The sequence below is a fragment of the Caretta caretta genome, chromosome 3 (genome assembly GCF_965140235.1).
Source record: "Caretta caretta isolate rCarCar2 chromosome 3, rCarCar1.hap1, whole genome shotgun sequence".
Lineage (NCBI taxonomy): Eukaryota > Metazoa > Chordata > Testudines > Cheloniidae > Caretta > Caretta caretta.
Window position 1 is genome coordinate 210,636,491 of NC_134208.1, and position 218,547 is coordinate 210,855,037.

At 48.6% G+C, this 218,547-nt stretch overlaps 5 protein-coding genes and 2 long non-coding RNA genes across 11 annotated transcripts; 4 read left to right on the top strand and 3 right to left on the bottom strand.

The window, feature by feature from the left end:
* The first annotated feature begins 5,929 nt into the window (after nt 1-5,929).
* Nucleotides 5,930-29,586, top strand: ENTPD6 (ectonucleoside triphosphate diphosphohydrolase 6). 3 transcript variants are annotated; one of them, XM_075127322.1, is made up of 14 exons: nt 5,930-5,950; nt 8,560-8,872; nt 10,858-10,934; nt 11,987-12,130; nt 14,122-14,197; nt 16,019-16,054; nt 17,936-18,024; nt 18,714-18,793; nt 19,829-19,893; nt 20,389-20,490; nt 24,272-24,412; nt 24,938-24,994; nt 27,472-27,584; nt 27,680-29,586. In XM_075127322.1, exons 2-14 carry the CDS (start codon nt 8,614-8,616, stop codon nt 27,767-27,769), a joined length of 1,329 nt encoding a protein of 442 aa, XP_074983423.1. In that variant the 5' UTR covers nt 5,930-5,950; nt 8,560-8,613; the 3' UTR covers nt 27,770-29,586. The 3 variants fall into 3 exon arrangements, with proteins under 3 accessions (XP_074983423.1, XP_074983422.1, XP_048698218.1); XM_075127321.1 differs by lacking the exon at nt 5,930-5,950 and adding an exon at nt 6,082-6,202; XM_048842261.2 differs by lacking the exon at nt 5,930-5,950 and adding an exon at nt 6,660-6,989.
* Nucleotides 29,587-32,850: 3,264 nt separating this feature from the next.
* PYGB (glycogen phosphorylase B) lies at nt 32,851-74,817 on the top strand. Of its 2 annotated transcripts, none has more exons than XM_048842256.2 (20): nt 32,851-33,176; nt 38,810-38,911; nt 44,497-44,575; nt 46,862-46,965; nt 47,922-48,053; nt 52,513-52,624; nt 55,180-55,262; nt 55,526-55,669; nt 56,435-56,527; nt 58,456-58,602; nt 59,281-59,444; nt 61,175-61,289; nt 62,097-62,198; nt 64,271-64,418; nt 65,050-65,108; nt 66,112-66,253; nt 67,615-67,822; nt 69,577-69,711; nt 70,832-70,898; nt 71,776-74,817. In XM_048842256.2, exons 1-20 carry the CDS (start codon nt 32,934-32,936, stop codon nt 71,926-71,928), a joined length of 2,532 nt encoding a protein of 843 aa, XP_048698213.1. In that variant the 5' UTR covers nt 32,851-32,933; the 3' UTR covers nt 71,929-74,817. The 2 variants fall into 2 exon arrangements, with proteins under 2 accessions (XP_048698213.1, XP_048698215.1); XM_048842258.2 differs by lacking the exon at nt 32,851-33,176 and adding an exon at nt 33,383-33,621.
* A 1,408-nt stretch (nt 74,818-76,225) lies between these two features.
* ABHD12 (abhydrolase domain containing 12, lysophospholipase) lies at nt 76,226-127,900 on the bottom strand. The gene is made up of 13 exons (XM_048842259.2): nt 127,636-127,900; nt 105,246-105,370; nt 102,943-103,048; nt 100,764-100,883; nt 99,306-99,336; nt 95,619-95,664; nt 93,278-93,407; nt 89,758-89,795; nt 88,920-88,999; nt 87,405-87,487; nt 84,984-85,062; nt 83,308-83,435; nt 76,226-78,491 (listed from the first exon to the last, which is right to left on the bottom strand). Exons 1-13 carry the CDS (start codon nt 127,785-127,787, stop codon nt 78,452-78,454), a joined length of 1,158 nt encoding a protein of 385 aa, XP_048698216.1. The 5' UTR covers nt 127,788-127,900; the 3' UTR covers nt 76,226-78,451.
* LOC142071671 (uncharacterized) lies at nt 123,476-127,252 on the bottom strand. The gene is made up of 2 exons (XR_012667901.1): nt 126,993-127,252; nt 123,476-124,064 (listed from the first exon to the last, which is right to left on the bottom strand). It is a non-coding gene; the product is annotated as an uncharacterized LOC142071671 (long non-coding RNA).
* A 6,786-nt stretch (nt 127,901-134,686) lies between the features above and the next one.
* On the top strand, nt 134,687-139,790 carry GINS1 (GINS complex subunit 1). Its single transcript, XM_048842253.1, has 7 exons — nt 134,687-134,835; nt 135,188-135,252; nt 136,686-136,781; nt 137,353-137,443; nt 137,641-137,757; nt 138,402-138,476; nt 139,595-139,790. Exons 1-7 carry the CDS (start codon nt 134,761-134,763, stop codon nt 139,661-139,663), a joined length of 588 nt encoding a protein of 195 aa, XP_048698210.1. The 5' UTR covers nt 134,687-134,760; the 3' UTR covers nt 139,664-139,790.
* A 3,370-nt stretch (nt 139,791-143,160) lies between these two features.
* On the bottom strand, nt 143,161-215,664 carry NINL (ninein like). Of its 2 annotated transcripts, XM_048842242.2 has the most exons (24): nt 215,512-215,664; nt 192,196-192,400; nt 185,663-185,759; nt 183,336-183,511; nt 180,922-180,988; nt 179,888-180,078; nt 178,569-178,721; nt 175,515-175,682; nt 174,316-174,452; nt 173,965-174,105; nt 172,446-172,620; nt 167,325-167,435; nt 166,180-166,269; nt 163,056-163,188; nt 158,254-158,319; nt 156,623-156,732; nt 154,748-155,094; nt 153,037-153,141; nt 152,243-152,312; nt 150,869-151,153; nt 150,116-150,229; nt 147,736-147,948; nt 146,126-146,239; nt 143,161-144,010 (listed from the first exon to the last, which is right to left on the bottom strand). In XM_048842242.2, the coding sequence occupies exons 2-24, from the start codon at nt 192,376-192,378 to the stop codon at nt 143,819-143,821; spliced, it is 3,438 nt and encodes a 1,145-aa protein (XP_048698199.2). In that variant the 5' UTR covers nt 192,379-192,400; nt 215,512-215,664; the 3' UTR covers nt 143,161-143,818. The 2 variants fall into 2 exon arrangements, with proteins under 2 accessions (XP_048698199.2, XP_074983424.1); XM_075127323.1 differs by lacking the exons at nt 185,663-185,759; nt 215,512-215,664 and having other exon boundaries at nt 192,196-192,325.
* On the top strand, nt 201,966-210,156 carry LOC125633239 (uncharacterized). Its single transcript, XR_012667902.1, has 2 exons — nt 201,966-202,440; nt 206,023-210,156. It is a non-coding gene; the product is annotated as an uncharacterized LOC125633239 (long non-coding RNA).
* Nucleotides 215,665-218,547: the final 2,883 nt, after the last annotated feature.

Sequence of the window (218,547 nt, forward strand, 5' to 3'; positions counted from 1 at the left end):
AAATCACTAGAATTACATGTGCAGATTGGTAAATATGATTATACACAAGACGTTTCAAATAGAAATTTATTTTTAATTGCAGAAGAACTGGGGGTAGGGGAGACAGCCACCCAGCCTGGGAACCTGTTTCTGGTAAAATGCTGCCCCCTATTGGCTTAACTATATTAGGCATTGTCAGGGAATACTCTGAGATCACTTCTCTGTGCCATCTCAGCCCAGGGGTGATGAAGGGTAGTTCCCTGCCTCCCTACAACACACACACACACACACACACACACACTTCTGCTTCGCTCAATCTCTGTGTATTTGGGAACTGTGGTTTCAAGTGAAACCTATGGCTGGCTAAGGAGAAGAGAGAGCCGGGGAGAATGATCTCCATCCAAATGTACAGCAATTAATCTCACATCAGCTGTTTTATTTAGTCAGTACCAACTTACACAAGGCCCCCATGGTCAAACACGGAGGTGATGTATTTCACCTCCTTGCATGGGTGGGCAGCCAATGAGATCAGTGCTGCTGTCGGGCACAAGTCCTCCCCATAGTTGGCACTAGGGACACCCATGGATTAGAAGAGTCACTGCACAGCAAGGTGAACCCAGCTCCCACAGTGAGGAGGAGAGAAGGGTTTTGTGTTTTGCTGGCTGTTTAATTCCATTTGTTTTTGTAACTGATGGCAGGGCCACCTAGCATGGAGTGGTTCTAGAGTTCCTTTGTGGCTTTTGTCCTCACACTACACCTTGAGCTTTGGCTAGGTCCTTTTCAATTTGTTGTCCACCTTGAAAGAAAACAAACAAACAGAAATGAGATTATTGGTGGGCAGAGGCTCCCTGCGGCTTAACTTTTGTCCCTTGGAGAGAGATACCTGAGTTGCTGGAATTTAAATATTAAGTGGGGCTGGGTTGGTTTTGTTTTATTGGAGACTAATGAAAGTCTTTGCAATCTTAATAAAAACTTGCCTGCTTAGTGGTGTGTGCTCATGCTCCCTGTGCTCTCCATCAGAGGACATATCTTCAAAATCAAGGGATCGAAACAGTGCTCTGGGTGGCAGGGAATACGCCTCTAGGTTGGGATTTTCAAAGCAGCCTGCGGGAGATATGTTCCTCAGTCCCACTGAGCAGAGTCTGTCTCTTCCTCAGCATAAAAGGCTGTTGGTATTTCCATTCTGACCCTCCGACCCTCCTTACATCCTAGTTTTATCATCTTAAAAGGGGAAGAAAAAGATATAGCCATGTACAAGGTTTACTTTTCCTATTGTCTCTCTCCCATCCTAATGCAGCTTTCAAGGAAAGCCACAGGATCACCGAAATGCTGCTTTCACTTGAGCACTTTTTTTTTAGATTTCCAGTATTTTCCAGGTTGAAAATTATATTTTAAAAAGTCCAAAGAAATATTGAAATTGTACACGACATACAGAACAACAAAACACACCGAATCTGGCCCACTGGTGAAACACAAATACACTGAAATGGCCTTGCCTCGGCCTATTAGCATTCAAGGACACTAACCAGCTACTGATATATAATGCCACAGGTTTTTTTTTTTCCCAGTTATACAAATTCCCTGCATGCCAACTGGCTGTGGATATCGGGGATGCTGGGATTCTAGCGCCAGCATGGAAACACGGCATTGCTAGCTCTCAGTGTTCAACAGTCATGAGTCCAGATCCCCCAAATCACAAGGTCAGCTTAAAAATCAGGAGAATTTTAAAAAATGTTGAGTTCTTTTTATTTGCCTTGTGGTTTTATAGCCTTTTGCAGGCACTTGTTTTGGGTTCTCAAGCTTTTCTCTGCAGCCAGGACGACTAGAAATGTACCCTTTTTTTAAAAAATGAAAGCTGAAATTCTCTCACAATAGAACAATTCCAGCAAGTGGGGCTTCACAGAATACTGCAAATACACAGAGCCTGTGACAATTGAGGACAGGCCCCATGACTCATTGCTAGGGCCCTACTAAAGACACAGTCCATTTCAGTCAATTTCATGGTCATAGGATTTTAAAAATCGTAAATTTCATTACTTCAGCTATTTCAATCTGAAATTTCACAGTGTTGCAATTGTAGGGGTCCTGACCCAAAAAGGAGTTGCGGGGAGGTTGCAGGGGGGTGTTGTGGTACTGCTACCCTTACTTCCGCGCTGCTGCTGGTTGCGGTGCTGCCTTCAGAGCAGGGTACTGGAGAGCGGCGGCTGCCGGCCAGGAGCCCAGCTCTGAAGGCAGAGCCCCCGCCAGCAGCAACGCAGAAGTAAGGATGGCCTGGTATGGGATTGCCACCCTTCCTTCCGCGCGGCTCCTGGCGATGCTGCCTTCAGAGCTGGGCACCTGGCCAACAGCTGCTGCTCTCCGGCCGCCCAGCTCTGAAGGCCGCGCAGAAGTGAGGGTGGCAATGCCACAGCCCCCCTACAATAACCTTGTGACCCCCCCTGCAACTCCCTTTTGGATCAGAACCCCCAATTTGAGAAACGTGAAATCTGGTCTCCCCCTGTGAAATCTGTATAGTATAGGGAAAAAGCACCTAAAAGATCAGATTTCACAGAAGACTACCAGATTTCACGGTCTATGACACGTTTTTCATGGCCGAGAATTTGGTAGGGCCCTACTCATTGCACAGGAGGCAAACTCCATTCCTGTCAGAAGTGCTGGGGAGAATCCACAGCTTGGTTTTTTTAATATACAATCCAGCCCAATGAGAACAGTTGAAAACAACAGTTGCGAACCAAGTGAGTGGCGAACAGAGGACAGGCAAACAGAGCGGGTTTGCCTGGAATTTCACCTTGGGGAAGTTCCCACAAAGTGTTTTTGCCTTTCAGGCTTCTATGAGCAGTAAATACATCTGAAGAGGCTCTTAGAAGGAAGACATTAAGGATGGGGAGCGATCAGCTGTTGTGACCTGCACAGGATATGCCATGTTTGTCTTTTCCCCAAAAGACAGAAGCGACTTTGTCTGTATGAAGTGCGAGCTGGTCTCCATATTGGAAGAGAAGCTCCAGGGCTCCAAGTATCAACCCTGCATTGCATCAGAGAAAATGAATTCTTTCTGGATAGAAGTCAGTGTTTGGTACCTCAGGCACAGCACGCTGAAGAATCAGAGAGGGCAGTACAGCACAGGGAAGAAAATTGGCAGCACGTGACCTCCAGAGGAAGAAAGAGGAGAACCCATGTACTCCCAATGCAGATAGAGGTAAGAAATCATTTTCAGGCTCTCTGCCCAGGTACTACAGTGGAGAATGGTTTGGAAGAGTCATCTGAGGGAAGGGATCAGAAGGAGACCCCATTGACAGGAAGGCATGGGATGCGTTGTCCTAGGGATGGGGGTTCCATGACCACCACTCCCAAGAGGAGGAGAGAGGTGGTGGTAGTCGGGGACTCCCTCCTAAGGGGGACAGAGTCATCCATCTGCTGTCCAGACTGGGAAACTCGAGACGTGTGCTGCTTGCCTGGAGCTAGAATTCAGGATGTGACGGAGCGTCTGCTGAGACTGATCAAGCCCTTGGACCACTACCCCTTCCTATTTCTCCACATGGGCACCAATGATACTGCCAAAAATGACCTTGAGTAGCACAGTACTGGGAGGAGGTGAGCAGCCCTGAGTGGTGAAAGAACAGGTTTAGGACTATTTAGAAAAGCTGGACTTGTATGAGTCCATGGATCCAGATCTAATGCATCCAAAGGTGCTGAGGGAGTTGGCTGATGTGATTGCAGAGCCATTGGTCATTATCTTTGAAAACTTGTGGCAATCAAGGGATGTCCCAGACAACTGGAAAAAGGCCCATCTTTAAAAAAGGGAAAAAGGAGAATTTGGGTAACTACAGACTGATCAGCCTCATCTCAGTCCCTGGAAAAATCATGGAGCAAGTCCTCAAAGAATCCATTTTGAAGCATGTTGGAGGGTAGGGATAGGGTCCAGAGTGATTGCAGAAACGATTTGTTCAATCACATTGAACAACAAACCGATTTGTAGAAATGAAAGCCTTTCTCTGAATAATTAATGAATAACTTCCTCAAGTGAAATGTTTGCTTCAAATAGTTCACCTAGCTTTAGTCTAGACTCAAGTTATAAACCCCTTAGGGTACAGACAAATTGGAGCTTAGCTGCCTATGCCTCACTCCAGTGCTGAATTACAGCATACCCAGAGTTTCATCTCTGTTAGCATAAATGTTCCAGGCTCGTTTTGGATGACACAATGGTTTCCCTATGCCCTGGGGTTTGCGAATAGCAGCACTCTCCTATCTGCCAGTTAGGCCGCAATCCTGTAACCACTTACACCTGTGCTTATCTTTAACCTTGTGCAGCATGCCCTAATGGGGAAAGCAAAGAACAGCAACATCCACCATGTATAGACTCTTTCTCGGGGAGCATGCCTCGAGATGCGGCTGGAAGGATGCAGGGTACAGTCAGAAAGAACCAAAGTGGCCTTTGCTGTGCACAAATCAGGCAGCAGAGGATCCAGAAGCAGCAGCCTTGTAAATTCTGCTAATGCTCTTGGGAGGGCTTGTTAACCCCTTAAAGAAACTGGGTCCGGGGGCACTGTCTGGAGGGGGTGGGGGCTGTCAGGAAGGCTGGGAAGAGAGACTAGGGGAGGTAAGGGCACAGGGGGGCTAGAAGAAGTCTCTGTGCAGGGGTTGAGGGAGAGTAGGGCGACCAGGTGGAAGTGTTTGTGGGAGATGCTGAGGGAGACTGGGCCAGGCTGGGATGAGATTGTGTGAGGCAGTGGGGAGGGGAAGAGAAGTCTGAGAAGGGCCTCGGGAGAGCTGGGGTGAGTGCGTGAGGGCGCAGGGAGGCTGTGAGAGGTTGGGGGCTGAGGGGGGGGGATTCTGGATAGGCTATGAGGGGGCTGTGAGGCTTGGAAGGAGGCTGGGAGGAGGGCTGAGGCAATGGAGGTGTGGGGGGAGATTGGGGGGGCTGAGGCAGTGGGGGTTGTGGAGGGGGCTGAAGAAGTCTGGCAGGGGGGCTGAGGCAATGGAGGTGTGTGGGGGGAGGCGGGAAGGAGGCTGAGGGAGGGCTGTGGGGGGAGGCTGTGAGGGATGGGGTTAGAAAGAGGCTGGGAGGGGTCAGAGGGGGGTGAGACAATGGGGAGCATGTGGGAGGAGGCTGGAAGGGGTTGGAGCTCAGAGGGGGGCTGAGGCAGTGGGGAGTGTGTGGGGGGAGGCTGGAAGGGGTTGGGGGTCGGAGGGGGGCTGGGGGGAGGGGCTGAGGCGGGGGGGCTGGAAGGGGTTGGGGGTCGGAGGGGGGCTGAGGCAGTGGGGAGCGTGTGGGGGGAGGCTGGAAGGGGTTGGGGGTCGGAGGGGGGCTGAGGCAGTGGGGAGTGGGGGGGGCTGGAAGGGGTTGGGGGTCGGAGGGGGGCTGAGGCAGTGGGGAGTGGGGGGGGCTGAGGCAGTGGGGAGCGTGTGGGGGGGGCTGGAAGGGGTTGGGGGTCGGAGGGGGGCTGAGGCAGTGGGGAGTGTGTGGGGGGAGGCTGGAAGGGGTTGGGGGTCGGAGGGGGGCTGGGGGGAGGGGCTGAGGCGGGGGGGCTGGAAGGGGTTGGGGGTCGGAGGGGGGCTGAGGCAGTGGGGAGCGTGTGGGGGGAGGCTGGAAGGGGTTGGGGGTCGGAGGGGGGCTGAGGCAGTGGGGAGTGGGGGGGGCTGGAAGGGGTTGGGGGTCGGAGGGGGGCTGAGGCAGTGGGGAGTGGGGGGGGCTGAGGCAGTGGGGAGCGTGTGGGGGGAGGCTGGAAGGGGTTGGGGGTCGGAGGGGGGCTGGGGCTGAGGCGGGGGGGCTGGAAGGGGTTGGGGGCCTGAGGCGGGGGGGCGGAGGCCGGGAGCGGAGCCTTCCGGAGGCCGCGGGGGGGCGGGGCTGGCTCGGGCCGCGCCTGCGCACGGGCTCTTGGCCGCCGGGCCTGCCGCTGTCCGGGGATCCCGCGCGGGGGGAGCCCGCGGGGGGGTTGCGGGGCGGGGCCGAGGCGGCCCGGGGGCAGCGGGGGTAGGTGCCCCGGGGGGCCGGCGGGGCTCGGGGGCGGGTGCCCCGGCGCGTGTCCTGGCCTGTCCCGGGCCGCCTCGGCCCTTCCTCGCCGCGGCCGGGAAGCGCGCGGGCCGGGCCGGGCCGGGCTGGGGCTGGGGCCGGGGCTGCGCGGGCCCGTGGGCGGGCCGTGGCCGGTGGACCAGGCGCTCCCTGCCGGCTCCGTTCGCGGCTGAGCGCGCTCCTCGCCCGGGCCAAGCCCCTGCCCCGCGCCCGGTGAGTCCGGCCCGGCCCGTGCGGAGGCCGCGGTCGGGGCGGGCGGCGCTGGGGGGCCAGGCGGGCGGGCGGCGCTGGGGGGCCGGGCGGGGTCTCTGGCGGGTGTTCAGTCCCGCAGGCGGCGCTGGGGGGCCAGGCGGGCGGGCGGGCGGCGCTGGGGGCCGGGCGGGGGCTCTGGCGGGTGTTCAGTCCCGCAGGCGGCGCTGGGGGGCGGGCGGCGCTGGGGGGCCGGGCGGGTGTTCAGTCCCGCAGGCGGCGCTGGGGGGCCAGGCGGGCGGGCGGGCGGCGCTGGGGGGCCGGGCGGGTGTTCAGTCCCGCAGGCGGCGCTGGGGGGCCAGGCGGGCGGGCGGGCGGCGCTGGGGGGCCGGGCGGGTGTTCAGTCCCGCAGGCGGCCCAGCGGGAAGGCCGAGCGCCGCGCTCCCCGGGCGCCGCGGATGAATTGGTCGCTCTTCGTTTGTACAGCCCGCTGAACAGCGGCGGCTGCTGATGTGCGCCTGTTAACGCGACGCTTCCCTGGGCGATTGCTTTCCCAGCACGCCGGAGGGCTTGTGGCTCCTCAGAGACCAGCCCATTTGTTCGCGCACGAGCTTTCCTGAGCTGCAGCCGCTTCATCGGATGCAGGCAGCGGAAAATACTCTCAGCCCCGGTTAACACCTAAAGTACCTTAACCCATGGAGTTGCCCGAAAAGAATTAACTGCAGCAGAAAAGGGCGCTCCCGCCACCCATGTGGCAGGTGCACAGAAGCAACATACACTGGGGGAACAAACTCAGGTTTTACAAGAGCAGGTAACTACCCCCACGCTTCTCCCAGAGCCAGGATAAAACCCCAGGGCGGTTCCCGCTGCTTTGACCCACAGAACCAGGCTCAGAGCGAAAAGTAGAACCTTCTTTCTGAAATATTTTACATACCAGTTCAGTTTTCCTTTATATCCTTTCTCAGTTGGCTAAACTTGCTGCTGCCATCTGTGCTTTAAGATACTTCGATGGAGTTAATCTCTCTTGGCTCAGGTCTCCCCACCTTCCTAGGTTGCTCTTCTCCCCTCCCTCCCCCCCATTTCAAGGCTACAGTTTCTGCCCTAGCCTTACAGATTTCATTCCATGTTTCTTCCCCACTATACTTTTTAAATTCATATGGACCTCTTTTGCTAGCAACTCAGCAGGTCCATACCTTGTTACGCTCTGGGGATTTGCAGGGAGGGGTTAAGAGAGTTCCTCAGCTCGTGGCTTTCTGTCATGTTAGATTGCGATTCCTACAAAGGACAGCTCACTTACCCACTAGATGAGTGGTCGGGGTCACCAATGTCATCAGATGTTTGGCTGCGTGTGTGTTCTCCCTGTGTGCTGCCCCAGCTCTGCTCAGACAGCTGGCACGGCAGACCTCGAGCGAACCGCCCAGCGTCCACAAAATCCATGAAGGTGTGAAGGCGCCCGGCCGGGTTGATTGTTGATGAAGCAGAGTAGTAGCACTTGGCAGACTCTATGAGGATACTAAGACATGGATGCCTGTGAAATGGACGCAGCTCAGTCAGTGATGGGACTTTCCACTGCTCCCTAAGCTGGCCAAAGACACTCCCTCTGCGATGCATGGTTATACACTGATACAAACAAATTGCTTTAGCCCAGGCTTCAGGCCTCTAATACAAGGCTGTATATTTCAGGCCCTCTTCCTACTAAAACAGTTAATGTTCTCTCCGCTCCATCAGTTTGCATTTGTGCAATCTTTCTGAACAACCGCTAAGCTAAAACAGATGGCACGTGTATGCGTGGGAGTGACCCTGTTATCTTATTTTGATTCTGCTTTTATGTCTGCTTGTAAGAATGTATTATGTGCAGGGGTGAAACTAACTTAAGGGACTTACCAGTACACAGGGCGGCCAGGGTCCTGAGCAAGGGGGGCTGGGGACAGCGGCTCTGGGCCCCCAGAAGGGGGCGGGACCTTGGGCAGAAGGGGCAGGGCATGGGGCTCCAGCCGCTGGTGCAGTAGCGGTCGCGGCAGCCAGGGCCCTGGGCCCTTTAAATCACCGCCGGAGCCCCATGGTAGTGGCGGCAGCAGCAGCCGGGAGCCCTGGGCCCTTTTAAATTGCCAGGCCCCGGGGAAGCTGTCCCTTTTTCTGCGCCCCCCCACCCCCCCTCGCAATCAGCGGCCCTGCCAATACAGTCAACTGTGAGCTGTAGCTCACGAAAGCTCATGCTCAAATAAATTGGTTAGTCTCTAAGGTGCCACAAGTACTCCTTTTCTTTCTGCTCTTACCGGTACACCATACTGGACCATGCCGACTTATTTTCACCTCTGATTATGTGTGTCATAGTAATGTATAAAGAGTTAAAATATGTTTTTCTTTTTCTTTGATTGTAGAGTGACATGGAATCCACACTCTTGGAGTGAAAGAGAAGAAGCGACATTTGATAAATGGAAGCCATGAAGATACCAAAACTGTTCTATGGTTTGGGGATTTTTGCATGTGTAGCTATTTATGTGGTTTATATAAAATGGCATGTGGACTCCAAACCAATCTCGGCTATAACAGAAGGTGCTACTGAAAGTAGGAGAGACGAACTAGACCATCCGACTTTGACGACTGATCATGCAGTGTTCTATGGAATTATGTTTGACGCTGGAAGCACTGGAACTAGAATACATATTTTTAAATTTACACAGAAATCAAAAGGTATGACAAGCTCTTTAAATTAATGCTTTTTTTAATTTCTCTCCAGGCACCCTTAAGAAATTAGTTAAATCTTAATTAAAGTTTCTTGGAGACCATCCTATTTTAAAACCAATTTGTTCATCTCAGCCCCTGACTTGGTGATTATCGCTGTTAGACAAATATGACTGATCAGCTGTACTTGTATAGCTCTCATTACTGTAATATCTGAGGTCCTCATAAACAGTAGCGCCTCAGTCCTCAGTACACTGCTCTGAGAACGAGAGAGCGTAAGTGGCTTGACCAAGGTCACACAGGGAATCTGTGGCAGGGCTGATCTCCTGTGTCCCAGACCTGTGACTTAGCCACTGGACATTCCTTTGTCTGAACTTCCTGGAAACAATAGCCTCCTCTGGTGCTCCAGTTCAGCACAGTACATAAGCACATGCTGAAATCATACTGATTTCAGTGGGACTTAAGCACATGCTTAAAATTAAACGTGTTTACATACTGTGCTGAAACTGGGCCTAAAGCATTTTAGAGAAACAAGACACTAGTTGCCACACACTAGTTCTGCCTTGTAGTAACAAGCGTCAGTGATTTAAATGTACTGCACAGTGAATCCAGTCAAAAAGACTAAATGAAGAGAACGCTAAGGACGGAAAGTGAAGCACTTTGGTCACTAAATGCCAAAGTTACTTCCCTACACGATGGAGGCCCAGATCCTCAGAGGTATTTAAGTAGCCAACTGCCATTGATTTCAGTGGGAGTCAGGTGCTTAAATACCTTTGAGGATCCGGGCCTAAGTATTAACAAAGGATTTTGTTCTTCAGTCTGTTAGTGAAGACATGGAGAATTTTTGCTCCCCCCCACCCCCAAATGTTTTCATAATTAATGAATAAAACTCAACAAGCTTGAATCCTAGTTTTGTTCTAAGTGTTTCTGTGGTGCATGTACAATAAAGCAGTGCTTTCAAAATGAACATTGATAGATACTTGTAAGGGAGGCATCATGGATAGAGTGTGGGACCTGTACTTAGATGACCTAGGTTTTGATCTAGTTCTTCTGCTGTCTTGCTGAGTTTCACTAGAAATATCCACTTAACGTCTTTGCCAGTCTGTACAGTCACACTAATCCCATATCTCTCCGGGCTCTTGTGAGACTTTGTCAGTTGGTTTGTGAAGTTCTATAAGATCCTTGGGTGGAAGATGTTGTATGAGTGCTAAGAGTATGGTCTCCCGAATATATGATTTAGGGACAGATTGTCCTTATCTAGGTGAGCATTTACTCACGCGAGCAATTCCAGTGACATCAGTAGAACTGCTCATGTGAGTAAGGGCTGCCCTATTCCTCACACAGTTCACACCCAGTTCACACATCTGAACTGTGTAATTTTACCTTGGTTTCCACAGATCAGTTCATCATTAAACAGATGATTCTTATTCTTTTACAGCAAGAAAATAAACCTTTTAATTGCATTGTAGATAACTTTTGGCAGTGTCCTTGAGGACAGAAACTTGGCTGTAACCATATTTAAACATTATGGGTGTGATTTTCAAACATGCTCAGCATTAGCCTAACTCTGCTTCCATTGATGTAAATTGGAGCAGAGTTAGGCCAATACTGAGCACTTTGAAAAGTTCCACCCTTGTGAGTTGGACTGTTTTGAAGGTAGATTAGCCTTGGTAATAGAAAAAGTGAGGACATGAAATAAATTCTGAGAAACTTGGATTCTTACTGTTCAGGATATGAGCAGAAACCAGCACCTGTCTATCAATTAATTGTGACTCCTAAAAAACATTTTGGCAAGGGTTGACCCCCCCCTAATAACAGGTGCATTTTAATAGTAAGGCTGCCTTTGATTTTCCCCTTTAGATTAGGCTTAAGACTATTCCCATTAGCCTTAATTATGCAAAATTAGCATATAAAGGTTTAACTTGCAAAATGATCTTTTATTTTATATCAAGATTTATGCTTTCTTACTCTTAAAAATTATTGCTTTTGCACAGAGACTCCTAAATTAACCCATGAAACATTTAAAGCACTGAAGCCAGGACTCTCTGCTTATGCTGATGATGTTGATAAGGTAACTATGCTTTTTTCTAATTGTGAAAAGATGTCTGATAGAAACTCACTCTTTATGTGCTTTGCAAATGAAGCAGTGTTGAATATTGCTATAGTACAGTAGACTCCTCTTTGTACCAGAGTCTTTCTGATTGACTTCAATGGGAATTTGGGGCACTTGGCGTCTCCAAGAATTTCCCAGCATCTTGGAGTGTCCAACCCATGTGCTAAAAGCATAAATATTTCTACTAACTGATTAACATGACTACATTGATAGAAACAATATTATTGTCTTCCTGGAAAAGGATGGAACAAGTAATGTACCATGTTTCATCACTTTCATGATTGATAAATTTCCAAATTCCATCAGCTAAACAGTCAGTTAAGCCTCAATTCAAGACTGCATAAAAGCACATGCTTATGTTATCTCCTGGATAGGGATTCTTCCTTGAATGTTGTGGCCTTTTCCTGTCTCTGCATAGTCTTCTATCCACAGAGTCCAAGGCCAGAAGGGACCATTGTGATCATCTAGTGTGACCTGTAGCGCAGGTCAGAGAACTGCCCCAAAGTAGTTCCTAAAACACATCTTTTAGAAAAACATCCAGTCTTGATTTTAAAATTGCCAGTGATAGAGAATCCACCACAACCCTTGGTAGATTGTTCCACTGATTGATTACTCTCACTGATAAAAAATTTATTTCCAGTCTGAATTTGTCTAGCTTCAGTTTCCAGCCGTTTAATTGATTATACCTTTCTCTGCTAGATTGAAGAGCCAATTATTAGATATGTTCTCTATATACATACTTAGAGACTGTGATCAAGTCACCCCTTAAACTTCTCTTTGTTACATTGAGCTCCTTGAATCTATCACTATAAGGCATGTTCTTTGTTCATTCTCATGCTCTTCTCTGAACCCTCTCCAATTTATCAGCATCCTGTTTGAATTGTGGACACCAGAACTGGACACAACTTTCCAGTAGTGGTTGCAGCAGTGCTGGATACATAAGTAATATAACCGCTCTACTTCTGAGATCTAACAAAATGTCTGTATTGCTTTTTCCTCTCTCCTCTTAGAGTGCTCAGGGGATACAAGAACTTCTAGAAGTTGCTAAGGATGAGGTTCCTATGGAGTTGTGGAAGTTTACTCCTTTGGTCCTTAAAGCAACAGCTGGTTTACGGCTGTTGCCAGGAGATAAAGCTCAGAAGTTGCTGGATAAGGTAATTATTTTTTCTTTACACTTCAGAGCAGAATTTGGTCCACTATAGAATACATACACTTTTTTCATATGCTGCTTTCAGTGTAATTTAAATATTCCATTTTTACCATTTAGACAGTATAGCAGTGCTCAGTTGTTTGATCACATAATACATTGCATGTAAGTCCTAATACAAGACATCAGTCCATTACAAAAGGGTGAAGACTTCATGGTACTAGGTTTGAATGACTAGCCTCTAGTGTTCAGCCTTTTGTATCTAAAAACTGTTTGTAACCATATTTAAAAATAAAAAAATCTTTAATATGAGTTAATACTGTGTAGGTATTTTAAAGAACTTGTCAAAAATATTCTTGGCAAGTAATATTTTTCTCAGTATTGTTGATACTGTTGGAATCAAGATTGTAGGTGTTATCAGAATTAAAATGAAATAGTGCATTATTCAAAAACAACAGATTAATGAGAGCTACAGAAAAGTCCATCCACAACTAACTCCAGCTATAGAGTAATTAGTCTATGTATGGACCTTGATTTAAATGAATATTTTTGGGCATCCTAAATGTGTTTGAGTTAAAACTCATTATAAATATGTCACATGTAAGTTTGAGGCATTTTTAGCTATTGTCAATGGTTGGTTTAGTACTTTAGATGTCAGTTCTTCCTGGTTTTAATCAGGGTCCTGTATTTTTGAAAGTTCACTGGCTACTGAATTAGCCACGCAATAAATATGATGAGGCCGAATAGTTCTGCTCAAATAAGCTTTCATTTTTAAAATTGGGTTTCTAGCCCTTATGGTTGTGGGAATACCTATCAAATGTGCACTGGTGCCATATTTTCCAGAATTTACAAGCAGCATGAAACAGTGGCTCTGAGAGAAATGTGAATTGTCTCAGTCAGCTCAATGTGTGGATTCTGAAGCCTAATGACAACTATTCTAGTACTGATAATTTTAGCAGAAACATCCAGACAATGTGTTTAGCAATCATTGTGGGTTACAGTGTTGGATACTGGGGCATATCTGGTTAGTTACAAGAGTGGTGAATTCCGATATCAAGCTCCTCCTCTATCCAAAAATGTCAGTTTACCTCTGACCCAGTTTACCTCTGACCCAGCATGCCCTCATCTGTGCTAGATGTCTCGCCCACTGGATGCTAGAATCCCAAACTGCTTCTCATGCTTTTCTGGTGCCCAGAGCCCCAACTGTCCCATCCTATCTGTCAGCCTCTAGCTTCTCCCTGACAGCTGCACCCTAGAAGTTGAGTGTTAGCAATACAAAAGTCTGCAGCACACTGGAAAGTGACAATTCCAGGGCAATGTGAAATTGAACTTAATATCAAAGTATATAACATAAGAAACTGACTTTATCCCTCATTTCCGTATTGAATTTAGTCAAAGCTGCTGCAGAATTTCCAGTTTGACTTGTACTGGAAGCTGAGGGGTCTTGCTGCAGAATCTAGACTAGAGAATGTGGGACTTTGGCTTTAACTTCCAGTGTAGTCATGAGGCATTACTGTGCCCATTAGTAATGTTTTTCGCCAGGGTGTTCTTTAACATGTCTTTCTCCTGCCTTCGTCTTTACACACCCCGTGGGCTCCATGTTGCAGTCGCCATCCTTCTGGCTAAACCAGATTCCCTTCAAGACCCCATCAACATTTGTCCTTATTTGTCCAGATTGGTTACTGTTGAACAAAACGAGGTATTGTCTTGGGGTGGAATCCACTGGCTGTGGAGCGTTGCCATGCGGCCTCTACTAACCCTGTCTCTGCATCGCAGTACAAAGCCATTGACTAGATTGATAACGTCGTTAGAAAGCTGAGCAGTGGTTATTACAAGCTGGATTCCAAGAGCTGCTCAGCGCATGAGACTCCTCCTGACTTCAGTGAAGGTGCTCAGCAGCACTCAGGATTTGACTCGGAGGCAGTAAAATGTTATACCACACACCTATCCCTGTCTAGCAAAAACTTCCACTGATTTTATCTTTTCCTTTACATTTAGGTAAAAGAAATTTTCCAGGCATCTCCTTTCTTTGTAAGGGATGACTGTGTCTCCATAATGAATGGAACTGATGAAGGTAGGCTGAATTTCTGAGGCATGTTTTTTATAGTCTTACACATGAACACTTGTATAAATAGGTTGACAAAATTGCCCCAATCCTACAGCTGGATCCTCTAGTCCAGACTTTTGCGTCCGAGCTGAGTCACCACTGATGTCAGTGGAAATCCACGTGCATGTGGATCTGTGCTAGCAGATCTCATTGCTGGAGTGAGGCCAGTGTTTGTTTTTAATTTGCGCCAACCAAATTTAAAATTGTGCCGACCAAAAAACGTTTGAGGTTTAACATTTGACTCCTAAATAAGTGGCTTGATTTTAAGTGCTTGAGCACCCAGCAGGTTCAGTTGAATCAATGGGAGCTGCTATGTGCTCAGCACTTCTGAAAATCAAGCCATGTTTTTAGTACCAAAATATAGATGTGGAAGCCTGAAGTTAGGCTCCCACTCTTGAAAATCTTGGCTGTGAATTGCCTTACAGTAGACAGTATTAGTTCAAGTTGTTATGTAATCCAATTCTTAACTGTAAATGTACTAAGATTTTTTTTAATATTCTTAATAGTCTGTAAATGTGAATTAAAGCTGAAACCCTGTTATGCAAGAGAATGCAAACTGAAATTAGATAGGTTAAAATAAAAAGAATGCTGAAGTTGGGTCCAAAATTTGATCTAACTTTATAAATTTTCAAGGAAAATCTACCAAATTCTACATATCAAATGTTGTTCATGCTGCTCAGATAGTAAACTTTAAAATAGCTCCCTTTTTTTGCTCTGTGACAACAGTTAACTAGCACGTGCACTGGGCTTATTCCCGGCGGTGTGCTGATATTTTAACATTGATTAAGTATTTTAAGTTGTTAATGAGGCCTATTCATTTCTTCTATTAATAGGAAAAGACAATGTTTGTGAAGTGGGAAAAGGACAAAATTTTCAGTTCTCCAAAGTTCTTGGGGGAGAAAAATAGGAAAATGAAGAAAACCCAAATTCTTAGTATTTAAAAAGGGAATAACTTTAAAATGTCTTAAGTGTAACAAAATTCAGTCAGTTCAGCCCAGACACCAAACAGGAGTTGCTCTACAGCATGAAGGATCGCTTATTTGTTGATCTTTTAGCTAAAAAATGAAAGCTTTAGAACAAAGCCTTTGCTGTTGATCCACGGATGTGTTTAATCTGTAAAGTAAAGTGGTTGCCAACCACTTCACGCAGAGGGACTCTGCCAGTTGGCTTGGATGTTATATAAGCGCTTTGGGACAGGGAATGTCTTTTTGTTCTATGTTTGTACAGCACCTGGCACCAGGGGGTCCTGGTCTGGGGCTCCTAGGCATTACAGATAATTAGTAATAATATAAATGTTGGCTGCAGAAGCATGTTCTCCATGTTTAAGGTCCCTAACTTTATGTTTATGATTCTCGATTTTTATGGAAGTGTTATTTCTAAAGTCTGTGGGTCTGATTCTCAGGTGCTGCAAATCTGCATAGCTCCATTGAGATTAATAGAACTATGCTAATTTACACCAGCTGAGGATTTGGCCCTTCGTTTCTAATTCTTTTGAGGGTTGCATTAGAGAACTACTTGCTAAAGGGGGGCATGTGATTGATGGTCCTTTTGCATTTAGTCTGGTGTAGGGTGACAGACCCAATTTGCTGATCATTTAATCTAAAATCTGTAGCTGAACTGTTGAAAAAGACAGCTGTATTTAAAAAAAAAAGAAACAAAACCTAAATCTCCAGTGACAAAATCTAAATCAAGAAAAATGTTTATGGTTTAACTCGCTGTTTGACATTGTTGGACATGAGCAGATGACGTTGTCTAATGGCATGTCTCTCTGGAATGTTCTCTTATCAGGAATTTCGGCCTGGATCACGATCAACTTTTTAACAGGTATGTGCATGTGTAGCTGTACCTGATATCCTGCAGTTTGTGCAGTTTTCCTGTCTTCAGTGTCCCTCCCTTGAGCTTATATATAATGGATGCCACCGGGAGCTGCCCCAGGAAGCGCCGCCTCGCCGGCAATGGTGAGCGGTCTGTCCCCGATACTGGGACAAAGGGTGTCCCGACCGATGTGCAGTCGGGACGTGGGACAAATGGGTTAAAATCAGGACGTCTGGTCACCCTAGTTGTAATTGAAATCAATGTATTTGAAAATGTAGAAAAACATCCAAAAATATTTATAATAAATTTAAATTGGTATTCTATTGTTTAACAGCGCAATTAAAGCTGCAGTTAATCACGTCTTTTTTTAATCTAGTTAATTTGTGTTGCATTAATTGCTTGAATTAACTGCAATTAATTGACAGCCCTAATTCCTAGTATTTATACTGCGGGTGCTGCCGTTATCAGGCAGGCTGGACACTTACACAGTGTGTGCACATGTGTACTGTGGGTTCACGAGAGAGAATGGAAATTAAAGAAGCAAGTGTGCTCCCGTGCATCTAGACTATTTGCTTCAGTGTTGTGAAATTAAAATTTAGACACGGGATATAATTTTTCTAAACAGAGAGAAAATAAAATGGCTTAAAACAGTGGTAACGGCTGTGTCTACACCACAAAGGCCACGGCAGCACCTCCGCAGTGCTGCATCTATGCTGCTGTAGCATGGACATTTCCGACATGAACAGAAGGGGGCTTGTCTGTTGATGTAGTTAATCTGCCTCCCCAAGAGATGGCAGTGTAGACTAGGCCTAAATTTCTCTTTGAAGAACAGTATTTATGGCTCCCATTTTACAGACTTAAAGTTCAAGGGATTACTCACATACCTAAAAGTTAAGCATGTGTTTAAGTCTTGGTGGGCTCAAGGCCGAATAGTAGTAGTTTGGGTTTTTGTGGGTTTTTTTTTCTTTTTCTTTCTTGATTTAAGGATCTAAGGGGAAAAAAACAATGATTATTTCCATACTGTGAAAGGTTATCTCTGTGCAGTTTTCAGAGTAACAGCCGTGTTAGTCTGTATTCGCAAAAAGAAAAGGAGTACTTGTGGCACCTTAGAGACTAACCAATTTATTTGAGCATGAGCTTTCGTGAGCTACAGCTCACTTCATCGGATGCATACCGTGGAAACTGCAGCAGACTTTATATACACAGAGAATATGAAACAATACCTCCTCCCACCCCACTGTCCTGCTGGTAATAGCTTATCTAAAGTGATCATCAGGTTGGGCCATTTCCAGCACAAATCCAGGTTTTCTCACCCTCCACACAAATTCACTCTCCTGCTGGTGATAGCCCATCCAAAGTGACAACAAACAAAGTTGTCACTTTGGATGGGCTATCACCAGCAGGAGGGTGAAAACCTGGATTTGTGCTGGAAATGGCCCAACCTGATGATCACTTTAGATAAGCTATTACCAGCAGGACAGTGGGGTGGGAGGAGGTATTGTTTCATATTCTCTGTGTATATATAAAGTCTGCTGCAGTTTTCATGGTATGCATCCGATGAAGTGAGCTGTAGCTCACGAAAGCTCATGCTCAAATAAATTGGTTAGTCTCTAAGGTGCCACAAGTCCTCCTTTTCTTTCTGTGCAGTTTGTCACTCCATCCAACTAGTCTGCCTTTCATTTGTTTTTATAGTTGGCCAAAAACCCAGGTAGTTAATTACAGACTTGCTTTCCGCTATATGAAAACTAGTTGTAACTGTTCATCTCTTATTGTCTATGGGAGGATGGATTTTTTTCCCTTTTTCGTAGCCATGTTTGTTTTTATTGCTTTATGGCTTTGAGTTATTACTGACACACAATGGCTTTCATTATGTCACATGATTCATTTCAGGTAGCTTAAATGCTTCAAGAAAAAGAAGTGTAGGAATGCTGGATTTAGGAGGTGGATCAACACAAATGACATTTCTTCCAATCACTGAGGTAAACTGAACACGTACTGCAGGGAAACACTGGTTTTAATGAGCAGGCATTCTGCTATTCTTGCAAAAGAATTGAGGCTGTTTGTGTTACATGAAGGCGTGCCTCCTACTTGTCTCTTAACAAATCTGGAGTCACTTCCTCCTAGTTGCCATGGTACAATGATGGTGGTGTCAGTGATTTGCGGTCAAGAGAAGACAAGTCTTACGTGAGCTACTTTCTGGTTAGGAAAATCACAATCTTTCTGTAGTTTCCATTTGTGTCCATAAAGTACCATGCAGTGGGGCAGGATTGATCTTTCATCCAAAGGGGTTCAGAACTGAAATAAGGGGCCATTGCAGGTTAGGAATGAGGTGCATTGATGGAAGTCATGGAAAGAAGTGTGTTTTGTTTTGTTTAAAATCCTTATTTGCATTGGTTTGGTGTCAATATAAATGTTTGAGCTGATGTGACTCTGTAGTGTCAGGTCACTGTTTTAACTCCTGTTCCTATGTTCTGGTCATCTCTAATAGATCCAGGGCTAGTCTGAGACTAGTCTGTAAATAACTTATTTCCACAGCCAGCCATGTTGCAAATAGGACTTCTGTGCGGATGGTAACCTGTTTGTATGCTCAAATACTGTATTGTTACTCCTTGCTGTTTCTGGACGTTCCAAAAAAATCTTACAATGACTTCTTTGTTTCTCCTTATAGATAACTCTCCAGACATCACCAGCTGGCCATATCACTTCATTTCAGATGTTTAACAACACATACAAACTGTATTCATACAGGTTAGCTGTGGGGGGAAAAGAGTGTCTGGTAAAGATGAAAGCCAATTATTGGATGAATGTGATTTACGCATGTGCTTAACTTTAAGCGTTTATGTGCTCTGCAGAACTGGGGATCTCACAAGTGTTTACCTCTAATACAAAAGCCAGAGAAATTGACTTCTGGAAAATTACTGCTCCTAATAGTCACACAAGTTTATTAGAGTGGCGGACACACTGTGACAACAGGAAGAAGATCCAGTCAGAGGAATCATACCACGTATTCTCATATAGCTACAGCCAAATAGACTCCACCTTAATTTTTTCCTTATTGTGCTTTGCTGTGTTGCAGTTTAGGTTTGCTTATTTTCTGCGTATATGTAACCATAACTATAACCCTTAGCTGAAATCCTAACACGCTCTAGCCGGTGCAAAGCTGATGGAAATTGAGTACTTTAGCTCGTTACCATTGTGATCAATCTGATTCCGAGGGTATCATGACAGCTGCGCAGCCTGTCATACACACGTTCTAACAGCAGCACAACAGAGAGGGGGTTGTGACTTGGCCCCGGCCGCTGGGCTGAAAGGGGTTGGGAGAGCTCGTTCCCATGGGCGGAGAGAGTGTTTCATGTCTCGGCGGGACGTTGTTCTGGGCTGGAAGAAGAGCTGAGATAATGCGGAGCTGTTGGGAGATGGGAGGAAGAACATTAGGGGAGATCCTGGAGGGCTGCTCCTCCTTGGCTGCACCGCAGTCTAGTTTTCTACACCCTCCCAAAAAAGACACCCGCCCTGATTTAGTTGCAGTCTGAACAAGCAGGATTTCACTCTGACAGTCCATCCACTGTCTTCCACTTGAGAGGAAATGATTTTGCTCGTTTGTCAGACTGTGGGAGAGATGTTGTTAATGGAAGTGACAGCTCGACCTTCACTCGAACCAGGCTATTCGCTGCTGCGTCGAGACGGTTTGCTGGAACCGTCCTGCAAATAGACATGACTCACTTGCCCCAGCGTGATGCCAGTAGAAGTGTACTCTTTCACAGCGGCTTTTCTCCTTCACAGCTACCTGGGACTTGGGTTAATGTCAGCAAGGCTTGCGATTTTAGGCGGCATTGAGGGACAAGCCTGTAAGTAATCCGGCACAGAGCTCTTACATTTCAGTGACTTGTAGGATAATTTTTATAGGCCAAATGATCCTTTGGGCCAGAGGGTCCCAACATCAGGTCCTTGCGCACTCCCAGTAACTTCATCCTTCCCCCATAGGTGCAAAACCCATTCTCTGGGCCATAGGAGCATAGCCTGTTATAAGGGGAAGTGGTAGTTCATTCACTTGCTACTCTCTCCGTTCTCAGCCTGCCCGTGCCATAGATGGGACCACTGCATGTCTCTGGGCACATCTACCAGCGAGATGGGTGTGGGCAGAGGATGGTGCTGTCAAAGGAAGGCATGGGCCATTACCAGTCCATATGGGGATAGGGGGGATGTTCAGGCCATGAGTGAGTTAGAAATTGCTGGGGAGGTGGGAGGATGCTGAGTAGGACTGTGGCCAGGAGAGGAGGGATTGGCAGTTGACTCTTCAGCATGTGTCTTAATGCTGCTTGATCTATTTCTTTCTATTACAGTAAAGGAAGGAGAGGAGCTGATTAGTCCCTGTTTATCACCCGGCTTCCAGTGTGAGTGGGAACATGCTGAAATAGTGTACAGAATTAAAGGGCAGAAGGCAGGTATAGTAACTTATTTCTATTATGTTCTAGATTTGCATGTTAAAATCAGAACAAACAGCATGCACTTTCTGGATCTCAGTCTGTTTGAGATATTCAGTTGTTTTGTTACTGTAACTTTGCTTTGACCTCAGGCTATTCCTGCCCAAGAGATTTTTCTCCCTTCATCCACACCCCATCTGCTCCAGTGTGTAATAGGGGGAGCTGCAATGAAGATTAGTCAATGGCATTTTAAAACCCATCCTGTCAAACCCAGGTCAGAGCACGTCTACATAACATGATGGTTTACAGTAAGAACCTCTGGAGCCCTGTCTACACTAGCCCTTCCATCATGTCTGCCACTGGAGGAGCTGCATCAGCGGGAAACTCTAAGAAAAAAGTCTAGCATAACCAGGTCCAGACACTTGGGGCCAGATTCTAGCTGTTGCAGATCAGCCTGCCACTATTGAAACCTGTGGAGCTAGGCTGATTCACACCAGATAGAGGTCTGGCTGTCCGAGTTTTCCAAGCCATTTGTGCTCATAGCATATCTACCTATTTTGCTGGGTTTTCAAATGGAAAGGAAGCCTGTTTTGCAATAGCGAATGAGTTTTCATTGCAGAAACTGTTGTTCCCTTCCCACAAACCTCCTGCTTTGCAGGCGTCGGTTTTGTACAGGGGATCTGAAAAAACCCAGATCCTGTTTTGTGTCTCTCAATGTGACGTTCAGTCATATATTCCCAAACCTTGTTCTTCATCCACAGTGCTCTTCTCAGTTGAAACAGCCTCTTTGCCTGCCCCCAGGCCCTATTTTCAATTTGAACTCGAGAGTATTTCTCAAATTATTCACATGCCACTCAGTCCTACCTTTCCCTTATCACGGACTAGGGCTGTAGATGAATTGCAGTTAACTCACACGTTTAACTCAAAACAATTAATTGCAATTAAAAAAATTAACCGAAGCAGTTTTAATCGAACTGCTAAACAATAGAATACCACTGACATTTATTAAAAGTTTTTGGATGTTTTCTGCATTTTCAAATATATTGATTTCTATTACAACACAGAATACAAAGTGTACAGCGCTCACTTTATATTTTTGATTATAAATATTTGCACTGTAAAAATGCTAAAAGAAATAGTATTTTTCAGTTCACCTCATACAAGTACTGTCGTGCAATCTCTTTATCATGAAAGTTGAACTTACAAATGTAGTGGGGTTTTTTTGTTACAAAACTGCACTCAAAAACAAAACAATGTAAAACTTTAAAGCCTACGAGTCCACTCGGTCCTACTTCAGCCAATTGCTAAGAGAAGCAAGTTTATTTACATTTACAGAAGATAATGCTGCCCGCTTCTTATTTACTGTATCACCTGAAAGATGAGAACAGGTATTCGCATGGCACTTTCATAGCCGGCATCGCAAGGTATTTACAGGCCAGATATGCTAAACATCCGTATGCCACTTCATGCTTCGGCCACCATTCTAGAGGACATGCTTCCATGCTGATGATGCTCATTAAACAAATAATGAGTTAATTAAATTTGTGACTGAACTCCTTGGGGGAGAACTGTATGTCTCTTGCTCTGTTTTACCTGCATTTTGCCATATATTTCATGTTATAGCGGTCTTAGATGACCCAGCACATGTTGTTCATTTTAAGAACACTTTCACTGCAGATTTCACAAAAAGCAAAGAAGGTACCAATGTGAGATTTCTAAAGATAGCTACACCACTAAACCCAAGGTTTAAGAATCTGAAGTGCCTTCCAAAATCTGAGAGGGATGAGGTCTGGAGCATGATTTCAGAGGTCTTAAAAGAGCAACACTGATGCAGAAACTATTGAACCCGAACCACCAAAAGAAAATCAACCTTCTGCTGGTGGCATCTGACTCAGATGATGAAAATGAACATGCATCGGTCCACACTGCTTTGGATTGTTATCCACTCATCAGCATGGTGGTTGAAGCATAAAGGGACATGAATCTTTAGTGCATCTGATATGTAAATATCTTGCAATGCCGTCTACAACAATGCCATGTGAACACCTGTTCTCACTTTCAGGTGACATGGTGAACAAGAAGCAGGCAGCATTATCTCCTGCAAATGTAAACACACTTGTTTGAGTGACTGGCTGAACAAGAAGTAGGACTGAGTGGACTTGTAGGCTCTAAAGTTTTACATTGTTTTGTTTTTGAAGGCAGTTTTTTTTGGTACATAATTCTACATTTGTAAGTTCAGCTTTCATGATAGAGATTGTACTACAGTACTTGTATGAGGTGAATTGAAAACACTATTTTGGTTTTTACAGTACAAATATTTGTAATAAAAATATAAAGTGAGCACTGTACGCTTCGTATTCTGTGTTGTAATTGAAATCAGTATATTTGAAAATGTAATCATGATCAATCACTTGACAGCCCTATTACTAATCCTTATTCTCCTAGTCATACCACACCTACAAATCCTTTCTGAATGATGTATTGTAACCTAGATGGGACCAAACTGGGGACCATCCAGTGTGCTGGCATGAGGGAGTAAAGAGGGTGTGGGAACCCCTGTATTTCCCTGCACTGGTGTGCCATTCCACCATTCCCTGCACATGGGGGGAAGCAGGGTCTGCAGTGCCAACCTGCAAGTACCCAACTTATTCAAGTGAATGGGACAGGGGAGTGAGCAGAGACCTGATCCCACCCCTCCCAGCACTGCCAGCCGTGTGGTTATACCAGTGCATTGGAGAGCATGTGTGTCACAGAGTCCCTGGGCGATGCTCTGGAACTGCTCCCTACGAAGCCAGTCAGGACTCTGGTGAAGTCTCCTCTGTGTGAGCAGCCTGTCTGCAGGCAAAAAGCTCACACGACTTCCACCTTCCTGAGTCTGACCTCGGAGCATTCAGCATCCTCTGCCCCTCCGTGCGCTTCCCACAGCGAGTCTGCCCAGGCGGGGTCCTGGGGAAGCCAGAGGGTCCTGCACCCCAACTTCACAGTCAGATGTGACTCTTAGCTAGCCAGTAAAACGGGTTTATTAGATGACGGGAACACGGTCTAAAGCAGAGCTTGTAGGTACAGAGAACAGGACCCCTCAGCTGGGTCCATTTTGGGGGGCAGTGAGCCAGACAACCACATCTGCACTTCACTCCACGTCCCCAGCCAGCCCCCAAATGACTCATTCTCCACCCCCTCTTCCTCTGGGCTTAGTACCTTTCCCAGGCCAGGAGGTCACCTGATTCCTTTGTTCTTCAACCCTTTAGCTGTCACCTTGCAGGGCGGAAGGACCCAGGCCATCAGTTGCCAGGAGACAGAGTGTCTGCCATTTAGGTATACTGGCCCTTGCTCTGCAACAATACACCCCCTCATCCAACCACCTAGAGACTTAAGAAATGCATAGGGGAAACTGAGGCACCCCTACAATATTCAGAGGAAACATTAAGAACAGTCCCACTTCATCACAATATGCTGCCAGCCCAGCACAGTTAACACTCTCCTGGGAGCACCAGAGAGCACAGGAAAGAGATTGTACCTCTCTAAGTCAGCAGCCCTGCAATAGTCTTACTGTGGGCTGCTTTGTCCACTGATGATCTCGTCCGTACTTTGGACCCATCTGGTTCCCACTGAAGTCAGTAAGTTTTGCCATTGGCTTTATCAGGAAGAGGATCTGGTCCTTTATTTCCATGGATAGTCTCTAGTAAATTAGAGCATTGCTGACCTAAGGGGACCAGAGGCCTTGCGGACCCTGAAGAAATTAAACGGTGGTGGTGGTGGTTAATCACCAGCATATGATTTGCTGGGTGTCTGTTTCTTTTAGGAGAGCATCTGTATGAATCCTGTGCTAACAAAGTTGCAAAACTGCTCTACAAGAAGGTGCATAAAACAGAAGCCGTAAAGGATTTGGATTTTTATGCTTTCTCCTATTATTATGACTGTGCAGCAGAGGTTGGTCTAATAGGTACATTTGTTTCTGATTTTCTTTGTAATGCAAAGGTAGCTAATGGGAGAGTTTGTGGCCCTTAAAAAAAAAATCCAGTTACTTCACAAAGCTATCAAGGCATTATGTCCTTGGTTATATAATGTACAGTTATATAATCTTTTTATAATCTTTTTTGGAAGATCGGGTACTATAAAATTATTTTGGAAAAAAGGCAGAGGGACTTGGAGGTCTGACCTGAAACAGTTTTCAACCTTTTATTTTTAATGACTAAATTTCAAAAGTAGACAGTGTCCTGTTAAGGCTAAAAAACAATTTTTTAAAAAAAGGACAGACTGGCTGAAGTTCCGCTTCTCGGTCCATATTAAGGCATCTAAATAAAGGCCTGATCCTGCACCAGTGAAGTTGGTGGCAAAACTCCCACTTACTTCAGTGAGTGCAGGATCCAGCCCTCAGTGGTCCAATTTCCAGAAGTGTTTAGCGCTCAGCATTTACAACTGACTTCACATGCACACTGTAAAACATGCCCTATTTCCCCCCTTCTAGATAAGGGAAAAGGAGGTAGCCTGACAGTCAGTGACTTCGAAATTGCAGCCAAGTATGGTAAGTAAAGTAAAGCAGAAAACACTGGCCAAGATTTTTAAAAGTGACTCATGATTTGGGGGCTGTCTCTTTTCGGGGGTGAATCTGAAGGATCTTAAAGAGGCCTTATTGTCAGAAAGCGTTGGGCACCCACTGTCGAAAATCAGACCCCTTCTAAAGTGTCTCAACTTGGGTACCCAAAAGTACTAGTTACTTCTGAAAGTTTTGGCCACAATTTTTCTAATAAGTCCTTATTTTTTACAAAGACGGCAAAAAAAATCTCACAATATAGATGTCTGAGCTCTCTTGCAATAAGAATAATAAATGTCATTTAGCAATTACCTTGAAATCGTAAGTGTAAAATAAGTGGAGTGTCCTCTTAATCTATTCTTATCCAGTTTATTTTTTCTTAAAGTTTATACTTGTGTTTAAAAGTGATCTGGAAAGAGGAGAAAATAGATTTTTACTTTTTTGGGGGTGGGGACTTTTTTGTTGTGTAAAGACGATCTGAAAGTTTTTTAAAAATCAGTAAATGTATTTGTTTATTAGAAACTTGGCTTTTTCCCCCCTCCTTTTTTCCCCCTCCTCCCCCGGAGACTCTGTGCATGACATGTTATTGTTTTGACATCAGAAATACCATTCAAGTAAAATCTGATTACTTGTGAAAGGAAGTGATTTTTATTCTGACTCTTTACATGCCTCTGGTTTTGGTAATGCACATTTAACTCAAATGGTTTAAAAACACTCGAGAGAGAAGTTGCCTTTGTGAAAGATTCAGCATTCTTGCCCTGTCAAGCAAGGGCTGAGATTGTTCACAGTCTACATCTCAACACTTTCATGAATTCTCCAGCAAAAACCAGCGATGATCAGGCTTGAAATTCCTGGTATTTTAAGGTCCTAAACAAGCAGAAAAAAGTTGTTTGATTCTACAAAAAACTTGCAGGCCCTCTTTAAATATCTGTAAAGAAGCAAAAAAAAATTTAAAAACCCCAAGACACAAGCCAGTTTTTCTTAGCTTGCAGAGGTATGTCACAAGTTTGTTTATATACCCAAATAATATTTACTAATATCACAAACTGATTGACTGGTTGATTATAAAATGTTTAATGCCTACAAGTCACCATAGGTAAGAATTTGTCTGTGGATATAAACTGTTGCTTTTCTGGGTTGCAGATTATTGCAGTACAGTAGTTAATTCTCTCTGCTCGCTTAAACACATCCATATCAAATAAATAGAAACGTTTATGCATCTGAGCAGTTTGTACATATTCTCTGCTAAAAACGTCTGTTAAATGTGCACTATTCCAAGACATTTCATTACGATTTGGTTACTTGGGATGTGTAAACGAGAGCAGAACCACTTTAATGTAGTGGAGAATCAAGCCCTTTGTCTCTTGACTACATCCTATTAACCTCCAGATCCTGCAGTCGCATCCTGGCACCCATGCAGAGCCTCGTCACCTTCAGGATCATTCTGCCAGTACAGTCAAGTACACTTTTAGGAAGTAAAGGTTTTCGCAGAGGGGTCACTGCCTCTTTGATCGCTTTACTAGACTTTGAATATGTTTTGGGGAAGGGAGGAGAATGCTTTTGAGAGAGGATGGCTGCGTAACAAGGTGCAAACAGATTTTGAGATGCGTACTCTTTTCTATATCTACCTTAGGCCTGGTTTACAAAGAAAAGTTCTATCCGCATAGCTACATCAGGCAGGGGTGTGAAAAAAACACACCCTGACCGATGTTGCTATGCCGACACAGCTGCCTCTATGCTGGAGGTTATGTTGATGGAAAAGGGCTTCTGTTGACATAGGCCTGGTCTACACCTAGAATATAGAACCATCTAGCTATGTTGCTCATGAGTGAAAAATTCACACCCCTTGAGAGTAGTAGTTCAGCCGACCTACGCCCCAGTGTGGTCATCATTAGGTCAGTAGAGGAATTCTCTGCTTCTCAAGGGGATAGGTTAACTACAGCGGCAGAAGACCCCATTCATCGCTGTAGCAAGTGTCTGCAGCGGTGCTGCCGTAGCACTTGTCGTGTAGATATAGCCAAGCTAACTTCGTTTCGAGGGCGGTGGTCCTAGAAACAGCATCATTCTGTCTGTTGGTATAGGTCGTGTCTACACTACAGAGCTATGCGGACACAGATTCCATAGTGTAGACATAATGTCCGTTGATGAAAGGGGTGTTAAGACTGGGGAGCCTAAAATTAGGCTCCTGAGTCCATATTTCCGTGCCGAAATAAGTGGCCTGAATTTCACCAGTGCTGAGCACCTGTCAATTTCAACCTTGGGACTGTGGCGCTTTTGAAAATAAGCTACTTCCGTAGGTTCCTAAATGTGGACTCTCTTTAGGCAGCTGTTTTTGCAAATCTTGGCCTGTTTTTCCTTCTTCTGTTTCTGTTCCACCCATGCACAGGGAGAATAAACTAACCTATCTTAGGGATTTGAATAGTCGTTTATAAATTGAAGAGTCAATTCTCTCTCTTCATTCTTCTTAGTGTGTAAGACCATGGAGGTGAAGCCGGGAGACAATCCTTTCCTTTGCATGGACCTCACCTATATCAGTTTGCTACTGCAAGAACTGGGCTTTCCAAAAAGCCAGGTGTTTCAGGTAATACTTCTCAGTGCTGTGTTGAGATGCCTCTCAACTTGCTAGTGATGTACACACACAACAATAGTTTTACTCCTCTCCTTTTTTCTTTCTAGCTTGCCCGAAAAATTGACAATGTCGAAACAAGCTGGGCTTTGGGAGCCACCTTTCACTACCTTGATTCACTTCACAGGCTGCAATATTAAGGCTTCTGGGCCTGAACCCTCAAAAGGATTTTGAGTACTTCAGTCTATGGGTACCCAGCCTAAGGGGACTTACAGGCGACTGATTTTGCTCACTCTTTCTGATAATCAGACCCTTTTAAAAGGTGATCTTAAGTTGGGTACCCAAAATCCCAATTTATGAAAATACAGAGCATGGCAGCTAAAGAATTCGCCATTGATCTTGCAGTGTTTGTAGAAGACTTGATGTTGAAGTAGATCATCTTGGTGAGAATTCTGGGATTCATTAAGGGGCTTTGTTCACAACGCAACTACAAATTCTATGAGAAAAGTACACCTTTGTGGAACATGTCTGTGTCATTTTTGCTTGTAATATGCTGAGGTCAATGTTAGAAATGGCCACTCCAGATGGACCTCTTCTTTTATGGTTCTGATTTATAATGTATTTCTTTGGTAATGGTCTCTGGTGAATTTTTAACTATTGAAATGTTTGAAAATTAATGTATGTAAGTGAAGACAATGGCATTGCCTAGCCAAGCTGCTGGTAAGAGCTGATGTTGGCTTTGGAATGCAGTGTGGGAGACTTGATTCTGCTGGAGTATGGCTAAGCTTTTGGCCCCCTATTCCAGCAGAACTCGGGCGTATTGTGGAGATGACGGGCACACTTAAGGATCTGAGCCACAGCCCATTGCAATCTATGGGAGCTCTTCATTGGCCCCAAAGGCTGAGGTACTTTAGGCACTTGCTGTTGGAGGTGGGGTGGTGGAACTCCATTTCAGTCCTTTAGGGGAGTCCCAGGCAGCATGACTTCACTGGGACTGGAAGGGAGATGGGGCTTTGGAGTTGGTACAGGTCTCCTATAGGGCTGGTAGCCTCCTGCTGCTCCCCTAAGATTTGCAGGGCTTGAGGGGCCAAACCCTTACCACCACTCCCAAGTGGAAGAATTTTGGAGGACACACTGCCAGAACCACCCGCTTCCTCAGGTCCCCTGCTGCTGGATTTCCTGGGCAATTGGTATTCATCACCCTAACATGAAGTGTTAACTAGTAAAACGGGTAGTTCCTAGATTTGTATGTTGGGAGTGCATCAGGGCATGTATTTTAATCTTCAGTGATGGTGAGAAGAATCTGTCATGTGGTTTTGTGGGGGGCAGTACTTACACACGTCCACATATACTTGAAATTTGTTGCTGCTTGAATAGGTGTAGTCGTTAATTAACATAACTTCATACAGGAAAAATCCTGAGCCTGGTGTATCTCTGGGTTTCAGAGGCGTGGAACCTGAAGAGACTCGCTATTAACCAGTGCTTGGAGTGCCCCTGTCTCCCTCGGATAGATGAATGTATTGTTGCTGCCCTGAGCATGGATTGCAGAAGCCTGAGCTGTGAGGAGGCAGGAGGGACAGCAGAGGTGGTTGGCACTTTGGCTGCAACACTTCTATCGGTGTACTGTATACAGGGGGACGGCTGTTCCTCACACACACACTGCAATAGGGAAACGATGTGTCAGTTATCCATAAGTAGTGGATTACGTCATGTTAATACGTAGTCAGCATAGACACTAGCCGGTTTTTAATATTTTATAAGGGCCTTATCCAAAGCCCCATACAGTCACTAGGAGTCTGTCCAAGGTCTTTGGGTTAGACCCTAATTGAATAAAGCTCAATCTTCATTGCCTGAGAAGCACAAACTTGGTGTAAAACCCATGTGGGGAAACTCATCAGATTTTTCTAAAATGTTGTTCTGCTTGTCATTGGCGTTTTTGTCTGTAAAGTAGCATGTATGTGACTGTACGATGAATATTTGAAAACTATTTTATTGGCAATAAAATTTTAATTATAAATTGGGATGTTTCCTATTTGGATTAATGCATGGTACTGTGGAGTGATTGTCTCTGTATAACAAGTCATTGCACTGATAATGAAGGTAAGCTGCTATGTGTTAATGGGAAAACACTGCATCTTAGCCTCTCTTCTATTGCAACATGGAAACTTCTGAATACATACCAAGGTCCTGGGATGAAAGTTGCTACATAAGTGTAAGATACAGTAATGGTATTTCCAGCTCTTTGTTTTGACCAGGATCATACTGATGGGCTTACCTTAAGAAGGGTTGGGCTTGGCTTCATTGCCATAAGTCATCTACTAACTGTCAAGGCTTAGGAAGACCATTTCCCTGTGGGTTATGATGTGCGTCTACTGGAGCGTCTTTCATCTTTCTCTGAAGCAACTGATGCTAGACACTGTCATAGAGGACACTGAACTAGATGGATCCCACTCTGGCAATTCCTTTGCCTTTAATATTATAGGGGCTGGTAGCAGTGTCTATTAATAAAGGTTGCCCAACACTTCCAATTTTAAGACCATGTATTTGATTGCTAATTACTTTGCCAAACTTTAACTATTTGGGCTGAAATTTTCCATGCTGCTTGTCTGTCTGAAACTGAATTATGTATTTATAGTTTTAATTTCAGCCAAACTATTCCATGGTTTCTGAGAACAAGGTTAGGGGAAAACGTTTTGCAACTTAAAAAAACCAAACCCTGGTGACCTTTTCTTTCAGAATCTCCAGCAATCCCATGCTTTCGGACAAGGACTTGACATAGGGCAGGGAGGGGCCTTTATTTCAGGGTTGTGCCTTTTTGCCATCCCTATGAAGAACTGCTCAGATTTGGCCAATTTACAGACTTCTGAAAAATCTCCATTTGTATCTGCTCAGTAGAGACATCTTAGATTTTAGCAGCTAGAAGTCTCCAAAGCTTCCATCCTCACTGAGCATGCTCCATCCCTTCACGGCTCCTAGTGTTAACCACACTGCGTATGCACCATTTCCACAGACAACTGGCCATGCTTCGTCTCCTCGTTACTCTTAGCCATGGCTGGACTGCCTGTGTGCCATCCCCACAGAGCAACTGAGTGTTCTCCCTCCAGCCCAGGCTGCTAGGTCAAAACTGGGCTTTCCCTGTAATTCCTGCTCCCAGCTGCTTTGAACTGGGGCCCGGCACCAGAAATAAGAGCAGGGAGCCTCTCTAATGCTCTGTGATCCCTCTCCTCTGCTGGCAGCCAGGCACCAGGGAGGAGGAAGTCAGAGAGGGACAAGGGCTGGACCAGGGGCTGGGGAGAGGGAAAGGAGTAGAGTGGGACTGGAGGATGGTGGGGCTTGAGAAAGACACACTCCCACTTGGTTGGGGAAGGCAGCTGGGCCTAGGAGCTGGTGGGAGGGGAGGCTGGGACTGGCTGGTCAAGGAGACTGGGAGCTAGTGAGGGAAAGCGGGGGGGGCTATGCCCTTCTGAAATAGCTGCTCTTGCGGCTACTCCAGCCTGGCCTGACGCACCCTCTGCGCCAGGGTTGAGGAATAAGGAAGCCCGGGGTGCGGGGAAAGGCCGACGAGCTTGCGGCCCCTTTCTATCCAAATAGCGCCGCACCTCGCAGGCTGTGTTTTCTAGGGCTAGGGCGGGTGGGTGCCCAGCTTGAGACACCCTGCTCGCGGGGGGGGGGGGGGAAGGGCTCTGCCTCGAGCTGGGGGTGTCAGGCACCCTGCTCGCGGGGGGGGGGGCTCTGCCTCGAGCTGGGGGTGTCAGGCACCCTGCTCGTGGGGGGGGGAAGGGCTCTGCCTCGAGCTGGGGGTGTCAGGCACCCTGCTCGCGTGGGGGGGGCTCTGCCTCGAGCTGGGGGTGTCAGGCACCCTGCTCGCGGGGGGGGGGGAAGGGCTCTGCCTCGGGCTGGGGGTGTCAGGCACCCTGCTCGCGGGGGGGGGGGGCTCTGCCTCGAGCTGGGGGTGTCAGGCACCCTGCTCGCGGGGGGGGGGGCTCTGCCTCGAGCTGGGGGTGTCAGGCACCCTGCTCGCGGGGGGGGGGCGGCTCTGCCTCGGGCTGGGGGTGTGAGGCACCCTGCTCGCGGGGGGGGGGGGCTCTGCCTCGAGCTGGGGGTGTCAGGCACCCTGCTCGCGGGGGGGGGGGCTCTGCCTCGAGCTGGGGGTGTCAGGCACCCTGCCCGCGGGGGGGGGCTCTGCCTCGGGCTGGGGGTGTCAGGCACCCTGCTCGCGGGGGGGGGGGGGGCTCTGCCTCGGGCTGGGGGTGTCAGGCACCCTGCTCGCGGGGGGGGGGAAGGGCTCTGCCTCGGGCTGGGGGTGTCAGGCACCCTGCTCGCGGGGGGGGGGCTCTGCCTCGAGCTGGGGGTGTGAGGCACCCTGCTCGCGGGGGGGGGGCGGCTCTGCCTCGAGCTGGTGGGTGTGGGGGCCCCGCTCGCTGGGGGGCCCCGCCTCGGGCTGGAGGATGCTGGGGGGAGGCGCTTGCTGGGGGGGGGCTGCCTTTGGGTGGTGCGCGCCGGGGACCAGCCCTTAAACCCCGTGCGGGCCTGGCGAGCTCGGATTTTGGTGCCGGGGGGAGCCCGCGTGGGGGGCGCAGGCGGGTCCGGGCCGGAGCTGCAGGCCCCGGCGAGGGGGAGCCGGGGGCGGAGCGCGGCGCCTGCGAGCCGCGCTGGGCTCGCCGGGCTCGCGGCCAGGCTGCAGAGCTCCCCCCACCCCCGGCTTGGCGGGCGCGCAGGCGCCGCGATCCCCACTGCAGCAGCCGGCGCCGGCCGAGCTCCGCGCAGCCCCGAGCGAGCCCCGGCGCCGCAGCCTCCGGCCCGAGCGAGCCCCGCAGCCCCCGGCCCCGCAGCCTCCGGCCCGAGCGAGCCCCGCAGCCCCGAGCGAGCCCCAGCCCCGCAGCCCCCGGCCCGAGCGAGCCCCGCAGCCCCGAGCGAGCCCCCGGCCCCGCAGCCTCCGGCCCCGCAGCCCCGAGCGAGCCCCGGCCCCGCAGCCTCCGGCCCGAGCGAGCCCAGCAGCCCCGAGCGAGCCCCCGGCCCCGCAGCCCCGAGCGAGCCCCGGCCCCGCAGCCCCCGGCCCGAGCGAGCCCCGCAGCCCCGAGCGAGCCCCCGGCCCCGCAGCCTCCGGCCCCGCAGCCCCGAGCGAGCCCCGGCCCCGCAGCCTCCGGCCCGAGCGAGCCCCGCAGCCCCGAGCGAGCCCCCGGCCCCGCAGTCTCCGGCCCCGCAGCCCCGAGCGGGCCCCGCAGCCTCCAGCCCCGAGCGAGCCCCCGGCCCCGCAGCCTCCGGCCCCGCAGCCCCGAGCGAGCCCCCGGCCCCGCAGCCTCCGGCCCGAGCGAGCCCCGGCCCCGCAGCCCCGAACGAGCCCCGCAGCCTCCGGCCCCGGCCATGGCGGCGCCCCGCAGCGACAGCGAGAAGAGGAAGCAGATCAGCGTGCGGGGCATCGCGGGGCTGGGCGACGTGGCCGAGGTGCGGAAAAGCTTCAACCGGCATCTGCACTTCACGCTGGTCAAGGACCGCAACGTGGCCACCCCCCGCGACTACTTCTTCGCCCTGGCGCACGCGGTGCGGGACCAGCTGGTGGGGCGCTGGATCCGCACCCAGCAACGCTACTACGAGCGCGACCCCAAGGTAGGGCCCCCCGGGGGGCTGGCGGGGGGCCCGGAGCTGGGGGACGGGGCTACAAGAGCGGGCGGTGCGGTCACCCCGCCTGAGCCCGGCGTCCTCCCGCCCCGCTCCCGGCCGGGTTCAAAGCGCCCGTCCCGCCCTGCAGCTCCGCCCGCAGCCGGTAGGGCTCCGTGCGGGCTCCGTGCGGGGCGGGGGCTGCCCCGGGATCCAGTGGCCGGAGCGGGGGTGTCCTGCCGTCAGGGAGCTGGGCACCCCGCCCTCAGTCCGGCGGGACGCTGGCGTGAGCCGCAGTTGGGGTTTGCAGCGCTTAGGCTCCTGGCAGAGGTTTCTGAAGCCCGGGCAGGGCAAACCTGCGACTTCCCAGCGGGTCCAGCATCCCTGAAGTCAAGGTGACGGGTGGTGGCCGAAGGGCTGCGTGTTCCTGGCAGGTCTGGGGGTCGCTACTGCGGTAAGGAAGCAATCTGCTGGGAAAGGGAGTGACCGCAACTGGGAGGGAAGCAGAAGGTGGCATGGGAGGAAGGCGGTGTCCTAGAATTGTTCCTCAAAAGAGCTGTCGGCTCATCTAGTCCAGCCCTTCTCAAACTTTAGCAACCCGAGGACCCCCATTTTGATTGTAAACATTTTGGGGGTCTCCAAGCCCCCCTGCTCATCCCCAGGCCTCACCCCGACTCCATTCCCCCTCCCTCTGTCACTGGCTCTCTCCCATCCTCACTCATTTTCACCAGGCTGGGGCAGGGGGTTGGGGTGCGGGAGGGGGTGCGGGGTCGGGCTCTGGCAGGGAGTTCGGGTGCGGGAGGGGGTGCGGAGTGCAGGCTCTGGGAGGGAGTTTGGGTGCGGGCTCTGGGGTGGGGCAGGGGGTTGGCTGAAGGGACATGCTGGCCGCTTCCAGGATCGGCACAGAGCCAAGGCAGGTAGGGAGCCTGCCTTAGCCCCATTCCACTGCCGGACTTTTAGCGCCTAAAATCTCCTGGTTTGGCTTCAGTAGCCTCCAGGAGATAAGGGGAGGGGGAGGAGTTGATCAGTGGGGCCTGCGGACCCCCTGGAATACCCTCAGGGACCACCAAGGGTCCTCGGGCCCCAGTTTGAGAAATGCTGATCTAGTCTATCCCCTTGTCAGAGGAGGGTTGTTCCGTGTGTGACTTTAAATGTGCCAAGTCATGAGGCTGTCCTAGATTCACAGGTCTCATCTGATCCATATAACAGGCCAGAGAATTTCACCCAGTTCAGCAGGTTGTCTCCTGCATCCTTGCAGGGGGGACCAATGCTTGTGTAGTTCTTTTGGGGAACAGGGAAGAGAGAGCGGTACAAGGATGCAGCTGTGACTACTACTTGCCGACACATCACAGCAGAACAGCTGTGTTACAAAAATCAGGAAATGTAAAACTTGTCAGCTCAAATCCTCAGCGCGGATTAAAGGCCAGTGCTTCTGTTGATCTCGGGGAGCTCCGAAAGGCTTCCATAGGCCAGGCAGGCTCTAGAAGAGTTTGCCAGAATAACTATACCTGCAAAGCCTGCTACCGTAAACGCAGTTTATGCTGTCAGAAAAGTTCCTTTTCTGTTATCTCCTGGACCAGTTCGGCGAGTGAAAGAAGACATGTTGCCGAGAGCATTGTTATGCTGCTATTACTGTAGCTACTTTAGAGATTTTGCCGGGATAGAAATGTGACACCCTCCTCTCCTCCCCCCAACAAGTCATACTTTAACCACTGCCTTTGCTATGCCCACAAAGGTCTTTCACATAGACGTCGCTATAGACGTCAGTGGGCGTTGGACCAGGGACTGTCGCAGGACCCTGTGTTTGTTTCATTTATAATATGTGCCCAATAGAGATTTAGATGAAGAGAACATTCCATGTTTTCTGTCTTAAAGTACCTTTTCTGCCCCTAATACAGAAGAGCAAATATGCACCATCCTTCCTCCTAATCCAGGAAGATACAAGGAAGGAGAGAGTGTTTTGCAGGCGATGGATCACATCACTTGGCACACTCAAAAACTAGGCTGGACAGAGGCTCGCTAGGAGGCATACAGGGAAAAGTGTCTGAAGAAAGATTTAAAACATCGCACTCATATTTACTCTCAGCTTAGTAAAATCAAGGCATGCAGTGATATGGGAAGCTGCAGAAGACTATTAAAATTGAGAACATTAAAGAACTCTTCTCTGTGCCTTTTGACACTTTTAATTCCGCTCAGCTTGGCCAATGGAAATGGGCGACTCTGTTTCACTTCTTCTACTAGACAGTTTCTAATCGATTTCACTGTCAAGTTCTCATACTAACCGAGTGCTGTAATGTTTGAGATGCCAAAAGTGCAGAGAAATAGGTATCTATTTAAAAGAAAATTGTTTCTATTGTAATGAACAAAAATTAATGGAAACGTGTCTAAAGTTTTGTAAGCTTTTACGGAACCTCAAATTTAAGTCAAATTTGCCTTGAACAGTGTCGGTTTAACATAGGAATTTGAGGCCAGATTCTCAGCTGCTGTGCACAAGCTGAGAATGTGAACCTTGATTCATACATCCTGGTTTTCTTGCAGGACAGTTTCCTAGTGCTGTAAAAGGAATGGTTTGGTTCTGTGTGGCCCACTTCTTCTTACTGTTTGAGTCACTCACATCCTGATATGAATCCTACAAATGGGCTTTATTTAGCATGCATCACACTTCAAAATATGGCTCTTTTAAAACTAGGATGGTCTCCCCAAACAAGAGTTCCTCCTTAGGCATATTATACTTGCTGGGAAGAATATAACAGCAACCCCAGGGGTGTGTACCAGTTGCTTATTTTAAAGGAATGAAACGTATTAAAGTCAGAGTGGGAGGGAACTAACCAATGTTATTGCTTATCCTACTTCCTTAACTTAGTGTTTTCTAGGGAAGAAATGAACCATAGGACAGATGCTGATCAAATATTTGTCCAGTGAGAAAATGGGCTTGGATAAAGCCATTTGCTACAGCCAGACTCAGGGAGCTGAGGGGAATGTCTCCCCACATAACTTTTTGTTACCGTGTTTATGTCCCTATCAGATATTAGTTAATATTGTTGCACTGTGCGGATCAGACAAGTGGGGCTGTTTAACCCATAAATCCCCATGGCTCTTGTATGCTTGCAGTGATGGTGTAGAAAGACAAGTGATACTTAAAATAATGCCACAGTCTCAAAATTAAGGGTGGTTTGAAGTACCAACTGGATCAATAATTCAAGTTTCCTGTTCACTGTGTGAAATGGATTTCTGAAACAGAACAGTTGGGTGGATCTGTTTAGGATGGAATTCACCCCATGGCCTTCTGTAACCAAAACCCCCCGTCAATAACACTTGACTCTCCCTGATTTCCAGCCATGACATTTTCCCAGCCCTAATCTGCCTCAGCAAGCCAAGTCTCCTGGAAGATGGGATTCATTTAAAATTCCAGCCCTCCATAAGAGCCCCAGAGGGATGTGCGTTGCTGAAAATGGTTGTGGAAAGTTGAGTCCGTATTTACTGAGCGATACCCAGTCACGGCACTTTCCTTTTGTTCCCAGAATCTCATAGTGGGTGATCAGCGTGGCACTGGTTCGTTTCCACGCTTCTCAGCAGGGGTGACCGTCATACTAGGAAATAGTGCATGGCATAGGGCCTGATCCAAAGCCTGTTGAAGACTCCCATTGACTTTGGATCCAGCCCACGTTGATGAATACAATTAGGAATCTTATGCGACAGGGCCTGGGCGTGGCATTTCAGCTGCAAAAAGGCAGCACTGTACTGTGAAGAACTGGTGTGTAAATACGCCGCCAGGCCTCCCCGATCACTTGCGTTCTAAGTTAACTGGGGAAACAATCTTATCAGAAAATGACAGCTGCTGTAGGAAAGTCACGCTCTGGGCCGAGATAGGCACAGGGGCGCTCCGCTGACAAGTTCCTCACAAGAATCTCTCTGGCAAACAAAACGTGATCCATGTTACGCAACAGGTGGCCGGGCCACAATTCATGAAAGCCTCCCTGTCACGTCGCTTGAACTGATTTCAAGGGGTTAACAAGCGCGTGTTCACTAGAGCCAGGCAGGAGTTTTTGGATGGAACTCTTTGGTCAGAAAATGTCAATCCAATGAAAGTGAAACTTTCTGCGGGAATGTGCCAGTTTCAATCCAATTTTTGGGAAAGATTTCTTAGACCGAGGATGGAATTCCCGATCAAAACTGGAGAGAGAGAGACCCACCCTAGAATCGCCAATAGCCTAGTGGTCAGTGCACTTGGACTGGAACCCAGGTTCAGGACTGGAACCCAGGTTCAAGGCTGGGCTTGCCTGGTTCAGACCAGGGACGTGAACGTGAGCCTCCCACATCCCAGGGGCATGCTTGCTCTCTCTCAAAAAAACCTTCCAAGGGTCTTGTTTTGTCCCAGTGCGGAAAAGGGAAAACAATTCCTTCCCCAGCTCTAGTGCTGTCCTGAAGCGAGGCAAGTTGAGAATCGCTTCTGAGCGCAGAGAGACCTAACGTGAACCTTCTTTACAATGAAGTGTATTGTGTTAGGAGGGACTGCTTGGTGGCTGCATGCCTCCTTTTGGGGAGGAACATATGGGGGACATTGCTGGTAGGACGTACTTCAGAAACTGTTCTTCAAAAGGCAAAGCAAGCCACACAGGAACATGACATGGGGCACGTATGCAGTGTGGGAGTCATGGGTGCTCTCACACCAATAACTAATAAAATTAATGATATCTTTATAGCTTTTCCAGCCTGCTCTAAAACAGCCTGCACTTAATGGCTGACCAGGGACTGGCTTTATTAACAAGGAAATAAGAACAAAGATCACGCAAAATTCAGGGCAGATCTTCTTCCCAGGCTTGGCTGCTCCTAGGGCGAGATGAGGTCGTGTCACTTAACTCCACTCCTGAGTGTCACTCCCACCTCTCTCATATCTGAGTAGGATAATGAGCCTGAGTCAGCAGAACCCACTTAACATTCCCCAGCGGGATCAACATCTGCTAACAAGGGGGGGCGGGGGAGGGTGTTTTCTGGCAAAGGATACTACCCTGCTGCTGTTGGGTATAGGGGAGGATACAGTCCCTCCATGTGAAATACAAACCCCACTCTTTAGACCTGAGGGGCAAGAACGGGGGGAGGGTTCCCATTCCCGGGGTCTGGTGGAGTATGTCCCTCTCTGCACATTGCTCAGACATCCTTGTGAGGAAGGATCAGTACTTGGCTCAAAGACAGAATAGCTACTGAGAGAGAAAGCATGGATTCAGAAACAGAAAGATTCACAGATTCCAAGGCCAGAAGGGACTATCGTGACCATCTAGCCTGACCTCCTGTCTAACACAGGCCAGAGAACATCCCCAGAGCAATTCCTAGAGCAGAGCTTTTTGAAAAACATCCAATCTGGATTTAAAAATTGCCAGAGTTGGAAACTCCATCACAGCCCTTTGTAACTTGTTCCAGTGCTAATTGTCCTCACTGTTCACATGTCCTGGAACAAGAGGCAGTATGTCTCTCAACGGACCTGATTGCATTTTTGCAGTCTTAATTGTGCATTAGCATTAGTTTTTCTTCATAGAATATGTGTAAATTTCACCTTCATATTCAGCCCCCTTTGTGTTGCAAAGTCTCAGCCTGAGAAGTAAAATTAATTTTCTTCCTTCTGTCCTTTTGATGTATTCCACCAGCGTATTTATTACCTGTCTCTGGAATTCTACATGGGCCGCACCCTGCAGAATACAATGGTGAACCTGGGTATGCAGAATGTCTGTGATGAAGCCATTTACCAGGTAAATTTCTCTGGCAAGTCCTGGTTAGAGTTGGGCAAAACTTTTTTGCCAAAATTTGTTTAGAAAGAAAATTGATTTTGACAAAACTAATTTTTTTAAGCCATGTCTGCTTTCTGTGGAAATTTTTGATTTTTTTCATCAAAAAGCCAAACTCCTGTAAATGAAAGTATTTCCTTCTGGGAGTTGTAGTTCGGTTTTCTCATGTCCCCATTCTCCTCTGTGGGCTTTGCTCCCCACCCAGACACATTTCCCAAAATGCACTATAGCTAAGGATTACCATGATGCAACTGCCTCCTATCACCCGTGGGAGAGATCACGGTGCATAATGGGAAATGTAGTCTGACCAGGGAGCCGAGCCTAGGAGACGAATGGGAACATGAGAGGCTTTTCCCACAACTCCCATGAGGCACCACTGCGGCATTTCCTAGTAGAAATATTTCAGGTTTTGGTTTAAAAAGAAAAAAGCTTTGTTTGTCACTGAAAAGTCAGTTTTCTGTAGAAAATGCAACAAAAAGTACGTGTGTTTTCATTTTTGTCAACGTTTCCCCAGAAAAAAGCCCACTTTCCAACCAGCTCCCTTCCCCATTTTCTCCTAGCATCAGTTGGGACTCACAGGGTCTGAGGAAGCCGTGACTGAAGACAGTGGCACAACACCCATCCATTTCAGGGATGCAGCTGGCTAATGGTTCGGGGCTTGATCTTGCAAGGCATTGAGCACTTTGCATGCGACAGGGTGAAATGTTTAGACGTGCTTCATTACAAGCATGCTCGTTTAGTCCGACGTAGAGCTGGTCAAAGCAGTGAAATGTGAATGACAATTTTCATGATTTTTTTTTTAATTGATTTTTCAAAAGTTGGTCAAATCTTTTCAGTTTTCAACCAGCTCCATAACTTGTCAGAAAAATGAAAATCTTCTCATTAAAATGTCCATACTTTTGAGGGTGGAGGGGAAGTTGGTTAAAGGTTGATATTCTGATGAAAAAATTAGCTAAAAAATTGGAAACAGAAATATTTCAATGAAGGCCAGTGCAGTCAATGGGACACCACAACAAAACGTTATTCACGCGAATGCAGCTCGGAAGATCAGGGCCTGTCGTGGCAAGTGTAGCATGATGCGGTTTCTGTGGTAAAATCTTCTCCTACGAACTCATAGTTTTTGTCACCCTGGCCTGAAAACCAGGCCTCTTCAAGGTGTTGCCTTCACCCAGGCCTGCTGCCTGGGAGCTCACAAAAGTCAGTCTCTGAACCCAGGCTGCCCGTATGTCCTGCAGTAGGCCTGGCTCCGAATCCCATGCTCCCATCACATGACCCTTGGACTCACTCCCTTCACCTGGGGAGGTTCTAGGATTGCCAACCCTCCAGGATTATCCTGGAGTCCCCAGGAATTAAAGATTAACCTTTTAATTAAAGATTATGCCATGTGATGAAACCTTGAGGAATACGTCCAATCAGAATTGGTAACCCTAGCTACACCTGGCACAGGTGAGGCGGAGCCCCAGCATTCTTAAAGGGCCAGCTTGCCCTGTGACAATCCCATTCAAAAGCTTTCTGTCCCTTACACTGATGTACTAGGCCAGTATAAAAGTATCGTTCCTGTTTAAATGTCCTGCTTCAGGGCTTTTGCCTGGGACTGTGCACCAGTTACTATCTAGGTCACTCTGAAGAGTCTGTCTAAAGCCAAAACATCCACCACCCAGCGGGGGCTCTTGTATGCATGAAGCCATTGATCAGAGGGAGCTGAGGCCTCTCGTTTACACCAGTGTAATTCCATTGGCCTCAGTGTATTTACCTGTACTTTACACCAGTGTGAGTGAGAGGAGACTCAGGCCCAAGGTTTGAGGCCCCACTGGGAGGCTTTCTCCTGAGTTCGGTGGGTGTTGGAGCTGGCCTGCAGAGCCCAGACACTTCTGCAGCCTGCTCCTGGGCGGTAGGCCCAGACCCTCCGTTTAGCTGCCACTGATTTCAGTGTTCGTTCAGAGCCTGAATACCTCTGGGAATCTGGGCGGTAGAGCCTACACGTTGTGGTAGCTTGTTACGAAGTGTTTGTGATCCGGGCGTGGTGCGGCCCTGTGCAAAGCATGGCCTCCTTGGGACTGGAAGCATCGTAAGAGAAGAAAAATGGAGCAGCCCCTCCTCTCACCCGCTCCCACAGTTATGCAGTGCTTCTGTAACAGACTCGCTTTCCATTTGAAGACTGACTGCTTTACACTGACCCCTGACAGGGAGGGTGTCGGTTTACTGAGCCCTGCCCCAGTGCAGGGGGCTGGACGAGATGGGCTCTTCCAGCCCCACGCTTCTATGAGTCTGTCATTCCTGTGTCCTGAATCCCTGCCCAGCTCCAGTCAGGCTCCCACCAGGTTGCCTCTGCCAGAAGAGAACTTGTGTGGAGGGGGAACTGGGCAGGAATCTGTCAAAACACAGGGGCAGGCAGGGAAATGCAAACCCAGGTGGCTCGTCATTGTTCTGTATCCTGTCATGGACCAGGGCAGCGCGTGACCCTGCCCTCCAGAGCTTACAGCCTAAGCAGACAGAACAAATGGAGAATCAGGAATGGGGATGTAACCTACACATGTGGTCCGTGTCTTATCAGCATCAGTGCGCTCACTCTCTCTCTTTAATTCCTCCCCCTTTTGCCATCGGTAACCAAAGCAAACGGCTTGCGCAAAGCTAATTAATTTTACAGCATCCTGAAGTGTCCATCTAATCTACCCACGTTTGGTCTAATGTTATTACTCCCTTGAAAGTGCCGTGACTCATGAAAGCCAGTTACTTTGGCAGAGGCCCCAGTATCCCTCTGTCCTTGAAGCAATTCTAATAGCTTGAAATGTATATGTGTATCATCCAGCTTGTTAAAGATTCAAGAGGCTGGGCTTGGCTTGGGCATATTTTTGTTTCAGAGTTTGTTGATCATAACAAAGCTTTTGTCGTGGAAACCGGTTGCTGCAGGATCCGTCTGCAGTGTGCGATGCACAGGCGGCCGGTAACACAATACATTGCAATGGGAGTCGGGTCCGTGAGGAATAAACTTGAAACCTCTTCATACTGTAGCATCCTCTGTGAGTAATAGGGGACTTAAGCCCCGATCCTGCACATGGCCCTGCACTTGCCCTGAGCCCCACTGGGGCTCTGCCCACACAGAGGTCGTTCCAGGGTCAGGGCCTTATCACATAGGCCTTCAGTCTCCTTTTGCTACCTGGCCTTTGCTCACAACTGCGGCTCAGTAAAGCCACCTGGAAATTAAACCCAACCAGCCGAGGTAGGGTGACTTGGAGAGATGTTGAACAATCCATCTCTGGGCCGAAGGAGAAGACAGTTAGACCGCATCTACACACACAAGTTGCACTGCTGTAACTATTCCGATATGACTGTACCTGAACAATCCCTCTTGTGTGGACGCCGTTATACTGGTATAAATGTGCTTCTAGGGGTTAGCTGCATGCCTTTGTGGGGCGTAGTGGTGTCCACACTAGGGGTTGTATTGGCATAATTATATTGGTAAAAGAAAATAAATCGCACCCAAAATTACCTACTTGGACTTGTCCAAAAACCACATGTTGGTAAGTGTCTCTGACCAATGCTAAAGTTCTCCATTGCTGTCACTCACCATAAATGGTGGGTGACAGCATAATAGTGGGCATAATAGTGCAGAGGCTGAATGTTTGTTAATACTTGGCATTTTACTATTTAAAGCAATCTACTGACAATTGCTAATTAACACACATAATGCTCCCCTAAGGGAAGTATTATCATCCTCTTCTAACAGATGGGAAACTGAGGCATGGGGAGTTGGAGTGACTTGCCCAAGGTCAGTGATGGAGCTGGGAAAAGATCCCAGGTCCCCTGAGTCCTAGCCTAGCAGTCTAACCACTTCCTCCCTGGTAAGGGCTCTGAGATCCTTAGCTGACAAGTAGTTCATTATATCCGTGAGCTATTTCTGTATTTAAACGGTAACTTAGTGGTGCTCCCTGTTTAGAAATAAAAAACAAATTCTGGGCTAAATAAAGTGCAAGACTCGGGAACTGCTACGTGGAGTTGCTGTTACATCGGTAATAGGAAAGGCAGACAGGGTTTTGTGGGGAAATGTGTAATTAAGTAGTTCTTTCCCTCCCATCCGCACCATTCACATCCCTTTAGAGGAAGAAAAGCCTTTTAGGTCAACCAAGGCATTGTCAACACACTCCGGTTGTGCTGCTTTAACAATGCTGGTGTAGCTAACATGGTGTCAGTTCCCTAGTGTGGACACAGACTTTATACCGGTATAAAAGTGCTTTAGAGCAGTGCAGCTATCCCGGTACGGGAAGGGGAATAAGCTAAACCAGTGTAAGGCACCTTTGTGCCAGTATAACTGCCTCCACGCACGGGATTATTTTGGTAAAATAATCACACCCAGAACTGCTCCTCCGTACTTGGACAGCAAACATGGCAGCCTCAGCTTCTGATCCCACTCTGCTCTTGGTAACCAGCTATCCTCAGATGTAAAGTGAATTTAAAGTGGAATTAGAAGAGATGATGGAAAACCAGGATTTCTGTCCTGCAGGAAATTCCCAATAGTTCAACATTTGTTTTCATCCCGATTTGAAATATTGAAACTTCTGATGGAATAGAAAGTTCTGGAAAAATCTCAATTCAGAAACAAAGTGCTTTGTTTCAGGTCCACGTTAATCTCTGCATCCCCCTGAGCCTGCTCTGTTGCCTCCTAGGAGTTGTAGTTCTGAGTCCTTTTTGCTCCCAGTCTCTCTTGTGGGCCTTGCTCCCCCATTGGACTACATCTCCCATGATGCACTCTGGTAGATGCAGAGATTAGTGCAGATCTGAAATGGAGCAGTTTGTTTCCATTTTTCCCAATGGAAAATTCTGCCGAAATTGATCTTTTCCCACCGAAAATTTCAATGTTGACAAAACCCCATTTTCCAGTGGGAAAAGGTTATCTTTGAAATTTTCAGCCAGCCCTAGGCATTAGTTTTGGTGATGGGAGTGGAGGCTTGGCCTTCCTGAGTGGCTGTGGAGATGGTGGGGGAAGGAGAGACTGTTGCTGGGGGTAGGTCAGGGGACAGGTTTTGGAAGGTCAGAAGCTGAAGCAGCCTTTGTTGCTGGGAAGTTCTGAGCCAGAACACTGGGGGACATTTCAGCATAGCAGGAATAACTTGCAAGGTCAACCCGTGAACTTGGCATTAACCATATTCTGGGATAAGAAACCCCTGGGCCCCAGAATCCTTCGAGGCTCAAGGTACAGTTATTAACCCTGGAAAGAAGGCGCATCCTCAAATCGTTAGGCAAATAAACCAGCAGTGATGATTTGTACTGTGACTGGCTGATTGCCATCCCTTCCCAGATTAGAGGTCTTTATACTTTTGAGGGTTGCCAGCCAAGAAGCGTTTGGTGTTTGATGTAGCTAAGGAAACCTGCAGATCCTAATAAAAACGACGTTGGCAGTGGGATAGGGTCATTTGTCCGAGGAATTAGATTGCTGTGGGAGCGGGGGGGAGCCTGGGTGTGTTTCTCTCCTTCGGAGGGCTGCAGGGAAACATGCCTCAGGGCTCTGTGGGGGTGATGCCCTGGTGCTGAAGTTGCCGCTTTCTCAACAGCTGGGTCTGGACTTGGAGGAGCTGGAAGAGATTGAAGAAGATGCTGGCCTGGGTAATGGAGGGCTGGGTCGCCTGGCAGGTAATGCCCCTGTTCTTTGTATTCCCAGTGATACCCTTGGCAAGGCTTGGCTGCTTGGCAGTGCTGGCCCCTGTGCTCCTTAATTAGCCCCCCTCTACAAAGGGCAATTAACTTCCTCTGATGACTGTGGCCATGCATGGTTTAGGCACAGCTGACCAAGCTGGCTGCTAACACGTCTGGGCTAGCACTGGAGGAGGCCCAAGGCCTTGGCTACAGTAGCCTTTTCCCCCCTAAAATTTGTCACCCTTGCTAACACGGGTGCAGCTCTAGTGTAGACAAGGTGCCAGCATCTGCCGTCATTTTAGCTAGTGTGTCATCTCGGCCTGCTGCAGCGAGGTTACGTGACGTGCTGGTTGACATGCTAGGGGTCAGTCTACCTTGCGTTGCTGCTCATAGACTTTGAGATCGGGACATTATGATCGTCTAATCCAGTGGTTCCCAAACTCGTTCTGCCGCTTGCGCAGGGAAAGCCCCTGGCGGGCCGGGCCAGGCCGGTTTGTTTACCTGCCGCGACCACAGGTTTGGCCGATCGCGGCTCCCAGTGGCCGTGGTTCGCTGCTCCAGGCCAATGGGAGCTGCTGGAAGTGGCGGCCAGTACGTCCCTCAGCCCGTGCCGGTTCCAGCAGCTCCCATTGGCCTGGAGCAGCGAACCGCAGCCACTGGGAGCCGCGATCGGCCAAACCTCCGGACGCGGCAGGTAAACAAACCGGCCCGGCCCGCCAGGGGCTTTCCCGAACAAGCGGCGGAACGAGTGTGGGAACCACTGGTCTAGTCTGACCTGCTGCACAATGCAGGCCACAGAATCTCACCCACCCACTCCTGAGACAAACCCCTAACCTATGTCTGAGCTATTGAAGTCCTCAACTCGTGGTTTAAAGATTTCAAGGCTCTGAGAATCCTCCAGCAAGTGACCTGTGCCCCATGCTGCAGAGGAAGGCGAAAAACCCTCAGGGCCTCTGCCAATCTGCCCTGGAGGGAAATTCCTTCCTGACCCCAAATATGGCGATCAGCTAAACCCTGAGCATATGGGCAAGACTCACCAGCCAGACACCCAGGAAAGAGTTCTCTGTAGTAACTCAGATCCCACCCTATCCAGTGTCCCATCACAGGCCATTGGGCATATTTACCGCTAATAGTCAAAGAGCAGCCGTGGGAAGATGAAAGCCCTGCTTTAGCTCAGGTAGAGCCCGGGACAAAGACTTGGTTTTAACTGGTTTATAAAACAGCTTGACCCCTGCCAGGCCGTGCTGGGTCCATTTTGGCCACAGCTGTGCTGAACTCACATTGAGATAGGGCTGTTGAACTGTTCTTTGCCCCGGGACCATCCCCATCACTGTTCAGCACCCTGTAGCCCTGTGTCAAGACCAGATCTCACTGCTCCCGTCCAGCTTAGGGCTGGTTGTTAGCCACGGAGTCCTGACACGCACTTACTAGTGCTGTGGACACTAGTAAAAATCACACTTGGCGTCACTTTATAAACAATAGCTAGCAAGCCCTAGCGTGCCCCGGGAAGGCACAGCTGGAATCAGTATCCCCTTTCTGCATCATGCCCAAGGCTCAGGTCACTGCCCCCACCGGGAGCATGGGAAAATGCCCCCAGCTCCTACTCTAGCTTCCAGTTCCACCTCCCTGCGTCCCCTTGGAAGACGACAGCAGAGCTCAGATAGCCTCTAGCATACATCTTTCTGATGAGACGCAGGAGGGGAAGCTGGGGCCCAGCCAGACTTGCCTACAGGTGTTTGGCAAAGAACCAAAGAAACAATAGTGCATGGGTGGCATAAAAATACAAAGTGGGTGCTCCTGAAACAGCTCCCCCAAATCCATCAATCCCACCCCCTACCAGGTGCACATGTTTGTACAAACACCCCATCCATTCTCCCAACAAATCCATCCGTTCCCTCCCTCCACATAAGCTCCTTGGAGAACGGATCAATCTCGGCCCCCCTGCCCTCACCAATGGAGCCCAACAGGGGTCAGATTCTGCCCCTTCCTCTCCCTCCCGCCCCCCGAGTGCCACCATGCTCTCTGAGGTCAGGGCAGCTACTCCTGGGGACTGGGGCACAGCCTAATCCAAAGTCGGGTAGAAATTCCCAACACCCCCCTTGGCCCTTTGGTTGTGCACTATTTTTGAAAAATTTCAAGTCCCAGGAAGGAAAAGCTACCGGCTGTCTCGGGCCCGTAGCCCCAAGCCAGTCACATGGCTGAGATGTGGACACAGGCCCAGGTCTCCTGGCTGAGTTTCTGCAAACCTGCTCCTAAGAGGGTCCTTTCGCTTTCATGTTCCAGCTTGCTTCCTCGACTCCATGGCGACGCTGGGGCTGGCAGCCTATGGCTACGGGATCCGATATGAATTTGGCATATTTAATCAGAAGATTGTCGATGGCTGGCAGGTCTGTCGCTGAGGGAGTTCAGCGTTTGGTTTCCACCGTTCCCTTTGATTGTTCTGACAATCGATCATGGCTGGTATTGTCGCGCCCAACGGAGAGCGGGGCCCCTTTGTGCACAGTGCTCTGCAGACACGTAGGGAGAGGTCGTCCCTGCCACGCAGAGCTTGCAATCTGACTAGACCGAGGGTGGAGAACTGAGGCCCAGGCAGATGAAGTGAGTTGTCCGAGGTCACACGTGGCATCTGTGGCAGAGCTGGGAACGGAGCCCGGCTCTCCAGGTTGCCAGTGCCGGGCCGGTCCCTCTGTGTATTCCGACAGACAGCCGCTTGCCTTACGGACCCACGTGACGGTGTCATTCATTCTTACTCACGCTAGCTCTGCAAAAGCCAGCCCAGTTATGGGAGAAAGAGCTGGTTTCTTTGCTGGCCTGAGCACCGAACAAGCTGTAGAATTTTGGCTACGGATGACGGTTCATGAGCAAAGGACGTGCTTGACTGGCGTTCAGATCGCTGGCGGCGTCTGCGGGGTGGACAGAGCCCCGTCTTTTTACTCTCAGCTGTGCACGTTTGGCAGGCGAATCAAGGAGGCACAACAAGCAGCTGATGTGAACTGGGACAGCTCCATGCCGTCCGTGGAGTGCCCCGATTTGCACCGGTGGGGAATCCGGCCATTAATGGTTAGGGTTTCAGGGAGGTTCATGAAAAGAACAGGAGGACTTGTGGCACCTTAGAGACTAACCGATTTATTTGAGCAGAAGCTTTCGTGAGCTACAGCTCACTCCATCGGATGCATGCAGTGGAAAATACAGGGAGGTTCATGTGTCTCTTTTTAAAACTCCTTTTTTTTAAAGCTTGGGGGTTTTTTTAGTTTTCTAAAATGCCGATTAAAAGAATCTCCTTCTTAGCAGAGACCCAGTTTGGCCACAGCTAGAATAATCTTCTATGGTTGGTATGTTTCAGGTGGAGGAAGCTGATGATTGGCTGCGCTATGGCAACCCCTGGGAAAAAGCCCGCCCTGAGTATATGCTTCCTGTGCATTTCTATGGCCGAGTGGAGCACGCTGCGGAGGGCGTGAAGTGGATTGATACTCAGGTATAAAGATCCCCACTCACTTTGGGAATGGTAGTGACGTGCCCAGATGCGACGAGGGAGGGACCCTGGTCTGTCCAGAACTAAGTTTGAAGCTGGTCTCCCGTTAAAAACGTGATCCCAGCCACACTCCCAGCTTTGCCAACTCTAAACCAAACTGCCTACGCTTTCACACGATGATCGTTTGCCAAGACAAATCGGGCAGGGTGCAGTAACCTACGTAGCATCAAACTGTTCAGGGCCCAGTTCTCCCTTTACTTACACACTTCAGTGGAGCTACTCCAGATTTACGCCAGTGCAGGTTGGTGGAGATTTAGACTCATGGTGGGTGGTTTATTTTTCTTCCCTCAATTTTGGGGCAAATCTTCCTCCCTTTTATTCTGGCTATGTATATCTCAAAGCCAGTGTGTGTGGAGATTTTGTATGAGATTTACTCTGTGGCTCTTGAGAAAGAGTGGTGTCTTTGGATAGTCCGGAAGGTTTGGGTGGAGAAGATTAGTTCATCGTTATTGCAGTTGCTGGATATGTTGCTGGCTATGTTGTGGGGGAGGGATAGCTCAGTGGTTTGAGCATTGGCCTGCTAAACCCAGGGTTGTGAGTTCAATCCTCGAGGGGGCCGTTTAGGGATCTGGGGCAAAAATTGGGGATTGGTCCTGCTTTGAGCAGGGGCTTAGACTTCGTGACCTCCTGAGGTTCCTTCCAACCCTGATATTCTATGATTCTTTTATCCTGTGTTTTGTACAGCACCTAGCACATTTGGGCCCTGAACCCTGAGTGGCACTAATGGAAGTGAGAGTAGCTCTATGAAAAGAGTGAAGCAAAGACTGTAACATTGGGGTAGAGTCCTGGCCCCATTGAAGTCAATGGCAAAACTGCCATTGACTTCAGTGGTCCAGAATTTCACATCTGGATTGAAACATTTGATTTCAGGGTGTTTTAATAAGTGTGAATTTCTAAGATCTGGTCTTTTAATCCAGAAGTTGCCAGATAACAGTGATTATTGCATATAGTCCTGGGTGCTTTCCCAGAGAGGCACCCAACAGGAGAGAAGGTGAGTCTTCCGCCCATACTGTTTACCTACCACCTGCTGGACAAGAGCCTGTCCTCTAGTACACGCTCCCTAGACAAGAGGGAAGATGCTCAGGTGGGTAAGGCTGGGAACAGGGAGACCTGGGTTCTGTATGTCTGCCACAATTCCCGGTGTGAGCGTGGGCTAGTCAGTTGATCTCTCTGTGCCTCAGTTTCCTCATCTAGAAGATAGGGTTAACATACTAACCGATGTGAGTTCCGAATGAGCCCTTTCTGTTCTGGCTGTGGATGCTGCTCATTCTCACAGCAGCATCGCTGCGCTCTAGGTCTCTGCTGGTAAATTGGGAGGAGCCAGCGGCTGGGTCACCCAGCGGCATACGTTGCAGGGGAATGTGATGTGTGGGTGGAAATAAACACCCGCCATCCCAGTCTGTTTAGCTCAGGTCTCTACCTGAGAGCAGCAGAGCAGCTCATGATCTTCAGGGGATTTATCCCCGTGGTACAGGTGGGAACTAAGGGACCAAGAGACTAAGTGACTTGTCCAAGGTCACGCAAGGACAGGGAATGGACCCCAGGGCTCCCCTCTCAGCCTAGCACACCAACCGCCGCCCACCCTTTCCGTAGCCGAGCCCCCAGAACTCCCTGTTCATGGTCTCTCATGGGCTTCTGTGGGAAACTTGCTCCGCTTGCAGGTAAAAGGCTGTTTGTTGTAACTGCCAGCCCCACAAACTCCTCCTGGGCTGTCCACGTGACCACGCTTTCCATTTGATTGCGAGGCTCAGGAAATTTGGTGCTTTCATTAAAGCCCCAGCTCCTGGAGTCAGCTGGTTCTGAGAGACTCCTAGTTTTCATTTAAAAAAGCAGTAAGTGTCTAATCCTCATGGGAGTGGGGAAAAGCTTGAAAATATGAATTCTGAAGGCTCAAATACCAGAAGGCAAATAAGGCAGAAGAGCCCCAAGTGTATTATATTTACAACCTCATGATGTGTAAGCCAGGCCTATGGTTGATGAGGGGCTTGACCCGTGATGTTCGAGCGCTTGGGGCTGGGTCTCCACCCTCTTGGGCCTGGGGCTGTCATTTACAGCTGGGCCAACTGGGTTCAGAATGCTCCGGTTCTGATCCGCTAGGACTGTGCAGCCAGGCAGGGAGCCCTTTGCCCGGGCATCAGTGACAACGCAAGGAGCACAGCAGAAAAGAATCAGGCAGTCGTCTTCCCGTCTCGCGCAGCATCACCAGCAGTTGAGTTTCTGCGGGACAAATTGGGCCCAGCTGGGCCCCCCGTTGCCTTTGGATCGTCCCTCTGTTTCACTTACGCAAGCCCACTGGTGTCTAATGAGAGCTGCGCGAAGAACTGGTTTCTTTAGGTGAGCTTCGGTGCACGGCCAACCCGAAAAATGGGGAAAAAAAGTCTCTGGGCGTATGGAGTGTTTTGTTTGGCTTTAGAGTTTTTTAAAACTTTAAAAAAAAATAAAAGTGAAGTGAAATTGGAAACAAAAAGTCATTTTAAATTAAAAAATCCAAGCCTTTGGGGGTGGGGAGAGGTGAGTTTCATTTCCCCGGACCAAATAAATCGGCGAATTCGATGTGAATTCGCAAGATGTTTCCGTCGACCAGAACCTGCATTTTTCAGTGGAAAAAACGTGGTATCTGAAAAATTTCCCCCTGCTGCACATCTGCTAGGGATCCGCCAGGTGTTGTCCAGGGCCAGGGGGTCGTGGAGGGTCAGCAAGGGAGAATTTATCCTGCAGCGGGGGATGGCATGCGGGAGGCACAAAGAATGCGGCAGAACTCTGAGCCCAGCCTGCGACTGGCAGATCCCACGCCCACCTCCCCAAGTTGCCACTTCTGCAGCCTCACGGTGCAGGACAGATCAGCACTTTGAACATGCGTCCCTGGCACAGTCACTCGACATAAGCTGTTCCTCGTACTGTATCCTCCCCTGCAGTAAAATTGTAGCTCTGCCCTTGGAAGTGTATCTGGAAACCACCCGATAGGGAGCTCTCCGCGCCCAGGGACTTTGTAACCTGTCCAGACAACAGGGCCCTGCCCCATGACCCGGGTTCTTAGGCAGCGCTGTAATACAAACAAATAACTCGTTACTGCTGCATTATGCTCAGAAGAGCAGATTCATACAGCTCTCAGCCGACAGCACATCTCCGTTACAATGGGCGCCCACGTATCGGCCCCCATCCTGCAAACATTTCCGTGCTGAACTGCCCTACCATGCGTAGTGCCGTACCTTTCAATGGGGTTACTCACAGTATTAACACTAAGCACGTGTTAAGTCTGTGCAGGATTGGGGCCTGCTTTTCGATGCCCTGCTGCTCTTCGCATCCCTTATTTTGGTTCCTTTCTGATGTGCCCCACGTTTGCTGCTTGGCAGGTTTTGAGCCATGCAGATGCTGATCTACTGATGAGCTCTCCTAAGCCTCAGGAAGAGGAATTGGAGTTAGGGCAATTTAGTGCTGACCGGGGAATCTCTGCTCGGGAAGCCTTCAGATTCCTTCTGATTTCCCAGCTCCAACTGAGCTGTTTCTGCGGCTGTAGTGGGAGCCTTCAGTCTCTCCCCCTGACTGTCTCTTCCTCACCCACTGCGCCAGGGGAAAGGGAACTCGCATGTTTCCTGGAGTGTCTGTCCAGGAAGCACAGGGGGATAGACCATTGCAAATCCTCCAACCCTGCAAGCGCTTACACACATGCTTAACGTTAAATACGAGCCCAAAGGATTGTACTCACGTGCTTAGAGGTAAGCATGTAACTGTCTTTGCAGGATCAAGCCCTAGATGGGTGTAGTTGTGATTGCAGTTTACTACACCCGCAATAGCTCACGTGCAGCCCTTACGTAAAAGCCCTGTGGAATTTAACCAGTACGTTTCAATAAACATCTAATGGGGTTCTGGGGGAATCACGCTTTAGAAACAGAGAATGAAAGCCTTTCTGTAACGGGTTTTATTTACCCATCTATGGCAGACATATAATTTTATATTGAATTCTGCAGGATGATTTGGATTTTAATGGCCGCTGAGGGTGCATTTATGACACGTGAATGAATAATTAATAGATGTTAAGCAGTTCTAAAGGTCAACAGGTTGCTTATAATCATCGATTGCACCTTTTACTGATGTGCTAGTTACTGTCTATAACACAGGCTGCTTGGATGCTATTGCTACAGAAATAAGAGCACGCTACGTCTATTCATCACTTATTAACCCTTTATAAACTATTTATAAATGTGCCCATAATATAAAGTGTGACCATTGTAACGACCAATGGATTTTAGTTTACGTGATCTTTAAATAAACCAGGAATTTTATGTCTCTGCTGTTCCTTCTCTCTCTTTCTCTCACATTAGGTTTGGGTTGTTTTCTTGCCCATTTTGTACCCTGAGGACGTCCTGTCACTAATTGGTAGTGACGTATTCTCCTCTTACAGGTAGTTCTTGCCATGCCTTATGATACCCCCGTGCCAGGATACAAGAACAACACCGTGAACACAATGCGGCTGTGGTCTGCCAAAGCACCCAATGACTTCAACCTTCAGGAGTGTAAGTGCTCTCTCTCTGCAGTCTCTGGTCATTGCTTATCTCAGAAGCTCGCTGGGGCAGGGAGGGGGTGTGTGTGTGTACGGCACCTGGCAGGGGGGGGGCCCAGATACAATAGCACACCCTGTAAATAACACATAACACGTGTGGGTATATTTAAATCCGTCCCCCCACTTGTGCGGGAAGGGCTGGTGTCTGGCCAAAATAACAATTGTTCTGAGTCTTTAGATGTCGGTTCTGTTGGAGGGCAAGTCAGTTTGAGCCTTCAGTCCACCTACCTGCCATGCAGGTGTGGAGCGATGCTGCCAGGCGTCGCACATCTCAGGCCACAGGCTGAATTTCCCAGCCCCTCTCACACACCTGCAGCCCCGCTGGGACAGCAGGCATTTGGCTGCACGGGGCAGAAGCGGCAATTCCACCTGTGGCTGTGAGAGGCCACCGTTGAGCCTGCCTCAGGCGGCTTCTCCCTGGCTTCCTGCTGCTGGAGGCTCTGGCATGAGGAGCGGTGGTTTTCTGCCCCACCCTGGGGCCCCAGGGAAGTCCTCTTTCCCCAGCTGAGGGACCCAGCTCTCTGCCTAGACAGCACCTGCCTATCGCAGCACCCCCCCCACCTGTCCCAGACACCCCACTACTCACCTACCCCAGTTCTCCCAGACATCCCAGCACCCCCTCTCTACACAGCCACCCCGTGACTGCAGCTAGCCCCCATTGATCCAGATACCCCAGCATCCGCCCACTAAACCTAGGCAGCTTCTAGCCCCCACCACCCTAGGACACCCTCCCACCTAGCCACCCACCCTGTCCCTGCCCAGCCCTAGAGCTGCCAAGTTCTGTGCCGCCCCACCAGTCCCCTCCCCCCCAGGGCTTGGGGCAGGATCTGCAGACCGTACACCCAAGTCCCTGAGGTTATGCACAGACTTTGTAAAGATGTAAATTGACTCTTTCAATCGTTTGCATACCGTGTCATGTGGAGCCGCAGAAAACTTGGCCGGGGTGTGACGATTGGGCCGTGCACTGGCATGAAACAGGAGGGATGCCTGGGGATGCCATTTTAACAGCCTGCTCTGTGCAAGGTTTTCTGCTCCTCCATCTCCCCCGCTACACATGGTCGTCCAGTGCACCTCAGCGCTGCTCATTGGCCAGTCCTGGATAAAACAGACCACGCAGAGACATCCCGAAGCTGTCAGCTGGGCAGCGCTGGGACAGTGAGTTACCCGCTAAGCCTCTGTGGTTACCTTCCAGGCTGCTTGCCACCCTCAGTCGAGGTGTGTGCGACAGCCGCGTGAGAGGCTGGAGGGCAGCGTGCAGCCCCCCGTGTGTCGCTACTCGCTACACATCGTGGACTCCGGACGCGGGGCCGAGGGGCTCAGGTGGTTAATCTAGCTCTCCTGAAGCCCTGGGGGCCGAATGGAGCGTTACGCAGTAGCGGAGGGGGATGAAATGACCCGGCTTCAAGGGATCCGGGTGCAATGAAGCCAAGTGCAAAGTACTTCCCCTAGGAAGGGAAAATCAAATGCTCAGCTACAGAATGGGGGAGGACTGGCAAGGTGGTCGTACCGCTGGGAAGGAGTTGGGGTTCTAGCTGATTGATGACGCCTATTCAAGCTGCGATGGGATGCTGCCGCTAATGTCACTCCAGGGGCTCGTCACAGGGGTGTCGTACATAAGGCAGGGAGGTCACTGTCCCACTCTGCTCAGCACCGCTGAGGCCTCAGCTGCAGTCCCGTGTCCAGTTCTGGGCGCCGCACTTTGGGAATGAGTCCAGAGGAGCAGAGTAAAAACGAACAGAGGTTTAGAAAACCTGAGCTCTGAGGGAAGGTTAAAAGACTGGGGGGGGGTGTACTCGGGAGAAAAGAAGACTGAAGTGGGGGGACCTGACGACAGTCTGCACATATGTGAAGGGCTGTTACAGAGGACGGTGATCAATTGTTCTCCATGGCCACTGACGGTAGGACAAGAAGCAGTGGGATTAATCTGCACCAAGGTAGATTTAGGTGAGATACTAGGAAAAACTCTCTAATGCTCAAGGCAGTTACGCTCTGGAACAGGCTTCCAGGGAGGTTGTGGGATCCCCGTGACTGGATGTTTTTAAGAACAAGCTGGACAAACCCCTGTCAGGGCTGATTTAGGGTTTACTTGGTCCTGCCTGAGCTCAGGGGGCTGGAACTGGTGATCTCTCGAGGTCCCTTATTTCCCTGATTCTGTGAGGTCCAGGCTCTGCCACTGATGCCCCGTGTGATCTCGGCTAAGTGACGTGATCTCTCTGTGCCTCAGTTCCTCAGCTCTAAACTCCCACCCTTTGTCTTATCTGCTGAGTCTGTAACTCCTCGGGGCTGGGACTGGCATGCTGTGTTGTGGTGCCTAGCACCACGGGGCTCTGATCTCAGCTGCAGGGATGTTGGCTCCAGAGGGAGTGGGATCAGGTCCTAGCTCCCTTCCTCCTTCCCTCCTGCCAGTTGTGGGAAGAACACATGCCAAGGCATGCGCGTGTTAGGGAGTAAGGTAAAAGTGTGTTGTCCTAATGGCTGTATGGCTCTGCGTGCTGTCTCTCTCCTCAGTCAATGTGGGCGATTATATCGAGGCTGTGTTGGATAGAAACCTGGCAGAAAACATCTCCCGAGTCCTGTATCCGAATGACAATGTGAGTGACCCCCTTCCCTATGCACCTTCTCACCCCTTGGGTGCATTGTGCCTAGTGAACATTTAAAGGGGGCCAGAGCAGTAGTCGGGGTCACCTAGGGCCTGACCCAAAGCCCACTGCAGGCGTTGGGCGCCTTTCCACTGACCTCGCAGGCCCCCCAGCAGGTCACACTGCACCTACGTGGTGGTTAACCGCAGCGGGGTGCATTGCAGCAGCGGGGTGCTAGCAAGAGCCAAGCTGATGGCTGGGCCTTGTGTGTCTAGTTCTTTGAAGGGAAGGAGCTGCGGCTGAAGCAGGAATACTTCGTGGTAGCTGCCACCCTGCAGGACATCATTCGCCGTTTCAAGTCTTCCAACTTCGGCTCCCGAGACCCAGTCAGGACGTGCTTTGAGACCTTCCCAGACAAGGTGAGCACCCGGCAGATGCTGCCGCCCCAGGCCCTGCTGATACCACCTCTCTCCATCACATCCCTCGAAAGCAGGCACTAAGGACCACGTTGCCAAAGGATTTAGGTGTCGAACTCCAGCCCCTACAGCTACTTTCAAAAGAGTGAACATTTCTTGTGAAAAATGTGCCCCTTTTTCCTTTGAATTTTTGGAAGAACATTGGCCAGCTCCGCTAGAGGCATTCCTTGGCATCCATCCCGCCCCAGAGACCTTGTGCGTGGCGGGTGGCGATGGCCATGGACGCTGAATCAGCTCGGTCGCTGCCCGGTGGATTGGCCGCTCTACAGAGCGTGGGCTGGTATCGCTCTGCTGGCAGAACCTCTCGTGGAGACCTCGGAGTTCTGTCGGTGGAGCTACCTCGCCTCCCCGAACAAAATTAGCTATGTCAAAAGAGAGACTCCTCTTTCGGGGTGGGTGTGTCTACACCAAGCGTTTTGCTGGCATAGCGATCTTGCGGGGGGAGGTTCCACACTCAGAGCTGATATAGCTCTGCGGCAAAGCTGTGTCGTGTAGACCCGGCCTGGGAGCACAGGAGCATGTCCCCGCGAGTGGGTCTCACCTGGGAATCAGAGGAACAGCCGTGTTAGTCTGTATTCGCAAAAAGAAAAGGAGTACTTGTGGGAAGTGAGCTGTAGCTCACGAAAGCTCATGCTCAAATAAATTGGTTAGTCTCTAAGGTGCCACAAGTCCTCCTTTTCTTTTCACCTGGGAATGTCTCCGCTGCAGGTCGCCATTCAGCTGAACGACACTCACCCAGCACTTTCCATCCCGGAGCTCATGCGGATCCTAGTGGACGTGGAGAAAATGGAGTGGGAGAAGGTGAGTGTGAAGGGGTGGAGCTGGGCCGGGCCTGTGTTCAGACCCTGCCTCGCCGGCTCTTGCAGGAGGGTGGCCTTGGCCAGACCCAGGAGAGCCTCAATTAACCCTGACTTTGACCCTCTCCCCAGTCGTGCATCCTCCTCTGTGGGGACTTTACTCTCCCTCTCAAGCCTTCCTGTCTTTGCTGCCTCTTGCTTCCTCTCTGCAGCTGCAGTGAGTGGGGGAGCTGCCCACAGCGGCCTGGGTCCCTCTTGACCGTGCCTTCTCCAAGAGCTTCTTGCCCTGCAGTTTCTCCTGCTGACTTCCTGCTGTCTGATCTCCACCTCTCTTTTTGTTGTGCTGGGCTGTTCCCCTCTCCCCATCTCCCATAGAATCATAGGAGATTAGGGTGGGAAGGGACCTCAGGAGGTCATCTAGTCCAATCCCCTGCTCAAAGCAGGACCAACCCCAACTAAATCATCCCAGCCAGGGCTTTGTCCTGCCCACTCCACTTCCACTGCGCTCCCTTCTCCCACACTGTTCCCTTCCCTCCCCACAGCTGGGTCTGCTTTCTGTCCTGTTTCCCCCACCCCCCCACACACAGGCTCTTTGCTGTAACTGGAGTCCTGGTTGCCCTCCTGTTGGGCAGGAAGTGCCCCCTGCCGGCACAGATCTCATGGAGAAGAAGCAAAACGACCTAGAAGCAGGGAAGGCCGCTCTCATAGCAGCTGTGGGGCTGGCCTGCACTGGATAGGCCTGGCAGAGCTTCTGGAGGGCCCAGGGCTAGTGGGCTTCAGAGTAAATTCATTGATTGGAGTGCAGACTTGAACCGGGGGCTCTCAAATCCCAGGTGAGGGCCTGAGCCGCTGGCCTATCGGGGGACTCTGTAAGAGCCTTGGGGTATGTCTACGCTGCAGTAAAACACCCACGGCTGGCCCGTGTCAGCTGACCAGGGCTATAGAATTGCAGTGTAGATGCTGAGGCTGGAGCCCGGGCTCTGGGCCCCTGCTCGCTTGTGAGATCCCCAATCCCAGGCTCCAGCCTGAGCCCACCCTCCGATCAAGGGTCCGAGGGGTGCGCACGTTCACCTGAAGCACCCTTTTCCTGTCCCAAGTCGGGATGAAAAGTCAAAATCTCGAAAATTTTTGTGAACCAAAAATAAATAAATGCAAATTCCGATTGAGCCAACAGAAATGTTCCCTTTCAATTTTGACCTTTTAAATCCTGGTTTTTACCTTTTTTTAGTATAAATTAAGCTAAAAAATGGAAACGGTTGTGAACTGAAATACGAGCCTGATCTAGGGTTTGAGGCGGTTAAAACGGGACCTTTCAACAGCGTCCACATGCTTTTTCTTAGAAATGTTTGGGACCAGGGGCTTCATCAGAGCCAACCCCTGCCTGTTAGCAGGGCCACGAGTCAGCATTTTCTGACGGAAAAACGTCGTCGGCCTGCGAGTCGGCCCCACCGAGCTGGTCTGAGCGCTGAAAGGTCATTCCTGGGCAGCGCGGTTAGAGATATCGGCTGTGTGTGTGTGAGAGAGAGAGAGAGACGTTCCCTGTCTCTGGGCAGTGCCACCCTCTGCTCTGAGATGTGGTCACAATTTGACACAGTTTAAGGCCAGAAGGAACCAGCCCATGAGCTAGTCGGACGGCCTCTAGCACAACCCGACAACCGAACTCCGCAGGGTATTGCAGCCCGCAGCAGATAGACAATCATGTGCCCTGGGCAGGGAACAGGAGGGACTGAGGTGACCTGGAGGGAAGATTCCTTCCCCACCCCACGTGTGGCGATCAGTTAGACCCTGAGGACGTGGACCAGCCAGCCCAGCGCCTGCGGGGGCTCCTAGTCTGACCCTGTTGTTGAATTTCACCCAGACCCCCCAGTAATGACGTGAGTCAGACTCGAGCCTCTGAGGCGTTTGATGTGAGCGTGTTTGTCCCCCCCGCAGGCCTGGGAGGTCACAAAGCGAACCTGCGCCTACACCAACCACACCGTGCTGCCTGAGGCCCTGGAGCGCTGGCCAGTCTCCATGTTCGAGAAGCTGCTGCCGCGCCACCTGGAGATCATTTATACCATCAACCAAAGGCATCTGGATGTGAGGGGCTCGCGTGCTCGGGAACAGGAGCTGGCCCCGGCTAACAGGGACCTCGTCTCGTCCAGGTCCCACGGCCCAGGCCTGGCCTGTGGGACGTGGATCTGCTGCTCTCGGCGTGCTGCCCACGGACGAGCGTTTGCAGCTCAGAATCACTGTCGCTCTGAGCTGCCGCTCCCCGACGGGCCGTGGCTCTGCCGTCTCCCCCCGTGGCTGCCCCGTACAGGGCGGTTCGGGACGCTGTGGATAGATAGCGGCGATCAGCCTCCAGCGCTGCCCGGCTGGTCCCTGTCACCACCAGGAAGGGAGTGGCTGGTAAAGGCCCCCCTGGGTCCTTGGTGCCCCGTCTGCCTTTGAAAATACCCGCTAAAAATGTGAATGTGTGGGGTGCACCAGCCCAGGAGCAGCCCTGGGGGCACTGTGACCCACTCCTGCTCCAAGGCACAGTACCTCCCTGCCCCCCATTGCTCTTGTCACCCCCCCTTTGCTCCTCACTGGCACTGGGGGAGTGGCAGAGCTGCAGCACCCCCTTTTCGGGGGGTGTACCCCGAGTAGCCTCCCCCCAGCAGCGTAAGGAGGGCTTTGACCCCCCCAGGCTGGGCGCAGCCCCAGTGACAGTCTAGCCCCGTGTCTGCATTTTAAGGCTGCGCTGCTGACATTTCTGTGTGTGTGTCCTGGCAGCATGTGGCCGCCATCTACCCTGGAGACCTAGACCGTCTGCGTAGGATGTCCGTGATCGAGGAAGGGGACTGCAAGAGGATTAACATGGCCCACCTCTGCGTGATCGGCTCCCACGCCGTCAATGGGGTGGCCAGGATTCACTCCGAAATCGTGAAGAATTCCGTGTGAGTGACTCACCCACAGAGCAGCCTCCCATTCAGAGCAGGCTGCTTTTCCTCACCGCCCAGCCCTGTAAACTTAGCCTGGAAGCTGAGAGTCAAGCTGGGTTCTTTCCTCCTCACGCCACCAGTACTCGACTCTGCAGGCCATACAAAGCTTTCTGTTACATAAGAACAGCCACACTGGGTCAGACCAAAGGTCCTTCTAGCCCAGTATCCTGTCTTCTGACAGTGGCCAATGCCAGGTGCCCCAGAGGGAATGACCAGGTAATCATCAAGTGATCCATTCCTAGCAAACAGAGGTTAGAGACACCATTCCTATCCATCCTAGCTAACAGCCATTGATGGATCTATCCTCCATAAACTTATCTAATCCTTTTTTGAACCCTGTTATAGTCTTGGCCTTCACAACATCCTCTGGCAAGGAGTTCCACAGGTTGATTGTATGTTGTATGAAAAAATACTTTCTTTTGTTTGTTTTAAACCTGCTGCCTATTAATTTCATTTGGTGACCCCTAGTTCTTGTGTTGTGAGAAGGAGTAAATAACCCTTCCTTATTTACTTTCTCCACACCAGTCATGATTTTATAGACCTCAATCATATCCCCTTTGTCGTCTCTATTCCAAGCTGAAAAGTCCCCATCTTATTAATCTCTCCTGTTCCATACCCCTAATCGTTTTTGTTGCCCTTTTCTGTACCTTTTCCAATTCAATATATCTTTTTAAAGATGGGACGACCACATCTGCACACAGTATTCAAGCTGTGGGTGTACCATGGATTTATAGAGAGGCAATATGATATTTTCTGTCTTGTCTATCCTTTTTCTTAATGATTCCCAGGATTCTGTTCACTTTTTTGACTGCTGCTGCACACTGAGTGGATGTTTTCAGAGAACTATCCACAATGACTCCCAAGATCTTTTTGTTTTTGAGAGGTAACAGCTAATTTAGCCCCCATCATTTTATATGTATAGTTGAGATGATGTTTTCCAATATGCATTACTTTGCATTTATCAACACTGAATTTCATCCTCCATTTTGTTGCCCAGTCACCCAGTTTTGAGAGAGTCTTTTGTAGCTCTTCGCAGTCTGCCTGCGACTTAACTATCTTGAGTAGTTTTGTAACATCTGCAAATTTTGCCACCTCGCTGTTTACCCCTTTTTCCAGAACATTTATGAATATGTTGAATAGGACTGGTCCCAGAACAGACCCCTGGGGGACACCACTATTTACCTCTCTCCATTCTGAAAACTGACCATTTATTCCCACCCTTTGTATCCTATCTTTTAACCAGTTACTGATCCATGAGAGGACCTTCCCTCTTATCCCATGACAGCTGACTTTGCTTAAGAGCCTTTGGTGAGGGACCTTGTCAAAGGCTTTCTGAAAATCTAAGTACACCCTTGCAAACCCTGCTGTAATTCCCCCTTTCCCACCACTTGCTCCTAAAAAGGAAGGACGCATGCACTTACATCATGGTGATGGAGGGGACCGTAGATCAGGGACTTCTGCAAGAGAGAGAAGCAGACTTTGGGTAGATTCAGAGCCTAGGTGAGGAATTGCAGTTTCAGCAGCTTGGAGCACAGGTAAGGGCCTAGTACAGGTCCAACTGATGTCAGCAGAAAGATTTTAGCTGGAGTTGTAAATAGAGTCAGGAGCATCCGAGGTTACAGTTTGATAAAACTCTGCTGGGAATGGACCTGTTCAGTGTCTCCCCTACTGCCCATGCATTTCAGATTCAAAGATTTCTATGAGATGGAACCAGAGAAGTTCCAGAACAAGACGAATGGCATCACTCCGAGGCGTTGGCTCCTGCTGTGCAACCCAGGACTAGCAAGTGTAATTGCTGAGGTGAGCCACTCGAACAGGAGCTACTTAATCCTAGTGTTTGGCCACAAAATAGTCTTCAGAGCAATGTAAACAAACAGGGGGCCAGATCTTCAGCAGGTGTCAATCCACGTAGCTCCAGGCAAGTCTAGAGGGGCAGCTGTCTCACTTCTTGAGCCTCTGACACACACATGCATTGATGGCTGAGCTTTAAAATCAGCCATCAGGAGTTAATCAAAGAACTGCACACCTTTGGCTCCATCTTCCCATGGGCTGAGGGTAGATTCTCAGAACAGAATCACCTCCCTTGATGTCATGATATATGGAATGACAGTCTGTCTTAAATGGGGCATGCACTAAAGAAAATATGTACAGCCACTCTCACAAACCGGCTCCCACACAGCTTGAGTTCCAGCTTTGTCTCCTTTGTTTACCAGGACCACACCTTGCCAAGAACTCCATACAGCACACTAAGACATCTAGTGGCTGATAATACACTGCAAGTACTCTGTCCATCAGATATTCGAGCTGGAAGTAATTCCCAGCACATACGGCCGTTCTTTGCTTAGCTGTATGGGAGTGCTGTAGAATTGTGTGATAGACTGAAATGTTTTTGTACCAATCATTTATTCCCAGTACATTTGAACTCTAAAACAATGCATAGTAATAACCCAGCCACAATAATTGCTGCCATATTTTTGCCACGCCTGGCTTTTTTCTTTTCTTTTTTCTTTCCCAGTCAGGACTGAGGCACTTCTAGCAGGGAAGTGAAATTCTGCAGCAAGTCAGTCATCTAGCAAAGGACATTCATCTCCGGTTTTATTTCCTCAGAAAATCGGAGAAGATTTTGTAACCGATCTGAGCCAGCTGAAGAAGTTACTGGATTTTGTCACTGACGAGGTGTTTATCAGGGATGTGGCCAAAGTCAAACAGGTAACGTGGACATCGGGGCAACTAGTCACAGCCTAGTTCTCAGGCTGAAAATTCTGCTGGGGCAATTGGTGCACTCTGTTGACATCCGTGGTGTTTTACCTGGCAGAGAATTGGGCCCATAGAATCTCAAGATGGAAAATACTTATTAGTTGGTCTCGCTCATTCCCCTGACCGTGCAGGATTGTCCATTTTTTGTCCGACTCAGGTTGAAAAGTTGAAATACCAAAACTCGTTCCAGAATGAGAAGTTCTGAAAAATTTTGATGGGGAAACTTTGAAACACTTTGATTCAGGGCAGCGCAGCATTACCCTGTACCTGCCCAAGCTGCTTCATCGCCTCCTGGGAGCTGTAGTTTGGGTACCTCATGCCCATTCATCCTATGGGCCGGGCTCCACGGCCACTACATCTCCCATGATGCATGGTGTTCATGGTACTCCCATGATGCAATGTGGCAGCTCAGTCAGAACGGACATCTTGGTGCATCATGGGAGATGTAGTCTGGCCAAGGAGCCTAACCCATAGGGGAGATGGGGTTTGATGTACCTGAACCACGATGGCTCAGGCGGACACAAATTAATGCTGAACCAGCAGGAAATGTTTTAATTTGATTTTCCAAACGGAAAATCGAGACATTTTGGCACAATCAACATTTTCTAACGGGAAACGTTAGTTTTGCTGCAACCACCTTTTCCAGCAAAAAACATCGATGGAAGATTCCTGACCAGCTCTAATATAAGAGACCTGACCGAGAGGACCAGAGAGAGGACCCGAGAGAGCTGCAGCACCAAAGAGATTCATGCTGGAGGCAACAGGCCGCTTTGGATTTGTCCCCATTTCTTGATGTCTGGCTGTGCCCCATTGGTAGTGAAATGCTCCTCCCATTTCTATCTTCTTACTCCCTCCCCCCCCCCCCGCCTTTCTCATGCTCTTGTTTTCTTCTTTTCTTATCCTCATTCCATCTTCCATCTGGCCCCACCTTTCCACAGCTGGCTGGGCAGGAACTTGGGAACTGCCAGACTGGAGCAGACCATCTTGCCCACCATCCTGTCTTTGACAGTGGCCTTTCCCAGCTTCTCCGGAGGAAGGAGCAAGAAAGCCCAGCAGTTATGGGATAATGTGACCCCAGGGAAAGTTTCCTCCTGACCCCCGTCAGCTGGGTGTTGGTTTGTGCCCTGGAGCATGAAGGTTTATAGCCCTTCCAAAACTCTTGGTTTTTTGACCCTTACTCGTGTGACTCTTGTTATCTGTATAAATGATCCCTTTTTAATACTGCTAAGCTCAGGGCGTCCATGATACCTTGTGGCAGTGAATTCCACACGCTAATTGTACGCTGTGCGAAGAGGTATTTCCAGTGATCAGTTTGAAATTTGGGATCTTTCTATTTCAGTGACTGTCCCCTTGTTCTTGCACTGCCTTAGCAGTTCCCAATCTACCTCCCTGTGCAGTCCTTGCTTCAGGCAGCCATCCGCCCATCCCAGAGGTTCCCGGAGGTGCTTCAAGCTGTGAGGAAGAGGGATTTCCTCATGCATTTCCAAACACGTGCACACAGCGTGTATTTGCACCTTTGTCGAGCAATCCGTGGCATTAGCTTTGGAGGCAGGTGTCTGGTGTGCAGGTAGAAGACGCCCATCCTACGAATCCCTGGGTGGGTGGAAGTTCACCACTCACTCCCCACCCACGGCGCTGAGCACTCGTGACTGGAGCTGGTCAGGAATTTTTCAGCAGAATGTTTTTTGTCAGAAAATGGCGATTCATGAAAACCAAAACTGTTCCTGGAAGTGTGTCCGTTTCAGTGGAACTTTTGTTGAGAACGACCCACAGATCCAGGAAGGAACTGTGACAGAGAGAGAGAGAAACCCACCCCAGCATTGCCAGCAATCCAGTGATGAGGCTCTCACCTAGGAAAACCCAGGTTCGAGGCTCTGCTGTGAATCAGACAGAGCAGGGACTTGGTAAATATTCACTGGCCAGAGAGAGAATCTGCCAGAGGAGCTCTTGTTTTCCAGCCGGCTGCACCGTTACAGACGAGCTGTCAGACAGGTACTCAGCTGTCTCCCCACTTTCTTTCCCAGGAGAACAAGCTCAAGTTCTCTGCCTACTTGGAGGAGAAGTACAAGGTGAAAATCAACCCGTCCTCCATGTTTGACGTGCACGTGAAGAGGATTCACGAGTACAAGAGGCAGCTCCTCAACTGCCTGCACATCATCACCCTCTACAACCGTGAGCTGGGTTCTCACTCCCACCTCTCCGCGCAGCTGCGTGGCTCACTGGGACCAGAGGGCCCTTTGGGTGCAGGAAGGAGGGCTGTGCCCCCAGGCGCCAGTCTAGGGGCAGTGGGGGGGGGGACTGGGTTTGTCTCGCAAAGTTCTGCCCCTCTGGCCTTGTTGTTGGTCCTTTCCCAAGCAATGTTTGGTTCCTAAATATGTATTTTCAGTGCAAATGGGTTTCCTAACTTCCAAAGACCCCAGTTACTGTTGGTTAACGTGGGCTGTATAACCCCATGGTCACGCTGTGTTCCAGAAATACCAGAGCCCAATTTCTGCTCCGGGAACGGATGGTCAATGTCAATTCTTGTGTCTTCACGGAAATGCTGATGGTGCTCTGAGGTGGCCATGACTGGAAGGTTTAGCACAGAAGCAGATGCAGATCTGGTGTCTATAGTTATGTTTACTTAGAGTATAAAGTCCTTAAGGCAGTGACCACGTGTTCTGTATTTGTACAGCACCTGGCGCGACGGGGTCCTGTTCATGACCGGTGCCTCCAACCGCTACTGCAGCCAAATAGCATCATCTCTTTGTTACTCTGCACCGTTACCCTGCATTACTCTAATTTTATCCTCTGAATCTTTCAGGCATGAGAAAAGACCCATCAAAGTCCTTCGTGCCAAGGACTGTCATGATTGGAGGAAAGGTGAGACGTTCCATTAACTCTTCCTTTTGAGCACCGTTTAATACGCTGAACTGGGTGCATACCTCTGCCTTCTGCTGGAGAGCGCATGTATTACTGGCCTTATGGCTTCCGGTCTGTAAAGACCGGCGCCCCCCCCCTCCCTGCCCCCCGTTCTCCACTGCACAGACACCGAGGGAGAGCACGAAGGTGGAGGCAGAGGCCTGGCCGAGGGAGCCCAGTGGCTGAGAGACTCAAACCACCTGGGGAAGGGTTTGGCCTGGGGACGAAGAATCACAGGCTGTGGCCACCAGTGGGGGTCTTTGCAGGACTCCGGTGGGCTTTGGCTCTTCACTCCAGCGCGGCCGTATCGTCTTGCTGCAGTCCCGTGCGCCCTGTGTTCCAGCACCGGCGCCAGAGCGGATGCTTGGTTTGAAAGCGCCTTTCTTCTGCCTCTGCTCAGCCCCGCTCCTGGAGCCGGCTGCCGTTCCGTAGTCGCCTTCTCTTCGGCGGGAGCGATCGCAGCTCCTCTGCAGCAGCCACTTGCGGTGCCCGCTTCTCGCGGAGTACACAGGCCTCAGCACATCGGTTTAAAACCATTTGTAAGCCTTGTGCCCCGTGTAAGCCCGCAGGGCCCCGGCCTCTTGAACCAAAGTAAGAATTTTCACTGCCCTGCCCCTAGGAATAGCATACGACCCGGGCTCCCAAACTCTCTTGGTCTTGCACCACCCTGTTGAAAGACCGTTTGAAGAGAACGGCTCAAGCTCACGCCTGCCATCTCAGGAACCCCTGGCCTAGGCTGTTCATCTTGGCAACATCCACTTGGACTGGAACTAGCAGTCTGGGGGGCTGCCACACGCCCTGGCTTGCAGCGGTTTCCATCCTATCCAGGGCTTACAGTTTGGTTCAGTGGCTCTCAGCACCCCCCACTGTACACACTGGTCCAGTCCCCCTGGGAGTCCCTTCTTTTCGCCTTACTGTGTATTTCTTTATTTAACTTTTTCTGTGTCTCTGTCCCCCTCTGCAGGCAGCTCCCGGCTACCACATGGCCAAAATGATTATCAAACTGATCACGTCCATCGGGGACATCGTCAATAACGATCCCTATATAGGAGATCGACTGAAAGTCATCTTCTTGGAGAACTACAGGGTGTCCTTTGCTGAGAAAGGTAAGACAGCAAAGGGCGTGGACTGCATGGATGCTGTGAGTTGGTGGCGTCCGGGCCGTTCGTAAGGGAAACCAGGAACCGCTTTCACTAGGGGCAGTGCTGGGATTAAGGGTCAGACTGAGAAATGGGGATAAGGGAACTCTGTGTATTTGGCAATAGCAAACGCAGCAAGGGAAATGCGGGAGCAGACTGTGGGGCGGGGTGGATCTGGCCAGAGCAGGGCACAGGTTATGGGTCTCCATAGAAACCTCCCTTTGGAGCTTTCCCAGCATTCCCTGCTGTGGGATTGCAAAGCGTGGGGTGCTCCAGCCATAAGTACCAGAGAAGCTGCACGGGCAGAAGAGACCTCGCCACGAGGGTGCAGCCCCTGTAGCTCTTCGCTCTTCCGATGTGTCCGCTCACGTAAACGCGAGGAGTGAGATCCAGCTGAGAACAGCCCCGAGGGTGATATTTGAGTGCTCCCCATCCTGGGCGAACCAGAGACGTGTGTCGGAGACCTGATGCGTTCAAAGGGGCCTGGAGCTCTGGCTGTGCGTTGTCATGGAAACTCGCCCTGCGTTTGAATGTCCCGGCTCCCTTAACCCTCGGGTCAGGCAGCCCTGAACCAGGAACGTGCGCCCATGTATAGCGCTGCTCTGGGGTCTCCTGTTCTGACACAGCCGGCTGCCTGTCCTCGGGTGCCCAGCCGTGGATTCACCTCCCCAGCCATCACCAGCCACGTGATTTTCCACTTGCACTTCACCCCAGGCTCCTGTGGGGAAGGACCAGGCTGGATCCTGGTTTCCTGGTGCCGGTTGGGAAGAGACTTGCTCCAGGAAGGGGTTGTCAGTGGCGCTCCGGCCAGGGGTGCAGTGCTCCTGGCTGGTGACAGTGGCTCCTGGGAGCGGGGTGAGGATGGGGGTGTGTGCTGAGTGCCTGGGAGAGCCTGACTGCAGATGTCGGCCCAGCCCCTCGGCTGTGGAGCTTTGGGTCTGGGCTGCAGAGGTGACTTTGTGCCCCTCTCCCCCAGGTCCTGGCCGGCTCTGCACCTAGCTGGTGCCCTGAGCTTGAGCACCCTGCGTTGTATCCGCCCACGGGGCCAGCGGAGCCGCTGGGGACTGGGCAGGCCCCAGGAGCTGCGAGCCAGCAGCAGGGCAGGGGTGCGTAGGAGCCGCGGTGCTGGCCCCACACTGCTGTTCAATCCCTGTACTGGAGGGAGGGGCCTGTCCCTGTCTGGCTCCGCGGGGCAGAGAGCTGCACAGGGCTGTTAGCCAGCTGGCCCCAACAGCCCCGGCCCGCCCCCGCGGGCTGGCCCCTGTAAGAGCTGGGACAAGGGGTAAAGAACAGCGGCCTGTTAACTGCCTCCTTCCCCCCACCCGCAGTGATTCCCGCGGCCGATCTGTCCCAGCAGATCTCCACGGCTGGCACCGAGGCCTCAGGCACGGGGAACATGAAGTTCATGCTGAACGGGGCCCTCACCATCGGGACCATGGACGGGGCCAACGTGGAGATGGCGGAGGAAGCTGGCGAGGAGAATCTGTTCATCTTCGGCATGCGGGTGGAGGACGTGGAGGCATTAGACAAGCGAGGGTTTGTAGAACAGCCTCGCGGGCGACCCAGGCTGCCCCCTGCCAGAACGTCCTTAGCCCCCCCCTTCCCCCATTGCCCCAGGCGTTCCAGGGCAAGCTGGCCGTGGGCCGGAGTGGGAGCTGGGGGAAAGACGCGAGCTGTTGTGTGGAAAGGGGAGAGGGCGAGATAGGTGCAGCCGTGTGTGGGAAGGAGACGGGTCTGGGTCCGAGTCAGCGTTACAGGAGTGGAGCAGGAATAGCTGCCAGGAGCAGGTCGCTCTGGTTGGATTCAGAGCCAGGGACTCGTGGAGCGTTGCTCATGGCCCTGGCACAGGTTGGAGGGGCGCTAGGGCCTGGTCTAGGGCACTGACCGTCATGCGTCTGCTGCATTGGGTAGCCATGCCAAGCCATGCCAAGGAGCAACTAGCAGAGGTTGCTGGGTGAGACGTCCCCCACCCCTGCGTAGCGCTGGGGAATGAGCCCCGCTCCTGGGAAGCAGCAGTGGCCGCTGGGGTACGTGGCTGCAGCGGATCGGGGCTGTAGCATCAGTTTTCATCTCTGATGTGTTAAAAAAAAAATCAAACCAACCCCCCACCCAGCTCCACACGCAGTCCCCTTGCGTCACGGAATCCAGCAGGTCCGGGCCAGAACCGCGTCCCGTGCACTGTTCCTTCTAAGCTGTGCGCGTGCATGCAGATCCTAAACCCCACGCACACAAAAATGCGCACAGAAGACATTTTTAGCGCACATGGCCTGTCAAAAATTAGAGGGAACATTGGTCCCGTGTCCTGCCCCGCCGCAGAGGGGCTGGAATGGCAGAGAGACCAGGTCTGCTTAAGTAGCTGTTAAACTCCCACCCTTGCAACCCCGCCAGTGGGAGGAAGCCTGGACGCATGAACGGAGACAGGTCCCCGCCTCTAAACCCTGCTCCAGCTGAACTCGAGGATAGGGCCCAGGGCTCGCAGCCTGGTGGCATCAGCACGCCGTGGAGGAGCCCGCCCCAGTGCATCATCAGCGCAGGGCATTGAGGAAAAGGCCAGTGTGGACACATGGTGACACTCCAAAGAGCACCTGCATCCCCTGGTCAGACGCGACCTCAGCACTTTGGGCCAGATGTGTCAAAGGGATTTAGGCACCTAAAGATGGTACCTAGTAGGACTTTTGACACACCCAACTCCCACTGAAACCAAGGGGGGTTAGATGCTCAGGCACTTTTAAAAGCCACACTGAGAGCCTCTCTGAGTGCTGAAGTACCACTGAAAAATGGTCCTTCGGCTCCTAAATCCTTCAGGCTTGGCCTGCACTAGCAGGTGCTTGCTGGTAGCGCTACGCTGACAAACCCCCCTCCTGTGCACACAGCTTGTGCCAATGCAGCTCGGACCAGCGACTGGGGCCTTGGGCTGGTACAGTTCAGCCCAGGTCCCCCAAACAAAATAAGCCAGCCTGGCAAAAGGACAAGTCTTTTTCTGGTATCAAAATAGGATTAAAAAAATCCCTGCTTACCACCACTGCCGCTATCCCAGCAAGCTGCTAGCAGAGCCCTGGTCGAAAAGCCCCTTTTGGAAATGGGGCCTCGGCTCCTCGGTCACTTCGCTGCCTTGGCAAGCCGAGGGCAGTCAGCGACCCGCGGCGCTGGGTGCAAACACTGGTACTCCCCTGAAAGCTGTTGCCGGGGGAAGGCGCTAACCTTTCACTGCCACGAGAACGTGGCTCTTATTGCTGGGTGTGCCCAAGCCGTACAGAGCCGGCTGCAGCGTGCACGTCTCTCCTGCGTAGGTACAATGCTAGGGAATACTACGAGCGCATTCCGGAGCTGAGACAAGCCATCGACCAGCTCAGCAGCGGCTTCTTCTCGCCTAGAGACCCTGGCTGCTTCCGGGATGTCGTCAATATGTTGATGAACCACGACAGGTAGGAGCCAGTGAACTTGGTCCTTCGTTCCAATCCGGTATGGAAGCCCCTGTGAGCCTCTGGTGCAATATTCCCCTTCCATCTCCAGCCTGGGGAGATGTGGTCGGGTGGCCATGGAAGCTGGAGTCCAGTTAAGGACGTCGGACCAGGTCCAACCTGCCCCTGTGTGAAAGCCCCCTTCCCATGATGGCCCCATTCACGGAGCCGAGTGGGCTGGACTTCACGCTGCACCCGTGCTCTGGCCGTGGACTCCCAGCCCAGGGCAGCGGCTGGCCCTTGTACCCAGGGCTAGTGTGCAGCTGTCACAGCAGGCGTAACGCCCGTCCCAGTGCACGTCGGTCTCACCCACTGGTTCCCTTCTCCTCGTGCGGACACAGCCGGCCCGCAGTGAGTGACTGGGGCCTTCCCTGCGCTTGTAACCCTGGGGCTGCGGGCCAGGCTCCTTCCCACGTTTGGGCCAGGGCCCCACCCTCCTGTGCCTGGGGTACTGCTGCCCCGGGGAGGGTAAAACGCCGTGAATGTCAAGCCAGCTTCCTTCTCTTCCTTCCAGCAGGGGTGGCTTGCGGGGGGGGCTGGTCCCCCCACCCTGGAAGAGAGCAGGGGGGCAGCCCTGGATTCCTAGCGATTCTCTAAAGACAAGAGCCGCTGCTGCGGAGGATCTCTGCCTCCCTGCCTGGCATCACCACCCCTGCAGCCATGACACGGTGCTGCCCTCGGAATCCCTCCCCGGTGCCAACGTGCAGTAACTCGCTCCAGGGGCCCCGCTGGGCCTGCAGCCCTCTACCCCGCTTCCCCACCCCGGACCTGGGGCTTCTGCAGGGGAGCGGGGAGCGCCAGTACCAGGCTAACACCATGGATTCATCTCCCTGCCACTCACAGATGCACGGGGGAAACGAGAGCCAAGAAACAGGGCACGGACTGGGTTATGAGCAGACAGCACCAGTTTCCTTCAGTCTGCGATAGCCACGTAGGCTCCTTCAGCAGCTCAGGGCTGTGTCGGTTCCTAATGCTGGAGAAACCCAGCAGCACATTTCCTGATCGTCCCCGATCCTTCGCACTGACCTGAGCAGCTGACTCAGGCTTGAGTTCCGCATCTCACTCTCCTCTGCTCTGGTTTCAGATTTAAAGTGTTTGCTGACTACCAGGCCTACATGGAGTGTCAAGGCCACGTTGACCAACTGTACAGGGTAAGAGAACCACGCACTGCAGCAAGCGGCTGGATGGTCAGCAACACCGACAGTGAACGCGAAGGCCTCAGCTCCACTCATGGGTTTGCTGGCAAAGCTAAACCGGCATAGCCCTGCTGGCAACCCCTCCTAGGACAGAGACAGCTTGTGGCAGTAGAGCTCACACTGGCTCAGCAAGTGAAATAACCAGCCCAGCCACGTCCGTCCGTGCTGATATAACTACATCTGCACTGGGGCTTTTGCCGTCTTAGAAGTGTCACCGAAACTTGTTGCACATAAGAACGGCCAGACTGCGTCAGACCAAAGGTCCGTCCAGCCCAGTGTCCTGTCTGCTGACAGCGGCCAATGCCAGGTGCCCCAGAGGGAATGAACAGAACAGGGAATCATCCAGTGACCCATCCCCTGTCGCCCATTCCCAGCTTCTGGCAAAAAGTACGGGTAAAAGTTTCTAGTGCAGAGCTGTCCTCAGCCACCGTCCTGCTCCAGGGGAAGTGGTGGAGACCCCATCCCCTGGATATTAGAAGTATGTTGGCCAAAAGGCTAGTAAATAAATGTACAAGAGAACAGACCTGCACTGGCCGGGCGCCAGAGTAGATGACCTGTCCGGCTTTTCCGGCTCTCGGTTCTGTTGCGTAAGGAACCCTGCTGCAGCAGCAATGAATGTGGTTGTGTTTTCACAAAGCAAAGCGTGAACAAGCTGCCTGCCCCACACTCTGACCCCGTCCATGCTAGCGAGCGGGGCAGTCTGTACAGGGCTGTTGTTCCAACCGGGAGCAGAGTGACTGGGAGGGAACAGCCCAGAAGCAGCTCGCTCCAAGTCACACTCCAAAAGCTGTAACCCATGCGGTTTCATGTTGCCTTTTCATCTTCATTACAGAAGCCAAGAGAGTGGACTAAGAAGGTCATCAAGAACATCGCTTCCTCAGGGAAGTTTTCCAGTGACAGGACGATCACCGAGTATGCCAGAGAAATCTGGGGTGTGGAGCCATCAGCTGTGAAGATCCCCCCACCTAACATCCCCAGGGATTAAGCTTGGCACTAAATGTGTGTCTGGTTGATCCAGGCTTAAGGTGCTTCTGGTTTCCAGCTATGTTTGCACAGATGAACTTAACACCAGTTGAGGGTCTGGAATCTATAAAATAGGGCATTTGCCAGGGAGAAGAGGCGGGTGCTTTTAATAAGAGCAGAGAGGAGAGATGTTGGCCAAAGCCTTGTGTGTGAAAACAGGTAAAACAAAAGGAGCAGCAGGAAACCTGGTTAGAACTAAGGCCATTCTGTCTGTTACTCAGTTAACCAACTTGCATGTCCTGTACCGTGTTGAGTGAGCTAATGGCTGCCTAGACTTCCTGAAGATACATCCCATGCTAGGCCAAGCACTTAGTGAAATTCTTGTTTTCCCCTTCCGTAGAAAGGCTGCTCTAATCTCTATAGAGGGGGTGATCACTGAACACCCTGCTCAGATGATCTGCCAGCATGGTCTGAACCTGCCCACGCCTCCTACCCCACCAGTCGTTGCTAGGAGCCTCACCTGGGTTCTTACACCTTCTAGCCACAGTCAGCGCTGGGACACTGGTTAGGTGAAGCAGGAGTGGAACCAACACAGGTCATTTTCCCTATTTAAAGGTAAATGACCCCACTCTAGCCAAGTGTCTGGTTTTGCTGCATGGGGTGAAAGAGGATTAAACTCCACTAGCCAGCAGGCCCATTTTAATGATCAAGAAATGAGATTTATTTATTTTTAAACTGCCCCGTAGGAAACTTGCAGAAGGAGCTGACAGGCTCTGTGTGCGCACAGCAGGGGGCTTTTGGAGCACACCTGAGCCCTAACCTCATGGTTGTTTCTGCATCTAGCAGCCCCAGGTGGGGTGTGTTTTTCATGCTGAAAGGAGGCAGCTACTGGACTTCAGCCAAGATTGAAACCACCTGCTTTCCTTACCAAAGACTGCACCTCATTTGAATTAAAAAGCAGCTTGCAGACAGCAATTAAATATGGAGGTGCCCCCTGGAGCTGTTATAGATCCTGGTCTAAGGCACTATCTTGCTCCAAGTGGTGTCTGTAGAGCTGCTATGAAGGCATGTGAGATTGTATTAGCTTTCATCAAGCAGTTTGTGGCTGGGCCTGGATTGCGCTCCTGTTTCCACTTTGTAACGCCTACAAGGCCCATGCTGGCCGAAGGGCTTACTGGTCTCTGAAGAAATACTTGCAAGCACCAGCCTGTAAACGCTGTGCTTGTGAGATAGCATGGCGGGGCTGGATGGCTTCTGAGGCATGTGGCCACAGGCACAGGGCGAAGAGGAACCCATCAGCTTAGCACTTCCCCCGGCTTCCCAAGCCCTGCCTGAACCCAAGATCCATTTTTGTTGTTGGTGCAGTTGTTGGCCCCGCAGTAAGGGACAAAGACACTGTCACTTTCCCTCTGGCCAAGGGCCCTGCAGTTACTGTGCTGGCCAAGGGCCCTCGCTGGCCACGCTGACCTGTTCCTGCACAGAACTGCTGCATCCCCTTTTCTACCCCACCCAAGCCCAACTGTCTCTGTGACCTATGCCCAGAACAAGCCATCGCCCACCCTGGGGCATTGGCTACCAACCAGACCACCTCCATCAAGGAAAGAGGTCCAAAGCTGGGACCATCAGCTAGCAGGCAAGTCACTTCCCCCAAAGCCCTTCAGTCTGCTCAGAGCTATAAGGCAGGGTCAGGACAGCCTGGCAGGCAGCAACCCCCTGCTACAGGGACCATGACAGCCCCAGTGCTCTTAGCAGCTGCCCCTGTTGTCCAATAGGGGAAAAGGCCTGGAACAGTATGGATGGGCTCTACAGCAAGGGGCCTCCACAGCCCAGGGAAGGACCCGAGTATTAGGCTCCATGTATGTTATCAGCTGCAGCTGGACTCCATCACAGCCCATGCGTTGCTGGAATTTGAAGCTCCTATTGCTGGAAGAGCCAGGTTCCTGCATGGTCTCCCTTGGCCCAGCTCACCCAGAGCAAGCCCGATCTGATATGATAACTGCATTGTCCTCGCCAAGCCTCCCCCCGTGCATTTCCTTAGTCCTACGAGTGGAGCCAGGAAAAGCACAGTCAGTAGGAACCTCAGTACAGGTGAGGCTCTGGGCCCAGGAGCTGACTGCCAAATACAGAATTGCTGGGAAAGCTCATCTGCAATAGCACACCTGAAATTAAGTCACTGTGTCCAGGCTGGCGTGCCTTTGCTGTGACCATTGATGTGTTACGTCTCTATGCCCATGAGCAGAGAAAAGGACTAAGCCCGTCACTTCCCAGCGAGGAAGGGGATACACTTTTGGTGTGCATTGAAATCAAGTACAGTCCCTTCTTTAAATGATCAAAAAGATCAACCCCTAAGTCCACTTAACAATTTTTCACTGTAGTGTTGTTGCAGCCATGTTAGACCGAGAATCGTGGAGAGACAAGATGGGTGAAAAAGGGCTTTTAATGGCTCATGAGCTGGAGAAGACCTGAAGAGCTCAGTGTAGCATTATCTCACTCACCTTGTGGCTCTAGGATTTTTAAATGCTGTCAAATTTCTTGAGTATACAACGCTACTTCTGCTAAAGAATGTACCGTACTTCATCTGCATGCAGCTGCTGATCTACTTCCATTGTGTTTTGTGTTGATCTGTACTAGGCGGAGTACTTGCTGGATTGTCAATGCATTACTCACATTTCATAGTCTGTGTTCCACAAACTGGGATATTTGAACTGCAGATCAGCTCGTACTGAGCAGGAACGTGGAAGGTTTTGAAATTAGAGCATCCCAGTTGCTTCCGTATCAGCCTCTAATGGGACATGCAAATAGATTTAGTGTATTGTTTCAACATGCTGGCATGAAGTATGGATATTAATCTGTGTAGTGAATCTGTGTTCCTCACTTGTGCATTGGAAACTGATTAAAACAATCAAAATGCCCAGCTGGTTTGTGTTCAAATCCTTGGTCTCTAGTACTGATAGCCTCACAATAATATAAACCTTAGAAATTGACTGGGGGCTCAGCAAATTAAGTAATCACTGATTCTGCTTTCCCTCCCCCCCCACCCCTTAGCCACCCAGGACCATCCTTACCCATACACCAGCTACGTAGGGCACCAGGAAATGTGGGGCACCAAATTGCCTGGTGCCCTACGCAGCTGCATGCTGCTCCAGCAGCCAGCTAGGAAAGCTGCCACTGCCCCTGCTCTGCCTCTTCCCCAAAGCTCCCACCCCTGGTCTGCCCCAGCCCTACCTCCATTTCACCCCTTCCCCAAGCTATGTCCTGGGGGACTGCAGCAGGGGTCGGGTATGCCCCTGCACTCACCAGGCGATGGGAATTGGAGCAGGTTAGGGCCTGGTCGCTCCTCTCTGCCAGCTCCCAGCCACACCACCAGTGAGTGCTGGAGGGTGGTTCCCTTCTGTCCCCCAAGTCCCAAGGCCAGGAGCCAGAGAAGCAGAGCAGAGGCAGGCTGGGGCCAGGTCACTCCACTTCCCGCCACCCCATAAGTGCAGGGTCGGGCCTGCCCTGCAGTCACCGGGCAGCAGGAAGTGGAGTGACCTGGCCCCAACCCACTCCACTGGCACATACTGGGGGGCAGTTTCCCCCTTGTGCCCCCAATGCTGCTCCTGTCCCCCCACAGAGGCCTAGGGCCAGCCCCCTGCCCGCAGAGGGGGGGCTGCGTAGGACACCAAAACTTCTAGGGACGGCCCTGATGCCACCCTGCGGAAGCCATTTCTGTGCCTACTTTGGTCCCACCAGCCTCCATGTCTACGCTGTCGGCTTTGGCCAAAGATTGCTGGCTGGATAAGCTGCCACCCTCCCTTTAATTCCTACCCTACACATTTATCAGGGCCTAGAACCACGTCGAGAACAGAAACTAGGTTCAGTGGGAAAGTACTGAGTCTGCAGGTGGTTTTATATTAACTACATGCCTTGTATACTTACAGGTTGTTGCATAACCCATCACAGCCCCTCTTTTACCCCCTATGACATTCATTGGCACAGCCCAGCACTCCTCCCCGTTTGTTCATACAGCAGGAAAAACGTTCCAGTGACCCCCAATCCCATGAAAAGGTGGTGTTGTGAGGTGCCCCCCCCGGAGAACCGATGGCATAGCCCATTCTGATCATCTCTCCAGCATTACTTGTCGTCAGAGGAGCACCGAGTACCTTTAGAAGCAAAGAACAAGTTTGGGACGCCAAGGGATACTTCAATGTACGCAGGTTTTGCTTGGAAACTCACTGATGGATCTGAGGTTTGCCAACTCCAAGGGAGGCATTAAATTCTGCCTCAAGCTGAGCTCTCTCCTTTCTTCCAAGTTAAAAACAAGACAAATAAGTCAACAGTGGAGTGATCAGAAGTTTTATTAAAGCTACACATTTTTAGATAAACATTTCAATCAATGCACATTACTGGCCTAATTAACTGGAATGTATGTTGAAATAAACTGCACTGGTTCATGCTCTGGAATCTAATCTGTGTCACATGGGAGGAGAGTCAACATTTTCATTTAAGTTTATACTTTAACATGAGTCAGATGACAGCAGCAGCATTAGATGGAATGTAGAGACTGAATTGCAAAGAGCCAAATAGTGTTTCTGTCCTGTCAGTGCAATAAATATCAGTAAGTGCATAAAATAGAATTTAAGTGTCACAGTTAGCTCAGAAGTGTTATGGGTCAAAACCTTAGTATAACCACACTACGGCCGGCAGACAGACAATCTACTGTCCGCTTTGTAACTATTATGAGCCTGTAGCTATAACTTGGATGCATGCTGAACTGGTTACACTACGCCTTATACAACTGCGTAAGAGAACAGACCCCTCAAGGCTGTAAGGTTCACTTCTGAACACTAGGAACTAAAACTATTACACCGAGTATTACAGGGGATGATTTGTTAGGACCAGTTCAAACAAGGCTAGAGTACCCCGAAAAGCCCCAGTTTATTGGGTTCTCCAGCTACAGCTCCCATTGTCCAGCACGTGACATTCTCCCACCCACATGCCCCAAACGTCTGTGCCATGCTAGTGGGGGTGGAGGTGCGAGTCCTGAACCAGGAATTGTTTTGTGGAAGCAGTCAGGGAAGGAGGGGGGGAATGGAAGGCACAACAGAACGGGGACACTTGTGATGTGCCTCCCTAAAGGGTATGATAAAGGGATGCACAGCCAGCAGCCCAACTTTCCACCACAGAGCAGCTTGCGCATCACTTCCCGCTGTACAAGGAGGAAGCTTCCACTGAGCATCTCCCCCAGTGGAGTGGGGCCCTATGAATCTACAGCCTCCCAGCATGGCCAGCCACCCATCCAGGACAGCACATGTTGCTATGAGGAAAGACGGACTGAGGCCACAGATGAACCAGGTGTATTCCGTGTGAACAGGAGAGCTGAGTCTTTGCCCAAGGCATGGAAAACAGGGTGTGGGGAATAAAGAAAAAAACAGAACCACAGTTTATTTGCATTACTATCTACTGCTGCTTGGTTTTAGTTATGCAGGAATTGCTCTGCCTAAGGAACTGACAAGTTCACCTCTCCCTTTGTGCCTGACAACTGGAGCTAAAACATGTTTCTTACGGATCTCTGTCCTCTCATCCCCAAGAAAGTGCTTGTGTCTCTTTATGCTTAAAGAAGAACGGAAGACATTTTTTGTTTAAATAAATTCCTACATATTCTAGGCCCATATGATTCAGAGAACGGGAAATCTCAGAAAAAAATTTAAAAACTTTCTCTAAAGTACAATCCCATCTGCTGAAGTCACTTAAGGTACCAATACTCCTACCAAAGGTATATGGGAAGGGGGAAAAGGAATACTCCAGAGATGTGCATGTATGGAGTGGGAATGATACTCAGAAAGAAGGACATGGGGGGGGGGGAAATGGAAAAGTGTTACAACATCCCCATCACATTAAATATTTGTGTCTTACTTTTTTAAAAACATCCTTTTTATTTCAAAATGTGTTTGTCTTGCAAGTACCCTTACGCTTTTGCAGTACACCTCAAATTAAAAGTTAACTGATTTCAATAAAACATCAATATTCCCCATGATCTCCAGCACTTTCCTGATTATAACCATTGAGAGAAAATGATGAACTAAATATATATATTCTATAAAGGAAACACCCTGGAACTGAAGCAAGACAACTGCAATATTTAAAGATGGTCACAGCCACCATTTTGTGGGTAAATCACAGTCCATTTGTGATCCAAAATGTTATGCTGTTTTTAAATGTAGAAGTACCACCATTTGTCCCAAAACATGTTTTCTAGGAATGTCTGTTCTTTTAATTATTATGCTGCATTGGTAGGTCTTTGTTGTGCTCAAGTTTTGAATGGGCTGGTATTGGTGCATGGGTTGGTTTGTTTTTCTGTCCATGTTAAAACAGAAGCCAGCTAACTTCATTTCTTTCTTCTCCTACTGTCTTAGACACTGATGTGGGAGTTTGGATTTCCAAGGGTATGCATCAGGACAAACGAAGGAATTCCTGGCTTAGCCAGTGCCAAGCGCTAAAGAATGGCACACTTACCGAAAGAAAAAACAAAAAGAACCACCTTAATGCTACCAAGCAGCCAGTCTTCAGTGATGATGTGCATGTTCAGATTTTCCCAGGAATTCCCTAGAAAAGAAAACAAGAAACCGACAGTGACAAATCCACTCTGCCACTTTCCAAAACCAGGTCACACTCCTCTCAGGTCTGAGGCACAGCCCGTTAAAACCAAGGTGTTTGACTATGCTCCCGGCGAAGGTGTGATTGTAGCACAGGTAGGCATACTTGTGGGAGCTTCAGCCTAGCTAGCATAGGCATCAGCCCAGGCTGGCTACCTGAGCATGGATCCAGGCTCCTGGAGGGCTTGCACGCTGGTTGCTAGCCCATGCCACCACATCCTCGCTGCTACTGGTGCACGTGGTAGCTAGATTAAAGCTGGCATCGTGAGCTTGCGCCGTACTGCAGTCACACGTTCGCTCTGCAGCGCAGACATTCCCAAAGGGTGTCTCTGCACTGACTTCAAAGGGAGCAGGCCTCCCGCGCACAGAGCTCTCCTGTTAAAGCAAACAGGAACCCCCCCGGTCTATCAAGAAGAGAATCTGCCCTCCTTTGTATGATCTGACCTGCTGATAAAATATCATGAACAGTCCTACAGAGTAAAGCTCACTCTTTGGCTCCGGAAGCCTGATTTCCCAATGTGATAGTCACCGCTGACTATGAATGCCCCAACAGTTAAGAGAGAATTGGGCACAGAGCAACAGAGACGACATCTTAAATGCCCTATACAGGTACTTTTGCATTTCCACTGAACAAATGGTTCCCTACCTGTCCATAACTGTTGTTCTTCTAGATGTACTGCACGTCGATTGCGCTGTAGATGTCTGTGCCCTCTACTGCACAGACGTCAGCGGTTCCCCCGAGAGCACCCACTGGGGCAGCAGGAGCATTCGCTGTTGCCTTGCTTGCCACATGCAGGCATAAAGGGCCTAACCATTCTGACTCCCCTAATTCCTTTCTATGGGCAAGACTGCGACAGAGAAGGGAAGGAGAGTGGGTTGTAGAATGGACATGCGCAACACATCTCAAAGAGCAACAGTTATGGACAGGTTAGTAACCCTTTTTAATTCCTGGGGTAATTGCATATATCCATTCCACTGCAGGTGACCCACAAGCAGTCTCCCTGGAGATGGGCTCGGAGTCTATCTGAACAGGGGCTGGAGGACCACTCATCCAAGCTCAGGATCGTCTCTAGATTGTTGAGAGAAGGTGCAGTGGGGGGTAAACATGTGACCGGATGATCAGGTTGCTGCTTTGCAAATGTCTAATATGGCTTGTGAGCCAGAAATGCCACAGAAGTTGCTTGGGATCCAGCTGAATGACCCAGTGCTCTATCCAGTGGATTCCATTAGCCAGCTGGCAACAGGTGAATAAAACCGGATATCACGTCAAAATTCTTTGTGTGGAAACACGCCTGCCCTTCACTCTGTCTGCAAATGCAATGAACGATTGAAATGAAGACCTGAAATATTTAGTCCATTCCAGATAAAATGCTGAAGCTCTTCTGATTTCTGCAGTGTGTAGTCTCTCCTCACCTTTACTACCGTGAGGATTTGGGGAAAAGATCTGTAGGAAAATTGCTTGGCTGACATAAAAAGTGGAGACCACTTGCGTAAGAAAACTTGGATGGGGAAGATCAAAGTAGATTTTATCTATGTAAAAAAACATTATGTGGAGGTTCTGATACTAGTTCCCTCAACTCCCCCACTCTCCTGACTGATACAGTGGCTACTAGAAATGCAACTTTCATTAAAGAGTTATTGCCATTGGGTTGGAAGTGGTAGTCCACAGCGGGGTGAAATGCTGGTATAACCACTAGGGGTACCCTGACTGAGGGAAACAGCCCGCCATACAGAAGATATTCTTGCTTCTATTCAGCATGTACTGTACTAGGAGAGACCCCTTTCAGTCTTGACTAGGTGGAAAACCTCTTCCACTTGGCAAGGCAAGTTGTCCCAGTTGATGGTTTTCTACAGTTCAGTTGCACCTCCTGCACACTCTAAAACAAGACTCTCCTGCCGATGCTAACCAGGAAGCTTCCAGGCTGTCAGGTGAAGGGCCTGAAGATTAGGATGGAGGAGGCAGCCGTGAGTCTGTGAAATGAGGTCTGTGTAAATCAGGAGTGAGAATCGCACACTGACTGTGAAAACCAGTGCTGACAGGGCCACACTGGAGCAATCAGTATAAGCCCCTTGCAGGTACTGAGACTGAAACGAAAGTAGGCAGCTGACATACTCCTGATGACGGGACTGCCTAGGTTGGACACATAGGAGCCCACTTCAGAGTCTGGTGAAGCAGAAGCCTCTTCTTGTGAGCACTGTGGTGCTGTACCTGTAAGGGACTTGGAAGAAAGGGGAGCTGTCATCTCTGGCTTCCCCCTAGAGAGCACCTCATTAATTGGTACCCTGTTGGCCGAATCCAATGGAACTGCCTGGTGCAGAGGGGAAGGCGCTGATGATGGCATTTTGGATGCCAGTGCTGGGCGACTCCAAGAGGTTTAACAACTCTCTTGCAGCCTCAAACCCCTCAGGAGTAGATGGTACCGGGTCATAAGGAGATCCCGACAAAGGTGCTTCAGGAGTTGGTCTCGACTAGCCTGCACTGGGCTCTGGAGTCAGTGAACTCCCCTGTTTAGAGGTGTGCTCTGTAGAGTGCTTCCTCTCTGACACCCTCCTGAGTCTTTAGAACAGCTCAACCTCTTCATCTCTTTCGACAATCTGGTACCGAGTCTGATTTCCAATGCCTCTTCTTGAGTACCGGCAACACCGATCTGCCTCTCGGTAATGGTACCGCCAAAAGGTACATACTGCTGCTCGGTACCCGGACCAAGGCAGATCGCTCAGATGGAAGAGGTAGCACCGATTCCAGTGGCAGATATTTTAATGTGGCTGTCCTGTCTTCTTTAGAACAAGGTTTAAAACCCTTACAAATCACACATTTGTCGCTCACAAGCCCCCCCCAAGAACTTAAGGCAGCTGGGGTGAGGGTCACTACTGGGCATTGCCTCACCATGAGAGCAGCAAGGCTTGAAAGCCGGAGAGTGTGGCATATCTCCAGTGCCAGGTCCAGAACCTAGACCCGGTACCAGAGCCACACAAAACACCACAACTATTTTAACTAGTCAATCAGCTAACTCACTAATACACTACACTAACTAGACAGGTACTAGATAGAGGATTTGACTGAAGACTTGCAGAAGCAAGGACAGGGAGCTCCAACACCTATCACAGAGGGTAGGAAGGAACTGAGGAGGGCAGGTGGCTCGGCCCTTTATACCTGTACGTGGCGAGCAAGGCAGCGGGGGTGCTCCTCCTGCCCCGATGGATACTGCTAAGGGAAAAACGCTCTGACAACCGTGCACTGGGGGGCACAAACACCTACAGGGGAATGCACACGCGCAGTCACTCGAAGGAGAACTACAGCCATCGCAAGCTTGTCCATAGTGCTTTACGTTGCATATATGCAGCCTAAACGCAAGACAATGATTTACCCGTGATACGTGGTCTGCGGCTGTGGTGCCAGCTGGCAGCACAAACAGCCCTGCCAGAGCGCCCACAGCCACAGTATGGTGGGCTGCCCCCAGAGGTGACCTGCGGGGTGGGCGAGGACTACCAGCCCTTCCCATAGAGTTCCTGTGCAGGGGAGGCAGAGTTTAGACCTTAGTCTCATCCACAAATAGACGCAAGCAAAAACTTTTGACTTTGATATCTAAATGCAGGCATCCAAAGGAGTGGTCCGATTTTCCAAGGTACGGGGTACCTGCAGCTCCATTAAAGTCAACAGGAGTGGGGGGTGACCAAAACCTCAAAGTCAGGCCATTGTGCAGGGGACTCTCTATGGATTTAGGTGCCTATCTTTAGACGTCCAGCTTTGAAAAATCTGCCTTGGGCCTTGTCTACACTAAAGGGAAAAGTCGATCTAAGCTACACAATTTGAGTTACGTGAATAATGTTAAATCGACGTAGCTTAGATCTACTTACTGCGCGATCCACACTATGTCGACGGGAGACGCTCTCCTGTCAACTCCCCTTACTCTTCTTGATCCGGTGGAGTACAGGAGAGTGACGGGAGAGCGATCGGCAGTCGATTTACCAGTGAAATGAAGACTAGACTCGCTAAATCGACCACCAATGCATCGAGTGCCGCAGCATGGATCCTCCAGTAAGTGTAGACAAGCCCTTGGAGACCCTACAGGAAGAGTGTGGGACAGAGGTGGCTGGTGGGCTGAGTGCAGGAGTAGAAATCATGAACTCCTGACTTCTAAACCAGGTTCACACTCTGGCAGCAAGTCATGTCACTGCTCCGACTCCAGTTCCCTAATTCATAATGAGGGCAATACAAATTCTCCCTCTCCTCACATAGAATCACATACAATACACAGTTATAAATGATTAAGGTGACCAGATAGCAACTGTGAAAAAACAGGATGGGGTGGTGGGGTAATAGGCGTTTATATAAGAAAAAGTCCCCAAAACCAGGACTGTCCCTATAAAAATGGGACATCTGGTCACCCTATAAATGATACACATACAGATTTGCAAGTTGATTTTTGGAGCCTATATTTCAGGAATATAGCCAAGCTTATGAGGAATATTTACATATTCCTTTGAAGATGAAAATTAGTACATGCCAAATGTTGTTATAAAGGTTTCTAGCATTCAGTGTGTTCTGATTCATTTATGGTCACACAGAAATTTGAGGGGGCAAAACTAAACATGGATCCCAGCAACTATCTACAGTAGACTGTCTATAGCTAGAAAAGATTCCAAATTGCAAGTCAGCTCAGAGCAGCCTTGATCTAACAAGCTTTATCCATCTGTTCCCTACAAACTGTGACACTTCCGTAACGATGCGGATTTAATACATTTAACATGACCCTGCTTATTACCGCAGTATTCGAGGTAGCTCTGGACTCCTGTATATGTACTTATGCCTGTAGCCGAGGTCTCTGTGGAATGGAACAAACTGTACTTTGTAGTCACGGAAACTCCGAGAGGGTGCAGCAATGTTATAAAGCTGTAGAAAGGATTTAAAAAAAAAAAAAAAGTGAGGTACAAATCACAGCTTTTCAAAATAGTGCTGCAATGCTAGCTGGCTAACGGTACACTTGCTGTATTGATACAATGGGCTTTATTTTATTAAAATACATAGTAATTTGGTGTAAACCCTCACACACACACACACATGGATAGGAGGGGAGGGGGGATTTTGGTGGAAGAAAAAGGTAAATACAGCATCCATTAGGAAGTGGCGGGTGAGAGAAAAAAATCCGTAGCATTAGATAAAAGGGAAGGTCCCAGAATAGATGCCCAAAGGGATATGTATCTACCATATATTTTGCAATGCAGAGAATCTCAGCGTTATGAGCTGACCAGGCAACCGCACACTTCACTGGAAACCGGAAGTATGCAATCAGGAAGCAGCAGAGACAGAAAAACCCCCCAAACAAATACAGTACTGTGTTAAACAAACTACCAAAACAATAAATTAAAAAAAAGATTTGACAAGGTAAGGAAACTCTTTCTGTGCTTGTTTCATTTCAATTAAGTGGTTAAAAGCAGCATTTTTCTTCTGCATAGTACAGATCTGAACCTTCTCTAAGTCAATGTTCAGTTGTAAACTTTTGAAAGAACAACCAAAACATTTTGTTCAGAGCTACGAATGTTCCCGACGCATTCGTAATTCTGCAGTTCTACTGTATCTCTGTGGCTCTCACTTTGCGTCTCCACTCTCAGATCTCTCCCCCCACCCTCTAATGGACAATGCAGTAACTCTCCCAACAAAAATTCTGCTTACAAAGGACAGTTAGTAGATTCAGCTGGACAAAACTGAGCTTTTGTAGGAGAGCTATTACATAACTAACTTTGCTGAAATCAGCCTAAAGTCCTGAATGAGATGAGTTGGCAGATTGCAGTTCGGGCCCCACTAATAATGCATATGAATTACAAACACCATAACTATGCACACACAAACAAATCCCAAACCACACTGGGCAATGGGATTAATTATAACCAGAGATCAAGTTCCTGTGCTTTCAACTAACTAATTGAGCAGCAGGTTGGTAAAGACCTGTTGCAATTAAGTTTCTATTTAGGTAAAATCTGCCTGGCATAATTTAGTTAAAACAACTATTTAAAATTAATTTAATAGTGTCTGAACCCTTGGATCCAGGAACCGAACGGGTATTCTGTCAATCTGTGCTCATTCTTCCTCATTCCCATGCTTGGGTTAGTATAACCGTAACACTTTTCCCCTAACTTCTCCCACAAAATTTTTTTTGGCAGGCTGAATTCTTCACACTCCTTTCCCTTGGCAAGTACCAGATACTTGGAGAGTTTGTTTCAACGTACAGATAAGGTTTGCCACCCAAAATCTGATCCCTTCAGCACCACTCACTTTATGCACCTCTGTAATTATTAAAGCTACTAGTTCTTAACATCATATTGCTACCTTTTTCTGAACAGAATGGAATAATTTGTTTGGGTGGTTGTTTAAGACACACTATTCCCTCCTATCAAATGGGTAACTTGAAGCAGATCTGTTATGATAGCTGAAGAAAGGCACCTTCTTTCCAAGATGAAATGGTACAACAGGATCATCTTCAGCATGAAGAATAAGCAGCGAACAGGAAATGTATTTTACACTGCAAAAAGGATAACAATTGTCACCAGGAATAAAAATAATCAAGTAAACTTTAGGATTAATCACTCTGCACATTCTGGTTACATTTTTGAAAAAGACATGCTTTCTGAATACTTTTCAGAGTAGCAGCCGTGTTAGTCTGTATTCGCAAAAAGAAAAGGAGTACTTGTGGCACCTTAGAGACTAACAAATTTATTTGAGCATAAGCTTTCGTGAGCTACAGCTCACTTCATCATCATGCATCCGATGAAGCGAGCTGTAGCTCACGAAAGCTTATGCTCAAATAAATTTGTTAGTCTCTAAGGTGCCACAAGTACTCCTTTTCTTTTTTCTGAATACTTGTTATTTCTGAGTAAGATTTTGCCTGTCTATAGACAAGCAGTTCTTTACCGTAGATGGTTTTAGAAGTGAGAAATTATAGAGAAGCCAACAATTTCCATCTCTCCTTGCCCTCTGAAAAACAATTTTATCACCATTAAGCTAAGCTACAGTCACAATAATCAAAACTACTAGCTTCATCAAATTCAACACTTGTCCCTTCAAATGCAAATAGAGCCAGTTATCTTTGGCTTATTGTCCCTCTTCTCGAACAAACACCACTAATAAATAAGAGTCCCATTCATATTCTGCAAAGTTGGCAAAAGAATATGCAGCGCAGTGGATTGCTACAGAGTTTATTTTTTAAACAATAAAGAGTGAGCCCATCGTGTGTAACGAAACAACAAACTATTCCACTACACACTAATCAGAAAGTGCTTATTAGGGGACATTAGGGAGTTTTATGACCAACAAGTTTTGTAATTATATTTGGTGGTATTTCCAGGGAAGTTCTAGTTACAAACAATTCCTACATAAAATTAACCACATTTCAGATTTTGTTAAAAACACCAATTAATATGATCTAAGGAAAAAATGATTAACAAGACCACTGGAGAATCTATTTGCTGGGGACCTCATCACCCCACGGTAAGGTCAACAAAATGGTAGATTTTTTTTTTTTACTATTATAAAAGGAAATTACTGTGCATTTTGAAAAAGTGCTTTTATTACAAAGAAAGGGGAAGAACAGTCTAGTGCAGTGGTTCTCAAACTTTAGCGACCCGAGGACCCCCATTTTGATTTAAATTTTTTCACAGACCCTCAAATCCCCTGCTCAGCCCCAGGCCCCACCCCCAACTCCACCCCTTCCTTCAAGGCCACACCCCACCGTTTCCTGCCCCCCCTCTTCCCCGCCTCTTTCTGCCCCCTCCTCCAAGTTTACCCCATCCCCACTCCTCCCCCTCTCTCCCAGTGCCTCCAGCACAGTGCTGGACAGCTGTTCCCCAGCACGCAGGAGGCACTAGGAAGGAGGGGGAGGAGTTGATCAGTGGGGCCAGTGGCCCTGGACATGATTCTGTCCCCTCCCCTGAGCGCACCCCATCCCCACTCGTCCCCTTCTCTCTCAGCACCTCCTGCATGCCACTGAACAGCTGTTCCCTGGCGTGCAGGAGGCACTGGGAGGGAGGGAAAGGAGTTGAGGGAGGGGGAGGAGCCGATTAGCAGGGCCAACTGATCCTCTTGAATACCCTAGGGGTCCACGCACCCCAGTTTGAGAAACACTGGTCTACTGGCGAAGACAGAGGGCCTGGATTCTATTCATGCTATGCCACGGATTTCTTGTGTGACCTTGAGCAAGTCACTTAACCTCTCTGTAGAGCTGCATGATCCTTCTCTACTGAGGTGTTGAGAGATTTAATTCATTAAGGTTTGTAAAGTGCTTAGATTCTTTGATGGCAGACCTATAATAGTGAAAAGTATTATTAGAGAAAGCCTGGATCATGTCAGTTTATAACAGCCAAATCTCCAACTATCTAACTCTCTGAATAGGATAGTTCTATTCAACGTATTAAATAGAGATGTTTGTAAGAAACCAACAACAAAAAAATCGTATTTATAGACACCCATATAGTCTCTCACTTTTATGCAGTCTCTTTAGCTAGCTAGTCAGATAGGCTATTTCCTGTGCAAGGGAAAAAACTGTTGGTTTAAACAGCACCTACACTATGATTAACTACATTAAAAAATGAAAAAGCAACCAAGAAAAATTGATACTGAGTTGTGTGTTGGAGTTTCCCGAGACAGAGCCAGACACACCCACACTCTTATACACCTATGTCACACCCAAGGCCAGTTAGGGCTGTTGAAACCTCCTTACGCAAGTTCCAAATGCTTCAGCAAAAAAGAAGAGAGACTGCAATTTGGCATATATTCCCATGGTGTTGGCTTTATTCTAGTCAGTCTCATCTATGAGTATATCGTTCAAAGGGCTCACAGGTCAGATCACAGATGAGAGTCATTACTTACTTCTCATCATTTGCAAATTTAATTCCACTCATTGTGATGGTGTCAAGGAAGAACCAGTCAAATCCAGGGAAGTATCTATATATCTGAAGAAAAAAAATTTTAAGTATATGAATAGACATATTCCACTGAACAGCGAGAGAGACCATTCCAGCCTGGAATAAGAGAGCATTATACACTACCAGATATCACGTTGCTTACTGGGGTATATGCATCCAAACTCACAGGTACTGCTGCAGAGACACTTCACTGTTTGTCGTTGTTTTGGCTACTAGTGCACAGTCATGGATGATTTTAAGGGCCAAGTTCTCCAAGCTAACATCAGCATTGCTGCTGCTTGAGTCCTTTTGGGTATCAATCTGCTGCTGTTTTACCCAGAATGTCACAAGAGCTCCCACAGGCCTGGCCACATTGACATGGCCTGCAGGTTTGCTTATTTGTGTGTTGGTTACCTCTGTTGGGTGTCAGAGCAACTTCACCATCCACCCTGGGAAAACAGAAGTCTGGCTGCTAGGAAGAGATGTGACCATAAGGAGGTTCACCCAGCCATCAGGTACCTGGCTTGCACAGGAGAGTCACTGGCAAGTAGTCAGGGTATGAGTTGTGGCAAAGCTTTCAACCCTGCTGTTTCCAATAATATGGAAACCCACATAGCTGCAAGGTAGGTGAAGTGTTTCCAGTTACATCACAGGACCAATCCTGCCCAGGGAGTGCACTTGTAGTAGCCACACATGGCCTTGTGACCATGAGGACTGGTAATTATTTTAGTCCAACCTTCAAACAGCTGTACACCTAAATGTACATGCACTTTTGTGCACTCCTGATTTAGGAGTATAACACCGCTTATGTGCGGATGCCAGCTGGATTTGCATCTGCATGTGTGTGTACACAGCTCCATGCCTCAGGCAGAAGCGCACTCATTTGAAAGTCTGGGCCATTTTAACTTCTTGGCCCAGCTTCTCCACCACATTCAGCCAGCTCAAAACTGGACTGGTTGGCTATGAAATGGAATGTTGATTATTAAATAGCACAGTTTTAAAAGCCCCAAACAGCGCGTACCCTGGCTGTATTTGATGCTCCTTTGAGCCTCCTCTGAGTGGCATCTGCACTCACATGCTACTCACTGTAAGTGTGTCAGTCATGCCTTATGTCAGCAGGGGACCATGCCTTTGCACTGGTGAACCCTGTGGTGGGAAACACAGTCCCCACTGACATAGCCAACTTGGTCTGTATTTCTCACCCCTGGATTTATTACTTTTCATTCCCAATTTTCCTTTTCTTGCATCAGACTCCAAATATGGTTGTTAATTTCATTTGTAAGGTGCATTTCTACAAAGGCATTGTGTGTCCTACATGTCTTAGTCTTAATAACAAACACTGGCAATCACCGGGGGGGGGGGGGGAGGGCTTACAGAACTAACTCAGGTATGTGCTAGTAATGCCCAAGAGTAATTTTTAAATATGTTAAGTTTTTGTGACTAAAATTATGAGGTAATAAAAACTGAAGTCTGTACTTGCCACTGAAAACGGATGGCTTTTTGCTTCTTCACGTATATTAGTAAACGGTGATTCCAGTATTAGGGCATCTGGAGGAGTTTCTGAAATAGGACCACACAGCACAGCCTGTTAAAGCACTAAACACCAGTGAATTAAGACAAAGCAGAGCAAATATATCAGAAGTGGAGCTACAGTGGGGCAATCTTTATATGCTAGAGATGCTACAAGACAGGGTACATTTGCAAAGTGAGACAATATTTTCTCCTCTCAGATATAGTGACATGAGTTACCCATTTCTTAATGTCTGAAAAGGTACATAAAACAATTACATGTGCCTCAGATCCTCCCTTGAACCACTGAGTTATGGCTGGGAACATGTGCAGCACAAATATGCGTACCGAGGTCACGGTCAAGCTCATGAAGTCATTTTAAAGAGCTGTGATGAATATTGGAAAGCTTTACAGTTGCATTTTTGGAGTGGGGAAGAAGGGGTGTCTAAGTTAATTCAACCCTTATGAAAGCTGCCAAACCAAAAACTAAAATACTCCATCTAGCCATACGACATTGAAAGTTCTGAATAAAATAAAATAATTTTTGGTAATACAACCACCGAAGGAGAGAGACAAAGTTCACACTGACGGATGCCATGGTTTGCATTGGGAAAGGCTTACATAATACTAAAAGATAAAAGTTTTGGGGAATTATGTTCCAAGTAAGAGTATACTATACAAAAGCATAAGATAAAATTACTTTTGCAGTGAAGTCAGACCAAGGTAAGTGAGCAGATAACCAAGCAGCAGTTAGGGCCATAAGTGGACCTTGTGCCACACAGCAAGTGCCCCTTTCTCATTAGCCTTACCTCTTTCACAAAGACGTCGCACTAAATTTGTTGCAACTCTAAAAGGAAAAAAAAATAAATTTAGTGTTAAATCAAGTGTTTTCGTTACTCACTGTTAAAGACCAGCAGCAACTCAAAGCGATAGCATGACGTACTGTCACTTGGAAGATCCATCTCTGAGACGGATCTCAAGACAGCTGCACTTCAAGCCAGCGTCAGGGCTGGAAGTGTAGGCAACAGGGCAAGACAGTGAGTGGCTCAACTGACTGATGTTTTGCAATTCTTAACACTCGGATACTGGAAAGACTTTCAGAGGGCTTAAAGAACACCTCAAAATACTTCCTCCTCTTCCCTACTGCTCTGTTTTATATGACTGGAGATTAAAGGAGCTGCTATTCAGCCAGATTCCATTTCCTTGGACATAGAGATAGCTGGGAGATGAGTCACAGTCAATGAGAGATGCAGGAGTTTTCTTCAGTTCAGACACAGAATCTGCCCTCCCAAGTTCCTCATGCTTAAGGCTTCGAGTCTTTCAAGGAGGTCACGGATTCCGTGACTTTCCAAGACTTCCTCAGCTGCTGGCGTCGCTGACCTCAGGACTGCCTGAGCAGCTGGGGCAGCCCTAGAGTTAGGGGTATTTTTAGTAAACCTCACTGCAGGTCCCTGGCCGTGACTTTTTGGTTATTGCCCGTGATTTTTACTAAAAATACCTGTGACTAAATCGTAGCCTTACTCATGCTCCACGCACTCTCCTAACATGACCAGCATTCCTGCATTGAAACCTTCCAGCAGACCGCCATTCCCCCTCTTTTCACACATTGCTTCCCAAAGGCTCCGCTTCCACAGGCTCTCCGGTCCTCTTACTGCTCACAAATTCTCCTCTGCTGGCCCCCACTACTGCTGAGCTCCCGTGACACACACACACACACACACACACTCACTCTCTGGAATAGGTTTCAGAGTAGCAGCCATGTTAGTCTGTATTCGCAAAAAAGAAAGGAGTACTTGTGCATCTTATGCTTGAGCTTATGCTCAAATAAATTGGTTAGTCTCGAAGGTGCCACAAGTACTCCTTTTCTTTTTGCGAATACAGACTAACACGGCTGCTACTCTGAAACCTGTCATTATGCAAGGCACAGCATTTAGCCGTATGGAGTGGAAATCTATCAACTTCATGAAAAAACTCGTACAGATGCAGACATAAGATACATCCGATGAAGTGAGCTATAGCTCACAAAAGCTTATGCTCAGATAAATTTGTTAGTCTCTAAGGTGCCACAAGTCCTCCTTTTCTTTTCACTCTGGAATAGGTAACTGTGCTCTGGGATGCACAGCTCAAGAGCTTGCAAATTTCAGCTCATCAGGCAAGCTGAGACCTTGGGCCTTGTCTTCACTGCTATAAAAGCACTGGGCCTGACCTTACCTAGTTTACCTCTTAGTCTTCATTGTGTTTTTGTCATGGGACAGCTCATGCATATTAGTTACCGAAAGGTAAACCACACACCTTTTTCAGCTGTGCAGACAAGGCCCTAAAGGAGGACTGCGGGTTGAGTGGAGGGAGAGAAAATGGAAGCTTACAAATTTCAGATAAACACTTACCATTTAATATTCACACTTCACTGTTACCCATATGATTTGTGCAACAGCAGGCGTTCCAGCAATACAGAACCGGTGTCAATTTGAGCGTCCAATCATTTATAGAAATACAGCTGTTTATTAATTAAAGGCAGCACATTTTCAAAGACAGGAGAGAGATAGGCAGAAAAATCTGAAGTGACAACTGCATTCTACTGTACGGGCAGGGTTCGGGCAGGGTGTTTTGAAAAAAATTCCCTGCCCCTCCCCTTTTAAGACCAGACACTTATTCTCTCTTGTAAATATAAAATATCCCAGTACTTCCATTGCAGGCTTTGCCTATCATAAACTACACACTACGATAGAATCACAGAATACCAGGGCTGGAAGGGACCTCAGGAGGTCATCTAGTCCAACCCCCAGCTCAAAGCAGGACAGTCTAATGTCTACAATGGTGACAGATCTGGGAACACATATCCTCATAGTGTTCCCATTTCCGTGGGGTAATTCCTCCTTTCAATTCTGGGAAGAGCTTTGCAATGTCGTTAACAAAAGTCAGCTCTCTCCAGAAAGTCACTCAGTTCTGAAGTGCCACAAAGTTAAATTTGCAGGCAGCTTAATACAGTGTTTCCCAAATGGTGGGTCCTGACCCACAAGTGGGACACAGGAAGGTTCTAGATGGTTGCCATGTCCAGGGCCAGATTAACCCATCACTGGGCCCTGGCCTAGGTGCACACCTGCTTCTCCCAGCCCAGCTCTCAGGGGAGAGTGTGTGAGAATGAGCCTGCCCCATTCTCACCCCTTAGAAGTGTCTCCTGTCCTGTGCAGCTGGACCCAGGTCCCTGGTAAGGGCATCATGGTCTGGTGCACAGGGTCGCAGCACCCCTCAGGTTTGGCCAGGCCTCCCCATGACAGAGGAGCAGTCGCACCAAACCTCAGTGGCACTGTGACCTTAAGTATTGGGTCACAACTCCACTCATTCACATTTGGCCTGGCTGCTCTTCTGTCTTTATGGAGAGGTGGCTAGGCCAAACATGGGTGTTGCTGCAACCCCATGCGCTGGGTCACAACGCCCGGAGACGGGCCCAGCCTGTGGGACAGGAGCCGTGCTGAGGGGTGAGTGCAGGCCAGGCTCACTCTCCAACTCGCCCTCCCCTTCCTCCCCTGAGGGTCTCCCCTGCCCACAGGCCAGTGTTAGTGTCCCGGCGCCAGGGTGGAGGATGCATATATGCAATGGTGGTTGCAAAAGACAACAAAAAGCAGTTGGTTTGGTTGCCTTATTAAGTCAGTGATTCCAAAACTTTTTACTATGAACCAATAGCCAGACCGTGTCTGAAACGACTTCACAATCCGCATCCTGCCAATTAAGGCAATGCATTCAGTTTTGTTGCTATGTCGAGCTATTAAAGAATTTTTCATACTTCATTTCTACAAGTGAAATCACCATTTTAACGGCTTAATTGCCCCAGTGCTGATCTGTAAATCATGCACATGTGCAGTAAGATAGTTTGAGAAATATATTTTCCAGCTACACAAAATTTTACCCTTTCAAGAGTGTACAGGATGGAATCCAGTGGGTATGGCTTTAAAAAAACACACACAACACACTGGTATGAAGGGGTGCAACTCCACTGCTATCCATGGAACTGGGCCTGCTTACACCAGTGACGATTCTTCCCCACAATCTGCCCATTATTTCTCTAATTACATGATGCAATGCTGATCTTACTGCCTTCTAATTTCCAATCCAGCCCTCTGGAATTTTAGGATACAAGTTCTATTCACTATCCCATTTCCTAAATTAAAAAGAGCAAAGAATGAATCTGAATTTAATCACTGCAAAATAATTTAGACACACATCAGAATGGATTATAGCCACTATCCATAAATGACCTACATTTGTCAAAGATCAACATAGATCTACTTTGATTATTCTAGAGAGCTGCCATCTGAATTGGAGGCTTACCCTGTGCCTAAGGAGTGCCCCCATATATAGACAGGATTGTCTCCACTTCTTGCTTTTATCCAGTCAAAAACATGGAGTGCATCATAGGTCATTCCTCTCTCTGACGGAGTGCCCACAGAATCTCCCCACCCTGAAACACAAACATTTTAAGTCACACCTAAGCCATCCAGCAAAATAAGGTATTTCTTATGCCTTCATCAACAAGCTGCATGCCCACAACTGTGAAGGCATTTGAAACGTGAGAATATTCTTGCTTGCTGTATTGTACCTGCACGCCAAATTAAAGCTGGAAGGAAAAAAAAAAAAAAAGACTGGCACAGCAGTGTCTTAGCGTGTCTTGCTTAAAGCCTCAGTCAAGCTTCTACTGTTAGAACTTGGCTACTGTCAGCTGCCAGGCAGATTGTAGGTTTGGCAGACAATGAAAGCAAGAGCTGGTGCTCCTGTTGGAAGTGAATGTTCCAGTATCCTGCATTTCTGGTTCCACTATAGGCCAGTTCTTGCATGTAGAGCGGCCACTTTCAGGTCTTAAATGCCTCTCCTCAGATTCAGATTCCAAGGCCAGAAGGGACCACTGTGGTCATCTAGTCTGACCTCCTGACCAAAGATCATCATCAAAATAATTCCTAGAGCTACGCTTTTAGAAAAACATCCAAACTTGATTTTAAAATGGTCAGTGATGGAGAATCTACCGTGACCCCTCGTAAGCTGTTCCAATGATTAATTTACTCTCATGGTTAAAATTGTATGCCTCATTTCCACTCAATTTGTCTAGCTTCAACTTCCAACCATTGAATCATGTTAGACCTTTCTCCGCTAGATTGAAGAGACCATTATTCAATATTTGTTCCCCATTTAGATACTTATAGACTGTGATCAAGTCACCCCTTAACCTTTTCTTTGTTAAGCTACATAAATTGAGCTCCTTGAGTCCATTACTAAAAAGCATGATTTCTAATCCTTTAATCATTCTCATGGCTCTTCTATGAACTCTCTCCAATTCATCAACATCCTTCTCAAATTGTGGGCACCAGAACTGGACAAAGTATTGCAGCAGCAGTCACACCAGTGCCAAATACAGAGGTAAAACACACCAGCAAGAGTAAGGAACAAATTTTCAAAACATTTGGATGCTTGATCTCTAAAGAGAGGGGGTACAAGCTGTGCAGTAGATTCTGCTGAGACCTTGTCCAACAGAGTCGCTGCTGAGCTACAAGAGGTTGTTACTCAACAGGCGTTTGATATTGGTTCACAGATCAGAACACCAGTATAATCTGTGGACGACTGTAAGTAGCATATTTATATATATGGCTTGGGTCAAATCCTTCAACAAGCTAATGTAGGATTATACACCAGCCCAGTCTAAGATGTTCACTTGGTCCTTTAGTGAGTTAAAATTAAAAGATTATAACAAGGAATTTTATGAGCTTTTGGAAACAATTTATATTTACGACTTTTCTCCTTGAACAGCAGGTGTGAAATGCTCTGAAAGGGCAGCAACACGTTACTAGATCAAGCCTGGAGAAAAGATAGCATTCAGCCTGTGTGATTTAGGAAAAGAGTACTGAGCTAAAACAGCCTATACCCTGTACCACTTGTTAGCAGTGGAAATTGTATGGACTTCCCTGCATTACTAACAGTAGATGTAATGTACATTTTGCTGAGCAGAGTTCCAGACATCCAATTGTTGCATGGCCAGTGGGTGGCATTCCCAATTAACTGCTTTCAAAACTTGTCTGCTGGAAGCATGCCAAAAGTTGGGGAGGGTAGTAAAGAAACCTATAGATAGCTCAGACTGTCTTAAAAAATACAGAGAATATATTGCTGCAGCAGTGGCCATTCAATCCATGAGTTTCAGGATGGCTCAGTGATTATGGCTCTAGCCTAGAGCTGGGCAGACTTGGGTCCAATTACCTGCTCTGCACAGACTTCCTGGGTGACTATAGGCAAATCACATAGCCTCTCTCTGACTCAGTTTCACACCTATAAACTGGGGATAATAGCACTGCTGTACCTCAGAGAGATGTTGGGACTGTGAGGTGTTCAGATACTATCGTGATGCGGGTCATATAATTACATGCTTTGAGAAGGGGAAAAGGTAGTAAGATCTCATGGTTTATGTGCTACACAGGAAAAGACAAATCAGAGAAACACTGAAGAAGGTAACACATTCTACTGAGATTTTAAGAACTCAATGAAAATTCAAGAAATGTCTAACTAACTGGTAACAGCTTCTGAAACTGTAAAAAACAGCAGTTAGCTGTAAGATCAGAATTAGCAGTGTCCAGATAAGACAGACAGAGCCAAACACAGCTTCCTAATAAACAAACACACACACACTCACCTCGATAATCAAATGTGACTACATGATAACCAAGGGAACTTAGAACCTAAACAGAAAAAGAAAGTATTTAACACACAGCCACAAACAGAGTAACGGCTGTACTGTCACTTAAACGTCACACCCAGCAACAGAGAGCTGTGTTCCACGGCACGTGTTCTAATTTATGGCAACGATCCAATATCTAGAAGAAGGGAATACGCAATGATCCAGGCAAGGGCTTGCACACATCCAATTATTTCAGATTGTAATTTTGTTTCTACTTATTTCCCCAGCCTCAGACAGAGAGGAAGAATGGTCCTGTGGTCAGAGTGGGGGCCTGGAACTCATGACACTTGGGTTCAATTCCTTGATCTGCCTTAAACTTCAATGTGCCCATCGGCAAGTCACTTAGCCTCTGTGCCTCAGTTCCCCATCTATGCAATGGGGACAATACGGGTGCTGTGAGGATAAACACATTAAAGACAGCTAGGTGCTTGGCTGCTATGGTAATGGGAGTCATAGGAGTACCTAAAATAGACAGACCATTCCACAGAGGTATTTGTTCTACATGCGCTCCCAGAAGAGTCTGAACATTTCATTGTTACCCTCATCTGGTTTTGATCAGTACTCCACACTCTTCCAGATGTGATGGCTTGAAGCAGAACCCTTAAGGTCGCTTTTTGTATAGTAATAAACTACAAGACGAACCACTCAAGAGCCTTACAGTCTTTCTAAATGTTCCCTTGAAGCATGAATTTTTTCTTTGAGACTGTAAATACTCACTCGGCTTTATAGTTTTGCACAAGTGACAGTGTCTTAAGGAAGCACTATTTTCATCTGTATGAACACCAGCTTTAAGTTTGCGAAAACAACAGACAACACCTTGCCTCGTTTGTATCAGTGCAATCTGAAAAATCAAGCAAAAATCCAAAAGGAGACAGATATCATTCCAGCTACAGCCTCTTCTGGAACTATTTTACCATTAGGGATTTCAAAATTCTGCTGCTGTCTACCCCACACCCCAACCTTTAGATTTTTCAGTGAAACAGTACAAAGGCTACCTTATTTGTATTATTCAAATGTACAAGCTGTTCCTACCCAGCTGATACATGGAATGTATTTTGTGGATGCTTGTGAATGTTTAATGACATTAACATGTATGATAGATCGAAAGTGGCTGTTTCAGATTTTGAATGTTTTTAACAAGCACAAACGTCTCATCTAAAACAAATTGTTCAGAAAACTGGTCTGTTATCGTGAAGATTTACATTTATGTCTTAGCACTGATGACCCTTGTAAATTCTGTTGCAAACAAGCAAAAAATTGCCACATTAACAAAGGAATTTGTTTTTAAAATGCCTTAGCAAAAGTGATGTTAAAGTTCCAGATTTTAATCACTTTGTACCAACTTACAACATTTTAAAGGACCTACAGTGGCTAAAGTCTATTTTGGCATTTTTAGGTCTTGTCTACACCAGACAATTGGAGCAATCAGGGCAACTCCTTTGTGTGAATACTTTGAAACTAAGAGTGGCCTGTTCTAGTCATCAGGCACATGGCTATTAGCTTTACAAGACTGATTTACTCTGACACATTCAGTGTGGTGTGCTGGGGGATAGCGGGTAAGGAAAGGCTGGCTCTATATATTTTTCAAGAACTATAAACAGAACCTTTTTGCTGTCATGCCCCTGGATGGTACACAGGACAATGTCTTCCCTACAACTGTTTGTGCTTGTGTCCAATAAATACGTAGTTCCAAGACACAATGCTCTCATTGTTTCAATTACTGCTGTGAACAGGACAGGCCTGTGATATGCAGAACAAAGAAGCCTGGATCAGCTCTCCAACACCACAACAAAGGTCACCAAAAGAACAGGGTGACAGTAATTACGTATAAGGCTACGATTTCGTCACAGAGGTTGCGGGAGTCACCGATTCCGTGATTTCCAGAGACCTCAGTGCCACTGGGGCACCACAGCAGCCCAGCCGACGTGGGACCTCTGCAACTGACCAGCCAGTGCGGGCCCCCAAACTCCCCAGTCACCACAGGCAGCGGGGGGACCCCGGCAGCTCCCCAGACTTGCAGGGTGGCAGGGAATCCCCCCCCATCCCCCAGCTCCCACCCCAGAGCTCCTCAGCCACCCCTGGCAGCAGAGGAACTCCAGCAGCTGCTGCCGCTGGCAGGAGCCCCTCCCAACTCCCAACCCCCATGAGCGGCAGGGCGCCCCCAGCTGCCACTGGCGGCAGGGGGGACCCTTGACTATAGGGATGACAGTCTCTGAAGCTGGATGCGTGTGAGGGAACTGAGTTCCCTTTTATAGTCCTAAACAGTGTAATCCATAATCATATATGTGCCTATACAGTGCTTTTCATCAGCTAACCCTGAAGTGCTTTAGAAATTATTATGCCAAGACACCAGGGTGCGTTTAGGGGAGGGGCAGAAACTCAACTTCAACAGAGCACTGTCAGTGGACATCGCAGGTATGTCTCCACTCCCACATCACCAACTTTCCTATTGGTCTTAGCAGGTACGTGTCTAAGGATTTGCGTTTTCTTCTTCCCAGGCACCACCACCCAACTACCGGCGCTGAGAAGGGCTGCTCCACTCCATTTCTCTCTCCTTCCTCTAGCTTACTCGTTGTTTCTCAATTTTTCTAGTGATCTTCTTCACACCCCACCAAAATAATCACCCCCGAACATCTGATGCTCATCTATTTTCCATGCAGCAGTGATGTTATCTTGATCTCATTGCTGCAACCTGCAAGACATACCAAGTTGCTCAGAAATTTGTAATCTGGGCAAGGGAAGTTAGGGAAAACTACCTGAACTGCTCCATCTTTTCTAAGCAGCTCTAGTATTTTCCAGACTCTGGGCAACTCCACTGATGCTCAGAACCTACAGGCAGCCTCAAAGAAAGGGGCCAGAACCTAGCCAATTTGAGTTTGCCGCTACATGCACTTACAGAGGTTTCTTTTTTACATACCATTGGCAAATGGACCAAGTATAATTTTTGAGTCCAGCTGTTACAACATATTTTAGATGAGCTGACTGAGGCAGGCAGGTTAAGTGACTTGTCTAAGGTCATGCCACAAGGCAGCAGCAGAGCCAGGACTAGAACCCAAGTGTCTGCACACTCAGTCCTCTGCTATATCCACTAGACTATGCACAGGCTCCATTTATTTCAGCAGTTGTAGTGTGTTTTTTAACTTTCTTGCTCATGTATACAATAACTACAAAGCTAATTTGTCCATTTGGGCAAATGGAAAATGTCTTACAGAATGCAGTGGTTCCCAGAAAACTAAAAATCGAGATGATATTTTCATTACGTTCTCTTTAAACACTAGGTGCCATGTTGCCGAAACTCAGTTGCTCTTTGTTTTGGAGGAAAAGAAACACTCATCCGCCTCTTTTGAGTTGCCAAATTGCGCTGGATAAGTGACCTGACTTAAGAAGGCTTTGCTAAAGGGAATTTCACAGGATAAGCAGCATGGCAATCAGATCGTTTTACAGGCACCAGCACGCTGACACCAATATAAAGGGAAAGATATAATCTATAAAACCAGGAGAGAATACTCACAGGCTTGTAGAACTAATTCGTTTTCTATAAAAGTACAATAAGACCAGGATATTTTGTGATGACACGTTTAGTGCTTTTATTTGCTCAATCTGTGTAATGCAACAGTTTGGAGGACGCATGGAGTCACTTACCTTGTAAAGTTCCACACGGTGATCCCCTCCTCTGTGAAAGGAAATTTAGGGAAAGAGGAGGAAAAGACATTAGTATTTAAGATTCCAAAGGCACTTATCTTCAGAGTTGTACTTTTTCCTCCAGGTCTCTAATTAAATATGGACAAATGCTGGTATTCTACAAATATACATTTTAAATACCTTACCTAACTATTGCATTCCCTGTAGCGTAGACACTCTCTAAAGTGGATGTTGGCTTCAAAAGAACATGGGTGTTAATGAACTCTGAAATGTGCCAATACTCTTTGGAATAGGGCAGTGGTTCTCAAACCTTTGTACTGGTGACCCCCTTCAAATAGCAAGCCTCTGAGTGCGACCTCCCTCTTATAAATTAAAAACACTTTTTAATATATTTAACACCATTATAAATGCTGGATGCAATACAGGGTTTGCGGTGAAGGCTGACAGCTTGTGACGCCCCATGTAATAACCTCGCAACCCCCATGGGGTCCCGACCCCCAGTTTGAGAACCCCTGGAACAGGGTGACCATATAGCAAGTGTGAAAAATCAGGACAAGGGGGTGGGAGGTAATAGGAGCCTAAAAAAGGAAAAGCCCCAAATATCAGGACTGTCCCTATAAAATCAGGACACCTGGTCACCGTACTTTGGAATATACAGATTGGTAAGGAAAAGGGGACAGACACAGAGATAGGATGGTAAGCTTGCCCATACATGCTGATGTCTGCGGAAACCACTGATGTAAGGTCCTACCATACTAATGGTTTTTAGGACCCCAGAACAAAGCCCTGAGAATTTACACACACACACACAAAAAAGGTATCTACAGTTACTCTGGATTTATAAAATGCTCCTATCCTATGCTCTAAACACATATCCAGTATAAACACAATAACAAAACTTACACAAACTCAACAACTGCTCTCTCTGCCTTTGTTTTCCTTTCCTCAACATGAAATTATAAAATGAACTGACGGCAGCATCTGGCATTCATGTTTCGGCTGCGCATGAGCAAACTGGCATAGCCAACTTCTCACCGCTATTTTCATTCCGCAGTTTACGTGGCCAGACATTTGACAATGCTGGAAATAAGTGCTCCCTTCCCTCCCACACTTGACCCAGTAAGTTCAAAAGCCTCTTGCCACTCCGCGAAGCATATGGAACACTCATCCTGTCTCTCTCATACCCAGACCTCTGGATGAAGGAGTGTGATAGACAATGCATTGGAAAGGCAACTGATGACAACTCATTCCAGCAGTAAATCCAACGTAGTCAGTTCTCCCTTCCCCACACTTATTAAATCCGAAGTATTTCCATTTTTAAAAACAGGTGTTATTTTTTAACCCACAGAAACAAACTGCTCTGGCATTATCTGGCCCGATTTTGGAATCCAATGTAAACAAGAATACATACAATTGAAGAAATGCTATCCCTCTTTATAACTGATGCTTGTTCCTTACCTAGTTCCTGCATTTCCGTGCAAGTAAAGGATTACAGGATGGTTGGATCCCAAAGTGTCCTCATACCATGGCTGGCCTTTGCTTTGAGCATCCTTCCATAAGGCTGCAGGAACGGTGTGCCTAGGTACGAAGACAGAAACTTAATATGGCTTGGTTACTCAACTTTTCACACTCTGGATCAGAGATTTATTTACCTCAGTAGGACTCAAGTGCAGCCAGACACATGTAATGCACAAATTATTTTGGATATCAACTAAGCCTTTGAAATAGCAAACACTACATGCTGCATATCTGTACTTTTCAATCCATTTGTACTATATTATAGCTCAGTGGTTACAATACAAGTAGGCAGAGTCAGGCCAGCTGCTATGATTTTCCCATCTAGCTCGGGAAAGCTCAAGATTCAGCTTCTAAAAGTAGTCTTCACCAAAGCTCTCCTTTAAGACAAAAGGTTAGGAAAATGTATCCATGTCTTGCCCCAAAATTTCCTTTTTTGGAATAATGAGGTTGACAGATCCATGATATTGGGTCCTCTGCTCTATGCAAGCTTAGAGGCAGACCAAACTTGTCAGTGGTTGGGGAGGCATAGCTCCACCTCTGAGCCAGTTGAGGCATTTCCATGGCCTCGGGAAAAAAACTAAGCACTCCCTGGGTATGTCATTACTTCAAAGAAAAGCCCACAGCACCAAGTCTCTCAGTCCATGACCTGGTTTGGGTACAAGGCTAAAAATAGCAATGTCTGACATTCCAACTTGGTCTACCTGCAAGGATGCACAGCTCAGACTATGCAATGTCATGGATCTGTGGACCTCATTACAAATAAAGAATTTTATGTTATAGGCTATTATTGCACCATTCAGAAGAGGATACTCCTTCCAATCAGTTCAAGTTTGAAAGACCCCTATCCTGTCACTGTATCAGTGTGATGACACACAAACTACAATACAAACTCAAACGGACTCCCAGGATTCATTAATTTGACTTCACTGGGTGGATCACTAAAATCTAGCCCCATCTCACCCCATCCCCCATGAGCTGCCTAACCTTTCTTTAGCTGGTTGCTACTCTTATATACATCTCAGCTCTGTAGTGAGTGTCAGAGGGGTGAGCCGTGTTAGTCTGTATCCACAAAAACAACGAGGAGTCAGGTGGCACCTTAAAGACTAACAGATTTATTTGGGCATAAGCTTTCACGGGTAAAAAACCCACTTCTTTTCCATGCATCTGAAGAAGTGGGTTTTTTATGCACTAAAGCTTATGTCCAAATAAATCTGCTAGTCTTTAAGGTGCTACTGGACTCCTCGTTGTTAACTCTGTAGTGATCTCTCTTCTTTTTAAGACAGAGGAAACTTTCTTCATGGTTATAAAAAATTAGAAAAAAAAAACAGGTGCACTGAGAGAGAATAGAAAGCTATCAGTAAAGGTAGATGTTCAAAACTAGCTCACTAGACTAGTCATCTTGAATGCTGACCGGCTCAAAAAAAGTTTATGTAGCACCAGTCACAGCATCTGTAAGCCTCAGATGACGCACTGAGAATGCAAGAAGCTGCCTATAGTTAAGCACCTTAAATTCTTCTCCATGAACTAAAGTGACAACTGAATTTCAGTTAAAAAAACCAAAAAAAAACCAAAACACAACAACAACAACCCAATACTGATTTGTGCTGGTTAGAATATGAGCAAAGCCTCTTCATTCCCCAACTCTCTAGAGAACATTTTTCCTCCCACTCTGAATACTCTGATCCTCTGTTTCTACATTCCACTGCAATGATTTTACAAAACTGAAGAACATGAAGACATGGATGGTGAGCAAACCTCTAATTCATCAGCTCACCTCCACAGTCCAGGGACATGACCTGTCTAGCAATGCAGGGCAACACCTTCAAATTTCCAAATTAGAAAACTTCCCTGCATTCATGATTTATCTGTGTTTCACATGCTGCTAAAACTTAGTTCAGTTGAGGTCCAGAGATTTACATACCTTTTAGCATGAACTCTGCCCCTAAGCTGAGAAAGATACACACATGCACAGATGAGCGTAAGCAATGGTCATGACCATTGACTAGAAAGACAGTTGTTGAGAGACAGGGTTTCTGCACTGGGATCCAAAGTACTATCTCCACACTAAGGATACAGAGGACATGCTAAGGGATGTCAGGGGGAGCATAATTTTACATACCAGACTCCAATGGATACATCCTCCTCTGGCTGAAGGTAATAATTATAGGTGTGGTTTAAGCCTTGATCCTGTGGCCTTTTCAAGTCAATGAAATATGGAACCCTCACTGAAACACAAAGGAAAGAGTGAAAGGTCAGAAACTTGAACTTTTAAATTCTATTTTCTTGCAAGTCAACACCGCTAATTGCAATGCAACTCTAAAACCTGTCCAAAAAACCGCAACGTGTTTGGAGACTAATTTTACATTTGTCTGTTGTGCCAAAAAGACATTTTGTCGCAGGTGAAAATGGGTAACTGGCTACAAGTACTGGGAAGGTATAAGCATCAAGGAAGGAAAAGAATTGCTCAGAATGGTACAAAACAGGTATAACTGGAAGTAATGGGATGAAATGAGGAAAAAGGAAATTCAAGGAGCCTTTCCTGATATTTAGCCTCACGGTGGAGAGCCATTAAATTGGGAGCAGTCTTTCAAGTGGAAGCCCTGTAACTTGAGACATATAAAAATTAGACTGGGAAAAGCATTGTTTTTTAATTTTTATATTTACATAACAATGGCCAGGCTGGGTCAGACCAAAGATCCATCTAGCCCAGTACCCTGTCTTCCAACAGTGGCCAGTGCCAGGTAACCCAGAGGGAATGAACAGAACAGGTAATCATCAAGTGACACACACAATCTTCGTCAAGGTAGACTGATTTAAATCAAAATGACTTAAAATCACTGATTCTAACCACTATTTAAATCAGCAATTAGGAAACCCTGATTTAAGTAACTTATGGTTTGGGTTTTTTTTGCATTTTTACTTTTTAGTCATTTTCCTAAAGAAAGATAGTCATTCACTGGTAATCATTAAAACATGTTAATTTGCAACTAAATATATGCTTTACACTAAATTTGATGCTTCTTTTTGCTAAGCAGGAGGATATGCTAGATCTATACATAGTTTGATGCTTCTTTTTGCTTTTTTGCTTTACACATGCTAACTACTGTGTTAGGAGTGACTTAAAGGACTAATACTGTATAGACAGAATAAGTTCCCCTCAGACAGGTATTCCACAATTTCCCATTACAAGGTCTCTTGTGCCTCTCTCTGAAGCACCTAGAGTTAGTGTGTCTAGGGCAGAGTTTTGTCAGTACAGGTGCTAGTCAGAGGTGTGGGTGTGGTCAGGAAACAACCCCCACCCCACCCATATTCCCACACATAGACCAATGCTGGCAAAATCTTCTGCCTCAATGCAGCTATCAGAAGAATGCTTCTGTCAGCACAACTAACCTTGTTCTGGAAAGCAGTGTTACTAGGCTAACAGAAAAACTCCTTGTCAGTATAAGCTGCGTCTACACTGGGAGCTCTGGTGGTATGGCTATGCTGGCAAAGCATTTGTAGCATAGATAAGGCTTGAGACAATACAAGACTAAGACTGCTGATCTGATAATATGGAAAATCCTATGCAGTAGTATTTGCAAGTGATGGTGTAAATGTGCCGCTGACGAGTCAATGTTTCTTCTGCTACAGCCAGTACGTTTTCCTAAAAATGCTTTTGCGTGAGGAACTGCAGTCTGGAAAACTAATGCGCTGTCAACAATTTCAGTTGTTTTCAATTGAAATAGGATCTTGATCATCTGAATACTCTCCATATGCATCTTTAATAATCCCTTTACAGATTACATTCTATTTTGTTTTCTTTTTCCACAGGTATAGTCTTTGATCATTTCAGATTAAGAGGCTAATTGGAGTTTGGCTGCTATATCTATATAAAAACATACTGTTACGCACAATTAGCATTTAAGCCATAAACTTGAAGAGGCTACCTGCCTCCTAATTCACAAAACCTATAAAAAGGCACATTCTTCACAAACCATAACTGGATGGGGGAACAAATATCACAACAGTTAAACAAATTCAGAGCTTCTTAATGCACAGAAGTGGTTTGTTTTTTTTATTTGCTAATTATTTTGGACAGTTCCCACCATGGAATTTTGATGGACACCAAAAATACAGCTGCCTCACATATGAAAAAGCAGCCAACACCCTACGCCTTAGTTGGCTGAAGTACAATGGCCAAAGGATTTTTCCAGCTTTTTGGCACAGGACAAAGTAGGGAGCACCAATACACATTTGTCACACATGGGTGCAATTGTCAGACTAACATACACAAGTGGGAAGACAAATACAGTGTCTGATTTGCTAAAAAAATTTTAAAAAGCAACTCTGGCAAAAAAAAAGTTTTATCAGCTTCATTTAAAAAAGAAAGAGAGAGAGAGAGAGAGAGAGAGAGAGAGGGGAAAAAAGGACATGAGCACTTACCAAAATTTAAGAAGACCAGCTTCACCTGAATAGCAGGACAAAGTTTGACTAGAAACGGAATGGCTATGTATATTCCCAACAACCAGATTAACAACTTCCGTAATCGGAACCACAATCCATATCGCCTGTAAGAGGAGAAAAGAAAAGTAAGATGTCTGAATATGGATTTTGATACTTGACTTTATACAGCCATTCCTTAAAAAAGGACAGTATATTTCTATAATATACATGCACATAAAGGAAATAAACAAAGTAGCCATATTATTTAGACTGATAACATCAGGACAGGAAAATAAGAGATGCAGTCCAAAGAACAGAACAGAAGATTTCCACAGCTTTTATTTTTTCTGCTGACTTTCCAGATTTCCGAGTCTGTGGTGTGGAGGAGGTAGTTTGCATAACACTGCTCCTCTGATCTTTGCTTGAAATATATTTGAGTGCACTTCTTGTTGGAATCATTAAGAGACAGATTCTGATCTCAGTTACTTTGCTGTACTTCTGGAATAACTACTTTGAAGAAAGATCACTGAAGTCAATGGAGTTACACCATATTCATTGCAGTGTAATGGAGCAGACCCTGGCTCTGAAACAGCAAGCCCCTGGGATTACACAGTTGTCTTACATACATACACACACTTACAAGTTAAAATGAACAAACAACAAATCATTGTTTAGAAAATATTGAATTACTCAAGTGAGTTTATCTATAATCATTTATTTATTTTACTGAGTCCAAACAGATGCCAGGCACCTTACAGCAGAGTGAGATAGTCTTTTGTCCCTACCCTAAAGGGCGTACAATCTCAATAAGACAAGAAAGAAACAACAAAATAAAGGGGTGGACGAGCAGAGACAGTGGACAGGGTAACAAGATTACTCAAGGCCTAGTTTATTATTTATTAAACTCTGATAATTGTGCTTGGCACTGTACTAGGCACAGAAGACTACATAGTTTCTGCTGTGAAGAACATGCACTCTAAATAAGGTAATAGTTAAAAAAAAATCACTCGTGTCTTTTTAAAAGAAGAATCAGGCTGTATATTCCTAGATTGGTAAAAACTACTCATGTCCTTTAAGTTTTTCCTGCCTTAATTTTGATAGCTTTCCTGTACCTGACATATAGTCTAATGCAGGGGTGGGCAAACTACAGCTCGTGGGACCATCCTTCCCGGCCTCTGAGCTCCTGGCCAGGGAGGCTCACCCCCGGCCCCTCCCCCACTGTCCCCCCTCTCCCGCAGCAATGCCGCCGTGTGGGCAGCATGGCTTGTGCCTGCCCACCTCCCAGGCTTTCAAATAAGCCTGTCCTGCTGCTCTGAACGGCATGGTAAGGGTAAGGGTAAGTTGGATAAGGGGCAGGAGGCCCCGGGGGGCAGTCAGGGGACAGGGGAGGTTGGATGGGGTGGAGGTTCAGGGGAGGGGAGTGGTCAGGAGACAGGGAACGGGGGGGTTGGATAGGGGGTGGGGTCCTGGGGGGGCAGTTAGGGATGGGGGTGAGGATAGGGGTTGGGGCAGTCAGGGGACAAGGAGCAGGGGGGTTGGATAGGGTGTGGGGTTCCGGGAAGGGGCGGTCGGGGACAAGGAGCAGGGGGGGTTGGATGTGTCGGGGGTTCTGAGGGGGGCAGTCACCAGGCTGTGTGGGGAGGCACAGCCTTCCCTACCCAGCTCTCCGCACCGTTTTGCATGTAGCGGTTACTCTGAAGATGCACAAGAACAGATCTTTTGAGTAAAGTGTTGTCATTTTTCCAAGGTCACCTTTAAAAAATAAACACACTTAAAAGGCATGGAAGACAAGCAGCTAAAAGTTATATTCTGCCCAACTAAGAGGATATTTATTATTTAATACAGGAAATATTTCTATAAATAACAGGAGGACAAAGGTTTCTTATATGAGATCTCTGATAAATCTGGGTTGAGCTTTGAACAGCTTCAAAGTAAATACAACTTCCCACAAAAATTTTACTTATATTTGCAAACCATTTTTTTCAGAGTTTTTTCTAAGATACCAACTCCAACAAATAAGATCTTCAGACCCTGAATATCTTCTCTCCAAAAACAAGTTGATTATTAGACACTAAAACAGTATATACGCAGTACTGCATTTATAAATATTTGTTGATGAACATCCACTAGCCAGGTGCAGTGGAGAAACCAGCCCAGACCTTAATCAGTAATGCCTACAATCCAAATAAAATTCTTTATGCCATTCAGATTTCCTTGCTCTGTACCGACAGATAGTTGTAAAGCTGATATACCAGCAAACTATGTTCCATATACTGAGGACAAAGTGTAACTAGTCCTCAGTACCTGGAATTGTCTGCATATGAAAGCAGAGGTCAGTTATTACAATATGCAAGGTGCTATTCATCTCATATAAGCTGTTTATAGGAGCTGACACAGGAAATGTGCCCAAAGCAGAGCTAAACGCCATAACACTGAAAGACTGGGAAGAATCAAATCCCTGGATCTCTTTTCCAGCTCTTATCACCCAAAATGTTTCTCAAGTAATTTTAAATATTCCTCCAACCAGCCCATATCCTGAATGGTTCAACAGAAAGCTACTTTAAATTCTGGGTCCTCCTGTCCAGAACTCTGCAATGAAGAGGTGAACAAGAAGCAAAACTTCCATTACATTTCCAAGCCTTACCCCCAGTTGCCATAGTCTCTAGATATTAGGAATGCGGAGGGGAGGGAGCTGGTGGGGGTAATGTGGAAAAACAAGGGAAGGGGAATGGTAACTGAGCAGTGGACTAGGCATTAAGTTGGCCCCAAAACACACACTCTGTGTCGACATCAGAGCACAAGCTCCATAACTGGCCAGTGACTTTCTGCCCATTTGTATCTGACATGCTGGGAACCAACCCTGCTTCTGGACAACAGAAGAGAACAGAAGAACCCACATGGGCTCTGGGTTCTTGTGGTAGTAATAGAACCCACTAGTCTTGCCTACCTACAAGGTGGCCATGCTTGAGAGGAGCCTATCAGCTGTACTCCTTTACCCTCATACACAACCAACTGGAACCTTGATAGAAGCCTTATGGGTTACCCCGGACCAAAGCCCTGAAGCAGGACCTTGTGGGCACACGGGACCCCAGTAACGAGCAAGTATTGCAAGAATGAGGAATCGGTCAGCACTGTGCTCAGCTGATGCGGCAACTCATGGTGTCAGACACCATCAGGTGATCAAGGGACATCTATCTAGAACACATCACCAAACATCGGCAATACTGGAGTGCCAGTGAGAAGCAAAGTCGGGAAAGTAACTGACAAACTTCCCTGATGGATTGTATTTTCTAAGGGACAACCTATCCTAAATTTTCAAATCACTGAGGGACAATCTACACTCATTCCTATATTTGCATTTTACAATCAACTCTCTGTATAACTTTTCAGGAGTGATGTACCCAAATACTTGGATGCTAATATCTAAACTTTGTCATTAAATTTATTCACCTAAATTTTGGTTATTACAGATTATGTACTATATGTACTATATGTATCTTATGACTTTTAAACCAAACTTTGTACTTTTGGATAACCTAAGCACTACACCCAGATGTACAGATACTCTTTCCCTAACCTGCGTATTATATAATTTTAACATTAGCTTTAATAAAAATTTTAAATATTCCACATCCTTAAAACAAAAATCCCTCCTCACCCCAAACATTTTAAGTGTCATATAAGCCTTCTTGAAGTTGTGAGGTTTCAGATGGCTTACAGCATAGCTAAGCTTTTAGGATCAGAGGGGTAGCCGTGTTAGTCTCTATCCACAAAAACAACCATCTCCTTCCTTAGAAGTTTTTAAGGTCAGGCTTGACAAAACCCTGGCTGGGATGATTTAATTGGGGATGGGTCCTGCTTTTGAGCAGGGGGTTGGACTAGATGACCTCCTGAGGTCCCTTCCAACCCTGATATTCTATTATTCTAACCAGGAGTCTAACGTTATCTGTTAGTCTTTAAGACTCATCATTGCTTTTAAGGCTCTCCTTTTAAGTTATATTTTTAGGGATCTGCAATAAAAAGGGTTGCTCTTATTTTATTTTTATTTTTTTTTAAGTCTCCTGTTTCTCTCATTTGAGTGCTCTGTCAGTGTAACAGAATTTTCCAATTTTCTCTCCTCTCACACTCAAGGAGTTACTTTGCCATCAACCACCTACTCACCAAGGATGACTGTATGATTAGTGCCAAGGACTGGTTGTAGGAGGAAAAAGTCGGGGGGGGGGGGGGGGAGAAGGAACGAGTTGTTCTAGGGCCCAAATCCTGATCCTACTGAAGTCAACTGGAGTTTTGCCATTAATTTCAAACAAAATGGAATTTAGCCCTAAGGTTGTAGGACAGAATCCTGGACAGCTAATATACTGTTCAAGATGACACAAGAAAGAACTCTGACCCACTATCAAAATTGAGCAAGCTACAGTTTTAAGAACAGTCAGGTTGCAAAAAGGGTTTGACAGAGTACCCCAGAGTACTTACGTTAGTAAAAACAGAGAAGTAAAAAGTTGATGACTCTGCATTTATCTGTCACACAGTCAGAGCACAACAATGTCTTTCATTTCCCATTTTTTGAAAGCAGAACTGAACTGAACCATGTCTTGGTTTGCTCAGCCACCCGTTCCAAATACTAGTTGTTAATGGCACATTACACCTTAGTCATTAGGGGGATGCTTGTTTAAAATGTAACCAGGCGAAAGCCTCAAGCCATCAATAGTTATAACCACTCTTCTTTCATGGACATTAAATAGATGGTACCCTACTGAAGTATGGAAATGTTGAAAATTGTAGGAGTGAAATAAACAATGTAACTAAACTAGCTATTTTCTTGCTTTGCAATATATCCACACCCAAGAGAAAGAACTTCCATACTGACTTTTCTCCAACACCTTAAACTCCACTCAGAGATTGTTGGATCATATTAAAGAAGTTCTGTATTAAAATCACAAATGAGTTTGATTCCCCATAGTTTAAATTCCAGGGTATTACTAATTAAGAAGTCTCTTGGTTTTTGGTACTGTTTCTCTCCCTCTATGTGTGAAACTTGCAAGCTGCTAATTGTGTTAGTACATTCTAAGACAGAGTCTGTTCTCAAAGCAATTCACAGAGAGAGAGACTCAAAGCAATACTCTAACAACAGAAACAACACCCAGAGACTCCCCACCCTTTTGTTGTATTAACAATTGTGATTAAAATAGAGATAGAGGATGTATGTGGATGGATGCTTGGTGTGGATAATAACTGAATGATCAGGGAGGTGCCAGCCTAAGAATCCAGTGTCCATCGGCTGAAGAAGGCGTCAAGTGGAAATAACCAGAGGACCCCCCGGAGGGCAGACTGGAATCCACCCAACAGCCTCAAGAATGGGAGAACCAAAGAACAAGATAACATCTTGGAGCCGTCAGGAATGTGCTATCTGCTGATTGATTCAGCAACAGCATGATGAAGCAATTCCCATAGACTGGCATAGGAAGAAATTCCTATAAAAATAGACTCTAAAAAGTGAGAACTTTGGGGGGTCTGATTCTGCAAACCAACTTCCAGGAGCATCAGATGAGCATCTGACAAGGCCCTGCTCCCTCCTCATGTCCAGGCCACCTGGCCAGTGGCTTGGCATGAGCAACTCTAAGGCTGGTAACTATGATAACAACCTTGCAGAACCTGTGTGTGTGTGTGTGTGTGTGTGTGTGTGTGTATGTTTGTATGAATGAATGTGTGAATAAATATGAGATTGAATGGAATGTTATAACTATAACTAACTCTTTCTGTATTCACAATAAATGTGGTATTTTGCCTTTTTCCCTTTAATAAGATCCTGCTGGTTTTTATTTTATTGGTGCAACAAGATCAACGGGCTGCCAGTGCAGATCTCAGACTTTGCACTAGTGTCACATGTGCCGAGCAAGATGCTCTGCTCAATAAGTGAAGCGCTGGATTCTGCACCAACTTCAGCCTCCACATGATTCCAAGGCATAGTCCCATGTAGAGCACACTGCAATTGCCTAATCTTGAGGTAACAATAGGATGGACAACAGTGGCAAGTGTCCACATGTAGAAAGAAGGGTTGCAACCACCTTGGCAGACACAGCTGGGAAAAAGGTGGACTGGGTCACTGCTGTAATGTGATTCTTAAATAGCAGCCAGGGGTGTTAAAATCTCTCCTAAATGTGAACTGTGGTAACTAATGGTGGACATAATCACGTCAAAGGGTTTTACCTCTGCCATCTCTTCCAATTGCTTTCTACAATCCACCATCACCTTACTCTTGTCTGGCTTGAGCTTCAGCCAACTTGCTGTTGTGTTTGCCCCGGTCTCAACTAGACACTGGCTGATGCTCTTAACTGCATCACCCAAATCAGAGAGAGACAACAGTTAGGTGGCATCAGCATATTGAGTACACTGCACCCCAGGCCTCCTTACTAGCCCTCCTACCAGCTCCATACACAATATGATTACAGAAGAGATACCTACAGTCCGAAGAAGAGATTCTAAACATTTTACAGAAAGTCAGGTTTAGGGAGGAATAAGGCTGCAAGCTCCTTTAAGAAAAACATTCAGTGAGACCCAGATCCTCCTGAAGTATTTAGGCAACTAATTTCCATTGATTTTACTGGGAGCCAGGTGCCTAAATACTTTTAAGGATCGGGCCTGATTTAATTATTAGTGTCAGTTTCAGGCCAACTGCACCTGTATTCCCCCGAGCTGTTTCTCAAGAGCACCCACTCCTCTCAGCTGTCACCTTTCTTGGGCTGAAACCCACGTCTCTCCCTCCTGACCAGAGGGTTTTCCAGGCTGTACAATTCTCTGCCTGCCCTGCGATAGCCCCAGCAAGCCAGACTGTCTAAAGGACTAATGTCTGCTCTTTGCTCTCCCTCCAGGCTACACCCAGTGTACTGCCTGCAGTTACAAGTTACACCACTGCTCTTTATATGCGAACACATTTATTCTTAAGGTGAACGTGTTACAGAAAAAACATTAGAAACCAATAAAAGAACCTACACCCATGCTAAAAAGCTTACACAAAGGTCACCCTCAACTCCAACCTCAGGCTCTGGTAGGCATCTGTCCTTTGAGACCCACAACTGGGTTTTCCCCATGGTTACAAGTTCATAACTGTATCAGATTCTGAACCAGAACTCAGACTGGACCAATAAGCCTGGTCCTTTACATAGGTTGGGCCTTTGGAACAGGTAATCATCAGACAATCACCCCTTTCCTCATGATATAGCTTCAAAAGGCTGAGTTTTTTCATAACTGGAGACGGGGAATCTGCATTAAACTCTCCCTGGGTATTTCCCAGGAAATCTACACCACACTTTTTGTCACCAAAAATCCATTCTTGTCTGCACAATTTCAGTATAATTCTTTGAACTTCCTGGCCTCACATCACATCTCCAGGCTAGAGAGGTTACATACAGCCCCACCCCACAATATACATAAACTTTGCATAAGATACAATATGATTTTTCAAGGATATTGCAGGAAATTACCATATCTATCACAATGAGTCCCTTTTGGTATTCTACAATAGGCACCCAGTTCCAGATCACCTCTAAATTAGTAAAAATAACCTGAAAAAGTCACAAACAAATCCTCCCATCCCCTTGAAGGTAACAGAAAATAAGAATGGAAAGTGTGGCAAAATAATTAAAATAAATTAACATAATATGTTGAGTGTACAGTACAGACAATAGCGACATTATTCTCCATTATATAAGCCTAATTCACATTAGTGTTGAGGGGAATTATGCATATGTCACAAGAAAACTATTGCCCTAAAAAACTTGGAAGAAGAACTAAGCAGATGCTACAGTTATTTTAAGTGCTTAGCACTTACATAGTACATTGCAAACACTTAATAATTGCACCCAAGGGTGGTTGCAACAATGAATGTTTGGGATCGAAACCAGGCCTGGGGATTAGCAGTTTAAGGTTGTTTACTTTCCTTTAGCTCATCATGTGCAACACAGATCTTGTTTATATACCAGAACTGCTCCTGTGTGAAATGATAGTCTTAAATGCTAGGAACATCTTTATAATAGGATAATGCTTTACACATTTTTCTCCATTCCATTACCACTTATGAAATCAAATATCACATGTAACAGGATTTAAGATGATTTTGTAGAGTAGCTTTGTTTTTTTCTGGAACTGCTATGCTGAAAGAATCAGCGTCTCTTCACAATTTTTTGCTACATTCTGCAAATTCTGAGCTTCCATTTTAAAAAAACTCAAAAGCATCTTTTTTCTGTTATGAAATCATAGAAACGTAGAGCTGGAAGGGACCTTGGAAGGTCATCAAGTCTAGCCCCCTGAGCTGAGGCAGGACCAAGTAAACCCCCAGACCAATCTTGTTCTTAAACACCTCCAGTGATGGGGAATTCACAGCCTCCCTTGGAAGCCTGTTCCAGAGCTTAACTACCCTGAGAGTTAGAAAGCTTTTCCTAATATCTGACCTAAATCTGCCTTGCTGCAGATCAAGCCCATTTCCTTTTGTTCTTCCTTCAGTGGACATGGAGAACAATTGATCACAGTTCTCTTTATAACAGCCACTGACATATTTGAAGACTTATCCAATCCTGCCTCAAGCTTTTTTTTCCCCCTCAAGACTAAAACAGGCCCAGTGTTTTTAAACCTTTCCTCATAGGTCAGGTTTTCTAAGTCTTTATCATTTTTCTTGCTCTAGACCGGACTCTCCAGTTTGTCCATATCTTTCCTAAAGTATGGCACCAGAACTGGACAGAGTACTCCAGATGAGGCCTCACCAATGCTGAGTACAGCAGGACAGTTACCTCCCGTGTCTTATATACAACACTCTTACTAATACACCACAGAATGATACTAGCCTTTTCTGCAATTGCATCACATTGCTGACTCATATTCAAGTTGTGATCCACTATAACCTCAGACACTTTTCAGCACTATTATCACCTACCCAGTTATCCCCCATTGTGTAGTTGTACACCGGACCCTTACTAGAACGTGGAATTTGGGATCCATGCACGGTACTGTGTTAGCGCGGGGACCGCGTTAAAATGAATTCCAATTAAAGTAATTAAATTTGGGATCCATGGCTGTGACCGCGTTATATGTGAATTCATGCTCCATAGACGCGCATTCTAGCGAGGGTCTGGTGTAGTTGATTTTTCCTTCCTAAGTGTAATATTAAACATTTATCTTTATTGAATTTAATCTTGTTGATTTCAGACCAATTCTACAATTTGTCAAGATCATTTTGAATTCTAATCCTGTGCTCCCAAATCTTTGCAATCCCACCTAGCTTGGTGTCATTCACGCGTTATAAACATACTCTCCTTTCCATTATCCAAGTCATTAATGAAAACACTGACTAGCAATTGACCCATGACTGACTGCTGTAGGACCCCACTCAATATGCCCTCCCAGTTTGACAGCGAACCACTGACAACTACTCTTGTCCCTACATGCTTTCAACCAGCTGTGCACCCACCTTATGTTTTCTAGATGAAATGATCATTTCCCTAGTTTGTTTATGAGAATATCATGTGGGACTGAGTCAAAAGCCTTCCTAGAACCAAGATCTCTCACATCTAATGGTTTCCCCCTATCTATTAGGCCAGTAACGTGTCAAAGAAGGAAACTGGGTTGGTTTGAGATGATTTGTTTTTGACAAATCCATGCTGGCTATTCCTCATAACCCTATTATCCTTTTGGTGCTTACAAACTGAATGTTTAATAATTTGTTCCAGTATCTTTCCAGATATTAAAGTTAGGTCTGACTGGTCTATAATTCCTGGGGGTCCTCTTTATTCCCCTTTTAAAAGATAGGTACTATGTTTGCCCTTCTCCATTCTTTGAGAACTTATGGGGGATGGTGAGGTCCCAAAACATAACTGCTAACTATTCTGAGACTGCTTCAGCTACTTCCTCAAATACCCTAGCATGAATTTCATCAGGCCCTGCCTACTTGAATACAGCTAACTTAGCTTAATATTCTTCAACTTGTTCTCTCCCTGTTTTGGCTTGTGTTCCCCTCGTTAATATTAATTGTGTTGAGTATCTGGTCTCTGTTAACCTTTTTAGTGAAGGCTGAAGCAAAACAGGCATTAAACGCCTCAGCCTTCTTGATGTCATCAGATCTCCTTCTCCCCACTAAATAGAGGGCCTACACTTTCCTTCCTTTCTCTTGCTCCTAATGTAATTAAAGAATCTCTTATTGTCTTTCTTGTCTCTTACCAGGTGTAACTCATTTTGTGCCTTAGCCTTTCTGATTTTGTCCCTACATGCTTGTGCTATTCTTTTGTACTCTTCCTTAGCACTTTATCCATAGGTCATTAACGAGCTGCTAATGGAGCTATAATGGCCTCTTACTATTCTTCCAACAGTAACCTCAGAGACAGAGGATCTTGATGGGGACCTGGTCTTTTTTGGAGCTGACTCTCTTCGGCCCCATCTGCACTGGCAAGTTTCTGCACATTAAAGCAGCTTTGCGCGCGGTAACTCCCGAGGTATACACACTGCCAAGCCACTTAGTGCGCAGAAACTGCACAGATGCAGCACTCTAAAAAAAACACCTCGACGAGGCAACCAGTGCCCGTTGCTTACTGGTATAGCCTCCTGACAAGACAGGCAATGTCTGAAGCCCGACAAACCAGGCATGCCTGCCAGGATCAGACAAGTCTCCCAAAGTGAAAAGTGGGGGGGAAAAATTCTCTCACCTAAAATGAACTCACTATTCTAAACACTAACCTACAACTAACTGCAATAAAAACAGAAGGCAGAGTATGCGCTAGGAAGACACGCTAGAGTTGCATCTCAGGCCAAGGCAGTAGAGAAGGAACTGAGGACTGTTTGTCCGCACACCCCTATGTAGTATCAGTGTCTGCCACAAGACGACATAGGATGTATATGCAGGCCAAATGGACACTGCTAGCTAGAAATCTCCACTCAAGGGCTAGCGAGAGGTGCATGTACACCTCAAGCAGAACTCCCATAGGAAAAAGAGGAAATACATTATGCTCAGCATCTAAAAAGAAGTGTAATGCTATTGCTTTGACTCCTCCCCCGAGGTACAGCTGCTGCCTACAGGTTCTACCCATTCAGGTCAGCAAGAATACTAAATGGTGCCAAAGTATTACATAGACTGTAAGTCAGCTGACTGACTACTTTCAGAAAGTAGTTCAGATACCCTTTGCAACTGACTTGTTTACAAGTCAGGCTTTGAAACAACTGACAAGCACATGTTCTTAAAGGCTGCAAAGCCAACTAAATAGCAAACATATGGCTAACTTACAGAGCTGCCAGCGCTCAAAGCCTTCCAACATAGGATTATTTTATTTTTAAAAACCAGGAAAGTTCATCTGCTCCTGCTTTTCATATTTTCCTTACCTGAAGCCAGAATTCTCACACATCCATAGAACCCTAGGACTGGAAGGGACTTTGAGAGGTCATCTAGTCCAGTCCCCTGCACTCATAGCAGGGCTAAGTATTATCTAGACCATTCCTGACAGGTGTTTGTCTAACCTGCTCTTAAAAATCTCCAAAGATGAAGATTCCACCTCCCGAGGCAATTTATTCCAGTGCTCAACCACCCTGACAGTTGAGAAGTTTTTCCTAATGTCCAACATAAACCTCCCTTGCTGCAATTTAAGCCCATTGCTTCTTGTCCTATCCTCAGAGGTTAAGGAAAACAATGTTTCTCCCTCCTCCTTGTAACAACCTTTTACGTACTTGAAAACTGTTATGTCTCCTCTCAGTCTTCTCTTTTCCAGACTAAACAAACCCAATTTTTTCAATCTTCCCTCAGAGGTCGTGTTTTCTAGACTGTTAATCATTTTTGTTGCTCTTCTCTGGACCCTCTCCAGAGAGCTCTATAAATGTACGCTCTATGCCATTATCTAAATCATTGATGAAGATATTGAACAGAACCGGACTCAGAACTGATCCCTGCAGGAATCCGCTTGTTATGTCCTTCCAGTATGACTGTGAACCACTGATAACTACTCTCTAAGAACCATTTTCCAACCAGTTTTGCACCCAGCTTATAGTAGCTCCATCTAGATTTCATTTCCCTAGTTTGTGTGTTGTAAACAAAGCTTTAATATCAAAGAATACATTTTAAAATATTAACCAAACACTGATTAGTCAGAGGCCCAGCTACCATTACCAAGGTTCAGAGACAACAAAAGTCCAGCACATGCATGTTCAAGTGCTAGGAAAAGGAAGGATGCTGGCATTTCTGCCAAGAGATTGCCCCAGACCCTGCCTGGGAGCACTGTCCTTTGGCTAGTAAGTGTCTAATAAATTTAAGCCCAACTCTGGTAGCTGGAATGAAGAATGTACTTTCTTCTCCAGTAAGATACCTTCCCTCTCTCCCCTTCCCCGCCCCCACCAATTTACCAGTACTCCAGCTTCCATTTAAGCCCTTACAAACCCATCAACAGCTCCAGTGACCGTCTCTGCTGATGTTCACATCTTTCATAAACAGCAGCAGAACAAAACTGACATGATTTTAAGCTTTACTACTGCCAAATCAGCTGTGAAATTACCAGAGCATTTTATTTTAACTCTGCTGGGACGCAGGAAAGCTCTGAACAACAGTAACACTAGATAGCTGTCTGTCACAAGCTTTAGCAAACAGCATAGCTTCTATTCATGTTTGGAAAGCTTTTTTCATAACTTTAAGTGCCAGAAGATTATGGAAGAGGACTTGGATTTGTTTCTAAGTGAAAGCTAGTTCTGCAGATGATGGCGGCTTAGGCTCCCCTTCCTCCAGGGAGAAAAAAAGTTTCCTACTCGCAACTTGTAAGTGGATTTTTCAAGCCCTCTTACAGAAGCTCTTCCATACTTGATGAAGAGTTAGGGCTTGTCTACATGAGGAACTTGCTCCACAATAAGGCAGGGTGTATTTAAAGTGCTATAGCTGTTCTGGAATAACTCCCCCTGTGGAGACTTATTCTGGAACAAGAGCGTCCACACAAGGCATTATTATAGAATAGTTATTCTGGTCAATTTTCCCCTTATAAGCCCAAATTTCACCAAAACAAAACCAAATGCCCCTGAAATTACCCCTCTTTAGTTTAATCCCAAATTTTTAGAAGAGTTTGAGGAAAACAAAACAAGAAAATAGGTCAGTAATACTTTGGTGAAGATTCACTGATATAAGAGTTAGAAGGAACCTTAAAGGAGAAAGGGCATACCTGAATCTCAGCCTTAATGGGCACTCATCACCCCTCCAGATGAACGTATTGGAGAAGTATTACTCTTGGGGACATTCTGTGCCAAAAAATTAAAAATTCTGTGCACGATATTTTAAAATTCTGCAAATGTTATTTGTCAAAATAACGCTAAATAATTACGCCAGTTTCAATTATTTTTTTTATTTCAAAATACCTGTCAGCAAGTACGTCTAACAATACAGACACACACAAAAATTCCCCCAGAAGTAGAAAGTTCCCCTATGACAACCCAGTTCCTGTTTCTCTGCCCCCTTTCCCCCTCCCAGAGCCCAGCCGGGGGGCCAAGCACCTGCACCCCCTCTCCCCCAGAGCCCAGCTGCAGAGCCCCCCCCTTGCCAAAACACTCGTCCCCCTCACCCCCAGAGCCCAGGGATCCAGAGGGAGGAACAGCCTGATGCTCAGTCCCAGGCTTGCATGGAGTTTCCTGCGCGTTGCTGTCTCCTTCCCTCAGGGCATGCTGGGAACTGCAGCTGTCAGGAACCCTTTAGCTCCCTCCCTCTTCCGTCCTCCCCCCGTTGGCAGTGTCTTCTATGCATGAGCTGGGCTCTGCTGGGTCCAGCAGCACATTTCTGTGGGAGAAAGGAAATGCTTCGTGCACAATGTTAATTTCTGCAAAATTCTGCATTGCGCAGTGGTGCAGAATTCCCCCAGGAGTAAAGTATGTGCTGATCTTAAAAGCAGTCACAGTTCAAAAGAGAGGCACTTATGTAGCTGGTGTCAACAATTAAACATTTAACTTGAAAATCCTGTTTCCATCTGAAAACGTTATACTTACTATGTCACAAGAAACACCTAACACAACTCTACATGAAAGAAAAAAAATGTTTCCAGTTTGTTTACTCTGTATTTGACAGCACCGTGTATAATCAGTGGCACAGCTTTGTTGATGGTCATTTGTACTTTCTGTCCTACAAACTAACCTGACAATATTACTCATGCCCTGTTCTGGAGAGAGCTCATGTGTGTGTTCTTCCCCCGGCTCAGCAAGAGGGTGTTTCCTAGTAGCAGCAGTAAAGCTGAAACTGAAGAGGCAAAAGGCAAGCATATACATAAAAAGAAGGGGGAGAGGGTGTGGCCCATGCCTGTTTAGAGGCATTGCTTTTAGACCCACCCAAAAGACCCTCACAAACACAGGAGAGGGAACCTGAAAAGCCTTTAATTTTTTTTAAATTTAAAAATTTAGAAGTATTATCAGAAAAATTAATGTTAAATTAGTCTGCTCCAAAAAATTCAAGTTGCCAATGTCATTTTAAATACTCAAATTACACAAAGCTTTGAAAAAGAAAATCAGAGGGTAGTACAAAACTAAATTGTCGAAATTTTGGCCAAATGACCACTGATACCTGTTTCCCAAATACCATTCATAAGGAAGAGAACTGGGAGTGAGGGATGGATGAAGAATGCCCTTTCCGCCTTCCAATTATGAAAAGTGCAACAGGATGTGACATCTCGCTCAAATATCCTTCACTTCAATCCCGAAGTTCACACATATGTGGTGTCCACTCATTATTAGAATGTATCTACATCAGAAATAATCATGAAACAGAAGCTAAAGACAGTTATTTACACTGAAGGAATGCATCCCACAGGGTGTAAGTTTCCTTTACGAACAATTTTTGTATTCGTCATTCTGGGTCTCTCTCACACACTGTTCCCCACATTTGAGAAACATGGGAGGAGAGAAGAGAGGAAAGGCAATTGTTTAAAAATATATTTTATATATTTATTTCAGCAGTTTGACAGACAATTTTGGTTGGGGTACGGGAGGAAGCAATTGTAGCATTTTTTAATCTTATTTTTTAAATTAAGATTTGATAATATTAAGTTAAAGGCCTTCCTATTAGCCCACAATAAGATTACCACCCAAGTGAAATTCCTCAACCATTTATTAAGCTCAGGTTCTGATTATTAACTCAGACAGGAAGCACTCTGAAATTACCATCCTAATAAAAACAAAATAAAGGAACAACAGAGAAGGATATTTGACAAGAGAATCAAGTGACCATTTTAAAAGCATAACATTTCTTTGATTTCTGATGGTTTAAAATGGTGGTGCTTAATTTTATGGTTTAAAATTAAGTGGTGCTTTTGCTTAACACTTATAAAATTGTTTCTAATCTCCAATACAATTTGGATTCAGAAGAATCAAGTCCACACTTTGTAAGTTATCACTATATTGCTTTATCAGTGTTATTTACATTTTTAAAGGGGTGGGGGCAAAAATTGTTTTGTAACATACCAATCTTCAGCAGTCTTGAAGATCCTGCTTTTAAACCAGCCAGCACTGGAAGTAGTTTAGATCTTAAAGTTAAAATTATGAGACCTTTTGTACATAGAGAGATACCAAGAACTCAGAGCATAGCACAACCTACACCTGAATGTTCCAATGCTATATTTAATAATTATGGCTACTGTTTTCAAAATCATTCACTAATTTTTTGTGCCTGAACTGAGAAGAAACTGATTGATTTTCAGAAAGGCTGAAAATTTCTCAAGGTAGGAACACAGGAATTGGAGGTCCATAAAATTAGTGAACATTTCTGAAAATGTGACTGTATAATATTTAAAGTTTTAGTATTTCCATATACCAGACAAAGAATTCAAGCACTGATTCCATACACTTATTTCTTACCTTCTGAAAAGCAACATCTACATTATCACTAAAAAAAGGTCACAACTACAATATACAACCAAACCACACAAATCTTATCCAAAAGTACACAACCATTTTCAAATGTATACTCATAATATGCTACAACAAAATAGCTAATTAAACAGGTGTTTGTGCACTTCAGTGTGATTCTCCATTCTGGGATGTATGCACACTGGGTGGCAGCATGAACTGAAACAGAGGGACAGAAACGTTACTAGTGTGATCTAACATACTGATGGTGGTAGGCTACTCCTTGTAGATTGGTACTGTATTCTGCAAATGTTAGCTAAATTTATGATTACTTTGCTGTTTAGTGCTTATGTTGCTCTGAAGACGTGCACTTGAGCAACCTTAAATGCAGAGAATCCTGTTTGGGAAGCCCAGGCTAACACTCTGCTACTACTTTGAAGTCACCATTCACTAGCACTGTAAACACACACAACTGGCATGACCGTCACAGTCTAGTGCATTCCAGAATCATAGGATCAGCCACAGGGTCACCCTTCGCTGCAGAGTTGAGCAACAGTCTAAGCTATTATTTTAAAAGTAAAGATCTTTAGTGTTTATGCAAGAAAGGTTAAAAACATTAACTTAGTCTAACCAACGTATTGTTTTTCTGAGTCTGCAGACAGACTAAGGGTTTGCCTACACTACAAAATTAAGTAGACTAATTCGACCTCAAGCCTCCGAGTTAATTAAGTCGATCGCGTGTGACCACACCACACTCATTATCTTGATGGAATATGTCCTCACTAGCAACGCCTGCATCAATGCACAAAGCAGTGCATCATGAGTAGCTATCCTAACGTGCAACTTGCTATAGTGTGTTTTGGGAAGTTTGTGCAATGCCTCATGGGACCAAAACACTGTCGCAGGGGAGAATGGGAACATTGCGTCGGCATCCCATGATGCACTGTCCTCCCTCCCTCTTATCAGTGGCAAACAACCCCGTGGTTTTCGTGCCTTAAAACCCCATGCATATGCCATAACCCCAGAAGCACAGAGCTTTCTCAGTTGTGCACTCTTGCCGTGAGCATCTCAAACACCTCGCGCCTTCTCTTGCAGTACCTCCAGAGCCACAGTAGGGTCCACCACGCGGAAGATAGCGATGTCCTGCAAGCAGCCCTGCTGCAAGCCATTGGAAAAAAAAAAAAAAATTCAGAGTTGCTGCTGGCAGTCACAGAGCAGCTGCACTCTGTTGAGTGCCATTTCTGGCCCCACGAAACAAGCACTGACTGGTGGGACTGCACCGTTTTGCAGGTCTGGGATGACGAGCAGTGGCTGCAGAACTTTCGAATGTGGAAGGCCATCTTCCAGGAACTCTGTGCAGAGCTTTCCCCTGCCCTGCAGTTCAGCAACACAAAAATGAGAGCTGCTCTGACAGTGGAGAAGCGAGTAGAGATCACTATTTGGAAGCTTGCACTGTCCGACAGTTACTGGGCAGTAGGGAATTAATTTGGAGTAGGTAAATCAACCATGGGAGCTGCTGTGCTTCAAGTGTGCAGGGTCATTAATTGACTTCTGCTGTGAAGGGTAGTGAGTCTGATAAATGTGCAGGACATAGTGGATGGTTTTGCCGCGATGGGGTTCCCTAATTGCGGTGGGGCAATAGATGGCACACATATCCCCATCTTGGCACCAGACCACCTTGCCAAAGAGTACATAAAACCGATAGGGATTCTTTTCAATGGTGCTGCAAGTGCTGATGAATCACAGGGGGCGTTTCACCAACATCAACGTAGGATGGTCGGGAAAGGTTCATGATGGGCACATCTTTAGGAACTGGGGTCTGTTCAAAAAGCTGCAATCTGGGACTTTCCTTCCAGACCACAAAATGAACACTGATGACATTGAGATGCCTGTAGTTATCCTGGGGGACACAACCTACCCCTTGCTCGCATAGCTCATGAAGCCATACACCGGCTGTCTGGATAGCAGCAAGGAACGGCTCGACTATAGGATCAGCAAGTGCAAAATGGTGGTTGAATGTGCCTTTGGTTGTTTGAAAGGATGCTGGAGAACTTTACTAACAAGGTTGGACCTCAGTGAAGAGAAAATCCGCATGGTTATAGCTGCCTGCTCCATAATGTCTGTGGAAAAAAAGGGGGGAATTTTCCACAGGAGTGGACAATTGAGGCAGATCACATGGCAGCCATTTTTGAGCAGCCAGACACCAGGGCAATAAGAAGAGTATAGCAAGGAGCGCTGCATATCCACAAGGCTTTGAAAAGCCGTTTCAATAACGAGTCACAGTTATGTGAGCTGCTTGTCTGCATTGTGTATTCCCAAAGCTTCACCTGGGCTTGTATCATGGTCCCTGTAAAGCCAACCCCATGCCAACACCCACTGCTTCTATTCAATAAATAACATTTATTTCTCAAATCCATTTACTTTATTTAACAAACATAAATAAAGAGGGAGAACAAAAAAAGTTAGCTTTGGGGAAAAGGGGTTATGAAGCTGGAACAGGAGAAACATTTTCAGCGGTGTAACACCACACCACATTCTAGACCATCAAAGGTCCGTGAATGGGCGCCTTCTGTTCCTTGTACCCTACCCCTGAGTTAAGTGAAAGGGATAATGGACTTTTCGCCCACGCTTCATGGAACGCTTGGGGTAGGGGGATTCTGCACCAGGTGATGCTGGCTGACCACCAGGGTCTCTACTCTCCTGCTTCTGTTCCTGCAGTTCACCCAGACTCCTCAACGTCTGATTGGTCCCACATAATCCGAAGCATCTCATCCTGCACCGCACACTCACGGGAAGCTTTTCTGCTCTCCATGTCCACGTCTAACTTCTCAGACAATGAAATCCTCCATTCTCTCAGTTCTGTGTCAGCTGTCCCGGAGGCGTTCATTATCTCGGTGAACATGTCCTCCCGCGTTCTCTTTTTCCTCCTTCTAATCAGCTAAAGTTGGCTTTCAGATGTTGATGACACGCCAAAGGACACATTTCCAGCTGTCAGTCATGGGAAAAAAGAAAGGTACCATTGTACATGCATAAAATGTTTCCATAGCAAGGACATTTTCATTAACAAAACTTATTTCACTAGGTGCAAGCCATAATCAGAACCCGCAACGGTTCACTGTGCCAGCCATGGCGAGTAGCGCCCCCACCACGACCCCGAGTCATAGGTGACCACACTTTTAATGAAGTTTATGGCATGCTCATGTTGGGAGCAGAGGTAGCTAGTCGAACAATTGCCCCTTCCCATAGCACCAAAGGAAGCTGTTTACGAACAGGGCGGAGGGGGGAACATTTTCACTCCCAAATTACGGAATCTCACAGGTGGTGAGAATATCAGCCATTAAATTACTTACTGACCTATGCCGAGCATAGTAAAGGCACATTAGCAGCCGTGTGGTTTGGCGATCCGGAATGTGGGGGGTGGGGTGGGTCTACATGCTTCCCCACCCTATCACATAGGGTCACCTAGGGGAAATCAGTCTCCTGAGAGTAACAGAGACAAAAAGGAAGGAGATGCTGGTCCTTATATTGCTATGCTGTTACCACAATGATGCCAGCAAATTAATTCAGCAGTTGTGTGGGAAAATGTCCAAGAAATAAGACTGCCCTGCCCAGAAACCTTCTGCAAAGGATTGCAGAGTACCTCCATGAAAGTTTCCTAGAGATATCCATGGAGGATTCCCAAGCTATCCCAGTCCACATAAAAAGTCTTTTCCGGGGGCGTAGCTGGAGCAGCCTCTCATAAACTGAGAACCACAGAACTTTGCTTTTTCTTCACAGTAAACATGCAATACCACAGAACGTGTGTGCCCGCTAAAGTTTAATTGGACTTTGATTGTAACTGTACACTCCCCAGAGGTGCCTTCCCCGACATCACAGTCAGCCACCATGATGTCCTACGACCCACAGGGCTCCAGGGTTAAAAATATTTCCTGGCTCTTAGGGAGACTGGATCCACCACTCGCCTGTCTCCCATTCTCCTCCTCCTTCTCATCCACCATATCGTTCTCCCTGTTGTCCTAGACTCACACCTGTGAGGTGTCCACGTTGCTTGTGGGGGTACCGGTAAGGTCACCCCCAAGAATCGCATGCAGCTCGCTGTAAAACCGGCATGTGAGGGGTTCAGCACCAGAATGACTGTTTGCCTCCCTTGCCTTCTGGTACGCTTGGCGAAGTTCTTTTATGTTCACGCTGCACTGCTGTCCGTCCCTCATGTAGCCCTTCTCCCTCATTCCACGAGCGATCTTCGCATAGATCGCAGTGTTTCTTCTGTTGGATTGGAGCTCTGTCTCCACAGACTCTTCTCCCCACACAGCAATGAGATCCATCACGTCCTCTGCAGACCAGGCTGGAGCGCATTTGGGGCGTGTAGTCTCCATGATCAGCTGTGTTCAAGCTGGCACATTCCCAATGCTGATCAAACAGGAAATGGGAAATCAAAAATTCCCGGGGCTTTAGCAGGGGAGGGTCTGTTTCCTGTGTACCTGGCTGCAGTGCAGCAGAGTTGAGAATGATCTCCAGAGCGGTCACAGACGAGCATTGTGGTACACCACCTAGAGGCCAATTAAGTCGAATTACACAATGCTGCGTCTGCACTACCTCACAGTCGACCCATGAAAATCTAATTAAGTGCGGCGCCTCTCGCAGAGGTGGATTACAGAAGTTGACATTAGAGGCGATTTAAGTCGGCATAAAGGACCCAGTATTGTGGACACATACATTAACAGGTCAACTTAAGGCGGCTTCCTTCAACCTAACTCTAGTATAGACCAGGCCCAAGACAAGAATTCTGAGAAATGCAGACTTCCCCATTCTCCTCCAAAATCATTCTGACTCCGAAATCTATCACTAACATTTTGGTGGTCATGAACTATTTCACCGATGACTACTTAATCAGGAACATACTGCTAATATGCTTATCCCACAATACCAAACTGTCTGACACACCTTTCTAGATTCCAGAAACCTTAAATGTCCCCCATCCAGCTGCCAAAACTTGCAGTTTCCTTCAACATCCCTCTCCAAAACAATTTATATAAATTAATCTGTATAGTATAAACATTACAGTACATTGACAATTTGAGCCCAGAAAAAAAATGAATATCAATTAACAATACTGTATTATTTAATAGGTAATGCAATAAAAAACTATTTTTTTTAATCTCCCAGATGTTGCCCCAAAATTTCCTGTTTTAGAGAGTCACCAAAACCAGACTTGCTGGAATTGACCTGTCATTTATTTAACGCTTGTTTTTAAAGTAATCTATTCAGACATAGATTAGATTTGAAAATTGTTACACAAATAGAAAACTAAGGGAAGCTGATCAACTGTGCAGTTATTCAATCCGAAGCAAGATCAAATGAATGCCATCCTCCATCATCAAATACTTGTGCTAATGTACCACAGTGTTGACAGCAGCTCCACCTGTTAGCTGTAGGTCACAAATTTAAGCAAAAATGCTACCAATAAGTATTTTCTCTTTTAAGACCTCTTTCATCGACAGTGTTCAAACCAAAATTTGCAGAAACAGCACAAAAGCTTGCCTCAGTACAGAGAAATGACTAAACAAAAATAACTTTTTAAAATAGATAAATGAAAACTTTATCTGGTAATTAGGCAACAGAAGAGAAGGATAATCTGCAGGATTCCAAGAGGCACTCAACGTTTTACAGGGTGGTTTTATCCTTCATAAATACAATCTGGCTGCAGCAACCCAAATCACAAAGTTCTTGTCTCAATTATAAAATACCTTTGGGCATTTACAAAAGATAAACTGAAGGGAAAAGATGCATCAATAAAGTTCTCATTTATAAGCGTATTGCCTATTACAGGACAGCATTGCATTTCACCCCTTTTGCGGGGGGGCGGGGGAGATCAGGAAGATCTGTTTGTTGGTAGAAATAATACAAAAAACTCACTTTGCAGTGGTATTTTTCCATACGGACTGTGTGCGCGCGTGGCTATGCCTTTGGGAAGGATGACTCTTAACCGGTTTATTTTCTTTCACTCGCAGAACTCAACAGCAGCACAAACCCTTTCCCCCCCGGCCACCCCCGCCCTGAGCGCGGGTCAGCTGGTAGAAAACCATCCCCTTTCCCGGGCAGGTCCGGGCTTCTTCCGACAGATCGCCATCGCCCTGCTCCCCGACAGGCCTCGGCTTTTGTGAGGAGACTCCCAGCGCGGGTCGGCCACTGGCGGCCGCGGAGAGACGCGGGGGGGGGGCGCCCCAAGGGGCGCGCGGCGGGGGGGGCGCCCCAAGGGGCGCGCGGCGGGGGGGGGGGGCGCCCCCAGGCAGCAGAGCCCGGCCAGGCCGGAGTCCGCCCGAGCGCGGGGGTTTATAAACGGACCCCGGGGGCAAGGGCCCCTGCGCCCCCAGCCGCAGCCCGGTACCCGCCCATCCCCGGGGCCCGCCGGCTCCGCAGCGGCCCGGCCTGGGACTCCCCGGCCCCGGGCCCCCGCCCCCCGCGGCAGGCGATGCGGGGTTCGGCTCAGGCTCGCCACCAGGGGGCCGCCGGGGCCGGGCTCGCCCGGGGCGCCGCAGGGACGCGGGGCCGCCCTCACCTGCCGAGCGGCCGCTTCATGGCCGGCTCCCCGGGGGGCCGCGCGCTCGCGGCGCCGGCCAGGCGCAGGCCGCGCCTCAGGCTGCAGCCCGGCTCGGGCGGGCCGGCGGGGCGCTCGTGCTCCAGCGTGACGGACTCGTTCCGCTTTCTCATCCCGCGGCCCCGTCTCTCGCCGGCAGCACCGGGGGCGGCGGCGGCTCCTGTCCCCGAGCTCAGCCCCGGCCCTTCCCTACATCGCACCGGCAGCGGCGAGGCCGCGACCCGCCCCCGCCCGCCCCCGCCAATCAGAGGCGGCGGGGAGACCACGTGACGGCACGGCCCGTCGCTAGGGGCTCAGGGGGTGGCCCCAGCTTCTCCTGCCCACACCAAAGATGGCTAGCGAGCCCACGGCGGCCATCTTGAGTGGGGGCAAGCGGGCACAAGCCCACGGCGGCCATCTTGAGTGGGGGCAAGCGGGCACAAGCCCACGGCGGCCATCTTGAGTGGGGGCAAGCGGGCACAAGCCCACGGCGGCCACTGTGGGGGGTGGTATCTAGGCCTCCACAGGCAGCGCGAGGGAAGATCCCTTCCCGGGTCTGGGCACGTGGGGCAACGCAGGCTGCTCTTCCATCCCCCCCCTCCCTCCCCCCCCCCAGACCTGCCACCCCTGCACCGGGCGCTGCGTGTGGCCACCCCTACCCTCCCTCTCCCACAGGGCAGCTGCGGAGACCACCAGAAGAGAAAATGTCAACCCAGGGTTCTTCAGCCCTCCTTGGCACCCACGTTTCCCTGCCAGGGCCGTGCAATGGGGGGTTTGCAGGCGTGACGACACCCCCACATTGTCCAGAGCAGGCCGCTTTCCTCATGCCTCTCCTAGTTAAATCATACATCAACCCTTCTGAGGAGGAAAATCACAGCATCCCTCCCTAAATACTGAGCCCCCCTGACTTCAACCCTGGGCCTGAATTTTCAGAAGTGCTGATCAGGTCCAACTGTTCCCCCACCCGCAAAAAAAATACCCTTGTCAAACCTCAAAACTCTGGGAAGAGGTCTCTGTGAAGTCTCTTTCTTTCTGTCCACCCCCCACACATCACCTTTAGACTGAAATGAAGTCTGGGAAGTTTCACCCAAAAAGAAAAAAATTAGAATATTTTATGAGTCAGTGAAAACTGTAATGAAAAATCTCTCTGTAATACTATAGGATTCACTACCCACAAACTATACAATAAAAAGGGAATAAAACACTCAAAGAACAACAGAAGTAGTATTTCTTGCACACTGAAGTCTTGTATCAATCTTCACTGCGGAGGATGAGGGGGAGATACCCACATTACAGCCAGTCTTTCTGGGCAACAGATTTGAAGTACTATCCCACATTCGTGTGTCAATAGAGGAGATTTTGGAACAAACCGAAAAACTAAAAAGTAATAAGTCACCAAGACCAGCTGATATTTACTTAAGATTTTGAAAGAAACTCAGATATGGAATTGGAGAAATGATCATTGTAGTATGTAACCTATCACTGAAATCAGGCTCTGTAGCTGATGACAGGAAGGTAGCTAACATAACCCCAAATTTTAAAATGGGCTCCAGAGGAGATCCTGGCAATTACAGGCCAGGGAGCCTACCTTCAGTAACATGCAAATTGGTACAAACTATAGTAAAGAACAGAATTATCAGACACATAAACATGATTTGTTGGGGAAGAGTCAATACAGTTTTTGTAAAGGGAAGTCATGCCTCACCAATCTACTAAAATTCTTTGAGGAGGTTCAACAAACATAGACCAAGGTCACTGACCCAGTGGATATAGTGTATTTGGACTTTCAGAAAGTCTTTGACAAGGTTCCTTACCAGAGGTTCTTAAGCAAAGTAAGCAGTAATGTGATAAGAGGATCAGCAACAGGTTCAAAGATAGAAAACAAAGGGTAGGAATAAATGGTGAGTTTTCACAATGGAGAGAGGTGAACTACAGGGTCTCCCAAGGATCTGTACTGGGACCACTGCTGTTCAGTATATTCATTAATGATCTAGAAAATGGGGTGAACAGTGAAGTGGCAAAGATTGCAGACAATATATCATTATTTGAGATAGTTAAGTCCAAAGCTGACTCTGAAGAGTTACAAAGAATCTCACAAAACTGAGTAACGGGGCAACAAAAGTGGCAGATGAAATTCAGCACTCATAAATGCAAAGTAATGCACATTGAAAAAAATAATCCCAAGTATACATAGACAATGATGGTTCTAAATTAGCTCTTACCCCTCAGGAAAGAGATCTTGGAGTCATCATAGATAATTCTATTAAAACTTCCACTCAATGCACAGCAATGATCAAGAAGGCTAACAATATGTTAGGAACTATTAGGAAAGGGATAGAAAATAAGACTGAAAATATCATAATGTCATTATATAAATCCATGGTACACCCACACCTTAAATACTGTGTCCAGTTCTGGTTGCTCATCTCAAAAAGGATATAGTGGAACTAGAAAAGTTCAGAGAAGGGCAACAAAGATGATCCAGGGCACAGAACAGATTACACACAAGGAAAGATTAGAAAGATTTAAAAGATTATGATTGTTCACCTTTGAAGAGAGACGACTAAGGAAGGTGACTATGATAGAGGTCTTTAAAATCATGAATGGTGTGGAGAAAGTGAAAATGATATTTAGTGTAGTGGGCTTCACTCAGAGACAGCAGGCCTAGTTCACAGGCGACGGCTCAGTCTCCTAGTTTTGGGATGGTCTTGCCAGGCAATCTGAGGGCCTGAGGGCAATCTGGCAGCTATTACAATCCCTTGTTCCCCAGTGCTCCCCACAGTCCCCTGGTCAGCTGCAGGGGGGAGAAGGGTAGAGGGACCCAGGCCCTCCCACTCCACCAGGTCCCGGTTCAGGGCCCCCGAAGGGGAGGCTCAGTCTCCTCTGGCTGGTACAACATGCCAGCCTCCCCTGGGCCACTTCCTACTTCTTTTGTTCTCTCTTCAGTTTGGGGCATGGTCCTAGCACTCAGCTTCCCTCTCAGCAGATGATTGCTCAAACAAACTCAATAATTCAGACAGTCAGTTGGGGCTTCCCAGCTCACATTTTAGTACCCAATTCATTGCTCCACCTTGTCAGAAAGAAGGGGGAGGAGAGAAGGGGTCAAGCCCTTGGCCTCTCCATTGGGTCTTACCCACAGTCCAGTTTCTTCCCCGTAGATCCCTCTATCCCAGAAGCTACAGCCTGGCTGCTTTCCTGCAGACAGTTTCTCCTTCACTCACCCCCTGCTTGCCTCTCAGAGTCCCCTTTGAAGCAGGCCCTCCATTTGGAGCATGGTCTGCAGCTGCTGAGGCGCAGGGCCTTTGTGGCCCAATAGTGCTCCACAACTCCCTTACCCTTAGTGTCGGATCCGTAGACCCCATCATCTTTTCCCTTTCACGCAATACAAAAAACCAGGGGTCACCTGAGGAAATGAATAGGCAGCAGGTTTAATACAAACAAGAGGAAGTACTTTTTCATGCAACACACACCTAACCATGGAACTCATTGCCACGGGATGTTATGATTGCCAGAAGTGTAGCTAGGCTCAAACAAGACCTGGATAAGTTAATGGAGGATAGGTCCATCAATGCCTATTACCCAACATGTTAAGGAATGCACTCCTTGCTTGGGGAGACCCTAAACTGGATTACCAGAAGCCAGAAGTGGAAGAGGGGGTGAATCATTCCATAAATGCCCTGTTCTGTACACTCCCTCTCAAGATTTGGTGTGGGCCATTGTTAAAGACAGGATACTGGGCAAGATGGAGCAGCGTCTGACCCAGTATGGCCGCTCTTTATGTTCTTCTAGTTCCCTGCACAATCATTAAACATCACCTTCTACTTCATATTCCCACCATTATCTTTCAACATTGTAGCCGTGTTGGTCCCAGAATATTAGAGAGACAAAGTGGGTGAGGTCATATCTTTTACTGAACCAAATTCTGTTGGTGAGAGAGACAAGCTTGTCTCTTTCACCAGATATTACCTCACCGACTTTGCCTCTCTCATATCTTTCAAATCACTCTGCCTGGTAATACAAGTTTCCTTGTCACAGCTGGAGACTTTATATCCCAGTTAGCTCTGCAGCTATCTGAAAAGTTACTGCATTTAAATTAAAGACTTGTGGACATATTTGTCACTTGTTTTTTTCCAGTACAGTTACATTTTAACACAGCAATCTTAATATAGATTTGGAAAAGTTACGCATATAATCTTGCTTTGGTCATATTTTAACTACAGATGATAAACAGCTAAAAAAAGACTACTTTCCTCCTCTCCTGTCTCGTTCCTATCATACAAATAAACAAAAAAGACCATTTAAAATTGTATGAAGATTCTTTTAAAGAGATTGTATTCAATACACTTCTCCAGCACTGCCTAGAAGAACACAGTTTAAAAGGATCTCAGGATTCTCAAAGAATATATCTTGTCAATTCTAATTGTTTATTTGTTATCACACCATATCCAGAATCAAAGTCTTTGAGACTTTAGGAAGGTGTTCATAGTAGTCATACTACCGGTTCAGTAGTTTTCTATGGGCCCACTGCCATTATCTAAGCAAAAATTTCTAAAATAAAATTTTATGTGACAATAGTATTCCAGATTAAAGACCTCAACAAGAACCAGATGGGTGAACCTTTTGCACCCATGCTGATAATCTTGTAGGACCTAGACCAGAGATAGGCAAACTACAGCCCGCGGGCCACATCCGGCCCATGGGACCGTCCTGCCCGTCTCCTGAGCTCCGAGGCTTTCCAACAAACCTGTCCTGCTGCTCTGAGCGAAGAGGGGGGCAAGAGGTCCTGGTGGGCAGTCAGGGGATGGGGGGGGTGTCAGATGGGGCGGAGGTTCGGGGAGGGGGGCGGTCAGGAAACAGGGGGGGTTGGATAGGGGGTGGGGTCTCGGGGGGGGGACAGGGCGCAGGGGGGGTTAGATATGGGGTGGGGTCCTGGGGGGGCAATTAGGGATGGGGGTCCCGGGAGGGGGCAGTCAGGGGACAAGGAGCAGGGGGGCTTGGATAGGGTTCCAGGGGGTGGTTAGGGGTGGAGGGTCCCGAGAGAGCGTGGTCAGGGGACAAGGTGCAGGGGGTTGGATGGGTGGGGAGTTCTGAGGGGGGCAGTCAGGGGGCGGGAAGTGGGAGGGGGGCAGATAAGGGGCGGGGGCCAGGCTGTTTGAGGAGGCACAGCCTTCCCTACCCAGCCCTCCATACCATTTTGCAAACCCGATGTGGCCCTTGGGCCAAAAAGTTTGCCCACCCCTGACCTAGACCTAAATAATCACAGAATTCATCCCCTGCAAGGATGTGTTATCACATTCCGGGGTGCAATCCAGATCAGTGAAGGGTTGTGTCAACATGCATCTTGGGGTGCCTCACAACGCTTTGCTGTTGTAACTTCCAACCTGGGCCACTCTCAAACAGCAAGCAGGCGCAGGTCAAATCCTGAGTGTCTGTGTATAGTTGTAGCCTGCCAGCTATACACCAGCCATGCTTTGGCTTCCAGACGCCTTGGTTACTATTTGCAGGGTGACCCTAAATTTTCCTCAAAAATGGCTGTTGTGATCAGTTCAGATATTAGAGGTCCGTTGTCAATGTACAATGGTTTGCTACTTTAATCGGAGTTACCAAACAATTCATTTTAAACACAATCCTGGATTAGTTTTTATTAAAGAATAAACAAGCTTATTTAACTACAGAGAGAGAGATTTTGAGTGAGTACAAGTACAAGATATTAAAGTCAGAAATAGTTACAAGATAAATAAAGATAAAATCCTTCCTAGTAGCTAAGACTTAATAACCTGGTTCAAGATAAAAACCTTATCACATGCTCCTAGCAACATGGCTGACTAAATTCTCAGGTCAAACCTCCTCCCAAAGTCCAAAGTCTGGTTCATTTGTCTTGGTAAAAGACATAGTGAGAGATAAAGAAAGAGACTGTAACCAGGGTGTTTTGTCCCTCACTTTTACAGTCCAGTCACCCTTTGAAATGCATTTTCCTGAGTGTTCCGCCTTGGTCAAGTTCCTTCCAGCTGCAAGAATGGAGCCATGGAGTCTCATGGGGAACAGGGACAGAGGTTCTGTGTTCTTGTTGTTTGTTAAAACGCAAATCGATCTGTTCCTGTCCGTCCTTCACTGCCAAAGAATGGCCACTTGACCAGTGATTGCTGATCAGGTTTGATTGCACCTGGCTAGAGGTGTCAGCTTGTCCTTTGTCTTTGAGAAACAGGTTTACTCCCTCCACAGACTTGTCTGGGAAACACATTTCGGTCATAATTGTAGCTTATGTTCATCACTTTACCGATAATGTTGCCACATACATTTCAGCATGATTAAGGGTCCACGTCTGTCACGGAGATCACGGATTCCTCTGTGACTTCTGCAGCAGCCGGTGCGGCTGGCTGCTCGGGCAGCCCCTGGGCCAGCCGCACTGGCCGCTGCTGGGGCAGTCTCTGGCCACCGCACCCAAGGAGCAGCAGCAGGTTGGGCCTGGGGGGCGCTCAGGGCAGGGGGTTGGGGTGCAGGGCAGCGCTTACCTCGGGGGGGGGGGGCTCCCTCGAAGCGGCCGGCATGTCCCTGGAGCTCCTAGGTGGAGGGGCCAGGGGGCTCCGCACGCTGCCCCTATCTGCAGGCACCACCCCCGCAGGTCCCATTGGCTGCGGTTCCCGGCCAATGGGGGCTGCGGAGCCGGAGCTCGTGGTGACGGCAGCACGCGGAGCCCCCCGGCCGTCCCTCCTGCGAGGAGCTGCAGAGACATGCCGGCCGCTTCGGGGGCTGCACAGAGCTCGTCTTCCAGCCAGCCCCGCCACCAGCCGGGCGGGAACGGGGGGCTGCAGCGGCCTGGCACGGGCCTCAGGGCTGGCCACACCTAGGACAGGTGCGGGGGGGCCCGGTTCAGCGCAGGGCGTGGGCGGGGCGACGGAACGCCCCGCCCCTCGGCACCCAGGAGGGCGGGGCCCGGACTCATGGGGCGGGGCGTTGCGAAGGGCTGGACGGGGCAGTTTGTCCCTCGCCGGCGTCTGTAAGGGAAGGGGCGTGGCCACCCTCTCCCGCCGCTCCCATTGGCGGCGCCGGCCGGCGGCGCGCTCCCGCGGGCAAAGGGCGCGGTTCCCAGCTCGGTCCGCCGCTCCCATGTTCGGCGAGCGGGCCGCGGAGCTGGTGCGGGGGCTGCACCGCGCCGCTGACGGGCACCTTCCCGCCTTCCACGTGAGCCCCTCCCCCCGCTCCCCGCTGGCGGGCCCGGGCTCGCCCCTGCGCGGGGGCCCCGGCGAGCCTCCCGCCCCCGTTTCCCGCGGCCCCCGGGCGGGGCCCGAGCCGGCCTCCGGAGACCGCTCCCCTCCCGCGAGGCGCCCGGCGGGCTCCGTCCCGCCGCCCTGGGCCCGGGGGCCCTGGGCCCGGCCCGCCCGCTGCCCCCTTCCCTGGCCGGGGCCGCGCCTGCCCTGCCCTGCCCTGCCCTGCGGGGCTCGGGAGTTCGCTCCCGTTCCCGGCGCGGGCGGCTCCGCTGACCCCCGTGCTGGCCCCGACTACCTGCTGAAATCCCCGAACTCCTCTCTTGCAGGACGATGGACTCCGGCAAGTTCTTGAGGAGATGAAAGCTTTGTATGAACAGAACCAGGCTGATGTGTAAGCGTGGGTGTCTTGGACGAAAGACTGGCGAGCGGGCTACGCACCAGAAGCAAGGGAAAGCAAGCCTCTTATTTAGAAATGAACGCATCCGATGAAGTGGGCTGCAGCTCAGGAAAGCTTATGCCCAAATAAATGGAAAAGGAGGCCTTGCGGCACCTTAGAGACTAACCAATTTATTTGAGCATGAGCTTTCGTGAGCTACAGCTCACTTCATCGGATGCATGCCGTGGAAACTGCAGCAGACTTTATATACACACAGAGAATATGAAACAATACCTCCTCCCACCCCACTGTCCTGCTGCACCCCACTGTCCTGCTGGTAATAGCTTATCTAAAGTGATCATCAGGTTGGGCCATTTCCAGCACAAATCCAGGTTTTCTCACCCTCCACCCCCCACACACAAACTCACTCTCCTGCTGGTAATAGCCGTCTCTGAGGGGTCACAAGTCCTTCTGTTCTTTTTTCCAGATACAGACTAACCCGGCTGCTGCTCTGAAACCAAACACAGGAATGTTCCTCTTTGTATTCACGTGTGTTAAAGAGGCCATTAGAGTTTGTGCATTTTTTGTCTCTTTTATGATAATTAAAGAAGCTCTGAATTTTTGGGGCAGGGGGCTTAAAAAAAAAAGGCTGACGTACAAGGGATGTGACCTCTTTCCTGTTGTTCAGGGTCTTCATTGGAAGGCCTGGAATTGTGGATAAGAAACTCGGGCTTTAACTGAAGGGACCAGCATGCTGCATCTTTAAGAACAGCTTTGCATCCAATTATTTATCAAGCAGCTGAATTAAACATGTTCACCAAAACGTCCAAAAGTTTGGACTGGACCGAATAAAAAATCGCTCTGCTATTAATCAAATTTCATTTTCAGCGTATCTGTGATGTGAAACTGCGTGACCATAGATGATTCACTCAGCTGTACATAATGCACTTACTGACCTAAGGTTGCATCCCCAAATATAGGAAAGGGGATGCATTGTTAAATGTCACTTTTTTACAAAATTGAAAAAAAAGTCACTGTTTCAGTTGTATTTAATAAAATATGTTTTAAAATGGAGTGAGGCATGTGCATGAGATAAGCAGCAAGGATCAATTATTTGGATGCCTTTGTTCTTTTTTTGTTTTGTATTTTCCAAGAACAAAATCACCCAGTGCCAGAAAAATTAGTTCTGTGAACACACAAAACAGCTAGCAAACTAGCCAATGTGGTCAAGAGATTATTTACTTAGCTGAACATTAGTATGTAGCTCCTAGTGGGATAAAAACGAGATTGTGGTGAGGTGGGAGCAAAGGGCCAGAGAAATTCTAAACTAAACTGCATCTGAGCTTTGTAAATGTGTAGTTTTGGGAAAAATAGTAGGAAGAATATATGCTTGATAGTTTCTTGGTCTCAGTGTAATGTAATACTGTTTCCCTTTGTATTATTACCAGAAATGAGGCTAAATCAGGACGAAGTGACTTAATCCGAACAATCAAATTTCGTCATTGTTCTCTGCTGCGAAATCGACGATGTGTTGTTGCATATCTGTAAGTTTCTAATGGAAGGTGTATCTTGCTTTCACAGCACTTGTCTGTGACCGGAGTATGGTCTGTTATGTAGACAAAGAGCTGCTTTTTCAAGAGCTGCCTCTGATTTTGTGTGTCCAGCTTGAGATGCCGTGGTCCTAATTTTCGAAGGGTGCTGAGCATTTGCTGGTCCCAGGGACTTCAGTGGGAGTTGTGGGTGCCCAGCACCTCTGAGAATCAAGCTGCAATGTATGTTTTAAAAACTAAGCACACAAATTAGAGGCCACGCTTGAAAATTCTGGCCTTGATTCTTTTCCCAATAGTATCCAAGCACCTGACAAATGTAGTAAAATAAATACAGGAAGGTCTCTGTATCATTGTTTTCCCTTATTCTATAGGGGCCTTGTTTTTATTTAAATATATGATTTTGGTAGGCCTATGGAGGGAAGACTAGAATAACTGGGTTTTATGCTTTATTCATGAGCATCAGATCTGGTATAAATAGGGGATTGAGTTCAGATTCCTTTTTGGATTAATACCTCTGTTTCTGATTGAGAACTCAGTGGTTTTAATCCCTGATTAATTCTTCCAGGTATGACCGGTTGCTTCGGATCCGAGCCCTCAGGTGGGAGTATGGCAGTGTCTTGCCAAATGACCTCCGATTTCACATGTCCGCTGAAGAAGTAAGCCCAGCTTTGTTATAAACTTGACTTGTATAATACTCAGGGTAGAATGGAAGTTCTACTGGAAGATATAAAAAGGCAGTGAAAAATATTTTAAAGTGGCTACAAGCTGTGTTTTTTAAGGCGTGTGTGCTCATTATTGAGCTCCTGTGTCCCTGTCGGATTGTTGGTTTAGTTTAGTGTTCTTATGTCTACAGACGGAGTGGTTCAATCAGTATAAAAAGTCTCTTGCTACCTACATGAGGTCTCTAGGAGGAGAGGAAGGGCTGGACCTTACACAGGACATGAAACCTCCCAAAAGCTTATACATCGAAGTAAGTGCAAGGCTGGGGCTTCTGAAGGAGCTTTGTGCGTGGAGCTATATATTAAAAGCGCATACCCAGGCTGGCAACACAAGACTTGTGAGCCACATTCAACTCTTTTTGAAGACATAAAACTGCATGGCAACACCTGACAACTTGGTAGCTTGTGCAGCAAAGAGTTTGAAGATGTGCAGGTAGTGGCTGAATGCCAGGAGGCTCTGCTCTTCCTTTTCCCTTAAACTCTGGTCCGAATGTGCTCAATACGCCCTCTGGTTCTAGGACTCCTTCTCGCCGTGCTCCTGCTTTTATTCCCTCACCTCCATAGAGACTCCTGATCACCCCTTAATTCATTCTACTGCGAGATACATAATGTGATGGGGGTGCTGGTGTTAAGCAAGGTGGGCCAAACGGGGAACTTACACAAACGAAGGTTGAGGTTGCTTGGTTTTGCATATCAGTTCCCTGTTTTATGTGAGATGCTGTTGGGCTGGCGTGAGTGTGTCTGGCTTAAACACAGCCCAAGTGACATGCAACAAGAGTACATAGTGATTGGTTCACACACATTGCATTCTGTGCCTGTGACATTGATACTCCTGTCCCTGTGCATCTCCTGATCTGCTGATGCTGAAGGAGACGCTTTTTTCTCATTGCTTTAGGTTCGGTGTTTAAAGGATCATGGAGAATTTGAGATTGACGACGGTACAACAATTCTGTTGAAGAAGAATAGCCAGGTACCTATGCCAAGAGAGCAGGACTGTTACTAAAACCGAATGACTGAACCCTTACCTGTGTAGGAACAAGTTGAGACAATCATACTCTCCTGCCCCAGCGGGGAGCGCTTTCTTTGGAATCCTTCACCTAATGCTGTTCTGGGCAAAGGCATGAGGGGGGCTAACTGACCGTCCAGTGAGCGCTCTTGATTCTGAAGGATCCCAGAGCCCGTTGTGATGTACTCAGGGTGGCACAGCCGCAGTAAAATACCATAGCTTCGTGGAAGTCAGCGGAGCTGTAATAGTTGACAGCAGCTGAGGCTCTGCCCATGTGTTTGCCAGAGGTGGGCAAACTATGGCCAAGCTCCTGGCTGGGGAAACTAGCCCCCGGCCCCTCCTCTGCTGTCCCCCCTCCCTCGCAGGCTCACTTCGCCGCTCTGCTAGTGCTTTGGCCCGCTGCTCCTGCCGGGGAGCACGGCGGTGTGGCTGCGAGCTCCTGCAGCTCTGAGCAGCATGGTAAGGGGGTGGGGGGCAGGGGGTTCTGGGGGGCAGGCAGGGGATGGGGTGGGGCGGTCAGGGAATGGGGAGGGTGGGGTCCTGAGGGGCCTGTTGGGGGTGTGGGTGTGGATAGGGGTCGGGGCAGTCAGGGCATGGGGAGTTGGATAGGGGGTGAGGTCCCAGGGGGCGGTCAGGGGACAAGGGGCGGCAGCAGCAGGGGCCAGGCTGTTTGAGGAGGCACAGCCTTCCCTACCCGGCCCTCCATACAGTTTTGCAACCCCCCTGTGGCCCTCAGGCCAAAAAGCTTGCCCACCGCGGTGTATGCCCAATAGTGAAGGGGGGGGTGTAATTCTGGTTTTTGGTTTGAAACCATTACTATGGGCGGAATGCTTGCTTCCCTGACTGCGGCCACTGTCCACCCAGTAGTAAGTGGAGCAGATAGTCGTTTTTCACACGGAGCGCTTACTGCTTCCACACAGGACTCAGCAGCTGTGCAAATCTAGCTCTGCTGCCCTCTCCAGCTGTCCCTAACGTGCAGCCTGGTGCTTCTGGTCAAGACAAGTATCCGCTACAAATGCAGAACTGGCTGTCTTCACATAATAGGTCTGCCTTGAACTCAGAAAGGTGTGTTTGTTTTTCAGCATTTTTTACCACGCTGGAAATGCGAACAGTTAATCAGACAAGGAGTTCTGGAGCACGTTCTGTCATGAACACAGTGCGGGAGTTGTGGGCCAGCCTCCATCGACCCTCCTTCCTTGACAAACTCTCTGTATGAAGGAAATCAAACCAACTGTAGTGATGATTTTAGCAGTGGCAAATACAGCTTTTCTAGTGTAATATGTCCGTGTGTTGCTATAGTCTGCAAAGCCCTGGGGGGAACAATTAATTGTTGGAAAATACACAGAGGCTTTGGGGAGCATTTTTAAAGTGATGCCAATTGGCAACTGAGTAGTTTCAAAGAGTCTGAAGTAGTTTCTGGGGCATCACCTGCGTGAGTCCCCTTTGGCAACTCTGTGCTTTTACACTTGCACTTCGACTCAAGCAGGGATGAGTGAGATGGACAGCGAGTGATGCACTCAGGGCCCCTGGATGCACAGAGCCAGCTACCTGGAACCCCAGAGAGGATTTTTCTCTAATCTTTCTGCAACAACTCTGGTTCATGGGGCCTCTTGCTGCCAGGGACAGCAGCCTGAAGGAGACAAGAGTCACCCTAGGCTGCTCCTTGGCCTGGCCCTGCCCTTGCTACCCTCCTAGCCCTGGCTGGTCTTGCCCCTCAGCCAAGATCCCTGAAAGCCCTAACACCAGGCCCCTTAGGTGGCCCCTCTGCCCCCACCTGTCTTCATGGCTCCTTCCCTGGGGGCCCCTGCCTTCAGCCCCAGAGGTGGCTCATTTCCTAACCCCCTTCCCTTTCCCTGCACTAACACCATTCTAGTACTGCCTCCCCTGCAGTGCCCTGTGCTGGGACATCAGCTGCTCAGCAAGTCGCCTGCCACACACCCAGCCCCATCTGCTGGGCCCCACCGACCAGCACTACCAGGCAGCTACCCAGGCCTGCAGGGGAGACCAAGGGGCCTGGTTCCCCGTCACTTTAACATCAATGCCAGGCAATTCCCTTCCCCTGTAACGAGGGACACTCAGCCCCTGCTACCATAGAGCCCCAAAGGCTGGACTCCCCCTGGTTTTCCTTCGAGGCCAGGCTCCTCTATCGCCCAGCCGAGAGGGATGCGTTGCTGTTCTTTGGGAACCATCAGAGGCCTGGCTCCAGGCCCCAGCTGATGTAGTTGGTAGCTCCTATGGCCCCTACACTGAGGGGCTCTGCTGGGGTATTGCTGACAAGACACTGGTGCCTGCTCTTCCTCCTTCCATCATGCTGGGCAGGGAGGGACGCTGAGCCTGGGGGTGGGGTATGGAGACTCCACTCACTGCCCTACAGGATGGCTCCTGCTCCTGGGGCACCGCGAGGACTGGCTCTACACGCCCCCCACACAGCGCCGCTCAGAGCCACTCGCTGCTGCTGGGCAGACCCTGGGGCCTGGCTCTATCCCCAGTCAGTGCCAGGCCAGGATAGGGCCCTGCTAGGAGGGGGGCTGCTGAGCTGCTCCCCCACCACCGACAGTGCTGATAGGCTCCTCGGTGGCCTGCTGGGAGCACTTGCGTCCTCCCCCAACCAGCCTCCACAGCCTGACACGGAGGGGCGCTCTAGGTCTGTGTAACTGGCCTGGCAGAGAAACGGGAGGAAATGAAGGTAAAGCTTTTGACCCTGCCCCAGGAAGGAGGAGGATGAGTGAGTGAGGCTGTCGCCAGAAATAATGCCCGGAACAGCTGGTAAACCCCCTACGACCCCGCCTGGCAGGAAAGTGCTGCGAAAGAGGTTTTTTAAACAAAACCAAGCAGCAGAAGAGGGATGAGGTACTTGGGTTACAAGCAGAGAACTGTGGAGTTCACAGGTAACTTTGCAGATAGAAGAGAGGCCCTGGTTAGAGATGGGTTCCTTGTGCGCCACACGGCTCCAGCTTACAGGAGAGAGTGGGGAGAAACAGCGCTACCCTTAGAGCCATACCTCCGAACGGCCAGGGCAGGAAAGGATCCAACCCCTGACAGCCACTCGTACAGACCAGCTGCCCAGCCTCCCACTTAGGAACACAAGCAGCAGCAGCAGCATGTGCCGTGACTGAGGCCGTAGAGACGCTCAGCGAAGAGGGGGATACTGGCAGGGGCACATGAGCAGATCCAGACTCTCCATGCACATGCATCGCACAAGGCGGCTACCAGCCACTCACCTGCCAGGTTTGAGCTAATACCAGAGCTGCAATGACCAATCCGATGCCCGCTGGATTGTGAAGTCAGCTGCAATGTAGTCCCAGACACATTGCAAATGCACAATGGACAGGAAATGCACAATGGACAAACTGCACCTGTCACTGGAGGACCATGGCACTACGCTCTCCCAGGGGCTAGCTAGTCACCCAGCACAGGGACTGATGGGCCAAAGAACCAAGACTCTCCCAACCCCGCAGAGGACAGACAGGGCATAGAAGAGATTAAGAGGACACCATGCTAGGCAGGCAGCCCCTACAACAAAGGAGACAAGGACCTGAGGTCACTATGCGCAGGTGACCAGGTCTGAGTCCAGCCATTGAACAGCAACACAAAGCAATAGCCAGAGGCAGCAGCCCAAGCTGCAGTGGGACAGATGTCTTACAAGGTAGCTACAGACTCAGGACAGCGGTGGAGACTCAACCAAGGACAACTGCGAAGTAGCAGCAGACAAGTCCAAGGCCAGGACCAGGAAGACTTAGAATGAGCCACAGCATCAGCTGGCCTGACGTCGGGGAGTCAGAAGAAACGAGGTACAGGAGCAACACAGAAGGCGAACAGAATGCCCCCCTGCATCCTCAGAATGAAGGCAGCAACGGGGTGAAAGCAAGTCCCCCACCCAGAGCGAGACCATAAACAAGAAGTGGGAGACTGCTTTCACAACCAGCACACTTGAAGGACCAATGCCTAACAGGCCACAATGGGCTGTGGTAAAGGCCATATCCCTAGACCAGGTGATGTACTAGCAACCCCAGCAAGTCAGCAAATGCTTGTACAAAAGACACCACACACACAAAATTCGGAAAGGAAAGATGGAGCAGCCTGCATGGAACTTGGAGGGAGGAGCACAGGTTACAGGAGGGAGAAGACTGGAGGCAGCGCTGAAAGTCCATCTGTGTGCACAGGGCTGGAGTGCTGTTGGCCACTGCAGCGTTTCTGTAAATAGTTCTCTCAGTAAAGAGCCATTTTAGTTTACAAGTATGGAGTCCTCATGTCCTCTCAGTTCTGCATGCTGGGTAACCACATGAGTGACTCCATATTTGTAAACTAAAGCCCCAATGCTCTAATTAGTTAATTCTGCGCGCCCCCTCGCTCCCTGCCCACAGGGCCCTAGTGCTGCAGCACTGAAGAGGGGGAAGGAGCAGAGATGAGCCAAGCCATATTTCACAGGAGAGGAGCAGGGAGCAAAGCGACTCCTCTGACAGCCAAGGCAGAGAACAAGGAGAGGTCGCTCCATTGTGCCAGCTCTCCTGCTCGCCGTTGCAGCTGGGCCAGGGCCTGCACTCTTGACTTGACGTAAGCGAGGGTCTGTGTGTCCTAGAATCCAAGGGAAGCTGTAAGGCCGGGCAGAGCCAAATCCCAGGGGAAATAAAATCAACCCAGAAACCAATGGTAAAAATGTAATTTTAATATTAAAACCATTTCCCATTCCAAGTGACCCGAAAGCAGAAGACCCTACAAATAGAGCAGGTCCTTCCACTTCCAGCAGCATGGGCCACTGAACGACAGCCAGGACTTAGGGGTGAAGAGTATTTTCTCTGTGTATAAAACTGTGCGTGTACAACACAAACTGCCAGTGTGCAGACAAACTCAGAGGGCACGTTGCAATTACCGTAAATACCATCTGGCCCCAAGACAGACCCGGGCTGCAGAGAGCTTCCTTCTATCGTCTGGAATGGCCTGAACGGCGTTCAAGCATTCAATGCTTTCCCACTGAAAAAACAGGGCATGTTTCTCTTATGGCCATTATCCCTTCTCCCCAGCTCCCTGAGAGATCTCAGCAAGCCCTTTCCCCTACTGGGCACAGCTGGGGAAGGCACATACGGTGTCCCCACCCACCACTAACCCTGCCTATCCCAGCGGCAGACGGGAGTTCACCGTGACCCAGTTGTGCAGGCCCCAGCCGAAAGAGCTTTGCACTTTCCACTAGGCCAGGCCGGGATCCCCTGCAGCACAGCTGCTCCCAGGCTGAGATAATGGAGTGCAGCGACAGGTGTCCGCTGCTGATTGTCCTTCCAGCTGCAGCCAAACCCGGCACCGGGGCCCATTCACACGCTGAGAGATGCCTGCGCCATTCTTCTAATCAGTTGGGTTAGGGCTGAGAGTTTTTCCTCCAGGGCCAAGTTCTTTTTCTCAGCATTTTTCTGCCTCTGCTCAGTGGCCTGCACAGCTTTCACCAGCTGCGCGTTCTCCACGTACAGGTCTTTCAGCAGCAGGTCACACTTAACGTTTCTGTCATGCTGGAAAGCAGGAGGAAGCAGCATTAGGTCAATGGCCATTCTGTGTTAGCGATCCAGTCATGGAGCATGCAGCCCTGCACGAACTCCCCTAGGGGTCAGGCTCTAGGCCTCATCTTGTTTGGTAAAAATAATTGTTACAGAATCAGATGGAGCCACAATTAACAGGTACTCCCCGGCTCTTCACCTGGACAATGGGGCAGGCTTTGATGCCAGGAGAGCGGCCCTCTGATGCCCATCGCTGCCCAGCTGCTCTAACTAGAACCCGATTTCTTATCTAGCCTCTGCTGAGCACAGACAGGGTCCTGTACAGAGAAGCTCGTCCATCCCAACTCGACTGACATTCCACACACTGCCGTGGGGCTCTCTCCCCAGCACTAAGCCCAGGCACTGGGGCGAGATAAGGAGGAGTGCAGGGAGATGAACTCCACCCCTCCAATCCAGAGCCAGGATGTGGGGCTACCCCCCATAGCACCTCCCCTCTGCGGCTGCTACTCCACCCTAAGGGCGGGAGCAGAATGCACAGCCCCTCTGTGGTGGCTGAGCAGGGCACTGAAGCCAATGGAGTCTGCATCGGGGAAGAGCATCTTTGCACATGGACTCACCAGCTGAGCGAGGAGAGCTTTAAACTACGCGACAAAAGCCCCAGGCAAGTATAACAAAAGGTGCCTGTAACAGAGGACTAAATGTTGGGGGCAAATGGAACATTACACTGGGGTCATAGGAGCAACAAGAGGGGGGAAAATCAGTGGGGGAATCTGCTCAAAATTTTAGATGTCTATACACACATGCAAGGAGTCTGGGAATAAACAGGAAGAATGAGAAGCCTTAGTCTAGAGGCTAAATGATGACTTAATTGGTATCACAGAGAGTACACGTATAAAACGTGCAGATCACACCAAGCTGGGAGAGGCTGCCAGCACTTTGGAGGACAGGACTGGAATTCACAATGATCTTGATAAATTTGAGAACTGGTCAGATATCAACAAGATGAAATGCACTAAAGAGAAGTGCAAAGTACTGCACTTAGGAAGGAAAAATCAAATGCACAGCTCCAAATGGTGGAGGATAGCTAGCTAGGTCGTAGTGCTGCTGAAGAGAATCTGGAGGTTTTATAGCGTATCCCCGTTTGAATATGAGTCAACAATGTGATGCAGCTGGGGGTGTATTCGCAAGAGTGCTGCATGTAAGTCACGGGAGGTAACCGTCCTGCTGTATTCGGCGCTGGTGAGGCCTCAGCTGGCGCACTGTGTCCAGTTCTGGGCGCTACACTTTAGGAAGGAGGTGGATAAATTGGAGAGAGTGCAGAGGAGAGCAAGGGAGATTTAGGTTAGAGATTTGGGGGGAGGGATAGCTCAGTGGTTTGAGCATTGGCCTGCTAAACCCAGGGTTGTGAAGTTCAATCCTTGAGGGGGCCACTTGGGATCTGGGGCAAAAATTGGGGATTGGTCCTCCTTTGAGCAGGGGGTTGGACTAGACGACCTCCTGAGGTCCCTTCCAACCCTGGTATTCTATGATTAGGAAAAACTTTCTAACTCTCAGGGGAGTTAAGCTCTGGAACAGGCTTCCAAGGAAGGCTAGACAAACCCATCAGGGAGGGTCTGGGTTTACTTGGTCCTGCCTCAGCGCAGGGGGCTGGACTAGCTGAGCTCTTGAGGTTCCCTTCAGCCCATCATTTCTGTGAATCTAAGAACACAGACCCATGGCCCACTCTCAGCTAACGCCAAATTGACCTTGCAACCCCATCCTGCAGAGGCCAGTTTTGTGGTCTGGTGGCACACAGGCAAGGCCCCCTCCTCTGGCCATGATGGCTCCTGAGGACCCGGGGGGGGCTGCAATATATGGGATATAGCTGTCTCTGAACCCTGCACCCAGCCAGCCTAGCAGAGACCCCTCCACAGCGGGATGGAGGGGAACAGTGCTGCAGAATGGAGCAGAGATTCATCCAGTGAACACCCACCCTGGCACACTTGCGGGTGGGGGTTTGATCTGGGCCGACAGCAAAAACAAAACCAGAGGTGCCTCCGACAGGCACAAATGGCAGCTCCTGACAACTCAGCCCCTCCCTCGGCCCTTCACAGCCAGGCACTCAATGGCTAAGGCCCCTCTATCACTAACCTGCTCCTGGAGCTGGGTCACCTTTTCCTGTAGCATCATCTGCATGCTCCCCACATCCCGTTCCAGCTCCTCTGTCCTCTCCTCCCTTGTTCTGAGCAGCCTCTCGTGTTCCTCCTGCAATGCACGGCAACAAAGGCACATCCGGTCTCAGCCCCAAACCACCCCAGCACTCACCAGGGAGCCGCACCCGGCACCTTGCATGCCTGGCAGGTTTTCCATTAGCCATTGCTCCTGTCGGGCACTGGCTGAACTGGCGGCCACCTGTGAATGAAACCCCTGTGACTGCTAATGCAGACACCCATCTGCTGCTCCTCATCCTTCCCTTCCTCCTCCCCCAGGCGTGAGCTCATTCCCCTCTACACACTGTCTAAACCTAGCGTGAGAGTTCTCGGAGGCAGGGACTGTGTTTGTATTTGCACATACAGCACCTAGCACAATGGGGCCACGATCCCCGGCGGGACCTTAGAAATGAGGAATAATAAGGCCTGGTCTAGGCTAGGAAATTAGATCAGTATAACCATGTTGCTCAGGGGTTTGAACGATCCACGCCCTGAGCGGCGCAGTTAACCTGAACTAACCCCCAGTGCAAACATCGATTCTCCTGTCGATCCAGCTCCCACCTCTTGGGGAGGTGCAGGACCTGCGCTCCCACTGGCGTAGGTAGCATCTCCCTGGAGCACTCAGCAACATCGCTGCAGCCTTGTAAATGTAGACAGGCCCAAAGTTAAATGAAGTGGCAGAGACGGGACTGAATGAGTTTTATGTGGAAGCTCTTAGGGATTAACACAAAACCTTTAAAGGATGCCGGGTGAACTTTACAGCAATGTCTTCAAAAGTAATTGTTTTGAGTGGAGATTCCTTCCCCAAAGGCAGGGACCATGACCTGGGAAGCTCTGTTTTGACGTTTCCCTGGGTTCGATTTCCATTGCTGGCATTACCTGCTGGGCTCGCTTTTCATTCTTTTCCGTTTTATTTTGCTCTGTCTGATTTAATCGGAACATTTTGAAACTGGGACTGAAGCGACACACCCTGAGACCAGCCCGATGGAACCAAGCACAATTGCCCACTGGCTTAGTAGCAGGGGTCGCCAAGCACATGTCACTCCTGTACCCCTCACCCAGCACTAGCTCCCCACTCCACAGTCTCCGGCGTTCCCCCAGTGAACACAAACAGGCGTACGGCCTCTCACCATGGCAAGCCCTGTTCCTGGAAGCGGGATGAAGCTCAGCAGTCTGCATGCAAAGGTTTGTTTCCCAGCGTTTGGGACACAGCGCAATGAAAAGGCTGCACTCGGGGAGTTTGAATTAACACAATGGATTGCGCTTTGTGTTAGATTTTTAAGATTAATGGTATGTCCCATGACTGAGCTCTTACATTGCCCTTTTCGCCACAGATCTCAAAGCACCTTACAAAGGCAGCGAAGTATCATCCTCCTCATTCATCAGATGGGGAAACTGAGGCACAGAGCAGGGGCGTGACTTGCCCATGGTCAACCCAGAGGCTGGCAGCAGAGCCAGGAACAGACCCCAGATTTCAAGTCCCAGGCCAGCGGCCTCTCCATTGGGTCACACTGCCTAAGCTGATGAGAAATCTCTGCACCTGCTTCTTACCTGAAAGGCGGCCAGTTGCCTGCTCGCCTGCTCGGCCTGGAAGCTGAGGTTTTCTTGTAGCTGCTGAACTTTCCGCTGTTCTTCTGCCCACCTACTTTGCAGCTGGGCGAGGCAGTCCCTGGGGACTGTGCTTTCCAGCTGGTCCTTTAGCTGCTGCAGCTCCTGCCTGTGCTGAGACTGGGCTAGGCTCAGTCTTGTGTTGGCTTCTAATAACTACAGCACAAGAGAAAAATGAAGACAGAGGCACCATTTCACAGCAGAAGACAGCAACAGAGTCACAAAGGGTGGGGATTTAGGGGTGCTCCCAGCTAACCCACAGTGCAGAAAGAGGCTCACTGATCATTCCGGGGCCTGGTGCAATGAGAACTGGATGTACTCCTGTTGTAAGATAGCAGTGTAACCTACATGCCTGAGCCATGCTCCGGGGTGAGGTCACTGAGGCCAGAAAGGCTGGCCGGGGCCAGGGGACTCCCACTGGTATTTCAATGATCATGTACAGACAACCAGAAGGACATTAGCCATTGGCTTCCTCGACAAGACAGAACATCAACGCAACACTGTCAGACACGGCTGGTCCTGCTCTATGTTGTTAATCAGCAGGACTACCCGCTCCTGGACTGAGAGAGCACCTCCAGGAATGTGCCACTCGCTGCAGGGGGGGAGATGAGGTCGCTTTGTCCCAGCCCTGTGGGAGCTGCCCTTTCGTCCGTCACAAGAGCAGAACCGATGCACCAGGCCTGCCTACAAGAGGCCATCAGTAACAGGTGTAAGGCCTGTGACTAGAGAACTGAGACCCTGACACACTGGGAAAGGTTAGGGTTGCTCTTGTTGGTCTGTTCTGAGACTGATGATGGTTCCTCTGTCTGTGAGCTGAGACAGGCTGGGTTCAGAGACGGCTGGAGGATTCCCATTGAGCAGAAGGCTGTGGGTGCCTGGGGAGTTCACCCCAGAGCGACCTCTCATGTCGGAGAAGGGCGCCTGGTGACCCTGTTTGCCGGTTTTGTCGTTTTCCTGCTCCAAGTTATAACTCTTGGGCGTGTGGCCTGGAGGGCCCCAGCCATCTTTGGGGTTTAGCCACGCGTCCAAGACCGCCCAGGAGCTGGTGGCTGCCTGCACATCGGGCACCATCTCCTCTGGTTCTCGTCCCCCCGAGGGAGGGGGCTTCTCCCAACACCTGGCAGTTGTCTCTAACCCCCCCTCAGTTGGAGCCGTTCCCTGCCAACATGAGCCAACCCCCCCACCCCACCCCCGCTCACGCCCAGTGATGAGCTGCCAAAATCTTAACAACAGGTGCCCTCCTCACCCCACCAGGGGGTCGTTGCCCACCCCCGCCCCGGGACTCCTGCCCCATCCAACCCCCCTACGTTCCTTGACGCCCCCCCCGACCCCTGCCCGATCCACCCCCCTCCCCTGTCCCCTGACTGCCCCCAGAACCGGGCAGGAGGGTCTCGTGGGCCACCGTAGTGGGTGCCCACCCCACCCCTAAGAGCCAGAGGCACCTGCCAGGGGGTGAGGAGGGGAGTCCCGGCGGTACTTACCTGGGGCAGCTCCCAGGAAGCATCTGGCAGGTCCCTCTGGCTCCTAGGGGCGGGGGAGCAGCCGCTCCCCCACTGATCACATCAAAAGTGGCCCCTTAGGCGCCGACTCCCTGGGTGCTCTGGGGCTGGAGCACCCACGGGGAAAATTTGGTGGGTGCAGAGCCCCCACCGGCAGCTCCCTGCCCCACGCCCGGCCCCAGCTCACCTCCGCTCCGCCTCCTCCCCTGAACCCACCGCCCCGCTCTGCTTCTCTACCCCTCCTCTCCCCCCGGCTTCCCGTGAATCAGCTGTTCGGCGGGAAGCCGGGGAGGGCTGAGAAGCAGGCAGCGGCTTCCTGCTCAGGCCGAGGGAGGCGGATGGGAGTTGGGGCAGGGAGCAGTTCCCCTGCGTGCTCCCTCCACCCCGGGTTACCTGCTGCAGTGCGGGCGGCCCTCCTCGCGCCCCCCCTTCAGGGGAGGAGGCGGAGCGGAGGTGGGCTGGGAGCTGCCGGTGGGTGCTCTGCACCCACCAAATTTTCCCCGCGGGGGCTCCAGGGCTGGAGCACCCCTGGAGTCGGCGCTTAAGGAGACACTTTTGGCCAGTTAAATTTAGAAGCCCTTTTAGAACCGGTTCTCCCTCGTGGGACAACCAGTTCTAAAAGAGCTTCTAAATTTAACAACTGGTTCTAGCGAACCGGTGCGAACCGGCTCCAGCTCACCACAGGGATGGCTTGTACCACAGCGGTTGCTAGCAGGGAGCAGGTACTGCAATTATAGCTGGCTCCTTGCACCCAGGCCTCTCCCCACATGCAGCCAAGGACCAGCCACCATCCAGCCCAGCCTGCAGCTGCATCGAGTCCGTACCTGATCCTGGCTTTCCTCCAGCTCCTCTCTGAACTGTGCGGTCATTAGCCGCAGCGTCTGGCACTCCTGCGTCACGCCTTCCAGTCCCATCTCCAGCTCCTGCACCTGGCTGACCTGTTAGGCAAAGGGTGGGGGGCGCCCGTGAGCGTGGAACCCGCAGACCAGCCTTCTGGGCAGGACACGGCTATTTCTTGGGTTCCTGCGCTCGTTTCCGTGGACATGAACGAAGCCCTGCGCCCTCCTCCTGGTCCCAGGGTGCCTGTGTCGCGGCACATCCATCAGCCTGGCGCGTGGCAACGTCATTCACAGACCTGCCAGCTGGGATTTTTAAAGCCTTCAGGCTCAGCCTAGCAGTGACTAAACTCCCCAGTGACTGCAATGGGCGCAGAGCCAGCCCAAGGCTGGGGGCTTGTGTCAATCCTGCTCGCCAGCCCCAGAGACAACAGGCCAAACTGCCCACAGGCGTGTCGTGTCCAACCGTGCTGGAGCAGCACCACGCAGGGAACTGCAAACTCAACCCCACAGAGCAGCCATAGGTTTGTGGCCAGGCAGGGCCAGATGCCCCTCGCTAGCAGCGCTGCAAATCCCTTTCGAAGAGACCCAGGCGGGCACCACAAACTAGTACGGGTTGCTTCTTTTCCCTATGCACCACTGCCAGGCTGCACCCCGCACCCGCCGAGAGAGGAGGAGCTCCACCCCACCCAGGACAACCTAAGCCCAGGCTGCCGATTTAACACCCCGCTGAGGTCTCACCTTCTCTCTGGACTCCCTGAGCTGCTGCTGGAGCAGCTCCCGCTCTCGCTGCCATGCTGACTGATGCCGACCGTACTCCAGCTCCAGTTTACTTGATGTCGCTTGCAGTTGCTTGGCAACAGCAGCTTCCTCTTCTTTCTGGCTCACCGTCTGGGCCAGTCTCTGGTTCAGCAGCTGGATTGTACTGTGGCTGGTCTCGCTCTGGAGGCTGAGGTCCGACAGCTGGCTACTCAGCTGCAGGGTCCTGGCATTAAGCCGGCAGATCTCCTGCTTGTACGTCTTGTTCTGAAGGGGAAGGTTGGGGGGCGTCGGGGCCATGCACAGAAGAGGATGTGGACGTTGGTGATGGATTCACACAGATTCACCTGGGTGTCTTTACACAGTCAGAATTAAAGCATCCCAAGACAAGCCCCTTTCACAATGGCAACAGCTCGTTCACACGCTAACTGGGGGGAGTTTACGTGGCCGCCCCGGCGAAGTGTGATGGGAGGGTGTGTCAAGAGTGCACGGCGACCCTCTCTCAAGAGAAGCCGTGCACAGTAGCTCTGCAGGAAATTAATTCCTTGGAACAAGGGGAGTCATTCTGGGGATAACGCACATTTGTTTTCATCTCCAGCAATGAAAGACCCCTGAAAGACCCCTGAAAGCCCGATCCTCAGTTTGGCTGCGGAGCCTTTACAGACGCTGGGGTGCGAAGAAGCTATTCAAATCACCTCAACAAGCCCCAAAACCACGCAGTGTATTTTGCCCCCAACGCTGGCCTATGAGCGTGTTCCAGTGCTGCTTAGTAGCTAATTGTGCATCATTCTCTCTGCACGTCTAAAGGTCTTAGCCGCGCATCCACAAGTCTCAGAGGGAGACAGGGAAAAAAAGCAAGCCAAAATTTAAAGTGATTAGTGATTTGTGGGGCCTCTTTTTGAGGCACTTTAGCAGAGACATGACTTTTCGAAAGCAGGTGGCTCAGCGCTTTGTGAAGATCCAGCTCCTTTTATGGGGCCTCAGCTAGTGAACCCAAAATTACTACTTGCTTTGAGATGAGGGAAAATTTCACACTCTCTAAACGATCTGAGACATGAAGAACGTTTCCCATCCAGCTCTCCTGAAATGCTCAAAGTCATCTAAAGGACTTGGGTGCTTGATTCCCATTAAAATAGGTGGGAACAGGGTGTCCTAAACCCCCCAGCCTGCTTTGAAACCAAATTGAAGTCAGCAGGGCGAGTCCCGAGACAAGTTAATTAATGCACAGATCCAAGTGTTTGCTCAAAACACCTTGCATGTTATACACAGGATGCTCCTTCTCTGCCCCTCTTTGCCTTGCTAAATCCTTAAGCAGAAGGGCTAATTAAGTGCCATTTAGCATTAGTAGGTTCTTACCAATTGATTTAACTCTTCTGTCTCAGATAGCACCGTCTCCTTCTCTCTTTGCAATTCATCAATTTGTTTCCTGTTGGAAGGGGAAACACATATCATTGCAAAGCATAGACCTCTTTTTGTAAAAGTACCTTCCCGGGCACAGAATGAACACCATGACAACACTGGTTTGGATTAAAAGAATGAGAATGGTTATTCTAGTCTGAGTAATCATGCCAGCGTTAGCCCAGGACTCACAACATAACATTGTGCTAGCAATTTAGGCCAAGACTTTCAAACCTGACTAGTGATTTTAGGTGTCCAGCTGGACACATCTTAAAGGGACCTGATTTTCAGAGAGTACCAAGCAGCTGCCCTGTAAAAGTCGGGGACCCAAAAGTTATGGCTCACTCTTGGCCTTGAGTTCTTTGCTCAGTGAGCCTGCAGCCAACTGCCTGTGTTGGGAGCTGGTCAGACCTTCCCCAGAAGGTTGGGTTGGGCCAGAAGCGGTATCACCAATTGTCTCCAACCCCCTGGCACTCTGAAGCGTGGAGCCAGCCAGAACTCAATGACTGAGCTGACTTCACAACCAGATAGCAACTGAAATTCTGAGCTCAAAGCAGCCTCTCAAAGCCAGATCTGAATTGCTGTGTCACATCCCATTAGGATTTTTTGCACTGAATTATCGGTTTCTGGTGGATTTCCTGTTCAGACAATGGACTTGGGTATGTTCCATTTCCGACAGAGGCTTTCGCTTTTAAGGAACTCAGACGAACATCTTCAGCAAACTGCTAAATGTTAGTGGGTTCTTTTCTTACCTTTGTTTATTACTTGCTTCTTCCACATCCTCCACTTCCTGTTGAAATCTCCCGAGTTTACTTCTCAGCAAAGCGTTATCTTCCAAGACCCTGTGCAGCTCCATTCTGCACACAAAGAAATTGTTATTTGGGGACCTGTAGCAGCCTGCCCCAGATTTCCTGTGTGACTTTGGACCAGTCACTTAGTCTCTCTGCGCCTCAGTTCCCCAGCTGTAAAATGGGGAGAATAATCCTTTGTCTTGCCAAATGAGACTGCACACTCCTTGGAGAGGAGTACCCCGCACACTGTGTGTCTGTCCGGTGCCTAGTCCACCGAGGCACCAGGCATCAACTGTAGGTTTGGGCGTTTGACCAGTCCAAAAATAATTGGTCATTTGACTGGCCAAATAATGGTCAAATATTTCAGAGCAGTAATTTTTTAGGACAGTAACAAAAAGCCTCCAATAAGTTTAGCCTCAGATCGATACTTATGCCTAATTACTGTACAATCAAAGGGGACTTACCCGAGTTATTGTAACTCAGAAAAATGCAAAACATAATGAAATGTAGCTCTAATAAATGAAAGAACGGCACCATGGGCCATCAGAAAGGAAGGCCGCTACCCACCTCCAGGCATTCTTGCTGGAATACTTGACCGGGCTCAAATAGTAGGTGGTCAATTGATATTATTTGACTAGTCAATTGACCGGCTTACCAAGCCTACTTTATTATAATGCAAATATTAAGCAGTGGCCATTTGGGGAGACCACACATAGGTAGGTTCGAAGCGACCTACCTATGCTCACCAAGCAAGGCATGGGAGTAGGTGCCACTCACTCTTTAATCCCAGACCAGGCTTCATTGCCAGTTGCCCAATTCAGTCTTTGTTGGAGTGTTCTTTTACACCAAATCCTACACACGCCCCACTCCTGAGCCCGGAGTCTATCCCAGACAAGGAACAGTACAGAATGTGGGAAGACAAGGGACCAACAGAGCAAGAGGTTTGAGCAAAGCCCAGGGGCAGAGGTGGAGAGTGATGGGAGAGGAGATGAACCAGCAGAGGGGCAGACAATGGCTACTGGATTTTTCATAACTGATTCCATTTACGAAGCATGAGAATCTCCCCCTCTCCCTCCCCCCATACACTTGCAAAGAATAAGCTATTGTGCAAAACAAATCGACAGCTAACGAAGAGCTGCCCGGTTGGGGGCAGGGAGGAGACCAAAATGTGGAACAAAGCCCTTACTTTCCTCTTCTACACGCCGCTTAATTCCTTGGTTGGCCAATTAAGAGAAACGAAACCCACTTTCGCTGCCTGTGGATCAGTCTAAGGGCAGGCCGGTTTGCTGGAGCAGCAAGAATTAAGATGCTGGTGAGAGCTGAACTCGTTAAGGCCCCCCCTCGTCTGGACATACTAGACATTCTGCGTTCATCGGGGAGACCCATCAGTGTCAGGGAAACCTGCAGAGAGCCTAGACATTGAAATGCTCACACAAGGTGAGCACAGTCTTCTTGCTTTAAACTAGATCCACAGACTGCTACACTGTCCTGACTTGCTTGCAAAATAAGGAAACCTCTCAGAGCCAAATGCATAATACCCCATCTCTTGCAATCCCATAAGCCTGCTCTATTACAAGAGCTTGAATAGAGGCGAGCAGAACTGAGTTAGGATCCATTCCCAATCTCTTGTATGATTATGCACTCACGCTCCGGAAAGAAAAGGGTGTCAGACCTCATTAACTGTAGCTCGTTCTTGTGCTGCATCTTCATTTCTTCTTCCAGCTTGTCTCTTTCCTGAGCCAGCCGCTGTCCCAGGTTGCAAATCTCTTTGGCATAGTATTGTTCCATTTCTGACCTCTCCTTCTCAAACCTCTTCTCAAGCTCCTGACTTGGAGTGGATTTCTGGAGCTGGTCTTTCAAGCCATCAATTACCTCCTGGTATTTCATTTTGAGCTCTTCCAGGTCACCTTTCTGCTCTTCTAATTCGCTGATCTCCATCTTAAAGCCTTGCTCAATGTCCTTCCTTTCCTTCTCAAAGTTCCTTTTCATTAACTCAATTTCCCTCTCATAGTAATTTACCTGCAAGAGGAAAAATAGTTCTGTGTTAGCGAGGCACTCCTGAATACACTTTTCTGCACTCCGCTAGGAATCATACATTTATAGCATCCTAGCTTGAACAGAAAGTGTTTGCAAAGATCTCTGGCCTCCTTTAACCTAGGTTAAAACATTCTAATGCAATTGCCAGTGATACCAAGGAGGTCAGATTAAATGATCCACAATGGTCTCTTCTGATTTTAAAATCTCTCCTGGAGGAACCCTGCAGTATTTCTATTAAAGCCAGTGGACGATGTAAGGCAATAGGATTTATTATTTCAGTTAAACATTTTCAGGGGTTACAACAAAAGCAGAGCAATCCTATGCTGTATTCTTGCTTTTTGAATAATTCTGACATCTTCACAACCAGGGAAGCATGTGCCTGCCCCTCCGTGGAGTGAGGAGGAACCGAGCGCCTTCCGCCCCATGAACATCCACACAGAAGCCAACCACGACCTTCCTTATTGCTCACTATGGGCCCAAAGCCCACTGAGGTCAGTGACATACACCTGATCTGAGACAAGACACCAAGGCTGAGATTTACAATGCTGTCCAAGGGATTTGGACTCACAGCTCCCATTAGCATCAATAGCATCCAAGGCTCCCTAAATTGTTTTGAAAAATCTTGTTCCTATTTACCGCCGGGACTCCCCAAGATTAGGACAGCACTATGGCATGTGTGTGTCTTCTTCAGCAGCTCAACAACCCCATCAGGAGCCCACAAGGCAACGATCCCATTGGAAACAATGAAAATGAGTCCAATAGAGTCTGAATAGCTGCGAATTGGAGCCGTGACTCAGGCAAGCACGGAGGGGTTCACAGAATTCTTTTGCTACTTCTCCTTCCAACCCGCATGTGAACCAATCCCTCTTTTACTGCTAGTAGGACTAGGGGTGTGACACAGGGCAGAGAATCTAGAATCCTCGCAGAGCGCAAGAACCACGCCTGGAATCCCTCTTAAATCCCAGAGGAAAGAAACTCCAAGAGACAATAACAAACACAGCTCCTTGTTTAAAGTGTGTCCAATCTGCAGGCGTTTCCTCTGGGCTGGCTGGTGCAATAGGACGTGCCCTTGCAAATGAACAAAACCCTTTACAAGTCTTTCCTAAGCCACACAGCCAACTGTGGCTTCAACTCCTGCTGCCTGCCAAGACGTCCTGTGCACCCCTGGGATGGGTGCGGGAAGGCACGCAGACTTCTCCCTGGCACCTCCGCAAACAGAGTCAGCACCCCCTAGAGAACCATCCATGCCCGGATCTGAGGGGAAAAGCACAGATCTCTCCGGCCCCACCTTCCTATAACTCTGTCCCCCCCAGTTCCCCCACCTGAACCACACATGAATCAGGAGCGCCGTTCCCTCTAGAACAGCTGTGGTGCAAAGTAGGACCAAGCCCCAGCTGACTCCAGTTCCTTTCCTTGAAGAGCACTGAGTCACCCGAATGCAGACAGGAAATAGCCACACTGCTCTGCCCCAGCGTCTGTAAGTTCCCCAGGGCCCCTCTCCCCCCATCACCTTGGTTTCCAGTTGTATTTTCAGGTCCTGAAGTTGCTCTTTCAGCTGCTCTGTCATGAGCTCGGTTTCTATACTCACTGGACTGGCACCTGCTTCTACAAAAAGGACGCCTGAAAAGAAAACAGCTTTTTGAAACGGTCCCACAAGTGCAGAACTGAAGATCGCTCTGCACCCCACGATTACACTGGCAAACCAGCCAGCCTGCATCTGACCCATAACAGCTTGACAAGAGGCATTGCAGTTGTAAGCAGCACACTTCACTTGTGTGTGAATATCAAAAAGATTTACTGACCAGCATCACTAACCCATTCCTTTGTTGTAACAGAAATCAAGGGTAGATGCTAAATGTGTTTGTCTGTGTACCTGAGTCCTGTTAGATGTTTACCAATGTAACCAAATTAGCTTGTAGATGCTAAATCCTTTTCATGTCTGAATTGCCTTACATTACGTATGCCACTCTGTTCAGTTAACCTTCAGATCAAAGATGTGAGACGCTGCAGGGAACTAGTATTATCTACATTGTCTTCAGTTTATCTATCCCTGTGATAATGAACAGCGGGCAGTTCCCTCATGAAAATCAGTGTAACTAGGTTAGCTGCAAATGCATAGGAAATTGAGAGTTAACTTCAAAGTGGTGAGTAAGTGGGTGCTCAACAAAGCAGAATCCTCACTCACATGGTGTGCTCAAAACACCTGACAGCCCACAGCTCCCCCGAAGAACAAACAACTAGATCCACAGCTTGTCCTGGGTGTGATGGAGGAGCTGGTGATGGAGGCAGCTTTGGAGAGACCCGCTTCGCAGCCCAAGTACAAACTCTCTACTTCCTTCAGAGTAACAGCCATGTTAGTCTGTATTCGCAAAAAGAAAAGGAGGACTTGTGGCACCTTAGAGACTAATCAATTTATTTGAGCATAAGCTTTCGTGAGCTACAGCATCCAATGAAGTGAGCTGTAGCTCATGAAAGCTTATGCTCAAATAAATTGGTTAGTCTCTAAGGTGCCACAAGTACTCCTTTTCTCTACTTCCTGTCCTCCCAGGGGCTGCCACAGCTCCCCTGCTACAAGAGAAGGGATCCACCTAATGCAGCATCACTGGTGGACGAAGAACTAGAGGTGTTAGGGACAGTCCTGCTGCTATAGTACAATCTGACAAGCAGGATCCACCTACCTGCACGGGAGAGGACAGTGGAGTGCCCCGACAGCTCTAGATCAGGGGAACCTCCAGCAGGAGCAGTCTCCGAAGAACTGCCCAGCTACGCCACAAAAGCAGCAGCCAAAGGCCACGGAGGTTGCAGGGGATGCTGTCAAACCATTAGTCAGCAGCCAGACATCTGGGGAGTTAGCACCATGAATGGCAGCTTGTACATCCTCCCAAATCCACCCCCCTTACCCCGTCTCTTTTCCAAGAAGAAGCGAGACTGAGCCCAAGGCAATGGGCTACAGAAAAAACAACCACTCCCAAGCCACTCCCAAGCTCAGAGAGCGCTGGTTTCCTTGGGAACGCTGCAGACATTATTTAAGGAGACAGAGTTCCATTTGAAGCACGTAGATGCAGAAATGTGGCACCAGTTTAATATACTCTCCATGTAAACACCAGCCACGATCACCGCCCACATACAGCTGCTCCTTACCGGTTTTGCCTGCAGCAGATAGCTGCTGCCTCACCAAAAGGGACTGATCTCCTCTCTGGGTCTCGTCTTAAAAGCAAGGGGAAGAAAGGACAGAGTTATTAACCGTCTCTGATGACTCAGTGTAACAAAAGGAAGACATACAAGTGGTGGCTCTACATGCATCTAGAGCCGAGGAGTCCAACATCCAACTCACTTGATGGATTTACATGGCCCCCTTGGTGCATTCAGATCATGGGGAATCCTAGCTGTCATTAACAAAGAGTCTCCAGTCTGCTTGGTTGCCGAAAAAACACTCCAGATACAACCAAGGCAGCGCCGTCTACCTGAATCATAGAATCATAGAATATAAGGGTTGGAAGGGACCCCAGAAGGTCGTCTAGTCCAACCCCCTGCTCGAAACAGGACCAATTCCCAGTTAAATCATCCCAGCCAGGGCTTTGTCAAGCCTGACCTTAAAAACCTCTAAGGAAGGAGATTCTACCACCTCCCTAGGTAACACATTCCAGTGTTTCACCACCCTCTTAGTGAAAAAGTTTTTCCTAATATCCAATCTAAACCTCCCCCACTGCAACTTGAGACCATTACTCCTCGTTCTGTCATCTGCTACCATTGAGAACAGTCTAGAGCCATCCTCTTTGGAACCCCCTTTCAGGTAGTTGAAAGCAGCTATCAAATCCCCCCTCATTCTTCTCTTCTGCAGGCTAAACAATCCCAGCTCCCTCAGCCTCTCCCCATAACTCATGTGTTCCAGACCCTAATCATTTTTGTTGCCCTTCGCTGGACTCTCTCCAATTTATCCACATCCTTCTTGAAGTGTGGGGCCCAAAACTGGACACAGTACTCCAGATGAGGCCTCACCAATGTCGAATAGAGGGGAACGATCACGTCCCTCGATCTGCTCGCTATGCCCCTACTTATACATCCCAAAATGCCATTGGCCTTCTTGGCAACAAGGGCACACTGCTGACTCATATCCAGCTTCTCATCCACTGTCACCCCTAGGTCCTTTTCCGCAGAACTGCTGCCTAGCCATTCGGTCCCTAGTCTGTAGCTGTGCATTGGGTTCTTCCGTCCTAAGTGCAGGACCCTGCACTTATCCTTATTGAACCTCATCAGATTTCTTTTGGCCCAATCCTCCAATTTGTCTAGGTCCTTCTGTATCCTATCCCTCCCCTCCAGCGTATCTACCACTCCTCCCAGTTTAGTATCATCCGCAAATTTGCTGAGAGTGCAATCCACACCATCCTCCAGATCATTTATGAAGATATTGAACAAAACCGGCCCCAGGACCGACCCTTGGGGCACTCCACTTGATACCGGCTGCCAACTAGACATGGAGCTATTGATCACTACCCGTTGAGCCCAACAATCTAGCCAGCTTTCTACCCACCTTATAGTGCATTCTTCCAGCCCATACTTCCTTAACTTGCTGACAAGAATACTGTGGGAGACCGTGTCAAAAGCTTTGCTAAAGTCAAGAAACAATACATCCACTGCTTTCCCTTCATCCACAGAACCAGTAATCTCATCATAAAAGGCGATTAGATTAGTCAGGCATGACCTTCCCTTGGTGAATCCATGCTGGCTGTTCCTGATCACTTTCCTCTCATGCAAGTGCTTCAGGATTGATTCTTTGAGGACCTGCTCCATGATTTTTCCAGGGACTGAGGTGAGGCTGACTGGCCTGTAGTTCCCAGGATCCTCCTTCTTCCCTTTTTTTCTTACCTGAGTCTGCATGCAGCCTGAAACCATGGCCACAAGGTGTGACTTCCTCAGCTCCCTATTAAATTTCACCAGGGTGTCAGTTCTAACGGCCAGTGGTGACATTTAAAATATCATTAACTATTTAATTGCTCATTGTTTTAGTGGATGGATGTGACAGGGTGTACTCTACGTTCACCCCTTTTTCAAGACTATGATAAATTTTGTTCAAACTATGCCTTGTAAGGTATCATTTGAAAACTCATGATTTGCTGATCACAGTTGTCCTGGTCAAATATGTGTGGCAACATTGTATGCAAAGTTGTAAGATTCTACTGTCTGATGTTATTAAGATGTATTCCAAACCTGGGGAAGCAGCCACAAACCACAAATCAGAGACAAAAGGCAAACTGATGCCTTAGCCAGGTGTCAATGAAATCAAATGGATCATCATCTGGTTAAGTGGCCATGCTTTGGCAGGAAAAAGGGTGTGAGTGAGAAATTTACATCTTGGCAAAGAAACAGCTAGAGGTTCCCGTCCCCACAGACTTTCTGACCCCTGAACTCCAGCTGCGGATGATTCTCAAAGAAGAGGAAAAAGTATAAAGAATGGGGAACAGACACCTCAAATCAGCTCTCCCTTCATCTCTACGCACGGCATCAACAGCACTTGAAGGACAAAGGAAGCAGCACTGGACTGGGGGAGGGATCCTGGCAGAAAGGAATTCAGCCAGTCAGACTGCTAGAACATGTGGTGAAAGAGACTTTTGCCTTGAAATCACTTAGCGGGTTAAGTTAGGTGTTAGTTTGTGTTTTACCTTTTATTTCTTTGTAATCAATTCTGACCGTTATGCCTCATTACATGTAATCACTTAAAATCTATCGTCTGTAGTTGTTAAGCTTGTTTTATTGTTTTACCTAGACCCGTGTGTTTGGACTGAAGTGTTTGGGACACGCCATTTGAGGTGACATGGCTGGTGCATATAATTTTCTATTAATAAAATGACGGACTTTCCATGATCTTGTATTGTCCAGTAGAGAGCTGGGCAGTACGAGACGCACATTTCTGGGGGAAAGTCTGAAACTGGGAGTTTGCTGGTGTTGCCCTGTAATGTAATTCATGAGTGGCTGGCCGGAGCTTTGATGTAATTCAGTTGGGAGTGACTTACATGCTGGAGGCTGGGTGCGAGCGGGTCAGGAGTGGCTGCTCTCACAGCAAAGCAGTGTGCAAGGCACCCCAGGTTGGAGAACTGAGGGGACACAGCTGTTCAGATTGCACTCCGGGTAATGTCACAAGGAGATTGGGTGGGAGTGGAAATGGGGACTTGCTGCATGGAAGGAAATACCAAGGAAAAAACGTGGAGACACACAGACAGGAAGAAGGACCGACACACAGAAGGGAAGAAGAGACTCAAGGGGCAGAAACAGCCACAGCCTGAAGTGAGGATCTGTCTCCCCTGACCTCAGTTCTAGTGGGAACGCTGTAGCTTATCTGACAATCAGGTACCGACTAAGTCATCCGCGACAGAGAGCTCCAGGTACTCCATAAGGGCCACACGTGCCGCTGGCTCTCAGTCCAGAGCTCCCAATGACATGGGAGTCCTACCATGGCCCAGCCTCGTAGCCTAGCCCATGGACCATTCTTGGAATTCGTCATTCTCCACAGAATGGGTCTGACCTCAGAACGGAGACTGCGGTTAGGAGTTTCTAACACGCTGCTATCAGCGTCTGCTCTGTGCTGAGCATTGCCATGGAGATTAGACTCCGCATTCCCCACCCACCCCAGATTTGGCAGCTCTTAACCTTAGAAACAAACTAAGATTAACGGCATCTGATCTGTTTTCACTCAAGTAAATACAGGGCTTAGCTGAAGCCCCCCAACCCTGAAACGCATGGGGATTAAAGACGAGAGCAGGGGTGCTGGAGCAATGTGTATAGTGGGGGTGCTGAGAGCCACTGAACCAAACTGTAAACCCTGCATGTGATGGAAACCACTTCCAGCCAGGTGGTGTAGCAGCCCCCGCCCAGCACCAGCCCCTCTGGGCAGCGAGGTCCATCAGACCATGAACTAACTCACCAAAGGTGCTCGAGGCCAGGCTAGCCAAACACTTAGGGAGTCACTTCACGCGTCCAGCGCTAGCTGGCAGGATTCCCCCATTCACCACGTGGTCTAACGCCTTTGAGTAACTTTGGTGTGGTGGGAGAGGGGGCAGGAAAGGAGACAGTGAAATGCACCATGTCATTTAGAAAAGGGCTTATTTTTAAAAACAAACTTTTGAAGGAATTTTAATCCAATCTGCCAAACTCACTGCACAACAAAAAACCAAGTGTACAATGCTACCTGGAACAGTCCATCTCCCACTGCGTCGCAGCCAGAGGCTGCGTCTACGTGGCCAGCACAGGGGGTGACTGCAGCTCGCACAGACATCCCTGAGCTAGCATCGGTTCAGCTAGTGGTGCTACCAGAGCAGTGAAGCCGGAGGAAGCTGCCTGGATCCATGGGTAATTACTCAGGCCATTACTCCATGCTGCCTTCTGCTCCCGGATCCGAACTAGCTTTAGTCTATTTCCCTCGGGTATGTCTACTTGAGCGCTGCAGTTCTACCCTGTGATTGCAGTACAGACATACCTTGAAGTATTATACCCCCTGTAAGCAAACTTTCATTAGCTATGTGCCCGATCCTCCAGCACAGCATCATCCGAACCTGCAGCTCTCTGTGCAAAGTGCTTGTGGAAGTGGCCTGGCTCATGCTCTGACAGTCAGAGAAACGGTGTACAGCTGCGGTTTTCAAAGCCAACAGAGGGATTTAGCCACACAACTCCTGGTTGTTTCAATGGAGTCTCCCGGTCAGCTTTGTAAATCCCAATCTCCACCCTGACCTCAGCTAGTTCTAGTGGGATTGCTGTAGCTTATCTGATACTCAGCCATAGGGCCAGGAAACAGAGTGATTTTATACGCCACATGGGCTGCAAGATCCAAGTGTAACGTGCTGAACTATGGGGCAATTTCAGCGTAACTCGAATTTTCATGGACCTTTTGCTGTACGAACGGAGTTTACATAGGATAGCGTCTCCCCCTCCCTGCAATTCAGTAACGTTACCAGCAGGTAGCAGCCTTCCTCCCAGCTTAGTCTCCTTCATTTTCCGCCAGGCCCTGCGGTACTGGCTTTCTTGCAGGTGGGAATGCAGCCTTTCTAGCTCCGTCTGCAGCTCATCGTTTTTATCCCGTAACTCCTGCAGGGCACACAGCAGATCTCATTTAAACCCGACACAGACCAGCCACAGCACTACCTCAGAAGTGCCAAGTGCCCACAGCTCCCGGGGCGGGGGTGTGTGGAAACGGTGGGTGCTCCTCCCTCCCGCAGTCAGGCCCTGGGTCAGCCAGCCTGGGACAAGGGGCGCGTGGACATACGCGTACGTCATATCATTAATCGATCACTGTAATGTAGCGACACCAGTATGGACCAATGGGCAACCCCCCTCATCTGTCAATCAGGCAGGTGATAGCCAATCCAGATGCAGGATTCTTGAACCCCGTTCCAAGTTCACACCAGCAAGTGCCGAACCAGTGGGTGTTATTTCACGTGGTGGCTGGCTCTCGCCGGAACTAGGACAACCCTAGAGGAGTAACTTAGCTTGAGCTAACTCTGCAGAGGACAGAGCCTCTCTCCTGTTGCAGTGCACGGGAGTCACACTGAGAACAAATTAAGCACACACTTGCCTTCTGTTGTAACTTCAATGGGACTTAAGCCCATGTGTAAATGCTTCGCTCAACAGGGATGGGTGTAAGCACCTGCTCAAAACTAAGTATGTGCTAAGTGCTTTTTTCAGAGGAACAGCCGTGTTAGTCTGTATTCGCAGAAAGAAAAGGAGTACTTGTGGCACCTTAGAGACTAACCCATTTATTTGAGCATGAGCTTTCGTGAGCTACAGCTCACTCCATCGGATGCATAAAAGTGCTTTTTCTGACTTGCGCCTTGTACTAGGTGGTATCACCAAGGTTGTTTAGACAACAATCTACTGAAGAAGAGCTCTGTGAAAGCTGGAAAGCTTGTCTCTCTGACCAACAGAAGTTGGTCCAATACAAGATATTACCTCCCACACCTTGTCTCTCTAATACCCTGGGGCCAACACGGCTACAACAACACCGCAATCTACACAGTTAGCATTTTGGAACAGGAAAACTGGTGACAAGTGTACATGAAGTGCAGACATCTGGCATGTTCAAAGCACACACAGAGAAAACCAGTTACAAAGACTAAGTGAGTCACGATATACAAAATACATGAGTCAATTAACAACATAATCTCAAGCATTTGAGAGAATGATCCTTGAAAACACCCAAGATTTCAGGCTGTGCCAAGAGACCATGCAGGATGTGAAAGTCACAACAAGAATGTCTGAATCATGCATGCGCAAGGTAGGAGTGCTCACCTTCACCCTCTAGCACCGAATTGGGGGGAGTTGGGGTTTTGTGAGATTTGGGGAAAGAAAAACAGGAAGAGGTGAGTTGATAATATACCTTCTAACAACAGCTACACGGAACAGTAACAGTTGCACTGGCCGTAGGGAGGTGACATCATTTGATGGTCTATAAGAACAGCCCCTCTCGATTTCTACAGCTACTGCTCAGTTTACGAACAGGGCTAGATGGTGGCCCCAAGACCCAGCCCAGAATAAGGGGTGGCACAGCATTCTGCTGTCCCAGTGGGTGGTCCCCACAAGGCAGGGGAATTAAACAGCATGGAGGAGAGAGCCGCAGGAAGTCACTCCCTGGGGAGCGAAGGGGTGCCAGGGAAGAAATCGTGACTCTCTACGGCTCCTCTAGGGGACTGCCCCACACAAAGGGCTTTGAGCAAGGGCTCATTCCAGACCTAAGGAGGGTGAGAAATAAACTCTCAATCGAATACAATAATAGTACCTAGCTCCTATCTACCACTTTTCACCAGTAACTCCCATAGCACATTCTTCACGAAGGAGTTCAGGAGCATGGTCCTCATATGGGGAAACCAAGGCACAGGGAGGCAAAGTGACTTGCCCAAGGTCACCCAGCAGGCCAATGGCACAGCTGGGAACTGAACTCAGGTCTGAGTACCAGCCCAGTGCTCTATCCACGAGAACACACTGCCTTGCTACAGCAAGCCCCTTAAGACACCCAGTCAACAAAGAAAGGAATGAAATTCTGGCATACACAGCGGATACTTCTCAATAGATTCTTCTTTCTTTTTTAAAAAAAGGCTTCGAACAAAGTTATGTTTCCTGAAAAATAAAAGACCCACCCCTCAGAACACCTGTGCTCCCAGGGATCAATTTAACCAGGCACCTAGGTTTGTCTATCATGCCCATCACCGTGGTTTCTGATGAACTTGCAGCTACCCTAAGGGATCTTTAGGGCACGCCAGCCCTTCTCGGGAAATCATTAGTGACACTGGGGGCGTTTTATAAAAACCTATCCTCAAGTTTTTGCTCCATTTGTGTTTTATCAGCTTTAACCTACAATGGGATCAAATAAAATTTCGGGGTTGGTCCAGGGTTCTGCAGACTACAGAACATGCTGCCATGTGGGAGTCCAGATGCTATTCTAAGCCTCAGTGCTCATCTCTCAGGGCTATGCAGGGCCTCCCCCTTTGCACAGGCGAACGGGGTGTGCTCCAGGACTCATTTGCACCCTGCAGTGACCAGGATGTGACTGAGATCACGGGGGAAGTTTTCAGTGAGGTCAGCGCCTGAGTGCCACTGACTTTCAGTGAGACGTAGGCTTCTACATGCCACCGTCTATGCTGGAAATGGCGTTTAGGCACTTTTGAAAACATTCCCCCCCACCCCCATGTAGCTGCAGAACTGAACTAGGGTACAGAAACTGCAGATTGAGCAGGGGAGCCTGGGAAAGGAGAGGATTTAAAATTTGGGGTGGGGGTGATGATCCCAAGCACTCCAAGACGCACCCAGAACAGAGAGGGCTGAAAGACCCTTGTGTTGAACTGCCATGAAGTGCGAGTCGCCCAGCTGGGCTAGTGTGGAGGCCCCACAAAATATTCCCCAGCGGGGTTCTGCCAAGACGGGGCAGAGCCTGCATGTCAATTCCACCACCTCCGAACCAGGACGGCTCCGCCACAACCCCCGGCCCCTACCAGGGACGTGGAGCGCATGGGGCATTTCACCGGACCAGGGAAGGAGCACACTGTCATCACAACAGCTTTCTTGAACGGCGCTGCCCGTACATACCCGACTCTGCAGCTCATATTCTTTTATGATCGCTGCAAATCGTTCTTCCTGAAGGAGCAGCTCTGTGCTGTGTGGATCCACCACGCCCAGCTACAACACGGAGAGAGAGAGCCCCAGAAATGCATTACACACAGGAAAAGGAGGAATTAACACCCCTCTGACAGTGCTACAAGGCCTAAAGGTAAACTCCTAAAAGTCAATATTTAGGCATCTACAGAAGAGCCTGCTGCAAAGTCCTTTAAGTCAACGGAAAGACTCCCAGGAACTTCAGTGGGCTTTGGACCAGGCCCAGAGTGACCTGATTTTTAAGAAAGCTGAGCAGCTAGCAGCTCCCATTAATGGGGAAGCCCAGAGAGGGGGGTCGGCTGGTCACCGGGCCATTTCCAAAGGATGCTGGGGAGTCCACATTTTGTATCAGCCTTTGGCTACTAGGTTTAGTCCTCGGTCTGGAGTCTACGCCCTGGGTGCCAGGGAGAGACTGGTGGGGCAAAAGAAGAGTGAGCCATTTTGGGTCGGGGGAGCGGGGAATGAGAGAAGAATGAAGTCAGAAAACAGACGGCAGCAGAGCACACAACACAGGGGGAGAGAGAGGAAAGGCGAGCAAGGAAAGAGGAGACAGACACGGAAGACATGAAAGGGAAAGATCCACCATGATCTGAGATAGGGAAGAAAGTATAGAATGAACACAGGTCATGACTCAGGGTAGAGCATTAAATTTCAGGGAGTGAGGCCACTGGGGAGGGGGTGTGGCTTGACAGATATTTTCACACTGCCTCACGGGCGTCAGGTCCATTTTCCAAGCCCTGCCCACCTTCCTGTATCAATCGCAGTGACAGAGGAAAAGGTTAGAGCTCAAATTATTTTTCTGACCAAAATTAAATTTCCCACCGGAAGGTTTCGTTTTAGTAGAAATTTTCTGGTTTTTGGACACAAGAAAGTATTTCTGTGCAAGTTTTGCATTTCTGAAAACTCCATTAAAAAAAAATCAAACAACATTTTTGAAAGCCAAAAATTTCAGTTTTTCATTGCAAAAAAGAACATTTTGGTGAGAGGGGTTCTGGAAAAAGGAAACATTTTCCCCATAAAACACCAGGCATTTTTGGAGCAGCTCCAGAAAAAGCGCTGTTTGAAGAAGTGAACGTTACCTTGTCTTTCAGCATGAAGTCCAGCTCCTTCTGCAGCTTCGACACCAGTTTCTCTGACTCCGACAGCTTTTCAACTACTGCCGTAACCTCGCTCTGTAACCTCCTGTTTTCCTTTAAATAGGGGGGAAAGGGAGCTTTGTTTAATGCCCACTGTACTGATGTTTAGAGGATGCCTGCGCCATGCACCTTCCTTGTGGGACACCTTTGAATGACGGCACAGTTTACTCCAGCGCAGCTCACATTTAGGGAGAAGGCAGTTTTAGGCTACGTCTGCCCTGCGAGCCAGGCATAGCCGCTTGTGCGCTCACTCCATCGAGCTCCTGCAAATAGCGACAGCAGGGCCCAGGCAGCGGTTTCAGGTGGGTGTGTGTCTCTCCTGCCAATGCTATCACAGCTACACGGCTATTTACGCTTGAGCCAGGTCCGTGAGAGGGAAGACACAGCCCTAGCTCCCAGTGTAGCCTCAGACAGGACATGCTGATTCTCTCCTTCCTCCCCACAGCAGGGACCGGCCCCAGCAGGCCCCACACAATTCTCCCCCGGGGAGAGGAGGAGGGAACGAGCCACCCGTGACAGGTGCGTTGCTACGTCACTTACTGCGTGACTGGCGGATGCTAGAACACGACAGCGATGAGGGCGGTCTCGGCAGAGTCCGTAACCCATCGTCACGGATTCTGCATGCCGGGCTGACGCCTGGTCAACACACAGACTTTGTGCCACTTTAGTTATTCTCTGTTTAGACAGAAATAGTTAAAGCAGTGCAGCCCCCTAATGTGGACCCTGCTGTAAGGGGCTTATCTCAGTATGACTGCACCCAAGCAAGGGCACTGGACCACTTTAACTGGCTCTGCGGCTAAACGGATGTTGTTAAAGGGGTGCAAAGAAGTTAGGCCCAGATTTTGCAAGCTGTCCCACGCAGGGAGACCCCTGCACCGGAGACCCTGCCCCACTGACTTCAGTGGGACACAGGCCATGCATGTGCACAGCAGCTTGCAGGATCGGGGTCTCAGAAAGAGCAGCACAAGTCTCTATAGCAAACCGGAGTGATGCTGGCACAGAGAGGCTAAGGCCACCCAGGATGCCCCTGACTGCTGCTAAATCTAGCCGGGTCTCTTCACTGAATGCACGACCAGCAGAAGGGTGGAATGAGAATGCTGAACATCGTGTGTGAGAGTCGGAACGTCATGATCAGCAACAGTCGTGAGCTAAATTGCAGAACGGTGGCAGCCAGGGCAGAATTAAGGCTTATTATAAATAAGGCTGCGAGTCCGTCCCGGAGGTCACAGATTCCGTGACTTTCCGTGACTTCTGCAGCAGTTGGTGCTGGCTCAGGGGCTGCCCGAGCCAAGCAGCCCCTGGATCAGAAGCAGCAGTTTGGGTGTGTGGGAGGGGGCTTAGGGCTAGGGGCAAGGGGTTGGGGAGTATGGGGGGCACTTACTTTGGGGTGGGGGGCTCCTCGGCTCCCACTGGCATGGCCCCCCTGCACCTCCTGGATGGCCTGGCCCACCTTGCCCCCAGCGGGGATCCAGGGCCGCGTGCCATGGCCCAATCCCCCCGGCCCCCGCCAGCACCAGCGGGGGTCCCTGGCCACCTCCCTTAGCACCCGCGGTGCCCCCGGACTGCCCCCGGCCCTCCCCCGAGCACCTGCGCCCCCCGCCCATGTCTTATTCAGGACAAGTATTTTTATCTAAAGTCATGGACAGGTCACGGGCCCGTGAATTTTTGTTTACAGCCTGTGACCTGTCCATGACTTTTACTAAAAATACCCGTGACTAAAACATAGCCTTAATTATAAAGCCCAGTTTTCCTTCACCCCTTCTGACACAGCAGCCCCCAAAGGACCTAGCCCCCTGAAAGTTCACTCGCCTCGAGAACTGGTCGGGAGCCGGAATTTCTGTTCCCTGGGAAATTCTGACATTTCTGTGGGCCGGGTGGGGGATTTCTTTCAGGATGTACTCCCCATCAAATATCAGCTGTAACTGTTTGATGATGCCATGTACGGGTTCAAGTGCGGGGTGGCAGGTGACAACTAAGGGTTTGTGGTCGGGAAGTGGGGACATTATTTTGTATTGGACTTGTTCTCCCAGGGCGGCCCGTTCCATGATGTGATCTACTTCTCTGGTGGGGCAGCCTTGGTTAGGGAAGGTGGTTTTAAGTGTGTGAAAGTGCATATCCTGAACTCTCTCTTTGGAGCAAGTTCTGTGGTATCTGGGTGTCTGGCTGTAGAAATCTTCCCTGAACACCCTCCACTGGTCTTCAAACACCATCCCCCCGAACCTCTCCAAGCTCCTCATCAGAAGCAAGCTCCTCACAGACCAGGACACACCAACTCAAAGCAGCACCAGACCTTGCTGGAACAACAGATACAAAACCTGCAGACATATCGCCATTGCTACAGTGAGCAACACCCCCTCAGAATACACCTTTCAAGATCGATGGGTCCCACACATGCCTATCACAACGTGAGGTGTACTTCATCCAGTACATCAAATGCCCTGACAGCTATGTGGGTGACACTAGACAATCACTGCGCCCTCGAATGAATCCGCACAGAAAAATTACAAAAGACAAGAACACCCTATCACCCGTGGGTCACCACTTTTCACAGCGGGATCACTTTATAGCTGACCTCTCAGTCCTCATCTTCAAAGGAAACCTGCACAACACCCTCAAAAGACAAGCCTGGGAGCCTGAATGCTTAACTCTGCTAGGCTCTAAAAACCATGGACTAACTTGTCCCTTTCACCAACAGAAGCTGGTCCAATAAGAGAGATTAACTTACCCACCTGGTCTCTCTCGAATGAAATGCTGACACTAAAACCGAAACATTTTGACTTTCTTCTGTCAAAACTGACATGCCCCTGAAACATTTTCATTTGGACAAAACTGCATTTTTTCCCCAGGGGAAACTATTCAGTGAAAAAGTTCTCAGCCGGCTCCCTTGGCCATATTTCAACTCAGAGCAGGATTTCTGTGGGAAGTCTGAGGAGGAGTTGTTTAGTGAAAAATATTTTTTTTACAAATATTTTCATTTAAAATTCAATTTTTTATATATTAAAAAAATGTAAAAAATATTTCCATCGACTTTTTGAAAAAAAAAAATCAAACTTTTTTTTTGACTCACAGATTTTCAGGCCAGCAGACACAGTCATGATCCCCTAGTTTCACCGGCCGGAGAGTCTCGCCCAGTGACTCCTGCACAAGGAGTTGTAGCTGAACTAGGGGGAAGGTTTGAGAATGACGTCCACTCTGCACAAATAGCTTTCAAAGGATGGAGCGTCCATCAGGATCATTAAGGGCAGGATTCTGCACACACTCACGACTTCGCTGCAGCTAGTGTGGTGGCGCCCGGAGGCCCCAATCAAGGAATCAGAGCCCCATCACTTTAGGTGCTGTATTCACACATAAGTGCACACAGTTACAAGCCGAAGTGTTTGCAGCAGCGGGGTCTGTCTCTGTAAAACAGCTGGGCCCACAAAGGCCAGCCTGCTTCTGATCTGTTGGCCATGCGGGGGGAGGGGAGGGAAAGAGGCAGAGATTACACTGAAAATTAAAAAAAAAAGGACTTGTGATGGACTGGACAAACCCCAGACTAAAGCAGCCATGGAATAGGTTACATTAGGTGCTTGTTAAACCTGTTAAGTATCCAAAATGAATCTATTCAAAGATGTAATCTCAGGCAATAGGGGACTGTGAAGGGGCATGCATGCCCTGCACTGGGACTGCAGGGGTTAACCCCTCACTGTGGGCTGAGGAAACCACACCCCCACGGCCCTACTAGGCATGCTCGAAGTGCAACACCAGTATAAAAGGGAGCAGCCTGGCTCAGTCTGGGCAGACCACCATAGGGGAAGGAGGTATGCTGCTGGCCCCTGATGAAGGTCCGTAGGCACTCCACGACGTGGAGGCCAGCCAGCTGATAGCAACCCTCAACCCCCAGGCGCTGGATGTTACAGAGGGAGAAGGAACTGGGGGAACTAGGAAGCCACAAGATGCGTAGAAGTGGGTAGGAAGTAACCCAGGGAGTCTTTGCGGGGAGTTGGTTGGACAACCAGAGGTTAGCTTGGCGTGTTTTGGCCGGATCCCTGCCGAGCTGGTGGCAGGCAACCCTGCCACCGACACAGCCCTGGATTGGGACCTGGTGGAGAGGGAGGGCCCAGGTCCCCCTATCCTGGCCGCTGCTCCCCCTGAGGTGGTGGCCCATCCTGACAATGACTGACTCTGCCCCGAGCCTGGGGGCAATTATTGACTTTGACTGCTAGGCCGCACAGTCCTGAGCCAGGGGTGCACAGGCATGACCGCAGGCCCATCAAGACTTGTGCCCCACCCTGGGAGGGGACTGGGCGTGCCTGACCCGCAACGGGGACCATTAACATCCCAGCCAGATCTCAGTGGGTTTCCCTCCTGAGCTTTAAGGCAGGAACATGGGATGGCAGAGAGCCAAGCCATCAGAGCCTGGAAGCAATGACCTACCGTTATATTCCCTGATGCTTCACAAACGCACACTCCAATCCATAATGCAGCTAGCCAGTTTGGGCAATTCTTCTGGAGCGTGTTCCTGCCCACAAAACACAGCTCCATCAGCATGGCCGAGCACAGCCACGCGGTGCGGTGGTCGCTTACCTTATGGAAAGAGCTGCTAACTTAATGGGAGAATCCCTTTTTCTGTTCTATAACCTTCCAATAATGTTTTCAGGGGAGGGCTGGGCTAGTGTAAGACCCTGATCAGGAGATGTGAAGAAGAAAAAACCCACATGATTTCTTGCTTTTAAACACTACTCTGTTCTCTATGGGCTCTTATTCATGGCGAAGGTCTGTCACGTGTGGCTTGCCTCTCTCATCCTCTCCCCAGGAGGGAGGTGTGTGGGCAGTGTTCTGTTTCGCGGGGAGGGGTTTGTTTCTAGGTGATATGAGCATGTTGCCGGGTGTGTGTTTCTACCTCCTCTGTCCTATTTAAAAAGGTTACAGTTCCCGCAGGGCCAGCAAAAAGATTGAGTTCAGACAGGAGGGTTTTCCATGTTAGCCTGGCTCCCGGCCTCTCCCATCAATCCGGCAGGAACACCACAGACTGCACATCGGGCACCCCCTTGCAGCGATAGGCTCCCAGGGTAGTGGCTTCACCTGTACTGCTAAGGTCAGCTTCTCCCTCAGGCTGGTCTTTTCGCCTTGGAGGAGTTTTATATCCACTTCCAGTTTGGTTTGCTGATCAGTCACTTGTTGCAAGAGGAGCGCTCGGTCTGTCTCCACGTCAGATTTAATAATGCTCAGCTTCCCTCGATAGTCTTGCTCCAGATCTCTGCAACAGACAAGCGTCCCTGCTCAGTGTCCAGCAGAAAGCCACCATGGGCAAGTGACTGTGAAGACTGAGATTTCCCAAAGGCTCTTACGTGACTTGGGAGCACAATTCTCTCAGGCTTTCAATGCACTTGTGCTCCCAAGTCACATAGATGCTGTGGCAAGTCCCACCCTCGGCATTGTCATAGATTTTAAGGCCAGAAGGGACAATTAGGTCATCTAGTCTGACGTCCTGTAGTGCAGAAACCCTCACTCAGTTACCTGGCACTGAGCCCAATAACTTGGGTTGGACTAAAGTGTCTCTTCTGAAAAAGAGAATTGTCCCAGGGTTCGCAGGGTCCCTGAGTCCCAGGCCACTCCTTATCCAAACCCGCATCTTGTCTTTCAAATGGTCACTTCCCCCTGCTCTCATCCACTAATAACTGGCTCCAAAACGTGTATGTGTGTGAGTGAGAGAGTTCTAGGCTGGGTGGGTGGGTGCGTGTGTGTATGTGTGAGATATATATATATATATATATATATAAAAACAGGACAGGAAGAAGCTACATGGAAAATGAGTCAAATTTTATTTTCAAGTTTGAAAAAAACCCAAAACAACCAATTAAAGCGTTATTAGAGCATCACTTCTGCTCCTCCTCAGATAGGGAACTCACTCTGATACAGGAGTGAAAATACCTATATTTCCCTTCAAATACCAAAGGCTGGTGGGTCTTGCCCACATGCTCAGCGTCACTGATCGCCATATTTGGGGTTGGGAAGGAATTTTCACCCAGGTCACATTACCAGAGACCCTGGGGGGTTTTCACCTTCCTCTGCAGCATGGGTCACTTGCAGGTTTAAACTAGTGTAAATGGTGGATTCTCTGCAACTTAAAGTCTTTAAACCATGGTTTGTGGGCATCAGTACCTCAGCCAGAGGTTATGGTCTATTACAGGAGTGGGTGGGGAAGGTTCTGTAGCCTGCGATGTGCAGGAGGTCAGCCTAGATGATCATGATGGTCCCTTCTGGCCTTAAAGTCTATAAAAGGGGAAGTGCTCAAACTCTTGTGAGTTTTTGGTCAATATCAGTCACATTGCTAGGAACTTATTCAAATCTTCGTAGCCTAATGGCAGCATTCGACTTCACAATGGGGCTGCACACCATGCATACCGTAAGACATGCAGGTTACTTGCTAATGCTGAAATCCGTGAGCACCAGACCCACACCTGGTGTAAATGGGCAAAGCTCCGCTGAAGTGAGTGGATCAGTGGAGCTGCACCCAGGTCACACAGACAGAGAATCTGGCTGTCTGTGTACCAATCCACAGGAGACATTGTATACAGGCACACAGGCTGCTCTCCCATACTTCAGTTTGCTCTCATGGTGGTGCTCCATGGCCTCATGATGATCATCCACTTCCTTAACGAGCTGCAGGTTTAGTTTCTCCGCCTTCTCCAAGTCCAGCCTTGCCTTGTCTCGCTCCCTGGAGACCTGCTCCACCTGGGCCCTGCAAGGACAGGCAGATGATGCTGACAGTATGACAAAGGGCTTCCCGGCATCCGGAGAGAAGCACCCCCTCAGAGGAGCCCACGAGTGCCCACACACAGTTACGTCCAGCACACGTCTCACCTGGCCTGAGACCAAAACAAATAAGAGCCTTTGTCGGCTCTAGTACAGAGACCCCGCCAAGCAGGGCAGGGAAGAGCAGACGCCTTACTCTAGGTAGTTCAGCTCATGTTTGTAGGAAGCAAAGGCTGCATGCTGGACTCCACTCTTGGAAACCATCAGCTCGTTGTCAAAGGCCACAGCCAGCTCCGCCAGGCTCACTTTCTCCTCCAGGCTGAAATCCAGACTCTGCAAAAATCCAAGAACAGCCCCCTGAAGTTCTCTCTCTCAGGTACGCAATGCCTCCCACCCCCTCATTACCAGAGCACCTGAGCGCCTCGCAACCTAAAATAGCACTTCCCCTGTGTTCACCGATGGGGAGCAGAGACGCTAAGTGACTTGCCCCAGGTCACACAAAGTGTCTGCAGGAGAGAAAGGAATTGGCTCTCTCAAGTCCCAGGTTAGCATACTGAGCCATCCTTCCTCTCCTACGTGCACACAGCGGATATCGCAGAGCAGGTCTGACAGAGAACATTTACTGAATAGCGCTTGCTGTGCACTAGATCACTGGCTCAAGAACCCAGCCCTGTAGACGCCGGGACCCGGCCTCCTCATCACGAACCGGGCAAAGGCTGACGTTTATTTGGAACACGAACAGCAGCAGGAGGTTGCTGTTGTTCACAACCCCAATCATCGTCAGGTTGCTCAAAGCAGCATGAGAAATATGCGATGCGGAACGGATCATAGCCCAGGACAGGCAGTCCTAAAACCGAACAATGTCTGCCCACATTTCAGCAAATCATGAGCAACTGGACAAGGGAATAGAAAAGAGAGCTTTGCACATCTTTATTATTGTTTTGTGGCTGTGGCTAGAAGGCACGGACCAGGATCCCACTGTGCCAAGCACTGTACAAACACAAAACAGAGCAACAGTCCCTGTCCCAAGATGCTGATAATCTAAGTACAAGACAAGAGACACCGATAATAGTGACTCCTACGGTAATGTTTTAAGCTGAATTACTTGCCTCTCTGTTGGAGTTAGACAGGGATGGTGATATAGGACAGGGAACAAGAAATTACATCTCAAAGTGTTATGCCCCTGAGTACAGACCGTGCCCCTCGGTTCCCAGGCTGGTGGCCCATCATAAGGAAGTGCTCAGATAATTACCCCTTGGCTACAGATGATAGAAATCCCCATGCAAATCTGGCATCTGCCATCCCTCCTCCATTCCCCATAAGCAGGAAGCTAGAGGGCTCGCAGTAACACGGAAAAGCAATTCTAAAATCAATCAATAAAGTAATCTGTAAAACCTTGAGAATCTCCTTGCAGTTTTCAACTCCTTCCTGGGCCCAGATGGAGAGGATCTGTGCAGGACTCGCAAAGCCGCTGCCGTCATTGATGCAGGAGAAGGGACGCAGACACTCGTAGCTGGACAGTAACAACGGAGTAGCAATTCTAAGCCCATTCTCCTCGGAAGCCTGGAAATCAACTGAGATGAGTCAGCTGAGCAAGGCATTTTGAGGCATCGAGAACACACACTTCAGTCCTGCAAACAGACTGCTGGCATGTAATAAATACTGGAGAAGACGGAAACACTCTGAGCTAAGAAGCAGCAGGATCTAGGCGCTCGGAGCCAGGAAGCCCCGAGTTCAATCCCAGTGCTGCCGTAACATTGATACAGAATCTTGGGCAAACCACCTAGGCTCAAATTCTCCAGAACGCCCTCCCCTTCTGGGTTCGCCGATTCCTGAACGCTCAGCTTTGGACACCAAGAGCTTGAATTTTGGAGCTGTGGATGCTCAGCATGTCTCAATGAACTCTGGGGGAGCTGGGGCTGCTCTGCATCTCTTGGAAGTCACGTGGAGGGGTCTGAAGCTGGGCACCCAACCCTACAAAATTAGAGGCCACTTTTGAAATTCTGGCCCTTAGCTGTGTGTATGTCAGTTCCCCAGATGTAGCAGAGCATCACGATACCGACCTGCACCACAAAGTCTTGGGCAGAATCAGTTGGGTCTGTTTGGCAGAGCACTTTGGAAGTGTCAGTCGCTAGATAAAGTGGAACTCGTTTGGTGTGGGGGTGATGGAACAACCCCAAAACTAGGTTCAGATCCTGATGGGTCAACCCAGCCCCCTGCACATGTGAGGCAGACAAATTAAGCTCAGTGCAATTTACTCCAAGGACTGGATTCTGATAGCCAGGACGTCCCTGCAGAGCCGAGAACATCTTGGGGTAAGCTACAAAGAGCGTGGCTAAAAGGGCACACCTAGGGCCAGATTCTGATACTCTTACTCCTGCTGAGTAGTGCCTCACTCCTCAGGCCGTCCCCTGAAATCCCCAGTGAAATCCTCAGCCAAAAGATCTCATGGCCTATTTGGAAAGAGTAATGGTTTCCTCCGGTCTCCTTCCCCCACGGTTACGTAGTGGGCCCGTGGACTGTTTCCAGACTAGAAGTAGCTGCATTTTAGTACTACGGTTAGTTTCTGAGCACTTGGAGATCCTTGGGAATGAAAAGCACCGAGTATCAAATATTTATTGCTATTATAGTAAGAAAACATTGATTACGCCGATTTCCATGCACCAGCGAGATGATCTCCCAAGGAGGTTACGCCCGTAGCACATGGAGACACACCTGATCTAGTTTGAACAGCAACAGCAGGGAAGTTGCAGCATGGGCCGCGCAATCACGCCGGGACCCTTGTGTTTGTACACAAAAAGCTTCACTGCTGTTATTACCTGAATCAAGGCTAGCGCGGGTGTGCCTACAGGTGCTGCAGTCACACCTCGGATTGCGGTGTAGACATATCCAGAGTCAACACAAGGGCAGGGCGGCCCATAGTCCTGAAGCTGACATTATAATTGGAGCAGTATTTCTTCATTCCAGCGGCATAGGGTTTCCCTCCTCTCTCCGGTCAGACAGGAGGCAGTTACATGAGCCTCTCACTGTGTCCACACTGCAAGCGACAATGTGACTGTGGCCCAGGCAGGCATAGGGTGAGTAACAACAGCACAAAGATGCACCAGCAGAGAGACTGCAGCGTGGCCTAGCAATTCGAGTACGTATCCGGGGTCTCCGGTGGGCTAGTAGGCCGCGTCTGCACGAAGCACCCCTGGCGCCGGCGTGGAGTATCTGGGCAGCTACACAGGCCCAGCGCTGGTAGCTGGGCCCCCCAGGGAAGAGGTGTTTTTAGACTGCTGGGAGAGCAGCAGCACGTTGGCGTTGCCCGTGCAGACTAGCCCCTAGAGATCTCTGAAGAGCCAAGCATCAGCAAAACCCAGCAACTGCAAAGGGCCTCTTCGATGCTGAACGAAAGCTGCATTCCTTGGCCCAGGACCAGCCTCTTTAGCAGCTGGGAACAAAGCTCGACAGCACGAACTACCTGAAAATCCAGACTCCTCTCACAGCAGTGAAAGCGCTGGTGTGCCAGGGGAAGCAAGAGATTGTGCGTGTGAGAGAGACTGTACCAGCCACCCACTGACTTAACTAGGCCATAAACAACATGTGGATCCCTCAGCTCACAGACTGCTCCCATGACAGGTAGGAGGAGAACAGCGCTACTGAAATACGCAGACGGCACAGTTAAAACTCACGCGGAGTCTGGACACTCGGGAGCGACGTTCCAACACCGGCCCTAGCCCCGCCATGCCGTGCAGCGTGTGTGTTTTTAGGGCACGCCCTTCGGGACAGTGATTTAGTTAGACATGTGGGGATGCACAGCGGGAACTGTGCTCCGCCCGGGCTGGTGCACAAAGGTGGGGCGTGAAGGGGGTGCCAGACGCCGCCCTTCCCATCATCACCAGGCTGGACACAACCTGTCCTGATGCTCAGGAGGCCTGAGGCTGTTACACTCGGGCCCCGTGATGTCAGTCTGGCAGTGTAAGAGGCCTTAAAGCCCCCATCTCCAGAATGCACCCTCGCAGAGGACTGCCCCACCAGGTGCAGAACTGGCATAAGGGCTCTGTGCCAGCCCCACTCCCAGTCTGCAGCACAAGGGACATGTCAGCAGGGGACACCTGAGTGAGGGCACAGCCAGAACAGGAAGGGGTGTGGCTGGAGTGCACAGGCTCTGGCTAGCTCTGCTTCCCAGGGACCAGGAGGAGCTGTAAGCAGTAAAACATCAGTCAGGGTGCCCCTCTTTGCAGGGGAGAGGGGCAAATCCTTCTACACTGGTAGCTGAGCCTCCCTGGGAATTCTGCTCAGAAAGCATCTGACGCAGAGCACTGTGTTTTGTCAGGCACTAGAATGTGCTTGATCCAGACCCCAGGGAAGTCAATGGGAGTCTTTCTACTGGCTCCCAGGCTCTTTAGCCAGGCCTGACATTCGGAGTTATATCCAGGACTCTTGGGAGTCCTGCCTCGGACTCACCTGGTGATCTGGCAGCTGTCTGGGCTGTTTGACAGGCGTGGAAAAAACAGGAAAAGAAACAGGCCCATGGCTGGACAAGCCAAGCTCGAACTCCTGAAAGCTCACCCTGCCATCTCCATCTCTGTCCAGCCTACGAAATAAATCTTCTAGTTCCTGCAGAAAACCATTGGGGGAAAAAGTTAGCGGAAACATCAGCCACATGCAGATCCCAGACTCATTCACTGGAAACCAACATCTTTTTTTTTTTTTAAAGTTCCCTATTGTTTTTACATAACGAACAGAATCGACAATAAACAAGAATGAACCCTTCCACCTCTCCACACCAAAAGAGAAACTCCAGTAAATACAAAGGCATGTAGTGACTCCATGTAGATACACGCAGTCCACATCAGTTGCTCCAATTAGGGATAAAAACAATACACACCAGACACAGGTCATCGCACTGTATTTACAAATGCACTTGGGGAATGCGAGCTCAGCTCTGCAAACCAGCTACTTCACGGAACTAAGACTAGAACCTAGATTTCCCAACTTCCAGTGCTTTAGCTACAATCCCCATGTAGCCATTGGGCTGGGACAACTGTAGGTTGATTCCATCTCATATTAGTTTATATACCCAGGAGAGAGAAGAATTTGTGACAATGTGGTATTGACTTCATCGGGTGTCCATGCGCATGCAGGGGTCTGCCGGTGTGGACCACACTGCAGGACTGGGGCTGAACTGAGCAGAGGGTGCACTGTTAATTGGCTAATTAAACAGTCTTTTCCCACAGATGTAAATGGATGTAAATGTATCAGACTATGCAGAAGTGTCAGGCCAAGTTCACACCACAAACTTACCTTAGCATAACTACGTCACTCAGGGATTGAAAAATCCTGTCGACAGAGCTATCACCGCTCGTGCAAAGGACTTACCTACGCCAACGAGAGAAGTTCTCCCGGGAGTTAGTAGTGTCTTCCCTAAAGTGCTACCCTGGTGCAGCTGCGTCACTGCAGCACTGTATGAGAGACATGCCCTGTGTGCCACAAGGCTGGCTAGAAATCAGTACTGAATTCAGGTTTTGGGTTCAAAGAGGCTACTGTTAATTGCTTCATACATATTACAGACCAGATCCTCAGCTAGTCAAGACAGCTCCGCCGAGGTGAATGGAGCTGCACTGACTGACACCAGCTAAGGATCTGGCTATGTTCTTGAAGCATATTTGCAAGCGTCTGAAGACGTCACGATTTATTTCTGAAAGCCATTTACCCTGACGATGTGCTTTTACTAATCAGGTTGCCTTCCCAATGGACTCATTTCCATGCTGCCCCCAACTCACCTCCTGCTCCAGCTCTTTGAGCCCAATATTCTTACAGACCGTCGCCAGCTCGCACTTGCTGAGGTAGCCAGTGTTCCCTATATCCAGTTCTTCCCAGATGCCCCGAATCTGACCCTCTGTCATATCAAAGCAAGGGCTGTCTGTCTGCCGGGGGCTGTCAAATAGGTCAGGATTCCAGGTGCTCGTTTGGCCTAAAATTATTAACCATGTATCAGTTACACTAACAGAGAGATACTACTGTTCCTAATGAGCACGTGGGGCCCACCAGGAAGAGCTCACTACAGGTCTGACTCAACTCCCACTGTACTCAACGGGAGCGTCTCCCCTGACATCAATGAGAGCTAGACGGGGCCCTCTAAGTACTGTTCCATGGCACTATTTTAAAACCTCAATTTTCGGCAAAGAAAAGCTTCGTCCTTAGGACCCTATATTCTAAAGATCAGGTGTGTTTATAGGGAGAGCATTTATTTTTTAAAACCAACAAATTTCTTATCAGGGATCTTAAATCAGATGCTTCTGATTCAACTCCAAACTTTGCCAAAGAAAATTCTCTGGCCACAGATCACATGTATTGTTGGGAGCACCAAAGATATTGAAGCTAAAAGGTGATTGGGATTAAATTTTGGATTAGACTAGAAAGGTGTCATAACCTTAATTAGAGAGATCCTCATTTCTCATCGATTCTGGGCTCCCTAATTAAATAGCAGGAGTTCATCTTGGATATTTTTAGAAGATTAATAGGGCAGCTGTAGGAAGAATTGAAGCCTGGCAAAGCTCACTGCACTTCAGATCACCACAGCATCACCTCGAACAGAGTTGTGTCTACAAGGAAAGAACGATGTTCGTCTTTTCTAAACCAATGCTGCAAAAAGGAGCCCCCCCAACAGATTTTCCTGAGGGACGGGAATAAAACGTAGGGTCAGCTCTTCAGCTGGCATAACTGAATTTCTAGTCACAAAGGATCTGGGCCATAAACAGTCAGAAAGCCTGTTAACCCCAAAAGCATTTTACACAGAGGAGCACTGATTTTCTACCTTGTGCCGGGAACATTTCATTCTGTGGTTCTTTAGCACTTTCCACTTCTTCATCTGATTTAAGGCTCTGCAGAAACAATGTATGAACAGGATTAAGTATCACAGAGAAATTCTGGTGGGTGGAATAATGGTTTGTGATTTAGGGTAAGTGAAAAGGGCTGACATGAGTCATCAGAGACTGTCAACCATTTAAAATCCCTATTATAAATACAAAATGATCGTTCATCTTATTTTTAGCTGTACATTTAATATGCAAAGTCTTGATTATAATTTATCTGTAACATCATAATTCCACAACCGTACGCATTCACCAAAGAAAGATCAGGTTATTAACTCACTGTTTTGTGTTACTTATCCAGTACTAAAGGATGTTACACTGACCAGTTCTACAACCTCTGGACAAGATTATCAAGAGCAACTAGTAATTTTGGGACTCAGTTATTGGGAGCGCATTTCAAGAGACATTAAAGACAAGTCTGATTTTCAGAAGGACTGAGCACCAGATCTCTGAAGAGCCAGCCCTATATTATTTGTCTTCCCTAGGTGCTTATATGGCCCCATCACTACAGCATCCAGCCTTTAATGTGTTTATCCTCATCACCCTGGGGCAGGGTGACGATCCTCCTTGTATGGATGGGAACTGAGGCACAGAGAGGGTAAGTGCCTGGCCCAAGGTCACACCAGGAGTCTGCAACAGAGCTGGGAATTGAACCTGGGTCTCCCAAGTCCCAGCAGCACGTAACCACTGGACAACTCTTCGTCTGTTATGTTAAGGTGCCCTGGGACGGGTTCACAAATGACTGGTCACTTGGTTCCTGTGGGGTAAGACAGAGGGGAACACACAGGGGCATTTTAAAAGAAAATAGTGTTCGATGAATGCTCTTTGAAAAGCCGTCAATCGTTTTTTCCCTACACACAAGCCAGTCTCTGCTGATCTGTCTTTCTTTTTTTTTAAAACTTAAATAAATTGTTAAGGCAACTTACAAGAATGGCAGATGTAACAGTGGGACGTAAAGAATGTAACAACAAAGAACAAAACTATTCTGCTAAAAGGAAATCAGACACCAGAGCAAAACAACTAAGCAAAGGGCCCTGAGTCTGCCCCCAGCAGGGCTCGGGGCGGGGGGGAGGGAGAGGCACTGTGTGCAGGGATCCACCCATGCAGGGCAGCCTGCAGGACTGGGGCCAAGCCATGGAGCTGCATTTTTGGACCAGCAGGGGAGCTGCTCTGCCCACTCAGCCATGGGGGAGGGTAACATTTGTTTTCTCTCAAAATAGTTTTCTGTCCAAGGATGAATTTGTTCACGTTCTCCTTGCCCTGTGTTTTTATTTTAAGAGAGAACGGTCTCGTGAAGCAGCATGTTCTAAGCAGCATGATATAAGCAATCTACATTTCTTTTCTTAGACTCTGTTTATATTTTCTTTAAAAATAATGCATCCAGTTGACTCATCATCTGTTTTTCATTAACCAGAGCTCTCCCTGGAGACCCCACAAGCAATGACAACCCCCATTCTCAACCCCATGCCGATCCTCCTGTCCCACAAAGAGGGGCAAAGCTACTGTCCATTAAATGGGTTTTGAAGCAAAACGTCCATAGGGGGGTCCTAGGTGCGATAGTTTAACTTACTTAGAACCCCCGTTAATAGCTCTTACAGAGTGGCCTGCTCTTGCTTTAATTGTTATTTGTATCACAGAAGCACCTTCAGGGCACCATTGGAGTAGGTAGGTAGCGAGAGACAGCCTTTGCCCCGAACAGCTGACATCCTACAGGGACAGGAGAGGGGCGGGAGGGAAAACGGACGCCCTGAGCGTGGAAGGGACCTGAGCCCCACTCCAGTGCCCTGTGACTTGTGTGGACGTGGGGTAGGGCGCAGCGAGGCAGCCAAGTTGGAATGTCCCTGACTTTTGTCCATTATCTTTCCAGCAGGGGACACTTCACGAATCGAGTAAATGTTTTTCCAATAAATTTTATTTCCTTCCATTTAATTCATTGTACAAAAGGGGGAATCTCTTCCCACAGGGGTAACCAGAATTTGGTAACCATAGGGGTGACCAAAACCAGAGGTACGGTACTGCTGTCTGGCTGCAGGCTCTGGGGGACAGGGACCGTGTGCAGACTCTGCCATGCACAATAGGCTCCCAGGGTGCCCCACCAATGTCCAAATGGCACCTGTATCAACTCTGCCTGGTACCTGTGCAGCATTCTTCCTACGACCCGCTCTAGCACTGGGCTTTGTAATCCATGCCCAATGCAGATCGGCACTTCTTAAGGATTGCCACAGGTAACCATTCAGAACAGATTAGACCACCATGAATGCGGCCTTCTGTTTAAACATTACTTGCAATCAAGCAAGAAGGCTGAGTTAAATCTGGCCAGCCTGCTCCAAGGAGCGGGGGAATGAGTCATTCCTACCTCCGCACTCTCCAGAGATGCCGAGCGTCTCAGCTGACTCTTCACGCTGGCTTTAACTTGCTGATCTTGTAAATACTTGGTGGTTTCCACCTCGGTTTCTTGGAGCTCTGGCTTCGTCCAGCGGCCATACCACTTAGCCCCATTCACGTACTTGGGCTTGACATCATCTGGGACAGCTAGGTGGGAAAAAAATCAATCTCAGTCTGGGACACACAGATGTCTAGACAAATTTCTTTTCAAACTCTGCTGCTTATTTAAAACCAAAAAAGACCGTGCTGCTCAGACTGAGAATACAGAGAGCTCCTAGCACAGTGACTTTCACTGCGGAACTACAGCATTGCTCCCTTGCTCTCTCTAAAGGCCAAATAGCTTTCTATTTGGACACACAAATCACAGACCCACAGAGAGAACGGCCAGTCTGAAGAGTGACTCACTCTGCCTTCTCCCGCATTAGGATTCACACGCGTACCAAGTAAACAGAAAGAGTTCCCCTTTTCCGCTCTTATTTAAGCAGCAATGAGCTTTGAGTAATGGTGTCCCTGATCACATCATCATGTGCAGGGACCAAACCTGGGACCTCAGGATCTTAAAACAGGCGTCTATTGCCTGAGCCAAAGGACCACTTGTTGTCACATAAGCAGGTAGCAAACTCAAACCTCGGTACGTGGTGTGACCAGAGGCAGTCAAGGTGTAGGGTACGCAAGAAGACAAATTGTAGCGGCTGATATTTGCTGAACTCCAGCTGTGCTTGCGTGCTGCAGTATTCTAGCTTTCTGGCCCGCACTTAGCCCTCACCACTGCGCGCCCAAAAGCTTCACAATGGTTTTTTTTGGACAGCACCCAGCGAGGTAGGGAAGGACAGTCCCCACCTGTCAAAGGGAGAAGTGAAGCACAGGGTAGATTAAGCGACTGGCCCAAGGTCATGCAGGAAGTTTGGGGCAGAGCTGGGAACTGAAGCCTATCTCCCCAGTTCTGTGCCCTACCCCTGAGGCCATTCTCCCGGCCCTATTACAAGAGTATTCCAGTGTTTGAAGGATCAAGCGATCCAGAGATTCGCAGGCCCGAAGGGACCAATGTGATCATCTAGTCTGACCTTCTGTCTAACTAACACAGGCCAGACAACTGCCCCCAGCGATTCCTGCCTCCAGCCCACCGCTTCTAGACATAACCTTTTCCCCCATTCTAAACAATCCTAGCTATAATGCGCTGGTTGGGAGAGCATCAAAGCTCATGTCCTGCTGTGCTCCACCAGTCTCACACACCGTGGGCCCGTTGCCCACTGTACAAGTGTATGGGACGGTGTACGTCCAGTCCTGCCTCAATGAGACAAAATGAGGAATAGCTGGGCATGCTAATGTGACACGTACAGCTAAAGCTGTGAATCTTCCGTGACCCTGCTGCATCCCTGGCCACCCCAGAAAGGACACACCTGGGCAGGTGGCCGGTTACCGACAGAGGCTATTTGTCTGGAAAAGCCCAATACTGAAGCTATGAGTGGGATTTAACAATCCTGAATTAACCCTTTTGTTGCTAGCCCTCACTTTGCTGAAGTTGCCAAGTCACTCAGTGCAAAATTCACACCCCACCCGGCCACAAAGCATAACAAACAATTAAAAAACTGCCTATCTTAGGTACTGATCTGGTCCCATTGCCTCTGTCTTGGGCACTGGTGCAACCTCTACTAGACTGCTGTGGCATCCATAATTCAAGAAGGATGCTGATAAATTGGAGAGAGTTCAGAGGAGAACCCTGACAACCATTATAAGGCATGTTTTCCAATCTTTTAGTGAAAGACTCAAGAAGCTCAATCTACTTGGTTTATCAAAGACAGAAGTTAGGGGTGACATGATCATTTCAGATCCCACCTGGGGATCAGAAATTGGATAATAAAAGGGATATTCAGTCTAGAAGACAAAGGTCTAACAAGCTCCACCAGCTAGAAGTTGAAGCTAGACAAATCCAGTCAGACTAGATGATCACAGTGGTCCCTTAAGATCTAGGAAGGACCTAGTGTGGTATCTGAGCACCTCGCAGTGTTCAATGTATTTACCCTCAGCACCCCGGGGAGGTAGGGCAGTGCTGTGATCCCCGTCTTACAGACAGGGAACTGGGGCACAGAGAGACCTGCCCAAGGTCACATGGGAAGTCCGTGCCAGAGCAGGGAATCAAACCCACAACTCTCTCGTTCCAGGCCAGTGCCCTAACCACTGGACCATCCTTCCTCTCTGTCTTAGCAATTCGTCAATGCACCAGCAGGTAAGGCTTTCAACTGGCAGCAGAAGCAGAGGGAAAAAAACTGAACAACCAGCTGCAAAGTCTCCCAGCACCTGGTTCCAAGTAGCTGCTCTCCTCGTCGGAAATGCCCAGGTCAATGTTGGAGGACAGCACTGCCACGAAACCTTCTTTAAACTCTTCAAAGTTTACCTAGTGGAGACAGGAAAAGATGCTGAACACGCATACCGGGCCTCCCATCAGACACCTGGGGCGGTCACTCGTACTCAGTTCAGCCTCACAAGCCTCGTTTCGTGCTTCTGCTGGGAGCCTGCTATGTGCAGAAGCAATGCGCTGTCCTCCTCCATCACTCAGAGATAACCTGGGGGGTTCGCCTCGGCTATTGCAGTGTCTGATAGGAGACGCTGGGTGCAGGCCGCTAGAAATCTTACACTGCACTGTCTGGGACCTGCAGCCTGGGTTCTGCTGGCTTACTCTGCCTTGGGCATCCATTACCAGGCTACTGGAACTCAGTCTGCTGGATAATAACTAGCTCATCTTCTTCTCAAAGGCCACGTCTACACTAAGGAAAAATGGGGTGTTTTTAAACACATGCTATTGAACAGGAGCTAACATCTTAATGCAGACAAGGCAGAGGGCAGTTTTAACCTGCATTAGCTGGTCACGGTAAGCCCTGGGGGAGTCAAGGGTTTATCCTGGACAGGTATCCTGCTAGAACATGTCTACACTAGGATGTTAACATGTTGGCCAGCACACCTTTTCCCTAACGAAGCCAACACCGAAGGAAAACTACAATGCGACATATACAGACAACAGGGTCTGATCCTGACTGAGCCTCGGAGGCATTACCACAATACACGTAGCAGTATATAATACAGACAACTAAATACTGACTGAAGCTAGAGTACGTAAGCAGAACCTGGTATTTTCTGTGGACCCTGCTGACAATTCAGCCTCTACTGCCCGTTGTACTCCAGATTCGTAGCTTTCAGCCCTTGAGGCTGAGAACGAAACATTCCCAACCTGAATTACTGCTAGACCATCTCAGAAGCAAACAGCTTGAAACAGGACTTCTGAGAAGCATTCACTGACCCATCTATCTAAAGGGAATGTTAATACATATGTTCTACACTGATTATTTAAGAGGTTAATAGAGCACACTATTTCACCTCTGGTCATTTTAGTAGAAGCATTTAGGTAGTGTACTTCCATCGTTGTTAGATGCAGTAACAAATACGGGCACATCTAGTTGCTGGAACACAGAACTAGCTATTCAGCTCTTTCCCCTCCGTCCAATCCCCACAAACATGGCAGGTCCCCTCTATCCTTACAGTTTTTCAAAATGCATTTTGTTTGCATCAGAGCATCCCTATGTTCTCAGAGATCTCACTCTTGATCGTGTTCAAACATGCATGCAATTAAAGTAAAACAGAAGACAGTCGTTGACGTACTTGGAGAAAGAGAGAGAGAGAAACTGTGAGAGAGGTCAACTAAATTCATAGAATCATAAACATGTTGGGCTGGAAGGGACTTCAAGACACCATGGATTCCAGATCCCTGCATGGAGGCTGGGCCAAGTAACCCTAGACCCTCTTGGCAGGGCTTTGTCCAACCGGTTCTTAAAAACCTCCAATGACGGGGATTCCCCAGCCTCCCTTGGAAGCCTGTTCCAGAGCGTAACTGCCATAAATAGTTAGAGAGTTTTTCCTGGTAGCTAACCTAAACCTCCCCAGTTTCCTGTCTTGGGATGTTGCAGATTAAGCCCATTACTTCTTGTCCTACCTTTAGTGGACATGGGGAACAACTATACCGTCTGCTGTATAATGGCCCTTAACATCTTTGAAGACTGGTATCAGGTCCCCCCTCACTCTTCTTTTCTCAAAACTAAACGTGTTCAGTGTTTTTAACCTTTCCTCATAGCTCAAGTTTTCTAAACCTTTGATCATTTTTCTCTCTCCAATTTATCCACCTCCTTCCTGGAGTGTGCTGCCCAGAACTGGACACAGCGCTCCAGCTGAGGCCTCCCCAGTGCTGAGTAGAGCAGGACAGTGACCTCCTGTGTCTTACATACCAGACACAAGACTGATCCCTGCAAGACTCCACTAGATATGCCCTCCCAGTTCGACAGTGAGCCATTGATAAATACTCTGATTCTTTCAACTAGTTGTGCACCCACCTCAAAGTAATTTCATCTAGACATTTCCCTAGTTTGCTTGTGGGACTGCATCAGACACCTTACTAAACTCAAAATATAACATATCTACTGCTTCTCCCCTATCCACTAGGCCAATAACCCTGTCAAAGAAGAAAATTAGGTTGTTTGGCATGATTGGTTCTTAACAAATTCCTACTGGCTATTCCTTATAACCTTATTATCCTCTAGGTGCTCACAAATTGTCTGTTTATTTGTTCTGGTATCTTTCCAGAGATCAGAGTTAAGATGACTGGTCTATAATTCCAGGTGTGCACTTTGTTCCCCTTTTTAAAGCTAGGTACTAAGTTTGCCCTTCTGCAGTCCTCTGGGACCTCACCCACCCCCAGTGAGTTCCTCAAGATAATTGCCAACAGTTCCAAGATTAGGAACCAGCTGAAACAAACTACCCTAGGATGAATTTCAGCAGGCCCCACCAACTCAAATACATCTAACTCAACTAAATATTCTTTAATCTGTTCTCTCCCTATTTTGGCTTGTGTTCCTTCTCCCTTGTTAATATTAATTGTGTTGAGTGTCTGGTCACTGTTAACCTTTTCGGTGACAACTGAAGCAAAATAATCATTAGACACCTCAGCCTTCTTGACATCATCAGTCATTAGCTCTCCTTCCCCACTAAGTAGAGGACCTAACACTTTCCTTCATCTTTCTCTCACTCCTAATGTATTTAAAGTACCTCTTCTTGCCTTTTATGACCCTTGCTTGGCATAACTCACTTTGTGCATTAGCCTTTCTGATTTTGTCCCTACATGCTTGTGCTAGTCTTTTGTACTCCTCCTTAGCAATTCATCCACATTTCCACTTTTTGTAGAATTCCTTTCCGATTCTCAGGTCATTAAAAAACTCCTAATGGTACCATACTGGCCTCTTACTATTCTTTCTACCTTTGTGTCACCTCAGGTTAGCTTGCGATTGTGCCTTTAATATTGTCTCTTTGAGAAACTGCCACCTCTCCTGAACTCCTTTATCCCTTAGATTTTCTTCCCAGGAGACCTTACCTACCAGTTCTCCGAGTTTGTTAAAGGCTGCTTTTTTGAAGTCCATTGTCCTTATTCTGCTGCTCTCACTCCTTCATTTCCTCAGAATCATGAAATATATCATTTTATGATCACTTCCATTCTAATTAAATAATAATCAGTTTATAGCAATGCCTTTTCTGCTGATAAAAGCAGAAATTGCATTTGTTTCCTTGAACTGAACAGCGAGCAAATGAATGTAATGAAAAGTTTTGCAATCATTTAAATAAAACCACCAAAACCAGGATGTGATATCACTGTTTAGCTATCTTTCCTCTTACAGTCCTCAGGGCAGGCAAATCAAGTCAGTGGCTTTGGAATTTTACTTTTCAGAAGCTGAGATAATTAGCCAACCAGAAGTTAACAATTTTGCTTACAATGATTTTGGGATATCTATAAAAAGGGAAAACACCAACAATCACCCAACAACTGCAGGAAAGTCCGGAAGCACAGATTTTTTTACAGACAAAAAACTTAAAAAATCCAAAAACCTTACCCCAAACCTATCAAAAGGTTCACAAGCCTGGGACCTAGTTAAAATAGTACCAGACTGATTTATGGTTCCACGCTGAAACCATGAAAGCTGCAGTTCATCTGAGCTTTAGGTTTGTTTGAACTCAAGAGTGAAACTCAGGGGACGCAAACTCATGTAAACCAACACTGAAAGCCAGTTTGTACTACCCCCTGCAAAAAGAAAACCCTAGGGTAAAATCGTGACCCCACTGAAGTTAATGGGAGCTGTAGCATGGACTTCAAACAGGTCAGGCTATCGCCCAGCCTCCAGCATACATATATCACCCTGGCGCCTCCGCTCCCGCATCTCACTACACCCTGAGCACAGGCGTAGGTGGAAGGAATGTATAGCTGCCACGCGGAAACCCAGAGGCCTGGAACACACCGAGCTTTTCCCCGCCAACTTGCTGCGGAAGCCAGACTTCTGAGTCCTGTATTTCCCCTCAGTGAAACCCCAGTGTCTCTGCACATGCTTGCAGGGGAGTATGACTGACTGCGGGATGGCGATCTACTGCCATTCATAAATTGACTGGACCCATGTAGTTTAACGATGCTTTTGTCAGCATGAAAAATACAGCATAGCATTTTAATCACAAGAAAACACTGGGAGAAGAGGATTTTTTTTTGGGGGGTGGGGAGGGAGAGACGTTCCATTTACCCCAATATAAAGCAATCTGCTCTTTTTTCTTCTCCCTCCCTCTCCCCACAAGAGTTCCAACAATTACAATTCTTTAGCCGAGCTAACATGATGCTCTAGAGAGGGCCTGATCCAAAGCCCACTGGAGTCAATAAAGCAACGTCCATTAATGTCAATGGGCTTTGGATCAGGCCCATAGGGACTGTCCCAGATCCACTGGGAACTAGTGGCTTCAATTCTAAAGAGATCAGAGTTACAGTACTCTGCGATCCTCTCCTCTTCCCAAGCCAAACAGTGCTGAAGGAGAACACAGGTCGGAGCAGGGAGCGGAAGCCTCATTCACACTGGTTGCACTGGTTTAGTTAAATTGCTGCAATCCTGTGTGGACACTCATTTTGGTTTGAGGAGCTACTTTTGCTTGAGCTTAACTGGCTCATGATCAAGTCGTAATTGACTCAACCAGGTTTGTACTGATTTATGAGTCCTTCCACGCAGCCTTTTGTACTGGGCTAGATAAACTGATGGTAAGATTCCATTTTAAGGCCTCATCTACACTGCAAAGTTTTACCGGCATAACTATGTCGGCTAGGAACCCCCTGCCCCAGCCAACAGAGCTATGCCAGCAAAACCCCCAGTGTAACCACAACTAGACCAGCAGAAGAGTGCTTCTGTCGCATACCTAACATCCTTTGGGGAGATGGGTAGCTATGTGGGGAGAACTCCTCCTATGGGCTTATGCTGCATTTCCCCTGGCGGGGGCTCTGCCAGCCTAGCTATGTAGCCTATGGTCCGTAGACTAGACGAGCCCTTAGGAAAACCAGTATAACTCTATGTGTAGACAAACCCCAGTACTCTTCCCAGTAGCACTGCCCCAACAGGGCCAGCTAGAAGAGCAGCAGTGGAACTGAACTGGGGTGAGCTGGAACGGCAGGGGTGTTACGGGCAGGAGCAGCTGGGTCACGGATGCCATGTGCAGCAAGGCCAGAGACACAAGCCATCTTTCCCCCATCTCGTCTCCCACTGGGCCCAGTACTGGATGCTACAGAGGAAGATGTAAGAACCACACACTAGGCACATGTGGTGTAATCAGCCCCCATGGAAGACTCAAACCAATACCTAATAGTTAGCAATTGGCTTAAACCCTGCAGAATGAGGTTTTATTTCCCTCACGCTCTCAACACAGGAGCAAGGGGACTACTATGGGCAATGAAACTGAAAAGCAACAGATTTAACATGAAAGTCACTACTCTTTCCACATGATATGTGCTAAGCCTGTGGAACTGTATGCCACAAGGTATCATGGAGGTCAAGAGCTTAGCAGGACTCAGACAGGATCAGACATGTTAATCGATAGCAAGAACATGGTGGTGCTGCAGTGGAAAAGATTTTCTGAAAAGCAAATAGAAGTTTCCTCATCTGCCTGCTCCAAAGCTCTCGCACCGTCCCCTGAAGCAGCTAGCGCAAGGCACTAGCGGAGACAGGATTAGACAGACCCCAAGTATGATCCAGCCTGGCAGTTCCTCTCAGGTGCTACCACGATGGGAGCTAGGTTCCGTTCAGGCAGGGCGTGAGCAGCAGAAGGCTCCTGGCTCGCAGTGGGATTTTCTGGAAAATCTGCCTATTGAACCCCCTCCATTCCCAGGCAGGCAAACTTCAGGGCTGGCTGTGGGGCTCACTCCAACCCCACCAGCAGCAGGAGTCCCTGGAGCTGCCAGTGCCCCCCTCCTCCCCACGCAGCCAAGCACCATGGCACAGGTGAGCAGTCAGGTAAGGAACTTCTCTCATTGAGACAATCCACTGTTGGGTTAAAGGCATCCGTACTTTCGCCTGGGTCCCACAAAAACAGACACTAATGTTTCTAAAACCAGAAGAGTTGGAACAAAGCCATTAAATAATACAGGGCCCAACCCAGCCCAAGTGCTTTCCAACAGCATGTGACCTACACAGTCAACCTAACCGCACAGCTATGCTATTAATAGCCAACAAGCTTTTCATTCTGCCTCTTTTAAGTCAGTTTACTGCACTTCACCTACAGACCCCGCCAGCAGTTACACAGTCCTGGGCCCAGAGCCTGAACTCGTGTCCGTCAGTACGTAGCTCCGGCATTTAGGTACAGATAGACCGGTACTAATCTGTGGTATTTAAGAACTTTCTGAGTTTCATTTATTTATTTGCACGTTCTCTTTGAAAGAAATTAACCTTTGCACAGTGGCATGTGTAACCGCATTCAGGTCGCACGCAGCTACTCACCCTGGCAAAGTGGTCGTGTCCCAGGAGAGTTTGCAGAAGTACTGGCAGCTGCCGCTCCAGATGGAGTTTACGGCACAGCTCTGTCAGCTCCTCTTTGTCCAGATACCCCGTGCCCGTGGTATCGCAGCTGTTATAAACATCCTGAAGCTGGGACACGTACTTGTTCTCCGCTGCCTCGCCCATCCCACAGCAGACTGCAGCCAACCTGATGGGAGTCAGCAAGGGGAGAAGAATGAGCAAGCCTTGCAAACGTGAGGCATTCAAATGAAAGGTTTTGATCCGCTCCTGCTACCCATCTGGCCCCACAGAACCAGCCACCCCAAAGCAACATTCTGCCCTAGAAAACCTTGGAGATTTATCACAGCAAGAAACACTCGGCTGTTTCTAGATGACAGCAACCCAGATTCTCCACCGGAAACCTCGCAGGTGCAAACACGGAGGAGAAGAAACCACTTTACCTCCGCAACAGCCGTGCACGGGACTTGAAACACTCGGAACAGCACAAAAATGGGATCTAAACCTCCCTTTGCCCCGCACAGCTCGTGGATGAAATGCCTGGGACGGGAGATTGCAGCGCTGGTAGTGCCTGGTGCCCTCAGCTCTCCTGTGCCAGAGATTTCATCCACAGACTATGGTGAACTCTGATGGTGACACAGGGGAAGGGGAAACTCTGGTCCCATTGTCCTGCTGTTCAGACAGCTTGGTCTCAGAATAATCCAGGCCCCACGTACTCAGCAGCATGCTGGACTTCGCAGCCAGGAGAGCCACGGGCACAGAGAAGCAAGACAGTAGCCTGTGAGCTCCCCACCCCACCTCATGCTGCCATGCAGGAGACCCAAGACAGTGAAAACACAGAACATGTGTTGCCCGGACCCGCAAGGTTCCGGTGCCCCTGAGGGCAGCAGTCACCACTGGCCAACTCACAGAGCATTCACGGTGACCTCCCGGTGAGAGGAGGGGTTGCGCCCTGCAATGGTGTGACGGTGGCCACACGGCTGATTCAGGCGGGAAATCGGACAGGGACTAGGATCCCCACGGAGACTGGCCGTTAGGCTGAAGCCAGGCAGGACAGCAAGGGAAAGCACAACACCACAGGAGGAACCAAAACCATGAAGGGCTCTAGGGGCCACAATGGACACCTTGGATCGTGCCCAGGTAGGAGAGTCTCTGTTTAAATGCTCCCTTGGTGAAACACCCTGCAGCCGGACGGCACCTCATTCCACACCACCGGAGCTATCACAGCGTAGCTTCGAGAAACGGCTTGCTCTCTTCCCTTACCGAGGCCCTGTCCGCACTGCAAACTGTGCCAATTTAACCAAGCCAGTGTAGTTACAGCGATAAAACCCCCTACCCTGGACCAAGCGATTCTGGTACAAAGATACATACAACTGCATACAGCTATTCTCCTTCCTGTGCGAGGACAAGCTATACATGTTTAAGGCACCTTCACACCAGTAAAACTTCACCCACGCTATGGCATTTACCAGTGTAACTATCCTGGTAAAGAAGAAAGAGAGTCAGACCCCTAACTGAAATAGTTCTGCCAGTAAAACCTAAGTGCCAACCAGCTCGTATTGGCTCAGCATTGTAAAGAGCAAATAGAAGCAAAACCTTACCGCTGTTCAAATGATGCCAAATATATTTTTCTTTGGTTATTTCATTTCAGAAGGAAGTGCAGACTTCTGAAGGAAGGAAGCAAACTACAGAGCTCTCCGGTTCTCTACCAGATGAACCAGAGCCATAGGGGAGGTTCTCCAAAGCTCAAACCTCACAGAGGAGTCTCCATTTGTCTTCTCTTCCTTTCCCTCTAGTGGATAAAGCACTGGACTGAGACTCAGCAGATGTGGTTTCAATTCCCACTCTGCCACCAATTCCCTGCATGACTTTGGGCAACTCACTTCACATCTCTATTCCTGCGTTCCTCATTTGCAAAAGGGGAAAGAACGCTCCCTCTCGCCCCACCCCGTGCCTGTCTTGTCTATTTAGACTGTAATCTCTTTGGAGCAGAGACCGTCTCTTGCTATGTCTACGTACAGTACCTAGCGCAGTGCGCTTCATATAACAAATCAACAACAATACTGCATGAAATAAACAGAGGGTTGTTAGCGTAACTTCCCCTCCCTCCCTTCTTCCCCATGTGCCCGTTTGAAAAAAAAAGACAGGGTTTAGAAATGATCACATCAACCCACACCTCAGTTAATACAAAAGCCATGTAATCTAGTGCCTAAAGGACACACACACATTCTAACGTGCCCCAGAGGTAACACAGCAAACATTCCCCACCCCCACATTCCTTAAGGGTCATCTGGAGAGAAACATCGCAGGCAGGCGTGTGGACACTTGGGATGGGAGCCACCCAACAGATGGAAATTGTAGGGTGGTTTTAAGCTTGTAGGGTGGGTTCAAATAGATTTACTATGACAGGGAATAAACCAATCAAACAGATCCCCCCCATGCACGCACGCACCCACCCACCCCCATAGAAACACAAGCCCCTCACTGTCTGACCTGCACTCGGAAGAGAAGTGCTCACCCACAGTGGCAAGCCCAGACCGTGGGAGGAACATGTGCTGCCCTTCCTGATTTGTGTTGTTTTAGGTGCAGGGAGCCAGCCTGACTGGCTAGAACATGTCACATAACAGAGCAAGAGGCGGGTAACTTGCAGAAACCAGAAACCCCTATTAAACAACTAGAAATACAGGCTCTCTTGCACGTGGGTCTCCTGGACAACAAGCTGCTTGGAGCAGTTCGAGAACTGGAAAAAGACAAAAGTTCTTTAATAATTTTATTAAGATAATGTTGAAGTAAAAAGAAAACGGTACAGAGTTTAAGCATAGATGTTTCTGGTTTTCAGGGAATAAGGTACAGATTATCAAGGGGTGCGAAATTTGGTTTAGGAACGGGTGGCATAAGGAATACATAATCTGCAATCTCCCCGATTGGGGGTAAAAGTTTAGCGGGTCAAAGTGAAGACATTGAGATATGGGGGTATGTTGTCCATACAATGGCTATGTTCAGGTGTGGAGTATAATGAGTGGATACGACGATGAGGATGGATCTACCCTCATTTGGTGGGATTTAATGTTCAGTGAGTTTATGGTTCCAGTTCATACGGGCCAATGGAAAAAGTCTCTCCGTCCCTTTCCCATAGTGGATGCACGATGTCGAACCAGCTCACACCTCCTGGTACTGTCGGAGACCGGGGATGTGTTCGATGTAGATGTCCCTGGACCATCGGATGGTTTCCGAGACCATGAGGCGCCACACGAGCCTTGCGTAGCATCGACCGATCCCACAGGTCCGCAGCACACGCTCGTTGCAGCGGTCCCAAGCGCCCAGGGCTCCGACGATCAGGGCATCCATCTGCACCTCGTAGCCCCTCACTCTCACGGTGTCGGCCAGGGGGGCGTATCTTTTCTACACTGAAAGGAAACGGCTTTGATTTCTGTCTTCCTGAACACAGAGAACATGCCTTAGGAGCCACGCAGCGACTGTCAATACCAAGCACCTCTTTTTCTAAAAACCTTCCTGCTACGCACACCTGTAACTTACCTAGCCTTATCTCAGACCTGGCCTAGCCCTGGGTGAAGGGGGGACCTAACCTGTCCCACCCCCGGAGGGGACGTCATGATTAAGAGCATGTCTGCACTCTCAACTAGGGGTGTGATTCCCAGTGCCAGGAGACATACATCCCGGACTATCTCTCTTACACACCCACACACACACCCACACACACCCCATAGGCTCAGGGCACTAGCTGCCACACTGCAGCCAAGACTTCTCCCCTCTCCCGCCACTCTGGAGCGGAGGAGGTAATAGGCTCAGAACACCCACTTGGGTCGGTCCCAGGCGGAGGTGGCCCACATGGGGGCGTGAGCAGGGCTCTCACTCCTGGGTGGGGCGTTGGCCAAGTCACAGTCCAGCCCAAAACAAACAGCGTAGGCCGTGCCCTGAAGGGTCAATACTGCAGCCCTGCGTGCACTGGCGCGAACTCCATGCTGGCGAAAGATGCCAGGCTCCCTACAGCCCCAGGAACTGATGCCATCTATTGAGCTGCAAATTTCTACCACCTCCAGTGCAAATGCAAAGACCACCAGCAGGCTCGCCCGCCACATCGCCAGGGAGAGAGGCAGGTTCTGCCACCTTCCCTCAGCAGTTACTCCCCACACAGATGGTGCTGGAGACTTGCAATAATGATATGGGGCTGAAGAATGTCTGACTGAGCAAAGAGGCCTCTCTCGGTGGACCCTTCCAAGACCACCCAGCTGACAGCTCCAGTCAGCATGGACAAGGGAGCGGAGATCGCTCCGGGGAAGCATATAGTCCATTCATCCAGCCCATACTTCTTTGACTTGCTGGCAAGAATACTGTGGGAGACAATATCAAAAGCTTTGCTAAAGTCAAGGAATAACACATCCACTGCTTTCCCCTCATCCACAGAGCCAGTTATCTCGTCAGAGAAGGCAATTAGGTTAGTCAGGTATGACTTGCCCTTGGTGAATCCATGCTGACTGTTCCTGATCACTTTCCTCTCCTTTAAGTGCTTCAGAATTGATTCCTTGAGGACCTGCTCCAGGATTTTTCCAGGGACTGAGGTGAGGCTGGCTGGCCTGTAGTGCCCCGGATCCTCCTTCTTCCCTTTTTTAAAGGTGGGCACTACATTAGCCTTTTTCCAGTCGTCCGGGATCTCCCCCGATTGCCATGAGTTTTCAAAGATAATGGTCAATGGCTCTGCAATCACATCCGCCAACTCCTTCAGCACTCTCAGATGCAACTCGTCCGGCCCCATGGACTTGTGCTTGTCCAGCTTTTTTAAATAGTCCCAAACCACTTCTTTCTCCACAGAGGGCTGGTCCCCTCCTCCCCATGCTGTGCTGCCCAGTGCAGCAGTCTGGGAGCTCACCTTGTTTGTGAAGACAGAGGCAAAAAAAGCATTGAGTACATTAGCTTTTTCCACATCCTCTGTCACTAGGTTGCCTCCCTCATTCAGTAAGGGGCCCACACTTTCCTTGGCTTTCTTCTTGTTGCCAACATACCTGAAGAAACCCTTCTTGTTACTCTTAACATCTCTTGCTAGCTGCAACTGCAAGTGTGATTTGGCCTTCCTGATTTCACTCCTGCATGCCCGGGCAATATTTTTATATTCTTCCCTGGTCATTTGTCCAATCTTCCACTTCTTGTAAGCTTCTTTTTTGTGTTTAAGATCAGCAAGGATTTCACTGTTAAGCCAAGCTGGTCGCCTGCCATATTTACTATTCTTTCTACACATCGGGATGGTTTGTTCCTGCAACCTCAATAAGGTTTAAAATACAGCCAGCTCTCCTGGACTCCTTTCCCCCTCATGTTATTCTCCCAGGGGATCCTGCCCATCAGTTCCCTGAGGGAGTCAAAGTCTGCTTTTCTGAAGTCCAAGGTCCATATTCTGCTGCTCTCCTTTCCTCCTTGTGTCAGGATCCTGAACTCGACCATCTCATGGTCACTGCCTCCCAGGTTCCCATCCACTTTTGCTTCCCCTACTAATTCTTCTCGGTTTGTGAGCAGCAGGTCAAGAGCTCTGCCCCTAGCTGGTTCCTCCTCTCTGCCTGTGACTCCAAACAGCCGCTGTCCTGCAGTGCTCCTCTTCCTCTCTCTTCCCTGAAGATCCTGGGGGGGGGGACGCGCAGGAGGGGAGAGCCCCCTGCATGCAACTCCTCTAGTCCTAAGCGAGACCTGTTTCTGCCTCGATGCCTCTGAACAAGAGGTGAGATGTGGAAAGGGCTCACGGACACAGAGACCAAACATCCCTTCATAGACTCATAGAATATCAGGGTTGGAAGGGACCTCAGGAGGGACCCCAAAGCAGGACCAATCTCCAATTTCCTGCACATCTAAAGCTGCCCTATGTGTCAATGCCCCTTCTCCTGGGCACCCACTCGGGAAATGCCTCCAGGATTTCTCCTTCACTCGTCCCTTTCCTGCCAAACGAAGAGCATCAAGGCAGGAATAGTAAATGTCTCTGAGCAATACAACATAATCCAACCAGCTGTGACAAGGGAGCTGGCACTGAACTGTAAAGACTCAGGACCTGGTCCAGCAAAGCACTCCAACACTTGCTTAGCTCTAAGCCCATGACTTAAATGGGATTGGTCAGGTGCTAAAGTTAAGCACCTGCTTGAATGCTTTGCTGGACTGGGGCTTCAGTTATTACAGGCTGGGGCCAGAAGCTACCAAGTGCCCCGCTGACAGGGAACGCACTCCCAGACATTTCAGCGAGCACCCCACGACTCCCGTCGGCAATGGCACAAGGACACAGAGATGTGTGCAATAGAGCTCGGATGATCACTCCTGAGCCTGGGTCAGGGACCCAAGGCTATGTCAGTTCAGTGGAGACTGTGGGAAGGCTGCTCTTAGCCTTGTACTTCGTCACTAAGCTGCCATTGCTCTGGACCAAGCAAGCCACTACTCCAGTACCCGGTTGTCAGCAGAGGATCCGGGGGAACAAAGGGTGTGGCTAGATAGCAGGGCGAAGCTCACTAGCGGAACAATGGTCTGACCTGCAGAAGTGCAGTGGGCCAAGAGTGCAGGCCAATCAACAGATCTGGATTTGCCCTGGCACCAGTACTGTCTGCTGCTTTGTGCTGCTCGAGGGCTTGCTAGGCCAGTCTCATGCCAGTCCCAAGGGCACTCCATAGCTCGGAAGGACCTGGTAGACCCAGGGACTTCTATCAGGCTAGATGGCTCTTTCTGCCACCATGGATGGCAACTGGCTACAGCCCATGGGGAATCTAGACACAGGGACATCAGTGTGGGGATGGGCTGTGTGCGTGTGGAGAGAGGTGAGCGACAATCACCAGCTGCTGGAGGGCACATGCAGGAATCGTCTTCCACTGCTCTCAGCACTGCCGCCAGACCACGTGAACCGACAGGCCCAGCTCCGCCATGGCTTCCCGGACCAAGCATGCACAGAACAGGTCAATAGGAGCTCTCTACCCTGCAAGACGGCTCTCACCTTCCCACTCCTCTGCCCCACCCCTGGCAGCAGCCGGCTGTGAGAACCAGTCCTGAGTCGGGAGTCTGTGCCTCTCCTCGTGCCCACGTGCAGCGGTCAGAGAGCAGCACGGCGGGTGGGTTTGGGGTGCGGTTGTGACAGAGAAGCAGCTGTGGGTTGGAGGGGATGGCTGGCAGGGAAGCAGCAAGGGATGGAGAGGGTGGCCTGTGCATGGGTATGAGGAGAGGCAAAGAGTTTACTGAAAAAGGAGCCATTTTGAAAACCCCTCCGGAGAGTTTCCAGTGCAGTTGCTACCAAGATTCCCACCAGGGCGTTGGTGCTGGAACCGGCTAAGTGCTGGCTCCCAGCCACTGGGAGGAAGGGAGACGTTCCTTCCCTGCCTCTGCTCTTCTCCTGCCCCCCGTTTTGGGGAGCCCTCCTCCACCCCCGCCCATTGAATTGGCTCCTGGCTCAGTTGCTGCTCGTGCTTTCATTGCTGCCCTGGAGAGCACAGGCTCAGACAGCCTTTCTCCACTCAGCAGCAGACTTCTGGGACAGCTGCTGAGAACTGACAATCCTTAGCTCTTGGTGGCATTGATCTCTCTTACAGTTTACTGAGGTGAACGAGCATCATCCCCCATTTACAGGTGAGGAAACTGAGGCACGGTCTGGCCACGTGACATGCCCAAGGGCACAAAGTCACTAGTGGAACCCTACTTAAGAACCCAAATCTGACACGCTGTCAGGGGCTTTAGCTACTGCTCCTCTTGCTGCTATTCCTAAAGGCACTGGGAAGCAGCGCTCCTGTACTCCAACTCCAGAAGGGGAGTATGGTCTTGCAGTAAGAGTACGAGGCGACTGGCAACTAGGACCCCTCCGTGAGTCCAGTCCTGCCCCTGGGAGGGAAGCAGGGCCAACAGGCTGCCTCAGTTGATTAGGTTCTGTAGCATATATTCTTCATGGACCCTCTTCAACTCCTAGGAACCAAGGGAACATGGCAGTAAATAGGCGTCTCTCTACTACACTCGTGTTCCCTCTGGCAGCTCAGAAGCCAACAACGCTGTTCCATACGTTGACAGGATGTTAAAAAGAATTGTTACTTGGTACCACCCTGGCTCAGCAGAGTCCGCAGCCCTTTTGGTGAGATGCGAAAGCAGACGGCGTTTTGACTCAGGGGAAAGACATCGTGCCAATGTAACAGGAAGCGCAGGGATGCGAGAGCAGGAACTCAGTAGGGAGGTTTGCCCAAAGCGCTGATCTGACCGAAGGCTTTATCTGGGTTGCCGGTAGATGCCCAGTGTTACTGCAGCCCCAGGGCGGCCTCTGATGATTTCCCCTAAATTAAAGCAGGCATGGCCAAAGCCTAGCTTGGGCGGGCACAGGCAGCCTATTAATTTTCCTAAGGCAGCCCTGGCCCTGTATTCAGCACAAGAGAAATTGTCACATGTGGCCCCCTGCACAACAGCTGCTCCAGTGTTCTAGGGCACTCGAGTGGGCAGCTACCTGCTGCTACACGCTACCACTGTGGCTGCTGCCGGTTATCAGGGTCAGAGGCAAGACCCAGGCCCAACGCAGAGTGAAAATAATAGCACGCGCTGTATGGAAAGTGAAATGTGGGGCAAGGACTACAACGGAGGAGGTAGTAAGGAGCCCGGGCAACACATTGTGTCAGAGAGCAGCATCTGGGGCATGACAGCAGCCCAATTTGTGATGGCTGTGAGTCCCCTGTGGCAGGAGGTTTGGATCCTCTCCCATCAAAGGGACTGATCCCGCAAGGTACTGCGCACTCTGGCTGGGACTTCCCAAAGGGATTAAATCACTGAGAACTCCTGAAAGTCCTATTGTGTGGCACCGATCCGCAAAGCACTTCAGCACATTCTGCACTAGCCAGCGTGGCTACTCACAGCCTTGGAGTCCAGCAGGCGCCTCTGTGGTTTGCTGGATCAGGGCCAGAGAGCAGAGCACCTTGCAGGATCACTCCCTAAGTGATGATGAAACAGGGACGAGACCACCACAGACTTGTCTAGCAACGTATTTTCCTGTTGAGGCTTGTTAGCCATTCTAGATACAGTCAGCATCGTTTTGCTTTGTAGGACGATGGACACCATCCTCACTTCTTCCAGTGCCAGAACAAACGATGGAATAGCCTAAATCCACAACCAGGGGCCCTCCCTCCCTAATAACATACTAGAGACAAGCCAGCCACATAACCACCGAAGTCACAACACTAGCCACAATCCCCTGGGATAACAACAGCTGGAGCAGCAGTGTAAACAGACCCCCGGCAGCCATCAGCATTTTAAGCAGGAGGCCACCTACTGCTGCTCAGAGTAGGTCTAAATAACCCAGCATCGGTGTTGAGCCTGCATTATAGTGCTTATCATTGCTCCGAGCAGTAGGAATTCTCAGCAATAGTTTCCGAATGTATACAAGGCCCAAGAATATGTGACGTAACGTTGGTGTGATCAAGAAGGTTTTCCCATGCCCGACAAAGACACTCAAACCATGTGTTAAAATGGAACGCTCAACATACCAACCATGGAGTTGTTACCAACGTATCCATTATATGTTCAACTAAGACCTTATCTACACACAAGCTTTAACTACATCAGTATCCTTACCCCAGAATAATCCCACAGCGTGGATGCAGTTATAAAGGTCCTTTATACCATTACAGCTATTCCCATCTGGGAAGGGGAACAAGCTAAACCAATATACGGCAGCTTTATACCCCTATAAATGCATCAGTGTAATACACCCCTGACACAGTAATGCCAGTACAAAGCGTGGCAGCAGGGAAAGAGAGGGTTTAAGTGCAGCCATTTAAGTGTCAGAGACAGAGCAACTGTTGAGCTAAGTCTTAGCCTAATATCGCGAGACCTGTAGAAGCAGGGCTCACGTCAGAAGCGAGTGGGAAACAGCAGAATAGTCAGTGTGACCTAGCCTTGAGATAACGATGTTTTGAGAAGAGAAAGTGAGAAAATACTGCATTAGATAGTAAATGGCCAAAATAAAATGCAGATGTTTTTAATTAATGCACGTCACAATGAGGTATAAATGCTTGTGTGATTTTGCTTGTACTTTGCTCTCTGCCAGCTGTACTCTTCCCTTTCAATTGCTCAAATAAAGCTGTCTCTGATTTTGTTGCTTCCAACCTGAGAGTGGAGTTCGTTTTCTTCCACAATATTTGGTGCCGTGACTCAAATGGCTACGCCCAGCTGAGGCAGCGACCGCTACTATGGACTGTCCCCCTTCGAACCCCAGGCGCCAACTCAGAGGTAAGAGACCTTTTGAAATCTCTACTGGGGCATCGGAGGAGGACTGACTGTGGGGCCGTCTGTCCCTTTGGGCTCACGCCATGCGAACTTTTGCGTATGCAACAAGATCAGACGCAGAACGGTGCTGGGGAATTGGTTGCCCCATGTAAGGTTAGTTGTATGCGTACGCAGGGCTAGGAAATGTGTTGTTGCCCCAGGGTAAACCAATGTGTGGCTTAGGTCAGACCTATTGAGGGGTTGTGGTAACGCCCTGAGAGAAGAACACAGGTGTGTTCAGTCCAGACAGAGGGGTTGTGGTGAAGCCCTCAGGTTAAAAAAAAGACAGAGGAAAAAAAAAAAGAAAAAAAAGGAGAAAAAAACCCGATGCATCATGGTATGAATGGAATAGAGGCCTTGGGGAGGGGGGGTGCACAGGCCAGTGTGAATGAGGGCCACTGGAAGACGCCCAGAGCTCCCTGCAAAGCCCACAAGCTCCTGACAGGGGATAGCTCTAACGCAAGCTTGATGGCTGCACCTTAGTGGATCAGTAGAAGATCCGACCCAAGGTGGACTATCTCTGCATGGCATGACCAGCGAGGGACCTGCCTGGGTCTAGGATTGTGTGACCCCATCTTTCCTCCCCCTCTCCTCCCCGCCTGAGCCACTGACTGGTCTGACCATCTCACTGGAAGCAATTAGAGTAAGCGGCGCTGTCCCTCTGAAACTAGCTGACGCTCTTTGCTGAAGGGAGGTGTAGGAGGGTCGTGGACATCATTGATAAATCTTTCCTGTGTGAGTGCCCAAGGAGTGGTGTGGTAATTTTAGCTTTATGAGCCGCTGACTCAGTGGACAGGATAGAGACATGTCTTAGTTTATGAGCAGCTGCAGCAGACAGGGCACCCCCCACACGCCTAGAGAATGGGTGGAAATCAGTCCAAGACTACTCCTGTTCCACCGAAAGGCACGCCTGCTTATTTTATGTATGTGCATTATAGTCCCAGGACTTGTAAGTACTTAGAGAATTGGAATTTTTACACGCGTGATGATCCTTCTAAACAATTCCCACTAGAAGGTACCTTCGATTTAAATAAGATTGTCCACCTCAGAGGCGCTCTTGTGTCACCTAAAATCCCTGATGGGCAGTGGGAACCGTTTGTTTATTGGTGGGAGGAAGCTTCAAAGAGACTCCATGAGTCTCGGGTGCGAACTTTAAAAGATTCCCAGGAGAAATTAAAAACTCAGATGCAGGAGTTAAAAACCAGGTGTAAGGCATCTGGATGCTTTCCGGCCAGAGCAATCTCATTACCTCCCTCAGCTCCTTTGTATCCCCAATTAGTTAAGACTGGGAGCGAGGAAGAGGCAGCCGAGGACACTGTGGACGTTTTCAGTGCTGCAAAGCAGCCCCCCCTTTCTCCCCCTCAACAGGCTGCCCCGCTTAATGAATTTCAGGCAGGCAGCAGTGTTTTCCAGCAGCAGCAGCAGACTCACCAGCAAATGTGTCTGCTGCAGAGGAAACCTGTCCACTACAAGGGTCGGGGGCTGTTCCTGATTCTACCAGTGCCCCACTTGACTCCCCTTCCCCAATCTCCAGCCGCAGTAGGAGATAATTTGGTCACAGTGCATGCCCCTTGGACACCGGGGGATCTTAGAAATCTGGTTAAGGAGTTCCCTAATATTACAGAAGAGCCAGAGAAATTTAAAAAGGAACTCCAGACAGTGATTCAGTGTTATAATCCATCATGGGCTGACATTAACCAACTTTTGCAAGTAGTTATACCATCTGAAGTACAACAGCGACTACTTGCTAAGGCCCAGTGGCCCTCTACCGATCCCGGACAGGGTGCTACTTTGACTCAAGCTAGGGAAAATCTAGTGGCTGCCATTCCAGAAATTTGTCCTAGGAAGACAGACTGGACAAAGATTAACAACTGTAAACAGAACAAGGGCGAGTCCCCCGCTGACTATTTAGACAGACTGACAAAAGTGTTTGAACAACATTCCGGGATCAGTCAACCAGCTAGCAATGCTAAAGAAGCAGTAGGGGCTGTTTTTGTTCAGGGACTCTTGCCAAAGGTTCAGCAACAGTTAAAATTAAACTGCATCAGCTGGCAAACTAAGCCTCTTTCTGAATTGGTGACAGTTGCCAATCACTGTACTGCCTGTATAGAACAGAAAAAGGAAAACATGGAAACAGAACTTTTGGCCCTACAGCTGCGAATTTATCAGCTTAGAGGCCGTGGGGTACTGAGGGGTGGGCGAGGACGAGGAAGAGGGAGACTGAGAGGTCCCTCATATCTTCCCCTGTCAGGGAACACCGCATGCCACTTCTGTGGCCAGAAGGGGCATTAGAGAAACGAATGCCCGAACCGACCTCCTCTGAACCCCCCACTCCCTTTCCCAAACCCTGATGCGCCTACCTTTGTTCCACAAAATAATCCTTATTAGGACAGCCTGAGGGAACGGAACTGCATCATGAATCCTTTGCTTCCTATCAATCAAGAGGGCCGTACATAAACTGTGAAATTGCAGGACAATCTGTAGCTTGCCTTGTAGATACAGGTGCTAGCAGATCTGCTTTACGGTCTGCTGAGTTTTCCTCTGTTCCCTTGTCATCTTCTTCTGTTAATGCAGTTGGTATCTCAAATAAACCTGTTCCCCATCCTGTTACCAAACCTCTTTCTATTTCTATCTTCTGCTAAAATTTAAGACACAGCATTTGTCTACTTCTCAACTTACCAAATATGAGCTTATTCCTTTATCTTCATCTCACATTTTACTTTGGCTCATTGCCCCATTCTGAATCCCGCTTCCCTGTTACCAGGGCCTCAGGATGGAGAGCCTCATGATTGTGTGTCTGTTAATTCTCTTCTTACCTGCCCAACGGAAGATCTTACCAATGTGCCTTTGCAGAATCCCGACCTTATTTATTTTGTAGATGGTTCTTGTTTTGTGAAATTCTGAGGGAAAATTGGTTGCTGGTTATGCTGTCTGTTCTTTATATTCTGTTATTGAAAGTGCTTTCCTTCCCTCTGTCTTTTCAGCTCAGGTGGCCAAGCTCGTGGCCTTGACATGAGCATGTATTCTGGCACAGGATCAACCGTTACTATTTAAACTAAAAGAAAAGGAGGACTTGTGGCACCTTAGAGACTAACCAATTTATTTGAGCATAAGCTTTCATGATCTACAGCTCACTTCATCGGATGCATACTGTAGCTGTAGCTCACAAAAGCTTATGCTCAAATAAATTGGTTAGTCTCTAAGGTGCCACAAGTACTCCTTTTCTTTTTGCGAATACAGACTAACACGGCTGTTACTCTGAAACTATTTAAACTGACTCTCACTATGCTTTTGGAGTGACTCATAATTATGGTGTACTTTGGAAACACAGAGGTTTCCTTACCTCCTCTGGTTCCCCCATTAAGAATAGTCAGTATGTATCTGCTCTTTTGGATGCTCTTTTGTTGCCCAAAGCTGTTGCTATTGTAAAACGCCTGGCTCATCAACCCCCTCGTGATGAAGTTACTCGTGGAAATGCTTCGGCTGATTCAGCAGCCAAGGATGCGGCCCTTTCTGACCCTCAGGCTGCTTTTATTTTTGCCTTAGTCGAGCAACCTCCACGGGCTTCCCTCAACGACCTTGCTAGGATCCAGGAGATGGCGCCAGAGACCGAAAAACGTTCTTGGAGTGTTGCTGGGTGCACTTTACACCCTGACCAATCTTGGTGCTTCCAGGATGGCTGGCTGGTTGCACCACAGATGCTTTTGCCCTATCTTGCTCGCCTGCATCATGGGATATCGTGTGGGGAGACGCTTGTTGCAGGGGGACGTGATTGGTGTGCTCCAGGTTTTCCTTCTGTGTCCCAGCACTACTGCCAACAATGTTCAATCTGCCAGCAACACAATGTTGGTAAAGCTGTCAAAACCAGACAAGCAGCCCATCCCGCTCCGTGGGGACCGTTTGTAAATATTCAGATTGATTTTATTCAAATGTCTAAATGTTGTAATTATGAATATGTATTCGTATTAGTTTATGTTTTTTCAAGCTGGGTTGAGGCCTTCTCCTGCCGGAGGGCAGATGCCAAGTCTGTTGTGAAAATTTTGCTCAAAGGCTTTGTACCAAGGTTTGGTATACCTGTTTGTATCAACAGTGACCGTGGCACTCATTTTACTGGACAGATTGTAAAAGAATTATGTGCAGCCTTGCAGATTCAACACAACCTCCACTGCCCTCACCATCCACAATCTGCTGGGACAGTGGAACGTCACAATGGGATTCTGAAAAACAAACTGGCTAAGATTTGTGCAGAGACAAACCTCAAATGGCCAGATGCCTTGCCATTAGCATTGATGAGCATGAGGGCCACTCCCAACCGAAAGACTGGACTCAGCCCACATGAGATTTTGACAGGGCACCCGATGTGACTTCCAGTAGGGCCCCCACTGGCCCTTGCTCAGATGGACATTCATTTGATGGATGATATGATGCTTAATTACTGCCAGACACTAATGAAATGTGTTAAGTCTTTTTACTCACAGGTGAAAGCAGCATTACCCAAGGACCCTGAACAGCCTTGCCACTCCTTGGAATCAGGAGATTGGGTCTACGTAAAGGTCCACCAGTGAAAGAATGCTCTGGCTCCATGCTGGAAAGGCCCTTACCAAGTCCTGCTGACTACCAACACGCTGTGAAGTGCCAAGGACTGACTGCCTGGGCCCATGCTTCTCACTACAAAAAGACCCCTCCACCTCGAGATGATTCTACATCAACTGCTGATCAGCTTGTTTCTACTTCTGTTCCTCCCCCTGAACTGCAGGAGAAAAGGACAAGGTGAAGTGCTAGTAACCTCTCCCTTGTCCGCTGATGAAATCATTGTGTTGTCAGCATTTGCTACAGAAACCACAGCACTACAGGGTGACGTGCTGGTAACCTTTCCCCTGTATGATGCTGGACCACGACTGTTCCAGGAAAGAAGAAAAAAGAAATACTCACTCCGCCGAACCTGCCAAGGCCCAGGAGTTCCTGACTACAAAGGACATTAAGAACTGGCCCTGGTGGAAGAAACGGAGGATTGTAGACTGGCAAGGAGGAAACTGTGACCAGTCTTGGGAGTGTGGTGTTCACTGGATTTTGGGGTTTATTCCATCAGCTGCACAGTGCGCTACTGGACAAGTACCCTGGAAATGTACTATTCTCCCTAATTGGATTTCAGATGAAGAATATTAAACCAACGCCTTATTGCCACAACCACTACCCTGCCATTACCTCCATTTTCACGGCCATTCCCACCCCGTAACATACCCAGACATAGACAATACTATCTATTTGGATGAAACCCAATGGCCAAGGCCTTCACATGCTGGTGATTTATTTAAGTATTGTTTGGAAAATTCATTTTTTAAGGTTCAGGACATGTCATATGAGCAAACAACTGACTGGAGAACAAATGGATCAGCAGAAATAGAAGTATATGACATTACCGCAAATGACTCTAGGGAATCTGAATTGGAGATACATGGGTTTTATGAAGGGGTTGATATGATGGCCATTCCAGGGGTTTGTAGTGTATTGGGAGAAAGGGGCCCTTGTTGTTATTTAGTTACCCAATTAGCAAATAACCAGGCTCATACTCAGAAAGTATGTTCTGCCACTGGAAAGTTTACCTGTACTGAAATGATCCCAGTAACTAGCAATTTAACCTGTACCATCTTACAATATACCTTCTTATGCTATTGATGTTAATGCCTCTCAAAAGTATTTGAAAATAGTTAAACAACAGATGTGCTATAATGCTATCCCCGAAAGAGATGTACTAGGACATCGAATAACCATAATTAATGCCACATTAGGGACTGTGACATTCACCCTGCCCCTATCCAGCTTTCAAATTACTTCCACGTATCCCAATTGTTCCAAGGGAGCTGCTATCCACCTAGAACAGCAAAGAGCACGGGTCTCCTCTTGGAAGAAAAGAGGCTTAGCTGGTCACTTATGGGATGGTGCAAATAGTGCAGCAGCAATTTGGAATATTCTTAAGGGCCAACAACATGAGGAGAAATTAGGACAACTAGAGAAAGCCACTGGTCTTATTACTGGAGCACAGCTGACCCAGGTGCAAGCTGGAGTTGGTGAATTACATGTTATTTCCACCCTTAGTTCGATGACCCTGGAGCTGTTGACGGGAATGGTATTGAATATCACTGAGGCAGGAAAGGAATTGCAGTGGGATCTAGCATATTCAGAGATTCGGGATTTCCTGAATGACCAGCTGATGGCCATTCGGAGTGATCTTGAGCATCAGGCTTGGCCCACTGCCCTTACTAGTGCTTCAGGAGTACCATCTGATTTGTGGCCATGGAGACGTACTTGGAGATTTTCAGGATGGAGTTGCAAGTACTCGCAGTGCTCCTTCCAAGCATATGGGCCAGTAGGAGGGGTGTGGGCTCCTCCATACCGAATCCTTCCAGGTCCATGGGGAGGATGCATGTGGGACTGGATTATTCACCGTGACATCTGAGAGATTAGACCACATGGTATGCCTAGCCAATTTGTTGTTAGTGCTCCTGGAATAACACCCGATATTTGGATTGGAATAGGGAATCAGTGGATATTGTGGCCCTTTAAACCCCCGCAGTTTCAGTGCCTAAGAAAATTGAAGCAAGGGGAAATTGTCACAGTATTTGACAAAGATTGTTGGGAAGGTATGGGACAAGGAACTACCCTGACAGGACAGTTACTTTTCCAAGCTAATGATAGTTGTGTATATGTTAAGGCCACCACTTTGCAAGACTTACATTTTAATCCCACTATGGCCACAGGAAATCACATTATTTCTTGGCCTGCAGACAAAACCCTACAATTGGACCTTGGGTATCAGATTTCTTTTAATTGAACCACTTTGATACCCGACCGGTTTCAAAATTTACACTCACTCCTACCAGAGGTTCGGAAAATTTCTGACTTACAGGATCAAATCCATGTGCTTCAGAATATATATCAAATTGAAAAATGTGCTTTTCATACAGCTTATAGAGTGTCTACTTTGTGTACTAATTATGATGTAATGTGCTATGTAACTAAGGCAAAGAAACAACCCCAGCATATTATTACAATGGAGACATTAATGTGTGTATTGCTTTTGTTTAGTCTAGGATTATGTTATTGTTGTAAGGGATGGACTAAAAAAAATGCTTCTCATGTTCATACTAACCATGCATGATCGTTTTATCCAGTTAAGATTTATAGGGCTGATTCTGATCCTCCTGAGCTAGAAACAGAAATACAAGGCTTGATGCAATTGGAGGTTTAAGAATGTTAGTTGTTCTAAAGGAAGCACAAAGGGGGGAGTATGGAAGCAGGGAAAGAAAGAGAGGGTTTAAGTGCAGCCATTTAAGTGTCAGAGACAGAGCAACTGTTGAGCTAAGTCTTAGCCTAATATCGCGAGACCTGTAGAAGCAGGACTCACGTCAAAAGAGAGTGGGAAACAGCAGAATAGTCAGTGTGACCTAGCCTTGAGATAACGATGTTTTGAGAAGAGAAAGTGAGAAAATACTGCATTAGATAGTAAATAGCCTAAATAAAATGCAGATGTTTTTAATTAATGCACGTCACAATGAGGTATAAATGCTTGTGTGATTTTGCTTGTACTTTGGAGAACTTGAGGCAGAGATGCTCTCTGCCAGCTGTATTCTTCCCTTTCAATTGCTTGAATAAACCTGTCTCTGATTTAGTGGCTTCCAACCTGAGAGCGGAGTTCATTTTCTTCCACAAAAGTCAGGCCTATGAACTTTCAATGTAAACTTGGCTATTGTTCAAGAAGCAGGTATAAGCTAAACCAAATGCTGCAAAGCACCATGTGATCTGATTAAATGGAGACTTGTGATTTTGGATGCCTCAATTATCAGGTGCCTTCTAAGGGGTCTCAAGTTAGGCAGCCAAAAAATCACGTTTCACTTATGAAAATTAAGCCTTTTCTATTAGAGCCATCTGTTTTCTTTCACATAAAAATTTGCAATTGCAGCAAGAAATTGCAAGTTCAGAAACTGCTGTTGCAACTGCGATTTCAGCCCTGACTAAGGAGATCTAACCCACAAACCCACTACTGGTGGGATGTGTTTGCAGGAAGTTTCCTAAAACACATTTTTTGGTAAAAAATAATCATATACAAAAATCTGTAAAAGTGAAAATAAACAGAGCTAAGAGACAGTCTGTGCATTCCCCCACCTCGCCGTGAACCACAGCACTACGTGTTTATTCCCCAGTGATGGCCACTGTTTTTTAAACAGGCAGTATTACTTTGTATTATTTTTTAAACATAATGGTGTTAATTTCAGATATTTTGGAGCCTCCTACCAAACATCTCCCCATATTCCTGCTCAGTAACTTTCTCCATAAATAGGACCCCAATGCAAGCTTAGTATGTAGCTTCTAGGTGCTTGGCACTTTTGAAAAACAGTTACTTAGTTAGGTGACTATATATGGATTTATGAGCTTAATTTTAAGCACCCTTTTTTAAAATCTTGGTTTAAGATCAATACGTAATCTTTAGCTCAAGTCTTGAAGACTGCAGTGAAAAAGAAAAGGGATAGCAGTCTGTCTAATTTACTTGCTACGTTAAACGTCAGTCACCACTAAAAAATAGGTCAGGATTGATCTGTAAAATATTTTAGCCAGAGGCAAAAGAAATCCAAATCTTCCAACATTCCTGTTTATTCAGCACATTTAAACACACATTAAGAGAAGTATGAATGAAGAGTCTAAAAAATGCCAATACCATTTGGACAGGGTGTTACACATATAAAAAAAAAGTCATTCCCCCCAAAATTAATATGTTGGGTTGTTGTTTGAGAATGATCCAGCAACCAAGTCTGACATTAGCTTTATCAGCTTGCTGATACTGGAGCGGTTAATTTAACAGCCAAGAGCTCATTAGCGTAACAGCATTTGAGAATCCAAGCTTAGAGGCTAACACAGATTATTTTTGGATCTCTGATCAATTTCCTAGTTCAGTTATTCTGAAAGCACATGTAACAACAAGACACACAGGAACATCAGTGACACAAGTAGACAGTTTCATGAGTTACATTAAAAGAAAAGGAGTACTTGTGGCACCTTAGAGACTAACCAATTTATTTGAGCATAAGCTTTCGTGAGCTACAGCTCACTTCAACACGAAAGCTCATGCTCAAATAAATTGGTTAGTCTCTAAGGTGCCACAAGTACTCCTTGTCTTTTTGTGAATACAGACTAACAGGGCTGCTACTCTGAAATGAGTTACATTATAGTTCATAGCTACAAGTCATGGGGAAACTTACACAGATTGCTGAATGCAATGCCATTGTAGCTTTGAGTCAACCTACCAGTGTAATAGCAATCTGTCCCACCAACATATGGTGGAGGAGATCCAAGGGCTTCCACTTCTCATGGCAACTGGAATTAAATATGAGAGAGACAGAGACAGAGAGACACTTGAGAAGAAAATAAGCAAGAAGGAAACTGGCACATTTTGCAGGCTTTGGAAAGACAAATAAAATATCTCCAGAATAAGCCCTATAAAAGAAGCCGTCCAAATTCAAGGCAAGGTCCTCAAGCTGTCTACTGAACAGCTCAGGATATTGGTGATGTGATATGCCATGGTCCAGGGAGTCTTTTACCTGTGTCACCAGTTTTATTTTGACCAGTTTGAAAGACAACGAAAGTTATTACAGGCCAGTGGCAGTGTGGTGGCCTGGGTGAAATGAACAGGTGGTCTTAGTCCGAAGCCTGCTAAACAGATGTGTGCAGCACAAACCCCACCACGACTACAACATGAGTAATCTCTGCAAGGATGCCAAGAACTGAACGGGACCAAATTATTCTATCATCACGCCCTAAGGTGATCCTTCCAAAACAGGGCTGAGGCAGGGCAGCAGGGGAAAGCTTGTGCTGTATTATTGTCATTAGCCATGCGCCTCTGGCAATGCCCTCTGTGTGTTGTGTTCTACAGACACAAAACAACTAGACAAAATCAAACAGCCACCAAGTAAGAGACAGGGGAACAGCAAATGAGTAAAGTGCTTCCACGTGGCAACTGGCCACATCCAAATACTGTACTGCTGTAGGTCCTAGATCAGTGGTTTTCAAACTGTGGGTAGCAACCCAGTCCTGGATCGCAAAATGTAAGGCTCTGGGTCACAGCGGCTCTAGTTAGCGCTGCCAACTGGGCCATTAAAAGTCCCGTCAGTGGTGCTGCCTGGCTAAGGCAGGCTAGTCCCTACCTGTTCCGACACCGTGTTGCACCCCGGAAGCAGCCAGCAGCAGGTCTGGCTCCTAGGCGGGGGGGGCCATGGGGCTCTTTGCGCTGCCCCCACCCCGAGCGCCAGCTCCGCACTCCCATTGGCCAGTTCCCAGCCAATGGGAGCTAGGGGGAGGGGCGGTGCCTGCCAGCAAGAGCTGTGCAGAGCCGCTTGCATACCTCCGCCTAGGAGCTGGACCTGCTGCTGGCCACTTCCAGGGCGCAGCATGGTCCATGGTGCCAGGACAGGCAGGAAGCCTGCCTTAGCACCCACACTGCACTGCTGACCGGGAGCTGCCGCAGGTAAGCCCGCACCCCAACCCCTGCCCCAACCTGGTGCCTCTCCTACACCCCAAAGCCCTCATCCCCGGCCCCACCCCAGAGCCTACTCCCCCAGCCCAGAGCCCTGATCCCCTCCCACACCCCAACCCCCTGCCCCAACCCCACCCCACAGCCCTCACCCCTACACCCCAACTCTCTGCCCCAGCCCTGGGCCCCTCCCACACCCCAAACCCCTCATCCCCAGCTCCGTTGGGTCACGGGCGTCAACAATTTTCTTCACACTAGGTCATCAGAAAACAAGTTTGAAAACCACTGCTCTAGATGACCCAGCCACATGGTTCTAGGCGCACAACACTCACAATAGAGCCTGTCGCTACACCCAAACGATGACAGTCTAAGTATGAAATGACAGACAAGAGGCTAATACAAACAGGGAGCACCAGGGCACAGGGAGACAATTACAACAACACAAGGGTTGCATGACACATTGGTGTTGTCCAGGCTGTCCCTGTTCCGTGTATAAATCAAGGACTTCGGTTTCCATTTATGTTGATTCTGCACTGTCTCCTCACATTTAGTAGTTTATTCTGCGAGCAGCCTCATAGGAATCAGATTATTCACAGAGAAAAGCATTACTCAGTATGTGCAAGGGTGGCACAATCCAGGCCTTAATGAGCTCTAAACTCACACTAAGGGAAAACAGATTGGTCATGGGAGTCAGGGAAACTTCCATAGTTCTGCCGTTTCAATCTCATTCAGCTCCTGTCCCTACAGACAAGTAGAGGTGTCCTCCTTTCACCTGCTAGATGTGAGAAGAGGGTAGCCAGACTGCCCAGAATACTCATAATCAGCTGTCAGAGTAACAGCCGTGTTAGTCTGTATTCGCAAAAAGAAAAGGAGTACTTGTGGCACCTTAGAGACTAACTAATCAGCTGTGTACATTTATCTGCAAAAAAGGCAAACAAACACCCACCACATAAACCAGTGCAAACCCTAAAGTCTGCGCCTGCAGTGGGATTAAAAGAAACCAAATGAGCACGGACTGTTTTGGCCCTACCAACCTTGAAATCTCTGGAATTCTCCTGGCATCTATCTAGTCCTTCACATGGACTGTTTTCCAAACAGACACACACTCCCCCTCTCCTCCCACTGAAGTTTTTATGCAGAGGCAATAGCAACTACGGAGCTAGAAGTGGGAACAAAGGAGCCAATATTGTGTCAATGGGAGTGACCCCGAGATGAGGCTACAAAGAAATTCAGTGCAAAATAGTCAAATAGAAGGAAGAAAAGGGAAAAATTTAAACTGACAAAACCCAGGTAATTTAGGGTCTCCACACATTGGTGAAGTGACCTACTGTTAGCAAGTGTTGCTGACAGTTAAGCCATTTTTGTTTCTGATTCTCAGGGACCTGCTGCTGATTTCATTTATCAGCAGCGGGTGAGCTTCCTAGTGTACAGAGGCCCAGCGTACCTCGTGTAATGGTGTTGGAACTGGAGTGTCCCCTCCCACACACACACACTCATCATTTTTGAGCCTGTTGAGACACAGTTCACAAAGGAATCGAGCGGACAAGCAATCTCAGCAGTAGATCATTTCCTTTCACCATACACATTACCGCTTCGCACTGCAAGGCATGTCAAGTGATCTCTCTCCCGCCATCCATCTCCACCCTCAGACAAACAGAGGCCAGGGACACCATTCCTTACCCAACCTGGCAAATAGCCATTCATGGACTTAACCTCCATGAATTTATCCAGTTCTCTTTTAAAACCCCGTTCTAGTCCTCGCCTTCACAACCTCCCCAGGCAAGGAGTTCCACAGGTGGACTGTGCGCTGAGTGAAGAAGAACTTCCTTTTGTTTGTTTTAAACCTGCTGCCCCATTCATTTCATTGGGTGGCCCCTAGTTCTTGTGTTATGGGGACAAGTCGATAGCCAGTGAACGTCCTTGCGGGCTCTAAGAGCCCTTCCCTCCAGGCAGGGCCTGGGGCAGGAAGCCGGAATGGAGCAGCCGCGTTCCTGCCTCCGAAGGGAGCCCCGAGCACGGATCAAGGAGCAGGGCCCGGCGTCCGCAGCCAGGCTCCCCGGGGCCAGGGCTCCCGGAGCGCGGGCACGACCCGCCCTCGGGCTGCTCGTATCCCGGGGGGAGAGCCCGCCGCACGCCGAAGGCGCCAGGGCGGAGAGCGGGAGGCTTGAACCGGCCCGTGGCCGCCAAACCGCAGGGCGCAGCCCCGGCCCCCGCACAGAACCAGCCTCCCCGGCCCCGCCGCAGCAAGCTCCCAAAGGTCCCGGAGCGGGAGTGCCGGGCGGGGGCTGGGGACGCGGCCCGGCCCCTCTCCCAGCCCGGGGGGCTCCGGGACAAACCTTCGCGGCCGGCAGCGCTGCGCCCATCCACCTCGCTCGGCCGCCGCCCATCGCCGGGGCCTCTGGGCGCCCGCCGGGCAGCGGCCGGGCCCCTGGCGCCCCGGGCTTCTCGGGGCCTGCGGGAGGGAGGGTCGCCGCGGCGGGCCCAGGCCGGCGGTTCCCGGGCACAAGCCTTACCGGGGAGGCGGGTTTCGCAGCGGGCCCCCTCAGGACCCGGCTCCGCGCCGGCCGGTGCCCGCTGGAGGGAGCCCGGGGCGCCGGGACTCGCCTCCTGCGTCCCCGGCCCGAGCCCGCGGGGCTCCGCGCCCCGCCGGTCCCGCTGCGGGCGGCGGCAGCTGTGCGGGGCGCCCGGGAGGCCTGGGGCGGGGGAGCGGCGCACGCCGGCCCCGGCCTTTGTTCCGCCTGGCGGGAGCTGGGCCCGGCCTGGGCCGCGGGGCTGGGCCTCGCCGGGCGGCTTCTCTCCGCAGCCAGGGGCTGGGGCCTGAGCAGGAATATCCCCCCCCACACTAATAATTAATGGGGGGGGGCCCTGGGGGCCTGAGCAGGAATATCCCCCCCTGCTACACTAATAATTAATGGGGGGGGGGGCCTGAGCAGAAATATCCCCCCCGCTACACTAATAATTAATGGGGGGGCCCTGGGGGCCTGAGCAGGAATATCCCCCCACACACTAATAATTAATGGGTGGGGAATGAGCTGCTGTGGGCCCTGAGCAGGAATATCCCCCCCAGCTATACTAATAATTAATGGGGGGGGGGCGTGAGCTGCCAGGGGCCCTAAGCAGGAATTTCCCCCCCCCCCCCCCGCTATACTAATAATTAATGGGGCGGGTGTGGGGCTTGAGCTGCTGTGGGCCCTAAGCAGTTGCTTAGTCTGCTTATGCCTCCTGCCGGCTCCAGAAGTGTTTACACCTAGGGCTAGTCTACACGAGAAGCACTGCCTCTGGGCCACTGTAGCGTCGTCTCTGGTGAAGACGCTCTATGCTGCCAGGGGAGAGAGCACGCCCACTGACATAACAAATCCACATCCCGGACAGGCAGTAGCTGTGTCGGCAGGAGAAGCTCTCCCACCGACATAGTGCTGTGCATACCGGCACTTAGGTCGGTGTAACTTGCGTCACTCGGTGCGTAGCTTAGTCACACCCCTGAGTGACGTAAGTTATACCAAAGTAAGTGGTAGTGTAAACCTGACCTTAAATTTTGCTCCCCCTGATGTGACTGCCCCACTACCCAACTTAATAACTCCACCTACACCAGCCGTCAAGGTCAATGGATTTGGTCGATGCAGTATCAGTCCAGACACTGACTGTTGCTCATGTCAATGACTGTTCGTGGCTTTCAGGAGCTGTCTCACAATGACAATACAATCGATACGAGCGTTCCTGGGGAGGATATGCACTACTGACACAAAGAACAAAGTGTAGACACGCACAAGCGATGTAGTTACAGTGGTGGCTGTATGCCAACGTAAGTTAGGTCGACTTAATTTTGTAGTGTAGACATGGCCTCAGTCACTCCTGAGTTCAAGGAGCACTCAGACCAGGTTTACACTCAAAAGTTAAGTCAACCAAACTAGGTAGCTCAGGCATGTGAAAAATCCACACACCTAAGTATCCTCTGGGAGGATACCAATTTAAAATGAGTTATATAGAGTAGCAGTGATATTCAGTGTGATATTTTGCTATGATGAATAAGAAATGGATGCAATATCTCAGTACATCAAGAAAACTATCAGCACAAGAAATCCATCAACCTAGCTACTACCTCTTGGGGAGGTGGGTTACCTATGACAACAGGAGAATCTTCTGTCAACTAATTACTGTGTGCCCCAGGGGTCAGCTTAACTGCATTGCTCAAGGCTCTGGATTTTTCACATCCCTGAGTGATGTTGGGGTTGGCCTAAACTTTTAGTGTAGATCAGAGCTGAGTGTCTACACTGGGGTGCTGCAGCTGTGCTGCTCTAGCATTTCAAGTGTAGACAAGCCCTTACTGTAGAGTAGAGCAGGCCTTTACCTTGGAGCTTGCCACTGAATTACTATGTAGCCTTCACTTTTCCATTCCAGGTTCCCCATTAAAACAAACATAGGGAAATATTTATTTACACAACACACAGTCAATGTGTGGAACTCATTGCCAGGGGATGTTGTGAAGGCCAAAACTATAACTGGATTCAAAAAAGAATTTAGATAAGTTCCTAGAGGATAGTTGCCCCGATGGCTATTAGCCAAGATAGTCAGGGATGCAACTCCCATGCTCTGAGTGTAAGCCTCTGACTGCCAGATGCTGGGACTGGATGACAGAGGATGGATCACTTGATAATTGCCCTGTTCTGTTCATTCCCTCTGAAGTATCCAGCATTGGCCCGGGGTTGCCAATTTTGGTTGCACGTATTCCTGGAGGTTTCATTATATGACATAATCTTTAATTGAAGAGTCATCTTTAATTGCTGGGACTCCAGGACAATCCTGGAGAGTTGGCAAGCGCAGGAAGACAGGCTACTGGGATAGATGGACCACTGGTCTGACCCAGTATGGCTGTTTTTATGTTCATATCAGTAAAATGGGGCGATGATCATTCCTATCCACCCACCCACATAGGATCTGAGCAGTCCTTTGACTATAGAGATGCTAGGTACAGTTGTGTTATTTGCTGTGAATCACTAAAACTCCAAGCCTGCAAATATTTAGGCTGATAAATCAATCCAGGCATAAATTCGTCCTACTGAGTTAACATAGTGATTTGTATTTGCAAGATCAAGGCCTTAGTAGTTCTTCCAATTATCGGAACCTCTCTTTATTCATGTTTGGATGTCCCATAAATTCTGAGCAAATCAGCTCTGACTGTATAACTGGATCTATTGTGCAGATGGCATGCAGTAGGGAAATTAGATGGGTCACCTCTTGGGGAAAAAGAGAAAGACCTTGTCTACACTATAGGTTACTTCAGTGTAATTGATGTCACTCAGGGGTGTAAGCACTAGTGTAGACAGCACTACGTCAGCAGGAGAGCTTCTCCTCACGACATAGCTATCGCCTCTCGCAGAGACAGGCGTTATTAAGCTGATGGGAGAGCCCATCAGCTTAGAGCATCTCCGTGACAAGCACTACAGTTAGAAATAGCAGCCTGCACCCCACAACAGGCACTGTACAGCAGTGACTGCCGCTGTGCCAGCCGCAGAGCCCCCCACGGGGCAGCAGTGAGAGAGGGAGGGGGG

What these genes read in the sequence shown, in the direction of transcription:
- ENTPD6 (XM_075127322.1), top strand. Translation starts at nt 8,614, where the DNA reads ATGGAAGCCATGAAGATACCAAAACTGTTCTATGGTTTGGGGATTTTT. An exon ending in ATTTACACAGAAATCAAAAG is followed by an intron (nt 8,873 to 10,857) that starts GTATGACAAGCT and finishes GCTTTTGCACAG; the next exon opens with AGACTCCTAAATTAACCCAT. An exon ending in TACAAACTGTATTCATACAG is followed by an intron (nt 18,794 to 19,828) that starts GTTAGCTGTGGG and finishes TCTCCTTCACAG; the next exon opens with CTACCTGGGACTTGGGTTAA.
- PYGB (XM_048842256.2), top strand. Translation starts at nt 32,934, where the DNA reads ATGGCGGCGCCCCGCAGCGACAGCGAGAAGAGGAAGCAGATCAGCGTG. An exon ending in AGGGCTGGGTCGCCTGGCAG is followed by an intron (nt 44,576 to 46,861) that starts GTAATGCCCCTG and finishes TTCATGTTCCAG; the next exon opens with CTTGCTTCCTCGACTCCATG. An exon ending in TGACTTCAACCTTCAGGAGT is followed by an intron (nt 52,625 to 55,179) that starts GTAAGTGCTCTC and finishes CTCTCTCCTCAG; the next exon opens with TCAATGTGGGCGATTATATC.
- ABHD12 (XM_048842259.2), bottom strand. Translation starts at nt 127,787, where the DNA reads ATGAGAAAGCGGAACGAGTCCGTCACGCTGGAGCACGAGCGCCCCGCC. An exon ending in GGGCACTCCTTAGGCACAGG is followed by an intron (nt 89,796 to 93,277) that starts GTAAGCCTCCAA and finishes TTTTCCTTTTAG; the next exon opens with AGTTGCAACAAATTTAGTGC. An exon ending in AAAGCCATCCGTTTTCAGTG is followed by an intron (nt 87,488 to 88,919) that starts GCAAGTACAGAC and finishes TTTTTTCTTCAG; the next exon opens with ATATATAGATACTTCCCTGG.
- GINS1 (XM_048842253.1), top strand. Translation starts at nt 134,761, where the DNA reads ATGTTCGGCGAGCGGGCCGCGGAGCTGGTGCGGGGGCTGCACCGCGCC. An exon ending in CGATGTGTTGTTGCATATCT is followed by an intron (nt 136,782 to 137,352) that starts GTAAGTTTCTAA and finishes TAATTCTTCCAG; the next exon opens with GTATGACCGGTTGCTTCGGA. An exon ending in CCAAAAGCTTATACATCGAA is followed by an intron (nt 137,758 to 138,401) that starts GTAAGTGCAAGG and finishes TCATTGCTTTAG; the next exon opens with GTTCGGTGTTTAAAGGATCA.
- NINL (XM_048842242.2), bottom strand. Translation starts at nt 192,378, where the DNA reads ATGGGCGAGGCAGCGGAGAACAAGTACGTGTCCCAGCTTCAGGATGTT. An exon ending in TGAAATGTTCCCGGCACAAG is followed by an intron (nt 180,079 to 180,921) that starts GTAGAAAATCAG and finishes TAATAATTTTAG; the next exon opens with GCCAAACGAGCACCTGGAAT. An exon ending in GGCAACTGGCCGCCTTTCAG is followed by an intron (nt 146,240 to 147,735) that starts GTAAGAAGCAGG and finishes CGTGCATTGCAG; the next exon opens with GAGGAACACGAGAGGCTGCT.